We start from the raw sequence: 286,157 nt of genomic DNA, 5'->3' as shown, positions 1-286,157 counted from the left end.
ATGCCTTGTTGATGCCAGAGGTCAGAGGAGACTGGCCAGACTGGTTCAAGATGATAGAAAGGCAACAGTAACTCAAATAACCACTCGTTACAACCAAGTTATGCTGAAGACCATCTCTGAATGAGCAACATGTTGAACATTGAAGCAGATGGGCTACAGCAGTAAGACCACACCTGGTGCCACTCTTGTCAGCTAACAACAGGAAACTGAGGCTACAGTTCACACAGGCTCACCAAAAGTGGACAATAGAAGATTGGAAAAATGTTGTCTGGTCTAATGAGTCTGGATTTCTGCTGCGACATTCAGATGGTAGGGTCAGAATTTGGTGTAAACAACATGAAAGCATGAATCCATCCTGCCTTGTATCAACGGTTCAGGCAGGTGGTGGTGGTGTAATGGTGTGGGGGATATTTTCTTGGCACACTTTGGGTCCCTTAGTACCAATTGAGCATTGTTTAATCACCACAGCCTACCTGAGTATTGTTGCTGACCGTGTCCATCCCTTTATGACCACAGTGTGCTCATCTTCTGATGGCTATTTCCAGCAGCATGTCAGTATGGACCAAAATCTTTGAAGAATGTTTCCAGCACCTTGTTGAATCTATGCCATCAAGTATTAAGGCAGTTCTGAAGGCAAAAGGTACCCGGTACTAGCAAGGTGTATGTAATAAAGTGGCCAGTGAGGGTACATGTAAACTGCAAGCCATTGTAAATTGAGTTTCTAGTGTCTTACAGATTAGTGCTTAACTCAGCTTTAAAAAAGAAATAAGGATAACATCAAACTATGTTGTCACAGTAGTTACTGATTTGAGAAGCCAGCTAAACTGTGTAGGATTAACATATGAATAGTTGGTCACTAAGTGGTTTAACAACTTTGACTGAGTTTGCGGCCATGTAAGTGTATCATAAACAGCCTGTGAAATAAATATGTGAAGAGTTTTTGCTTTTCTTAGCAACATCTGTCAGATGTTGGGTCCTCCACTTCTGCAAATGTTCTGTTATAGCAACAGTCAGTCTGACCTTTTCCAGCGGAGCAAAGGATGTCCCCAGGAACTGTGGTGTTACAGGCCTAACAGCCCCCTCGAGTGCTGTCACTATTTCTCTAGGGTTCCTGTGTAACAGACCCTGAGCTTCACGGCTGCTAGTCTTTCCTAATTGACATGCTTGTTATAGCAGTAGTTTGACTTTGTCTCTTTGGGGAGAATATGCTTTTTTTAAACTTGGATTAATATATCATGAACAAATACATTGTGTTGTGTTAATTGTAGCGATGTACAAAAAAAATGGACATTAGTTTCTGTTTGTTTCTAAATCAGATGTTGACCCAAACTGCGGAGAAATGGTAAAGAGGGTTGTCGAGATGATGAGACACCTAAATGACTTGTTAGGATCAGTGTAAAGAAGTCATATAAACTCAGTAGTGTAGATGTTAGTTGGATCTGTATTTACCAACATAGGATTTTCACATCAGACTTGAAAGTTTGACCACTAACCATATCATTTGTAGTCATTTTGCAAGTGCCTGACAGTTTGACTTCTGACATGTTCGTATAGTTTGGAGGCTTAGACATCTGGTAGCCATTTTAAAAATGTCCTGTGTGTCAGCTGGACAATATGACGGTGTGGAGTATTTAGTCCCAACGACAGGCAGTATCGTCTATCTGCAGACCTGTGTCAGGCCTGGTAGATACAGATCTTAGGTTTCGATATATAGCTTAGTTTCTGCTATTTTTGGAGCCTTTGTTTTTGCAGTTTCCTTCTTTAAACTTACTTGGTATACACCAAGATTAAGATTTTAGCAATTATAAATATCTGTGCACTTGTCCTATAAGAAATGTACCTATACTATACAAAATATGTTTTAAGTTCAACAAAGAATGGACATAACAGTAACTCTAACATACTTTTTATGTCCAGTCTAAAAGAAGTTGTAAATGTTGAAAAACAAACTTTATCATGTCTGTGGTGGCTGAAACTCATTCAAAAGAAGGGTGTGTATGAAATTTGCAGCTCTCTCCCCTGAGTGTTGACCAACAACACATATCTCAGTTGATTAGACAGATGAGAATGGGGCTACTCTTGGATGTGAGTAGCCATGTGCAAACTCCCAAACAGAGCTAATGAAGGAGACGAGGGCTGCTGTTAGAGTTAGTTCAGAGCCTCAGAGGAGCTGTTGGAGATGCCAGATCTCTTGAGCGTCTGGGGACAAGCATCTGTCACTTTCGCCTCATCACCATCTGGATGACAAACTGTGAGTCAGTCAGAGTGACAATGTCTTACTTTTCTTGTTAAGCACAGGAGCACAGACTTTCTGTGGGTGTTTTGTACAAAACTTTTCTATTTAGCTTCCATTACAGGGAGAAAAGGCAACAGCAGGTCCTAATGCAGTACATCGCCAGAATGATTAAAGTGGAATATGGTGACAAGCAACTGTCCAATGAATGTTCGTATCAGATGCTGACTTTTCTTATGCAGTTCTATTTTTGATTGATGCTTCTCCAAAATGTCCAAACAGCCCATCTCAATAATGTACCTCTTGTCCTTTATGAAAAAATCAGATGCAGACATCCTGTTTCACACTTAACCAACATTCACTCCTGGAAGCTACCAGCAGTCTTACCTTATTGTCAGTAAACAGCTCCACTGGAGGATATGGTGTTTAAGAGCCTTGCTCAAGGGCACCTATGTGAGGAACTGGCAAGCTCTACTCATTCTCTTCACCCGGATTTATTCTGCCAGTCCAGTCATCAAATTTGAATCCCTCTCGTTTCAAAAATGCACTCACCACTTTCCATCACTTCACATGTTAAATATGGCTAAACTAAGCCATTTGAATATTTCCATTTAATTTCTCGTAATGTGTAATGTATGTAGTGTTTCTGCATTTATAACAGAACGGAAGTGAATTTCAAACCTCAGGGAAATGTGTGGCCAAACGCACAAGGTGTTAAAAGAGGTGCAAGTGCATGAAAACCCACTCTGTTTCTCTTTGCGCTACAGTGCCACCCTGTGGCTAAAGATGTGATAGCATGCAAAGATGTGTTGCGTTGCATGTGGGCTACATAAAGAATTGTCAGAGATCAGAGTGTAAAGATCATTTGAGTTGGTCTAGTGAGAGAAGGTCATTTTTGTATTGTCAGTGCCATTGCCTGAAAGTCAAGATAACTGTATTTGAACACAAACAATGCCAATGGTGGCAATTGGCATTGGTAAGAAGAAAAAATTAAGTTTACACCAGCAGCTTCCAACATACTGATGTTAACCTGCATGGTGTCCACCAACAGAGGGAGTAATGTTCCTGTCCCTGTGCTTGTGCTCTGTTATGGTACTGGGAATCAGTTCTGCTTTGCCAAAGGACAAAACAACACTCTTTATGTAAAGGATTACCACTGTTAATTGAGCATCAGCCAATACACTCATACCTAGATCTGTCTTACCTTAAGGCTAATGCTGAGATATAAAATAATGTATGTTAACACAGTATTTAACAGATGTTAGATGTTAACATTTCTACTAGGGCTAAACATTTAGTCAAGATATTACCGAATTGGCAATATGGGCAATGTGGCAAAGTGCAATATCCAAATCGCAGGGGCAGCAATTTGTGTTTTTATTTTATAAAGGTGTGGTGCAATGGTTAGCATTGTCGCCTTACAGCAAGAGGGTTCCTGGTTTGAACCCAGGGTGGGGGGCCCCTCCGTGCGGAGTTTGCATGTCCTCCCTGCGTGGGCCTTCTCCGCCTTCCTCCTACAATCCAGAGACATGCAGGTTAGGTTAATTGGTGACCCTAAATTGTAAATGTGAGCATGAATGGTTGTCTGTCTCTATGTGTCAGCCCTGAGATAGTCTGGTGACCTGTCCAGGGTGTATCCTCATTCGATCAATGTCAGCTGGCCCCCCAACAACCCCCAACTGGATAGGCGGCTACAGAAAATGAATGAATGCATCATACCATTATATATGAAACATTGTGGTGCTACAGAGATGCCCAAGTCTATAAATCATATTCTAGAGCATGCTTGTGTGGTAGAGACTCCAGCAAAAATTACATCATCACCATTTTTGCTTTTTTTTTTTTTTTTTTTTTGGTAAAATGAAATGCAAAAATGACCATTTTGACTAAAATCGTGCCTCATATCACAATCACAATATCCATCTAATCACAGTATGATGTTTTTTTTTTGCGTATCTTGCAGCTTTGATTTATACTAAATTGTTGTTTTCACCTGCATCAAGGTGGGTATAGGTAGATATCATAAGAATACAGATTTCCATTGGCCCTAATTTACTCCAATACCAGTTTGTTTTCAACCTTGTTCCTTGAACCTTTACACATATTTGTTTTTGTTTTTTTTTCTTTTTAAACACCAGTGTAACTGTCCATATAGTAATCATTGACACATTGTGCTGATTTAAACCGTTCATTCTCTCAGTGAGGCTGTCTATGCTAATGCGGTCTCGACACCAATAAGGATTCTCAGTTCTCAAAAACACATTCTGCCGACTTGAAGAGCCTTTTCAATAATACAACGCTTTCATATTATATTCATAATGCGCTACGGTGAACACTGCGCCCAAGTCTGCTGGGTTTAATTTAATGTAATTTCAGGGCCTAATTTGGCTTCCTACATGTCAGTGATAATGAAACTTTTGTATTTGATCTAGATACCCTCCATTTGGCTTTTCGCAAAGGCAAGATTTCAAGATGAACTTTGTGCATAGCATTAAATTCAAAGACAAAGATAAAAACCAGCAGGGCTCTACACTCATATTTACTTTTTTGGAGCACCGTAAATTTCTGTCTTTACTAAAATTAGGGGCCACAATAATTATTTAAAAAAACATTTAACATTAATCACACAGTATGCATAAGACGCAGGGGCAAACACCTTAAATCTGGGTTGGGGTTCTTGCATTTTATCCCGTCTGAATCCAGCCTCAAAATCTGCTTATTTAATCTGAATCCTTTCAGAGCTCTTAGTGAAACTATGTATATTTAATGTTCAGCTTTTTATAAGTTACAAAAATTATGAGTAACTATAAAAATCTTTAGGTTGAGGAGACAGAAACAGTTTGGAGGGGCAGCCGCATTCATGTGGACAAATTGTAGCTAATAAGGAGAACTTTTGTGCCACATATGATCAGTTGGTAAAAATAAATAAATAAATGAATACATAGCAGCAGAAGATATCTAATTTGCACACAGAAATAACAATACTGACTTTGGCACAACCTATTTTCCAAAAGCAATTGGCTCGGGATACTACAGATTTTTACTCAGAGCTAAACGTTGATTCACTTAATTATCAAAATGATATTAGAGAAATCGTAACTGCAAGATTTTGACTTCTGAAATTAAATCAATTTTTTAATTACGCAAAGGGAAAAAATAGGATTTTAACATGTGGTGAAAGGAGTATATGCTGTCCAAGATCTGTCAAGGTTTATCATACATTAACATTTACTAGTCTCTACTTTAATGTAAATGTTACTCTCATAATTGCTTATTATACATCCTACTGACCATCAGCCTAAGTGCATACCAGAAGCAAATGCCACAAACTTCATAAAAACTTATGGCTCTATTGATTTATTAAAAAGAAAAGTAAAAACTTGTATCTTAAGTGTTGTAATGTCTTTTCAGATACTCAAGATGGCAGCAAAGAGCCATACAACGCCACTACTCCGTTAATCAATTTTCTATTTATGAAGTCCACTAAAAAACTGTTATGCTGTTTTCTATTCTTCTGTGCCAGATTTATGCAGTACATAATTAATGTAGAGGCCTTTCCTCTCCAGTTGTAAATCCGTCTAATCAAACAAATTATTCCAGCAAGAGAAAATGCACGGAATGTTTTATAGTGTGGCGATAACTAAATTAATTTGTGTATGAGGTGGGGATAATTGATGGTGTCTCAGTGTCCACGATGAACGTATTGAACACTAAATGGCAGTATGTTGTCTCATCCAAAGTGATCAGGTTTCTCTATTACTCCAGAGCTGGCCTGTGTCTGTGAGTATGTCAATATCTCCATGTGCTATGCACCGATGTGTATTTGCAGCCAGGTTGTCGATAATGTTAACCACTCCACCTTAGTTTTATTACACTAATTATTTTAGCAATTTTGACAGCTAAATCAGAATAATGTCAAGAAGTCAATTCACTGTCCTTTTTAATATCGACTTAATGCATTGTGGCAGCGCTATTGATCGAGTTAAAGAAAAATCATCATGAATGCTGTTATTCTTATCATACTTGAGAGTAAGAGGCCTTCGCTTCTCTGTTTAACTACAGCTTCCTTGGCACCGTGGTAACCAAACACAAGCCGTCACAGCCCTTTCGGTCACTTTCACTAAGGCTTATTTACCATGTGAAGCAGATATTTCTAGTCAACATTAAACAGACGTTGCACAGCCTGCGTTGTGCTCTGTCAAAGATTTAGCTCCTCGCAGACCTCGCCTCTCTCCCTCTCGTTTTCTCTGAAGGCCCCCTTTGTAGGCATACTGTAGGAATGCCCCGTGCGTACTCTGAAATGTAAAGCGGGCCCTCTATTCATATATGCATGCACGCAGCTACTGATCTGTTTAATTGTAAATGACAGAGGGATTTATAAAATACTGTGCTTGATAAAGATGCCTGTCCGATACTCTCTAAAGGAGACACATACAACATGCAGTCCTAATTGTTGGATTTCTCATTAGGGCAGCGCCATGGGACCTTGCGAGATAATGAAATAGCTGTTATGCTATGGCGTTCATCTCGTCTTATGTGTCTTCTGATCATACATGCATATATAGAAGCTGCATTCATAATCTTACAGCACAACTGGCTATAGTATTGCTTGCAGCTCATTTTGATGTACAGACTCCTTTCATACATAGTTCAGTGGCTATCAAACATTTGGAAGAATCAAGACTCAGGAAACAGAAAAATATGCGTCATTTTAAATAATTTACAGACCTGTAAATAGCTTAACGAATTATTATGCTGTTGACAGTTGAATTATGGACATGAGCCAGCATTTTGGTACTTGTCGTTATGGATTTTATTACTTTTTATCAAACTTCAAAATGTGAAATAAAAAATTAAATCATGGAAGTGATGGACAGTATTAATGTGCACTTAAATCTCTCATTATTCCTAGTCTTGGAAAAAGTTTCTGACACTATTATCATCATTATACACGGACACATACAGACCTCACATTAATCTGCTTTACTCTATTTTGCATACACAAAAAGAATGCTGTTGTATGCGTGATTTAACAGTTAAAAAATCTTTGTAGTTACTGACATGTGTTCCTAAGTGGTCGTCTTAGACTACAGAAACACAACCTTGTATGTAAAGCCTGGATTGTTTGACCTACAAACTCCGTAACCAGCCTTTGCAGTCCAATTCCTATGATGCAGCTGTAAACTGTAACCTCATGGTCACCCTACACAGAGAATTCCTTCTTTCACAACTATTGTACAGTTCGGAGGACACCATCACACGTCCCACCTTTGCCCTTATATCACACAGCACACGCCACAGATAGATGCTCACATGCTGCTCATATTGTCTCCCAGCCACACTTTTAACTTCAAAGCCCCGCTCACCCTTGTGTCTCAGGAGGAATGGAGGTACCATAGCAGCCGGTCTTTGCTGCTTTGCCATGGTTAACTATGACCGCGGGCTGGAGCACCTCCCCATGCCTCCTGATACCAGACCAAGGGGTGGTGGAGGGGGGCGGGGGGTTGTGTCCTGTAGCTCGACAGCACGCTGCCTTGTGCCTTGCCACTGCATAACCTGTCCCTGTGAAACAGAGGTGCATTATGCGCCACGTTACAAGGCTACACTTGTGGAGAACAGTATGTATAATGAAAAGCATAGGTAACATGTGTACCAAGGTGTGTTTGACCAGGTTGGCTCAGTATGGATTTCTTAATGAGAGTCCTGCCATGTGTAATAATAATAATACATGTGTGTATCAGAAAAAGAGACTGGAGGAGTTGAATTGTGTAACTTTGAAAGAGAACATCAAGCACATGGTTCTAAAATCGATGAAAAAGAGAATTTCTTCAAGATTTTAAGATGTGTCTGCATGTGTGTGATGTGTTTGTAGGCACATTGATGCTTCTCTCAGGTCAGGAAAGTGTCCTCCCTGTTGAACTGGTTGTGTTCAGCTCAAAGGAACAATGTGGTGGATTTACTTTATTATGAACAAAGCCTTTGTCTGAGGTGCTCACACACTGAACGGGGGTCCAGAGTCCAGGAGCAGCTTTGAACTATCAGGTCAAAGACATCACAGAACCGACGCGCTGTTTCGCATTCATCTTGTACCTCACACAGGAGGCCCGTCACATTTGTCCTTTTGATTGTCCTCCATTTCTTTAAAGGTCTGGCTGGAACCATAGGTCACCTGGAGGCTTTTATGTGCAGAAAAACAAACGTTGTGTTCTTATTCTTGCTCTTCACTTTAGGGGAAGAGCTGTGCAGGGGTGAAGGCTTCCACTTGTTAGCATGGCTCCCTGCTACAGTGCAGAACAATAATTGAGACTGAACTCCAAATCAAAACAACCGATTACATTTGGGAAGAAAAGATATTTTAATTGAAAGACAGAAAGGGCTTTGCACGTACCAATAGAAAGGTGAGCATAGATATGAAATCCACTGCCATGAAATATGCAAAGCAAGCCCACCACAGAGAATAGCTGAAAACACAGGTTCTTTTGATGTTAAGTCCTTTGGTTGTGCATGTCTTCATTCAACTAGCCTGTGGATGTTTTAACCTTCTGTAAAACTTGCTCCAGCACTGCACTCTCCCACTCCACAGCAGAGTAACGTGGATCTGCACTTCTGCCCGTGATTTTTATTTCATGAACGCTGTGTTTCTTTTTTGCCAAGGTTTATGAGTGCCCACCATAGCATTTCACTACCCTGTTATGACTGTGGACACTAACTTTCCGTAATGAGGCCTATTCAGCTATTAATATCTCGGGTGTTTTTGCTCGTTCTGTTTTCCCACACAATGTTTTGATGGCCTCAGTTGTGTTATGTTGACTGTTGCGCCTTGGGCAAAGTTCGCTGCCTTTTTTGATAATAAAAGACAATTTTGGACAAGTAATGTTCTTCAGTGAAATAAGTAAAAGGCATCGCACTTTAAAAGAAACATCTTGCTTTGTTGGTAACATTTGCTTGCGCACACACACACACACACACACACACTCACTCACTCACTCTGTCTCCCTCAAACAAACAAAATAATACAAATGGGACTAATAATCAATCAAGCGTGGAACACGTATCCTTTGACTCCAGGCTATTATTGCTCAGGTGAGCCTATGAGTGTTGTGTGGTATTGACTGTTTCAGTTTTGATGATCCATTCTCAGATGAGAGGAAGCATGTCAGTGCACCAAGCATCACAAAGGGCAGATGAAACACAAGGCTGCACATGCTAGAGCCGGTAATTACAGAAAAATAAAAAAAATCATCTTCACTCAATCTGCGTTGCGAAGCCGCCCATTGGAACTGTAAGGACCAGGCAGGGTCCCAGCAGCGAACGAGACACTGCTGGTCTTACAGGGCTTTAGATGCTCCTGAAGAGAAGCTCAGGATTAGTTAGTATTCACTGGACATAACAAGGCCTTTGATGTAGCCAGTATTCTCTTTACTCACCCAGAGCATCAACATTTAATGAGACCTGATATCAGCCTTTTTAGGAGCTGTGAATATTTCAGATAAAAGCAAATTGTATTCACCAATACCAACAGACCGCGAGGTGGTCAGAGGTTCATTGTCACCTGTGTGTTCTAAGTGATATACTGGAGCTATGCCTTTTGTGTAATGGGATATGTTCATTAAAACAGGCCCATTTCACTCTCTCTTAATCAGCACCCCATATGTCATGGGAGGATACTGCCTGGAGCTAAAAACTGGTGCATAATTTATAACTCCAGGTCAGGCTGTGCAATGAGTGCATATTATCTCAACAAAGATGCATTACTCTCCTATCATTCCATATTTACAATTATATCTTGATGCGCAGCTCATTTAGCACACAATAGTGCAATAATCCTCCAGACGAGATTTCAGAGCGTTAAAATCTTAAAATCGGCTATTAGTCTGTCAGCACACATTCAAATGAGATCTTAATATAAGCACCTTTCTCTTATCAAAGTCTTCAGCATCTGTCTAACACAATTTATGTGTGTGTGTGTGTGTGCGTGCGTGTGTGTGTGAGAGAGAGAGAGAGAGAGAGAGTGCGAGAGTGTGCAAGAAAGTGTCACAGTGAGCTGTGACACTGCAGGTGTTTAAACTGTGGTGATGTAATTGGTCACAAGGGGAATAGAAACAAGAGCTTCACAGTCCTTGATTTGATCCCTTGGTTATTGATTTCTCAGTCTGCTTCTAACAGAAATAATTGCCACATGTAATGTATTATTCAATTACAAGACACTGCTCTCAAGTTTGGGTTTGATGGTCCTTTTTGAATCACTGAGACCTATAGATAATTCAACACTGTCAGCCCATTAAGCAGCGCGAATATTAAAAGGTATGCGTTAATCCTGCCTATTTATTAGCAACTGTGACATCCACCAGTACTCAAAGTTTCCCATTTTCAGCCTTTGTATAGTTGAAGGAAGTGGGCTTAACTTTGGTTCAGATGTAGGCAGATTTTGTTATTGTGACGCTTATCTGGTTTATAGGCAGTCAGACTGTTTTAACTGTTCTTTTAAACCATATTAAAGTAATGGAGAGCTCACTGTTGTACCAGTGATGGGATGGGAGTCTGATGAGGCCTTTTCTGTTCCAAAAGGTCATGAGATTCATGTAGATAATGGTAACCCACTTAGTCAGGCAGAAATAGATAGGTTTAATTCTCAATGCAAAATGGATTGTGATAAAGAAAAATCACAACATTTTTGATGTCAGCACATTTACGGTAATACAGCACAAAACTATACATCCATAGTCAACAAAGGCAACAGTGAAGAGCTGGGACAGTGCTCATCATATTTTCTTTTATTAACTTTTCCATATTTTGACTCTGTTTGGGGTGTAAAATTAAAAGAACCCAGCAATAGTTTAACTATCTTAAATCTTCACTGACTTTACCACTACACAAAAAGACAACGAACACCCAACATCTGGCTTTTGTATTTAATGGGAGTGCGGGAAATAAGCAATACAGCACAATTTTGCGATATTTTTGTGTGGCAATATCATATTGTTACACGGACACCAAGTATAGATTTTTTTTACTGTATGAATTATTAATACAAGAAAATACAAATTAAACTTTTTGTAGCCTACTACAACAATATCACCAGTTGCTTTTTTCTGTCCTCTAGATATATATTGCTGCAACAAAAATGATTGAAGTGAGATGAAAGGACTATTTTATTCAGTAAAACTGTTGATGTTGACAAAGTTTTCCTTTGGGGACATAATTTGCCACTGAAAAAAGGTAATACATCACAATATATCACACTATATTTTATCACAATACTCAATATATCACGTGTTTAAATGGCAATAATATTGTATTGTGACATGTATCATGATAGTATCATATTGTGGGGCCTCTGGTGATTCCCAGTAGTATTTAATATGAAAGGCTACAGTTGGCATTCACTCGTGGGACAAACGACTCAACAATAGTCATGGGTGTTATCAGCTCCAGCTTAGGTCTGCTCTGATTAGAAGTGATAGAAATATGACAACCAGGTGAATGCTCTAATTCTCACCCCTTTTCCGGCGCGATACAAAATACCGTTTGTCTCTGTCCAAGCAGCGCTTAAACATCTTTCAAAATTAGTTGGCACCGAGTTTGAGAAAGAGACCAAAGAAATAACAGTTGTAAAAAACAAGTAACCAACATAATATTTTCACTGGCCTTCATGCTGCTCTCTACTGTTTACTAACCTATTTTCTGGTGCACCCGTGATGTTGAACACTAGAATTAAAAAAAGACATACTCATACTGCACAGCTTAATTTACCGGTTAAGATTGGTGGAAAAAGTTGCTTTCCAATTTTACACTGGATCCTATCTCCCATAATGCACCTTGATATTGCTTTCATTAAGCCTGCCCTGTCTGGATAATGCTTTCAATATTTGGTGTGAAGCTGAATTTTTGTCACTACGCTCAAGCTTTGCAGTTTTGGTCCACTTCCTTGAAGTAGCCATTGAAATCACATGATTCTCTTTAGGTGTGTGGGTATGTGCGTGCATGTACACACAGTTATTAAAGAAAGTGCTGCATCTAATATACACAGTTATTTATGTGATGTTTTTTTGGGATGTTGCCACAACGTCATGAAGATTGGGATGGATTGCCATTTTTCATTTCAAAGACACTGTTTTTTTTGTGACATTTCACCTTTGATTTTGTTTTCTTGTGGACATTAATGCAAATACTAATACTTTCCTCATAGTGTAAAAATTCCCCAAAACTGATTCACTGAGACCAGTGATTACTCCATTGCAATGATAAATTGTGTCATGACTTGATGGTGTGTATGCTACCTACAGTATGAATTAGTTTCTATTCTGTTTAAGGTTATCTACTTGATGCTTCATTCAGCTCCAAAGAAAGACCCGCTCTAGTGTTACAATCTCCATCTCTCCATTGCTGCGCAGCACTGTGTGACACAGTTTTAATGATCAGCCATCCAGCACTTGTTTACAGCTCGGCTTCCCAGTCATGTTCTGTTAATATCCACTCCTGTTAATATTTATCGTCAGTCTTAATTGGTTTGATGTCACTACACTGGTGCTGCTGTTGGCTTGCTTGTTGAACTGGCCTTGGTGTTGTTTCAAAGTCTTTATTATTGTGACAGTCAAGTCCTGTTCATTAAAAGTCCTGTTCATTAAAGTTTCACTTTCCATTTTCATCAGTGTGAAGCTGATTCTGTAAATGCAAGGGAGCTGCAGAAGAGTCAAACCCTGCAAGCGATCACAGGGGAGGTGCATAGTCTGTATAAATTATCAGGAATATGAACTCGATCGAAGATGTAAATTACACCAATGGTTAGTTATGTGGGGAATTGCCATGCATTTCATGCAGCGATAATAAAAATGAATTTTTGAACAAAGAGATCTTAAAATAATATCTAATCTACAGAGAATACCCACATCAAACGAATAATTAAAAGCTTTGAAATGTATCTTTGTGGTCAGAAGTGTGAAGCACTAGGCCTGCGAATATTGTACTCAATTCAAGTTTGTCAAAAGAAAAAACAAAACCAGAGTTAATTAACAGTTATTACAGGCCTTTTCAACTTAAATTTGACTTTCAAATATTAGCTCTTATATATAAACTATGCTTCTGGCATCTGCAAATTAGCTTTAGTGTATCTCCTCTAATTAGGCCTCATTGAACCCATGGTAACCCACACACAATAATATTAATAATTCAGCAGCATAAGACGTATTTAAGAGGAGTCATTAGAGTGCATTTTATTTGCATTGTATATATCTGATACACATCACCTTTACAATTTAGTAAAACTATAATCTTAGGACAGAACAAAATCAAATGATGAGGTGATCATGAATATTAAAATGGGGGGTATTTTAATAGCTTTCACAGGGCTTTCAAGAAGTTCTCATTATGAAAAAAGACGACTGCTTTGTGTTCTAAAGCCCAGATCCTTTTAGGTCGGACTCATTTTACCCAAACCCTATGTTTTATATTTTTAAATTAGATGGGGCTTTATCATCATCATCTCATTAGTCGATAATTACAATATATGACATTTCTTTGAGGTCTGTCACATAGAAATCGGACATAGCATATAAAGGCACCACTTCTTCTTTGTAGAGCGTGTCTGTGGTAAATTAAAAAAAAAAAAAAGAGTGGTTTAGTAAAACCTGCCCCCCAGCCCTCATACTTCTCGCTCCCCCACCCACTTGCCCTCCTATCTCCATCCTCCTGCCATCTCTCTCTGTCAACAGTGATTTTGCCTCTTGCCACTGATCAAACGCACCTGCCAAGCCCTGCTAACATTCCCGAGCATGTTCGCTAATTACCCACAAAGCCTTGCAGATTTATACTCCTAATAGGGGATTTGCCTCAAATCGGGGGCAGGGCTGCACTGCATTACAATGGTATTTATTTACTCATTTGGGGAAGAATCTCTGGGGATACTGTGCATTATAAATGTTTTAAGGCAAATAAACTTCTAATTTTACATGACTGTGGTACAATTCTAAATAAGCGTCTCCCTGTTGTATTATCATTTTTCAAATGGGAAACAAGGGCAGTAAAAAGGGTTAGAGGCATCGCCATTATCATCTCTTGATTTACATCTAAGTTAAAGCACTCGTATCCTACAAAGGCGTGGCAGTACCATCAGTGGGATCAACAACAAAGCTTAGCACTGATTATAATCCTCTTGTTTCACTGTAATTAGACAAAAGAGCCTTTTAACTGTGCAGTTAATAGGGGAAATGATAGATTAAGTGCTTTACAAATTGCCAATTACTTTTATGTTTAAGCCACTACAGTTGGTACAATGGATGCCACTGAAGAAATGTGTCCTGAAATTAACGCAAAAGCACGGCCAGACACATTTCTAGTAAATTTAAGATTCCAAAATGATATTAATTAAAATTTTCTTTGCTCCATCAATGGCACACCATACCTCTTAACAGAATAGATGATGGTATATGAACATTTTAAAGCCCATTGTAAAGAATGTGAAGGCTGTTGACTCTAGCATCCACTTCTTTAGTTAAAATATTTGAATTTTTGCAGATTTTTGCATCGCCTCTAAAATTAGTTTTGTTTAGTTTGAGCACACCTTAACAAGGTCTCAGCTATGAAGGTCTACATCGTGTTATGTGTTGTGTGTTGAAGTCGTGAACATAAAGTCGCCTCTTTGATATAGTTTGCATATAATGTGAAAGGCCTCTGCCATCCTAGCATCCCACATTGTGTCTAAAAATCCAATCCTATGTTATGATTATCTTAATAATTGATCAATTTGTCCATCTCCAAATACCTACCTTAGTACATAAGATGTATACCTGATGCATTTGAAAACATGATGTTGGATTAACTGTCCTTCAGTGTCAAAGTTCGTTGATGAATGGGTTGTATTTGCAGTCTTCTTCCATCATGCATTGTACATCATGCACAGTGATGATGAGAAGCAAAAATACATAAACTCAGCCACCTGTAAGGGGAATGCTGAAGATAAAAACAAGTGTCCTGCTCCCCTCAACATCCTAATAAAATTGTTCCCTGGTTATCTGGTGAACTCTGTGAAAAATTTTGTGGCAGTCAGAGACAGGAAGTTAAAGGATGAGGCCCGAAAAATGGCGCTGTTTTGTGATGGCGAGGTGCACATGCAGTCTAAATTATTTCCACCTCATTTAGAATTAGCTGAATCAAATAAGTCATTGCATATGAAAGGCTTGTTTCTATTTGTTTTGAAGGAGTCGAGGGCAGTTGATGTGTCTCTATGTAAAAAATCCCGCACATTTATCTATCTGTGCCAAAAGAACAAACTCAACTCTGTATCTGGCAGAGACCCAGCCATTGAGGGCTTCATCTGGGCCTAGTCAGTTGGTATAAGCATCAAATATCATTTTTCGTCAGGAGGAAGCAATCACTAGGGAGAGTGTTTACTGCCTATCCATTTAAAAGAGAAACAAGTTTTCCTTAAGCCTGCTGCTTTCTGCATGGTTAGTTCCCCAATGCTGCTCTAATGGAAGGCAACCCACTCTGCCAGTTCTCAGCAGCAGTAACAGCAGCATGGTGTGGGGAGAGGAAGAATATGTTGCGGAGGAAGTGCTTGAATGCTCCTCAAAACAAACAAGCCTGACTTTAAGCGGAGCAAATACTTGGTCACCATACATACCATCATTAGTGGAGAGGACACGGAGGGGGTGGGAGGGCTACGAGGTAAACCCACTGTTAAGTCTGTGTCTATTTTCAGGCTTTGTAAGATGTGTGTAATGCACAGATCTGTGCGGTGCTCAGCTCTATTCAGCAGTGTACTGAATTTGTCACAGGATATTGTGAATGAATGAATGACTCAGTAGAGACCGGTTTTGGCTCATTTACACTGAAATCAAAGTTAGTGTAATAATATCTGGTGACTATTTTAATTTGGCTCCTGTGCAGCACAAGCATGTAAAATCTATGTATGGACTTAGACGAATAACAGTATGGTGTGATATTAAACTTGGTTAATATTTGGTGGGGGGAAAAAATCGTACATCATTGTATCGCGATATTTTGTATGGTAATATTGTATTATAAAGTAACTTTTTTTTTTTATTAAATTTTGTATAAATGATTAATATTACAAATACAAATTAAACTTTAGGTAGCCTGCTAGAATGATATAATCAATTTCTTTTCAGTCCACTAGATACATTTTGCTGCCAAAAAAAAAAAAGACTGAAGTAAGATGGACAGACTGAAAATTTTATCTTTATTAAGTTTTCCTCTAGGGACATACTTTACAGTTGAAAAGAGGTAATAAATGGCAATATATCGATATATACTTCATCTCAATCCTCAGCATATGGCAATAAAAAAAATTATACTCTTATACTTTCATAAAATTAAAATTGCAATAATATTGTATCATGACTTAAGTATCGCGATAAGATTGTATCATGGAGCCTCTGGTAATTCCCATCCCCAGTTAATACGCTGTATATGATGACTATACCCATATGATCATAATGGATTAAATAGGAAAAATTGAGATCAACGGAGAATTGACTTTTTTGGATTCACTTTTAGTCTCATATCCGTATTTTTTTTTTTGTGAATTTAACATCCATTTATTCATTCAGGTGGAATTTCTTCCTGAGAAACTGCCTTTAATTATAATTTATGTTAATTTTTCCAATTATAATTGATTTATTTTGGACTTTATGGCTCTACACTTGTTGACAGAGTGACAACAGCATGTTTGTGATGCTTACAAAAATGTATTCATGTTTTTAGAGACATTTTTTTTGTAGTTATTATGTATGGGGAAATTTGACCTGCAGTTCCGATTACGGCCACTACGCTAAAATTCCCCTCACAGCCTGCTGCTTTTCGTGGGACTTTGCTCACACTACAATGCAGTAGCGACATTTTTATGTGTCCACATTGGCATTGTGATGTGATAATGTTGAGATGTTGGCTGGGGGTTGATGGAAGGCCAAAATGTAGGTATTTATTTGTAGCTACCCTCCACAATCTCAAAATTACCTGCCGCATGTTGATTTCCTGTTTCTGGAGCTGCACGCCCTGCTCTCTGTCTCTCAAAGAGACATTAACAACATTGGCATTTTTTCGTTTTTCCAACCTACATTAGATGAAACCCCATGAAAACCGTGTTCATGCGGGTTCCCCATAATATGACAGCAACATTAGCTTGGAAAATAGTGTATGGGGCACTGAATTTGATGAATTAACTGTTAATCAGACCACAAATGAGATGAGAATTAGCTAGCTTGCACATCACACAGTCAGTTATAATGGAAACACTGTATCTGTGTAAGTGTGGACATGGCCTTACGCTGGAGAAGTGATGGTTACTTTAGCGAAGTGATGAATGAAGATATATTTTCTGGACCCACCTACTGCCAGTCAGGTTGCAACCCACCCACTCCTGTACCAGGGGAGAGGCAGGGAAACACTACAGAATGCTGTCAGTGCAGAGTTTCCAGAATTGGACTCCTGATCTTTAACTGAGCCAACAAATTTTTTTTTTTGTCTGAAAAATCCCAGTGGAGTAATAAACCATTGAAATGTGCTGAATGTCACTTTAGAATGACATTTATACAATTCATATAATGTGTAGATTCAAATTTCACATGTGGCCTCCTGTTAAGTCAAATTTTCACCTTGCCTTGTTTGAAAAAGGAACTTTCTCTCAGGACTTAATGTTATACCTACCTGTTTAAACAAAGCAGTGGTATCAAAGTGATCGAAACTGTTATGTGTGGCTGTGTCAGTAGCATAGGGTCCCTTTTTCAGCCACTATATTAATAAGCTACAGCAACACAAAGAAAAAGCATAATTGGTGGAGTATTTTCCTTCCTAATTTTTCATCCCTAAAAATGATTTGATGTCTTTATATGGAGTGTTGGCTTGAAACAGATTAAACCGTTGCAGTGTTAATTACTAAAACTGACTCTACAGGAGGCAGTTTCACAAACAAAAACGCACATAGACACCTACCTGTGTATCACACATACACACAGAGCCAGAAACACAGATTTTTTTTTTCAAAGGATGTTGTCAGTAGGAGAATAAGCAATGGAGACACCACACGTTTGTAACCTGCCAGGACCGATCCCCCCAGCCTGTCTTCAAAAGCAAATGAAGAGTCTTAATAAAGGCTGCCATAACATGAGATCTTTTTAAGTGAGACACCCTCCTTCCTTTACCAGTCTACCCCCTGTGGAGCAAAAAACCTCTCTTCACCAATCTCATTTCCGCCAATCAATAAACGTAGTCTTCTGAAGACAACCATGCAAAGCCACAGCTCTGCTCCCTTTCTTCTCCTCATTGCAAATTAAAAACAAACATCATGCTCTTATTTATGCCAGACTCATCAGACGCTGGTCTAAACAATATTCCAAAATAATTCCTGATTTGGGCTACAAAGTTGAATTTCGCAATTAACATTTTCATGACATTTTCTTCCTTGTGTGATCAATAGTCATTCAGGTTGTTACATCTCAGGTCTCAAAAGAAGGATCTCGTTTTGCATTTTACAAGGCCAGATTTTGATTTAACCGTTTATTAATCAGTGAAATGAAAGCCGAATTAGTGGCATTTTTAGTTTCCATAATCAGAACAAAAGATGTCGAGTGGTATATTCAGAATGTCATTTGCTTGAGTTGTATTTAATGTATAAGCTGTAATGTTTTTATGACAAGTTTAAGTGCTGGACTGAGACTGTGTCAGTGAAGACCAGATGGTGGAGCCAAAAACTCAGAAGAGAATAAGTCTGATTTCTAATTTGTTCCGATCCTCAAGTTTCTTGGATGGCTCTGTAGTTTGTAGTGTCTCTTTATATGTGTGTGTGTGTGCGAGTGTGTGTAGGTATGTGCGAGTGCATGTGTGTATAAAAGCATGTGTGCACGTGTGTTTACCCTAGACTAAAAACACTCACTTGAGAAACAGAGAACAGGGCTCATTTTCTAACCACCCCCATCGGCTGGTTCTGGGCTATGGATGAATAATGGCTGAATTCAACTGTGCTGAAACAGAAACACATTCCACACACTCTGCAAAGCTAATAGCCAGAGCAAAACAACCACATTTGAACATTTACAATTAAGAAAGCTCAGTGATTGAATATCCGGGTGACTGGTAAGTCACGCCTTGGAGTGAGATAAAACGCTGCTCCTGGATATTGCTGAATGCTTCACAAAACCCTAACTATGTTTTAGATGTGCCTCAACAACACTGGGAAATGACTCAATTTGACAGGGTAGCAACATTTTGTTTGCGATGAGAAAGCATAGGGAATATAGGCATTGGCATGTCTAGAAAGAACATTTCTATGATGGCAACACTTGGTGTAAAAAGAATTCCTGGTAGGTAACTGACTGGTGGGTACGATTTCAGATTTATTGGCACCATTATACAGATGAAGAAATGTATGACATGCTGTATATTCTGTCTGAAATATATATTCTTAAAATCAGACAAAAATGATTATGCTTAATTATGTGTGAGCTTTCTGCAGCATCTAAAATCCAGCAGTTATGCGCATACTTTTTTATCATTTTGTTGCTCATTCTCCTGCATTTCATTGGATCTCAATGAGGTTTTACACAATTTTCCACATTTGGCTCATATTAAGTCCGAAGCAGTTTGGTCTACAAGGCAGACACAAAAAAATGTTGAGATATTGAGGTGCTGAGGGAGCAAAACCTCTTAAACTCCCCCTGGTTCCACTGGGCATAAAATAGACATATATTTTACATTAAGTCTCCCACCTGAAAATTTTCACTTAGAGGTCAAGTGGGGGAAAAAATCCCTGAGTAAATCTTAACTTTAAATAAGCTTCCTCTATCCTGTAATAGACTGGAAGTACAGCACCATGTGGGCTTTTATGTTAACATATCATTAATCAGCCGTGTTGACAAAACTACAAATAAGCACACCTAATAAATGAAAACTCTGGGAGATGCAGAGGATGCAGTTCAAATGGCTGGACCCAGAGCATCATATCATCATATCTGCAGGGCCTATGCTCTTATAGTGAATCAAAGTAACATTTGTGAGGAGATTGAGTGAAATTTAAGTGGAAATTATACCACATTTTGCATAATTAAGAATTTCAAACTGTACAAATTATTGAATTTGCAAGACGATGTAAAATTAAAACTCAAACGTAACTGGCTGTAACATTTGTCAGGTCATCACAGTCTTTCCCTCCCACTGTAAGACATGCTGAAAATCTGTCAAGCTGCATTCTGTTAAATTCTTCTTGATAAAATAACCCCATCCCACAGGTAAATTTGGTATCTCGCGAATCACTGTATTAAAAATTCCCACCGCACCAACAGCCCCACGAGGATATTCGGGTCAAGCGCACGAAGGATCACAAACAATCAACTTTGTGAAGAATGTTGAGAGAAACATCTGTGGATTCATTCACCCGTGGCCTCTCAGATTGCTGTGGCCATCACGAGCCCTAATGGCTTTACCTGGTGGCCTTTCATTCGCAGGACTGACATCTCACGTAGTTAGATTTGGCAGGTGTTCATTCCGCAGAGCATCGGTAGCTGACTTCTCCATTTTATCAGCCCCTGGTTAGAGAGCTGGCCAGAAAATAATTCTGCAGCAATTACCATATGTTGTGATTGTGGTTTTGGAGCAACACTACAACATCTGTGTTATACTGGCAACTGGGGCACTCTGAAAGAAACTTCCCCAGTCTACATTCCTTCCCTGCATCTACTGAACAGGTGCTCACTGCAACACTGCTCCCCTATAGAGGGGCTTTGGGCCGGCCACATGGTTCCTCCCTGTTAAAGCTTTTTTATACACAAGGCTTGTTTGTAAAAGAGTAATTACTGACTTGCAGAGTGGAAGAGAATGCCACAAACAGCACAGTCATCGCTTTAGGGTGTAAGGTTTTCAATGAAATGATAACAGTTCACACTGACTGAACAAAACCTTGGGCTATTTCTTAAAATGCCAATCTAGAATAGCTAATCTAGAGTACGTGATATGAAATATTTGTACAACACAACACTTTTTTAATGCTTATGACAATAGGTCCAGTCATTTGCGTACGCAGTTTTTGGTAGGTTGAGACTAGGGATGTCGGGTCCGGTTAATTTTGCTTTTGACACCTGTGGCACCCGTTAACTGATAACTAACCAATCAACTTTTAAGAAAAAAAAAAAAAAAGAAGCAAAATGAGGCTTTGTCTTTCATTCAGGTGCTCCATTGACTCAGAGAGCTTTACCACCGCATTTCAAAGTGCGGTCCATTTGGAGGTGGTGAAATTTTAACATCTTGTAATGCAAATATTTTGCCTTTTGTTTCATTTTTTTGTTGGCTTTGCTGACAGACAGCCGGCTAGCTACGCAAACATGCGTAATAATAGTGCCTACTGCCCACACCCTTGTCTCCACTGCTTAGCTAGTGTGAGCCTTGGCCACTCTGTACTTCGCACCGGTTGGGTCAGGAGGGAGCTGGCTAGTGCCGCTCATTCACGATTACCCCAGGTGGCGGTACTGCTGAAACATGCAGGCTACCCTTGGGTCTCCCCCAAGGTGGCCCCGGTGAGTAAGCAGCTTCATTCTGAGCTGTAAGTATGGATGCACGATATTGGATTTTTTGACGATATCCGATATGCCGATATATAACAACTTACTTGGCAGATAATCACCATGATATTGATATATCCACTTTTTTTCCCCAGCTGATTTTAGTGATCATCAAGTCTCTTCTGTCATTGAATTAACATCATATTATGCATACATACTCTTATCTTTATGGCCCACCAGCAGATGGCGACATGAAATACAGTACTTTTCAATCTATATAATATTCATGCATTCTGCAAAATAAGAAAAAGCATGTTGGCTGATACTAATAATTAATTTTTAAGCCAATATCGGCCGATACTGATTATGTGCCGATATCATTGTGCATCCCAAGCCGTAATCCCCCCTTTAGCATCGTTAACTATGTTAGCACCACTAGCTGTGCTAAAACTGCGAAGGGTGCTAACAGTGATAACATGATTAACAATACTAAAGGGGGTTTGCGACTCATAATTGTGCTGGTCAATCACCTGGGCGACCTGGGGAGAGCCCAGAGGGTGGGGCCATTGTTTCTTCAGAAACGCTGATGGGTCGGGATGGTGTTACTAGAGGTAATGGCCAAATGAACGGGGCTTCCAGCTAGCTCCCACCAGACCTGGGTGGTACACAGTGCAGTAAACCAAAGAGTTGTAAAATTAGTCTATAGAAAGACGTGTAACTGGTCAAAAATAGGCCTAATCTCGGGGGTTAACCCATTAATGGTGAGACAGGTGACTATGACAATAATTCATGTTGGCCTTGAGGCTGAAGACACTTAGTTAAACAAATCTGTCATGAATGTAGAGCTGGGCAATTTAGTGATTTATCTATTGTGATGTGAGACTAGAAACGTCTTAGATTTTGGATATAGTTATATTGTAAGTGTTGTCTTTTCCTGGTTTTAAAGGCTGCGTTATGGTAAAGTGATTAATACTTTGAACTTACCAGACTGTTCTAGCTGGTCTTTTTGCCTTTACCCACATTATATTACATTATATTACCCTCATTATATCCACATTACTGAATATTATTGGCAGCTACAGTATCTTTGGAATATTGATATGGACGTATTTGGCAAAAAAATACTTTAATAGTTGATTTTCTCCATATCACCCAGCCTTACACAAATACACACTTTCAAGAACGCACATATGCGCATGCACACACACACAAGCACCCAAGTAAAGGCCACAATAAATGATGGCAAATTGGTAAATGAAAAACAGGCTGTCTGTAAATGAACCCACATATGGGGATTCCCTGGCCTAAACAATCAATTATCTCTTTAAACTTGTAACATCTATCAACATTTGTCACAAACCATACAGCAGAGCAGGTGGTAAGTTAACACACCGTCCACAGGGGACCAGCGAGAGCAGCCAGCGGGCTCCCAGTCAGGGTGGTGTGTGCTCCTGTGCTAAGTGATGTCTCCCACTACAGGGCTGTGCTGGTCTGTCATACAACCACTCAGACCCTCAATGTACATGTCATTATAGTGCAGCAGAATGGCAACTGTCACAGAACCTGGCTATCTATTCCAGACCGGCTCGATGCTGTAGGTGTTTAGAAAAGCACACTTTGATTTTCTCACCAAATCAAAGGCTTCTGTCTGCTGTTCTTTTATTCCACACCCCACATACAACAGAGAATACAAAGGAAGTTTCGGTGGCTGACTCAGAGAATGAAAAACTTAAGCAAGGCAGAACCTGAACACGGTCCTATTTCATTTTTCAGTGTTAGTCTCTGATTTATTACATATGACACGAACACATGAGGGGGCGTTTAAGTCAATCATTCCAGCAATGTCACCCCACTAATTCATCGGAGCTTGAGCAATTAATATTTTAATCAACTGAATTCATACAACAGCCTCCATAAAACAGTCAAATCCCACTTTGCCTTCTACATATGTGAATGACAGTCACTGGGAAGCTAAATAAAATTACAGTACTCCCGTTATGAAGCATTTTAATTGCTAAGTACGCACATTTAAAATAGAGTCAAAGTTTTCCAGCAATACTGTGCATACTGCCTATCCATTTTCAAAGGTTCCTTAACATTTTCCTCTTGTTTTCTAACAGTGCGACTGGATCATTCGCTGCGGATTCTCAGACACACAAGATTATGCTGGAATTGCACAAAGCACAGACAAAAAATGAAATCAGCCAAAAAGTATGAAGTGAAACACTGCCAAGATGACAATCTGTTTTCAAGAAGTGTGTAATTAGGAGACCAACACATTTTAACATCAATAGAACATCACTTGGCTCTTTAGAGGAAGGAAACGGAAAGAATTAAACACTTAGAGCGTGACCACAGCATCGTGTTTGAATAAATGGGAAGAATAAGTCAATTAAAAAGGAGCTATTTCAGTTCGTAAAAGATGGGGTAAACACTGGGTTAGCTGCAGAAGAATAATCAGAATCACATTTTGTAAGGCTATAAATTTGTCAGGGGACTGCAGAGAAGACAAAGACCCAGAAATTATCTCAAAGACGAGTTCAAGAATAATTAAACTTTTATGGTTTGTGAAATAATTGAATTATCCATAGAAATGCGGTCTTTATAACTGGATGTTTACCACATCAGCATTTATTATAAACACATGGAGTGATGCTCAGGCATTCTCATTCTTTTCAAAATGTGTCTCTGCTCTCAGCTCAACTTATATAGATAAATTCAGTGCTCCTGCACATTTCAGATACTTTAGTGTAGATATATCAAGAACCCCTGGCTGTTAGATCATTTTCAACAGAGTCCTTCAAGAATGTCTACAGCATCTAATTTCCCTGATATGGAAAATTAGATTCTTGTTGCTTTATGAACCTGCTACTGATGCTTGTTGAAAAAATATGCTGAAAGCAGACTGAAAGTCAGTGAAAATGTAGCAGCTGTGTAAAAAAAAAAATGCATTTACAAAACCTCATACGATTATTAATTATCTATTTTAAGATTTTTTTTGTTGTGATTTTTTTTTTCCACATTGTAAGCAAACATTAGCTTTGAGCTCTTCCTTCTGGCAAGCGATACTGTCATATGCCAAATTCCCTTTACAGTGACAAAGGGAAGTATAAAAAGCCAACTGAGCATAGACAAGCTGGAAAATGTTCCCATTCATATTCAATATTCAAATTCTTATCCGTGTGTCTGTGTATATGCATGAGTGCTCGGTGATCGCAGTGTACCGATTGCGGCTTGAAGTACTGTAGATTGCTGGCTTTGACATTTTCCCATTGTGCATGGTGGTGCAGCAGGCAATAATTGAATATCAGGTGCATAAGCTGCTCTTTAATTTGACATGTGTGCTTGAGGCAATAAACACATGTGGTGCAGTGGGGGCTGCATAATTGCAGAGGAATAAAATATCATATCAAGAGTGAGAGGATCATTGTATCAGGTACCCAAAGACAGCTCGTTTGATCATTACGCCAAGGCTAAAGAGGTTGGCTAATTAGTTGTCATTAAAACTCACCCTCTAATCAGGGCTCGCTCTTGCATAAAAAATGTCCCTATCACATGATAAGTGAACAATGCCCTTAACCCTTTCAGGCCAATCTCAGCGCTTACAGCTGTTAGCTCAGGGAATACTGAAACGCTGGTAGAGATAGACTTTGTTCTTCTGTATTTTTGTAAAGCAAGGACAAGATATGTTGTTGTTGTTGTTCATCAGTGCTTATAGGTGAATGCCTTATCTAAAATCTTGAAGTGAGCTGTGAGGGAAATACTATACTTAATAACATTTCCCAGATCCGACAATCACCAGCTCAACAGTGACATACAGGCTGATGCACTTAACAGAATAGAGGAGAAGACAGAGACGAAGTAAATCAGTGAACGGAGGTAAAGAAGACACGGCAGCACGGATGCATTATATCAGTGTAAGTGGGAATGACTTCTTCAGACAACACCCTGGTGAGAGGACCCCTGATGTCTCAGAAACCATGGGTGCCTCTTGCCATGACTTTCAAAGATGGCAGAAAGTGCTCCGGTGAGAGACCCATGCATTATTAGCTGACAACCCCATATAAATAATAAGGCACATAATGCCAAGTGTGAGTGCTTGTGTCTCCACAAGGACGCTCAACAGGTGCACCTCTCGTCGCCGCGTTTCCATTTTGTTCAACAAAGAGCCTGCCTGTGCGAATGACTTCTGTCTGAAAGCTTTGCCTGATCATTCTTTTATGTGCCACTTCCCAGAATGCACAACATTCACAGGACCTCATGATAATAGGCTCGTCGGGACACAGAGAAAGGAGCGAGACGCTTGTCAGAGTGGATACATCCGTGCCTGACTCGAGGGAGATGGCTCGGTGCACGACACATCAGTTACAGGACACCGGGAGACCCTCCCCCCACCCCCTCCTCGCAGGCTAATGGTTGTCAAGTTAGCGAGGCCCTGCGCTCTTGTCTGGGCCAGGCCCTGTTGTCATGTGAAATCCATTAGAGGTCGCAAGCACACAAGATGGGCGGTCGATTGATAAGGCAGAAAGAGAAGTGAGGCAGAAGCAGGGGAAGAAAAGAAGCTTTTTATCTCCCGACTGTACTGTACTCTCCTTAAGGACTTGTTAAAGCAAACTGAAGTAGAGTGGAAAATTGATGGAGATGTCTTACATTATTGTTGTACCTCTGAGCCATGGGTTGGAAGTTTTTATTCTGAAATGGTAAGAAAATTGAAAATAGTCTCTTATGTGATCCAAAACATGTCAAATTGAAGCTCTCCTGCTGTCCACAAAGTAGTGTGTTTGGTAAATGTCCTCAAAAATTGTCATAGATTGATAATACTTCCTGAACCCACCAACAAAAGTCACAGCATTACTGTAATTGCCAATGACTACCTAAATACCACTATCCTCAAACACAGTTTCACCTTAATTTACTGATAATCTGTTCATCATTTAACTTGTTTACTCTTTTTTAATTCATGGCCTATGTCTTCCAAAATTTCAAAACTTCTTACAAAACTTATTTCTCAAGACTTGACACTGCTGCAGACTGTGGAAGATGCGTTAGCTTCAGTGACAGCACACTGAGTCATACTGTGGGTTTCTTAATTAGATTAATTCACAGGCAATTTAGTGGGGAGCCACTGGATAGTTGAGATCCAATCCATATGCTATTTATTTTCTGCTCATTCTTTCATTTATTATACTTTTGCATGAGAGAGCCTTTGAAAAAAACATATTTCTGTCAAATCAGTCACAACAGCAGCATAATTTTCTCCTTTCTTTCAGCTCTTTGCACATTAAGTAGGTTTTTTTGTTTAAAGTGTCAAACACGTCATTATTAATCAATCTTGCATTCTATTTTTCACTCCTGTTTCCCTTCATATATCAATGATAATTAGTATCTTTCCCTGTCACACATAAATGCGCAAGGCGGTACAATGCCTCATATTTTAAAAAAAGATGTAGCAGGTATTGATAAAGTTTATCCTTCTTCCAATGATGGGCTTATGCAGACACAGAGTATAGAAGCAGAGAACAAAATCTGATTGAACAGTAAAACCAGGTGATGCTGATTGAATATAAATCAAAATATTGTCACTGCACTGCCTATTTCTCTCCTAAAATGTTCTTAGAAACACATTTTAGTGCTGTATTTAGCTGTAATAGGGAGAGTTTGTGAACAGGAAGTGGGCACCATACTGTTTCCTGCACAGTGAAAACACAGGCCGAACAAACTGAGATCAAACTGTAAAACTCAGCAGCGTTGTTCAGATATAAACCAAGATTCTATTACTGCGCCTCGAATGTTTTCAGAATCATGATTTACCTTACTGTTTGACTGTAATCCGAGATCGACTGTTTCACACAGACCAGTCCACATAATGTCACCCACCATTTGGAGCGTGGGACATTCTGGTAGCTGTAGGTTTACTACCTAATGAGCAAATGTAAATGCCACAGTCCTTTTCCTCTATTTTCTCTGGTCATGTAGCACCAAATTCAAAAGTATTTGCTTCTTTTTACTGCATAGATAGCCTTGTTTAAGTGGGGACCCTCTTTATATTGGTGAAATACTTCTTTAAAGGGGACCTATTAAGCTTTTAGCTATTTTCTGTCATACGTGCATAATGTTACAGTGATTGATGTTCGTATTAAACGTGGCCAAAGTTTCAAATACTCAGGTTTTGTTTGTAAAAATAATCCCTATGAGCAAAATCCTTAGGCTGCAGACTGTTCTGAATACTCTGTTTCCAATGTTTTTTTTTTTTTTTACTGTCGACAAACTGGCATCATTCGTGACGGATTTCTTTATATAGTCATGTGTCTCAGGTACGCTTCTGCAAGTGTTAACATTATGTGGCCTACACTGCTACATGTAGCTACATGCTAACGTCAGAGACATATGTAATCTTGGGTGCCTGGGCTTTTCGGGAGGGGGCGTTTAAAGAGACAGGCGCTAAAAGCAGAGCATTTCAGACAAAGGGTGATTATATGTGTTCCAGCACGGACAGTATGAGGAAAATTCTTTTGAACATTAAAGCATGTGAAGATGTTCTAGTAGAAACCCCAAATAAAGGTATGCATGTGAAAATGCTTCATATTTAGTTTATACATACTTTTTCAGTCCTTTGCAGTATGGTTTTCCTACAGTAATATTCAGTGATAGTGAGTTGGTTATGTCTTTTGTCCTGTTTCTTCTAAGAGTTGTAATTGTGGAAGTTATGCCTTCAAAGTGAGATGATTGTTTCCTTCCATTGTTTGGATTTGTTGTGACACAGAGAGTAACCCATTGAAAATAATCTTTTCACTGATTTTAATCTTTGACAGAGTGTGTGCAGATGTATTAGCACCTTAAGACCAAAAAAAAGTGTTAGCTTCATGTAGTGCTACCTACAGTTCAGATCACATTTGCCCATTTGTTCAGATAACCCTTGTCAACCAGCTACTGCAGTGATAAGCTAGTGAGAACGTCACCAAAGGACTTTACCTAAACTGTAAAAATCTTATTTGTTTTAAACATTTATATCCATAATTTGTCTTATAGATTAAAAATCAGCATTTTGATTTTTGTGTATGTCTGATCATACACCTAATCATTATTGAAAATATAAGCTTTTTTTTTTTTTTTTTTTTTTTTACCAATATCTTGATATTACTCATGTTGACAAACCCTTACAGATACCAAAACATGAATAGCTGGTTAGTTGTTGTTAGTAGCTGTTTTGTGGTGACCCTTCTGCGTGTGTGTGTGTGTGTGTGTATGGAGATATTTGTGTATCTGTGTGTGAGGACAGAGCTGTTTACAGCATATATAATTAATGGCTTATACATGCTTTAATAAGTCAATTCGTTTGTCAGCGTACATGTTTGCTTACATGTGTGACTGAAGATAGCCGTTTTAGAGTATTGTCTGAAACTGGAGCTTTCATGGGGTCTTTTGAAGGATGCTGCTGAGCTGCCTATGATAATTAGAGAGCTATGACCTTCTCATTAGAGCCACGAGTCTGCTCGTTCTCTTTAGCCCTCCCTTCCACCATCATGCAGGCCTGCCACAGGACAATCAGTATATCAAAGCAAAAATATTTATTAAAGCCAAAATTACAAAAACACACAGCACAACCTTTGAAATACACACCCTAATATATGCGGAGTCAAATGAATCGTCGTGCTTAACCCCCCTCAAACCCTTCCCATCCTGCTCGCTTGTAGCTTAAATTTTTCATTACAGATTTCCAAGGCTTCAAAGTAGCATCTCAGAGCTAATCCGTTTCTTCTCCTCTGACAAAGACAAAGACCTGTTTCAAATTGTCCCTTTGTTTGGACCTGCTTTCCTCCCTGTCATTCACATCTAAATGTCAAAAACTCCGAATTAAATACAGTGGCACTCATCTGGCAAGGCTGGCAGGAGAGAATAACGGGAGAGTATGGCTGAGGGTGTTTAAAAGCCCTTTAATTAATCTTCCCCATTGATTTTGTTTCATGTCTGATGTACCGTGTGTGTCATTAGCATCTTGATGTTCTCTAAGAAAACATTTAACACTTAAAACTTCTGAGGGTACATTCACAAGTTTAATGGTGGATTAATGGCCTTGGTGTGTGCAACAGACAGACTGTTACTACAGCTAGCTCTCAGGCTACAGCCGGCTCGACTCACCCATCAGTTCTCTCTTTTACGCCTGCCGCACAGGTTGGTAAAATAACTCCAGTGGAGGTATTGCACACCTGAGTCACATGCATGTATTTTATCTACTGTTTCTGTGTTCAGACTCAGAGATAATAAAACAGATGAGTTGATGCTGAAAACCTGTGTAGGCCTACTTTTTTCCCCACGAAGAAAATTAATCATGAGTCAGTAAGGGAATCGATCAGGAATGAGACCGTTAAGCCAAATGCAAGTCAGTACTGGTATCAGTAAAATCTTATCAATTCCCATCCTTATGGATTTTAAATACAATTTTGAATACACTACACATTAAAATGTCAAAATGACGGACAGTCAGATTTTTACATCATTATATCAGTTAAAATCGTTAACAAATATTCAGTTAACGAGATGCCTGCAACAGTATCTATCATATCCCAATAGATAGTTTGAGTTTCGAAGCTGATGTTGATATAGTGTTTTTTTAACTTGGCATGTGTTTGCTTTGCTCCTAGGATGTACATGAAAGATAACTTGTGGAGTTATTGACCACTAGTAGTTCAGTAGGGCTGCCCTCTTGTGGTCGTCCAAACGTTAGTCGACCAGAAAGGTAATTAGTCAGCAAAATTTCATTGATCGCTTTGTTGCAGAGAAAAAAAACTAACCAAAAAACCCCTGTGAAACTCAATTAGGAGCTGTGCCTTGTCAAAATAAATCAAAACCTATACGACTGGACCATGTGGGAATTTAATTTGAAAGGACAGACACAGGAAGAGGTCACGCTCAGTCAGACGGGAGTCAGGTTAATTTCCAGGGCTGGTACCTGCGGTTATTCCACAGGCTAGTTAATAACATGTCAGGCAGGAAATCCAAAGTGTGGGATCATTTTGAGAAGGTGAAGAAAGAACCCAAGGTGATATATAAACTCATCTTCATTGGTCGACTACAAACATGACCCATTAGCCACTTAGCACAATCATTACTGCTTTGCCGACAGCGTCATTAACAGGCGGCTCGCTCAGTGTGTGACGTGCACTTGTAGATAAAATATAGGCCTATATTAATGAAGGTTCATTAGTACGGTTTTGTATTTCTCTGTAATGTAGCACAGTGTTAACAATGTTACTGATACTATTCTTTCTCACACCTTCAATTCAAACCATTGTGTTGCCCCGCCCAAAATATATCATATAATAAATAAATATCGTAAAAATGTGGGAAACCAGTCGACTAATGGCCCTCAATGATGACTATTGGTCGACTAGGTAAATTCAGAGTCGGGGCAGCCTGAGTAGGTCTTAATTTTGACACAACACACATTCCTGCTGTTGGTTTTTATGCTATTCCGCTGATCAGCAGTTCACAGAAGTATTGCGTTAAGAATTGTAAATAATGAAAAAAAAAAAGATGGCTGAATTCCATTTAGCTGCTTTGACTTCATTGTCCTGGTATTTTGTATGCTGGCTAAGTTGAATAGAACAAAGCCATTGTTGATGTTGATAGTAACACCTGTGCTTTTCTCAAATGATACAAATCCATTGAAATTCAAAATCAGAAAATTTTAAAAACTGTCAAGGTTTGTAAAATGGCCTATTTATTGAATGATTTTCTTTCTTTGAGTTATTGTACATCACCATATCTGTGTCAAGTCAGATTTGATGTAGGGATGTAGACATTGCTCAACCCTAAATCCTGATACATACAGGAATCGGCTCACTGTTATACTGTAAGATAAACTGAAATGTACTTCAGTACTCTCAACCCGTACCCATAACAAACCTGCTGTGTCAGAATAAATAGCATTTACTGATTTTTTTTTTTACCTTGTTCAGAAGTCATTATTTAAATACTGATAATCACAGTTTTGACGTTGTGTTTTTAATTGAAAAGCTGTGAAAAGCGGCAATGTAAATGTGTAGTTATGACATAATAAAAGACCATTTTCCAGCATAATACATCCTCATTATTGTGATACATACAGTATGTTGATTGGAAATGACATGAGGTTAAAATCACTTATTGAATCTAATCAGGGCATAACTGATTGTCATTATGGAAAAGAGGGGATTTTGTGAGTTGTTTTGGACACTATATTAGTTGATGGGTATGAGCGTGTAATCTTCACCCTTAGGTCCTATGAAGCAGTGACAGACACATGCCAGAGCTGACACACAACATATTGCATTGAGAGCAAGGACTCGGTGTAGCTGTGCCACCCAAACCAAGTCATTAGGCTCCTCACCACCTGCACAGTTTCCTCCTACGTAAAGAGCTGTATAAATTAATCACACACAGCCTTATGCACTTTGATGCAATTTATAATGCACATTAATGAGGGCTGACAGCTGTAACTAAAAGGCAGAATGATCACTTACAATTCAAATAAAAATCACAGTGCAATAACAAAAGTCATTTGCATGACTTTTTTTCCTGTCATGCTCTATTTTCATCTTTATCCAGCTTTGATTCCTGCTGTTTTATCAGAGGCCGAATGCATGTGAAAAGACTAAATGATCTGCAAATTGATGCAACACTTAGGCTGTGTCTCACTCCAGAGTATGAGCTCTAATTGTACATTGTGTGAAGGTATGGCATTTATTGATAAAAAGGCTTTTCTCCACACCTCATTTCAATCTCAATGTCTTATCAGTCGCCTTTGTCAAGTCACTGCTTATTGATGGGCATTCATATGTTACACAGCTCCTAATTACATTCCTTTTTTCCATATGTTTCTTCACAGGGGCAACTTGTCTTTTGTTGTGCTATATTCCCCATGCAAAATCAAAGTGGAAATAAATTTACAACCAAACATTGTGCACACATGAAAACATCATGAGGAAACCATTTGAGCTGACCTTCAGAGGTGCTAATTAAATTTTGGGCGTGTGGCGATGGTATAACTGATTTCATTCTTCATTATGGCCTGTAATGACATTTCTCAGCTGTCAGAAGCATTGCAGGGGGCTTGCTTGTGAGCTTTGGGATGAATTAACCATTATACCATCATAGAGACAGCATAACCATAAAGGAGGGGTGGAGAAAAGCTCAGAGTTGAGAATTCAGTGACTGAAGCTGAATGTTTACTGCAAAAACACATTAAGCAAAGCTCGCTAAAAATGGATCCAGTTTGGCTTTCAGCTGCTTATAACAACAGGACATATATGACCTTCCTGACTGCAGAGCAAGCCCATATGTCTCTGCTCCAATAAAAGCCTTTAACGGGATCCTAAAGATTTAATTAAGATGTCAGTATGGGTAGGTCAGCTGCAGTGCAGAATCTGGAGTGGAAGATATACAGTACCACTACAAAGAGCCCAGCTGGATCTGTGAGGACATGCACAGAGAAGAGGGATGTCCCTGGCTCTGATTTACACACACAGCCTTGTTGTAAAAGCAATGGCATTTTAAATACCATTTGATTTTCACACAGTAAGCAAAGCTATGTTGGACTGGAGGAACGGAGAAAAGCCCAAAGTCACCACTCATCACCTGGTTATTAGCAGCTGAACAGCCATGGAGTCTAATAACTTAAGTGCTGTTTAAGTGTCACCAGGGCACTTGATGTGTGCAGTATGTGCTGCACATGTGTAAGGATGTCTGGCAATGTAGGATGACATACAGCACGATACAATAGAGCAGAGACAACAGATGTTGTTTACAGTAATAGAATCAACAGTCTGGAAAGTCTACAGTTTAATAGGTAGGTATGTATTTAAGTATTTATATTATCTGCTGTAAAAACACCTGAATAGATGAGTAAATAAAAGATATACAAGTAAAGTAAATAAATCAAAGTATGCTGACATTAAAATAGATGTAACTCTACATTGTCTCTAAATGAAATGAAGTGAAGGGAAGACAAAGATGCAAACTGTAAAATGAGAATAGAAATTGTCAGGCTTTTCTTATGTCATCATCCTGTTTTCCGAGAGACTTATATTTCACTTTGTATTTCACAACAGATAAGATCTGAAGGGCCACTCATCTGCAGAGAGAGTGGAGGATAAGTAGATGGGATGTGGGCTAAGAAGAGGAAGGGTGACTGACACAGTTAAATGGTTCATTCCCCGGAGGGTGGATGTAGATCTTGTTATTTCCATTTCCCGCCACTCCTCTCTATCTGTCTGTCTTTTGGTCTGTCTTCTTTTTGATTGTACAGAGGATCTGATCCCACAATGTCCAGTGAGAGGTGGCCTGCCACAGTCCCCTCTGACAGACAGGATTTCAGTTAAAAGGCCAAGTTCACTCGACTCATCCATTAGATGCTGGGGTAGCCAAAGAAAACAGACCAACATCAAACTTCAAACCACATTGATTTAGATGGAAATAGTTGTGATGTAAGGGATACTCTTGCAGGTCAGCAGCATGTTTCCTTCAGTTTAAAAAGGAAGTAACATCCTATGATATTGAGCGTTATGTCAGTGAAAGTTATACATAAACTCAAATGTGTGGTGAATACTTAGGACCATAATAGACTTGGCAGTAGCTCCTATATTCCTTCATACATCCATGTAGTGGAATATTCAGTTTTCTAATTTCTATGCATATGTCTGGATCTGTTATCATTGGGTAGCTTTTTGAGTATGAAACAAGCAGATGGATGTACTCTTAAATCACTAAAACAAGGGCAAATTATTTTGTTTAAAGTAATAATCAGAAGGATTTTAATTTAAATGTCTGTGAAGTCACTATCGCCAACGAGGTAACACAATGGTGATTGAGTCTGTGGCCCACTGATGAAAGTAATGCAATATTTATATATCTGCAGTATTATTATCTGGCTGCTGAGGGTGACATTCACAGAAAAAATGCTGTATTAAGTTACTGCTAATGCAAACCGAATATTTCCCAGCATCACATTAAAAGCTAAACATTAAAAGTAAACTTGGGGCATCGGTGGCTTAGTGGATAGAGCAGGCGCCACATGTTACAAGGCTGTTGCCGCAGCGGCCCGGGTTTGACTCCGGCCTGTGGCCCCTTGCTGCATATGGGTTTTTCAAATGCAGGAAAAACCTTCAAAAATAGGCAGTAGACTCCTTTGTGATTGCCAGTAGCCCAGAACTGTGTATAGGGTGCAGGAGATGAGTGTGCCTTTCTGTGTTTTTTTCTGGTGTGTTACATAAGAAATGCCAGAAAACAGGTTAGTAAACAGTAGAAAGCAGCATGGAGACCAGTGAAAAAAAAAAATGTTACGGTGGTTACTTCTTTTTAATATATGCTACTAAAGTTGAGACGATATGTGGGACGATGTTTTGTGGCTGCCTGTCATCACATTGAGCCGGCAAAAAGACTAGTTAGCATTCCCACCCAGGTGTCATTTTTCCACCTGTGCCGATCAGAGCTGGAGCCAATAAATACCTGTGATTACTGCAGAGTCTTTTGTCCTGGGAGGGAATACAGATTGTAACCTTCTGTATAAAATACAAAAGCCAGATGCTAGTCGATGTTGGTGGGTTTTGTGGTCCAGTGGGCAATGGCTTTATTTGAAGAGCAACAAGCTGCACATCCTTCAATTTAGTGAGGTAACCATCTTTCACTTTCACTGTGTCCTTTAGATTGCCACTAAAACTGATTTACTTTTGACAAAAGTTGGATTTCTTTAAACTGATGGAAATGGAGGCTGCACTGGTAGTGAAGAGCAGCACTAGCTGCAGCATCGGTGTGATGGTATAGCAGGATGGAGACCTTAAATTTCCCCAAAATATTGCAAAAGTTTAATTGTGTATGGTCTTATTTAAACTGATGTAGTACTTTCCATGTGCAGCGTTCCTGGTGGGCTGCCTCAATCGTATTCTGACATGTTCCTGATTTGCGTGATGTTGTGTATAATTAAAAATATATACGAGCTGGTCAAGAGGTATTCTTTGCTAATGCAAATTTTTGTCATCACATTTTGAATAATGCTCTTTCAGATTACATTGCACACCAAGAGCATTCTTCCAGCGGTACTTCTGCTTGGATGGACCTGCACTTGTACCCTGCCATGCTAGGAACTCTAATAGTAGTGGTAGGAATTCATTGAGAATGGGGGTGGGTTTCTGGGTCATGGGGACCACATGTCCTCCTTAATACTACTCCATATGAGGCCAACCAAGTGAACCACCAGTGTCTTTGTTAAATATTCATCCCCTGTCAATAATTAAATGCTCATTATTTTAACCTGAAGAGTGCTGTGATTCCAAATTTAATGTGCTTCTAATGCATGGGGCGATAAGGCACGCCTAATAGCTAGGCTGCATGATGAAAGGTATGCGTTGCAGCCGTGCCCATTCTTTCTCAGTCAAACAGGTAAAAAGAATCCATGTTTCAAATGAAAAATTTACAACCGTTGTCCAGACTTTTTTGAAGAACATCTGAGGTTTTGTATTCTGTGACTTTACACGATTTTGAACAGATGTCAGAGAAAAGAAGCTTGTTATCTCGGGCCCTTTAAATTGAATCCTCTGTGAGAGCAAGAGACTTTTCAGGAGATCTGTTTCAGGAACTGCCACAGCACAATCAACCACCCACACAGGAAATAATGACACATGAGCCAATTTAGGTGATAAGATACAGGCAGGGGCATGAATACACAAATATACAATAAATATGCAGACAACAAGATCTGATACCCAAGGGCTAGGGCTCACATGATAATACAAGTATTGTCCTGCAGCTATGCAGCACACTCAACCAGTAGTGCTATCAATTAACTCCAGGAGGAAGTCAGCGCATCAACAATCTTTTGCCTCTTTCTTAAAACTTTAAAGAATTTTTAAATACATAATCATTTCCTTCTTTGATGTCAGGCATTTTTCATTGTTTGTTGTTATTATGATCCGCACTATGAACAACTGAGAATTACCCCAGCTGCTTGTACAAATGTCTGAGTCTGTGTGTATGTGCACTTGTGTGTGCACTTGTGTGTGTGTGTGTGTGTGTGTGTGTGTGTGTGTGTGTGTTCTCATATGGCTCAAGGACCTGTCTGTGATGTAAACACAGGGAGGGTAAACACACAGGCAGCTTGTAGTCTCCATTGTTATTATCCTGTTTGTATAATTAGCCTTATAAATTGCTCACATCAAAGGCGCTGTCCCTTGAAATACTTCCCTGCTGCCTCTGTTACAGTAAAGGAGAATGGAGTGGGGAGGGGTGTCGCTCGTCCCCCTTCCATTGAGACATGTGGAGCTTCTGCTGGGTATCGGAGGTTTAACCAGGGGAATGTAACCAAAATGAAGCGATGCCCGATGGCAATCTGTATTTTTCTCTAGGCCTGTCTTTGTGATGCTATTTTCTGAAGATATTTTCTGAAACTGCCAGAATATATAAAGGCAGCTGTGTGCTAAAGATGAGCTAGTTCACACATGTTTTCTGTCCACGTTGTGCAGCAAAAGTTCTTGTTCTGAGCAGCCACACCTGACACTGTTGGACAGTTTTCTCCTTGAAGGCATCCATGGCATTGCACTTGATTACACACACAAAAAGTAAGAGGTAGTTAGGGCCATACCTGACTCAGAATTATGTCAGTCAAAACAGATTTTGCTTTTCAGTACGAATATTTGACTATCGGTCCCTATATTCCATATGGAGAAAGAGGGTTTGAATGGGGTTCAGCAGGATGTGCATTGCGACTGCGGCGTTCACGTAATATAGTAAGCATGCCAAGTTAGCCCTCTGAGCTAATGCATGCTAACTACACTAATGTGCAACATTTTTTGTGCTGACACTAGATATCACACAAAATGTGGTTGCTGTGAGCTGTAAATTCTCCACCTCTAAGCGCAATACAGAAGACAGTATTATCTCAGAGCCTGACCGGGTAAAGCCTTAATTCCTCCAGGCAGCTGCCTCTGACTCTTGCTCAGACTCACCCTGGGTCTGTGTCTGCAGCTGCCTGTGCTGGAGAGCAGCATGAAAACAACAAGCGCTCACTCTTACTCCTTTTCGACTGTCATAGGCTAGCTTGGCTTGGTTTGGTTTGGCCATCAACCTAATGTGGCTGGGATTTGCATTTCCATTACATCAGGGCTACCCATTTGAAGGTGTGTCTGTCACTGGTGATGGCTTCTCTTGGGTGATGACGTTTAAAAGTAGCGTGCTGATCCACAGGCAAAGTCTACTGCTGTTTTTGCTGCTGGTGTTTGTTCCTAACACGTCGGGTAAAAGAAGTTTACCCTAGTACACTGCTTACTGTATGAGCAAACAAACAAAAGTGACTGCTTGACTTGAAGATTCTCAGTCGACTGAGGGGTCTCCAACAGATGATTCAAATCTTTGACCCTCAGGGGGCAGCCATAGAGGTGACTGCGTGACGAAAGAAAAAAAGGCTTGAGAGAGGAGTTAAAATCCTGCGTATTTTTTCACCTTTGTACAGCTGGCCAGTCTTTGCGTGAAGCGGGTGTTATTGGGAAAATTACAAAAAATGGCAGACTAACAGTCCTCAAATCCAATATTGGAAAGGTGCGGAGGGAAGTGTTCTCAGACACTGTTCAGTGATCCAACAAGCACCTCAGTTAAGGCATGATGTCTTCAACCTGTCACTAATTATAATGTGTACAGGTGATCACTTAATAACCTGATCATATTTGACTGCTATGTTTCAGAGTTGCTGTTTGCAGCTCTGTCGAAACTAGGCAAGTCACCACAGACCGCCATAGGAAGGAACATTTTTTTCTGTCACCTTCTACCCTTTCCACACGGCAACAAGGTGGTGAATATTGCAGTGCCTTCAGATTAATTCCTTCCTCTTGGGTAAAGATATCTACAGTACATTTAATGACCTTTATGACCTGTAGTAAGTGTACAGATGGGAAAGTGCTGGAGTACAGTATGTGCTGATGCTGCTGCACTCTGAGACGCTGGCGTGAACAATAATGGCTTGGCAGCTGGAAGTGATGAGAGACAGAAAGTGTCAGAGGGGGTTTGCACAAATTTGATTGACAGTACCAAAGCTGCCTCTGCCATCAATTTAATGGTAATTATTATTTAATGCATATTACTTAAAAGCATATGCAAAATTAAGATTTAGTCACAAAAACACATTTTATATGGTATTTAAAGAATAATATGCATAATATATTGCTTGTTAATATTTATGCCAAAGAAGTTCAAGCATTTCTTGTCTTGAGCTAGTCCTCTGCTGAAAGCGTTGACTTTCATGATCTCAATTAATAACTAAGAAAGTAAGAAAAGGAGGAAGCAGCACAAAACTGGAAGCTTTTTACACAGAGGAGAAAAACCTGCCAAGGGGAATTTATTTCACATTCAGACTCACTTATGTGTAAGAACAAGAGACTGGCCTCCTTCAGGGTATAATTCAAGGAAGCACACTGAGAAAAAAACTTTTTCATGATAGATTTGAGAAGAGATATTATTTGTGAATCTAACAGCAATAAAAACCTTTGGATGGAAAATAAATCATTTGTATGGAAACTGATTTTTTTTCTTTAAAAGCAAAACAGCAGCTTAAGCTGTATGTCATAGGATAGTCGATAAAACGTACAGTACCCAAGAGTTTGTCAGACTGTGTTCATGTGTTAAGAATGTAATCTTTTTAAATTTATTTTTTTTCTAGTTTAAAATGCAAAGTAAAATCATGAAGCCTGGCAGTGCAGTGACTACGACACATACTGTGAAGTGAAACCACTGAAAGAACAGGTGCAGAATCTGGATGCGGCCTACACAGGGCACCATGTGGTCACCACGCAGTGTTGGGGTCGTTACATAAAATGTAGTAATATATTACACATTACTAGTTACTTTTAAAGAAGTAATGCATTTCTTGACTTATGTACTTCATGTAGAAAGTAATTTGTTACACTACACATCATGGTATTTTTGTGTTACAGCTGAGATGCATTGACACATAATTGCCTTATAACAATAAAACGCTAGGCCTTACATATGCCCTCATATCAGCACAAATCTCAACAGGCCAAACACACTCAAAATAACTCACTCATGTTGCTCGCTCACCAAACCATGGCTTTATGGTAGACTAGTTCAGCTTATTTGACGTGTTTATGACTAAAACAGTGGTCATACCTCATGCGGAGTCTTGAATTGTTTGTCACCCAGCGCTTTCCTCCTCGAGGTCAGCACAAAACTGCCCTGACTGCAGAGCTTCCAAATGGCTCATTTGATGAGTTTTTAATATCTGCCTATTATGCAGAAAATTACGTAATGAAAATAATGACATAATTGTTTGATTAGTAACTGTAATGTGACGGTAACAGTAATGCATTACAGTTTATGTTACTCACTAGGTTTGTTTATCAAAAATAAGCAGATGCACAAAATTAAATAAGAGTGATAAGTGAGTTTCCCTATAAAGACCTTCAGAAACTGTTTAAACCTGACAGGCATTCAGTGAGCTGAAAGAAATGAGTTCTCACATGAGAAAAAGCACTCTTCAAGTACAGCGTGTCAAAGTAAGTAATGAATGTACAATTTGATAGTAATGAAAGTAATAGAAATGAAGATTGGCATCCTCTGTTCCTCCACAAACACTGCCCCTTTGTGTAGACTTTAAAAATGTCAGATTTTGGAGATGTCCAGTGGTAGCAGCAAAAAGGCAGCATGGCAGACAGAAATGCAGACCCCCATCAGCACCATGACAAAGTGAGCATAAATAGGACAAAATAGACACATAGATTGCACCACATTTTACGGGTAGGCTACATATGTATTATTTTTAGGGCTGACCCCGATTAAAAAGTTTCCTAGTCGACCAATAGTCATAATTTAGGGCCATTAGTTGACAAGTCGCCCGCGTGTTTATGATATTAATCAAATTATTAAATTACATATTTTGGGTGGGGCAACACAATGGTTTGAGTTGAAGGTGTGAGAAAGAATAGTGTCAGTAACATTAACACTGTGCTACATTACAAAGAAATACAAAACCGTACTAATGAACCTTCATTAATATCTACAAGTGCATGTCACACACTGAGTGAGCCGCCTGTTAATGACGCTGTCAGCAAAGCAGTAATGATTGTGCTAAGTGGCTAATGGGCATGTAGCTACTTCCATGTTTCAGATGATACGTCATGTTTGTAGTCAACCAGTGAAGATGAGTTTACATATCACCTTGGGTTTAGCCTTGTGTCACCAGGCTCTTCACGTACGGCGAAGAGCCTGGTTTCCATTCACTCTGAATTTTGTCTGGATTCTGCTTCAGGTCTAGAGAGCTGATCCGGAATTCACCAAATTCACCAAAGTAAAAGTGTTCACCAAAGTAAAACTTTGAATTCTGGCGCACCATCGATTTACAATAAAAGAAAAAGGTTAACTTCATGGCTTGGGGCTTTTCTTGTAAATTATATTCTTTAAATTAAAAAGTTTCACTGCATTTTTATTAGCTTGGTGCTTTTATTTTGACAGAAAGGCGCATCCATTGAATTCCGGATCCTGTCTCTCTCGCCCTGGTTCCGGGTCCTTACTAAAACGGCCACTAAACGGCCCCAGACTACCTTGGCTTCGTCCTTCACCTTCTCAAAATGATCCCACACTTCGGATTTCCTGCCCGACATGTTATTAACCAGCCTGTGTAATAACTACAGCATTCTCGGAACCCATCAGCTGTATTTGGCGTCTGACTTCCAGCAGACAGCGATACAGCCTATGGGGGCAGACCCCCGATTTTTGGGAATTCCGGCTTGAGGAGGCGAATTTCCGTTTCCGACTTCTGTTTAAGTAAATATGCTGAACCATTGCGATGGATTCAGAGTTTGCAGTGACGCAAATTATGTTCCGCCTCGTTAGTTCATCGCACGGACCGTTTAACCTGGCACCAACTGCGGCCGGCTCAAACATGATTGATCAATATCACGCGGACTACAAACAGCCTACAACCGGAAACCAGGGCTCTTCCGGAGGCAAGATCTCCGGGGTTTGCCTACAGACTCTACATTCACTGAATGTAGAGTCTGTATATAGAGACTATAACTACAGGTCCCAGCCCTTGAAATTAACATGACTCCTACAGAGGTTCACATTTGTTTTTGTTTTTTTTCTGTGACTAAATGCCCAATGAAATCTCGCCAACTAATGACCTTTCTGATCGGCTAACGTTTGGTTGACTATTAGGGGGCAGCCCTACTTATTTTTTCTACAAATAATGTTGCAATCACACATAAAATCTTTAAATAAAATATAACAAAGTCACCCTCATCTCTGGTTAGCTCTGGTACCAAAATGCCTCCAACAAAAGCAGCAAGTTCAGGACTTGCCTCATTAGAAATACCACAGGAGACAATAAAATTCAACTGGCTACTAGCATGTAAAAATGTTCTGCTCTCTGTCTGTTATCTCTTTGTTCTATTACTGCCAAGATTAGGATTCTGGGGAGCGTGATTGACACTTAGATGAGGGTTTGACGGTCTGTCATCACTCACACTGAAACCCAGTGTTAATATAATTAAATTATAAATGAGTGCATGAATATTATATCAGTATGGGGGAGCTATCAGGGAATTCAGTGTTGCTTTGCAACATCAACAATTCTACCATTTTAGTCACCCCTGTTCATCTGCATTTCTGCATTCACCACTAAAATACAATGCAAGGGAATTCCAGAATATCTGAGTAACGTGAACATAAGTCGATCTCTACGTCCTCATATGGCCCCATCCAGGAGAAGGGGGGTCGCTGCGAGAGCCACAAGGACCGAGGAGAAAACCAGTTTAGAGCAGGACAAGGACTAAGGTTAAAAGATAAAATAAATCTGCTTGGTTTATTTTCTGGCAACCCCCTGAGGGAGAGAGACCATGAACTGACAGGCCCTATGTAATTCTTGACAGAGGAAAACTTTGTATACAGACAGTCTCAGCAACATGTTATTAAAAAGATGAGCATGGCCGTGGAAAATAAATAAATAAATAAAAAATACTGATTAAATTTTAAGCAGCTGGCGGGCCGATAGTTTGCCTGAGGCATATTTGTCAGTTTCAAAGGGTGTTTTTATTAATTTTGTATTTTGCATTTTGTTAGTGGAAAGAGCTAACTCCACCGGGAGCGCCACAAGCTATAGCCAGCAGAGCCTATAGCAGGGAGAAAGGAGACGCAGAGCATGCCAAGCAGATCCTGCACACTTAGAGAAAGAAATCAGCTCAAGATCACCAGCATAACCCACAGACCCCCCACCCTCTACCCAAACAGCACACAGAAAACACACAGACATGTTCACAAAGAAGTAATGTATGCACAGTGTATACAAATCTTTATAGAAACTGCGCTGCATTTTTATTGTACATATAGCAAGCCTTTTTTTAACCAGTTAGCTGTTTGCATTAGATGAAAGATGTTCACTCTGTATCCTATTGTACAGATTCACCTCCTTTGAACCATTAATGCTGCACTGTAAGATTAATGCAGCTGCTTAATTTCCCTGTCTTTTACATCAATCATAAATCAGTGAGGATGCTGACTTTTTCCTGGGACCTGTAGGCTTTAGCTTCAAGTCTCATTTGCATCTTTGTAGCGCTGAGCTAGCATGATATCATATATGTAGCCCAGGGCCACCACTGACCTTAGGGGCCCAAGCCCAAGTAGTTTTATTAGTAATTCCTAACTCATAGGAAAGTCAGTTACTTATTACCAACAACACTGATCAGTTTCTCCCTCTTAATTATATGGGCTGCATGAATAAACACGTGTGACCCTGCCTAATTCATTGCTCATCATGTCACACTGTAAAAATATGTGATTTTAGGATATAGATATGAAATTGACTTGACACTGTGGCAGTAGTGCTGCACTGCATTCTACCCATCTGTCCATGTCGCTCACTTGTCTGCAGCATGGTGGCAGGCTAAGCAAGATAGCCCAGACGCCCAGCCACATCCTCCCAATCCTCCTGGGTGATCCTGAGGCCAGATGGGATGTATAATCCCTCCAGTGTGTTCTGGGTCTACTCTGAGGTCTCTGCCCAGTTGGATGTGCCTAGACTGCTTCCACAGGGAGGCCATATAAGCATTTATGTTGACACGGCTGGACAGAAGATACCATGCTGTATTGTTTCATATTTGCCCATAGGGATGTCACTGTTGATTAATATGACAGTTGATAGCGCGCCACCCATTAACCGGTAAATAATCAGATAGTTTTTAAGAAGAAGAAAAAGAAATGACGTGAAATACAAGAGGCCTTTTCATTTGGACAGGCGCTCCATTGACTCAGTATGTGCTTTAGTGCACATTTCTAAGTGCTATCCATTTAGAGGTGGTGAAATTTTAATGTCTTGCTTTTTATCTTATTTTCTGTTGGCTTTGTTGACAGACAGCTGGCTCCCCACGTCAACGTGATGAAACATAGTGCCCACTGGCCAACATCTGGTCTCCACTGATTAGCTGATGTCAGCCTTAGCTGCTCTGCGTAGCGCACTAGCCAGGTTGCGTGGAAGCTAGCTAACAGCATCACTCATTCATGATTACTGCTGTGATACCATTGGCGGAACAACATTGCTGTGGTGGTCACCATGCTCTGGTTTTCTCCATGGTGATCCCGGTGAGTCAAGAAGGATTTATAGGTGTCAAATCCATGCTGTAGGCCCATCGTAGAGCCTACGCCATACCCTACACCGTAGCCTGATGTGCAGCTCCCCAGAAATGTAACTACACGTCGCAGCGTCACAAAGCCATGTTTAATGTGTGTTTTGGTGTATTTTGAATCAACTAAAATTTACAGCACTTCACAGAAACCCTGCTGCCCACTAGTGTTCTGGAGGTGTAACTGCAGAGTGACACAGACACACCACTTAAATGCTTACAGAAGCATAGGCCACATGCTGATGACAAGTTTAAATTCTGCTTAAGCAGCTTCCTTTTGAGCTGCAAAACCTCTTATAGCATTGTTTACTATGTTAGCATCACTTGCTGTGTTGAGACTGCTAACAGAGCTAACAGTGATGTTAATGCTAAAGGAGGTTTGTGGCCCAAAATTAATCCGCCTACTCAACGGGGCAACCTTTGTGTAGACCAGAGGGTGGGTACAATATTTCCACAGCAATGTTGTTGGGTTGGGTCAGCATAACTAGCAGTAATTGTCAAATGACTGGCGCCGCGAGCTAACTCCCACCTGACTCAGCTGGTGCGCAGCGCAGAGCAGCCAAGGCTAGCTAACCAGTGGAGACTGGAGGGTGGGCAGAAGAGATTATGTTTCAGCATGTTAACACAACCCCCAGCTTGTCCGTCTCCCATTATATCCATGCGGTGCGCAGTGCAATAAACTGAGAGTAGCAAAATCATCTGATAAACTGACATGAGTATCCAGTCAGATATTCTGATTAACAGTTAACCATTGACATCCCCAACCTGTACCTTCATAACAGATCCCAAATCAGTAATTGTAGTATTGAGTTAAATCCACATATATTATTGTTCCAAGTTTAAATGTTTCTAAACTGAAATTGAAACACGTGCCATTGAAAATACAGCTTGGAAAATAAGGAAAATGCTGAGCAAATGTTAATTTCTACCCCATGTAAATTGTCAGGAAGAATCATTGTCTTATGTAAATGCTTAAGGAAAGCAGGTAGTGCAAATGGAATAATGAAAAAAGAAAAAAAAAAAAACCTCAATAAGAGAAACTTGGAATTTCACAAACTCCAGGCAGACAGTATCAAACAGCATCGAACACTGAGCAGCAAAGGCTGCCCTCGGGCTATAATTTGCAGAAGTTTTACCTGCTGCTGGCGGAGACTGAATGCAAGTGCGAAGACAAAGCTTAGCCTGTGTGTGTGTGTGTGTGTGTGTCTGTGTCTGTGTCTGTGTCTGTGTCTGTGTGTCTGTCTGTGCGTGTGTGTGTATACACGTGTACACAATTCACAACACTACTCTCGGCACTTTTTTAGAAAATTGCCAGCATTTGGGTCAGGTAAGCCTCCTAAACCCACCAACAGCTTTAATCATCTTAAAAAAGAAATAGCCGTTGAGGCATTTGATGGCTATTAGCAATGTGTGTTGCATCCTCAAAATCACCTTTCATTCCAAAATACTCATAAAGCATTTGTGTCAGTCAGACAGAGCAGTTTGAAGTAGATGGTACTTTGTTGTGTAAAGGTGAAGGAGTTAATTAGGTGATGAGAAGGTGACTGATGCTATGTATATACAGCACATACGACCGGGAGAGAAGCCAAGTGGGCTGCTAATCATGCCCTCCACCCCCTTACTCCTGCATTCATCTCCAACCATATGCTTTTGAAGTCAAGGCTGTCAGGAGCTCTGTGACATGCACTCAGTTTTATTGGATTTCATGGAGAAAGTATTCTTTGTTTATCGTGGTTGATTTTGAATAAATCTCAAATAAAACACTAAATTACATTTAAGTGATGTGTTCAAAGAAGCTCAGTCTAAATAGGATGAAGATAGAAGCTTCTTTGCTTTTTTTTCCTGGTAAATTAAAGCACGCCCTGTACAGCGGTGGAGCAGGTTTGACTGCATGTTAATTTGAGCACAGGAGAATGAGAGACAGTGACACTAATACAAAAAATGAATGAATAAAAAATAAAATGGATGACTTGGTGTTGTATACTGAAAGTTAATTTAGTAATTAGGAGGTGATAACAAAATATAGCTGTGTTGTTTCTCAGAAGTCATGACAAAAATCGTAAAATTACTAACATTCGATCTCCAACAGACTTTTTTTTACAACTCTAGTGACAGCTCGTGACAAAGCTACACACTGTTGTATTATACCACACAATCAGAGACAACAATTAAAATGGTGCATAAAATAACGCATGACTGTGCAGCAATCTACACGAAAAAAGGTAATACACTCTAAAGAAAATAAAATGCTTGTGACATTTCTCATTTATGTAATCATTTAAGTGTGTGTGCCTATAGTGTTGATGTTATAAGATTTGAGAGTTGTGTATATTTCTGAATATGAAAAGAGAAGTCCTGTAGGACATGTTAACAGATCGATCAGTTTATAATATAATGAATTTTTATAAAGCTGAAACAATGTACGAGTCCCCTCAGGTAAACCGTAGCCTATTGCTTAATGTTTATTTAATGGATAAGAACATTTAGACTAAATATATTCTCACTTGAGGGTTTAATCCAGATCATCAACCTACAGTATATTATCAGATACAGCCAGCTGCAGTAACCAGATATAACTAGTTGAACCCAAAAAAGGGAAAATGTAGAGTTGCATTTTGCAGGTGCCTTGAATTTAGCTTGCTAAAGTCATTATTAAAATTACATTCAGTAGGATTTTGTTTTGTTTACACACAGCAATAATGTTAGTGCTGCAAAAACTAGAGAAAAAGTAGCAGTTTGTTTATGCCTTTGCAGAAGTTGATAATTTCCCCCAAATAATTCAGTTTTTGCTTTATTATCCACAAATAATTGTTTTTTATTCTATTAGAGTTGTTTAAAAAAACAGCCCTGGTTCGGCTCTACCACAGCATGTTGTTTATCACTGCTGCAGGTAAATGTGATGCCTCAGATATAACTCTCACCTGGCCTGTTGGACAGGAGATGATGCACACAGTCACTGTTCATTTAGACAAGGGAGTTTTGTGTTTTACAGTGAAAAGTGCAACATGTCATTATAACAATTTTCACTGCATGCACAAGGAAACTGTATAAAGAAGAGTGGATAATTATTATTGTCACTTTTTTATCTCCCACTGAGTTAAGGAGATGAGGTTAGACTAACGTGACTTGGGAAGAGCTCTGCCTGACATTTCTCTTTTCTCGGCTGATGGCTTGGTCTTTTGGTTTAATTGAAGGCATTCATTTTCAAGGATTCTGTTATTCAGCAGAGGTGTTGTTTAGAGATTTTTTGTCATTTCTGTGTTATTTTTGATACCAAGAGAGACAGACAATGAAGGCAGGCAAAAGAGACAGGACGACATGCAGCAAAAGGTCGGGGCAACACTCGCACCTGGGCCACTGCTCTACCTGCTGAGCTATCGGGATGCTCCTCGGTTCTTGTGTTGTTATTTGTTAAAAATAAACGTTTTCCGAAAGGTTTGTTGTGTTTTATGCATTTTTAGAATCCCCAGGGGTTTGGTCAGCAGGGTCCTATCTATGATGCACTTTATGAGATGTCATAACAGCTTGTTATGGATTTTCCTACCATAGATAGATTATAGACCTACATGAATGTTCATAAAAGGCCCTGAATTGGATACACCTGTCAAAAAAAAAAGAGTATCTGAATTCCAAAATTTAAAATCGAATACCTACTCAACAAATGCATGTGCAAAAAGTCAAATATTTGCATCCAGCTCTATGTGCATATCTTTAAACTAGGGCAGTCAAAATAACGCATTCATTTCTATTAATTAATCACAGAAAAAATAATGTGTTAAAAAAAATAGTGCTGATCAATCATGTTCTGTGGTGCCCTTTGACCCGGTGCGTCATTGCAGGCCAGAGTGGCTTTGTCACATGATGGAGGCAGACGAGAAGACACTGCTTGGCCCTGTGAATGAAATATTAAAAAAAAAAAAAAAAACAATCTGATGGAACTGTTGATAGGAGCCCCGTTCTCTGCATTTTCTACAGTATGGAATTTTCGTACCATCGGAGTACGTCAAGCCTGAAATATCACCTCAACACAAAGCATTTAGCAGCGAATCCAGAGTTCCAAGCTAGCACAGCCTCTGATGCTAGCCTGACGCGAACTGAGTGAGTCTATCTGTGACCGACTAACTCTATGGTAAAATGGATTGCAATGGACTGCAGACCAGTTCCGGTGATAGAGGACAGGGGAACAATTGTGTCCAAAATCCAGCCGCTTTACTACAACACATCCGGTAAATTTATTTGATTTTAATTTTCAAAATACTTCACAGCAAAAAAATGTATGCAATTCATTTAAACTAATTAATCACAGAGCTTGTAATTATTTAAATTAGTTTTTTTTAATCGCCTGACAGCCCTGCTTTAAACACAAGTAGCAAAAAGAACTCAAAACAGGAATGTACAATGCACAATTCCACTGACATTAACCTAATCATGGCCATCTTTGACAACTACCAGTGGTACACTTCCTACTAACACAAACACAAATATCCAATAAATAATAATGTGTTTGTTAAAGGGCCAGTGTGTAAAATGGGTTGAAAACAGTGACATCAGTGGTCAAATTCTAGATTGCACGGCTCACTTGCTCACCCCTCCCGTCGGGTAAATGACGGTGGCCTCGTAGGGACAAAAAGCCTTGCGGCTGGATTGTCCGCTTGGGCTGCCTTACATATATGGCGGCGCAAGATGGCGACCTCTCTAAAGCAAGGCCCTTGCTATATATATGTATATAAGTATAATTATAAGGCTACGAAAACCAAACGAATTTAATTTTATAGCGATTATACACTTATATAAACATATTAATGGGTAGAATATTCAGATTCAGATTCAGATTTGACAATAAAGCATGTCAAATATTACACACTGGCCCTTTAATTGATGCAAGTCTCATGATTAAGACGGTCATCTGTTTTTCATTGTTTCATTTTTGTTTCATTATTCTTTACTGTGTGTTCTTTCACATCTCTAATGATAAACATACATCAACTCTAATATTCAGTATATTGTGAGACACCAGTATAACTCAGCCCTTCATTGTTTGCCTTTGAAATTAGCTGAAGCACTTTGCACTGCTTCATAAGGTAATAGCTACCGTTCGTTCGCAGAAATGACTTAATTGATCACAGGCTGTGATCCAAATCAAAGCAATTAGGATCAAACCTCAAAAACTATTATGAATTAATGAGGAAGGCATTAATGAATTATTAATGACAAAAGAATTGCAGGCTTAACACGGTATGTGTGTTGTTGATGGATGGATGTGCACAAGAATGAATTGAGTTCACCATAAGTGATAATTTCCTTCTTATAATCTCCTTCCGTAATAACTGGCTTCAGAACACAGTGGAAATGAGTAAACGGACAATTAGGTGAAGGATGCCATTAACATGAGGGAAATCTTTTGTTTAAATGTTTAAACAATGCACTCAAAAAAGATCCATGAAACATTTACTTCTGTGGAAATACACAATAACCGGTTTTGTAGTAGGATTATCACAGAATATTTATATTAAACATGGTTTGTGCATGTCTTTTGAACTTACGACTTCAGTTTTATTTTTATTTGACTATATTGTATTGTCATTTTGTTTGAGGGATAAATCTGGTTGATTAGAATTCCCCTTTCTAAATTACAGTACTTTAAAATTCGGACTAAATGGATACCCTAAATTAATATATAGGGTTTTGTGCAGAGGTCCAAGATGCGAACAAATTTTTAACATGTAAAGTTTTTGCGATTTTTAGTAGTGTGTGCAGCATCTCCCCAAAGCTCCAAACCCTAACTGCATGGCATAGTTTTTTTTCTGATGTCGGGTTGTTGGCTCTGTGAGTAAACTGTTGTGGAATAAAAGACTACACTGACCTTCCATTTGGTTTTGGCTTGTGCTTGCAGGATCCCTGGTGAAAATAAGGCAGATTTTGAACATGCAATATAGAGGTACAAGACCTTGTTTCTCTACTGTGTCTCCCAAAGCCCTTTCACTGTCTGCCGAGCTCCCCTGCCACCTCTCGTTCTCAAACATAACATAATCCACACATGAAGTGCAGAGTTCAGCAGGAAATACAACATAACAGCATTACAGTACGAGTAGCCTGATGGCAACTTACTGCAGAGGCGATGTTGTTGGAAAGCTTGCACTTAACCGAGCAATTTGTTTGATATAATAGTTGCCCGTTCTGTTATTTAGACAACAATAAGCCAAGGAGAGAAATCACACAAAAAGCTGATGCTGCAGCGCTATCAAAGTTAATGTGATACACTTCATTTTTTCACTTTCTCTTTTTCGCCCCTCCACCACATTAAATTCACAAATGCCTTTTGAGTTCTTTATTTTTATCATTTATTTCCAAGCCGGGGCTTATTTAAATGTTTTTTTCCCCCCTTCTTGTCTCTGCTTCGGCAGATGGGGGGAATTCTTTACTTAATTCCATTAACTTTGTATTGCTGCTCAATCTTTGGTGCCCTGAGCATCAGTGCTGTGGCTTGGCTGTCTTTTAGCAGTTCTGCTTCAGCGCTCTTGGATAGAACATGACAGTTACATTAATGTCTCCGTGTAAATTGCTGTCTACATGTAGGAAACAAGCAAAAGGGAGAAAAAAAAGAAAACATGGAACATTCATTGCCCCATGACAGGAGGAATTACAACAACATTCATTGTGTGGAGCCCCAAATGGCCAAGTCTATTATAGTGTACAGCAGTTTCACCGAGAATCCAACCAGGAAGATGGACAGCAAAAAAAGGCAATGACAGACAACATGCGCATCATGCTTTTTAACTTCACAGTAGAAGCATAAAGGGAATAGGGGTCAGGGCTCCTGTTACATCAATTTGTATATGCTTCTCTGAAGCATAGGACATGGCTTTAAAGGCACCCTGTGGATTTTTTGACTACCAGTTGCGTTGTAGAGCAGTGTTTTGATGAGTGAGTCATGATAACTACTTCTGGTGGACGATATATTGCCCCAGAAATAATTGTGAAAAACAATATTATTGTCATTTTAAGACCGTTATATTCCACTGACATGATAATCTAATAGTATAATAATGCAAGTACATCCTTTCAGAAAGGAATGAACCCTAATTCATAAGAATATTTCAGCTGTGTGAACTGAGCCTTGACTTTTGTGCCTTTACGCCCATAGCTAGCAGTCATCAGACTAGTAGTTGACACTCTGCCACCATCTGTGTGATGCAAAATATTCTAGTTCTGTCCAGTTGCCACTATTGTAATATTGGGAAAACAATTAGGGATGCATGGTTCATATCTGGCCAATAAATTAATGGCCCATAATGGGAAAATTATATTGTCATGTATTATTCCAATAATGAAACTATAGCCACTTGTAAAGGTTTGTGAGCTGCCAATAAACCCAGAAAAGAAGAACAAGTGCAGCATGCTGACTAGAGAGCCAAACATGTCGTCACCGGTGTGGCTGTTTTTCACAGTTTCAGAGGAAGACGACACAATTGCGCTCCCACCAAATTAGCAAACTTCCTGCTAGCGTTAAACAGGTTAGACGCAGCGCTGAAGGACGTCCCTGGAGTCGCTGTACCCCCGGTGAATAGTCAGTTCAACCTCTGCCCAGTTAGTACAAGCTAACACAGCAGCAGTGGCTCACATTCAACACTAAGTCTTTCAAAAGGTCCAGACACACTTGCACCACAAAAGCTCGACTCTTTCGATAAAAAGAACAATTAGGTAATTCTAGATGTGTGATGCAGCCAATAGCCCTGTCACAGTGTGTGCAGATGGACTCTCACCAACTTTTCCCGGCGCAGAGCTCACACACCACCGTTTCAATTTGTTTGTTTCATTTACTTGTGTATAACACATTGACATGTCTGTTTTGACAGATTATCCATCCATCCATTTTCTAACTGCTTATCCTCTTGGGGGTCGTGGGGGGGCTGGAGCCTATCCCAGCCTATCCCCAGACATTGGGCGAGAGACGGGGTACACCCTGAACAGGTCGCCAGACTATCGCAGGCCTGACACATAGAGACCACCATTCATGCTCACATTCACACCTACAGACAATTTAGAGTCATCAATTAACCCGCATGTCTTTGGACTGTGGGAGGAAGCCGGACACAGGGAGAACATACAAACTCTGCACAGAGGGGCTCCCACACCTGGGATAGAACCAGGAACCCTCTTGCTGTGAGGCGACAATGCTAACCACCACACCACTGTGCCGCACAGATTATGTTGAAGCATTTAATTTCAGTTCTTTGGCACACATAGCAAGCAAACATGCTTGATCGAAATCAGTGTATGTTTGTGAAGTTTTTTTTTTTATATATATATACTTTATTAGAAAAAAATGAATGAGCATTGGAAGAGTCAAAACTGTTCCTTGTTTCTGCTTTGTTAGGTCAGGGCTATGGAATAACATCACCTGGATTTCCTCAGTACATCTTAGCTTTTCTTACCCTCATGTACATAACCTTCAGGTTATAAATGTCTTTTTAAAATACAAAAATATGAAATAATTGGTTGAATTATTAGTATCAGCCATGAGAAGGAGGTAATTATTGGTTGTCATTATCGGCTGAAAAAAATCCATATCGTGCTTCCCTAAAACCAATAAAGCAAATTAAATTTAAAAATCCCAATAAAATCAAAAAGAAATGCATAGAACATCTTCAAACAACTTCTGTTCTATCAGGCTTTTAAATATCTGTGATGGAGCACCTTGTACAATCTGTGCTGTGTTGTGTTGTTGTGATCTGTGAGATCTAGACAAAGTAAAACAACACAGTGTGTGTGATCTCAGGCTACACAGAGAGACTGATGGAGAGCATGGGCTTTTCTGAAGTGAGGTGGGCATTCTAGACTTGAAAGTAGACTTGAAACACAAAAGTTGTGCTGTCAAGATGACAACACCATGTCCTGAAGACACGTCCAAAGATGAGTGTCTCTGCCTTGCCTCTGTTGCACTGGCACTTTGACTTCACAGTGAAAACACATACTGTAGTACGGCCAGTGTACCTAGCAGCCACCCTCATTCTGTGTCTCACTTTCTTTACGCTTAAGAAAAGAGAGTAAGCAAGAAGAGTGTGCTGTCTTTGATGCAGTGTTGCATCTAAGGAGCAACCATTGTGAATTTCAGTTGTGTTGTATTCATTCTTTAGCGGAATAAATACTGGCGATATTTATAGATCTGTTAGTGAAGACATTTTTGCAAAGCTGTAGTTTGTAAACCTAAGTCACTTGATGATATATCTTTACATGAAGTTCCAGAAATTTGTGTCAAACTGTTTAAGATAAAGCTCACTGATCCTCTTTGCAAGAAACTTGCCACCCTTGGTTTGAAATATAACTGTTTCCATCTGGCGAACAGGAGAGGTGACAGGAAGAAGAGCTATTTCTATTATTATGCAATTGCTACAGCTTTCCTAAAGGGACCCTAACAATATTCCTTTTACGCTGTGCTATCCATCATGATAATAAATGGCAGTAACTTATCCTGGGACATAAATCTGGCAAGCCCCAACAGCGGTGTGACACAGCATTTAATTACAACGCATGTCTAATTGAAAGACCCCCGGAAAATAGTGGGATGTCTCTCTGGCTGTAGCGGGGTTAAAAAACTTAATTAATTATGAGGCACCTCCCTCCCTCTTTATTCTGAGTCACTGGCGTCCCTGCCTCAGTGAGCTGATGACATTTTCAGCCTCCCTTTCATCCTTCAGAGAAATGAATGACGTGGCAAGAAGGTTATCAAATGAGCTGTAGAGCCAGCCAGTGAATATGTCATTGAGTGTGACTGCTCCCTGAGTGAATTGTGATTTATCTGTATGGCTTCCTCGTCATGTTAACTGACTTGCTACCCGGCACCCCTCACCCCCACCCTGTGGTTGACAGGCTCAGTAGATCATTTGGGGGATCTCTAGGTGAGGTGCTGGCTAATGTAGTCAGGGACCCTCCTGAATAACAGCACCCCTGCATTTGACCCCAGTTGCCCCTGACTACTTGGGACTGTTTTCATTCATTGCTTTCACATCCCTAATCAATAGCATATGGCACTCCCACTTTTAGATACAGGGCAAATGTTCCCTTCAGTATGCTTCTGTGAGTGGGGGAGCTTCCAAACAACACTACATGTCTGCATGGTAGATTGTCATTAGGGTATCGTAACATAAATAAAGACTGGGAATGAGGAATCTTGTAATTAATAAACACGGCTAATTCAGATCTCTCTGTCAAAGCGTTTGTTACATCCACAAAGCTATTACACAACAAACACATACACAGCTTTCTTTTGCACTCCAAGAGCTGACTCTCTTTTGTGCATGTATACTCATTGGGTCAAAAATGAAACAGAGAAATAGCTCATTTTTGGGAGTGTTTTATTCTGAAAGAGGTTGGGAAGCTGCACTAGCCACTCGGCTGCCGGAGCAACTAGCAAAGTCACATACCTAAGTGATAGCAAAATACAAGGATGCCTATCTATCAGTAGCATACTAGTCTTGAAAAGCAGGATGCAAATGCATGAAAGCAATTGACAAGTGCCAGTGCCAGTATGACAGCAGGGATATGCCCATACAGTACTTACTGGCATATGCAAGAAAACACTAATTTGTTAATAAGCTTTAATTAGCACATTGGGCCGATAGATTATTGGCCAATAATAGGACATTTTAATTATTATGCATTATTCCAATAATAAGAATTATAGCCGATAAGTAGCACTGATTATATGAAGCCAGACTGCTTCCATTGACTTCCATTGACAGTATCTACACACCAGACACAACGGGTGGCCGAACATGTACCTTCAAACTTGTTTTTTTGAGTTGCCAGTAAACACAGAGAAGAAGAACAACAGCTGTAGCACACCGTCATGAGCCGTCAAGTTCCAGAGGAAGACAACAGGATTGCACCAAGGGTCTGATCTTCGACCGGTGAACATGTTAGACATATCCGTGCATCCCTAGCTTTAATTATATCTCGTCAAGATCCTTGATCTTTGATAAAGTGTTAAGGTGTGTTCAGACTAAATGTGACCCGATGGCCGTGGCTTCACTTACTTTTCTCCAAGCCCTCCTTTTTTGTTCTATCTATCTGTACAGTACTGATGTTAGAGTTTGTCCTCCATTTCTGATTCTCTGTGACATTGTGAGGTGGTTCTCACAGTGATAGCCTTTTGCGACACAGCATTTTCCAAAAGACAAAACACTAGGCCTACATCTTGCATGGACATGTATTAGGGTTTATTTGCACCTTTGCATTGGCATCGATGTAACTGCACCACACGAAAAATCCCCCTCGTATTTGGTCTGAACACAACTTTAGTAGTCTTCACTGATTACTTCATGAACTCTAAGAATAATTGGTAGAATACTTGACAACAATAAAAAGTTGATATATACATACATAGAGCCCTGCTCCTGACGTTATCCCGAGTAAAGCTTTTGTCGAAACTGGGATTATTAAAACTCACAGAAACTTTGGCGTAACTTTCATCAAGGACAGCTTGGAGTTGTTGACAAGGCACATCCTGATCTTCTTGTACAAAAAGATGCATTTTAAAGTTGTTTATGTCTGAATCGAGTTCATGTGAATAAGTAATATATTTATCAGCCTTCCAAAATGCTCCCAGTGCCTCTGTTTGGCAGAAACAGCACTTACATGTACATCAAGCAAAGGGTTGTGGGTTGCTGGGTAACACCAGGACAAGTGAAGGGGCCTTGGAAAACTGTCTTAACTATAAAAGGTGATGCAGCTTCCTAAATAATCATTTTACCAGCTCCATACATTTGTCATCTATACTCACGCCCATGCCCTGCCCCACCTGAGCTTGATAAGTGAATGCCTGAACCTGAAGTAGGGTGTTGAAAGGCTGCCAGCAGACACTCAAAAGCCAAATCAAAAGCTTCACTGTAGAATCAAAAGAGTTCAGTCTTTCTCTGCATAAACATGAGAGAAATGGAGGTGGTGGGCTGTGTTGAATGTGAGCCAGTTCTGACATCCCCCAGTGGTTCCTGCACACTATCTGTGTTGTCGTATATCCTTTTGCCTTTGCTGTCAAATCCAAATGTCATTTTAAGCCAAGTAAAATTACTGTTATGCACTTTACCCCTCACATGAATTTAAATAGGACATATTGTTACAATATTATTTGCTCAAAACTTTAACTTTACTTTGAGTCACAATGTTAAATACCCTCCCTTAACCGGCTTGCTTTCTAGAATATTATTTTTAGATTGGCCAAAGAAAGAAATATGTGGCAGGGTGCTAAAGAAGAAGAGAGTGTGAACATGACATGTCATTGGGAATATCTGAATTGAACTAATGAGTATTCACAAATTATACATTCACTTGGGGAATTTGCATATAGTAAAAACATTTTTATCTAAGCAGTGACAAGACAAGTAAAATTATTAACCTATTCCAAGCTATTAAGGATAATAAAGATTGAAGCCTGTAGAAGGTTTCACCAATTGTAATAAGAAAGTACCGTCTATATCTTGTAGTTCCTACAGTACATCCAAAGCACGCTTATAAAAGGTTGCTCGCTAAGTCCCCTTGAACACAGACTGGCCAATCATAGCATAGCATCAGCCAACTCGGACCAGGGTCCGACAACTATATATGGCTGTGCCCCATTGACTCTCATGCAATTGTTTCGGATTGTCTTTATTTTCAGGCTGGCAGTGTGGATATTGAGCTAGTCATGGTTAAACGTGCCTGTAGCGTGTGTGATAGTGATACTTCTTACCTGGAGAGGTTGAAAGGAGACAATAGGGTTTCAGTTATTTGTGGCGGCCCACCTTGAGTAAAACATGTGCCACCATGTTTTGCTTTTCCGTTGTTGGAGCTAGACAGCTCATTAGGAGCATTGTTGGAATATATGCACTGTGCACAGGTAGAGCAGCAGAACGCTAGGCGCAGGGAAAGTGACACTAAACCATTTATTGTGCTGGGTCCAAAAGTTTGCTTTTGCTCATTGCAGCAGTTGCTCTTCTCATGCATCAATCTGATTGGATCAGCTCTGATTGGATCAACTGATCAATTATCCACTAGTGTTGTCACAATACCAAAATCTTTGTTTCAGTACCAATACCAATATGAATTTCGATACTTTTCAATACTTTTCGGTACTTTTCCTAAGGAAAAGTCCTTTTGGATACAAACCTTTAGAACAATAAATAGTAGGGGCGTAACGGTACCAAAAAAATCATGGTTCGGTAAGTACCTCAGTACGGACGTCACGGTTTGGTAACTTAAATGTTCCACCAAGTTTGTGTTGTCTCGTGTTGTCTCCCTTTGTGAGGCAGACTTTCTCTTGTCTTTTTTCACGTGCGCCAGCTGCGAATGTTGTTACAGGTGTTGTCATACACACCACTTGCGCAATCTGTGCTCCAATAGGAACAAGAAAGGCGTTTGCGTGCATAAATGAGTAAAATAAATTAACTAAATTGATGAATTGAATCAGTTTCAAAGTACCGGTATTTTCCAAATGCAGTATTGTACCGTTTGGAATACTCTAGTACCGTGGTGCTATTTTAGTACCGGTATACCGTGCAACACTATTATCCACCCTGCGAATCAAAACTCCACAAGCTGCTGCTGAGGAGAAAAGAACGCATGAAGAGCTCTGCCTGCTCTGCGTTCACAGACCCACGAAAATCTCAGAATTCAGAGAGTAGACATAGTGACACACAGACAGAAAAAACCCTGAATGATGCAGGGTTAGCTAGCTAGCTACTGACGGTGTATTGAATGTATGCTGCTTTTGATGTTTGGTTTTCACAGCAGTTGCAGGTGCTGATGGCACACGGGGAAGCTACACACTGTTCATCTTCACACTAGGGATGGGCAAACGATCAAAATTCATTATTCGATCATCAAAAAAATTAACGATCAATTATCGATTAATTGATAAGCGAGTATTTCAAAAGATAGAAAACAAAAGAGTGCAGTGCAGACTGTTGCCGCAAGAGAGCGCAGCTGCCCCAGTTTTGAGCTTCAACCCCCCAGGCCAAAGAGGAAGAATGGCGTGCATGCACAGTTCACCCCTAGGTGTTTACAACCGTTGCCAGCCAGAGTTACAGGCTTCAGTTTTCAGCAAAACCTCCGTCTTTCAATGGTGTAGTGTTTTCAGAGGCCTCAAGGGAAGCCGCCGAGGCTTTGGAGAGCGATGAGAGCCTCCGTCTGTTTCTGATCTTTTGCCTGGCAAGGTCCAGCGGGGGTCTCGTAGGCCTGTCGAGCTGCCGTGTTCGCCGGGCAGAAGGGTCTCGTTGGTACGGCGACTCGCCGGGCGGGGGGTCTCGTTGGCACGACGGCTCGCCGGACCTATGCCAGGCATTGTAGGGGAAACACTGCGACTATCGATCAAAATTATTTGTGATTGATCAAAAGCCTTAACAATCAATCATCGATAATCGAAAATTGATGCCCATCCCTACCTCACACACCGCAACGCCACACAGCTGGTTGAATATCGGCAAAGTTTCCTTCGATCGTCTTCTGTCTCAGTTGTTGGGTGATTTGGTGGTTCACTTTTATACTGTGTGCATGGGCTTTAGCCATAGCTATCTTTTTAACCTGTTTTTGCTGCTGAGTGAATTTCACATCCTGGATCCTCCAACAAATACATGTTGTAATGGCCTTCTCATTTTCTAAGAATTTGATTACATTTCTTCAGGGATTGCAGTTTGACAATGTGGACTCAGTGGGCTCCATGTTAGCACTGACAGCTTGACGGACCATCACAAAGAGGTGGGGCCTAGCATAGGGTCAATTTCACTTTAAGATAGCAACCTTCACCATGCTAAGGTAGTGTTATGACAATACTGGAATTTTTAACTTTGATCTTTTTAATCAAAAGATACATTTAAGAAGGCTCTAACATGACAGTGATGACTTTTCTTAGTAGCAGAGAACAGCAAAATTATTGTAGTAAACATTTAAAAGTGCAGCTGGTACCAGTGTATCAATACTGTGGAAAATGAGTACTGAAACCATTTCAGATATTCAGGATCATTGTAAGTATCAATAAATTGATTTTGTGACAAGACAATTGTCGGTTAAAAAATAGTAAATAATTTAATTTTAATAGAAATTAATTTCCACCTATTATCTACAGTTTTATTTGTAAACCAAAAACAGTTCAGTCTGGTTTCAAAGCGGAGTTAAAAGCATCTTGCAGGGAGACAATATCCTCTAAATTGCATCACCTTATTGTCTTTCAATCTTTGTCTTGTCCTAGTGTGCTTCCCTAAGCCTGTAACCTTTATATTTTAAACATATTGGATTAAAGAGAAGGATGAGTAAAGACACTAACATCTTATTAGAATAATGGCCATCAAGAGAACGCAGTCCCTGTGTTGCTGTTCACAGTGGTGTACAGACTTTCGTATTAGCTCCAGCTCTGTCGCCGGTAAGTGTCATGCAAAGAGACAGGTCATTTACATTTTTGATAAAATGATCCTGCATTTTTTATTTGTCTTTGAAATTAAAGACTTCTTTAATCATTGTGGATGGAAGGGGACTTAGCCGACGTACTCATGTGTTTCTGATTGCATTAGAACTGATGTGGCGTGGCATGATGGATATTTAATAGTTGTGCTGTCCCTCTGTATCATGTCAGGAGTCTGACACACACGTATGCTCTGGAGCTCTCCAACCCATACAGAATTGCTTTAATTATTAGGCCTATCATCTTGGCTTTAGGATGAGAGGAGGGGTGAGGAGAGCAGAGCAGAGGAGAGGAAGGGAGGAGAGAGCAGACGTATAGACGAGTGAAACAAGGCCATGCGAGAAGAGTCAAAGGTTGTTGTCAGGGGTTCTAAATTGGTTTATCAGAAATTTGTGCATGGCGATGTGGTATCAAACTGACATGCCATATCCTGTTTGTCTGCAGTACTTTCTTCTCCACAGGCCTCGTAGTGGGGCCTAATTGCTGCGTATATCTACAGAGGCCGCGAAGAGCCCACGGCAGCCCTGTAGTGCCCCAGGCAGTGTGCTGATCAGACCTCTCCCTCTGCTGCGCTAAACTGTCATCTTCTACAGCTATGTGTTTTTATATTGCAGCATAAAACTGATTTTACTTGATTAAAAAGATCAAATGTTGGCCATGCCAATATGAGTAACTCAAAAGAAACACCACAATTGCGTCACCAGTACCACAGAAACATTCATCAGTGCATAGGCGCTGGCAAGTCTATTCTTGATAATCCAGAGCTATAATGAAGGAACATAAAACAGCCATACAAATTTTCCTAGAATACTTTTTTATGGAAATAAAGAGGACAGATGAGAGCAGAGGCCAGAGAGTGATTATGTGTGAGAGAACAGCCACTCTTATGCTGGCACCTCCAGCATGCGGGCCATCTGCATAGAGGGCCTGGAAATGAGGATGACAATGCTAATCACTGCCATGGAGGCCTGACTGGTGTGGATGAATGGCCATCCCAGGCTCTAAACACACTGAGTAGCGCTCATCACACAATGTTTTTGTCTGGGCATGCCAGGTCCACAAGCCTCCACCAACCCCGCCCTTTTCCTGTACACACTCCATCACTCAGTGGCAACATGTGTATGGCTTCCTGTCAATTCAGGAAGTCTTGGTTCATGTCCCAGCCACATTAATGGACTAGGCAGAGGATACTTAGTAATTTCCTATTTCCCTATTGAAGCAATTGTTGTTGGCTATTCTCATTCATCATTGCCCCCCCACCCCAAACTGGATCATTATCTGTTTCTTGTTTCTGTATTGGTTGTTTCTTTCTTTCTCATACTCAGTCCTCCAACCTAGAAATCTAGCATTTGCATCTTTTAGAGGTGTTTTCTTTTGGTCAGTGACTTAAAGACAAGCAAGCTCAAGGATTTATTATGAATGTATGTTTTGTAATGAAGTCTTAACATTTGTCATATAAAGGGGGCTGTGATGCACTGACGCCTCGGGTCAAATCAAATAATCAAAGCAAGTGAAATTGTCTAGAGGATAAGATCAATGTAGCGACACATGTATTTCCATGACTGATCAATCAAAAGGCTAAATCAAATAAACAGGACCTTCAGTTAGAGAAAATGTCTGGATAATTCCTTTATCCTCAGAAAATGAGAAGAATAAATTGAGAATGACACATTTACATGAGCAAATAAAAGACTGTGCCAAGACAGTCTTTGGGCACAGGGAGGGAAGGCCCATAGTCTCAACTTTTCATCCTGATGGTTTCCAGCTGTAGTGTGGGCTTGCTTTTGCGGGTGTCCCCATAAGTGAATGTGAAGAGGACCAGCTGCCTGGCAGCCGGGTTCTCTTTGCCCCCAGCTTTTCGGTAAGCAGTAAACCTCTGTGCTCTTATTACACTGGAAGGTCCTTTTGAGGTAACCTCAAAGCCTGCTGTTTGGCTCCATTAGCTCGTATACAACAATATACAATGCTGACCAGAAATTACAGGGGACGGTCACAAAACCTGACGTACAAAAAATCTCTTGTAATTCTAATCTTTTAGAAGTTTCAAATTCAAATAACCACGTTTAAAATTACAACGGCGGCAACAGATGTAATACGTAAAACACAAATATAGGCTCATAGTTTGCTCGAACATACTGCAGTTGTGATTCTGCTTTTAGAAACACAAACCTGCATTTGTTAATATTGTCTGCTTAAGCATTAATTAGTTTAGTTGATGCCTCACTTGAGGGACAATGGAAGCGAAGTTTGAGCATTTCCCCAATGAAAGCAGGGTGATTACAGATATTCTGACGCTGCGTGCACAGACAAAAACCAAGAGGTGATTAAGTCAGAGCATTCAAAATAAAAGATGTGTACTTTGTTGTTTCTTAAAAGCACTGAGATTAGACTGTCAAAATAACCATGGATAACCATGTTGGTCAGTCCGTCAAACACTTGGTTGAGCGCAGAATATCTCTACAACTGCTGCTTAGATGCGGCGTAATGTTGTATGTGTAGAAATTTGTGGTACCCAGCACATGAGTCTCTGGTTTGGTGGTGGCCTGACCTTTTTGTGCAGCACCACCATCAGAACACTTTGGTTCAAGGCAAAATATTAAAATAAAATGATTTATTAAAAGCAAAATATTACAGTTGAATTCATAGTCTCCAAAATGCGACTGCAGATATTTCAGTGACCTTTTCTTTCTCACTATCATCAGGCCAAAGCTTCCGCTTGCAGACTCAGAACATTAAAGTCTAATATGACATTTGCCCAAAAAAAAAACAAACTTTTTTCCATATTGGACACACCATGGAGTTTCTTTTCTACATTTAACAGCATTTATAAAACATTAAATAAATGTTTAAAAGATATAAAAAGTTTAAATACACAACATCAATGAAGCAATTATCCAAACTTTCTAAAAGTTTGTCCACGTTTACTTTTAACCTGGAGACCTCTCTCAGAATGAGAAGACAGGCTTTTTACTGTATGTCTTGTTGCAGTGGCTATGCACTGCTGCAGTTCAACTTTCATGCGGGGTCCTGTCGGAAAGCACTTCATTCTAATGTGCTGTGGTTTTCAAAATCCAATCCCAAGTAAGAAATAAAAGCCCAGACAACTGCATTACTGTCCAACCTGTCAGCTTTGTTAAATATAAGCTCCATCCTGCCTGCCAGAGCCTTAAAAGCTGAGCTGGCAGAGCGCAGGACTGGAAGTGACAAAAGCAGATAGCTGCAGCTGCGATTTTAGGAAAGGAGAATGGACACTTGAATGCATTTTTATACGTTTACAAGGAGTTCATTCTGTTCTCCATGAATCAATAATAAGCAGCGTGCAGGAGACCTTAGATACAATTTCTCACTCCGAAGTACCTCCCTTGTCACTACAATGAGAATTAAAGTCAACATGCTGTCAGGTGCAATGGCATTCATGTTTCCCCGCAGCTCCAGTGAGCCTGTCTCATGGGGCAGGACAAACCACAGCAGCCTGGAAATAAGACATTTCCTACTGCAAAATCATAAACTTCTTCTTGTAAAATGAAAAAAAAAAGGCAATACACATGTTCTAAGTGTGTTGTAAAAACATCTGCTATGACATAATGAGAGCAAATGTCAACACAAAGTCAACACACTGACAAACAATATAATATGTAGAACAATGTCGCCCATTTTGTCATTCATTAGCCCGCATTTCTTATTGCAGTGTTAGATTTCACTGTCATTAAAGTGACATTTAATTAGATCATACAACAACTTGGAACACTGAGTGTGTTCTGCTGTTCCCTCGCTCACACTCATAATTCATTACCAATCTGTGAGCCTTATCTTTCACAAAGGATATAGTCACTTTTAAGTATATCTGACAAGTGCAGCTGTTCCTCAGATTGACTCTCAGCAGATCGTGGTTCCATGCTTCAGTTGGAAGGCTCAAGTCCCTCAGCATTGCGTTTGGATATTGAGATGTTTCATGCAATTATGAAAACCTCATTGCTCACATAAAACACCCATAAATTCAATCATGGTCTGTCTTTAGGTTTTGTTGCACTACATCAATGCACAGACTTTTTTTTTCTTCCTATTCAATGAGTTGTTTGATCGAAAGAAGAATAGCCACGAATAATATCTAAGCAGAGACATCCACAGGGGATGAGGGAGACTTTGTATCTGAGCCACACTGGGACGCATAAATAAATGAGTAAATTGGCTCCAACTGTATAATTGGGATACAATGATATTCCCTGATACAACCAACTCTCTGTGGAATTCATAGAATCCATACTCGTGGATACGGACTTGTTTTGAGCGATGGAATTAATAGCCACGTTGAATAAATATGTGGAAAACAAAATCTATATATGTAAGTGCTTATCTTAAAATCAAAGTCAGATTTATGAATCTTCAACTGTCACATCAGCTAGGGTGTGAGGAAAACTTTGTCAACATCTGTTTTATCTAATAAGATAAAGGTTTGTCAGTCTGTTCATCTCATATCAGACATTTTTTGGCAGCAGCAAAATGTATCTAGTGGACAAAAGCAATTGATTGTGTTATTCCAGTAGGCTACCTAACGTTTAATTTGTGTTTGTCATATTAATAAGAAAATAAAAATAAAAAATTGATATTGGCACTGTGGAACGATATGATATTGCCACACAAAACTATCGCAATACTATGTTGTATCACTTTTCTCCCCAACCCCTAATAGGCTAATAGTGTCCCCAGGCTAGGCTTCCTCGCAGTGTCGCAAAAATTCCATCCTGATCTATTATTACCTGTCATATTAATTTTCATTTCTTTAAAGATCTTAAAACTATTTAATAGCATTTAATTTCCATTCAATAATTTCCATTGTTCAATAATTATAATGCAGTACAAGCTTGTAGATAATGCATTAATAAGCAGGGGTGTAGAGCAATTTGTTCAAGTACTGCAGTCCACCTATGACACACATGCATGTAAGTTGTGGCTCATTTAGAGGGTTATATAACTACTGTTCCTATTGTGGCAAATTTACATTAGTCAACTTTTACCTGCAACTTTTAAAGTGGAATGTTTTTTATATGTTACTGCCTGAATTGATGTTTAGAATCCCCACCTTAAACGTGAGTATGACAACTTTGATATTTGTTTATTGTCTCTCTTGTATTCTATATGCTTAATCATGATTGGATCTTGAAGTATTTAAAAATCTATAGGAATTTCAGCTGGATTACGCAAACTGTGAATATTCCATTTCATCACTTGGAGAAAAAAAGTGGCGGATGGTTGTCTCGATTTGCTCTGCAGCACTACACTCCTGTTGGTATGAAGAGAAAAGATGAGCAGAGGCACCAACTATGCAGAGAACACTCAGCTAACATTTTTGCAACGGTATGTAGAGATATGACCTACCAATGCCAAATCTAAGTGAAGTCCTGTCAATAAGAGCTCAACTTGAAAAAGCAATCTTTACACTGCCACTCTATTTATTCATATCAACAACATGGTACAGTCGCCCCTAGATATTTTTGGCAATATATTATGTAGCATAAACACACCACTGAGAACTCATGCTATTTCTAGAGAGAGAAATTGTGGCTAATCCCACCCACTGCATTCAGCAGTGGTATGGTTGGTCATAAGAGGGAGTGATTGGCATGGGCAACTACAGTAGTAGTTTTTAGTACAGCAACAAGATCAGTGTATTTGAAGTGTAGTCATTTGGCTTGCAGTGGTTTATTTGCAGTGATCAATATGCATTATAAGCAAATTTTCACTTTCAACAGTAAAGGGCAAACAAAACTGTGGGAATATGAATATGAGCCTGTGTATGACTTTTACTGTATGACTGTCTCTGAATTGTGTGGTTAACTATTTTTATTCAAATAAAAAAAGGCAATAGAAAAATTTGATTTAATGTTGTGGTGCTGAATTAATAACTGGCAAAGCTTAAACGCTGAATTAATGGAGATGAGAGGTGTTTGTGCTTTCTCTTTTGATGCTTGTAGTAATTTTACAGCAATGCATCAAATTGCTTTTTTGTTGTCTAACAAAAAAAGCAAAAATGTTTAATATATTTGCAGAGGTTGCCTAATATTTGTCTGTAATCATTAAATTAGGCAAAATAATAGCAAACTTTTAAATTTGTGTCTGAACAGTTGAGTCTACAGTTAATATTTTTCTGTCCTTTCTTTTTTACATATTGATCATACACCTAAATTGCTCCATGTGAATTGATTCCAGTGCAGCAGCACAAAAAGCCTGAGCGGAATGGTACAGCCACAATATGCTTGAAAGATGAGGAACTCACCCCTTTCCAGCCATTTATTGCAAACCTTTTCTACAAAGTGCTCCAAACGGAGCCATTACACGACTGAGGTGAAAATATTTGCTTTTATCACCCATCTATTTGAACACTGGCCACATCCCCAGCCAGCAAAATGCTCAGTGTGTAGCAATCACAGTCTTGCTTTGCATGTCATCATTTCCAAACAATTTACCAGCTGCAATTAACTCTAGACTCTAGTTGTCATCACAGTGCTTTGTGAACTCTTTAGAGGAGAAGTTAATGTATTAAGAATAAAATAAAAGTCTGCATTAAAAAGTCCGTATGTACATACAGTCAATATACTGTATGTATCACTGATGATTGCACACACCAATTGAAAATAAAAATGACCTCCGCCTGACAAATTAGAAATAAACCTGTTTGACAGGCCCCGTTTGGTTAGAACAAATGTGAGACATGAAAAATTGTTTGACACACTTTCATAAAAGCAAGTGGCGGCAACCCATCCTTTAGCATGTGGTAATGGCCTCTCGTTGTTAGATTCAATGGAAAAAGCTATTCATACTGTTACGTGATTGAAAAGAAAATTGAATCCTTTTGATGTTATAAATGTGTCTATTACCGCATTTGCACACAAAATTTCTATGGAAATTATAGAGAAAGGAGTGATTCTCTGGAGGAAATGTTTGGGAATGACATATTGAATTCTGTTCCTGCCTGAATATCAATATAGTGTATGCGTTGTAGAACAACTTCAAAACTATATGATTTTTCACTGGGCTGAAAGGCTAAAATTACTATACTATACAGCATATATGAAAAAAGGTTAATGGTTAGATATTTCTTATGTTCTAATGAACAGCCTCTTCAGTTTACTGCTAAAGTTATGAGAAACTTTGCCTCTCTTTTACCTGATGAGGTATATCTGCAGCTGCAGCCGGAGTTCAGAAAAGGTTCATAAGTGGGATGGGTCAACCAGACAGTTGTACCTGAAAAATGATTTCGAAGGGAAATAATCCTTGAGGGTGATAGGGTTTGTGAATATATAAGGGAAGCATTTTCTTTTTTATAATACATTTAGACATCGCCATTGGAAGAGTTATTAGCAGTCTGATAGGGCCTTGTGCTGGAGCCTTGGACACATGCTTTAGCTTTTGAGGTGTAAATAGAATTTTTTTTATATGTTACATATCAATTTATATACAAGGAGTTGGTTCACTAAGTATGCCCTTTTTGGCAATACCATATTGTGCACAGGGAGGTACAACCGCAGTCTTACACTGCTGTCCACTGAGCAGCTCTACAGCAGGTGGGGGTTAGGGACCTTGTTCAAGAACGTCCAAGTTTGGACTGAGGTGAGCACAGACTCAGAGTTAACTCCCCCACACTGATATTTTCCTCTGGGTCAAGAGGTTGAACAGGTTCGCTTCCAGTATCAACTGAAGCAGATCAGTTTTGGATTTTACAGTAGACATGACTAAGGCCTATTTTTTTTTTTTTTAAAGAATAGCCATGGACTGCAACTAATGACTAATGTTTTCAGTATGCATGGATCTGTTGATCATGGATTAATGATTTTGTCTTTCATGTCAGAAAGTAGGTAAAAATTGTAATTTCTCAGAGCCCTAGGTGAAATGTTCAAATTCAAAATTGAATTGTTGTATTTGAATTTATTGGAACACTCCAAAACTCAAAGGTTTTCAATTTATGTGACAATTCAGAGCAGAAATACTCACATATAAGAAGATGGCACCATGGATGTTTGGTGTTTCTGTGTTTAAAAGCCATTTATTGCCATTAAATGGTTGCTGCTTATGTTGATTAATCGACAGACTAATTATATGACATTGTTCTTATGGAAAGAAATAGTCGCACAAAAATACTTTCATAAAAGCCAAGTATACCTTTCCAAACTAATTTTTAAGAATCAACATTTGTCATGGCTTGCATGTGACTAAGTTAAAGGATGGAGAATATACATATGTCATGTATTTGCAGTCAGATGAAAGCAAACACAAAGGTATATTTAATCCTCCTATTGTCACATTTCCATGTCCCTGTGTAATCTTGATTATTAGACCATCGCTTAATGCTAGGTTTCAACTTGTACTGTGTTTACAAAAACCTCTAATTAACACAGTATTCCAAAAAGTGCCAAAATGATAAATTATTTACTAAAAGGGAAGAAAATATTTTTGACTCATGAATTAACCACAGCAGTTAGTAAACAACATTTTGATAGGAACATTATGTGAATGATCATCACATGGTATTTTTGTACTGTAGCATGCAGTATGTCAAGCAACATCCCAAATTCAAGGTCTGCATTATGACTAAATAATGCACATTATCAGTCCCCATACAAGGTGGTGAAACACTGGCATGACATAATACTAATAATACAAACAATAACTAAAGCTACTACTACTACAAGTAGTAGTAAAAATAATAATCACTTTTCAAAATCCACATTACAAAGTGCTTCACAAAGGCAGCAAAGTAAAAGGCAAGTCATAAAATCATCAGGTTTAAAAGAACAATTTGGTCTTTAAAAACTAAAAATAGTGAAAATAGTCCAGTTTCAGCAGATTTAAGGAGGTGACCAAAGTTTTAAGCTTTTAAATCCTACTAATAGCAGATCGAAATTAGGGAAATATTTAAATTCTGTCTGAATATGTATTTAATTTCAAATCATTCAGATAATAATCTCATCATTGTAACATCCTGTGGCAAGGCTAGTAATTTGCTCACATGTCGAGTTGGGTCTAACACTCTTCATTACTCTTTACCGTCTAAAACCCTGAGACAGCCGTCCCTGATAAAGTTCCTGTTAAAACCTTTTTTTGAGGGTTTTTAATAGTGTGTGAAGGGATACGTGTCACATGTGGCAAAACTACTGACAAAACATACAAGAAACTAAAAGGGAATCTGTATTCAAGGTAGTACACCTCCATAATTTAACCCGTCGTTGAACACAAGCTGCTTTCTGATCACCACACCACAACATTATTCAATTGCCTTAATGAGTGCATTTAAAGACTTTTCAGCTATGCTCATATTTGATGTTTCGGGCCTGTTGTAAAACATTTTGAAGTCTCAGCAAATGGTTGTAATAGCTTCCTTTCAAAATGGTGATAATGATTATGGATGTATTCAAATGAAATTAAATCTCAAAGACTGTGATGCAAGTCACTGTGACTAACTCAAGCGCATCAATCATTTTCCTGAAGCTTGCAGGAACACTGTCAATTCACTTGGAGGTACTTTTGATGTCAGACACAAAGGAATAATAATTGCTTTAATTCAAAGGTACACTTTATACTTACAATTTCAATCAAATTTCAATCTAGGATCAAAAGGATATGTGTTTGCATTATGCTCCGGAGCAATCCAATCCCTGAGTTTGAGGACAGATTTTCCCAGAATGTTTAGTAAATAGAAAAGCAGATGGCAGTTCGTTTTTCCTGCACTCATTACATTAGTAAAGATGCACAAAGTTTCCACCCCACAGGACATAAAAACCAAAACATCATGATTAAAAACGAGTATGTTATATGCGAAGTAGCGAATATAGGCTCTGATTACTAATTTGAAATTGAAAATATGCACCCATTTTGGTCATTTGCTCAAGCATTTGATCAAAAGTGGGATGATGCCAAGAGAAAACCTTTCAAGGCTGGACAGAAGTAGGCACTGCGTTATATGTACGCAGCCATAAAAGCTGTCATACTTGTTCCGCATTATCACAGGAACTGCGAGGAAGTCAAGCAAAGTGGTGGATTTCGTTGTTAACGTGATGGATGTGACCTGAGGACAACGGGATATTAATTTGCATGTGATTAGCAAGACTGTGATTGAGTGGATACAGAAGTGGCATGCTGTGGTGTGTTGTTGCCGTGTCATGCGGTTGTCATCCGGTGCGTGTGTGTGAGAGAGAATGTGCACTGTACGCGTGTGTGTATGTGTGTGTGTGTGTGTGTGTGTGTGTTTGAATGTAAAACAAGCTCAGTGGCTGCAGGTGTGAAAGTAGCCCAGGCTGTGAACTCTACACACTCCCTCATCCTCTCTCACTTCCTCTCCCGCTCATTTATTTTTCCTTTTCTCTGATTTGGTTTTACACTGCTGCACTCTACTCATTTGCATCTGCTCCTGACACCCTTGTACCAGTCACAAGCAGCCCCTCCAACACACATACCCTCTTTCTCTCCCTCACACACACATTAAAACTACTATCATCATTCACAACTTGTCCCGTTCTTTGGAGTGTGATGTGGAAGAAATTCATGGTACAACATGTGTAAACTGGTGGCAGAGAGGCTTCTGTCGCACTTAGATATATAATGTACACAACCTAGGTGAATACTTTTAGTAGATTTGTCAGTTACATGCAAAAAAAAAAAAAAGTTTTTATACAGCTGATAGGCTGTGTGGTCTGGGGTGTGCGCATAAGCACATATTAAAGCTGGTGGGCTTCCTTTGTCTTTTATTTTCGCCTGCTGTGTGTCTGTGGGGGGCTGGGAGTCGGAAACATATGTTTGTATTTATACCAATGTGTTTACGGCAAAGATTCAAGCATGGATGCACAAAGGAACTGATAATCAAATGTTTAATCCAATTAATTTATCCAAGCAGCAGAATGAGCTGAATATATCACGCGGCTCCGGTCATGGAGCTGTGCTGTTGAGAGCGCCGCGGTGAAGTTCAATTAAGACACAATATAATAATTATAAACTGACTCGAGAGACAAGGCAAGGTTAATTTCTCCAAGCGCCATTCTTCTGAGAAACAGCCTGTTTTGTTAATCACAAGTTATTCGATAAGTAGGTGCAGAGATTTGCCTCCAGCTTTGCCCACTGGCTTATGTGCGGTAAACGCACCAGTGCCTTTTTAAAATGTTTCATCAATGCCACAAAACATTCACTTCTGCGCAGTAATGTGAGATAACACAGAGAGGAGTGTTATCTAATATATCAGTTTAATATTATAAAGCCTGCTCTCTGTTTCTCATGTGCTACTGTAATCCTCAAAAGCCTTGACGCATTTCATGATAGCAGGAAGGATTTAAATTCAATTTTGGCAAGAAATTTACAACAGCTACTGCAGATATAAAGGATTCAGATGTTGCAGCAGTGCGTCCTACTGAATAAAGCAAATATATTTTTAATATACAGTAATCACACCGAGGGACTATAGCCTGTCTTAAGTTCCTCCAAATCATTTTCGCACATTTTAAGAACAGTGCAGAACAATCCGAAGCATTTGCAAGTCACAGGTCAGGCTAATTATGTCTTCTCATGAAAAATAAGCCTGACCCCCGAACAACTCATACAATCACACATTGATTTTCTAAAGAGAGCGTGTTTAATAAATTTAGCTACAGTAGCAGGACCAGGTGGTCAATCATTGTCCCATTCTCAAAGCTCTTGATGAGCACTGAGAAAGATCACAGAAATAATACATCATTGTTCTGTCTAATTACAGCATGTCACAGACAAGAGCGGATTTGCATTTTAAACAAGCACTTGTTCTGATTGAGGAACAATCGCTATATATTTCATTAAATTGTGAGCCATGCAGAGGGCAGCACACTCCCTCCAAACATGCTTTACAGCTTGAGGAGATGAAAACCCACAAAGCATCCAGTTTTTGCTCAAACGCGTTCTTTCGGCAATTCAAGATATTCTTTAAAATATGTTTGTTTGTTTTCATTTCTTTTACACTTATGCATACTTTAGTGATATTTTTCCTCCCACCAACGATTAATTTAATCTCGCAGCCTTCTTCAAGGTCTTTTTTTCTATCCCCCACTCCCAGTTCAAGCAGAAATGAGAGAGGGTCTGAGGAGAAAGGGAGAGGAAGAAGAACTAAAACAAGATGCTAGAATCAAATACGCTTTAACAGTTTTTGACTGCTTTTGCACTATTTTCTTAGAGTGGATTTGAAGCAGGGCTGGGCTGCTTCCTGAATATCTTACAGCCTCCTCAGTGTCTTTATCTACAATTCCACTTATTTACAGATCACTGGAGGAACATCTGCTCCAACACTTGCCCCAAATCTAAGAAGTGATGTTTTGCAATATACCATTTAATTTTTAATGCTGAAATTCAGTTCTCCTTCAAAACAGAAGAACTTTCATAGATAAGCTCCTTTTGATGACAACTAAACAACATCCAATAGCCTGGAAATATACTGGAATTCAAGGGATAAACAAAACTGTGGCAAACAAACAACTACAGTAATGGTAAACACAGCAAAAGTTGACAATATCGCTGCAACATAAAAGTAGCAGCACAATTTTATCTTCGTTATAAACAAGTCTGGATGCAGCTAATCCAATGAGATGAGTCACAATGTGTCAGAGAATGCACAACAAATAACTTCACAAGTGCTAGAAAGTGCCTTGTTTTAGTTTTGCAAAAATGCCTAACAAGGAAAAGTCCGATATTTATCAATATTCAACCAAAAACTTAAACGTACACAAACTTCAACACATCCAAATCTAGACTCACAACACCTGCTTCACAAAGAGGTTCAGAGTGAGCCATCTTGCACAATTACTCTGAAGTAGACGCCCGCTATTGTCGCTGATCCATTCTGTTCCGCTGACAGGCACGGGCAAGTTGTGATGCACCTGCATCTGTTCATCTGTACAGCAATACAGGCTGGCCTCATGCCAACACTTCCCACTTCAGCCACCGCCAAATACTACACATATTTGATTTGGGATACAACATAATAGGCCATCAGCTTAATTATTACTGAGGAGTTATCATCCTGAACCGAGAAAGAATGGTTCATAATACCGGCATTTGCATGTGGCTCAACAACAATGCAGATTTTCTGCTGCTCATTGAGAGCACACCAAAGTTCTTGTTTTTTCTTTTTTATATAATACGCATTATATTTGTGTGTGCAAGTGAGGAAAGAGACTGGAAGGAGCACAACAGTTTACAGTTCTACAGCTTTTACACAAAATGACATCTGGAAACAAACACACTGGGACTTACAATGCTCTGCATTGACGTTCCTCACTAGGCATACACTGTACATTGCAATATGCTGGACTGAGTTTTGCTGCTATAATAATAATTAGGGGTTCAAACTGAAGGCTGAAACACTATTGTTTTTGTGTGAATTTATTATTGTTATTCCTTTTTTTTCTTCTTCAGAAATTATTTAGCAAATCCCTATGAGATGTTACATCTTAGACACATGGAATTTTCCTCAATGACTGGAAGTTGTGTGCAAATAGTGTTCATGAAATATGATGCCAATCAGCCGGATGGAGGTGCTATAATTATCGCCCAAAAATCCAATTTTGGAAAGGCCATGCCCTTCACACTGTAAGGCAGATTAACTTGAAATTTGACACACAAGTACAGCTCAGTGTGCTCTACAAAACATGTAAGAACCATTAAAGTTTGTTGACTAGATTTTCCACCATTTTTAATTTTTTGAAAAACATTTTTGACATCTCCTCCTAAATCGTAGTTATGATTTGTACCAAATTATCTGTGGATCATCACTGGACAAAGCTATTGAAAAGTTATGAAAAGCTTTTTGGTATCTCATTGCGTTTTGAAGATACTGACCAATGAACTTTAGAGGGGGCGTGGCTTAGCACATAAATAGACCTACCTCCATAACACTTTAGCCAATCATCAAGAAACTTGCAGGATATGTCCACATAAGTACCTGAAACATACCCTGAAAGTGTCTTGAAAATAACCACTAAGGGGCACCACAAATACAAAAAAAATGATGTGGCATAACACAAATCTGTCTAAATATCAGAAATTGCATGTCCAATCATTACAGAACTTGCAGGATATGTTCCATAGCAATGTTAAACCACGTGTGTAAAATTATTTTGAAACTGCTCCAAAGGCGGTGTCACCAGTTCCAAACAAGTGTGTAGGCCTGGTGCAAACTTTGTCCATGACTCAATTAGTGTTTGTCCAAATGTCACCAAACAGGTAAAAAAAAATTTATAAAGCTATTGAGGTATGTCCCCAAAATGTTTCTGCAATTAATCAATAGGGGTGAACAGTGTTACCAAAGCAGAGCGTGGCCCAGCACAAATTTAGAGTTAAATGATGAGTGTCTGTCTGATGGTCCTAAAACCTTTTGGTTATCTTTATGTAGTTATTTTGAACCATTAATAGTCTTGATTCTTCCCAGCTTGGAAGTACCTGGCTTGTGCTCTGGAATCACCACTTGCTGCTGTATTTACTCTAATATTTAATCTAAATTAGAAATATGCACAAATCTATAATACAGTTCAAAGTTATCCTAAAGTCAACAAATAATTCTTAATCTACAGGGAAGTTTCACACACATCAGAACTTCTGAGATACTCAGCGCATGTGTTGGTGGCTGAAGAAATTAACTATAGAACTGTGTTAGATTTATCCTGAAAATAAAAAGGTTGGATAGTGTAAAGGAAGAGAATAACAAAGAGAGGATATTAAACCAAGGGAAACCTCACAGATCCACAGAAAACAGACACTGAACCAGCATTTACATGCTACTACATTAAATATAGTCAAAACATTACTGTGTGCATAAGGTGTCTTATCAGTTTAGCTTGTCCTATTTAGAAAATGTGCCAGCTGACACAAGGCAGGACATTGATCATTATTATCGTTTAATCAGTGGAGTCAATGCATTAACTGATTTACAAATTGAGTTGTCCAAATTATTGGTGATATAATTTGCCAATTGTAATTAAAACAAAACAAAAATAAAACAAGTTATTTGAGTTTTTGTTTTAAGTATACAAAGAGTTATGTTTGATGTAAAGCAATATTAGTTTGGCAATTTCATGTAATTTTGTATTTATTTCCTATATAATTGAATATTTCTAGTAATATAAAAATGAATATATGTGTTATATATATATATATATATATATATATATATATATATATATATATATATATATATATATATATATATAAACAAAACTCTGATGTCAGATTATTAGAAAATCATTGTCAGTGTTATTAATATTTTCTGTTGATACATACTACCTTCTATAGATCCATGTTGCTTTTTTAACAAACCTTGCAAGAAGTGAAGCTCAGAAATGTGTATGGTATAGTAACTTACCTTTTCGACACTTTACCAGTCAGATCTAATGTTATTGTATGGTGTGAGTCAGGAGTTACACCCTGGCCAAACTGAAACAGTGAATAACGTCCTTACACTGGAGTCTGCCAAGCATGTATGGGACTGTTTGTATTGGATGCAGGTCATGGAGCTGATTTCAAAACAACACACAGTCTGTGCGCTGCACAGTGCACTGTTTCTTCTGCTAAATGTGAGCATCGCGTTCAGTTTGACTACAATAAAAAACAGGTTTAAGCACTCTGCAGAACATTTTCAGACTGCAATATGTCAGCACAAAATGAAATTAATATGTTAGCAACGGCTGTTTTATGTTTTATATACCATGAACCTTGTCCCTGTTGAAGTAGAAGTATTTTTATGTCTGGTTAGCCTTCTTGTGACACAAAATTCAAGGTTCACAAATACTATCACTGAACACGTGTTCCCTTTTTTCTCCCTGACATTTAAAACATCTCTAATCCCTGTCTTTGCTGCTGTCAATAACTGCTTTGAATAGGTGACAGTTTTGTTCACACCAGTAAACACTGCAGTAATCTTGCAGTGAAACGGGCTTTGTATTTGTGCATGTTCCCGTGCAGCCGAGCATTTCAGAGCCCAGAGATCTTTCCATCTGTGTCTGCCTTGTGAGATCTAAGCACAGAGAGCGAGTCAGCCCCTTCCCACTGTACCTGCCCCTGCCTGGCCTTCTCACTTGTTTTATTTGGCACACCTCATGCAGTATATCCATCATAGTTATGCTGCTCTCTGACTGTAGTTATGTGGAAGGAAAATAGTCAAAATAAAGTCTAAAAAGAAACTGGAAGATTTAATCTGATGGATGGGTCATTCAACAGAATATAGTTAAGTTGTAATTTACACATTATCCTCACAGTTATGGGATTTCTACCTGTATCATGTGTTAAAGTGCGCTTGTGCTTACTTACACACTGGGTTGCTGGTTGTGTTTGCTTAGCAGTGATCACAGACGTCCTTCTCAGACTCAGTTGTCTCTGTAGCATACCTCCTCGATAAATCTGTTGTCATACACTACGGTTGGGACGATATGGTTATCTCCTGTTAAGTATTGCCGTTTTTAAATATTGTGATTTTATAAGTTTTGCAATTTGATTCTACACTTTATTGCAACTTTTGTTAACTTTATAACACAAGATCATGGGAAGAAGTTGAATCATATACTTCTTGAGACTGTTTATCATGAGACATATTTCCAAAAACAATGCACATCTCATGTCAGTCAGTCTTTCTGACTTTTATTTCAGCAGCATCATATACTGCATGGAAAAGTGGTAAATACATGTTTTATTCCAGAGAAGCACTTGCTCTGTGAAGGGTCCTTTGTTTAATATACTTTACTTAACTACTTATGTACGTACTTACTTACTTACTAAAATGTATATGTACAATATCATAAATAAAAAAAATGCTTTAATTTAGCTGTCCCTGCAGTGTTTCTAGGGATGCACGATATGCATTTTTTTCATACGTAATACTGAGAATTGGTAATTAGCGGTTTCTCATGGCAGCTACTGAAAACATCAAACACAACAACAGATTGTTTCATGTTTTTGTATTTAAAAGGAAGTGTAACTTGTAGTTAATGCACACCTGACGGTAAGAAAGGCTAAGATGTAGTGAGAAAATATGAATGATTTAATCTTCCATAGCCCTGACCTAACCAAATGTAACTGACATCACTATTGACAACAAAGCAAAAACAAAGAACTGGGCTGAGACCAATCTATGTGACGGCAGCAACAGAAAGTTTGCTGATTTCGCCACGGCGGGGGGGTTGGGTTTACACCGGCCTGGCTCAATTTGAGTTACTATTCAAGCAGCTGAAGTTCCATGTCCTCAAACCATCTGTCATTTCCTGCTTTCTTGCTTTGGCTTTGATTTTCTTGAAACAGATGATGTCACGCTACATATAGACAACCACAATAAAAGTTATTCCCAGCTTGGCATTTGAATTATATTGAGTCAGACATTAAAATGTCAAATAAAAAATTATAAAAAAAAAGAACAAACCAAAAACAAAAGCCTCTCTAAATGATTTTTCCCACCCCTGTCAAACACCCATAAAGAAACTCATCATATACTTCAGACTTTTGTTTATCTTTTATAATATATTATCATTTTGACCTTACACTATTTACTCCAATGTACTGATCCATTCACCCTCTGTATGTCTTACATACCACGGACATGAAACACGGGTGGTTCATTGCTGCAACAGGGCTGAGTTATGGTACACAGTTATGGTCTACACATGGCTAAAAAATATAGTTCAAGATTAATGACTCTGTGACATATTACTATAAATTACTGCAAAGTTATTTACACGGCTGTAAAGTAGTCAATGCTACATATGAATGTTTGAGTGAGATCAACAAAATGTGACACTGTGACACTGCAGTAGTAATTTAGCCACGGTGTTACCGTCGAATACACTGTGCTTGCTGCAAAAAAACAGGGTCTCCACAGAATATGTCCTGATAATAGAGCACCATTTACTGTAGCACTTTGACAATTTGAGAGAAGTTTAATTTTACTTTTGTAGAAGCAGAAACATTTGGTACCTAAACCACACAAACTGAGAAACTGCCTCCACTCAGAGAAATCACAGTGACCTCTTTACACACAACACCACCCACACACATACTTGCATATAAACATACAGTGCTTTGTAAAGGCTGCCTCTCTCCAGTTTCTCAATGAATACACATCAGCAGTGTTGCCCACTCTTTGGCTGTGAGTGATGTCATTGTCAGCTACCTCATGTTGCTTTGACAGCTCCTAATCACACCTCTTGTGTTGTGGGAAGTAGCCATTCAACATCGCAACAACACTGCTTCTTCTATCTGTCAGTCACTGTCAGTGGGTGATACTTTCCCCGGGGTGTGGTTGTCCATCAGCACAGCGCTGGTCACCGTGGCCCATCAACCTTTTTCAGATTGATACCATACAAACCTGACTCGCCCTTCAGTCTCCTTGTTTTTCTTCTTCTCCTCACTTCACTTCAGCTCCATCAGCCCAGCCAGGAACAGGCTGCTGGCCTTGTATTGACAATGCAACAACATGATTCAAACAAAAAACCCCAAGTCTTTCTACTTTCTCTTTTTTCAGAAAGTGGGATCAATATATTGTGCAGCAGAAGTTGCTCCCACAAAGGCAAGAATATGTAAACTTTTGTTTTACACTCTCTGTCTTTGGAAAAAACTTCAAATAGAGGATACATCAAACAGAGAACCAGAAGACTTTGATCTCACTCTGAATGCAATGAAGTTACGTTGCATTAAAATTTAAGAACTGGACTTGAAAATAGAATACTGTAGAGAAACCTGTATAGTAAAGAGACCTGTGTATTGGAAAGAATATTGTACAGCTCTTTTGAGAAGGCAAGCTTCAATGAAACCCATGCATCTTTAGATGACAAACTGACAAACCTTCATAAATGTGTATCACGGTAATTGGATGACATGGCCAACTAATTGTTTTCAAAGTGTGTATAGGACAACAAAAAGAAGGGTTGAACCTTTTACTTGAAGGCATCCACAGAAGCAATAGAGGCAACAATGTTCTTACCTCCGCTGTTTGCAGCAGGCATCAATATGTGCTGACAAACGACCATGGCAGGCAAGACAGTATAATTTACCACTGATTAAACAGCAGGGCTCTTAACAGAGAGCCAGGGTTCATACAGTTAACACAACTCATCTTTATGCAAGCATATTTTATTACCTTACACGGGTGGCATGCCCCAGCTGCAAACACAAGTAAATACAGCTCCTTGTTCTGTCAAAGTGATGTAGCATATATGGCAATGATCAAAACAACACACAACAAGAGACTCCACAGGGAAGAGAATAAGACTAGATTATGGCTGGAGCTGCACAATTAGTTGATTAGTCGATCGAATGACAATAAATCACTATCCTGTTTGATAATTGATCAATCTTTTCAGTCATTTTCCAAGAAAAAATGTCAACATTTGCTGACTCCTGCTTCTTAAATGAGAGAATTTGCTGCTTTTTTTGGTCAGTACTAGCATAGTATCGCAATATTTTTGTGTGGCAATATCATATCGTCACACAGTGCCAAGCATCAATTTTTTTTATGATGTAAATTATTAATATTACAAATACAAATTCAACTTTAGGTAGCCTACTAGAATAAGCAGTTGCTTTTTCAGTCCACTAGATATGGCTGAGGCGAGATGAATAGTCTGAAAAATTAATCTTATCAGATAAAGCAGATGTGGACAAAGCTTTCCTTTGGGGACACAATTTACTGCTGAAAAAAGGTAATATATCGCAATATATTTTATGGCAATACTCAGCATATCATAACATATTAAAATTGCAGTAGTATTGTATCCTGACTGAAGTATTGTGATAATATCATATCGTGGATCCTTTGGTGATTCCCACCCCTACCTTCTAGAGCCAGTAGCCCCTTTTACACTGCCAGATTTTCCGCGAATGTTTGGCCGTTTTGCCGGCCAGCTGCGAGTGTTTATACACACAGAGGTGGAATGGCGAGTTGATCCGAGGCGCCCAATTTTACGCCTTGTAGGGTAGTCATATTGGTGGAACTCTTTTAGTTTAAACTGACCAAGGCGGCCTTCCACAACGGGAGGGGCTGTTGATGACTCGTGGGAGGAGCTGTTGATGACGCCGCACGTGCGACCCACTGGCGGTGGATAAACAGGAAACAGCTGATAGCAGGAATTAGCAAGCAGCTAGTAGCAAGAGGGAAACGCAAACCTGACAGACACTGTAAAGATGAGCAACTGGGGAGACAAGGAATTGCGCACCCTCCTTGTCCTCGCAAACGAAGAGGCCATTAACCGTCAGATGACAGGAACGGTGAGAAACGGGCCGACTTACGAGAGAATCGCCGCCTGACTAGTCGCGGCTTCCCTCCCATGCCACTGTTTACGTCACACACTGAGCCACATGTTTTGTTACATGCTCACACCCCCCATTGCCCCAAAAAAGGTGCATTCTGTATAAACAGAAGTAGGTAGGCGGCATTTTGCCGCACTCCCCAATTCTGTTTTTATACTGCCAATGCTGAAAAAAAACTGATTGGGCTTTCCTGCAAATTTGCACAATTCCTATCTAAAAAGGGCTACTGTTTGGTTTGCTCATTCAGGGCAACCATAGAAACATGCGGCACAAAGGGCAATCTCCGTAGACGAGGACCCGCTCCCTATGTAGATGTAAACGGCTCATTCTAAGGTAATGACAACACTACAATTCTTCTTTTCAAGTTATCATACATTAAAGAAAACATAGTTATTATATTCAATTTCTGCCAATTTATCCCCCCAAAATCCTACACACTGGACCTTTAAACGCACATTTATATTTGCAACAATATCTCTTAAAACAGGTCCTCCATTTTTACCGAAACATCAGGGGTCCAGCAACAAAAAAATTGCCCCAGGGACACCTTACTTGTTAATCCAGCCAATCCTCCTGATACTTAGAAGGAATCTATTTCATTTTGGAAATATCACAACATATTTAGAATTGCAATAATACTGAATCGTGACTTACGTATCGTGATAAAATCATATCATGGATCCTTTGGTGATTCCCACCACTAGTCACTACTGATAGTACATGAAGAGTCTTTGAGTTTTTGGACTGTTGGTTGGACAGAAAAAGAAAACTGAAGATGTCACTTTGGGCTCTGGGAAATTGTGATGAACATTCTCAGTAGGTTTTTTTTTTGTCATTTCATAGACTAAACGATTAATCAAGTATTCGAGAAAATAATCTGCAGTAGTCGTTAATGACAATAATCGTTAGTTGCAGATAGTGGCTTTTTTGACCTGGAGTGTACTGTAAGTCAATCAAAATATTCAGATTCAGATTCACTTCATTTGTCATTTCCCTGAGTATTTACATACAAAAAGAAATGAAATACAGTTTCTCATCAGCTACACAGTTACAATGATAACAAATATTACAGGTCTCAAGTTTAAAATAAGAAAAATTTATTGAACAGTAAAAAATACTAAAACAAGATGGAAAGTTGAGGTAGAACAGGTAGAATATTATTATTATTATTATTATTATTATTATTATTATTATACATTCAAATAAAAAAAAGAGTTCAGTGCTCTTAAATCTTCCAGTAATGTCTTTATAAAATAAACAAATATTTAAGCTGAAGCATAAATAAAACAACAACTATTGTACACAGTAGGATTCGCTGCATGTGCGCTGCAGGGTCTTCCGGCAACACAGAGCTGCCTGTGGATGCCTGTCTGTAAATCATGCCAGGGAAAAATAAATCCGCGAACCCATGCGCGTATCGGCCGATGCCGATACAAGTAAAAAACTCAAATATCGGCCCGATATATCGGCCGGCCGATGTATCGGTCTATCCTTAGTGCATACCTGTAGAGGACAACATGGCAGCGCGACTGATGCTTGCGGCGGCCTCTCTCAGTAGAAATGCAGTGCTCTCAGTAGAAAACATGAATATGGGAAAATGCTATAACAAAAAATAGATACCTCTTCACTAATAAAATCACCTAACCTAGTTCCATAACACGCACAATTGATGGTTAAATTGATAATGTGTAACAGACACATATAAGTTATCTGCTTTTCTTTGGTGTTGTCTTAATTTGAATCAATATAACCTCACATTTTGATTGCTTACAGATTTAAGGTGTTAATTTTATTCCTCTGTAATTCTGATTTGTAAGTGTGTCTTCTTCTTCTACAAAAGTTTTTTTCTGATATGTTAATTAATTGCTCTTGTAAAGGTGCAGCCTTCGATAAATGAGTCTTCCGCTGCCCTACGTACAGCTGCTGAGGTGAAATACAGGACAGGCAGACTCACTGTATGAAGTTTACAGTTACAGCTGTTAACATATTTGAAAATTATTAAGTTTGGAGGTGGGTCTATATTTGGGGTGGGGATCTTTTCCATTAGGGGGTGATTAAATAATGATAAGCTTGTGAATATTTACTGTGATATTACAGTGAATGTAGCGTGTGACCCACTTTAGACTTTCACATCTGAAAAGGATAAACCCTTTGATAATTCTTTGACTGCAGACACTATTTGACAGTCAGTTTTGGGTAATGAAATATGCTTCTCCCCTGTTTTTACCCCTCCTATGCTAGAGCTGTTGCTTGTGTTAGGCCATGAGATGTGCAGTCTAAATGTGACTGAGTGATGTGTCATATAATCTCTTGGACATATCTAGAGGACGTTATTCCAGGAGAGGATATGGGGGCTGCCTCATGAAACATTTATCTGGGAAGAGTAGCGCAGCGATGGCAGAGAGATGGAGTGACAGAATGGAATGAGGTAGAAACGGGAGAATAACAAGGAAAGTGTTTGTATGTGCGTCTGTCTGTGTTTCTGTCTCTGTCAGCCCATTTGCCGGGTAAAGGTACTATAAAAACCATACATGTTTTTGCCACCACAAACCTAATTTACATGGAAAATGAACAATTTCATAACCAGCGGACAAGTGTACACATCAACAGATGATACCAGCATATACACGGCAAGCACGCACACACAGTTATAAACATGCTCTGAGAGCTTAGATAGATAGAGCTTAGCGTGATAACTCCTAACAAAAACCCTGAGGCTGAGCTCTGACACAAAGCTTATAATCTGGCCAAGTGTTCCAGTGGTCGAACTTAGCTACATCACTGAGCAGCAAATGGAGCTCGGGACATGTTCTGTTCAACAGTCACTTATTTAATTCTTAGTCTGTAAGAGGAGATCTTTAAATGTGTTCCAGTGTGGTATAACAAGAGGTCCTCAAATGCCGTCACTGACTGTAGCAGGGCTGGGCGATCTATCCAGAATATATAGATACTGTGATATGACACTAGATACTGTCTTAGATTTTGGATATCATAATTGTTGTCTTGTCCTGGTTTAAAAGGCTGTATTACAGTAAAGTTATATAATTTTCTGAACTGTCCAGACTGTTCTAGCTGTTCTGCTTGCCTTAATCTACTTCGTCATCATATCGATATTACTGATGATTATTTATCAGGAGTCTCATTGTGTAAATATTTTGTGAAAGCACCAAGTAAACCCAACAATATCACTGCAAAATCGATATCCAGGTATTTGGTCAAAAATATAATGTTTGATTTTTTCCATACCCCCAAGTCCTACACTGTCGGCCTATTAAGAACTAAAACCTGTAAATTTATGTTTTGTACCTTTTAACATTTATCTTGATTTAGACATTTATAACTCCTTCTGGCGTCTCTCTGAGACTGAAAAATAGCAGTCACATCAACAAGTGACAGACATATTTCAGAGTGAAAGACATTTCAGCTGGCAGGGATGTGGTGTGAATCTCCCTTGGCAACAATTCTGATGATTGATTAACTTTAATCAGGCAAAAAAAATACCAAATATTTGCTGGTTCCTACTTGGCAAATATGAGAAGTTGCTGCTTTTCTGTGGTTTATGTAATTGTAAATTGAATGTCTTTGGTTTTAAGACCGTTGATCAGACAAAATAAACAATTTGAAGATGGCCATTTTTCACTATTTTACTGACACATCTCAAGATTATTCAATAATGAAAGTAATACAGGGTAAAAAAATCTTAATCTCTTCCAAAAATCTGCATTTTAAATCTCAATTTCAACCTGACTATTGTTAGTACTTGTCCAGTACAGACCATGGCCTTGAGATTTGAGATAAATGACTGTGGGCAAAGGACCATGGGAAAGATTGCTCACGCTCCCAACGACTCGTGGTTGTGCTTGGCTGGCCTGCTGTGACGCTTCAGTGCTGGATCTTCAGATCCTGACAGACACCAGAGTCTAGTGGGAGCCTGGTGGAGTGGCCTCTCTCAGAAGGAGGAAAGCTGCTCCCACCCAGACAAGGTCATGCTGGCCTCCTGTCATTATCCTCTGAACAGACAGGGGGAAAGCATTCCTATCCAGCGGCCATTAGTGCCAGGCAGAGACCAATTACCACCAGGCAAAGGGCAAACAGTAAACGGACATGAATGAAGCCAGACAGGTCAAAGTGGTCATACATAGCAAAGGTCAGTGATGTCATAATTTCAGACAAGTTAAAGTTGCAAATAGCTCCCCAGATAAATACATGAGTAAGAAGGGTTAAATTAAGTACACATTTCCTGAGTGCAATAGATGCTGTCCATTAGGGGTCTGTGCTGCAGTAGAGGAGCATTATTGCCATTATCTGAATTGTCTGTCTCTAATCTCTTTACCAAAATCATTTGCATCAGCGATTTGTCATACACTAATGAGTCATAGATCAATAGAGGATTTTATTATCGAGATAAGGTTGATATTCTCCTTGAATTCACAGCAGAGTCATGGGTTATCTCACACAAACATTTTGAATCACTCAGAAATATCCTTTACTCGGCATAAGTGATACCACCAGCCACCACTGCTAACACATTTATATCAGGCCTTCACCGGAGTGTATTCAGATACAGGAAGTTCTGCAGAGCCTCTGTACTGTCTGCGCTTTCTGTATGTAGCAGTCGCAGCACTCAAAAGGTTTCCTATGTCATGTACAAGTGTTCTTGTAGTTTTCTTGCACCTTCAAAAAATAAAGCGCGTACTGTTAGACATGCAGCGCTCAGGGTCACTGAGGAAGTGTATATGAGTTTTGGGTTTAATACACAAAGATCCTTGCTCTTGGCTGTTGAGAGCCACAGTGAGACGATAGCGCTTATTCATACTCCTTATTTCCTTAACTATCTTGAAGTGGGAAACATTTCAAAGCCATTTACATCCACAGGAAAGACTCTTACAACTTAAATCCTGTCAACAGGGACATGTTGTCACTGACAGGTTGTTGGGTCTTTGATACTGTTTGGTCACAGTGGAGACAAAAGAGTTGTAATATGCTGAACAATCTGTTAATGTATCAGACATCTTGTCCAACTGCCTCCATGTGCATGTTTTGCCTACACTATGCTAGGGGTGGGAATCACCAGAGGCCCCACGATACGCTATCAACACGATACAATATTATTGTGATTTTAAAGATGTTGCAATATGGTGAGTATTGCGATAAGAGTTATTGTGATTTATTACCTTTTTTGAGCTGCATATTTCGTCTGCAAAGGAAAACTCTGTCAACATCTTTTTTTGTCTCATAAGATCAAGTTTTCAGTCTTTTAACTTCAGTGATTTTTATTGCTGCAAAATGTATCAAGCAGGCCGAAAAGGCTATTGATTATTTTATTCTATTAGGTTACCAAAAGTTTAATTTGTTTTTGTTGTATTGATCATTTATTTAATACCTCGATACTTGGTTTCCGTGTGACGATTCGATATTGCCATTCAAAAATATCGCGATACTATGCTGTATCGATTTTTTTTCCACACCCCTACACTATGCTCATATTTCCTAGAAGATAGAAGATAAAACACCAGGTGCCAGATACACATATCTCAGATTTAGAAAGCTGTGTGAAACTCTGTTGAATAATTCTTAATCGTTGTGAAATTGCTCAGAAGTTTGATTTCCACTCTCACACTTGTCCGTAAATGACCAAAGACACGCTCCTAATCAACTGTTTCCATGTACGGTTCCTCCCTTTTTGTAGACCTGTGGAAAGGATGAAGCAAAGTTCGTTTTACACTGGCAGAATCCTTGAACACCACCATCAGACCATTACAGACACCACTGGTTATTTTTAGCCCTCACAGCATCATTAAGTTGTTACACATGCACATGTAAACCACCATCAGCAGTAAAATCTCCATCATCACACTCATCAGTCATCAGTAAAGTCACCAATACATTTTCTTTACAGTTCTATTGTGACTGATTCAATTGCACTGCTATTAAGTGAATTAAAAGAAAAATGTAATTTAAATACATTTGTGTGTGCTCACACTTAAAATCTACAAAACAGGAAAAACAATAAGAAAAAAAATTAGAATTATTTAAAAGGGGGTTGGTAAATGCACATTTGACAAGCATATTATAAATGTATACACCAAATAACTTAAAAGGATAATTGTGCATATATGATGTAGCCTTATACGTCATTGCTCATTTCCTCTTTACCATATCAGGCATTGAACAAAGCCTTGTTAATTCATGTTCTGAATTAAGTTTATTTTAGAAAATGGCATAATTCTGTGCTTACGCATCATCTCATCTACCTGGTCTGATATCGAAGGATTAAGCATTCAAGTGTGAGCGTCCGCCGCTGTGAGTTTGGACAGAGGGAGATTATCTACTCGAAAGAGGGACCAAATTTTGCGAATCTGTCATCTTGATGCGTACGGTAAATGTTCATCCCCTCCTTAGTGTTAGATGTGTAGCTAGGAATTTTCACACACCTCCTCCCACTCTGCACTTTCATGCCACACAGGGGTGATCAGCTGGAGGAAATCAAGCCCCTCTCTAAATTTCCTCTCAACTGATTAAGATAAACTGCTTTTCAGCCATGGTTACCCCCCAACCAATCAATTAAAGTAATCAATTAAAGGCCTGCCGGCTGAGCCTTTGGTAATTGAGGGTTGAATAAACACAGGCTGCTGATACTGATGATAAAGCCGTAACAAAACCATGGGCATGAAAAGGGCTTGAAAAATGTAATTTCTGGGATTTTAGTGAGTCTCAATTGTAAGATATCTAAGGAATGCTAGGTTTAGTTATTTATTTCATTCCATACCCGGTGCAGTCCTGGCTGTTTATCCTGTGCTGCCAGAGATTCTGCCCTAGGACGTTAAATATTGAATAAAATCATCAGCCAGGCCTTTCCAATTGGCTGTGGCTACTATTTGAAAAAAGTGCCAGTAGAATTCAAACATGGCACTGTGTTCCAGCATGTCCTCCAGTGAAAACAAATCCTCAGAGGAGGGTGAAAGAGACTCTTTTGGGCAGGCTTGGCCTCTCTGCTGCTGGCTTCAGGTCCAAGAGGTGAGGAGGCTGTCTGTACTTCAGGGATCCTAAAATATAGCCACACAGGGCTCCCTGACTGAATCCCATTCACTGAAATATGCATTTTGTCTGCTTTCTATTTAGAAATTTAAATTAAACTTTGATTCACGGACAAAATTGGCACATCAAGGTAGAGAAATATTTTGGTATACAACTGAAATATCAACCAAAAAAAAAAAAGTTGTAAAGTCATTAAATGTTTCCTCGCTGCATAATGCTCTGCTAGACTTTTTAAGGATTTTTTTCTCGCAGGAGGGCTTATAACAAGCTGGCTGTCCATTTGGTTTGAATCAGTCTGCTTTTGTTGAGGTTCGGTGACTATAAGTCTAAAAAACCCCCAAGCTCCTCCTCCTCTGCGGTCCGACTTTGCGAGTCGCTCGTCTGTTGGGCTTTTTTACGAGAGAGCAGAGACATTAGAGACAGGGTGATAGGTCCTTGTTTAAGATTTGTGTGACCCCGCTTCTTTACGAGGTCACCATTTACATGTGTGCGCTGTCGGAGCTCGGATCTAATAACTCGCTGTTCGTGAAGTCAGCTTCCATGTTTTGATGACTCACAGCATGACATGTGGCCTGGATTCTGTGTGTAAGAGGAAAAGTGGAGGACAGAAATCTTTTCAGTTCATTTGTGTATTACTATAATGACTGAGATAGTTCATACTTTTTTCCTCATGACCATCCTTACATGGTTGCAAATACTATCAATAAATGAAACAAATAACTATCTAAAGAAATAGGTACACGAGCTGAAGGAATAAAAGATGTAAGACATTGAACAGTGATCCTGTTAAACACGCTCGTGGGTATAAAAATCAGAGGAAAAACATCTCCTCTTCTAAGGTGTTAACAACAGTAATACTGTATGTATGGACTGTACTTGGAGCATAGAGGAAAGTGCTATGCCTGCTCCAGCTCATTATCTAACAGCCACATAACATAATTTAACATTTCCTTTGTGTTCAGGGACACCACGGCAATTAGCTAACAAGTGGGTCATCCATTAACCAGGCCCATGGCCCTGGGAGAGATATAAGCCTCCAGGGCAACACTCAACAATTCTCTGTAATAGAATGGCTAAGAGAGAGAGTCCATTAGTAAACATTTAGGAAATCAGTGAGAAGGCAGGTCTCCACGGGTAATTATATTAGGGATTATTTACAACAAATACACTCTGCACTTTATTGTATTTCCTTCCTTTATCTTATTCATGATGTTGTTTTCAACTTTGTTCTTCAACCATTTGCAGGTTCACATTAATGAGCCGGGAGGTCATAAATAAAAGTTTGTTGCCTCTTAGATTGAGACTGATGGTGCATGAACCCCTGAGCCTGCAGACAATTTGAGCTGAAACACAGGATTTTTTTCACCTCTGCCTTTTTTGAATGACATAAATAATGAAAGTCTGTTGATTTTCCAGAGATTGCAATTATATGATCATGCAGTCGGAGGATTGAGACTGCTCTATTGAGGTGCCCACCTGAGAACCTAAAAGACCGGTGGATGCTTCCTGCTATTGACATCCTCCTTAACTGTGATCCCACTCTCTCTCAGCAGCCCCCACGCTGCAGACATACACAAAGAATAGGCTGCACTGTTTGGACCCTGATCTCAACAGGGATCATATAGTATGGACACCCCTTTGAAATAGTTTACTTCAAAATAAATACTTAATGCGGCGTGCTTTTTCTGATGAAATAATTCATTGAACACACTAACATTTGTAATAGCTAACCAGCCCCTCACAACGGTGTTAGAGTAAGACTCAAGGTTGATCAATAGAGGCCTTAGGGGTTTTATTTTCTGTTCCTTGATCAAGGCTGTCAGATTAGTATAGGTACAGTGTAAATAGGACTGCTCCTTGAGCATAGGCGGCGGCTCAGCAGCACAGGTTGGAGCTTCGCTGCCTCATTAATATGATTAGGAAAACAGCCTTCGGGCAGTGAGGATGCAGAGCAGCCCACACCGAGACTCAGTGGATACCAACAACAGTACAGCGGCACAATGGTCGAGTGTCAGTGTGTTTTTCATGGCCCTTCTTTTGCAAATCAACTAATCTGAGCAGAATGTATAAAAAGTGCACAAAAAGACATTTGTGTGACCGTGATCCACAGTGAGATTCTATTCCTCTAAAGGTGTAATTGGTTGATGTGTGCTGGTTTGTGGTGAAATTTAATAACTGCAACGAGTTAAGATTTGGATATTCTGAAATCTGGCAAAACTCATATTTCAGAGAGGTTATTGATTTTGCGCACACTTTATTATATAAGCAGCATTGTTTAATTAGTCTTGTCCTTTGTCTTTGCAAAATAGTCCTCTCCTCGTCTCTCTGTGTGTCTCCACATATCACCCGCTCACTCACCGAGCCCATCTCTTTCACAGGATTCACTAAAATCTTACACGTCGTGAAGCCTGTGTCATATCAGTTTCAGGGTGTGAGAGGTGGAAATGAGGGACATTTCTACCAGTTTTGAAGTGTGGATGTTGTTTTTCGTTTGCTTCATTAATTTTTAGAAATTAGCAAATTTGTGTAGCGTGTTTTTTTTTTTTTTTCCAAAGGCTAGGGGGGTGAAATAAAGTGAAATATGAGTGATAATATAATTGATTAGTGGTAGTAATGCTTCATTTCTCATCTGATTTGCAATCCATTTAGTTTTCGAAACCACCCGACAAGGTTTTTTGCTGCTTCTTCTTTTTTTTTCTTTTTTTTTCACAGTGCCTGTCATCAAGTGAGTAATTATCATTGGTCTGTGTGTCATAAGCCAGGAAGGATAGTGACACTTCTACTGATCTATTTATCTTTTAGTGCCGATGACATCTCCCTCCCGGCTTTGGAATCAGGTTGTCACCTCCTCAATCCAGCAGACAGACAACACAAGTGTTATTAGTATGTGTTTCATATTCAGCAGAATAGGTGAAAGTGAAAATAGGCTTTACTGCTTTACGTGGCAAAGTCGACTTTTAATGGCAGTAATTATGATAAGGACAGTCTTGCTGATGATAATAAACATTTTAATGCTATTTCGGGGCTAACATTTAAATTACTTATATTAGCGATTGCATATAAAGAATATTCCAATTTAAGTGAGCTTCCTCAAGTAAAAAGTCAGGGCATATAACAATATAATATTAATTGTAATTATGTTTTTGTGTGTTTTTTGCACTGTATTGCAGTTTCTATCACTGCTGGCAAATTTGATTTTGATTGGAAGGTTTTTTTTATTATATACTTTGGTAGAAATTAATAATTTAGGGAAATTTGCAGCGTAATTTCACAATTTGTGACATATTTTGGCCCTTGAGCCTTTCTTTTTTTAGCTAATAATAGCACAGTTATACATAACTAACTGAAGCAGCTTTTGTTTCTCACATAAAATCACTTATTTTGCATCACAACTCCACTGAAGCTATATGTATGAATTAAACTGCCATACCTAAATAGTCTTGTTTGATGCTAGAGACAAGGCAAATATTGTTTTTCTCTTAAATTAATGTCTTATTCTAAATTCTACTACCTTTTGATCTATCAAGATGCAAATCATTTGCGCTTTATAAAAGTCAGAGTTTGAAATTTATAGAGCATTTACACAGGAGATGATGTGATAAGTGCACAGATGCTGTGGTTGGTCTCCTTCTGTTTGCCTTAAGAGGCAACGATCTGAAGACCTTGAGGAGCAGATGAGATCTGATTGTACGCAAGTGGCTGAGATGATGGTTGTGTATCCAGTACCCCAAACAGCCAGTAGATGGTACTCTACTGTGGGGCTTAGCAGCAAAATGATAGTGTGCACTGTTGGGGTGAAAAAAGGATAGGAGATACTGAACAGTATTTACTATCACAAGGTCATTAGATAAAGCAGGTTTAAGGGGATTCTTAAAGAACTGCTGCAGCTCAACATAATGCTTAAATCTGATTGTGGCAGAAAATGCATCTATTTTAGGTGTTTAAAGCTTTGTAGAAGGTAGCACATATTTAAGTTGAGAGCCAGTTTATGTGGAGGTAAATGTGGCTGTATAGCCCCATGCCTGTCCGGTGTTGTGCGTAACGGACAACAGCAGATGGCACGTGGCTGCCTCCCTGCATGGCCCTGTCAGCAAGATTGTTAGGTGGAGGTTACTTTGGTGGGTGATGGAAAAGCCAGATTACTCCTGTCAAAAAAGCAGGCAACAATGCAGCCCGGCACTTTGTTTCCCCGTTTTCAAAGGCATTTGTTCTTTGATAAGGTACCGGAAACAGTTAGCGACATGCTGGTGGGAACCTATGGAAAAGAATACACTTTCTATCAATTGTGTTTTCCTTATCCCCTGGTGGCGTTTGCTGGGTGTGGGAATAGGCAGCATTCTGGGCACTGCTGCTCTGAGATAGCATTCACAGCCCAGAGCACAAGAACGGGCTGCATTCAGCCTGGGGAACCAGGGGCCCTACGCTGCAGAATTGTACACAGGGATGGACAATGTACACTATCTTTGGTGTGGACACAAAGAACCAAGGAAAGATTTTATTGTAAGGTTTGGCAGGTCTTGTTTCCAGACTCTCTATCTTTCTAGCTCGCTCGGCCTCTCTATTTACCTACTGCCTTCTCGATGCGGCAATTTCATTACGTGTGTATTATTTTACAGTACATGACTCGTTTGCTGATGATAGACCGGTAGCTACTACACTCTTTCCTCTTCTCTCATTACCCTTCCACTGTCTCTTCTCTCTGTCTCACCTGTATATCCACACCTTTTCCTTGATATTCTCACTTTGTACTCACACACTTCACTCATCATTTGGCCTAAAAAATCGATCCACAAAGTAAAATCTTTCTAATGTCTATGTTAAAATAAAGAGAGGGCATTAAAAGTGAACAGTACACATGAACATTAGTGCAGCACATGCTCCGAAACAAGCAGCAAAAGTTGGTGATATTGATATAATTGTTTCTCGTTAATAATTGGCATATCTGCGTGCTGAATGTCTTCCCTGATTTGTGATACATTCAGTGCCGGAGCTCATCAGATGATGTGAAGGCTAAGCGTTTTTAATAGAAGCTGGACCCACTGCTGCCACCCACAGAGCCTCCACATTGCATCGGGTAAATTAGTATTATGATTTTAAGGGATAAATACCCGTTCCACCTAATTAATCTGCCACATCACAGGGGGATATGACACCATGAGCCCAATAGATCAAGGACCACAGATCAAAAGCACCACCACTGTTAGAATCCTACACAGGCAAGAATAAGGTTTCTTGTTTATTTCTATGTACAGATGGCCTGTGAACTAATGACTAAAGAATACAGCAATATACGCAAATTTGTTTATTGGCTGTTGACCGAATGATGTTGCATCGTCGGTCCACCAATAAGCATGTCTAATTAGGCAGTGGGGGTTTCAGAACTCAAGACTGAAATTTTAATGCTTGTTGAAATTCCTTGTTTGGAAAAACATCATTCAGTCATTAGCATAATGTATGATTTAAAGTGTGTGCTTTGAATTAAACTACCATTTGTCGTTCGGCTGCTTCTGATCAATATGTAAACGGGGGATCTGATCAATGTGTTAGAAATGTAAAAACTTTTTTTAATGATTCACACTCAGGGCTGGTAATAAATTGATTGTTTGGGCTGGTGTGTGGCTCAGGGGTGAGGCTGGTTTTTGGTGAGGAAATATGAAATAAAAAGATCAGTAAAGAGGACAGTTAACGGTTGCCTGCTCTGTGAATGAAATTAAAAATTCTCACTCCTGTGATAAGCTTTACCACAGAGACAGAGTACATTTATTGAGGGTGGCCATAATGAAATCTGTTTTTTTAAAAGTCTTGGTGCCTGTACACAGTGATTTTGTCTCTCCGTCACAGTCAGTGCTTTATTTTCTAGTTTTCATGCATGTTGTGATGTCTGTCCTCGTAGTTATACTTTGTTTTATTACATGTTTATCACTTGAACATTTAAAGTAAATAAAGTAAGTCATAACTGACCCAAACCAGCGTCAGGAAGTTGCTGTGACATCTTGTTATGGTTCGTAATATTCCGAGCAGCGAGCACACTTTGCCCCGTCCTCAACCTGACATAAGAAAGGAGCTAGCTGGGCCCTCTCTTTATTTAACGCACTGGCTCTGCTCTAAAAAATGTCGGTGTTCTGCCAAGTTTACCACATATTCACTGTTTACTGATGGCTGTTACACATGTGGTTTTTGCATATGCTCTCCTCTCCCACTTAAATCATCTGCGGTCCCTGGGCTTTCTTTTGACATGTGCAGCGTCGGCGCTGCCATCGCAGCTTAAATTTTTCAAGCAAAGAAAAGGCATTTGTATGAAATAATAATGACCGTTTCAGACATTTATATTTTCCGCATCTGACTGTCATCTCTCCTTTTCTTACTCGCTCCGTGTCCACCACAATATTCCAAACCTCCTACACACATTTCCATCACATGATTTGGTTTATGTAGTTATGCTCTATTTGCTGAAGTTGTTTTTGGGATAACGTTTTACTTTTTGAGTATTTTGGCACACAGTTTGTTTATAATGTCACAGTTTCATTGTCTGTGTCATTGTCAGTGTTACAGTTTCATTGTGGGGGTGTAGAAATAAGATGTAGATAAATTCTTTTATATGCTGTCACTTACTTGGCCATTAAATCTGGTTCTGGTTCTGACACAGTGGTGTGCAGCGCTGGGGTAAGACTAGTACAGCTTTATCCTGAACACCTCAATTCTCAACATTCCTCTGATTCATAATGACGTGCAACTAAAATCCAAAACCGCAGCTTCCAACAAAGCTGGTCCACGGACCTCCTCTCGTGGGACGGGCTCCCTGATGTCAGAGATCCTGAGTTGACTGGACTGACTGACTGACTGACTTGGGACTATAGTCTTGTCTTCAATAATTCATACAACGGTATCAAGTGCTTCATGAATATACTATGACATGCCATGTAAAAAAACAAGACCCTGTATCATATAAATGCAGTATTTTCAATTGAATTGGTTCGTATATTTTAAAACGTTGCTCATAATCCTGTCCTGAGAACACGCTATTGAGGACTTACAGGGTGATTGTCATAACGCAGTGCTGTTATTTGGGTAAATGTCAAAGTGCCACTCAAAACATTCTCCATAATTTATCGAAGGTAGCATTGTGAAAACTCCCTCCTCTGTCAGACTGCATCAGCGTAAATGATGTACACATGTCTTGTGGCGACGAACCCTCTTCAAAGAGGCACTATTTGTTTTGTCGCTGTTCCTTTGTGTCAGTGCGCCTACGGTCTCCGCAGAGTGTGGATGTCACAAAACATTAGGAAGTATGAGATTCAGGATGTTCCATTTAATCTCCTTGACTTCCCCAGTTAGCAGAGGAGCCAAGCAGCAGCCGAGGGAGCCCCAGCATCCTGTAGAACAAAGCTGGCTGACATGATGTTTGCCTGAGGGGCCTGCACTCACTCTCACAGGCATAGTCTGCGAGCGTGTAAAACAATGAGAAACCAGTCAGCTGACAGATACACTAAGCTGCAGTCACTTTGAATGACAACAGCGCATGAGAGGAGCAGTGGCAGCCCCGGTCTGGGACTCAGTACAAACAGCTCTGCGAGCAGACAGAAGGCTCTATCAGAGCTATCAGTCAGAGCTGCTTAGATCACACTGTTGTAGTTTACTGTTGGAGTACTGTAGACTGATGTCATTGTGCTGTGACAATATGTTTCCCCGACCAAGGGGAATAGCTGCCTGCATGTGTGACTGTGATGTGTTCTCCTTCATAAAAAGGCAGCTTGTAAAGCACAGTGGTCACTCTGATTATCCAGAGTGCAGTTGTGGCCAGGGGTTAAATAGGAGCAGATGCCTACTTAGACAGAAGGATGAGTGACTCTCCTCAGCTCTCGACCCTTCTCAAACATCCCAGTTCAGTTTTCCTCCCGTGTAATAATGATCCACGGCAAGACGACACGTTTGACCCCCCGTGACCCCAAAGGCTATAGAAATTATAATCAGGGAGTTATTTAGATTGACCTGACTTGATGCTCAGCTGGTGGAAGGGCTTCACCGCTCTGTGTCAGCCGAAAGATGACCCTTTCCTGTTTACCGCCAGCTTTGGAATTAAGTTACTGCCAAAGAAGTGATTGAGTATGATTGAGATTCGAAAGGCCATCTTGTGCTAAGAATTGTGAATAATTTGTTACAACAAAAAGAAACATGTTCAAGGCTACAGACTGCTCCATCGGTTGCCCAAGAGAAAGACACAAAGGTATGGAGAGAAAAGAGCTTTTACAACCAGCTTTGGCATGGTTCAAGGACTCCACAGTTCACAAGTAAACCCAAGTTTATTCTCCAAGAACCACTTCTCACACATAACCACACACACATACACACACACTGTCCCATGGGTGTGCAGGCAGCACCACAACCGCTCCCACTACAGGTAAAGAGGCCCACTCAAAAGGGTCATATGACTCAGCCTTTGGCTTTTCTGCCCGTCCTCCTGTGCATCTCTGGGGTACATGAGACTCTTCGGCATCCACCACTTCTCTCATTAGCACATGCCAGCCTGCTAGTTGCTGCGGCTGAATCCAGGGCATGTCAGGAGCCATGTCTAGGAGCCACTTGAATTGACAAGATGAGAATGAGGGCCAAGGGCTGGCATATGGTGCTGATTAGCAGTCAAGTTTACAGGGGTTCTCTATCCACAGAACATAATCAGACCTACTCCCAGCATCCTGCCCACTGAACATCATCTCGCACACATCGATCCCCCCCGAAAGACGCCGCCAATCCCTCTGTGAAAGAAATTACATTCCATTATTTTAAACTTTTTGCAACATTGAAGTTGTGTGTTTGAAAGTGGGTCTTACGTGGCTGATACAAATATGTGTTTGATGATTTTCTCGTAAACAGGTCTTTTGGAATTAATGAAAATGAAAAGCAAGTTCTCAGGCTTACCCTGAGGGACCTTGTCAAATGTTGATGGATTTCTGTGTGCACTGACAAGTAAAAACTAATATCTAGAAAATAAGAAATCACAAAACTATTCTACATATTAATGAGTGATTTCAAACAGTCTATGCCTGCACTGGATGCCCACCAGGCACAGAGCACAACTCCCCTCAAACAAAACTTTCAGTGCCACAGTCGAAGCAGCAACATCTGGCTCCTCATGTAGGCGCTTATTAGGATCAAATTAAGTAGAAATGAATGGGATGATACATGACAGGGTGCAGATGTTCAAAGCCGTGGTGTGAAAATCTGAGGGCAGAAAACAGCTTAATGAATTCTGCGTCTTACAGCAGGGGTGAGGCTTTGGGTTCACAGGTTAAAAAAAAAAGGCTAATTAAATTCTGAAGCAGACGCACAAGAAAATAAATGTTTGTTGCTTGTCGCTCCCCTTATTTACCCGTGGTGCGCTTAGGGACAATGTTATGATTTGCAGTTAATCAAGCAATACAGGGGAGTGTAAGTGAGTGGTCTGCTCTTTTGTGATTTATGAACAGATGCATATCAGACCTCTAATGTCCCGGGTGAAGTGCTTCACATATTAGCTGAACTGTCACTCACAGCGGGTTAGTATCAGAAAATATTGAACTTGCGGCACTAGTTCTCCCCACAACTGATTAGTTAAACTATTTTTTTTTATTTTTAGGTTGTTTTTTTTTTTTTTTAAAACACAATTTGTCGGAGATAATTCACGCTCCGTTTCTGGACTAAAAGACTGGTAATTAAAGGTCTAGTGTTCAGGATTTAGGGGGGGTATATCAGCAGGAATAGGATATAATATATTAAGGATAGTTGTTTTTTTTTTTTAGCATGAAAAAAATCTGAAAATCTGAATTGTGTTTTTGTTACCTTAGAATGAACTGTTTATATCTACACAGGGAGCAGGTCCTCATCTATGGAGATCACCATGTTGCTCCTCCATGTTTCTACAGTAGCCCAGCATGGACAAACCAAACACTGCCTCTAGATAGGGCCATTTATGATTCTGCGTTTTCACGTCAGCCACCATAGTTGGTAGCCACATCTTGATGGGAGCATAGGAAAAACACTGATGGGTATTTCTTTTCACGTGAAACTGCTTTATTCTGTGTTTTCACCAGTTTAGATTACTGGGTCCATTTTTTTGGAGAGGAACAGACCTCTGCAGATAATTCAGCCCCCAGTAAAAACCCTCTTAATGTCTGGATCTTAAGTTATCAGACAAAACGGTGAGGTTCTAGGCTAGTGGCCCGTTTCAGTTATGCCAGACAGCGACACTGATTTATAACGTTAATCTGCTTTAGTCAGTGTTTGTACTAGTTTTAATCACCAGTACTGTTTGTTTAGAAGAGGAAGAGACCTCTGCGGATAATTCAGCTCCTGGTAAAAACCTCTTGAACATCTTAATTTTAAGCTAGCAGAGAAAAAAGGTGAGCATACATTAGCAGGTGCTGGTCTCCGACATGTCGGACAGCGTCAGGGAAACACTGATTTGTAGCGTGAAACTGCTTTATTCAGTGTTTTTACCAGTTTTAATCATCAGTACTGTTTGTTTTAAAGAGGAAGAGACCTCTGCGGATAATTCTGCTCCTGGTAAAAACCTCCTGAACGTCTGGATCTTAAGTAATCAGAGAAAAAAGGTGAGCGCACATTAGCAGATGCTGGGCTAGCGGCCTGTCTCCGACATGCCAGGCAGCACCAGAGAAACACTGATTTGTAGCGTAAAACTGCTTTATTCAGTGTTTTTACCAGTTTTAATCACTGGTATTGCTTGTATTGAAAAGGAGGAGACCTCTGTGAATAATTTGGTTCATGGTAAAAAATCTCCTCAATAATAGGGTTTGGGGAAAAAATCGATACAGCATAGTATTGTGATATTTTTGTATGGCAAAATTGTATTGTCACATGGATGCCAAGTATTGATTTTTTTTGGTAAACAAATGACTTAGCTTACAAAAACAAATTAAGCTTTTGGTAGCATACGAGAATGATATAATCAATTGCCTTTTCAGTCCACTGTATACATTTCGCTGCAATAAAAATCACCTACGTGAGATGAACAGACAGAAAACTATCTTGTTAGATAAAACAGATGTTGACAAAGTTTTCCTTTTGGGGACTAAATTTGTATTTCAAGAAAGGTAATATATCGCAATATGCTTTATTACAATATTCAGCATATCGCAACACATTTAAAATCGCAATAATATTGTATTGTGACTTAAGTATCATGATAATATTGTATTGTATCGTGAGGAATAATGAACACTAAAGGAATTCTAACCAGGAGAAGTTTCAGCTTGTTGCGACCTGCAACCCTCACTGCTAAATGTTTCACACTGTTCCTTTAAGTAAATGTTTTTTTATGCATTGTACAATTTTATTCTTATTCCCAAATTGTATCCTCGACAAATCTTACTTAGCAGAAATATATCTGTAAATACCCATAAATTACACAGTCCAAAATCCTTAATTGGAGCTTTGACCATTCTTAGCTTTATTTATGGGCCTGTTTTATGTCTCCTTCAAATATTGCTCCCTCTCTTCCCTCCACCCACTCAAACATAAACCGTATAATAACTTTGAACCAGCGCTGCCAGGTAGACAGGCGCAGACTCACACTGGGCCATCTCAGTTGATAGAAGGTTCCTGTAGAGCCGTAAGACTCGAGTCAAGGAGGGAAAACTCGCTTTAACGTAAATGATGTCATCACACGTCTTGAATGCGACTTTTAGCTGGCTGTCGCGGCTGAGCGACTTGATAGTTACCTCATTGTTGAATCACAATTCTCTTAATTACGTCCTTGAGATCTATTATTTTGGTTTATTTTCCTTCTGTGGTGTGGGGCTGCTTCTCTTCTAAATCACTGAGTCTCCCCTCCCTTGTTAATGTCTCCTCAGCCTGCGTACCGAGCTCCAACGCTGCACAGGGCCAAGTCTAATTTACACATTTTCACTGGCATAATGTTTAAGGGTGTTTTCCCCCTACTGACTACATTACAGATTTTGTGTGTGAGTGTGTGTTGTACGGTAGATTGTAAATGACAGCTAAGGGTTAAAAGAAGTTGTAGATCTTTGTGGAGTTCTCTAATCGGTTTATTGTTTAAGTTGCTGACTTCCTTTTGACGAGAAAAATATGCAAGAAGTCCTTGATTTAGATTACATATTTGGATTTTGTCACTCCTTATATTTCTTTTCAACTGTTGCATCAAAGGCTTTTCTGTTTACTAGAATAATGAATGAATGAGTTTTGCGTTGTTCTTTAGCAAAAAATGACCTTAACAGTGATCACAAAAAAATGCGCCCTTTATATCAACACGTCTCTTGATTCAGATTTACAGTTCTGTATTGACCTGAGCATAATGCAAAACAAATAGTAGGCTGTATCCAAGGCCTTTCTATTGGTGGCATCCAGAGGGAGCAATTCTTTTTACAATTCCAAGTAGAGGGCAGGTGAGTTATTTCTTTGGCTGTGTTTTACACATGACTGTGTTCATACATATTATAGAGCACCCTATAAAAGTTTTTAAGTGCAGACCCACTTCCCTGCACAGGAGATGTATCATACTTTGTTCCAAGTGTTCTGACACATAAACGCACATTTTTGGTAATTCGCAGCTCAGGGAAATACTCCTTTTTTCTTTTTGTTTCTGTAGCAGCACTCTTACAGCACTAACAGATGAAAGTCTATAGATGTAAAGCAGAGACGCCAGAGGAGAAAAAGCGAAGGCACACACACATGTACGTACTGACATATACTGTACAGACGGACACACACAAACTTCTCTGACTTTGCAAGCACACTCAATCTTTCTGGGCTGGCACTTCCAACAGGAAACTGACAGTATTATGTGACACCATGGAATGTTCTAGGGAGCAGCAGCCCTAGCAGCGCTGACCTACACCCAGCAACAATACCTCTTTTTGTCCTGCCTTTCCCTCAAAATCTCAGCTCCCCACTCAAATGCAGGTGTGGTGTTCTGCAGTATACAAGGTATTTTATTTTCAACAGGCATAATTAAAAGAAATGAAGTCAGTGTTCCTTCGCACAAATCAGAGTACTCGGGGGAATGACACAGTTCTTTCTGTACAGAGGTTTACAAGAACAGCATGCTACAGTGTGTGCCAGCTCTCAAGTAAGTTGATCGAAAATAGAATTTCATTGTTGAACCAATAAAAAAAAAAAATACGCTGGCAAACTAAAGGATTTAGACATCTAGTCAGAGTACGGACAAGTATGACAGAATTTTGGTTCCAGTGAGATCCTGCAATATGTCTCAGTAACATTTGCTTTTGTGTGGAATAATAATTTTGGCAGCTCTACGGAAATTGTAAAATGTTCATTGTTAGGTGCTGTAGCAGGATGTTTAAATTGGCTGCTGAGCACGCTTTAAAAAATCATCTGCACTGGAAAAAGGCAAACCTTAAAAACAGCACCAACTAATAATATTTTATTCCCTAATTATATTGTCAACACTAATGGTAGGTGAATTATTTTTGAGGGATTAAATATGTTTAACCTAATTGTATTCAATTGTAATATGTTTAATTTCAACTGTAATTATTTTCAAATGTGCTCTCCGTGAAGAGCGGATAAAGTACTGGTTTGTAGTCGACTCTAATGGTCGTTTTCAATGTGTTATCTTTTTCCAGCTCTGAAGTTATTTTACTCTACTTCCCTGGATGTTCAGTAAAGAGGTTTAGATTGGAGGTCAGTGAGTGTGACATTTACTTGGCATGGGGTTTGAAGACCAATCTCCGTTCTTTGGGATCTTGAATTGCATCAGTCAGTTCCAACAACTTGTTTTTAAAGAGCGCCAACATCAAAACGGTTGTGTGTGTTTCACGGCAGATTGTAAATTATGATGATGCACTTTCTTTTGAAATGATAAAGCTAAGAAGTTTTTGGGCTCAGACCTTAGACATGCAGAAGTAGTAGCACTGCGTTAAAGTAACCTATTTGCTGAAGTGTGTGTGCTTCATTTGTAGATACTTTCTGTCACTTAATGCCCAGCATGAGTGAAGCTCTTCATTTTGCTATATATCTGCAAAGTATGCATCTTAAGTCTGGTCTTACTTAGTCAAATACAGATCTTGCATATGTATCTGTCACCACTTCACTCTACAGCAATTATAAGTGAGGACATTTAAAATCTTACATATATGTTTGACACCCGATACACATACGGACAATACTGTAGTTTCCTTTATTAATTTAGTGCAGCTGATATGTGTTCAGGATTTGATCAAGCCGTGTTTTCCTGCTCGTCCTGATGTGGCGGATTTGAGGCTTGCCATCGCTTCATTGGGGTTCCAGCCACACAGCAGGAAGAAGATAGAAAGGGGGGCTTTGGAGGAAGGGAAAAAAAATCACAGCGCATTAAAAACAAATCTACTGGGGGATCCACCAGCAGCTTAAGTGAGCCAAGACGATTAAAGGGTCAGTGGTCATAGACTGCAGGTTGAACGTACCTGATGCCACTCACCTTGGTCCACAAGAGGCGCTGCCAAAACCAATCTCTCAAAATCAAAAACATACACAGGAGACACAGTGAAGGTCAATGCAAAGTTACAGTAGATAATGACAGCTAACTCAGCACATCTCCTGGCTTGTTCAGTCATTCTTACTGTGTTTTAGATTTATGAATTGTTTTTCCTATAACTTTTAGGTGTATGGTTTTATAGTAATGCAGGTAATGTACTTATTTATTTGAAATATCTGCACTGCTGTAACACACAATTATAATTTAACTTTAAAAAGAAAAAAAAATGTCCGGTATTTTTTGGGCAGGCCTGAAATCATGGCTACATGATGCACTGCAGCCATCCTTAACATACTGTAGCCCCTTCCCTACTGTATGAGAACAGTGTTACTACTAACGTTAGTGTTGTTTCATTCGCCCCCCGGTGAGTTTGCTACGTTCCACAAGCTCTCTTAGCTCATCCACACTAATAAACATCTTTGTTAAATGCCATAATTATCTTACTATAAGCAAAACAGTTGTCACTAACATACCTTTCAATCTTTTAGCCTGAAACGGCTATCTGCCTGGCCTGCTGTCGGTTACTTCTCACTCCTGGGTGTTTGTGTGCTTTGTGCTCATGTTAGCTGTTGTTAGTTGCTGAAAGAGAGGCTATCCCTGTGCAGCAGTTCTCGTTCTTCAGTTCAGAGAGTGTCTGTTGTGCTACTGTAGACTTTGTGTGTGCTACTGGGTTATCTGCTCACATGAGACTGTAGCGGCATGACGGCTAGTTTTTCATCTCGGGTGTATTTTAGAGGTGCGGGGATTCATCAATGTTACCGAGGTCATCGTTTTCTATTCCTCCATAGAAAGAGCTGCAGTTAAAAACCTTGCCTAAAAAGTGAAAAGTGTGCAACTGCAGTGCATGGACACTTAAAGTGAAAGCATCCCGCAGCGCTTTGTTTAGAGGGCAACAGACAGCACCGTCCTGTTCACTTTTTGTCCCCACCCAAGCATAATGTATTAGGGGTATTAATACGTTGAATGAGTTTCTGTTAGACTTGTCACTTGAACTTTCTGCACTGCTGCTAACGTTACAGCATACGTCGTCTACTGTTATTCGGCTGTTATTATTTTCTGTTTACTATAATGGGCATGCATGAGCAAGAAAACGGCTTGAACTAACATGACAGTCTCTTGTTACAGTCTGTAACTGCTGTTAAGTCTGTAAATAGTTTCAGTGAATTTTCTTGCCCCACACTGATGCAAAAATATATTTGCCAGTAATTATCTTTACTGCATATTTATTCAGTGATGAATTAGATTGAAGTCATAACCATTTTAAGTTAAGAGGTCCAGTACTTTCTGATCAGGTATCTGACATAAAGGGCCTGTTATTACTATTAATATTATCATAACACGTGATGTGGAAATTAGACTAATTTTAAAATATGCTGCTATTGTCATTGGGTCTCATTCATGAAACGTGAGCAGAAGGAATTTGTGTGTAAACTGTTCACAGACGAAAATTTACGTGCATGTCCGCATTCATCAATATTTTAGTAGCTCTGATGTTTTCGTAGCTACTAACAAAATCTACTCCTGAAACAAAACAGAGCTTTAGGCTATTAAGATTCAAATAATTTGAAGACGATGCATACAAAACTGCTGTAGGCTATATGTTATCCGTATCATTTGTTAAAATAAATGTTAAATAGCTCTACATTCCGACAGCCATCACTGATTTAGAGTTTATCCATTACGCACAAAACATCTCTGGTTTCCCGTTCCCACTTCATTCAAAACTCCACAAATGAATCTTCTGTTTGTTTGGTGACCGCTGTATTTTTTTGTGTGTGTGCTTATGCGTTTCTTTGCCTCCAGTTTCATATCACACCATTTACGCTTACTTTTCATGAATGAGACCCATTGTTTTCAAAAGAAGAAGACTGAATAAAATATTTAGATATTTATATGACAATTTTTGTTATTTATTTTTTGATGATTTAAGCATTATATTGATGGAGTATTAAATAAACAATCTCCAGAATAATTGATAAATCAGTTAGATTAGTCAACTAATCAAAAACATAATTGTTAGATTAATCAATAAAAAAGTAATCAGTAGGTGCAGCCCTAGTGTGTGCTTTGAGCCACTGGGTTAGTCGTTAACAAGAGTCTCTTGCTGCGTGGTGGCTCTTTCTTACAGCTTGGCAGGTGTTGGTGCTTTGTGCGACTGAGTTAGCTGCTAACGAGAGTATGTTGCTTCGCAATAACAGTAACACGCACACACACACACACACACACACACACACACACACTCACTCATCTCTTCACGTTATCCTTTGAGGTCAAGTATATAGGAAAATACATGGGGTGTATTTTTAAACAGCCTAATAATACTCCTGACATCACAATACTGAGTGAAGTAAATAAGACATCAGACATCAGTATCAGCCATTGCTCCTGTTCTGTGTTCCTGCCTCTACTGATGTGACTCACTGTCTTTAGGTACAGCTGGTAAATTTTAGGATAAGTGGCAAGAAGGGCAAAACAGACTACATGAGGCAGCTTTAGTTTTAGCTGGTTTTAACAATTTTCTTTGTCTTATGTGTAAACATAACGGTGGTGGATGAGAGACTGTGGACAGAGCAGACTGGAATATCACTTCTACATCCTGAACAAGTGTATTGATAAGGTATCAGCTTAAACTGGCGACAGCTTTAGAGAAAATTAATTAGTATGCCATGATTTTTAAATGCTGTCACCCACAAAATGCAGCAGATGAAGCAGATTTCTTTGAATGCCTGCATTGGCAGCAAAAAAAGGTACTACATTCATGTTCTACTGTAAAGTCGAAGATTACTGAGGAACCCCTCTGGGAACACATTTTCCCCTTGGACTTTTTCTTCTAGTGAAGAACAGAGGGTGAACTGCAGTGACTCAACATTTCGCCGTATCAATAAGGGCCTCTCTCTTTCCTCTGTCTGGTGTCACTAGTGGTGACTCTGAGTGGCTCCCCAGCCAAAGACCTGCTTTATCAAGCAGCCAATTTAACAAGACAGCTCCTTTCATGCTTGTTGGCTTCTCCAGTGGTAATGGATTTCCTCAATGAGCGTCTCTCTTTCTCCAGGTTTCACACTTTTCTCTCTGTACTGCTGGGCCCCACTCCAGATCAGATCTTTTTGCCATTGACTTTGATTTCTTAAGGTAAGTGATCCATCGCTCCAGGCCTGACCAGCATTGCCTGAAACCTGGCCTCACTTTGGCTCCCCATGCCTGATATTGTACACTCTAATGCAAAGTGAAGTACAACGTCTAAATAGCCTGTCACTCCACCCCTAACCCCTCCAAACCCCCCCCCCCCCCCCCCAAACCCGCTCACCCACCTATGCCCACCCTACCTCCAAGTCTCTCTCGTCACCTCCTTTGGTTTCTAAGCTGCCCAGCTGGGACTCATTTCCAGTCTGTGAGGGGAATGTAAACGATACAGTGATATTAAGGGGCATTAAACAAGTTGATGACATTCTGGTCACATTAATGAAGACTGGCACTTCAGACAGGGAGGAGGGAGAATGGGGGAACAGGCAGCTTCTGCTGTACATGATGTCATTCTCTCAAAATGCTTTTGTGAACTTTTCACTAAAGTCCCGCCATTCATTTAAAGTCTTCAACGTGGGAACCTGTTTGTAGCTTTTGCACATTGAATTCCATTTGCATCTGTTTCCAGCTCTATATCAGTGTTGTTCTTTGTTTTCTGTCATTACACTGATAAATCTCTGCTGCTGTAGCTGACTTCAACCATCACAGTTGTTGCATTAATTGTAAATGAAACCTAGTGTGGTTTCCTGCCCAGATTTGGATTGTTTTCAGAACCTCCATTCCTCCTGTTTGGAAATGCAACCCAAGATGTGTGAAAACAGTGTGTGTTTTTAATTGGCCAGCGCTGCTGCTCATCCCGGGGCCTCGTGCACATGCTGCCAGGGTGTGTGTTTCTCAACAGGAAAGAATAAGCTCAGGCTGAAATCATAGGAAACACAGACGATCTGGTTCTTCAAGGCTCAGTGGTCTGCCATACAATCTCTATAAACCAAATCAGCGCTGGCGGTCTTACAGGCCAGCAGATGCCTTTGCTCTTACTGTAATCGAAGCGGAAAGCAAAGCGACACTGTATGAAATAATGGCATTTCTAACTCTGTTCCATGTGTTGATACACGGTTCAGATACTATTGTTTTAAGTGCTGATAAACGCGTGTGATGTTTGATCTTTAAAACCACTACCTTGCAACTAGATTGCACAATCCATGGTAAGTAGCTGTTCTCAACACATCTGCCTCTTCCAGGAGATGGTTTGAAAGTGACATTCTTAAAAAGCAAAACTGCCTTTGTCAGTGTTTGAAGTAACTTTACGCATGTAGATTTTAGGGCTGGGCGGTATGACCTAAAATTCATATCACGGTATAAATCGAATCCCTTCACAGTAACGGTATATATTGCGGTATAAATTTAAGTGTAAATGTTATAATAGAAGTGTTTCTGAATGGGTTTTGTAGTCCCTTAGCAAAGCTAAATTGATAAAAAAAAAAAAAAACAACAACAACAAAAGCAAAGATATAATGTATTTTTTAGAGCATTTATTGTGCAGAATGCAGATCTCAAAACTCAAAATTAAAACCCAGTACTCTATGGTGCAAAATGTCCCCTGGGATCTATATCAAAAGGTAATTTCCTTCTTTTAGCAAAATCCTAAATGTATGAGTTGTGTTTTTTCCACCTGGACCTTTATGCTCTGCCATTTCTCCTCTAATCATCACGCTGTAACCTGTGACAGGCTGTTATGATACCACAACTATCACACATTCATATATGGAGTTTTTTGTGGAGCCCCTAGCATCACATAGGTTTACATTACCAAAGGTTTATGACAAACTCTCTTGCCGAAAACCAACTCCCGTGTGCGCACAGCGAGAGAGGAGAGGGAGAGACGCTGTGCTGCTGCCAGAGGAGACACTGAATGAGTTCCCTCTGAGTGGTAAGTCGCTAAAAGAGTCTGAGAAGTCCCGGGCTGTTCATAAGACATTAACTCACTCACTCACAAGTTCTCCAGCAACACATGTTGCACGTGCTACGCTAAATCACGGATGTGAACCAGCTCCTCTTGCTCCGCTGTCTCTGTGCTCGCAGCCATTTTCACACTGAGGCAGGTGCGATGACGTCATCGACGATAGGATGGTAGAGCGCAAATCTCTACCATGGGCCAAATTTATATCTTTTCTACCGTCTACCACATATACCGTGCAGCCCTAGTAGATGTGAACAAATATGACTCACTGCTTTTCTTAGTCAAGGGCGTAATGAAAGGTAAATAACGGGGAAGGGTTGGGATCAGGGCAAGAGAGTGAAGAACATGTTGGGCCTTGTTCAAACTCCACAATATCAGCCTGACTGTGGCCAAACGTGATTGTTGTAGACTGTTGGCTCAGATTGGGAATGATAACAGGATCGGCAGCGTCAATCGATTGTTTTATCCCATGTAGGGTGTCATAGTAGACAACAATCAGCGCTGTGTATGGGACGCGTCATGACGTCCTGACACAAAGACTAGCATGTTGGAAATCTTTTTACCTGCTGCGACGTGTTCTCTCATGACTGTGGCTGACCCAAAGGGGCACAGGGCACTCACCTGTTAACGTTGCGGGACGAAAAAGAAATGATGTGACAGATAAAGACAGAGATTGGTGGAACTGTGAGACAGAGGAAAGGTTAGTTGTTTTGTTTGTTTCTTTTTTTTTAGGCTTTTCTGAACACAAGACAGACAGGATCGTACACACTTCTGCTATTTGTGTACATTCATGTTCCTTGAAGCAGATTCCTTGCACCGTCTTCCCCATGACATCACTGGTATCGTGAAAGACGGTGAGCTTTAGCTTGTCTTGGACCATTGTCTGTCTGTCATATCTCTTGACCGAGTCATTGTGTGATTTTATGACTCTGTAACTGTTTAATCTGACACAGTGACCATTGTAACAGACAAAAATATTGTGTAGTCTGATCCTGGCATTAGATGGGATGTGTGCCATACTGGATGGTGGTGCATAAAACTTTGTTTGCATTCTGATGCAACATGTCAGCGGGACTGAACCTGCCTAACCCTTATCGTAACAACCTCCACGGATTTGGCCTTTTGGAAAAGCAACACCCCCAGTGCTGAGGTCAAACAACTAACTCCACCACAAATCTACTATAACCCAACATCACCATCAAATATCACCCCCACCATAACCACAGATTCAACTGGGACCACGCCCCCTCAGTCACCCCATCAAACAGCCACCACCCACTCAAAAATAAAATTGGACATGCCTCTTCCTCTGTCCTCAGGTCCAGTGGTCTACCCTTTGCTTTGGGATTTACCCTGGTCCTCCGAGCGGGGGAGCAAAACTTTTCCACATTGCCATTCCTCTCCGTCCATGTCACATACCAGATCAGCAGGCCAGTGCACCCTAATTGAAACCCTACCCTAACCCCAACCACCTCCACAAATTTGGCCTTTAGGAAAAGAAACACCTCCAGTGCTGAGGTCAAACAACTAAGTCAGAAAGTTGAAGTAAAAACCACATCAAAGAATGTGGTTTGCTTATCTAACGTAAGAGAAAAAGACCCCTTGGCTTTTACTCACTAATGACCTAAACATTATCATCCTACTGGTGGACAAGGAGAGATCTAAGCTTGTGTCTAATACAGAAAAATACCATGTGGACTCTTTACTGACACTAACACATATGATGTAAAACCCGTAAATGGGATCTCTCCCTGGTGCACCAAAAGAAGGTTATTGATTGTTAACAGTCACCAGAGAAACAGTAATTGATCTTAACCTGTAACACCGTCCTATCCCTTTACATGTTTATGTATCACATGTTTAACACTTGCAGCTGGCAACATTGCAGACCACTGCTACCACTGGACCAAACTAAATATGCATACTGACTGACGTGCTGGAGCACTATATATGTGCACTTGAACATGTATGTGCTGTGGTTTCACCTATGTCTCTTAACTAATTTATAAATAATGGAGGAAGTGGAGAGAAGGGCTCCAAGCCACTGGTTTAAATATGTGAATAACATATGAATGCAAATCAGAACCTGTGAGGGGGTTGCTTTCTGTTTAAGGATTTCTTTGCCGATTTTCAACCGGCTTTGTGTCATAACAGTGTGGGTAGTGTGTGCAAATCAAATGTGGTAAACTTCCCTTCATCTTACTAGCATCCAGACCTCCCTGTTCATGTCATGGCAGTAATTGCTGGCTCTAAGGCTCCTGTTCAAACTACACATTGTACTTCAGCATTTTTGTATCCTGTATTGTGAAAACGAAGGCTGAAAACAATGAGATCAAACAGTGAAACTGAGCAGTGCTGATGAAATGTGAACCAAGATTTTGTTACTGGGTTGCTTATGTCTTGACTAAAATCTCTCGGAAACATATTTCAGCGTACCGTTTAACTGTAGTTTGATTGACTCATTTAAAATAAAAAACAACCTTAGGACAACAGAGTGACAGTAACAAGTTGTTTCTTTTATTCCTTACAAATAAATTTTGCAGCTTACTCAATCAGTGCAAACAAGGGTTGCCTCCTTCGTCTGGCTCAAAGCCAAAGTGTTGCCATAGTGGCGCATTCTTTGATTTTGTCGAGACTAAATTGTCCGCCATTGTCGACTCCCCGTCACTATTAAACAAACTCCAGGCTACAGTAGAGGCCTTGGCGCATGTGCACTTGCACCCCCTAGCTCAGTCCCCGCCCCACCCCCCTCTCTCTCCTGCTTGCTGTGCGCTTGGTGAAGAAGCAGACACAGGTGCTCACAGACTCGGGCGTACTATAAGCGGAGCGGACTCCGTGTAAAAATGTCCATGAAAAATCCCCGCGATGTGAAAAATACATGCCGAACAGTCTTTTGTGTGACACTGGTGCGCGGAACGGAGTCCACACGGTCGTGCTTTGCGCTCACAGGGCTTGCGGATGTCCACTTTTACCGGGCGGACCTCCGCGGCGTCCGCTCCACGTACGTTCCGCCCGAGTATGCGGTCCAGTCGGTCTCAAAAAAAAAACCTGGTCCAAGATGGAGTACCAAACCGAATTGGTATTACCGAGAACCGACCCAACCCTATGTAGCACCAGTTTCATAATTATTTGCAGCTTTCTACTGCATAGACAGCCCAGTTTTATGAAAAGACCATCTATACTGCACTGAAATACTTCTATTACACATTAGCTCATAGGAAGATAACATCATTTTAATGTGGGGAGATGCATAGCAGCAAATTTGACATTCCTGGACTGTGCAGTCACTCTGGAAGAAGAGTGGGAGCCTTGAAATTGAGGTGTTACCCCTCTCCCCACCACCACAACCAACATCACCTCGCACGCACGCACACGCGCACACACACACACACGCACACACACACACACACACACACACACACACACACACAGGCCAGTATTTCCTCTTTGATAATCACCATCCACTTGAGCATAAATTGGGCGTAATTCGAACTTTGCACCACTGAGTAGACATAATAGCAAACATTGAGGCTAAAACCAGGGAAACAGAAGCCCATGCAACAGACTTTTAAATCCTGCGGTTACACTGACAGGACTTTTGTTAAAACCCAAACTGGGTCAGCACAAAATACCAGACCAAAAGAAAAAGCTCAACGCCACACAAGACAGAACCACATTATCCTTCTACGTCTGTGTCTGTGAAGAGTACCATAGGACATGCCGTTTTTCTTTTTTCACACCCAGAAACACACTGTGGCAACACTTACACCTTGTGTACACAGGAGGCGTAGTGGGAGCAGCACGTTAGCAGAGCAGCAGCTTCAGTGCTTCGTCTGTGTGTACACAGGACTCATTCAGGCACTGTATTGAGTGCAGGTCAGCTGTGTTTTGGCAGCGTACAGAGCCCAATACGCTGTCATCGTAGTTTCCTGGGTAAAACAGAAGACAATAGACTTGAAGTGTTAAAATAGGCTTTGGATAGAACTTCAGCCGCTACATGGCCTGTGTAGACAGCTGGATTGATTAGCGTGAGGGCACACTGTCTCCTGAGACAGATGACAGGAAATTGTAGACAATTTGTAAACTGATATTACTTATGGTTCATGATTTTTTGAGAAGGAACACATGCTTTAATTTATTAATGTTTGATTTATATTGACAGCATGTAAAATATGTATCTCCTTAATAAATCCAACTGTCTTTTGTTGTACAGGAGGAAAAATAACAAATCTTACAGTTGAAATTTGCCTTGCAATAGGTAGGCTACATACTGTGTACCATTCAAAAAACTGTTCACAACCAAATCGTAATAACTAGTGTTGCTTGGTGAATTTAACATTAAATTTGAGATATTTCAGGAGACACTCATCGTCAAAATCTAATTCCTGCTGTTTGCTACAATCCACCGCTATCCCTTGCCTTCCCAACACTAACGTCACTCTGTCTGTCCTTGGTATACTTTGTTAGACATGAACAAGATAAGGGGACACACGTCTATTTATACAACCAATGGTGGTTGCCCAACAGATCATGTGATAACACACGTAGCTATACAGACACAGAGTACAACACACTGCAAAACCTGTACAAAATTACACCACAAGAATGCAATATATTTACCAAAAAATACATTTCCAAAAAGACCAACAATGCCTAGAGTATCACCTTGGATTATTACATCACATAAAAAAAAAAAAAAAAAGAAAAATGTCACAATGACATGCAAATTCAAGGTGTTGAATTGAAGAAGAGGATATTTTTATAATTCATATTTTTAAAAGAAAATAGATTTTTTCATTTTGTAATGCTAGTAGTAGAGGTGCCTCTATTTATAAAAAAAAAAAAAAAAAAAAAAAAAGAAATTCTGTAACCGCTTATCCTCTTGAGGGTCACAGGGGGCCTGGAGCCTATCCCAGCTGACATTGGGTGAGAGGCAGGGTACACTCTGGACAGGTCACCAAACTATCACAGGGCTGACACATAGAGACAGACAACCATTCACACTCACATTCACACCTACGGACAATTTAGAGTCACCAATTAACCTGCATGTCTTTGACTGTTAGAGGAAGCCGGAGTACCCAGAGAAAACACACGCTGACACTGGGAGAACATGCAAACTCCACACAGGAGGGCGATTGAACCAGGAACCCTCTTGCTGTGAGGTGACAAAGCTAACCACTACACCACCATACCGCCACCCCCAAAAATATGAATTAGAAAAAAAATCTCCTCCTACATTTTCACCCCGGATTTCCATGTCATTATTCCATTTCTTTCTTTTTTATGTGATGTTTCAGTCATTTGATATCTGAGGTGATACTCGAGGAACTACTACATTTTTGTAAATGTATTTTTTTGTAAATTTGTAGTATTCCTGTGGTGTCACTTTGCACAGGTTTTGCAGTGTGTTGTAGCTATACAGAAACAGAGTACATGTGTTATCACATGATCTGTTGGGCGACCACCATTGGTTGTATATATAGAGGTGTGTCACCTTATCTTGTTCATGTCTGATGAAGGGCTGGTGCCTGAAACGTCACATGTGGTGATATTATTCAAATTTCCAAAAGGAGCAGTTTCTGGTGTGCAGACATGTTTTTTTTTTTTTTTTTTTATATTTTTGTGTTTGTTCTTCTGTCCAGCACCCAGTATTTATCGTTTTTGGATGTGCGTGCTGTGTTTTGAGTCTTCAGTTTATACTTTGTTAGGGTAAATCCCGCGGTTGAGTGCAGAACAAGCTCATGGTTCATGCTCCTTTTTTTGTAACTACAGGGTTTATACAGTGCTAACCCTCCGCCCTGATACCCACGGAGTCAGGGAGGCAACATATGCTTCTGTGTGGTTCTGAGACATGCATTACAGTGCACAGTTTCCACTGCAGCATAAATTTAATTTAATTATTTGTGTAAGAGTTTCTTTAATCAAAGTGTCACTGGATGGGGGAATGGTTTCACTGCAGGCTGCAAGCAAGAGACCTGTCCTTATGCTCTGTGTGTGTCTTAATCCCAATCTCATTTTAATTTTTTTTTTTTATGAGTCATACAAGAAATAATCCTCGAAATGTAGGAGCACAATAGGTGTGTAAATATAACCACCATGGTTATCCAATGACAACAAAACCAAGCTCAGTCTTTTTTTCTTTTTTTTTTGCTGAGGAGAAATCTGCAGTTAACAGCTCCTATTTCTCTTCCACATCTCACTTTCTGAATGTTCACTCATAATCATACCTCTATGTGAGGCCTTGGATGGAAGAGCGAGTCACAAGAAACCAGATGACAACCGTTCCAGGGAGCCAACGTTATATTTCAAACCACACACCATTACATCCTTAACTGTAGGAGTCACATTGAGAACACGGGCTCTGGAAAAATTGCATTACAATTTAGTGGACTAGTTGAAAGCTTTTAAAACCAGAGTCTTAATATGAAACAGACGGCAAAGTTTGATTTCGCTGCAGCGATTCCAGAAGCGAACATGTGTCTCAACAAGGTGCCAAATTTCTGACAACTTACATATTCAGGGCTCCAACACCATTTATCCCCTGAATTAACAACATAAATGGACTGCAATAATTCATTCAAGTCTTTTTTCCAGAGTAACTTTTTCAAAAAGTGAGTCAGATGATTTTTTCAGACAAGGGCTTTTACATCTTTTAAGCACAAAACCACAGTGGAGATAACTGCCAAATCCTCAAATGAAATACTCTGTACTTAACTGCAAAACCAATAAACTGATAAATTAATACTTTTCAATATGATCTCAATTCCCTCTTTCTCTGTTCATGCGTAATGCACATTAGATTTGAGAATGCCAACAGCCTAAATAAATGTGAAACTTTACTCTGATGTTCATTATGAAGATATTGTCCAGGCCCCTTTCGACTGGCACAGCATGTCTCCCTCCTCCTTTTTTCTCCTCTTTTCCCTTTCCCCCCCTCATTCATCCTCTTATTTTGTGGTGCATCTGTCACTGTAAACATCTAATAATATAGAATCCAGAACTTATGATTAATTCTTCATAACCTCTCCTTTTATGTGTCTCTTCTTTGATTAATACCCACAAATTATTATGGATAGTATATCTGTGCATACAATTTATTTCACAGTTCAATTAGTTTTTAAACAATTGTTTCTTTGTGCTGATGATCACATTAATCTTATGGTCTAATGTCTTTTTTCTAAGAGTAATAATGCTGTTGGAATGAAATGTGTGATGGTGAAATAATGGTGATTGCACAGAGGCCGTTAAGGCTAAGTATTCTGGACAATCCTGTGATCTTTCTTAGTGTTTCAGCTTTGCTAGCCAGCACCGAGGCAGTGCTACATAATGAGACATATTAGAATTACAGCAGATATTTAAAAGGCAGGGTGAATCAAAGGCTTTGCCACCTCTGGGTGGAGGCTAATTGAGCTAGCTGGCTGTATTCTGTAGCTCTGTTGGACAGAGAGACAAAGGCACACTAATAATGCCACTATAATTGATACTAAGACTACTCTCTTTTCTGTTGGTCATGCCACAGGCATTGCTAAAACCCTAACAATAGCATTATTCACAACTCCTCTTGTGTCTTACAGTTACACTGCTTTAATGCATGTTGAATATGCCATCTAATTAGATGAGAATAATAAAGATAGTGGATTCAGTTCTGTGACTTTAATCAGCTGTTTGGAGAGCCAGTGGGGGTTTGTAGTCAGCTTTATTGTGCAGTAATTCAGCTTCTTCTTTTCTTTGCTGAGTCAAATTTGTAAACCCATTTTACAAAATATATTTTCATATAATGTCATATCAAGTTTTAAAAGTGTTGGGTTATTGGGCCAACTCTCAGATGACAGATGGGGGGAGAGATTGTAAAAAAATGTGTTTATCTTTTTACAGTCAATCCTTTTGTGTTTTACACACACACACACACACACACACACACACACATCGGGGCTGTCAAAATAGCATGTTAATTTCGATTAATTAATCACAGAAAACATAACGTGTTAAAAAAATGAAAGCTGATTTATCGCGTTCTGTGATGCCCTCTGACCCGGTGTGTCATTGAAGGCCACAGTGGCTTTGTCACATGATAGAGGCAGACGAGACAATGCTGCTTGGCCCCGTAAATTGAACGTTTGCATTTAAAAAAACGCCTAGATGGAACGGTTGATAGGAGCACCATCCTCTGTAATTTCTGCAGGAAGGAATTTTCATACAGTACCATCGGAGTAAAAGCAAAAAAAAAGCAAAGCAGCAGCATTTTTGCGCCAGCATGTGTCATATGATCCTGAAATACTCTCTGTGGCTACTATGCTAAAATACTATCAGACCCCAGCACTGTTTCTGTGGGCTTGACTGATAGTTCTCAACCTTATTACTACTAAACATTACTTAACATCACCAAAGATCCAGGCTGCTTGGTCAGATCTTATGTTAATGCTCACTAGAGTAGCTATGCACAACTTTTGTTAGATAACACATTGTTTTTTACTGTCATACACAGCCACTATTTTCGACAAGACCATCCAGTTCTCACTTCCAACTCCTCAAATACCAATGCCTGGCCAGTAGCCCTTGGTGTCAGATACAGAGGTACCCTTTAGCAGCAGTATGAGACACCTCAGGGTGTGCTTTTTTTTTACTTGCAGCAACTGCTGTAGTACGAAGAGCAAATAAGTCCACATATGATGGGTGGGAGGTGGATGGGTCCAACAAACTTCCGACAATCACTGGGGAGCCTGCAGTTCATGATTCGTGTGAAATCAATAGTCACATAATTTTAGTAACACCATAGTGTGCCAGTGTGTGTAACATGCTGTGCTACTGAGGCATCTTTTCTGACGTATGTAACTGATGTCATGTATGTGACATGATGTTACGTTAACTTACATTAGTAACAAACTTACTTATTTTAAGCCAAACCATATTGTTTCTCTGGACCTGACTGCGTGGTTTTGTTGCCTAAACCTAAGGTAGTAAACCTAAAAAAGATTTTTACCTACGTTCAAGTTTATTTTGAGAGGAGACTGTTTGCCTTTAATGAGCAGACACGACACAATTTGTTGATTTTGAAAAGACACATTATATGTAATGAACGCTAATTGGCATGCTGTCCCTGCAGCATCCAAAACTGACGCAGGAGGGTTACCTAGAGTGTCATAGTTTGACATGTAGGGCCACATTGATATTTGACGAGTTGGGAGTGAGAATTTGCCGAGAGGACAAGGAATTGTTGGCACCATCTATGTTATAGGCGTAATTCTGAACCTCCTCTCGTCTATAACAAACCCTACAAACATGACAGCCGTAGATTGGGTTTTGTGGGTCATGTACAAAACATGATCATGCCATCTTAAGTGTGCTAATGAATGGATGTGTGCCAGTGTAACAGTCATCAGTGCGAACATCTCCTTTGATGCCTCATCGAGCAGAAAGCTCTTAAACAAAATGTTTGAAGTGTCTGCCTGTGTAATAATGATTTATAATTCTCTTGAACTAATGCAAAATTTGCTGGTAAAATTTTTTTGAAATAAAAATAAATTGTGCCCGGAGGGTCAGGCCAAGATTCAAAAGAAGATCACCCAAGAGCAGCAAATGATTTAATAAGCCACCAGCTCCACTAGGGCATGGAGACGAGCAGAATGGAGAATTTCAAAGTGTGTCTAATTAACATCAGTTTATTACTATGTCAATCTCCCCAGCCAGAGCGTGAATGAGGGGAGGGTTTAGAGGTTTTACTGCTTTGCTTAAATATATGGAATAACACTTAATTCCTTAGGTTAATACGAAAGCCTTAACCCAACCTACACCCAGAGAAAAATCCTTTTGCATGCTTCCATCTCATCACAGTCAGACAAAATCTGAATCTCATCACAGCTGAGCTTTTTTAGCTTTGTTAAAAAATCATTAAAAATAGAAAACAACTTCCAAGATTTTTCCATCACCATTATTCCTCAAGGAACGAGTAAATGAATATTTAATATCACTCGCATCTATATGATTGCATAGTAATTATCAGAACCCAAATGCTTGACAAGCTTGGTGTAATATAATTTGTAATATGTTAAATTTGCAGGCGAGACAATGTTGAATTCCTCAGACACCATGTTTTAATCTTATGTTGGTTTTTCATCACCACCACCGTGTCTACAGAGACAGGAAATGTCCCCAACAGAGGAGAGCGAATCCTAAAGAATTACAAGAAAAAGCATTGAGCAACAGGAGCAATTAACAGGTCTCCTCTCACCTCGCTACATAGGAACAGAATGGTTTCTTATGTTATTTATCTCTGTCTGTCCTCTTAGTTTTTGGATGCAAAACAAAACTTATCAGCAGACCTTTCCTTAGAGATCCTGTGTCTTTCCTCTCGTCTTTGGTCAGTACATGCCAAAATTGTAACTGTGCTTTCAAAAGAGCTTGAAATGTTAACAGTGGAGTTCCTCCAGTCTTATTTTTTCAATAGTCTTTTTGATTGTCTTGGCAACTTAGGCTGCTTTCACACCTGCTCTGTTTGATTCGGTTCAATCAAACTCAAGTTCGTTTGCCCCTTAAGTGCGGTTCATTTGGGCAGGTGTGAACACAGCAATCGCACTCCAATGCGCACCAAAGCAACCGGACCGAGACCTTCTTGAAGAGGTGGTCTCGGTCCAAACAAACAAACTCTGAGCATGAGCATGTTACAGTCCTGGAGGATTATTAATGTGCACCTCCTCCTGTACTGCCTTAATATGCACATTCAGCACATCCAATGCATCAAAACATTGTTTTCTAGTTGGAGCCGCGCCTCGTTTTCAAACTGTATGGTTTGACTAAAATGAAGAATGACAGCAATATAGTCCACGATGACCAGCGCTAAAATCAACCTGCGTAGTTGTCCCTCCATTGTGACATTAGAAAGTGCTGCATTTATCTTGCAAGTGTACTCTTCTTCAGCGTTTTGTTTACTTCCTGTATTTTTCCCGCATGGAAATTCTGACCAATCAAGAGCAGCTTTCTTGCGCAAAGTATATGATCCGCTTATAAATGCTGCCGTGAGAACACGAACCAATTCTAGGCAATTATGCAAATTGCTAACAAAATTAGCCCCTGATTCGGACCAAAGCAAGTTAAATCTAGGTCTGAAAGCACCCTCAGTGGCCCTTTTTATCTTGAGGCATAGTGGCAGCCATGGTGGTGTAAGGGATCTTTGCATCATCATATAGTCTGGACATTAGGTCATTTGTACAGTCACCCACATGTTTCATAACATACTTGAGTACTGTAGGTAATTCATCCATGAAATCATAATTGAAATCACATTGAGGTGCAAGAAGCTGCATTTAGAGCTTGACTGACCGTCAACAACGGCAACAGTGTGGAATGGGCATGTGCAGAGACTGGGTCCTGCTGCTACCTGCCACTGTTGGACTCATTACTCAGTCAAGTAGTCATATATTGATAATTATTTATTACTTATTTCAAAAGTAATTGCTTTACTTATTACTGGCTGAGAGCAAATCTGTTACGCAATTTGTCATATTATCTTTTTGTTACACCTCCGTAATTGCGTTATATCTTACCTTCTAATATAATGATATGTTGTTTTGAATTTGCAAAGATAACCATGTATCATTGATATCTAGTTAGCTGATAAATGACGGTGCTCAATTGCAGAAAAGGTTTATGATTTATTTTCAGCTATTTGTAACAAAAGTAAAAAGTTATGTTTTGATTTATAATGTCCAGTAACATTTATAAGTGAGAGGGAATGAGCAATCGGGTCTCTAAGCAAATGATCCATATCTCTAAGTAAGTTGATTCAATGTCATACCTCAGAGAACGGCTTGAGTGAGAGGAAAGACACTAAATCACCCCCCCACCCCCACCCCCACCCCACCCCTCGACCCATTATTCAAAACTAATACAGTTTTATTAAAATAATCCAGTTGAATGATTTAATGTTGCACTTTTGAATTGTAAAGTGGTATACATTATTATGATGACACATTTGTTTGTTTCCTTTAACCCCCCCTTTCCATCACATATTTACTACTTGGAAGTCCCCTGGCACCCTTTCATCAGAGTACACTCATGTTTACAACAAAGGGCCCCCTGTCCATCAATTTACATAAATATATCTGTGTACCAATAGGAAGGCAGGAACAAAGTGGCTGCATCCGTAAGGTAGCAGACTTGAACCCCCAACAGAAAAGGCAGCATCCCCAAGTGCTTCTGCCCCTGTGCCTTCATGTTAAATTCATGGGCCAGCAATGTGCACTGGACAGTACACACTGATATACTGTATTTGCTCTCGCTCTCGGTGGGTGTGCCGCTCTCCTGAACGCGGTAATGGTTAAACAGGAGGGTTCATTTAAAAGCCACATGTCCAGGAAACCCCAAGACAGTTGGGCTGTATGTAGGTAGTGTATTTAATTCAAGCAAATATCAAGATTAAACAAGATGCACACACCTCGATAGACACGCACAGACACAAGAAGCCCACAGAGAAAATCTGTGGATGTATTGTGTTTGGCTGGCGTTTGGATAGCCATGAATCATGTGTTCGCTCTGAGCAAATATAACCAACCAAGTGTACTTACTGCATTATTTTGTGAAGGGTTTACACAAGCTCTACACTGAGTACTGAGTAGCTTTGGAAAGTTAGGGGAAGTTGAAGTGTATTTTAGTTAGTTTTAATGTGGTCTAAGGCTGCAACTAATAATTATTATCATTGTTGATTGTATTCCTGATCAATTGATTAATTGTTTTGTCTATAAAATGTGAGAAAATTGTAAAAAAAAATATCCATCAGTATTTCCCAAAATGATGTCCTCAAATGTCTTCTTCTGTCCATACAAGACATTCAGTTTACCGTCATAGAAGAGTCAAGAAACCAGAAAATATTCATATTTAAGAAACTGGAATCGAAGATGTTTGACTTATTTTTCCTTAAGAGACCACTCAAACTGATTAATCGATTATCTGATTAGTTGTAAATAAATAAAACATACACATCATTCTGGATAATTTGTTTGAAGTTGCAATTTTGTCCAATCCCTATTATATTGCCGCATAAAATGTACATCCTAAGAATGCTTACAAAATGTATTAAAAAATTATTTTGCCTTGTCCCTTATCTATAATACTCTTACACACTCTCCATTTTAACTGGTGTAAGATATGCAAAACCTCCATGCACATGGACAAAATGCATCATCATTTTGATTGACTTAACTTTGCTACAGTTTTTTTTTTGACATCTCATAACTTTTCTTAGCATCTGTCTTAAAATTACCAAAACTAGTAAAAAAAAAAAGAGTCGTTATATCAAATGGAACATACTGAGGAAAATAATTTGAGACGCTTGCATTTAAATTTTTCAACCAGACTATAATAATGTAAGCAAACATCTTCACGACGGAATATGCCTGATAACATTATAAGTGCACTTGCCGATTCCAAGTAGAAATCCATAGATCATATTATGAGACAGCTGCAATGATAGCACCATAAAAAAGCTACACAAATCATATTCATTGAATTACACAAATTACAGATGTAGCTCAAAACCTCTGAAAACGTGATGATGAATCCCTTTTTTAACTTCTGCCTGATAATTCATCAGACTACACTGGCAAAGTATTGGGCTTGTGAAAAATGCATGAATTACTAATTAATGAGGCATTCTCGCAACATTTACATATTCATAAAGGTGTGTAATTCACATATGCATGAGAGAGCTGAGTGATAGCTTTGAGAGAATAACACATATTCCAAGAAAGAAACCTTTATTTGTTAAATTCTTCAAAAAGCTCAGGGAGCAGAGATGCTTTTAAAAAAACATTACGCATTTATTCTTCCCCACAGAAATGCAGTCAAATGCTCTGGGAGACAAATGCACTGAGGAGATGCAGTGATGTGAAACAGTATGCAAAATTACATTTTCTGAAATATTGTCCCACGTGGATTTTCAAAAGTTCATTTAGCAACCCAGTGTTCCTAACAACTGTGCTCAGAAAATCCAATTGATTTACATAGACAGAAATATATCTTCAGTATCACCTCAGTTCAGCAAGGAAATATGCAGTGCACTCTGGACAAAATTATCCATAACATGTACATTTTTTCTTTAATCCTAACCACAACGGGGTCATATAGCAGCATAAAAACAAACAGGGCAACAACAGCAAATCACAACAGCGACAATACGTCTGTCAAAATACATTACAGTGCAGTAAAAGGCAGCATTATGTAGTCTAGAGTTTGTTAGTTAATTGAAGCTGCTGCAGCTAGCATGACACTTCCTTTATTCTAAGTTTAAAATCAATTTAAGAGAGAGGGTTTTCGAGTTTGAACTTGGCCTGCAGGTCATATCAGGACCAAAGATCGCAGTAGAACAGACTTGTTCTATTAGCCTCTGTGCTGCTAAAAGGCACTTAAAACTAAAGCCATTTCTGTGACCTGAGATTATGACTGCTGTGCAAAGATAAAAACTTCTTGCTTAGGTAAGTTGTAAATTTACCTGAGATGCTCTTATAGACTAGAATGTACCAGTGTTGTAACCTAAACAAAGTAAGGGGTAGCCATCCTACCATGCTGTATAGGGTACAGTGATGGGTCCTGAAGCTGTATTTAGTAATATACCTCAGGGCTGAGTGATACAGGAGGTCAAGCTTGGACAAGGTGGACGAAATCATCTGAGACAGAGATAGGCCAGCAACTATGCGTTTTTGCGATGCTATGGAAAAACGGGACTTTAGCCTGTACAGAAAGCCCAGTTTGAATTTCATTGTCTTTGCAAGATGGTCGGTATGGTTCTTTAAGTTAAGACTGTTGTCCATCCGAATTTCTAAATATTTATATTTATCAACAGATTGAATGGAAACACCTTCAAGAGTATTGATGGAGAGGGTTGGAACCTCTCTTTGCCCAGGGAAGAAAGTCATAATGTTAGTTTTAGTTGAGAATAAAAGCAGTTTCAGAAGATAAGAGTGTGTTGTTGGGTGTTAAAATCAGTTAGCAGATTTTAAAAGGCCATCTCTGCAGTGGGGGCGCAGGAATACATGACTGTGTCCTTGGCATACAGTTGGTACTTGCAGGATTTGAATTGATCCCAGATATTGTTAATATAAACTTAAAAAAAGCAAGGGTCCTAAAACCAATCCTTGTGGGACACCCTTCTTGACAATGACTTTGTCGAACATGACGTTGCCATGTTTAACAATCCACTATCAGTCAGATAATGGTGGAACCACTCTGCATCCCATGTCAGCACTCAGCAAGCTGTTAATGAGAAGTGAATGGTCCACAGTATAGAGAAAAAAAAGAATCTGATACTAAAAATTTTCAGAGGTCAGATATTACATTTAAGTGTGATTTAGTCGATGTCGACTAAGAAACCACACTGTTAATTGTGGGTTAAACAGCAGAATAGTCAACAAATCTGAGATAGATTCAAAACAGTTATAATCTAAATAATATCAATTAATAAAACAAAAAATAGACCAAAAAAGGTAATTCTCTTCTCAGAGTATGTCATTTCTGCTGTTTCGCAATCAAACAATAACAAACAACACCATTAAGTAACATGGATTATTTATTGCCAGTGAAAGTCCGACATTACTGAAGCAGAAGTCATTTTCACAGATGACTTAATGTATTGAAGTTTATCTATGTTACGTTTTGTCAAGTTATGTCATTTCATTCTAATGAAATAGCGTCAAGCCAGTTAAGTTGCTAACTTACCATTAGCATTAGATGAGTTGACTACCCATACAGCTACTGTAGCTAACGATATGTGGCTAGTTCAGTAGCCCGGGGCTATTATAAGCAGTCAGAATAATCACACTAAAAATAGTGTGTTGAACATTGTTGTAACATTATAATGTTACCGTACACATTAACCTGGTGGCTGGTCTCATCTTCATATTCTACTACTACTACTACTACTACTACTACATCTTCCCATGGTTGATGGCAGGTGGCAACTTGTGTTAAACATCATCACTGCCCCCCCTGTACCAGAGTGGTGGTGGTTTAATTATATTAAAGCTTTAAGGAACATTTATTATATTTCTGTCGAAGAAAATTATATTCATATATTTATCGTTATCATTTTATCTCCCAGCCCTGCCTAGATGTTACATTAAGCTGTTCTCTTTGTTAACACACAGTCATATCCTCTCTTCTTGCCTTTCTTTAGTTTTAAACTGTAATCTGAAATATTTCTGATGCTTGAAATGATAATTTAATAATAACCATTATTGGGATTAGTCATCATTATTTACTTTTCTCAGCACTGTAAAAATCAGCCAAAAGCTTTGCCATGATGTCAGCCTTTTGGTGACAAACCATCCCAGTGAAGCAGGTCCAAGACGGTTTGGCCAGAGTCGAGGCCTGTCCCTCTTCTGAAAGCGCCTCTCCATTGTTTCAACCCTCTCACAAGGGCTTTGTGAAAGCTGTCCCAGATATGGGTCAAAAAAGCACAAATAACATTCAGATGGTTCCTAGGCTTTCCTCACAGCTATGCACCAAAGAATGACAAGTCCAACAAAACCATGTCGAGTTTTTCACCCTGTGCCATTGTCTTTCCACATTAACTCCAAGCTGGGCCTTTTCAGCCAGGCCAGAGTTGTGTCAGGCCTACTCGGACACAGCCCAGCTCTAGCAGCAGGCTTGGCCTATTCAAAATACCATGCAGAGTCTGATTCACTCCTTTATTCCATTACAAAAAAATGGCTCTTGGATGCATTGTGCAAACGTCTAATGGGAAAGAAGACAAAGTAACAAGCAACAATAGTCTCTGTGGCCAAGTGGACCCATCAATTTCAGAGTAAAATCCTTTGTGCTGCAGGGTGTTGCTTAAGCCAAGAAAGGGAAGTTGTATTTCCCAAGGCCGCAAATACCAAGGTAACAAAGGACTAATTAACTAAACAAAGACTGAAAGAAAAAATGAAAAGGCAAAGGGCAATGATTTCAGATTTGGTAACCAGAAAACCAAAACTGAAAAGGGACTTAAATTAATTATTCACAGAATATTAATGATAAATTGACTCTTGTAGGCACAGAACAAAAGAAAGGTGAAGTTCATTAAAGATACAGTACAGCTAACAACAAGGATGGCATTTCGGGATGCTTAAGTTTGAGTTTAACCTTGCAGGACTTTTGGAAGGCACTTCTGAGCATGAGGCGCAGGGTTTTGGCAGCTGCACAGGGAGCCTGGTGGGTCAGCCCTTCTCCGGGAGCTGCTACTCCACACTAATCTATTTTAAACCATCTGTGAAATTAGCAAGATTTCCTAAGTCCTTCACCTCCAAGGATTAAAACATTGCTAAGGGTCTGGGCTGTTCTTACATACTGTTCTTGTATATGTGTTTGTTGACTCCTGAGATCAAATCCTTTTCTCCCAGCTGTGCTAGAAATAGAAATAAGCTGAAAGTTACATGCATGTAAAGAATATTAAACATCTGGTTGAAAGGTTTTTTCTCTAAGCATCTAAGCAGATAAAAATTATATTCATCATTATTTTAAGTGATGGCTGAGAATCACGAAAAAGAGAACATGGGCAGGTGTTACACGTTCCTTCATGCAGTAACACCAGGGAGACCCAGTCTCAGCTGTTTTAAAGAGCCATACCTAGGCGCTGCAGTACCTCTGCCAAAGCCAGTACAATGAAGTCATGAGTCAACTCTAATGAGAAAATCAGATAAATAGCAGCTGTTCTTGGGGAAATGGTGCTGTCTGACAGATTCACTGGGTGCAGCGGCTGTAGCATTGAGCAGATCCAAATGAGTAAAATATTGTTCCAGGCGCCCCTCACTGCTCCCCTTCCCACCGGTGTTTAGTCATCAGAGTTGTGAAATAGCAGCCCTGCCGCTACACGACAGCATTGCTGTATTAATTATTATCCGCTGTTCAAACATACACATCTTTGTACAACAGTGACAGTTCATCCAAACAGGCCACTTACAAACAGCAGCATTGCTCCCCATAGCTCACCAGGCCCCCAATTATTCACCCCAACCTCTTATTTGGTTCACACAGAAATCTATGGGCACAATACGAAGCGAAAAGCCCTCAAAGAAGATAAAAAAAAATGTCTCGCATATCACCAGCTCAGCAGTGTTATAATTTTGTGCGCTCACTTGCACAATAATGCAAAGACAAATACACAAAGCACAGAGCTTTTCTCCGTGCCATTAGTTGTCGTGCAGGCTCGGAAAATTACTATGAGATTTATTGTGCAGAGGTATATGTCTAGTTTTCCATCTACTGCTGCAGAGCGCTTACACAGACATCTATTACAGATACTGCAGTTAAACTGTAGCTTTCATATGCTCTTGGGAAGACAGCGTGCAGTACAATGGTAAAAGACAAAGTGATGGATGAGGACAACAATTTAAACAGTTTCCCCAAATGGTTAAAAAGACTTTAGTTCCAGAGACTTTTTTTTAGATTGATTTCCTCTCTGTAGATAAGTATGGCTCACACAGGGCTAGAAAACTCTAAATCAGTAAATTGTATGCTGACTTGTAACAACACCAACTCAAATCTTGTATGAAACATTTTACACCTGTCATCAAGAAATACATTATTTAAAAGGGAAGCAGGGCGTAGAACTCATAATGATTATGATGATAATGAGCAATAGATGGCAGAGATCCAGAGAAGAATGATGGACATAGTCTGGGCTACAACTCTCAAGATGACCTCTGGCACACTGACATACCTGACTCACACACACAAACTCACACACACACACCCACACACACACACACACACACACTGTCTTTTTTCAGGAGGTCAAGTATCCTTAGGACGTGTGCTCATCCTATCCTTAGGAACCAAACCACAGAGAGCGGCTGGTGAGTAAATACCCCCTTTGAGTTGGATCTGCGAAACTACACGTTCTGTCTCATCTTGAGGGGATATCAAGGTGGTTCCCAAGTCAAATTTTAAAATGCTAAAAATAACCTTTGATGCTGTGCAACCTTACAGTGCTTTGTTTAGCTTTTTATGTGTGCATTGTACCATGCTCGCACTGGACACATAAAACAAAGTTTAGTTTTAGAGTCTGGTTTGTCTGTTTTTGGCTACTGTAGAAAAACATGGCAGACTCTGTGGAGGAGGACCCATGCCATTTGCAGCTATAACAACATATTCTAAGTAATGAAAACACAACAATTTTTAGTTTTCAGGTGATTTTAAATGAATGAAAACTTAATTATGTATATAATATTCCATTTCTACCAATATATCCCCCTAAATTCTACACACTGGACCTTTAAAGTCTTTTTAGTGTTTTAAAGTGTTTCTGATTGCTCGACAACTGCACATGACATTGATCATTTCAGTATAGATGATGCCACTACTAACATAGTCACAACAATCAGTAAAGTATGCACTGCATATTACTTGCTGTGCACAACACAGTGTCAGTTTACTTGCCACCTAGTCTCAATTCAACATCTACTTAGTCGCAGAGTATCTTTTAATTATCTTTGAGGAAAGTTTCACTCTGTCAGATCAGCTTGTTCCCTTTGTCCCAGTTTGCAGTGTGGTGTTGAGAGACGTTTGCCCTCGGGGATTTCCGCTAAAAAGGAATTTCTTGGTTAAGTTTAGGGATAAAATTATCATTTGGGTTTAAATTAATAGATTTCTGAGAGAGAGAGGGCTTTCTGCCAGAAAGCCATGTAGTCAAACTCCTTCCATGTGCAGCTGCCACCAGTCAGACAGGCTAATTGGTGGGCAGGTCATAAACTGATGGGATTAGCTGTTAGCTGGGAGACAACATTGAGGCCGTGCTCAGACCAATACTAGCAGTTAGAGTTGAGACACTGCATCTGCATCGGCTCAGCAAAGTTCCCAACGCGGAAAGCAAAAAATCATAGGTTCGACTTCTGCTGCACTGGAATGCAACAGCAGCAGAGCAATGCTGTGTTTGCCAAATATCTGTTGATGCCTATACCTGACTATGTAAAGGATGATAAAATGATTTTTGCAGTGAAAACGTCCCACAATTATAAAATCCTTTCTCATTGTGTTATAAACCACTGTGTACCATTTTTGTATCAGATAAGCCTCATTGACCTATTACTGAAACTCAGATTTCATGCCAGTACCTGAAGCAACATGCCCCTCGAATTTCATATAAGCCAGTACCAGTTTTGGTCTGAACACCCAGTACATACTGAAGCACAGGCCTTTCTCTCATAGGTTGAACTAGTAAGAGCAAATGTTAGTCAGATTTTACCTGTAGTTTCTGTGACATCTATTGATATCAGAAATGGCCAGTGAATGGCAGATGTAAACTAGCATCATACAGCTAGCGTCAGTGACACAGAGAACACTGGGCAGATGACAAAATTTAAGTCACACTGAGCCTTGTGGACCCTCATAGGCACGCAGATGCAGCACGATGACTAACAGATGGAAATAAAGTTGAAAATATGTGAAACCTTCCTTTAAGTCCTGTATTATCAGGCACAAATATCAGGGTTCCCACGTTCATGAAAGTCCTGGTTTCCAAGCTTGGAAATTGTTTGGAATCAACAGTTAGTTTTGGCTACGATTTAAAATGTGTTCATAAAAATGCCAAATATGCCTAAGATTACATGGAATTCATTCCTTGTCATTTTTCCTGTTCCTTGTTTTACTGGGCTAAAATCTAGTGCTGGACTTTGTGATCATTGAAACATCACTTGTACCACTTGATGCACGCCAACGTATTCAGCTGGTTGGTGGCAGGAATGTGTAATGGGCGACCAAAGTTAGCAACCACTAGCAGTTTACTTATCTACAAATGCCTGGTAAATGCATATCTAATACTGTATGGCTTTCAAATGATAGCTAATAGTTATGACAAGTCATTGGTAAAAATGTGTGGTAACCATGAAATATGTACTTTTGCTATGGGTCAAGCTACAATAAATTACCAGAACACTGTCTCTCCACAAAAGAGAGAATAGTCTACATTCAGGCTTCAAGCTTTGTGTTTGACCACATTGTAAGTTTAGTGTGTGATCAGAACAAGCAACAAATAGTACAGAAATCAAACTAGTGAACAGGTTTTCTTTCATGAATGTCAAGTAGAATAAACTCATGTGCTGTAAAATGTGAATCATCAGCTCTTAGAAACATGGCACAGAAAGTTTCTCACAGGTGGTCTCTGTCATGCCGTGATGACATCATAAACAGGTCAGGGGGAATTAATGAAAACTATTCAAAACGATCTAAATTCAGTGTTTGTAGCCCTTCAGCAACATTTGCAAGATGATATTGTAATATAAAATATTATATGATGGTATTATATTATGGTACAATATAGAAAACCTTACGCTTATAATTGATATTCAGGTATAAATAGGTATAATTATTTTGTTAAGATTTAAAAGTTTTTCTTCTAATATTAGACTAATATATAACAAATAATGTAATTGATTTAACTTTTTGTTTGCTTATAGACAATTATAGATGTTTATACTTCCAGACAAAACTGACCTGTAAGTGTGTGTGTGTGACCCTACTGTGAAAAAAGTTTTTATAAATCAAAAGTTTTTCATGATGTGTAGTACTAATAGTAATTTATTTACACTAATCTGACAGAGTAAGAGAGTGTGAAGTAGTACAAAATTGAATATGTGACGGGTAAACATCTCGAAACGGACATAAAATAAGCCATAACTATAAAAGTAATACTTTTTCAACCCTGTTGTTGTCTCGCATCTTAACCAGAGGAAATAACACGATGAATCTGTCCACAATAAAAATAATTACTCAGATATTAAAACAAAATGTCTCTTTAATTTGTAAGTGTCAACAGCAGTACAAAAGATGGAGTGATGGGAGAAGTTTTCTGTAACACAATTTCTGTCTCTTTTACAGAAAAGGAGGAAATTCTTGAGGTAAATGAGCTTAAACAGGCAGTTATTCATCCCACTGTTGCATTGTTACAATGGACTGAGACATACAGAAAATGGTGTTACATTATAATATGCCTGAATTGATCCTGTGGGGATAATTTAATCATATACAGTAAACACATCTCTGCGGTGCCTAGACACACCCGAATGTGTCACTCATTGGTTTTGTTTTTACTTGATATAGTGTATTAATACTACCAAAGCCGAGGAGACTGCTCTCCACACACACCACTGTAAAATTATTCACCTTAAGTTTACCTCACGTCAATACTGCACATGGAAACCAAAGACTTGCTGGTGTACACTTTGAAGCCAAGCAAAACAAAACAAACATAAAAAAAAAAAAAAAAAATTAATAACATTTTCATTTTTTTTCTTTTTAGCAATAATACCCCTAGCAAATAATGGATCTTTTGTACTGTATAAAGAAGAATGTGAACACAAATGTGATGGCAACATTTTTTTTTTAAGTTGAATTAAAAACTTTACATTGGACTGTACAAGATATTATGATAAACTATTTACATATTCAGACATAAACTTTTTTTTTAAAGCAGCAACAGACACTATGTATTTCATTTTCTCTAATAACACCCAAACAATACTTGCCGTGGGCCTAGGTACCTGCCAGGAAGGAAAAAAAAAAAAAAAAGATTTCTACGCAGAAAATTGTATCAGGCTGCCAGCAATTTCAAAACGACGGCTCCAGTGATAGAAGAGCCACACACAGTGTTGCTTGAGAGACAACTCTAAAAAGCAAAGTACCAAAGACAACTATAAATGTTGCCCTGAACAACAAATTTTACACTTCTGAACAGCAGCTAGCATGTCAGTCCAGCATGTCAGTGAATTGTGCTGATTAAATTAACACAGAGAACATTCCCACCATATACATCACGAAGTTCAGACAGGAAAAAAAAAATAAAAAAATCAAATTACAGTAAGTAATGTTGAAACAGCATACGAGCTTTTGTCTTCAGTTGTTCGTTCAAACCATTTGCAAGTGGATTAAGAGAAAACAATTGTGAGGGCTACATTTGCAGATGGCTGGATAGTCGTGAACATGTTCATTTAAAAAAAAAAAATCAGCAACATACAAAAAAATGACGAGGAGAGAATTAACTAAGAAGAATGCACAGTGTCTGCGCATTGAAACAAATAAATATTTGCACGCTCCCACCTTTTAAAAACAACAAAAAAACTTGTGTCACTTGTGTTTGAAACAATCATGAAAAAAACGCCTTTTTTATTGTGGTAATGTGAATGCAAGCCAAATGCATGCAGATTTTTATATCAGCTCCTCATATTAAATTTACCATGAGTGCTGCAATAAACACAAAACACAAGTGAGCATATACAGCATGTCATTTAGATTGTATCATGATTGGAGACAAATTATTTAATAAGTCTTTTACGTCAAGTGCTTGTTGTTTAAACGAGTACCTTACTTGTAATGGCTCCTCTGTGTTAACAAATGTAACCAGCTTTTATTCTGATTGGTTCTTTGAATAATCCGTAAGCGCAGTGAGGTGCTTCTCTCTGTCTCAGGTCCAATACTGCTCTCTTCCAATAAGCAGGAAAAAATAAAAATTCAGCATCTACATGAGGTACAGTGACTTGTCAGGTTTTAAAAACATGAAACCACGTACAAAAATAAAACATAAAAAATAAAATAGAACAGCCAAATACATAACTTATACTTCACTAATGAACAAAAATATATTTCCTATGTTATATTTACAATAAAATCTAAATGAGATGGTGAATTCACTGAAAACCATTTTTTTTTTTTTAGCTCCAATTCATCCGATTTTTTTTTTTTTTTTGTATCGATATCTCTGATTGTCCATGTTGTTGTTTTTACTGACAGTTTTAGAGCCAGCAGTGGCTGATAATAAATACAATATGTTGATACTCTACAGTTTCAAATACAATGTACAATGCACTGAAGTCTGAAGTCTGGTGTTTGACGGCTAACCAAGCCTGCTGTTGAATTTTCTGCTCACTTTCTTGTGCTGAGTCTCTCTCCCCTAGGCAGCCCTGAAGCTTAAACAAAGTGTTCATTCATCACATGAGTCTTTGCATAAATAAACAAAATAAGTAGACAAAAAAAAAAAAAGAAAATTGACTCAAATCTGGCAACTGTGAGAGCAAACCCACTTGAGTCCAACTGGGGAATTTTGTTCATTCATGGTGTTTTTTTTTTTTTTTTTTTCCTCAAACAGCTTCACATTAATCAGAATTGATAAAAATACAATTTATATCCAGTGCTTATAACACTTATGAAACATCATCTCCTCGTGAGTTCTTGTCATTTTTTTCTCTCATTTTTTTGTGTGTTTTTTGTCTTTTTTTTCTCTCTTTGCTATATAAGCACAGTCAAGTTTCAGTTCCGTGAAGAGTCCTTTTTAACTACCAGCCAACTAAAGCAGTGTGGCGTGGTCATGAAAATATTTACAATCACATACAAATCAATCTAACCACCAGCAAACAGGAGCAAACAGCTTAAAAATACCAAACAGGTCGACTTGGAGGGAAATCCACTTGGGGGGGTTTGTTTGTCGGAGAGCATCCTTGAAATGTTTTGTACCTCAGCGTGAGAACAATGTAGAAAAAGATGTGACGTGGGGGAAATAAAGGAATTATGAATGGGGTGGTTAAAAAAAACCCTACAAGACTTAATATAAATGCCTCCGAAAAGCAGAAGCCAGCACAGATATTGACGATTAGAGCACAGAAGATAATGTGTAAGAGATATATAGAGCCATCTGTAGCAGTTAGAGCTAGGAGAAAAATGCAGTGACCAGCAGTGGGGATGGTGACCAGTTAAAGCCAGTGACCAGCCATTCAGATCCTTCAAAAAGCTCTGTGCTCTTTCTGAAATGGACAGGTTCAAGGGCAAGGGAGGGGAATAGCTGGACTCATGCATTAATAATGCTGTATTTCAGATGATACCCAGTCGTCAGTCATTTTAATAATCCCCCACAGCTTGATGTACTTGTTCCATCTGCTCGCCAGTGCCTGGTGATTGGGCCAGGGTGGGAGCCCTGTTGAGGCCTTACCACCAGCACTTTGATGGAGAGCACAATGAGGGACACACACCCCATTTTTATTGTTTCCCGTCCCTCCCTGGTGTTTTCTCCTTCTCCGAGCCAGATGGCGCCCCCTGGGTGTTGAGGTTGCCACGGGCAGGGGTCAGAGCAGGGCATGGCAGGGAGGGGAGCCACTTAGACCTTCTGCCCTGTAAAGAGGATCTGAGTCTCAACATCAAGGCCGTGCTTTATCTAGCTGCAGTCTCCAGAAGGTCACCACTTGTCAGCTTTTTAGCTGAAATTAGGACAGAGACTTTGTGCCCCTTGTTTTAGAGTCATTGCATGCTGTCCTGTTTTAAATGCGAGAGTTAAGTACGTTCCAGTCGCTGATAAGATTATTAAAAAATAACAACATAAGGCTCAAGGGTGACAGAATAAGATTTAAGTGCACTAATGCAAAAATCAGTGTTTTAAGTTACCCCTGATGAGGTAATTTAAGAAACAACCATAAGATTATAGCCTTTCCCTCAGTTTATAAATACAAACAGTCACTCCTCTTAAGACTACGGCAGTAATCAACTCATTGCATCAACCCGATGGCCGTGCTCCGCTTTAAGACTTCTTAGTGTCAATTTAAGATTTACAATGTCTCAAAAGAATTAAGATTCGAAAAAAAAAAATGAAGTTCTAAGACGTAAGACTTTAAACTTGCCGTCCAAATGGGGCTAAAGCGTTTAGCAGAACGCACTGTAGCTACACATTGTACAACATCAATTTGAGATTGTAATGCCCCCAAAGCTGCCTTTCGCTGCTGTTCCAATCCCACAGATTGGAGGCCTTTGGCCCTTTAGCATTCTGGCCTGATTACAATCACTCTGATTAAGAACTTGGTGATTCAGACTGGGTTGCAGAGCTGGAAATGAGTTAAGGACGCCACAGTGCTCTGTGTGGACTGGGATGAGGAAATGAAAGGGCTGGCCGCTTTCATTGATGATCACTGCATTGGGCTCCCCGGAGAACAGCTATAGCATCTCAAGCTACCACCCAAAGACGTCGCCTACTGTAACCTCCCGCAGAGCCTGCTGCCTCCAAGTTCCTGAGTTTCATTTGTTTATTCTGTTAGGGTAAATTAAAGAAAGACTGGATAATGAAAATGTATTAAGAGATCAAGAGATTGTCCAAGACTCACGAAGCCTGTCCCAAAAGACTTTAGAAACAACTTGAAATGTTTGGCACTTCTGCAGTCAATTATGCAGTTTGTGAAATAACAATAACAACAAAACACAAATAATAATAATAATAATAATATAATAATGTGTAATTTCCCTCTGTAATAAGTCGGAATCACTCCATATGAATTTTGAGATATTTTGTACTGGTAATAATTCATTATTGATTAAAAACATTCACAAGCTGTTGGCTGGCACACTATACCTGAGTGAGAATATTATCCCCATCTTGAACAGTTATGCAATATATCAAAATCATCTAATTGAAGAGGAAAAACAAGGTAAATGACCGTAAGAATTATAGGTTCATATCAAACGTTCAATTTCAAGTTCCGTCTTTTGTTCTAGGCATTGACCTAATTGTGTAAATATCCATGATCACAATGAAAAAAAATGAACAATGAAATAGAAAAAAAAAAAAAAATCTAAATTACCACAACCAAACTGCTTCACACACTTGAAGAAACACTTAAGACCAAATAGCTTTTGATTCTGATGAAGCCACATCTGCATGCTGGCTCCTAAATGATACATCGTTATTATTATTATTTAATTTTCTTCTTTTCTTTTTTTTTTTTTTTGTACATTTTTAAACCTTTGTGGTGTAGTTTTGTTTTTCTTTTGCTCTTTCGCTCCCTCAGATCAGATCAGACCAGCCCTCTGGGCGTCCTCCCGTATGAGTGTTGTGTCTCTATTGGCCTCTCCCGTTCCAGAGGTCTCAGTTGGCGCTGACTGGCTCTTGTGTGTCATTTTCACTACTATAGTCTGATTTGGGCTCGTCCTCGAAATCCTCGTACATGTCCATCTCGTCCTCGCCGTTGACCGGCTCGCTGTTGTTCGCCATGGTGTTGGGCTCTAGCTTCATGTTGTAGGTGCTCTGAATGACGGGAATGGATGGCTCGGGACTCGCTGAGGCACTCGAGCACTCTGATGTCATCTGAGGTGAGGGTGTGGTGGTCGCCATGGTGATGGCCCCGGGATAGACCATACTGGCGCTGGTGGTGATGGGGATCTGTGGTGGCTGTCTGGATGTAGGAGAAAGAGGAAAAATTAAGATATTACACTATTTCCAATGATTTTTGATACAAATTTCGGCCTTTAAGTACAATAAAAGAATAAATGGAAAGAATGCTCATGTGTTGCTGGAAGTGCTGCTCAGAATAGTCTCAAAAAAACTATATATTTTTTGTTGTTGCAGCACTAAAACTGAGATGGTTGGATTAGGGCTTTCCCGCAGCAGTCTGCCTTAAGCCAGCAGCTCTGTGAAAATGATTTGGGAAAAGAGAGGTTCTCCTGACAGCTCCCGTCTTGAGCTGTTCAGAAACACTACCCAGTTTATTGGTGACATAAAACCAATACGTGGTTAGCGCTGCTCTTGTCTGCTGCTGCGCTGGATGATTGATACTCCAGCCGCTGAAGCTTATGACTGACATGGGAACACCTGGAGAAGGGCTCTCCTGCTAACCACACACAGTAAATTAAAGTGTTAAGCTTCAGACTGCTGCCCTCCAGGCTTCTGTAAGTCTATACTTAAAGCATATATCCTGTAATAATGTCTGCACTTCATGCTCCATTGGCAGACTGCTATTGTCTAAAATTATTAAATCACAGCTATTGAAAAAACACTTTATTTTAATGTGCATGTCAGGCCCTTGTCCTAAAACCAATACAGTGGAGGTTAACTCGATCCTTGCCTTTGGAAATGGTGCTTACACTGTGTGATAAGAACGCCTACGGATGTAAAAAGCTACAGTCCAGTTGGTATGTTGTGAGTTTGTCAGTGTGTAAGTGTGATTATTTTGTGGAATCAATGACTGCGCACCTACCCCACAGTGAAGAACTGCCTCATTTCTTGTCGCCGTGAGCGCATCATCTGCTTGTACTCTCCAATGCGGAGTTTTTTGCCGTCGATGATGCAGGTCCTCTTAGGCCGTGGCTTGTACTTGTAGTTTGGGTACTTCTCTAGGTGGAGCTTACTCAGACGGGCCTGCTCTTCATAGTATGGCTGCTTGTCCTGGTTAGACATGGACTTCCACCGAGAACCTACACAACACAGTACATAGAGATTTCAGTGTTTCAACACAGGTGGGGAAAAAGCAGTTTTAATAACTGATAGTGATTTTAGAGTCAGAGACATATATTTTAGTCAAACCTTACTTAATTATTGAACAAGGGGTGGGCAATATATTGATTATATGTGATGAAATTGCAGCTTGTTCCGTATGGGATTTATAAAATTACGTTATTGCAAACAACGAGTAAGTATTATTATGTCATTTTTTAAAGCAACTAGCAAGAGACTTGTTTTTCTGTCTTGGCTTTTTCCCTTTCACAGACACAAAAAGACTCACAAAAGTGATACATCACACACAGTCCCTTGCCCATCCAGTCATTTCTCTCCTTGGAGATAGCGTGAGCGGGCGAGGTGTGTGTTTTTGTATCTGCAGGGCTGTGGACTGCGACTATTTAGTGACAATTTGCTACCATGGAGCACCGGTGCGACTTGCAAATATTACTGACATATGAACTGGAGAGCTGTTAGTTGTTTCTGCTCATAGTGAATAAATCTCCATGTTTAAACGTGCTGCTGTAAGGGTTCAACTTTCTGCTAGACTCTAACTGCTAACTGTTGACTGGAAGCTTCAAGTTCACCACAAAAACAATAACACTTCCAGCCCGAGATGAGACGGGTGTTTCAGAAGAAGAGCACCAGTGGATCTCCTCTTATTTATTATTTCACTATAATAATACTTAATTTATAACAGTAAGTTATTTAACTTTGATATAACAATACTTTTTTTAACTAAATAATAACAGTACTTATTAAACTTCATTTAACTTTACTGTAACGGTACTCTAATTTTATTTTAACAGTGCTTTATACAGTAGTTTTGTATTTAGAAGTCGACATAAGTGTAGAGATTTCAGAATATTGAGATATATATCATGTTTTGTGATATAGTCTAAAAACATTTGATATAATTTAAAAGCCATATCGCCCAGCCCTATATTAAACTGTATATAATAAGGGTAGAGGTTTTCCAGCAAAATCATAATTTATCCTCTTTACCACACCAGCCTCTTGATAGCCCTGCATATGCACATTATTTTCGACAAGAGACACGCTTTGATGTTAAACAGTAAGGAACAAGCTAGTGTAGTAAATACTGCAGCTCTGTGAAGTGTCCTACTAGGAGCTGGATGACAGCACTTTTAACAGCTCTGATGTATGGACTCCAATGCTGAGGAGACTAGGCCCATTTAGCCTCTGTCATTTTTCATGACAAACACTTATGGTAGTGATGGACTATAAATCCATCTGTATGCTGTGGTGACCTGATGCGCAGTGGCCAATGAGATAACACATCCTCCTCTTTCAGATGCTAGCTACTTTAAAATCTGCTATACTCAGAACAATTCACACATATTTAAATGTACAAACACTCGAGTCTGAAAGGTGTAACAGAGGTCTGATTGATTAACGATGTTTACCAGCTCTACAGTGTGTCATGAAAGAACTTTAGTTTTTAATTATTAGCTGTAAACTACAAGTTTATCACTGTTGTTAACTGCCAAAGAGTTCAATGCCTCTGTTGAGCAGGAGAGAGAGAGATACGAGTACAGAGGCAGGAACTCAAGATGCTAAACAGATAATAAAGAACGCTGTTGGGTACTTGACAACATATTGTTGTTCATTTCATTTACCTGTGATATAAGAGCAGATACAAGAGATAGTAATGTATTTAACAGGGATAATAAGGCACTGGAGTGTAGAGGTAGCTTTACAAAAGCAGTTACGCAGTGTTAGCAGACCGGAGTGTATTTGATTTAAAAGGTCTTACCCAAAATCTTGCTTATGTTAGAGTTGTGCATGTCGGGGAAAGCTTGGAGGATCTTGCGCCGCTCGTCCTTAGCCCACACCATGAATGCATTCATTGGCCGTTTAATGTGGGGCTCGTTGTTGTTCCGTCCTCTGGCTTCCCTAAAGACTCTTGCCTCAGTAGATCCAGCGCCTCCTGTTGGCCAACAATAATAGGGTTGAGGTTTATATGCAGATTCAGAGCCATTTAGCTCCTTGGACCCTGGAATAGCCAGAGACGAAACAGAGAGAGCAAGGCACGACATTGATTAAATGACCAGCCATGTTCAAACTCTCCTTCATCTGCTGTCATCCCTGCTATCATCATCATGAACATTGTTTCAGATGAGTGCTGGGCTACGGACCCTCATAGAGGGGGCTGACTTTCTATTGAGTGAAATACCTGACTTGACAGGATTATAGTTTATGTGCTATAAAAGCGAATACAATGTCAGTTTGAGGAGGTGCTGTGCTCTTTTACTTATACTCAGGTCTTTCCAACACCAAAGAAGGAAGACTTGGACTTCAGTGGCAGTTAAATATTTTGTCTGCAAGTGTTCACACTTCTCTTCCTCATACATTTCAATTTGACATTCATAGTGTTCATAAAAAGTGCAAGAATGCCAACATAAATAACAAATATGGGACTTGAGGCAGTTTCTAAAAAAAAACAGTACATTTTAACACATATGCACAAATAAATTCAAGCACGCCATTCCTCATTCCCCCTCCTCTCCTTCCTCTCTCTTTTCCGTCCTTCCTTCTCTCTCACTCACTTTCTCTCCACATTTGCAACGAGAGACCGTGCGGCTTCTGCAAAGTGCTGTTTCTCAATCAGGGCATTCACAATCAGCATAAGAGAGTTTCTCTCAGTATTAAACTGTACATCAGACTGATAATGATTTCTGTTTGCATGCGCATTTGCTTCCTTTTATATGTAAGATGTGAAAGAATTAAATAAAAGCAGTATGAATATTTAAACAAACAAAAACATGTTGATAAACAAGGCTTGAAAAATAAGACAAAAAAAGCCTTCCATATGCTACGATACATCTTTAATGATCTCAAATCTGGAAAAGAAAGCTTGGGATGACTCATGCATATTTCATCATCCACATGTGAAGCCTTCTCATTAGACCATTCCACAAGCAGCCTTGGCACACGTTACCTGGGGTTTGATTTCTATTATTATTTCAGTTGATAAACAAAATCAAACTCCTAATGAGTAATGGAGGGTTTGTGCAGAGGCATTAATTCCGAATCCACAGAAACCTCACTCTGTTCTAATCACTGAAGATGCTGCTGCGCCATTTTCAGCCTCAAGAGTTTGAGTGTCTTCACTTTGCAAAAGGGTGTCTTCTTCTCAAAAGTATTATAGCAGACAAGTAGTGAACAGGCAATATACTGTATGTAGACACACAAACACACAGATGCTGTACTGAGGGAGCCCACAGCCACCTCCAGTGTAATAGAGATGGAGGGGTGGTGGAAGGTGGTTTTTGGTTTCTGCTTACAGAGAATGTTTGAGGTCGCGCTGCCCACTAGGAAACCTGTTTCTCTCAGTACAATGGCCCCAAATCAGTTTTCACCAGCTCATGTTCAACAGTCAAACAGCCACATTTATGATCTGCAGAGGCTTCCCTTCATCGGGGAGGCCAGAGAGAAATGTGTTTTCACACTGTGACACTGCACTTGTTGCTGCCCAAAGCTCCCATTGTCTTATAGTTCTGAACAAATGGAAGTGAATTGTGACAGTCACATCATTAATGTTTTTGTGTTTCTGATTTCAGGAAATACAAGTTATAAAAAAAGAAGAAAAAAGTATATAAATGAAATAAATATATAGATATACTTAAATTTAGGGGCAAAAATAATTAAATTTCAATTTAATTTGCTTTATTTCCATGATGTTATGCATCAAACATATTGCCAAAGCAAAAGGTTATATGTTAGATACACAATACACAATGGAATATAAGTAGTTAATAGCAAAATGAAATGAAAGAAGAGAAAAAAAAATAGTCTTGCATTGCTGTATTCTTGGTTTATGACATACGTATTCTCCTGCCAGTCTTCTGCTAGGGGAGTCTGTCTTTTAGGAGGGTGAGAAAGTCTGGGATTTTGTGGTGAAATTTGTGGGAAAAAAACCTCTAATTTCTTTGCATGCTGAACAATTTTTAAGAAAGTGAACTTCTGTCTTTACTTCCCCTGTTCCACACTGGATACAGAGTTTGTAGAAAGAGTTTCTAGTCACTAGGTCTATATCTAGTCAGGGTTTGTCTTTTTATCAGTTGTTTTATTTAAGTTTAAATATTGGGCTAATTGAAGTTCCCTGTCCAGTAATACATCAGTGTTAGTATCTCTAAAATAGCGGTTAATTACTTTTATTTATAAAATTATTTGAAAGTCCTTGATTGTCATAATATTGTTTTATTTATTTTCAAATATTAAGTTTGACTTTTTTTCACCACATAGTTCATTATATAGTTTGACTGTACTTTTTTCTTCCTTTTTATTCCATATGATCATCTGTGTCAGGATGCTTACAGAGAAAAGCCTAATCTGCAAAACCCTTTCTCACTATAATAATTCGTGGCCTACACAACCTGCTAATTTATTTGTAGAAATACTCATAGATACATGCACACATACAGCATGTACAAAATTACTTAATCTGAATGTTTCAGGTGTTTTGTGTCACTTTAAATACTTTTTCCAACTCTGCAGGTACCATCTCTTGTCCTGTTAGCTTTCCCCTCCCAGAAGGCTCTGGGCCCTAAAGCCATCATGAATTCAGAAATAATACACTACCTTTGCTGCCACCCAACCCCACACAGTACGTTAATTTCATTTAGCATGCACTCACTGTACAGGATGAATTGATTTCACTTTGTTTGGTTTTGACAACCATGTTTATTGTGCAATGAAATGTGGTGTGGCGGAGGGCTGACAGTATCCATCAACGCGGGGCAATCTGCTGACTGCCGGGGCCAGATGAAGGTATTCATTAGCTCAGGAGCGCAGCGCTCACTCAGACACGACAGCCAGTGTCTGCGCCCCGGGATCGCTTGCTGTAATTTACGATGCCTCCCGTGCCATTACTCTATCACTGACACTGATTCAGCAATTTATATACTGGTGTGCATGCATACGGGCAGAGGTGAGCTTCTTATGGGGAGGGGGGACAAAACAACCGCCTGCCATCAGCTAGTGCCACATCCGTAGTTAGCCAGGAAACCAGCCACGTGACTTGGTTCATTGGAGGGAAACCAGATGAGGCATGGTTTTTTCGCTCCCATGATGGCACATAGAAAAGTGCCTGTCTGATGCTACAGAGGGCCGTTGAAATGAACAACAGCGGCGTTACATCATCTTTACCCGCATTGAGGCAGGTGGTGTGGTCGTGGATTTGTAAAGAACATAGTGATGAAGGTATCAAGTTGACTTAGAGCAGCCAGTTTGACCTTTGACCTGAAATAATACTTAAGTCTTCACTGTAATCTCTCTGATTACAGCACAAAGACAGTACAGAGCTGGGAGAATGGCTGTCTCTAATATAGGCCCATGCAAGGCTTCATGGGTAGATAAATCCTGCCCCTTATTCAGCCCCCATAATATATATGACTTAATCAGAGGCATCCTGCACATTAGCAGCCAGTCTCAGCAAATCCCCAGAAACGGCAACATGCAATTTACGGCAACATTGTCTCTGCCTTTTCACTGAAAATCACAACACTGCTCTGACATTTTGCAAATGAGCATTAACATTTTTTTTCCAGGAGGTGCAGGACATTTAGGAATCAGTTAGTTAGGTGTGTGATTGTGTAAATAAACACAGATGTTTAGCAGTGACAGGGGCAGCCCCCCTGGGTGGTAGCTGGGGAGAGAGCGAAACAGAGGGAGTGCTGCTTAATAGAATTTATTGTGATTCATGAGGCCCGCAGCTCAAGTGTGACAGAGCGATATGAGAATCCCTTTTAATTTGTCTCTCCTGGAAACACTGCAGATGAGCAGCTTGAATTACAGTGAGAAAGAGTGATTGTGTGTGTGTCTGTGACCGTGTGTATATTGGGTGGGGGGGTCGGGGGTATAAAAAATGGTGAGGGGAGAGCGGAAAAGGACAAAGCAGGAAAAAAGGGAGCGAAATAGAGTGAGAATGTAGTGAGGCCCTAAAGCCTATCGCACCTGTGAGCTGCAGGCTCAGACTCGACCATGTACCAAGCCAGAGGGTAGCGCTGCCCCAGCTGTCCCCTCTCTTCCCCCCCCCCCCCCCCCCCCCCCCCTCCTTTCTCCTCCTTACTCATCTTTGTTCTGTGGGCAGACACATAATGTCACCCAGGAATCCGCTCAAGAGGATGAGCCTCAGTGAGCAGGAGACAATCACGCAAACCTGCCAAGCCCTCCCTGTTGGGATCAAATCTAACACCTCTGACTGAAGGCATTTACTACTGACAATAGAGCCTCTCCCTTGGAGCAGGATCAGGCGAGATTAATGTGTATGGACAGACAGGAGACAGCGCTCAGTGCCCCTGTTCTAGCCTGAGCTCATAGCATGCTAATTAAACCATTACAAATTACAAGTGATATAAGCCCTATTATAACATGTCAATCCTTTTTTTTTTCCTCCTTTTCGAGTCAGGATTTGAGTTTTCTGGAGCGCTTATGTGTGTGTTGAGTTAGTGTGTGAGTGTGCGCACATGGGAACTTGGGAACAAACGGCCGACTTGTTTCAACATGCAGGCTACGGCTTTAACTTTTGTCTACTCTATCCCCTCTCATATGCATTTAGCCTAAAAGTGGAGTCTAATCTTTCACAACATCCCAGCTTTGCTCATACAAAAGGAGATACACATACACACACACGCACACACACACACAGAATTTATTCCTATTGGGGGTAAATTTAAATTTGCCAACTTCACAAAAACACAACTTTCTTATTGACTGTGTTGACCTTTCCAGCTATTGTTGTTGTCACTTGATAAATCATTATGTCTGAGCCTCCTCATCTCAGCTTTCTTCTAGGAAAAAAACTCCTCAGCAATAAAAGCCAGAGTCTTGATTCCCACGGCCTCACAGTGGAAGAAAAACAACAACAAAAAAAAACCTCTTCAAACAATCAGGTCATATAAAACAGCTCGGAGCTACCGATGTAAAGAAACGCATCAGTGTAACAACAATGCAACACGACTGTTCTTCTCATCCTATTCCATCAGGACATTGTTAGAGACACTGATCAGCTAAAGCCTCATCTTTATTATCACACTAGGCGTTTAGATTAATTCTTTTTCCTGCCTCCACACATCTCTCAACAACCTCTTTGTTCTCTGCTGACCCTCAGTGATGGGGGCGGTTTAGACAAACACAAAACCTCAGCTACACAGCAACTCCATACTGCCATATGTGAATGAACAAAGGGCCTGGCTGGGCCGAGGCCTTTGTGGTATTTGGTAATGTTTTCTTCACAGCTTAAAAAGACCTAATGAATTTGTGGTGGGCTCATGCGTGTGGCTCGTGGCTTTGTAAAATGAAGGAAATCCTATCTATTTCCATTCCTGTGCCACTTTTTTTTTTTTTTTTTTTTCCCAAGTCGTTAGGATTTTGGTTGCTGCATGCTTTGCAAATATTAGCTTAAGCAACCTAAAGCTTTCTGTGAACTGCCGTGATGACAGAAGTCGGCTGTACGCTGGGTCTGCTCAATGTGGCCGCTCTGTTCTGGAGGGAAAGCTGCTACACACCAAGGGGCTTTCACACCCTATGTAAAGGCTGGGAGCTACACCCAGTAATTTTCCTTTTCAGGAAACGGCAAACTATATGCAGTGTGTTCTGAACTACTGACGAAAAGTGTTAAGGAATACAGAGGAGACTCCAAATTGATTTCCCTCCTACTGAATGGTCCCAAAAAAAAGACCTACATTCACGACCTGAGTTAGGAATTTTAAAGTAAAACCCTTTTTCCTTCATAAGTAGCCCATATATGTGGGGTTTTTTTAAACACGGGAAACCCGCAAAAAATGGGCAATAGACTCTTTTCCTATTGGCAGTATACTGTAGCAGTGTACAGGACTCTGAGGTAGACATGTATGCCTTTGTTTTTTTTGTTTGTTTTTTTTTTGTTGTGTCCCATTCAACGTCACAGATGCGCCAGAAAACAGGGTTAATAAACAGCAGAAACTGCATGGAGCCCAGTGGGAAAAAATGTTATAGTGGTTGCTTATTTTTTATATCTGTTAGCCTACTTATTCAGTCTCTCTTTTAAACTTGGTGCCAACTATATTTTGAATGATGTTCTAGAGCTGTTCAGACAGAGACAGATGTTATTTTGTGGCGGCACAACATTGTATCGTCCCAGAAAAGGGGCTAAAATTAACGTATCCACCCGGATGTCGTATATCCATCACTGCTGATCAGAGGCGATCAGAGCTGGAGCCAATAAATACCTGTGGCTACTGCTCTGTCAGTGCCAAGTGAATAGCAATTGTAACCTTTCTCATTAAATACAAAAGCCAGATGTTCGTGGGGTTTGTTTGTGCAGTGGGAAAGAGGCTTAGGCATTGATTAGGCAGATGTCTGGGTTAAAAAAATAACCAAGGTTGGTTGAAAAGTAAACATTTGTATACTTATAAGATTACCACAATTTATATTTTTTTAAATATAGTATTTTAAAAGCCATTTAAACAATTGTATATGTAAGCTTGATGAAAAAAAAACCTTAACTTGCCAACCAAATTTAGCCCGGTTTTAACCCTGACTTCTGCACAACCTTTGTATGACATGCAGATCAGCAAATTAAAGATTCCAGGCTAGTAAATGGAGCACAAAAAAAGCTGCAATTAGATGGATACTGTATGTTTCTATATATCGAGGTATGTCAGGGAGCCAAGCCTCGATTGGTTCAGGGAGCAGAAAATCCTCACAACAAGGATTTCAAAAGTAAACATGTTCTCAGAAGAGTAAACACTTTGTGGTTCACATCATAAAATCCCGCTTCACATCATTCAGCCGTATGTGTTTTCCTGTTGGTGAAGCTGAAAGAGACAGACAGATATATTTGTGGCGAAAGAGAAGAAATGCTAGTTGTGCGTTTTGAGTTATGCGTAGTGCCCTGGCTCCCAGCCATTTCCCCCTGGGAAGAGGACCTCTCCTCTCCTCTAACCTCTGCTTGCTCCTAATCCATAGCCCACTGGGAACACTGATGTGAGGCGTCTGGCGCAAGCCTTTCCCTCGGCCCTGTGCAGGACTTAAAAGGACACAACTGCCCTGGTGTGCGCTCTGTTTCAGTCCCGACTCCACAGTAGCCACAGAGAGAAGGTTCCCACTGGGAGATTGAGCACTGGAAACACATCTGTCCGAGGACTCAGACGGGTGGGATGGGATCTGCTGCTGTGGCTCACATGGGAAACATGTCAATGAATCCACTAAATGCACCTCTATTTGTCAGCGTCACGATTGGGTGTGATGTGAAACTAGACATAATTAAATAAAAAGACATTTGCCTTGGTGTTGGTAAACATTTTTATGGGGAGTAAAAATATATTTTTTATAAAAGTCTATGTGAACCAATTAAACAGGAGTGTTTGGTTCTAAAACTGATGGGAAATGTGTCTGAGATGCTATTTAAAGATGTTGATGGGTTACATTGTCCTGAGAAATATCTATCCTTCTGCCTTGAGAGTCTTTGAGGCATCAAAGATGAGTCAGAACCATTTTCCTCTTTGCTGTGGCTCCGAAATACCATGGAAACTGCCACAAATATTTATGTCGGACAAACATTGGTGCGCTGAAGTACTCCTTGCTCCTGTGTAGGAGCCAGCACCACAAAGGGAGATGACGCTTTGTCACACTGGTGCAACCCGAATTTACACCCCTGTGCGCAGGACCTCAAACAAGCACAACAGCAACAGGAGCCGAGCTTGGAAAAAAGCCAGCTTTGTCCTCAGGCACCCTTGTCCTCTGCTCACCTACCTGTGAAAACCTCAGAGCTACGGCTCATTTCAAACGGCATTCATCCCAACCCCCACATCTCCCTCACACATACGCACATGTTTCTGCACACACCCATACGCTCTGCGATCTAAAACTGAGACGCATAGCTTCATGGAGTAGCAGGCTTTGTCAGCTATCAAAACTCCTTTTGCTTTCGGAGTGTAGCATTATTCTGGAGCATAGATGCTTAAAGTGCGCCCAGTGGCAGCCCTCAGAGACGTGACGTGAAATGCATGCATTATATTTTCATCATCTGCAGTCTGTTCCAATACTTAAAATTTCAGTAGTTTACATTTAAATGTCTAGTGTGTAGGATTAGGTCGGTAAGGGCTGGAGATTGCAACCAAGTGAAACTGCTCCCGTTTGCTAAATGTGTAGGAGAACTACGGGACCAACGCAATAACGTGAATGGTCCTATCTAAAGTTAGTGTTTGGTTTGTCTGTTCTGGGCTGCTGTAGAAACAACATGGTGGGCTCTGTGGAAGAGGACCTACTCTGTACTTCCCATATATATATATATATATATATATATATATATATATATATATATATATATATGTGTGTGTGTGTGTGTGTGTGTGTGTGTATATATATATATATATATATATGTGTGTGTGTGTGTGTGTGTGTATATATATATATACACACACACACACATTTATATATATATATATATATATATATATATATATATGCCAATGTATCCCCCTAAATCTGGACCTTTTGCGTCTGTCAGGCTAGGAATGACTACTTGTAGAAAGCCACTGGTTGCATGGCAACTACTGGCACATTGTCTGTGAAGGTTCTCAGTTGTCCAGGTCATGGTAATCATAAGTGCTATATCGTAAGCAACTGGACTTGCTTGAGTTTCTTGGCATCTTCAAGACACTCAAACAAGTCCAGTTGCTTACGATATAGCACTTATGATAAGTGGCACATTGCGAGTCTTGCGGCTATGACGTTCTGTCATCAATGCTAATACTGTTAGCTAAAGTTAGAGACCCTGGTGGTTGAACCAGGCAGTTTAACGTGGAAGTGAAATAGAAGAGCCACCACAAAATAATCGCTGTATGGTTGAGGGGATAAGGAGGTTTCAGGAAAAATGGATCAACGCCTTGTACTTCAGGGAACAGATGAAATGATCTGGCTTATCTGCAAAAAGGTGAATTCGGTGTTCGAGGACTGTAACGTTAAACGCCATTATGAGACCAATCCCAAATCCAACAACTTCCTGTGCACTTCTCTGTCATACTTGTCTGACGCCCTAAATGGGCACTCAGTCATTAAGACTTTGAGAACCCCTGGTCTAGATTTTATAGAGAATCCACTCAACATCATGTCTTTAGCGTAGAATTCACAACAATGTTAAACATAAAATCATTTGATGTGCAATTCAAATTGTGTTCGATAAAAACAAAAGAGAAAAACAAATATTTGTCCTTACCATCAAGGTCCTCTGGCCTGGTGAGGTCAATAACTCTGTGGCCGATCTTCCCTTCCTCACCCAGCTTCCCGAGGTGGTGCCCGATGCTCTCAAAATGTGCCCTCTCCTACAAGGAAACACAAACAGTCAGGTACACAAACAAGCACATATACACGTTTTTACAGTGATAGAATTGTAAAAATAACGCCATCAGGAATCTGAAAATTTGAAAAGAAAAAAAAAAGTGTCTCTGGTAAATGGAGGTTCTTTTGAAGAGCTGCTCTTTTGACATGAGCTAGATGTAGCTTTTTCCTCTCTCATCTCTCTATTCAGCAGCTGCTATAATGGATGACAGGAGGCAGAGAGACAGTGAGGGCCAGGGGTGCTGTAAATAGATTTACAGAAGGATACTTTGTGATCCGAAGCACACAATGGGGCCGTGGCCCTCTTTGCAGTGCTCAGATTTTCCTCTGTAATCTTCTCCTTACATCCTCCCTTCCAGTCTACAGTGCCCAGAGCTCAGCGCCCATCATTTATTCAGAGTTCATGCTTTGGAGAACACACCGTGTTTTCCCGTTTGTCATGTCGCTTTGTGCTCAGATTAAACTTGGCATCATGTTGTACTTGACGCACAATGAAACCCTGTCATTCAGCACTCCGTGACAATATTAAATGTCATGTCCGTGTGCATTTACAGAATAAAATAACAGCTTTCGGGGGGCCTCTGAATAGTTGCTGCACATTACACTTAATGTATTATGCAAGGGGAGAGTGCCGACTGCTGCTGGCTCCATTGTTGAATGACCTACTTCCTCAGTGAATACACAGGGCATTAGCAAAGGGCTGTCTTCCTCTCTAAAGACTCAACTAGGAGATGGACACTTTGACTCTGCATGATACAAATAATCTCTCCCCCCCTAGGTTTCGCCTGGATGACACTAAAAGCAGGCATGTTGCCACCATTCAGAAAAAAAAGCATTTGTTTTACTCCCAGGGTGAGCGTTCAGTCTCTGCCAAAGATGTACTGTCTGCTGTGACCTCTGCCTCTTTCTTTTCTAAACATGCCTATCACATGCAGTCTGAGCACATACTCAGGTAGAGTCCACACACAATACTAACAGCTCCCCTGCCACACACACCGACACCAACACACGCATTAATTTTTTAGCCCCTTCTTTGTAATGCATTGCACCATTTTGTTGTTTTTTCACTTTTTGCCCGCAGGGAAGTTTGCTCCCCCCCAGCTGAAGGGAGAAGGTGCTAAAAAATTAAGCAGTGCAAGTAAAAATATTTATTTTCACGGCTGCATTTGATTTATTTTGTTGTCTATTTTCCTGACAATTGAAATCATGCTGGCGACAACAGCTGTCAGTAAATTACAGCACATTAAAAAAAAAATTTTAAAAATCTGTCTTTTTTATTTCATTTATATAACCTTTTTTTTTAGAGCTGAAAAAAGATGACAAGTTGAAGGATGAAGATAGTTCAAGTCCATTTTCGGCCTTTCACAGTATTTTGATTTTCCTCATGCTTTTATTTATTCAAGAACTATTCCTCAAAAGAAAGGACTGCGAGAGAGACAGAAAGAGCACTGCAATTTACCATCATACTTGAAGGAGCAGTCATTATTTATGGCCAGCTGAGTGATTCTGATATACAATTAACCACTACCTGCTTATGGCCTGTGATTAGAGCCTGTCCGTCTGACGGCCCTTTGCTTACTTAAGTGTTTTCTAATTATGACATATGTGGTGGTCCCTGCTGGGCAAGAAGACACTTTGTAAAGACAAGACAGAGTGTGGTGCCTCTCTCGGGTGTCACATTCGGCGTAAAGCAACGCATGCACGCGCACACGGAGCCGTATTCATCACCCGGCCACATTATTGCTCTTAATGAAAGAAGCTAGCAGCCCGATGACAAAGTGACTGATGTGCGATTAGCTGGATGGGCAATGGTGCTGCTTCAGATCCTCCATGGACAGTCCACTAGGAAGACACAGCGTTCGTGAGTACTGTATGTCTGTAATAAAGTAGTCATCTCGTCCCTCTTCTGCGCCTCGGCGGTCCCTCCTGATCAATCAAGTCCTTTTATAAACTCATGATCATTAAGCATCATGTTGGGCTGAGAAGGAGAGAGAACAGGGCCCATCCATCAATGAATTTCATTAATAACTATCTCAGTGTTGAACTTCTTTCTCCGCCACATGTAGTCATGTGATTAGTGAACATCAGCGCATTAAACAAGTGGGAAAAGACTGAATGAAGCTCTTGTTGGAGAATTCTTTCAGGTAGTTTTGACATGAAAAGGAGCATGTGGTTTTTTGTAGTCTATTAAACCCAAGCTATCATTTTACATACCTGATATAAAGGGGTAGTTACGGTAAGTATTCCACCCGTCCTTGTGTTAACTATGCTAATTAATATCAGACTATCTGTGCAATATGGTACCGCAAATTTTCATAAAATTTTATATACTGGGCTTAATATACTTATTGGTTATAAGTTTGGTAATTTATATCTGTGGATTAGAATCATAGTTGGAAATAGGGCCGTAAATTATCTGCACCGCATCAGGGTTTTGTTTTAAGGCTTGAAAATATTCAGTGAACTAATGCTTCTTTACTGCCCACGCATCAAGTGCTGTGATAAATTAATGGCACTTTTATTATTTTATAGTGTCATTAAATTTTTACTGATCACTCTGACACAGAGAAGTAGCAAAGGACATGCAGTATCTGGGGAGGCTGGCCATCCTGCCAGGAGAAGAGAGAGGGAGTGCATGTGGCTGATGTAAAAAGGTGTGCAGCACAAGGGAACCATAAAAGACTCCGAAAGCAAAAAAACCCCAGAACATTCACGCTGCTGTGACGAGGTAAAGATAAAGAGACAGGAAACAAAAGATGTAACAGTACACATTATTTCCCTCCCATTCTGACCACAACCGCTGGCAAGCAACGGGTCCCTCCCTCAAATGACTTCAGCATGCAGCTCTCCACCCCACAACTAAAATTATAGCAATGCACTCTGAGCTGTAGTGGAAAACTGCCACCCACAATAATCTGCCCTGCCTGTGCAGTCTTTTGTCTTTAAAGTTTGCTAACACATGTATTTTGTTGGGTTGCACATGGCTGAGCGGCAAAGTTATGAGCCAGTATGGTGGAGTCGTGAGTCACTGAGGAAGAGAGCAGAGGTAGAAAGATAGCAGAGTCTTTGCAACTTCTTGGGCGAGGGGAACCCAAAAGAGGCCTCGTCAGTGCTGTAAAGAGAGCTTTAATCTGGCCGGCCGCAGAACATGTGCCGGAGGCCTGCTGCTCTACCCACAGGGTGTATTCTGGGCAGAGGCGGGTGGCGGACGGCCCTGTGCATTGTGCCTACTCCTGCCCTATATTTAGGCAACACATTGCCAATCCTGACACTCCTTCACTCTCTCCTTTGTAAATAGCTCCAGGCTATAGGCAAAGCCATATGGCCTGAGATTGTTAAAATAAGAGATGAAAGAAAAGTATACACAAGAGTGAGGTAGGCTGTGGAGCAGATCAGCAGGCAGTTGTTTTGGAGTTTGCTCAGTTTGCGGGGTCGGGTTTAGACACGAAATGACCGCTGCCCTAATCTGGATGATTTTTAAGATTTCATTAAACAGTAGTGAAAAATTTGACTTTGGTGTTGGTGTTTTTTAGTCTGATGCCTTGTTGGAGGTTTAATGACATGACTTGGGCCTACATCCAAAACATGCTTATAATCAGTTTTGTTATATTTCAGTTCATCATTAAATACATAATTATTTATCATTGGTAGGCATATTTTTTTTACAATTGGTGTGCTTTTGAGAACAATATGATCTGCTGCATGTGGACTGTCATGTATATTGCAATACTGCGCTATTGAAAAGCCAGCTGCAGGGGATGGCAAGCAATTGTTTTTGTTTTGTTTTTTCCATTGAAACGCTGCGTATTTACACGATGTTCCAATTGCCATCAGCTTGACAAGCGGCTGAGCATCTACTTTGTGCTGAGCGCTGCACATTTGTCTTGTTTTCTGGTCGCTGAGACCTGAAAAATTTTCAACTTTGGGTAAAAAAGCTAGGCTCATCACTTCTTATCCAGCTGTCCAATCACAGTGAAAGAGGGGCAGGACAAATACCACAAAAACCAACTGTCACAGCACTGATCAACAACTATGGAGGAGAAATTGCTAATTAACCCACACAGATTGGCAGGTCAGTCCTCTCTTCCTACGTCATTCAGTCTTTCCTTTATCCAGAACAGGTACTCTACCTTGTTCTGACATTTTAACTTCCGTGGGTGTTCTGTATCATAGCAACCAGACGCAACCAACGCCTCTCTGCGGAAAAAAACGCTGTGCCCCTTATTGCACATTATTGCCCTAGTATATAATTTGTTTTAAAACGTTTTTATACATTAAAAAAAGGGACAATAAACCTAAAAATATCCTAATTAAAGCTTATTTATAAAGCACTAAAATCAGGATAAACAACTTAATTTGCAAAAACAACAATAACATTGCGGTCATACCATATATTACATTTTTGAGCCAGCAGGGGAAATCCCTTCACTGCGTCAGCCCTGACCGCATGTTGAAAAAAAGAATAGGGTAAACTCGTTGATACAAGCACAGATTAAGTTGGCATGTTTGCTCGCCAAACCATTTTGACATCAGAATGATTCTTTTAAAGAGAAAACTGCTTCATTTCTTTCAGGCAGCTGGCAGCCACGACACATTTTACTTCTTCCCAAAATTACCAGTTGCCAACTTAAAGTCATATAATAGTCTGGTTATTTTTTTGGCCGTATAACGTATGTAGTGTATATACAGCAAATGACATGTTTAGCCCTCTCTGTGACATCTGACAGCAGCAACTCTTTTACTTTCCAAGATCGCTAAACTATTGGTAAAATCTCATCCACGTTTCCTTGGTGGTGGAAAGTATATGATTGCATATGTTTGAAGTTTTCATTGGAAGCTTTAACAGCTGCAGGACCCTAAACAGCCACTTATGTGTGATAATGTGCTGAACTGGCTCTGGTTATATCACACACCTGGTATGTGGCAAGTTGAAGGCAATGGCTCTCTGACCACAATACAGGGCTTTGTGTATCAAGTGTCAGTCATCACTGTGGTCTGTGGCCCTCAGAGTCTTCTCTCCCTCTCTCAGACTAAACCCCTCAACAATCTGTCCCAGCCCTGACGTAGACAAAGACTGCACTTTAACATGGCTGCAGCTCCTCACAGCTCAGCGCCTCATCTGTTTTGTATTTTTATTGTAACCAGTTGCAATGTTATTTATAAGTCTGCAGCTTTCCAGTAGTTTTTGCTAGTTTTGAACCATTTAAATGTTAAGTACATCCAGCCATGCGGTAAACCCACAGTTCCTTTCATGCAGGCTGTTGCTCTCTTTTTACCCGGAGCTCTCCCTTTGCTCAGGCTAATGCAGGCAGCAGCAGAATCAACAGTAGCAGCCACAAAAGGCTGGCATCTGTTCTATAGTAGTCGTCCTCAACATCACACAGAGCAGAGATGGCCAGCTATTCCAGTCCCATTTGTACTGCCAGGGCATCACCTCATTTGTTTAAAACAGAGGGAGGAGAGGCCTTTAATTAAATTAGGGGGCTTAAGCTATGTTGAAAAAAATAGTGAGGTAACTCTGCTCTGGGCTTCGTGCCAATTTGATGTTTATTGTTTGTTTTTAATAAAAGGGTATGCTGTCATTATTCAAGATGAGTTGTATTTTGTTGGAGGGGAAACAAGTCAAACCAACAAAATGTGACCTTTCAGTGCCTGTTTGTGCATTGAGTCTAAACAATTGGATTTCTTCCTCATGTTGGTTTAAATACATTGTGCAAAACATCACAATTTTGTCTTCAGTTAGACCCAGATGTGCCGAAAATGTCATAATTTTTAGAGTATGTAATGGATAACCATCTCAGTGCTGTGACACATTTCTGACACAGCGCTCAGTTCTTATGTTCTTCTCCACATTGCTGAGATCATTTGTGTTGACATCATGTACTTTTACGGGTTTCCAACCCTCAATGATCCAGAACTGTTCACTGGGTCCTCCAGGGACTGTTAAGTTGGGCTGAAATCTCCTGCCTTATCAAACCCTCCAGGTTGCAAACAGCAGGACATTAGAAACTGCAGCATTACCAAAACCCCTTTCACATATGGACAAAACCTCAAGACTTGTTGGACACCGGAGCCATTATGTTCCTACTGCAACAATACCATAGACTATAAATGGTCCTTTGTGGCCTATTCTTTTCCTCATCCTTTGTTGTGTGTGCCTTGTGGTGAGTGCGGTATCACAGGTCTTAGCCGGGGCCAGCAGCATTTCTGAGCAACTGCAGCGGGCCAGAAATTCACCGTGTAAAATGACAACTGTAGAAAATAATGGAGCCACCACCGCCAAATGACCCTACCAAGATGCAGTCTTGATGTCTTTCTGGGGAAGAGGCGAGACAGAGCTAAAGACCTGACCTGGGATAGGAGCCCGCAGACACATACACACCCACACAAACACACACACACACAGGCACATATTATCCAGAGTCATACATTATTTTTATTCTTTTGGCAAACACGAACAATTGGACAAAGCATTAATGTAAGCAATCTTCACAATAGCACTTGCTGGCTACAGCCAGTGTCTGGGAGCTGAGCATAATCTAATTTGGATGGGCAAACCCTTGTATGCCAAGGATTTACATTGCAGCCAAAACGCCTTGGTTTGCAATTTCCAAGACAGCAGTCGAAAAGGAGCAGAAAATTGCTTCCAGGGCTGCAGACCAGACAAGATTATATTCAAAGTCTTTGTGAGGGCTTTGCCTGAATGGAGCCCTGGCATCACACACGTGCATGCACATGTATTCAAACACACACACCTACACACACACACACACACAGAGGAGGGACCAGTATAACCACTTTAACCAATAGGTTAGGAGTCTGGATTTTGTGGAGCACCAGCATAAGCTCCATTTGAATATTTACAGGCTGAGCTTTGGGACATGGGAAATGGACAATTGTAGTCATCAATACTGAGGAAAGGAGGTGCTGCGGGGCAGAAAGGGGCAGTTCAATAGGTTAATACACTGGCCTTTCACCTTTTGATTCCAGTTAGGGACATGTCAGCAGAGGAATATATTTTATCTCACACAACCTCCAGGGCATCACATCTAAAGCGTCTATCAAACCTTAAGTAAGAGAAATTGATGCATCACTGTAGGAGTCTGTCATACCTGACTACACAGAGTTCAACAACAACGCTTGGCCAATAAGCTGCAGATTTGGGCCAGAAGACTTGTCAGTCAGTGGCCCAAAATGCGATAAGACTTATCTCTTGTTCTCTGTGTGGCCTATGGTGTGCTTTTTCTACACATTGGACATCACCTCAGTCAGGGACGCACATACTAATCTGCACGTACTAGACAGATGAAAGTTGGAAATCTGAAATATTATGTAAAGACTTTATGTTTTTTTGCTGCCGCAGAAGCAATGGTTTGCGGAGATTGAAAATTAAATTAGCTCTCCAGTGTGTGACTGTCATGTCTGAGGAGGAGGAATTACATCTAAAGTGTTCATTTACAGGTAATTTACAGTTAATAGACAAGGATACTATTCATGTCTGCAGCAAGGTCTAGCAGCATCTATTATGTGTTCTGGCAGAGCTGCTAATTGGCTAACCCTGACCAGTTCTGTATTGACAAAAAAATAAAGCCATAGCTTTAAATGTTATTTGTCTGATTACATTTACAGTATTAGTTAGATATGAGAGGTGATCTGCCGTCTGAACACATTAAGGTTAACAAGGGCCATGGTATATTTTTAATTCCGAAAGATTAATATAAATGCATTGTTTGAATTTCTATGAATTTTTTATCATTATCTGCTGAGGCAGTGAATATTTATCAGCAGAAAGTAGGGATGATATGAATTCATTGATGATTGATAAGAAGTTGATCAAACGTGTGAAAATTAATCGATCGAATAAACAAAGAGCACCATATAACCAATGACAAGGCAGCCATCTTGGAGTGTGGAGGAAGAGTGCAGCGCCGTTACCGTAAAATGAAGCAGGCAAAGCGAAGCATTATTTGGTTATATTATATATGTTTTATATGTCTAGGCATCTTCTCCTTAATATGTTTCATAGGCTGTGCAATGATGTCAGAGCATATGCAATATGTTGCTGTGAGCTTCTATTGAGGCAAAAAAAAGCATTTGGTATTGTTATGTAAAAGGAAAGTTTTTATATATATATATATTTTTTTTTTTAAAATCACGATTAATTGATTGTTAATATTACCAATGATCGATTAAAGAAAGTGCCTACAATATGCAACCCCAGCAGAAAGTACTACACCCCTGATCTCTTGGCCGTATATTCCAGTAGGCCATAAATGTTGATGACAAGCTGGTAACATGGTTGAATGTCTGCATGCACCACGTGAGCGAAAACATACAGAGATTCGAATGCTCGATATTTATTCACCCGTGACCCTGACAAACAGCATGTCCAGTTATAGCTACAGTGCATAATAGAGGGAAACAATTCAAATGGTTACAAATGGATTCAGATGTACTGTATTTGACTTGTAGGCATGCTGGCACATTCTAGATAAAAGCTTCCACCAGGGTGAGGAGGAGATGGTAAATAATGGAACAAAGTAATTGCCCTCCACAGACAATAATACCTTTAGATAAATATTTCAAAAAGGTAAATTGCAGAAGGGTTGTAAAAAGGTTTTATTGTACTGATGGGATATAGTAAAAACAGACAAATAAAAAGACTAGAAAGAAAAACCCGCTCCTGTAAAGCATGAATATTTTACATGTCCTCAGGTTAAAGGCTTGTATACTGTAGAACAGAGAGTCTGATCTACACCATGTTCTCCTAGGTCAACAGACAGGGAGGGAAGGAGAGAGGGAGAGTCCTAGTTATAAAGGTTAGGGAGGAATGCATTGTACTGTTGAGACACACTTTTTATGAAAAGATGAATTGATCCATCTGTAAGCAGCACTTAGACCCACTCCTCTGCCCGGTCATTACAGTGGGATAAATCAATATTTAATATCCCCCTCTAACAGCCACGCTGGATGATCTTAACCTCTCCTTAATCCCATTTATGTTACCTTTCCAGATTCTTCTTCATGTAAGCTCTCTGTATGATAAACTTCCAAACAAGACACTGGGAGGAAGGGGGGGGGCAGCTATTAAAGACCACACCATATTTATGTCAGGTGAGGCGCTTTCTTGAAATATTAATATTCTGAAACTGACCAAAGTGAAAGCTTTTATCAGGGGCATTCAAACCTTTCTAGTTCGTAGGCTTGTATCAGCAAAAGGCTCTCTCTCCTCCTCCTCCTCCTCTCATTTCACCGCTGAATTACAACTTACTGTTCTTTATTGCGGCCGAAGGATGAAGATGATGGGGCAATTCTTTTAGCTGACTTGATAAAGCGTGCCTCTCATTTCACACCGTCCTAATAGGGCCAGTGTCACTGGAACTAAGAGGTGACGATAGCTCACCGTGATTTGCACGGGCCGGAGAGTCGAGCATGGGCCCGGTTAAGGTGTCATTCAACGGGACAATAAATGATGTTGTAATGAAAACTGAGACACGCGTGTAAGATTAAATGGCTTCAAATGCAGAGCAACAATTACATCGTCCCCCTGTGCTTGCTCTATTATTTAGCGTTTAGTTTTTGTTGTTTTCAATACTACGATGGTACACTAATTTATTTAATAGTATTTCAATTTATGGCCGTTTTAACACGACTTTGCATTTACTTACCCTGCACCCTCAACACACGCGCACACACACACACCCTCTCTTTCTCTTTCTGCTTCTGTCTCCCTTCCTTAAAAACACACTCTCTCTTCTCAGGTGACAAACACAGACAAAAGGTAGATTACAGGTGAGGAGTGACTGACTATTTCAAGCACAAGATCCCTTTAGGAAAAAAAAACCCCACACATTCTCCTCCTCTGAGCTGATTGCTTTAACATGCATTGAACAGACACGTCTAAAATACAGAGGAAACAAAACTAAATCCCACAAAAGACGAAGTGGGGGTTAAAAAAAAAAGCGTTAAGCTCTACCTGCCGAGGACAATGTAGCTGTAGGTGTGTGCAGCCTGTTGAAAATGGCTCTTTACAAGTATTGTTCAGTTACTGCTTTCATGTCATGGCAGATTCGGCTGCTTGGTTGACCACAGGCTCACCTTAGTTGGGAGGCAGCTGTACCAGCTCCTGTGCACTCATGCTAAAAGCCTCACATGCCATGTTGTAACTAAAAGAAAACAGCCTGTTTGCTTTTTTAAATTTGGGGAGAAATTGTGACAGGGTGCATGTATGAAAGCTGTTTATCAGTGCAAAAAGATTATGGATTGATTGAGTTATTGATTGCCTATTGTAAAGGTCGTTTTTGTTTGTGTCAGTAAGTGCACGAGAGGCTGTGTCTCTGTCCTCTCTGCGGGCTGCATCAATTTATTTGCTTCACTTCTTTAAGAGCATAGTTGATTGCCACCTGCATAGACAGTGATCTCTTCCAAACACCAAATTAGAGGGAAATCAAAATAGATATTCATTGACTTTTTTACATATACATTGACCTAGTTGAGGCTGTTGGTTGAAAGTGTCAGGTGCTGAAATATTAATGAGCATCGCTCCCAGTTCCTGCCTGCTCCTCACAGCCAACTGGCAACATGGCATCAAGCTGAAGAGAGGAGGACAGCTTTTTTCTCTCCTTGATTGACTCATCGATTGAAGATATTTTTAAAGGGAATCCCTGGGAGTGTGTGCTCCTGGTACAAAGCAGCCCCATCCCGTGTCAGGGGACGGAGAGGGCTGCAAGTCTGCTTTAATTGGGCATAGACTTCAGAGTCTTCTTAACCCACACCGGGCACCGCCATGGCCTGTCACGGCCCTCACACCAACATCAACAACGCCAAGCCCTCTAAACACGCACACACAAACATATTCATACTAATTTGAGTAAACACACATGTACGCACTGAACTATGCCAGCTCTTATCACTACGACCACCCTGGACACAGATGAAATAAACATGGTAACCTTAAGAATTACTGCGATATTAAAATCAACATGTTCCACTTTCTTTAATAGTTTCTTTCCTCCACTCCTTGCAGGGAGAGCTGAGGACTCTTTGTGGTCAACTGCTTGTTCTTTTTTTTTTCTTTCTTTTGCTTTATGGAAAAAGCGTGCAATGGAGAAGACCTGAATCAGGGAGAGACGGACTGTATGATAGTAGTTCTAACCTTGTCAGCTCTGCAGTTGTTGAGGCCCACTGAACTGAGGGCAGACAGCTTTGCCTCCATGCCCTGCTGGTGATGTTGCAGCTGTTCCCTCTGGATCTGCTCCCTCATTTTCCGAGCCTCCTGGATGGCCTTCATCACTGTGTCCTGGTCCCCGAACAGCGCGGTAGAGTTTAGGCTGGACAGAATATCTACACACACACACAGAGCAGAGTTAGCCTGCTAGAACACACACTGCCAAAAAAACAACATCCTGACACAGTGGCATTTATTTGTGATATATGAATGACCAAAACCTTGCAATGTGGTCTCCCTGGATGTGAGTGCATTCTGTAAATGTGTGTTTAAATCTGTGTGCATGTGGGGCATCTTGTTTGCGAAGTGAAGGTCATACCTAGAGACGAGCCTCGACCCAGGCCTCCTCCAAGTGGGCTGGGGATCCCACCCTTGCCGAGGAGACTGTTAGGGCTGCTTTTACTGCCGAGGAACAGGTTTTGTGTCGGGGACGTGGGGGATTTAACCAGGTCTGTCGTCTTTGGCCGAGCAGACAGGTTGAGCGGCTGTGTTCCCTCCTCCTACGGCAGCAGAGATACAAGCGTGAGAGAAGACAGATGTGAGTAGGTGCCCCCTCCCCTCCATTTTTTTGGAGGGGCTCGGGATTCCCAGACAGCACAGCTCTCCTCTGTTCCCGGTTAATTATAGGATCCCTATCTTGACCCACACCTCCTCCCTGGTTCTTCCCTGTCTTTGCTCCTCTCCTCTCCTCTCTCATCCATCCTTCCTTCGGAGCTGCGCGATCTGCGATCTTCTTCACAGTTGCCCAGCGCCTTTGTTCACTCTAATTAAAGCAGATTCTGTCTCTCTGTACATCTTCATCTGTTCTCCCTCTCCTCCTCCCTGCTCTCTGTGTCTGCACTCTGGTTCGAAGAATAAATAATGACCAGATAACGGCGGTGCCAATGATCAAAGACAGCTGTTCCATTCATCAGATGTCGACTTGCATTATCTACTTCATTAACTTGTTTTCTAATTTCACTCCTCATTTGTGCATACTTGGTTTTATCATAAGCTTTGATATGCCTATTCCTTAAAAAAAAAATACGTTGTGATTTGGAAGAAAAACTCAATAGTGTACTTCTGAGATGAGGTCAGAAAAGGATGCGTATGTTTGGTGCTTTATTTGCTGGGCTCGTTGCAGCCTTTTAGACCAGTTACTGATGTGAGATGAAGAGTGTTATCTTCCAAGGTGTCACTTCAGCAGCTTGTCTACTGAGACCAAACATGTTATAGCTATGAGTGCTTGTGGATAAACAATGGGAGCAAAGGGAAGACCTTTCAGTGCTTTCTCATTTGTTTAAAATAGTTTGAAAACTGAAATCGTACGAGCAGAAGAAATGCACACTAAACAAAAGTAACCTTAAGTAACCTGAGTTATTTTTAGCAATCTGTGCAAAGTTGATCAAAAGAAATAGACTCCGTACATCTTTTCCTGATATTAAAATATTAGCATGCATGTTAGATACTATAGTTAAATAAATTTAAATATAATCAGCATTACATAAATTTAAAATGTCATCACTCCATAATTAGATATATAATCATGTTAAACATAAGAAAACTCTGAGATGATGTAAAAACTGCCCTGTCACGCCAAAATCAATATGCACAGTGGAGTTTTTTAAATACAATAAATGTTGTATAATGTTGAATAGAAACAACTCAGACATTTGCATCCCAGAAAAGAAATGTCACTTCGCACAGTATAAATCGCCCTGTGTATACAGCAGTCTTTTAAATCAGATTAGGGCTCACGCTGTCGTTAACAGTCTCTTTCAAAGCCCAAGTGTCTCCTTGTCCAAACATATGGCTCAAGCATAGACTGCCCCAAGGCCTTGTTATTGCTGTGCCAATAACAGTTTGTCATGCAGTGAGGCTGAAAGCAGACAAACAAAACTAAAGGCAATCTGATTCCATTGGACTCTGTGTACATATATGTTTGCTTTCCATTTAGGCATGACTCATTTTATTCAGTTTTTTTGGCAATATTTATAATGTTTTGTTTAGAATTAGTGTTGTAATAATATCGGCTGAACTGGCATCCATCTAATCTGATAAACAGAGAATCGCATTCATGTGATGAAATGACAGTGTTGAGTCAGTTTAATGGCAATCTTTCAGTGGAAATCCTAGGAGGTAGGAGACCTGAAGGATTGTGTGTGTGTGTGTGTGTGTGTGTGTGTGTGTGTGCGCATGTGCATGTGTGTGAGAAGAGAAAGCCAGAGTGCCTTCCTACCACTTCAAGACATGATTTATGGTCTTTCTCCATTGTGATATTATTAAGCTAAACTACTCCAAATGGGCGTATGTTTCTGATTATGGCCTTAGTGAGTGGGGATGATGTACATGGCCTTTCCTCTGCATGGAGGTCTAGTGGAGCCATGCCATACAGCAGCAGAACACACACGCACACACACACACATCCTGCATTTGGTTTGTTTACAAGGCAAACAAAACTGTCAATTCTGCTTTTCGCTTCACTTTTGTCAGCGTTTGTACAGCACTGTTGTAATGGTTTTGTTCCATTTCAGTTACGAAAGAAAGAAGAAAAAAAAACTTTTCATTGTGAAAAAAATTAGAAACCATGTGTTCCACAAATTACTGGCTTGGAGCAGCCATAGCCATAGCAACCATGTCCACAGACTTCTGGTTAAGAGAGAGGGCCTTGTTAAAGCCCCACAGATTGATGGCCAGTTACGGGCTGGGCTCAACACCGGCAGGCTGTAACGCAAAACTACACCAACTCGGCTAGGCTAGGTCAAGTACCACTCAAGGCCCGTGCCGGTGGGTGGGCTAGTTAAAGGAGTTGAGCGTTGTACCTTGACTTGAGTGATGGGGCTGGAGGAACTCTTGTCATTCTTCAGAGAAGAGGGAGAAATGGGCCCGCTAGCATTGATGGGCTGGGGGAGCGGAGGCATCTTGGCTCCAGGAGAGACCTGCATGCTGGCAAGCTGGGCGGCATACAGTTGCTGTAGGGAGGTGGAGAAACCCGTTAACATCCAAATCCAGCAAACATTCAAAGTTTTATATTCTGTCTTTTCCTCTCCCTAGAACTCTCTCTGCCTCTGTGTCTGCCTTCATCTCCCCCTCTCTCTCTCTCTTTTACGTCTTTCCTCTCTTTCCATGAGGCTGGCAGAGAACCTCCATCAAAGGTCTTAACTGTATTTCAAAGGCTGAACCCAGAGAGAGACAGCAGTCTTAAAAACCACACAGAGATGGCTTTCATTCAAAATACTTGGAGCCCCTATTTTCCACTCATCACAGAGAAAAGTTTGCAGACTGGATGCAAGTGTGTTAGCAAAGATCTCTCATTTCTCTAGATCTACACAGCTTCCTATTGAAGTTTCTGGCCTGGGATTCGTCTCCACACAGCCATGTGAGACAGTCCCATTCCACAATGTTAGAAACCCAACCTCAGTTGGACTGCCATCACAGGCTATGTTAAACACAAGCATTATTAAGGCTTAGAAACCTGCACAAAGAACACTGATGTAATCACCGTTATTTTCCTTGGCGTTAAATCAGTAAGATGTCCAACTGTTGGTGACATTACCACACAAGAGGGCGGTTCAAATGACTGGCGAAGCACTCAATAACAGTTGGGCCTGTAACAGGGTTGAACTCTGAAAGCTCAATTTACATTTCCACCACTGGGCTGATTATGTGGCATATACTAGAAAGGGTGGTTAAAGACGTTGATATGAGGGTTTGGAAGTATTAAAAAAAATCTGGTGAGCCACAGACTGCTAATTGTCCGTTGGATCAGATTTTTGACGCAGTAATTTATCCTTTATCCTGGATAAGGTTACAGTTTAATGTCTTGACATTAAGTTGTGCGCCCATTTTTATATCATTAGAGTCTGAAACAAATAAAACCAGACTGATTTGATGATTATTTTTGTGCTTGTTTTTCTGTGCCCAAAGAGCCCAGAGCACTCCCACACTGCTGTGACTTCTTTCTGCCCCAGGTCTGTATTGATTGGCCACCAGGTAAGTGATGAAATTGGCTTTTGTCTCCTGCTGCAAATGGCAGGGGTCTGTCAAATAGATCCACTGTCTGAGAAAGAGTGTTATGCCACATTTCCACTGCGTGGTACGGCACGGCGCTAGTCAGCTTGCTGTTTTTGGTTTTCCATCAGCAAAAGTTGGTGCCTGGTACTTTTTTTGGTAACACCTTGGTTGAGGTTGATGCTGAAGGGTGGAGTTAAAACTCTCCAGACCACTGATCGGTCAGAGAGAATTGTCACTAGAATCACTACTTGTGCGGCATGGGACATGCATGGGACGTGCCACACAAACCTGCCATTTTTAAATAGCCAAGCTACCGTCAATAAGGACTGCAATTTTTTTATTCACAAAAAATGGCAACCCGCAAAAGTATGCCATACACTACGCTTTACAAATTACACAGTGCAACCTTCTTATGTTTGGTTGCCGATGGAAGGACTTGTTGAGTGCCGTGTTGAAGATGATGCCACAGCAGTTTAACGTAGTGTCGCTATGGCAATCAGCTAAGATTCTTGCCTACACAGAAAAGGCACTATCCCCAATGGAAAATGAAAAGGAAAAAAGACTTAGTACCAAAAGTGAGTTGAGTTTAGCCGAGCCATGCAGTGCAAATGAGGCATTACTCCATGTGGCCTTAGACCTCACTTCATCAGACAGATAGCGCCCCTTAACTCCCCCACTGGCCTGCTGTCCTCACGCTAGGTAAACCTTATGGTTTGTTAGGTTATTCAGTCAGATGGTGCTGTCAGGAGGAATCTTATTTCTCTTCCTCTGGCCAATCAGCAAACCCTGTCTCATTTCCTGGTACGACTGGTGACATACAGACCGCGTTTGTGCAGATGGGGTGAAAGCGACCTGGCCCCGGCGGCCTCACCTTTGACAGTGTAGATGCAGACTAAAACCAAACAAAGCGCTTTATGTCCACGCACATATCTCCAGTTATAAACACATATGTGGTCCTGTAAGAAACTTTATCGCTGCCACATAAGCAGCGGCACAAAAGGTCCATTCTTCCAGGGGACCTGGGGATAACAACAGCACATGGGCAGCGGAAATGACAGACTGATTATGTTCCTACAATGATAGCACTGCCCCCACCTCCCTTACAAACAGCCTTTTGTCTCCGACAGGAATGGACACAGGAGCGGACCCAACTCTATTTTCTTCTCATCTGAGCTAGACTTAGTTAATGTCAGTGGTAAAGGCACTCTGTGTGTCTGTGTGTGTGCGGGGGGCGGAGAAAACAGGGAGAAAAAGTGACAGAGAAAACGACTGGCTGTAACTCCAGGCTACACACTCGTCTTAGTAGAGGAGCGGAAGCTGAGTCTGTTGGACAGATGTTTGCTAACAGGCCTGTCGACGAGCATGCCCCTGACCTTGAGTGGGAAGAACTTTATTGTCCCGGAAAAAGAGCATAATTAGACTTTGCCTCAAATTAGACGCAGTCAGAGTGCCCCTTTTCAGCACTGATTAGCAGGTCAGTGCCATGGGGTGAGAAGCAGTGGTTATCCTTGTAACAAGGAACACTCTGCCTCCAAGGGCCAAAAAACAATAAATATAATCAGGGGCAAAGACAGATGAAGGGTGTGTTAATCCACCATACACTGCTCAAGGACAGGTATGAAACACCTCAGCATTTAGTGTGTGGGGTCTAGAGACTTTTGCCTTAGCATTATGGTAGGGCAGCTCTGAATACCAGTATTTGTGCGTTGAATCTTCAGTGAGAACTATCCGTAATTATTGGAGCTTCAACAGTAGATAAATGAGAGATGAGAACATCAGTCAGTGCATCTAACATAACGTGACAATTAGCCACTTTGTTAGCATTAGCCCTAATAGCTAGGAAAAAGAATAATTTGCAAGACGGTTAAGCTGTTACATACAACGCATTGTAGATTTTTGACACACCACTTTCCTTTGGCAAATCTGGCACTCCAATTTTTGGGGGCAATTCTCACAAATTTTGAAACTATTCCAGTCGCTTGACGTTTTCAACATCTTGCTAGGGTATCCCTATGCCTGTCACGTGTGGTCAGACTGTCCCAGTTTGTCACTAAGTTTAAATGTCCTTGTCTAAGAACAACTTAAAATAATTAACGTTGATGCATGACGAATAATGTTGGATAACCATTTCTTAATTGGGAATTTATTGGAGCATTTGAATCCTGATTTTGACACTGACTACCATGGCAACAATCAAAGCTTTGAAGCATTCAGGCCCTACAAAACCATATATCTAGGTAAAAAGTAAAAGTATGTGTTTGACACCAATCACATAATTAAGATAGAAACAATAGCCCCACAAAACTGTACAGGAAGTTGTCCGTTTTAAATGCATTGTGGTGTCAAACGCTGACGGATTATGCATCCTGCCAAAGCTGCTCTCCCCAAGCAGAAGACATCTGCGTGCTTCCCCCAATTGACTCTCTCACATCTAATAACTGCTTCCTCATATCTACTTGCCAGGTGGGGGCAGCAAAAGGTTCATGGTATTTAGGGTCAAGCTCAAAGTCAGCGCTCCAACTCTGAGGTACCGGAGGAGTAGGGTGAAAGACTGAGTGGAGCTTGACACCTTCTGTTTCCTTTTTCCCTTTACACTCCTAACAGGGAAATATACATCTAACGGGAAACATGCAATGCTTCTGTTCATGAAAAGCCATAGAGCTGCACATTAAGTCACAGCTTGTATGAAAATAGGAAATAGCAAAATTAATATAATAGCAAATGGGATTGCAATGTGGGTAATAAAAGGAATCTGGCATTTAGGAAATATGAGCTCGTATATTATGTGTTTCCTCTTTGCCTAAAGGAAGGAGCAACTTCCCACCATTTTCCATTATTAAAAGTGTTCATTTATAACTAGTATTACAATAAAATCTGTTTTTTTATTTATTGTTTTACTCATTTTTTCCTAATACAGACACAACATACATAAATGAGGAGACACACAGAATAGAAATCTAAGGTCCTCCTTTTGACCCCATCATTCCCTGTTTCCCAGTAGAGCAGAGCAGATCTCAGCAAGCATGGATTCAAAGTGAGTGCAGCACGCCCAAGGTCAGCCTGTTAGCCTCTGGTAATTAAAAACAAGCCCTCTGGAGGCAGCAGAGGTTAAACGGGGAGGTTCACTTTTCTGCCTGCGACATTAAACTGAGATTACACACTCTGCTGATAATGTTAGACATCTCAGAAGTATGATGTGCAATTAAGATGGGTGGCCTCTGTTTGTTTAGTGAAACAACAAAGCTGATATTATAGCTCAATATACAACATTGATTTGCTCATAACTTCCATCAACGCTCTTTTCCCCTCTGCGAGCATGGGAGCATTTGCCTCGTAGTACAAAGAGAAAAAACTTAACATGGAAAAACAAATGTGCATCTTGTTTTTCTTTAATAAAGTCAGTCACAGCATGGCAATATGTGCTGGAAAATACAGTGGCAGATATTTGTCAGATTCGTTGCTGCCAGCGATGACGGTGCATTGCACATTTACAACTGCAGCCTGCAAAAATACAAGAATAAAGACAAACAAATTTCCTCAACAACTAATAATAGTGACAAACATGCTCCACGTTTTCCATGAGGTGAGCTTTGTCTGATGACTGCCAACACTCGTAGTCATGCTCCTCTCTCTTTGTGTGCGAGTGTGTCTGTTTGTCTGTCTGTCAATGTCTCATTCACCTCTGCCTGGCCTGGGCGCTGAGCACTGGGCTGGATATGAGGGCATTAACTGTGCTTCACTGCACCGCACCATTTAAAAGGCAGCACAGCGCCAGCCCCGTTTGCCACAAGGCTTGTACAGGCTCATTGCCCAGGGCGACCGGGCAGGCTGACCCAGGCTAGGCCCAGATGTCAGGAGTGGAGGAAGGCGTCCTGGTGCACTGTGCCGATGCTTTCCAGTATGGCCCAACATCTGTCTCATCTGCTGGCACCCAACCTGCTCTGCTCTAACCCCTCCTCTCGCTTTTCTCTATTTCTCTATCTTGCATCAACAGTATATATGTTGAAGTCCTTCTCTATCAGTTTCTCTCTCTCCCACATACACACAACGCAGTCCATTTTGTATAAGTGTGTGTGGGTTCTCTAGGCCCAGGGGCCCCAGAGCCAGCCCTCCCATTCAGTGCAGCTCACTGCATTATCCACTCTATCTATCCATCTGTCCCTCTGTTCACCACTGCCTCTATCCAGCTGCTCACATAGCCGTCCTATTAGCCAGCCTTCCACACACAGCTAGCATTGCTGCACTGCTCTGGGTTACCTTCAAAGACCGAGCTCGTCTGCTCATAAACACAGAAACAGCTGCTCTCTACAGTATGTCTGTTCTCTCTTTCTCCCCTCCTCCTCTCTGCCTCTCTCTCTTTCAAAGTCAAAAGTGCTTCACTTGTTAATGATGGAAGCCGTTTCTTCACATCTGTACTACACAGGCATTTACATCCAAACAAAAGATAATGTGCGGTTTGCTGCTCTCCCACTTTCTTCCTGTTTGTCCCTGACTGTGTAACACTCTTTCTTATCACTCCAGTCGTCTCAGCCTCTGAGTACTCCTTCAGATGTGTCTGTCTGCTTGAGATCTGGTCCGGGTTGTCGCTGAGCATGTGGGCTGCTTTTCATCTTTACAGTGGGAGCATGAGCCACGGCTGGGCCCAGGTTTATCATGGGCCTAGAGAGATGCCATAGGAAATATGACGGATGGTAATTGCAGCGTTGAGTCTTTATTTAAGCGACTCGACTTCCAGTGCTGTAAAGCACAAGGATGTGACGGACAATTCAGGGAAAGAAAAGAGCAACACACAGACAGAATGAGTTAAAAAAAAGAGGATGGTGGTAATTCAGTGAGAAATACACAAACTAAGACACTTAGAGATGGTTCAGGATGTGGATTGGAAATTGGAAAAGCAAGACAGTGAGACAGAGACAGCAACAGATAGAAAATGGAGCTTTGACTGAGTGAAAGCAGAGGGTTTCTATTTATTTAGTCTTAACAGTGATACTGCATACAGAGAACCCAGATGTTCTGTTTTATCCAATAATGCTTTCTTTAAAATGCCTTAAACCCCAAAGTCTGCTTCCAATGATAAAAAACAGGACTTTCTCAAAGGTCCTCCTGCTGTTTACTGTTTCTGTAAAGGGGGCGGGTGATATATATTAACTTCATATTGGCCTTAAGTAAATTGTTTTTCACTTGGCAACTGATGCAAGGTATAGTTTACAAACAGCAAATTAAGTGCTGTCCCAATAGAAAATTCTTTTGTGGAATTAGGGAAATTCCCTTCTTGTCTCTTCACTCAATTGAATATAGTAGGTGTCCGGACAGACTGGGGTACAATCTGAGCACAATTTCCTCTGTTAGGTGAGAGGTGTCAGTTGTAATCAGGGAAGGACAGGCAGGGATGGAGCCATTGTTTCCTGCTGGTCCTGGGCTCATCCCGGCTCTGTGTGGGTTTTAATGAAGAGGGGCATGTCGCGCTGGGATAGTTTACCCGCCTCCTCTCCTGTGAGTTGAGGACGAGAGCCAATCTGTCAGGAAAACATTGAGTGAAATTGCCCTGTGGTACAGCAATGCCTGGTGACAGCCACTTGCAGACTGCCAGCCAGCGGAGTGATGCTACCACCCCGTATTGACAAGCAAATTACAGTCTCCAACACTCAAACGCATCCTGGAAGATTCATTTACATCCATCAGCTCTAAGCCTTTGTTACCTTGTTGGGTTTTCTTCTCTTGGAGAGAAAGGGCGGGGAATGGGATCCCAGACTGTTATGACAGAGGAGATTGTGAAGAGGCTACGTGGCCAACATTAAGACTGACGGAGCGGCTAGCCTCTCTGACTGGATGGCTGATCACATTACCTCTGCAGCATTGTGGGAATTAATTCTTCCAATAAGATAATTTTTAAGGTTCATATATTGCACAATCTAAACTGAGTAAATTGGTGAAAATTATAGCTTGCCATGCAGCTGACAGGAAGAGATATTTTAATTGGGGGGGGCAGCCTATTCAGCCATATGTGTGTGGGATTCTGTGTGTGCGCGAATCTGCGAGGAGGATGAAGAATGGGCTTGGAGGTGAAACTAGAAAAGTTCAGGTGGAGTATTGTGCTTGATGATGCATGCAGAATAAACTCAGCAGTACAATGAGTAATAAGCGGGGGTGACTTACATCATCTTACTTTGTTCTATTTTAAACGGGTTTTTATATCAAATAATCTTACCTGTGGCACGTAAATTACAAGTTGCATCAGTATAACACTGGATATAATGTGTCAATTTCAAAGTAGCTGTCACCTTTTTTTAACCACAGGAGTTCTAAGACCATATGCGGATTATAAGACAATGGGCCCAGGGCACAAATGTACAAAAGGAGGGGGAGCAAGAAACAGTCTTTGTGGTGGTTTTGCCTTTTTTTGGTTGTTGTTTTTTTTTGCATCTCTTTGTAGTCAGTATGCAGCTTTTTATGGTTTTGTGTCTCTTTGTAGTCGTTTTTTGTCTCTTTGAGTTAATTTTGTGTCTTTTTTTTTGGTCGTTTTGTGTCTCTTTGAGGTTGTTTTGCCCTTTTTTTGTAGACAAATGTGTCTCTGCAGTTTCTTAACACCTTTTTGTGGTCATTTTGAGTCTCTTCCTGGAAGGTATGTGTGTTTTTGAGGGACATTTTGCAGGTGAAGGCCAGGGGGGCCCTTGATACTTTGAGCCCTTGGGCTTGTGCCCGGTTGGCCTGTTCAGTAATCCATCCATGCCTAAGACAAATCTACTGTAGCAGGGTTCCGATAGATCCTTAAAAAGTCTTGTAAGGCACTGGATTCAGTCATCTAAAAATAAAGCCTTAATTGGTATTAAAATGCCAAATCAGTCTTTGAAAGTCTTTAAAATGCAACATTCACATAGTGTTTCTTGCTGAGATGCAGAGGATCCACTGTCTGCTAGCTAGCTAGTGGGGAAGTGCGAATTCAAGGAAGATTGTCTAATTCAAGATTTTGTCGCATGGCTGAAACTGGTACAAGGCAATACATACAATGCTCAGTATATTTTTTCCAAAGAGTTTTTCACACTTGATATAATAGGAATCAAGAAGTGTAATTTCACATGCAGAGTGAGAAAGACTAAATTGTTAAGTCATTTTTAATAGGCAGAATTATCCCTAACACTAAGTAATTGATGTTGGCTCTTTTTTCTAAATTTTGGTTGTTGTAAAATTGTCCTGAATTTAATTTCGAGTGGTATTAAAAAAGTCTTTAAGAGTCTACTTTGCCTTCAGATGTGGGGACCGTGTCTAGAGTGCAGCCACAGGTGCTTCCCTACATTTCATTCAACTCAAATTTGTGTTGTTTTTCCTCTTTGGATTTTGTGAGAATATTTTTTTCTGCTTCCTTGTGCACATGAGTTCTCTTTCTCGAACACACACACACACACACACACACACACACACACACACAGACATCGGAGTAGACTTTTCAATAGTTTAATTTCGAGGAAGAAGCAGCTATTATTGCTCCAAAAGGGAGGAGACAACCCTAACTTAATTCCATGTCTGGCTTGATATGATGTTTTTAATCATAGCGGGCTCCCAGTGCTTTGTAGAGGAAGTGGTGGCAGTCACATGGTTTGTTGATCCCAGCTATGTAGAAAAGGGCATGTTTGACTTGCCTTGCTGTTTTAAGGGGAGTCTCTGTGCAGGGTAAATAGCAGCCAGCAGGCGGAATATGTGACAGGCTGACAGACTTCAATTAATGGAAAATGCACCTCTTTTTGTTTACTGTGTTCTGTAAAGGTCAGCCAAGTCATGGTCTTGGAGGCACTGTTTTTGCCCATTCCCAGGGTTAGGTACATAATCAGAATTAATCACTCTCGACCCGTCTCCCCTCCTTCAGATATATGACTGTCTCATCTGACCTCATACACCATTATAAATAGACTCCACATGCCTGTCTGAACTACCACTCCTTTCCAACCAACTTCTCCATGATACACAAACTAAGTCACACATATACGCTCCAGAAAACCATATTCACACACGCAGCCTGCACCTTTTGCTCTCACGGCCGCACGTCTTCAAACATGAGCAGACTCATTTAACACCTTACATGCTTCTAATAGCTCCTCTCATGGCTGCATGACGCACAGCCCTCCAGAGCCAGCTGCATGCATTGTTAGAACTTGCCAAGGCTCGTTAACACTGACAGTGGTAGCCTCAGAAGGACAAATGCCACATATATCAGCGTGCAAAGAGTTTTTCCCCCCTCAGTCTTGAGCTCTCTTGTTTAATCTTGACGTTCTTCTTTTCTGTTGTTGAGCATCACATGTTGCAGTGTTCAGTAACTTCTCCCTGTTGTCCACAAAGCAGCAGTGGCCACTTAACCACATGTCAGAACAGAGATGCTTTTTAATCCTTTCTTTCCTTCTTTTGTTTCCAAAGGCTGATTTATAGTTTCAAGACCAAAGATCTACAATTACTCAGAACTGCAAAGGAAACTGCAACAAGCAGCGGTGCAGCTGAGTGAATATGATTGTTATTCAGCTTCCCGTTGCTACTTGCATGTCTTTTATGTAGATAAAAGTCAAAATTAGCAAGGGAATCATAATCACCGGTTTGACAACAAAGATCATGCACAGACTAAAGGAAGCCCTGGTAACAGTATTTGTGATAGTAACAACTTGAAGGATAGAAAGAAGGCAGTTATCTATATTAAACATTATGGCCTCAGGTTAAGCCCTGACCTGGGTTCAGCTTTTTTTTTTAAATGCTGTGTGAGAAAAGTCCTGGATGAGCCTGTAGGGCTTGGAGCCTGTCCCAACATTTTATGTTGCTCAAAACCCTTACTCAGCCTCACTTTGTACAACATACCTTGAGAACAGATTAAAATGACTTTGTTTTTTTTTTTTTGGTCCATTCTTTTCTCTCATTTGTCTTCCACACAGAGATAAAAGAAATATTACAGTGGTTCTACCAGATAAAAGCAATAAGAAGGAAATTCTTTGCTTACACAGTCAATTGTCTTCTGATAAATTCACTGGCGGGCGATTAAGGCAACCAAAGTGATTCTCATTCCCTCTAATAACTATTATCTTCCTAACTCCTCTGTCTGGCAGAGCTAGTGGGGATAAATCCTCTATAAAACAGGATAAATTACATATGTAAGGTGATAAGCGTGTGTGAGCTGGGGGCCTCCAGGATTATTTAGTGTGCAGCTCATTACTTAGCGTACAGCTGCTTAGCCATCCTTTCTACCCCGGGCTTGGCGGGCGTCCCTAGCATTCTTTGTCATAGTACTGTACATACCTGAAGCTGGAGGGGGCTGAGTCCTGACGCTGCTGCAGCTGCCATTGTGGATGGAATGAACTGCACCGGGTAGTTATCACCTGTCAGAGAGAGGGAGAGAGAGACAACAATGCATACAGGTTCAGACAATGAGCCGGCCCACAGCGACCAGGCAAGTGCCAACACGGATCCCAGGCCCTCCACTACTTTGCCACAGCAATGTGGCACATTGCAACGAGCCCTCGGCTTCAAGCCCAAACATCTGCATTAACAAAAGGCTAAGCTGGTTTGACTGGAGCAGGATTACTTAGGAACGTTCCACGCCATTCCCTCCTTCCTCCACCTGCACACTGCTCCTCCTGGAAACAACTACTACATAGTTTTACAAGTTAGGAGTTCTGTTAAGGTTTGTGCGTGCGTCTGTGCTCAGAGTAAATGTTAAATATCTCCCCTGGTATTCAATTAGCGATCATGTAAAAGCACCAGCATGTTCTCTCAGGCAGTTCATACAGCTGTAGACTTGCCTGGCTATTGTTCAACACTACATTGTTTGTTTCTGAGTGATAGCTTTGGCAGCACTGTGAAAGCACTTGTATGCGAACTGGTTAGAACAAGTGTGTAGTCAGAATAACAAGGTTAAAAAACCCACACGTTCTTATCTCGCACATTGCTGTGATCAAGAAAAGAAGAGATATATAATAGCAGCACTATTCATTACTATTCACTACTGTTGGCCTGCCATCAGCACGTTTGTCAGACAGGGATATAAAAACGGCTGCTGTATGAGTGATATCCATGGGGGTGTTTAACTGAGCACCAGACGCTTTCACACACTCAACCTAGTGTGTTAGAATGGACAGAACAGCCCCAGTGAGACGGGGCAGCGCAGCATTCATGGGGGGAGGTTGGTTTGAAGCATGTGTCTGGAGGAGGGGAGGTGGGGTGCACAGTGGGAGTGGGGAGGGGTAGTTGGCCTTCGCTCAGACCCCACTTCTGCCTGTCACTTCTTCTCACAAACATATGGAGCCATTAAGCCACAGACAAGGTAAATGTAGATACCTTCTCTTTCACTTTGCCCTCACCCGCTCGCCTCACTTTGCAATCTTGTACAGCACAGCACAATGTGATACAGGCCATGGAAATTCAATCCCCATTTAGTAGCAAATAAAATCACACAGCAGAAGTGGTTTCAAATAGTGCTGGGTTGGATGTGCGGGGGTGCACCGTGGTTATTTCTACACCTCCTTTTTTTGGTATCACTTTCTCTCTGTCTCCTTCTCTCTGTGCTGTCTGTGACGTAGGGTTGGGAATAATAAATGGCTCGATGTCTTTAGATGTCATGTGAAACCTGGGGAGGGTCATGTGCTAAGTGAGCGCACTGCCACTGCTGGGGGGTCTCGGGCTCCAAGGTCTGGGTCTTGGGTGCACATAGTCGAGGCAACCAGACTCCAGCGGAATGGGCGCAGTGCCAGGGTAACGTCACCGTTGAAAGGGAATTACATGCGAAACTGTGTTTTTTATTTAACTGGCCATTGCTGGTCCCATGCCCAGAGCCTGGACTCTCTGAATGCTAAGGGTGGGGGTAATGCAGGTGACGCCATGGTCACAACAGGCTGTGTTTCCCTGCTTATGCAGTGCCATGAAATGTAAGTCATAGGTCTGCTCAGGGTTGATGGATGACGTTGAGAGCTTTCTTAGAACAGATAAAATGATGATGAACGAAGGCTGCAACCCTCAAACCTATTTTCTATTTTCACTGGCATTTAAATTGTATGGAATTATCAAGGCTGTTCGCAGAAAAACAGGCTTACATGAAAATAAATAAAAAAAACAGGTATTTAGTTTTATACAAATTAAATTTCACTCTCAAGTAAGGATATGGAGTTTAAAAAAACTTACCAAGGGTAATTTATTGACAACTCATTCACCACATAACACCCCCCCCCCCCCAAAAAAAAAAAAAATGCCGGCATTGTACGTTTTGGAAACAATGGATAGGTTACATTTTCACTTTATTATGTGGCAGATATGTTAGTCACAAAAACACTTGGTAATGGTTCGGAAAATATATTTTGGCTTAAAATACCCAGTGTCTTAGGCACGATTCCAGCAAAAAAAAACAAAACGCAGCACTGTCTCAGTTTTTTGTAGTGCTATTGCCGCCAACTGGTGGTTACAAAACACCCACATTTGGAGCTTAAAAAAGCCGATGGAGATACAGCAGCGACTTGCTAAAAGACAACTGCTTTTGTTGTTTGTTGGTTTCAAACTGTCATCTGCAGCTTGGCAGGCGTGACAGCCGATAACAAAGTCAGCTCATATGCTACGTCAATTGAAAGACGTTGATGTGATATGTACGAATTGTGAAAATGTAATGTATTTGTGGTGTGAAGAATCGTATACTGCCAACATTTTCTTCAGGGTACTGGGCTGAAATTTAAGTTACAGTACATCAAGAAAAAAACATCCCTAAATCGAAAAAAAAAGAAGAAAAAAAAAGAAAGGGGAATGACAAAACCAGCAACGTTCAGCAGGATGTCTATGAGGAAGACTGGCAGAGGAACCCAAAGACTATGGGGCCATTCTGCGGGTCCATTAGAGGCACATCAGCCTGAATGCTGCCACGTCTGTGTAAACAGTGCAAACGGACAGGATTCTCTAGTCTATTTGTTTAAAAGATGAGTTGGTGTTTCTATGACTGTGCTTGCCTACCATGCAGCACCAGGCCATTGAGCACAGCCAGTGGATGAGGTGATGACTTACCACTACGGTGCCAGAATGACTCTCTTGCTATGTGAGCACCACGGGGCCGGGGGTCATAAGCAGTGGTCCCTGGGAGCTTTCTCATAATGATAACATCAGATTAGTGTGCCTTAGTCTTGGAAGTGAATGCTTGGCCACTCACTTCATGGAGAAAAGACACGGCAGCATCCTGTATACCCTGCAGGTGGTGGCGATAACATTGTACTCTCTGGATATATTGTGTATATTGTGCGGGACGGGGAGAAATAATAGAGGTTTTTGAAATACCTCTCCTGACTGCACGAGTCATTTTCAGACTCCCTTTGCTTTTTCTTCATGAACTCATGAATTATGCAGGAACTATACACATGGCGACCCCTGACCATGATTCCATAATAGCTCCTGTTATTTGAACTAAAACATTTTCCGTGTCAAATCTATTGCAGAAAGCACACTGGTAAAAGACTCCCCCTCAGGCACTTTGTTTAAGCTGTCATGGCTCCATAGTTCCAAAATAGCTGACTTTCTTTTTCATCCTGTGGTTTTATAGTTAATTCATTAACTGCACTACCACACCTTTTAATGTTCTGCTGCGAACCTGCTGACTTCCCTGTGTTTCTTTTTCCATTTCCAGTCCTCTTCCTTGTTCTGGTACTGTTTTATGACAAACAGGAGGACTTTCCTCTTTCAAGCTGACTCATAAATCCTTTTCTCTTTGACAGTGAAGTTTTCAGCAACACACCGTCTCCTTCTATTTGCATGCGTGGGAGTGAAAATAGGAAAACTTAAAAAAAAAAGTACAAAATCAGTTTAAATTGATTAAATAACTAAGAAACATCAAAAACTGCAGGCTCTGGGACCACGTGAGCCATGTGAGGTGAAGAAGGGAGCAACTAGGGCCATGGGTATTTTTTTTAACATTTAACAAACAGTAGTATATTGATGACACAGCTTACATTTTCACAAGAATATGAGGGTGTACGGGGTTATTGTTTTGGCACGGTATCGGACAACATGTTGCAACACCTTTTTCCGAAAACGTTTTTATTCTGAGGGCTTCTCCCTCACTCAATTCAAAAGACAAAGGGAGAGAAAGAGACATGCTGCTACAGGCAATGAAAACAGTTATACATGCAGGAAAACCTGTTCCTTGCATCACCCACAAGCTTCTCATCTTATAATTGTCTTTTAATTACTTAATTTCACTGTCTAAAGACATAACTGTGCGAAACTGTAAAAGGGGAGAAGAGGGGAGTTGCTTTTTAAGCATATAACAATATAAGACTTTTCATGCAGGGTTCATCGCCTGAGTTATTGGATCTCAAACAGTAGATACTTGGAAAACGATTACAGCTGGCACACTCCCGAAATACAGTTTCATGTTGAAGACATGTTGACATTCCTCGGCTTCTCTACCCATATCTATTGTTCCACGTGGACTAGAGCATTCCCAGGCCTTGGTGTCGAGTCCAAGTTCAGACAGAGAAGGGCATGCCAGTGGCCTCAAGTGTGAAGTCTGTTGCTATCAGAGACTGTATTAAAATAATGCAGGCAGCTACCGTGACATAAACACTTAGTTTGTGGACTCCCATTTCGAAGCTTTGAGTTTGGTGCTTTGGGTGTCGCCATCTTGGATTTTTGGAGCCAGAAGTGACCATATTTGGACAAAAGGGTGGAGCTGCGGCAGAGCAAGGGGTGGTGACGTCAGGCCTTTAATTTTGCGTAACTTTAAGCCTTCATAAAATGTAAATGGGTGTGTTACATGAAAATTCACCACCTGTACAGTTGTCATGAAATGGGAAATAGCTTTAGAAACCCAAACTGTTTTTGTACCAGGCTGTTAACATGATTATTTCTGCTTTGAAGTTGGGCATTTTAACAAAAGGGGTCTGTGGGGACTGACTGGCTCTCAAATAGCCAGCCTCAAGAGGCCATTTGAGGAACTGCAGATTCTGGTACTTCCGTATTGGCTTCATTTTTTTAGGCCCGGTTGTCACTTGGTTGCTATATAAGTGTAGCAACTGTAAAACTAAAACTCATAATTATGAATCAAAGTGTAAAGGGAAAAGACATGGCAAGCAGAGAGAAAGTGGGAAGGACAAAATGAAGACTTAAGCTGCAAGCATACCTGGCTTATAAGACATTCCCGGAGGGAAGAGAAATCCTTGCTGGGCGGCGGCTGCTGCTGCCAGAGTGCGTTGGTCGTGTGGAAAAATGGGGATCATGAGCGGAGGCATGTGACCCTGGACCTGCTGAACAGATAGGGAGCAGAGATCAGAGAGAGGCCTAAGCATAGGCATGGTACACAGAAACACAGAGCCCACTCAGGGGGAGGCCAGATCACAGCTCCGTCTAACGCGTGCTGACAGGGAGCTCTGCGGCACTGACAGCCCTCGTGTGCTCGCACAATACCTGGCCGAGCTACGCCTGCTCTTAATCCAAACCACAATTTCACCTCGGAACATCAAAGGCCCTCGCATATGCACATTGTTCCAGCGTCAGTTAGAGGAAGTGACATGCAGGACAGAGAGCAGAGAGGCTCAGCAGGTCTGTACGGCTTCTGTAGAGACGTACTGGACGTGTTGAAAGAACCATTCACCAACACTCTTGCTGTTGCAGTAGACACAGCATGTTAGCAAGAGGATTGTTGAATGTTTTACACAGGAGACCCTCACCTTATCCACTCATATAATCTTGGATGATCATTTATTTAGATGATAAAAGCCTGAAGACAATCCAGTAATTTACTACGACTGTTTTCAGCAGAGGAAAAATAGCATGCAGTTGAAAAGTGCATGCCGCTTGCTGTATTTCATTTTAATGTCATTCTCTGACTGTCTGTTCCACTCACATATTAACCTTCACCATCCTCCAGTCTGCTGCTGACTTGCCTACTGGGAGTATCAACCCAAACTCCCTGCATGTGTGTGTCAAGGGTGGGTGAGTTGCTTATGTCTCAAAAGTGGTGTGTGGGGGTTTTGCACACATGCTGCAAGCTCCAATCTTACTGTCATTCCCTGCTTCCTGAAACTCTATGACGGGGAGCAGCCCGGCTACGACGGGCCTGCGAGGGTTAATCTCGCACTGAGCCAGGCCACCTCAGGGGAACCTGCCTGGAAAATGGGTTAATAAAGGTCATCCCCCAAAATAAACACTTTACAGAATGTTTCTCCATTCATCCCTCCTTAAAATCAACTCGCAATAAAACGGGTCTGGGCGCAATTACCGCCGCTGCATTGGGGCATGAAATCAACCTGCTCTGAGCAATGACTTTTCCCCCATGTTCTGGCTGAGGTCTACTATGATCTCCACTTTTTCAGCCTGTGCTGCTCCCCCTGTAGACCCTTTACCGGAGTAGTCGCACCCAGTTTCTTTCACAGCTAGCACGCTAAACCTACTTAAAACTACTTTATTGATCTGTCCAGAGGTGCAGAGCTAGACTGAAAACTAAATAAATAGAACCGTTTTATGCCGACTGAGCTTTTACAGAAGTGCAAGTGCAGAAAGTGCATTATAGAAGAATAGAAAAGTATGTAATTCTTCCAAAAGTAATTCTGCGAAATGTGCTGTTACTGAAGAAAAAATAAATGGCCAAGGAGACTGCGACAAATGACCTTAAATAAAACATTGCTTTATAGGGATCTGTGTTCCAAGTTTCCAGGCTGAATGGATGAAAGATGAATCTTGGCCTTGCATGTATGGAACATATGGAAAAACACAATAATTAATGTCACAACATGAGGTAGGGCCAGTGACAGGCGGGGGGGACACTGGGGAACACAGCTTTTCTCTGTCTGTGTATTTGGACTGTAAAACCAGATGGAGTCTGCTGCTGAATGTGCGGTAGTCACGGGGCAGAAAAGGGCTCCCTCAAGTCCACATCCCTCCAAGTATGTTACAAGTGTGTTGCGTGGTAGTTCATACATTTTCATGAATTAACTAACATGCCTCAGCAGTAAATTAAAAGTTACTTCCTTTTTTTTTTTCTTAACAAAATTATTGGCTGTCAGACATTTTCCAAACATTCTCCTGAGTGAAAACATCTTTGCGAGACTGCTGTACAACCGTACGGGGTATTTGTTGCATGTAAAAGATGCTTAAACATAATTTTTATCATCCTTTTTTTTTAAATCATACAAGCAAAACATAAACAGGAGAACAGCTGCTTCACATGAGCAAACAATAGTTATGCCAAACAACGAAAGAACCATTAAATATTTTCTATCGTTCACACAATCCCATTATTTATTTGATTTTAATCATTTTAAAAGGCGCATGTTACTGCATTAATTAACACAACTGAATCTTACAAGACATGTCTACACATTATACACAGCATATATACCGAGAGACAGCCCGCAAAAGGCATCAGATACTTGGACGTATTTTCCTCCGGCACTAAATGTAAATGATGTCATTTCATCTGGGATATCAGCTTTTATTACTATTATTATTTTAAAATATGGAGCAGAATATACAAGATTCACCGAGGCAAGACAGAGTGTGAATGTGCGTTGAAGGGGAAATAAATGCATTGAGTTTGAATAGCTGTGATTTGCAGTAATGAGCTCCACGCATTAAAGTTTAATTTACGGCAACTAATGTCAGAGAATGGCAAATCAAATTCTGAGGAGCTTCAAGGTGGCAACAAATAGTGGAGGTTAGTTGAGCTGTCAATTAACAGCTGGCACAGTGGCTGAGCAGATTATAACATTTTCACAAGCGCCTCTTTTTTTTTTTCTTTTTTTTTTTTTAATTTGACTGTTAAAGTGGAGGAAAAAAGAAGATGTATATTTAAAAAAAAAATCAGAGACAAAAAGAAATGCTCTCATATGTGTGGCTTCCACTCTCCCTCTATTACTACAAACCCAACCTCCTCTCCCTTTAAGAGTTACCCTCAACTTCATCTATGTATGGGCTGAGTGCCCGGGATATTTCTATTGCCAAGATGATCTTGAGGAGTCTGAGAATGAAGTGGAGCAGATGTGAGCAGGGCACTTGGGCAGCGTCCTCCCTTCTCCTCGTAAATACAGCGGCATTGTTGTGCTGGCACTGCTCTTCCTTTGTCTTAGTACTGCTAAGTACTGGATAATGTCATTTCACACCATCTGCCCCCAGGCTTCATTAAAGATACATGAATGGGCTATCTTATGAGGAACAGGTGCTATTGTTTGTCCCTCAAGACCCAGCACTAAGGATCTGACTCGGAATACTTGAAGAGGAGCATCTGTAGTGATCAGTCAGACAGACTTGGCTGAGGCCCCCGTCTCTGCCAGCAAGCACTCCAACAGAGGTTTCTGGGGGAACTCAGCCGCCTTGCAACATGTATCATCAATTCAGATGACCTGATGAAGTCTGTATCAGGCCAGCACGCAATCTGTTTCCCTCTCAAGGAGATGCTGGTGTTTGATAAATAGCGGCAACTTGCAGTTCTGTGAGTAGGATACCATATAGATACCATATTGTGGAAGAGCTAATTAGGTTTATTTTATTCTGTGAGAAAAATAACAGCACATCTTATTTATTATTTTTGCAATATTTAGCTCAATCACCCAACTTTCCTCTAGTGCGTCACTCTGCGTTATCCAGAAAAGCTTATTCATCATTCATTTATAGTAAATAAAACTTAAAGAGCCCAAATTAACCAAGTTATACTAAGAAAACACTCAGCTCAGTGTACAATGGTTTATAACAGCCGCCCATCCTGGGGTCAGACTGCAGAGGACGAGTCAGGCGGCTCAGACAGACTCTCATCTCTGATGTGTAAATACACAAGGTGTAAAAGACGGGGTAGACTTGAAAGAGCTCCCTTTATTTCTCCTAGCACTTACAACACATGCAATATGCGCACTTGCACACACACACACACACACACACACACACACACATACACTTACAAATTCAGCTTTAATACTGCATTAACCCATGAATGACGCACTTTTGCTACTACTAGATTTATTTTTCATTATTTTTGTAAGCTTTACTCATGGTGAAATACACACAGCACTTAGCATATTTTAGATGAAAGATGCACTTTTATGATTATTTTCTGACAAGCTGTGTGATTAAAAAAACATTTCACATTTTAAACAGATTTCTACAGACCTGTATTGAGCTCAGGTGATGCTATGAAGTGTTTGTGGCAACGAAAAAGAGTGAGTGTTGCTGTTTTTCTAGACGTGCAGGCATCCACCTACAACACACGAGCAAGCAGCTCCGAAACACTGAGAGCTAATGGAGATGTACAGCGCATTACAGCACTGACTTTGGCCCCTGTCAACAGCCATGTTCCTCACTGTCTGTTATAGCCTCTACAAAGCACCCAGGAGGCCTGAAAACCCCCTGCTGGCTTTTCCTCTGAACCCTCTTACACTTCCTTGCACTGATCCACACTCAAGTTTGCTACTCGCTATGCACCACAATGCGCCATGTGAAGGAAACTGGGCGGGTTTTTGTTTTTACTGCCAGAATCAGCCGGTATTAACACGATTGAAAGACTAAAGGGGCAAAAAAGACAAACACCTACCTTGTGTTTCATGGTTATTAGCTTGAAAGGACCTGTGAGATCCTGGGTCTAACATCCTGATTAATTGCTACTTGACACCTTTTAACACACCTCTCACACATGTGCTTATCTTGGATATAATCTGCATTCATTTGTCTCGAGGAGACTTGTGAAAAGTAAAACCCCTTCAAGTATTTTATGAAAATATTGACAACAATGCGACCACACGCAGCCAAAAAAATATCTGAGGAGCTTGTGGTGATGATGCTCTTAATTCTGTACAATCATTTAGATTATAATAGGCGCCTTTCCCATTAGGAAAAGATCACAATCACCAGTAATCATTTAGAAGAGGACTCACGTTTCACTGACATCTCATTTTAATAAAATTACTTCCACACTTTAGTAGCTGTCAGATCCGCAGTTCTCGCTAACCTTCTCTTTCACATTTTCTATAGGAGGGGTTCTGTAATTTCACCCAGGGAGGATAGACTCCAGCTGTTGCTGTAAGAACTGATAGTTCACACTTTGTCCCCCCCAACCCCCCCCCCCCCCCCCTCTCCGCTGAGCTGCACACCGAACGCCTGTGAGTGGAAATCACCTTTTGTGATCCATTTAAAGGGAAAGTGATCTTGAGGAAGCTGGCAAGTCTGGCTACATCCCAACAGCAGCACACACAGTAAAACTGACACTAGACAGCAGGATATGTTTAACACCCGCCACTGTGTACACAGCCCGCTGGGTGTACACTGTACTGGAGCCTAACCAGGAGGAAAATCACTCAGTGGAAAAAGCACTTCTGGGCTGTTGAATCCTCTGTGTTGCTTCAGGATTTTTCTTCCCCCCATGAAACAATCAACAGTTTTTAAGCACATATTACTCCTTTACCACTCACTTATCAGCCGGTTGTTCTACTGCTGTACGCTGAACAGATACACCGCACGGCAGACACACACATTGATGGAACACAGATGCGATGGTGTTTGGATTTGTCTGTAGCTAATGGTAATCAGACAAATAGATCAATAAATTTGAACCAGACTTTGATGCTCCAGACTCCAGGTCTTCATATTACCACCCACTAGACTGAAGCACATTATTTCTGCTTGTCTGCTCCGAAAATGGGCACACTGGAATGGGGAGGGCAAACACACTGGAGAGGTTCAGGTCACTAACAAAGGGCCCTTGTCCTGGTCAAGTCTCTGACCTTTCTCCTCACTTCCTTCCTGAAGCTGTTGCGCAGCCCCCTTCCCTACAACAGTCAAAGATAGACAACTGAATCCAAAAATCAACAGTGTGTACAAGCAGCAGCCTGGAAAAAAGCCCCATAATGTTTTTTTCTCTGAATTGTTGGGGTACGGCTCTCACTGTGACAGCAGGCACTGTTTGCTCAGGTTTGAGTGTAACACTGCACATCAGTCATGCCTCTGTGTGTGTGTGTGTGTGTGTGTGTGTGTGTGTGTGTGTGTGTGTGTATGTGTGTGTGTGTGTTTTAACACTGAGTGCTGTTCAGGATAAAGTGCAGCAAATCCAGACACTTGAGTGAGGTCAGACCATCCAGAGGGAATAACCAATAGATGACTTCTTGTTCCACTAATTCCTTACACAGTAAAACAAGCCTTCTTGGAAAACAGCCATTCCAATATGTCTATATTAAGTCGATGGGAGCTTGAAAGCAGGGTAGTCCAACCCTCTGACCCGCCTAACACACCCCACCCCAAATCCCTCCACTCCAGCCCTCCTCCCATCTCGTCGTTGCTCCTGACTTCCTTGGAATTCTGGATAAAACTGCAGGCTACTGTTTGCTCAAATACACTGCTGGGCATTTACAGGATTTCTGCACACTGCTTTAATTTAATGTAGTTTAGTCATTAAATGTTGTAGGAAGAATAATAAAAGCAATAAAACAAGATGCAAGAATGCATTTCTAGACGTGTTCACAAAGCAAATTGTGCTAATTCTTTAACTGAAATTTCTCCATCTACAAAATTGATTTATATAGAAAATAGTCATGAAAGATGAGCTTTAAGGTGTTTTCTTCCCTTTTAAAGCTTCTACAGTGACGTATGTTTGAGTGTCTGAAGAGTTTTCATGCTACAGCTTGCTTTTATATTACTTTATCTTTGGTTCTGAAAACATTTCTACGTACTGACACAATGTATGCTATGAATAGTGTGCAACACAGCAACGCAATCACCCTTAAAATACAGATTATTTCAACAGCAAATTCCAGCAAAGAATATCAGCTCTTTTTTGGGGGGGAATGATATTTTTTTTTTCCAAGGTCTGGCCCTAAAATTAAGGTTCGCAGTCAACTGGCCAAATCCACTGGGACTCCCTCAAACAGCATGTGTAATGACGGGAAAGAAGAGAACAGACATAAACAAACGCACAAGTGGGTTTGGGGCCGACATCATTATCCTGCATATACATCCTCGCTGTATGGAAATGGGAATAAGTGAAATGCCTCGGACCCTCATTGCAGGGGGGAGAAGTGAGGTACCAAAGAACATTGGACACGGGCGAGTCAGATAGCCGGCTACAAGCATGTGATGTGAACAGGGCAGGGGGGGGTGGAACATAGAGGGATTTAAGTATGTGAGGCTTATGAAATAATGTGGTTGTTAGGGTTTGAAATATCACATCTTCCAACACTTTGGGGCAAGCAGAGAGACATAAATGCACTGTCTGTCCGTTTTTAACTGTTTCGGTTGCATAAAAGAATTGTAAAATAATATCTAAATATTTCCTCTTGGCATTGCCTGTTATATTTCAATATGAAGCATGTTTAATTCTCTTATTCAATTTTTATTTAATTTTTTTGCACTCACGATAGATATCATTTTGTCTGATTTTGGAACAGAAAACCACCCCTATTTTGTGTAATGGTATTGTCCACACTATGGCTGGGTTTCCCCCCTCTGTCCCGTCCTCAAAGACTGAAGCTCTGTCTTCGCTGTTACCTCCCAGCTGCTGGGGCCACACATAACAACAGAGCCCATTCTGTTGTTCAGCAGAGCGGGCCTGTCAGGAGGGGCAACTTTATTAGAGACATAAGTGCGTTGAGGCTTTCAAATGTGCTCAAATATCATCGCCTGCTGATGATTGTGTAAAAGATCAAACAAGAGAGGTAACATGACATCTTGTTTGAAAAATACTGCTCAGGTTAAATCAACCATAAGCAATTAAATTAAGCTCAAAAGAAAAAAATAGGTGTTGGAGAACTGAGATATGGAAAAACAAACAAAACATTCTACAGTTCTGTTTCTGTGAAAAACTGCAGGACAAAATAGCTCATTCATTGTGTTCTGTTGGGGAATGCTTGGACTCTCCTCCGCCCCAAAAACAAAAAGGTCCTTTTTTTGCATCGGCCATGGGCTGAATGCTTTGCTTTGCCACCCCAGCCCTAAGAAAACACGCGCCCCTTTCTCCCTGCCGGCTGCCCGTACACAGTGGAGCCTATTAATGCAGCTCCTTCTCCCTGTGAGTGTGCCCACTGCTGATGACGATGGCCACGCAAAGCCAATGCAAAGACAAAACAGTTTGCACAACATTAGCAGAGAAAACACAGTCCATGCAGGGAGGGAGAGGAAACTAAATCAACATCACACTGGAGGATGTGTTCTCTCTCAACTGATATTTTCCTTGCGAGGGTTGGGGGGCACAATGGTTGTTAAGTGTAGGCGCCCTGCCTTCATCCAGGGAGGGTGTATGGGGCTCTAAACAGGTGCTTTATAGTGATATCCACACAGAACATGAAGGTGCCTCATTCAACGTATATGTTTGTGAGGAAAAGATGTTCAGTTATCAGCTTTATTTTGCACTGTGCTTAATTTACAAGGCAAATTCGCATTCCCAAATGCAAGCTAATCTCCTGTCTTGTGTCGGTTGTTCTCCTCACCTGTGAAAACTGATGGAAGGCTGGAAGTTTTGTGTCATAAATTAGCCCGTCCCACGGCTGCTTTACAAACCCCTCAGGTGACTAATTTTAAGTAGACCCTCAGGTGTGATTTCACACATTACTGCCGTTCATGTGGCACCTCTCAGATGGAGCCTCTTAATTATCGCTGCTTAAACTGCTGAGGTGTCTGAATACAAAGGCCAATTACACAAAAGCCTGGCTTTATTGTGTAATTTACAGCAATAATGGACCTATGTTTGTCTACATCCTCATTTCATTGGCAGAGACGCAGTACAAGCAAGCACATGTTTCAATTGACTGCTTCTGAATGGACTCAGTAAAGCCAGTGATTAGTTCTTACATTTAAAAAATATCTTTAAATCCAGTTTTTATGCAATAATAACACAAATAGTCACCTTTTAGTTTGAATCAAAACACACTTGTTTTAAGTAGGGCTGGGCGATATGGAGAAAATCAAATATCAGGATATTTTTGATCAGAATATTTGATATTGATGTTGTAGGGTTGAGTATAGGTGCTTTAACAAAATATTTACACAGGGATTTTTGATAAATGATCATCAGTAATGTGAATATAATGACCAAAGGCAAATAATAGAACAGCTACACCAGTCTGGTAAGTTGAAAAAATTACATCACTTCACTGAAATGCAGCCAATAAATTCAGGAAAAGACACTTGAGGCTGTGATATTAGGATAACCAAAATCTACGATGATATCTGGTCTCATATCACCATGGATATAATATCGATATATTGCCCATCCACAAAGAAAGGACACATTATCGTGACCTAATGGGGCAAAACCCACAGACCCCAGTCCGTTCAAACAGCGTCTACTGTTTATATTCCTAAAGCAACACTTTGTTTTAACAGACAAATGACATTACGTACCAACTGTTCATCCACTCAGCTTCATTTGCAAACCATCACTGCCACTGCTGAGGTTGTGTCTATTACACCTCCTTGTGCCTCATTAAGTTTTAACAGGGCCGTGATGGCTTTATTGTTTAAATTGCACACGACTTTGTTTAACGTCAGCATTTCTCCCGCTTCCTGATAAGAAGTCACATTTCATAACTAATTAAATTGATCCCTCCCTCCCCGCCAATAGAGTCCACTAAATGGAATTATTTGTATCCAAGTGTCAATATATTAAATCACAGGGGCTAATGAGTCGGGTCACCGCTTTCTTTTATCTTCAGTCTTGCATGTGCACATCTTCATCAGCTAACAGTCTCCTTAAATGGAGGATGAACATGCTGGACTGAGCCTCCCTGGGCGAGAGCCAAGCCCGTCTGACTAGGCTGTTAATGCCCCCACCTAATCCTACTAGGCTAACACGGAGCTCTTCAACACAAGGGAAAGGCACTGGCAGCGCAGCATCCGCACAGACACGCGTGTGCACACTGCAACACACTCAACACAGACACACACACACACACGATCATTTCCCTGCTCTATTATTCTCTTATTATCATGCTAACAGTTCCAATCTAGCTGTGCTAATTGGGGGACTTACACATTCTCTTTAACAATGTCTATTTTTGTGCTTTTTTTTTTTTTTTTGCCAGTGCATTAATAAGAGTCTCACACTGAGAAAATCATTTGTGCCGGGGAGACAACAAAAGCATTTGAGAATACACAAATTAGCGCTATTATCTTTGTGCAATTACCATACAGCCCTGTGTTTATTTAAACTCATCTGATTGATTTAAAATATTTACCATAATGTTGTAGTTTTGCAGTCTTTGCTTCCCTAAATTGGCAACCAAACAGAATCAGTGCATTAAATTACTGCGTTGGAAAGTATGCATATTCCTTTTTATAATAACAAAGACGTGAATACAAACCAGTCAAGCCAATTTAAATACAAGCTGAACACCAATTTTGTTCATACTTGGAGATCTAGCTAGATAACAATTTGTTCGGCACTAGATAAATATAGAAATGTTTAATGCCCAGCTAAAAAGCTCTGCATATAAATGGCTGCAGAGCATAATGGTAGAAGCTTCAGGCTGTGTGGGGTTTATGAGGATGGAGGAAACAGTTAATACATGCCAATTATTAGGGGCCAACTGCCTCTCAGTGACAAAGACCTCACAGTGACTTCATCTGTGCTGCAGCGGGACTGTAACCCCCGAGCTTCCTTAGCATGCAGCTGAATCAAACTGCAATGGCATCACAACAAGAATGCAAAAGTCTTCTAGTGGCACAGCGAAAAGCAAGGGCTGGATTTTTTTGAGAATCTGTGGAATGACTCGATGAAAGCTTCTGGTCAAGCTGGATGTGAGGCGTGACAGATGTCTCACATCCAGCTTGACAAATCTTGACCACATCTGCACATAAAATCCTGATTCGCCAAGCTAATACAGATGTTTCCAGAGAACTTAAACTCTGAGCGCTGCCAAAATGTATACAAGTAGATAGATGGCATTGCTGAGGGAGCAATGGATCATTTGCTATCACGATTTGTAGATTGATTTCTTTTGGTGCAAGTAAAAAAAAAGCTGTGTTTAACTGGGCAGATTGTACAGTCACTGAATACACTTTAACAGAACTTCCCTTGTGAGTTCTCTGGTTTCTTTGTAACAGAGGGAAATGGGAAATCCATGTGCAACTATCTGAAACACACTTCTGTGCACATTCTTTTTTCCTCCTCTAAAAATATATTAACTCAAAATAAACAGCAGCATGTAAGGTACTTTTTTCTGGATTGAAACAGAAGTAGTGTTGTGTTGTCTGTTGTCCTCAGTCTCAACAATGTATATGCTATAAGATCCACCACTACAGTAGTTCGTCCACCTTTAAACTGTGGGCAGCTAGATGCTGGTGTAATTGAATTTCATCTTTAATCTCAGGACCTTTAGCATCTAACCACTGGACGGCTGCATGTCCCCCACTGTTTCTTTACACCATTAAAGACATGTGAGAAAGCCTCTAAGACTTTGAAGTGCGCAGTGGACAACAATATGCTGGCCTCTTTTAATCTCTGGCTTTCTCTCTTTAAATGGAAAAGGATGCACACATTTAGTTTGTTGTGTTTGTGTATCTTTGTGGACACAAGGTTAAAGGTAGGACATAGAGGCACAGATAATGCGTGTGTACATACAGTGAGGTTGGAATATGACGCCAGGCCGTGTACAGGGAGAGAACGAAAGGTCAGAAGGAGATAAATAGAACCAGACCTGCTTGATGAACAGATCATTTAAGGTTTCAGAAACAGGCGTGTAAACAACATGGCAGACAATGGCCTCCATAAAACTGCATTATCTCTCAGAACTTGGATCTCGCAGGGTACTCAGGGTTGGCACGTCAATGCCGCAGCCAATGACAAGCGGCGATGTCATGATATTATGATATTTTTACAGGATGAAAACATTTAAATTAAACGTTTTGGCTTAAAAGTGTCCCTCTGTTTCATCTGGGGAGCTCTGTTTTCTCCAGCCTGTTTGTGAAGATAAAGTTCACCCTGACCTTTCCGCCAATATTTATTCTCTTGATGTGTGTATCAACGCATGGGTCCCTGTGTGCCTGTGTACTGTACACGATCACCTCTCTGCATGTGTATGAGTATCTGTGTGTTAGAGAGAAAAAAACATGGTTTGTGTCTTAACAGACGCATCCTTGAAGAATGCATGAACTGGGGTCATTACCATGTGAGAGGTGAGGGCATGGATGTTTGCTGCACGGCTTCGGGCAGTACTATCACTTAAATTCCGCAGAGCCCCACCACCAGGTCGTGTTACCTGAATATTTTCCGTCATCGGCCGAATTTGTGTAACAAACTGTTCATAATTTTGACAGATTAGGACATTGAGGGTGATCTACTGCTATTAGCGATTGTATTTGAACGCACATGCGTGACCTCGTCTAGCTGGCTTTAGTCATTGCATTGATCGGTTATATAGCTACATACTACCGATAAATGTCACGGCAGCTGAGTGTCTGAAGTTTCTTTGCATTGTCAGTGTTCGTTCATCTTTTATTTCCATGCCCTCCTTTTTTTTTTTCCCCAAGTGAGGAACTAGAATATTCCTGGTTCACATAATCCATTTTTTAAGCACTTAAAGATTCAATCAACCCTAAAGTATGTCAAGCACGAGGCAATAAAAACGAGCTGAACAGTGAAAGTTGTCGTGTTGACATTAAGGTGGGCTGATTGATTCACAACATCATCTCGTGCAGTGAGTAACAAGCAAGAAAACATTGACCTTCAAAGTTGCCAGTAGCCCTTGAGCGACACGGTGAATTAAAGTATTTCTTCTCATTCTATAGCTGATAAGTGTAAACTAGTAAAGATGAAAAGGCAGCAAAACATGCTTTCATTTCATAGTTGTAGTTGAGTAATGTTTGTAAACTTGCCATCGTAGAAACAGTGGTTATGTAACCCTAGACACGAGCCACAATGTAATTGTGCACATGCATGCATATGCGTGCATCATAGGTGTCTTCCAGTACCCTTATAAGTGCGTAATCTACAAGCTTGTTGTGTAAAATAATTGTTAAAAAAATAAAAAGTCTTATTATCTTAACAAAATGTAATTTAAATGGCCAGTAATGATAGATCATGATGGAAGTTTTACAACCCTGTCAATCAAAATGACGACAACGAGAAAGTCTGACCTTTGGCCTCCGAATCTCATTAGGGGCATTTTATTTTATGTCCAGAGAGACTTTAATTTTCTTTATCCGCCGCTGCCACTCTAATGTTGCTTACATCTTAGTGACATGTGTCTCGTCTTCAACCGTCTTGTAACAAGAATACGCGTATGAAAGAACATTCCAGTCAACATGATCAACGTGATGCTGTTTAGCTGCTCATCTGCTGCGGCTTCTCATCCATTAGGAGCAGGAGAAAGTGGGCGTGATTATGAAACAGAAAGCCATGAAGAGGAAACTCAAATAATGCCTAGTATGCCTGAGTGAAAAACAGAACAGTGTGCTCATTATTATTTTCTTCTCTCCCGGTGCCCACACACAGACTCAGAGAAATAAGGAACTTAGCAGATAAAGCAGTTCTCTGCTAATATATATGTTTAATTGTCACATGTGTCTTGGTGGCGTTTCAAATTTTCAGCTAAATCAACTCAAGAGTTAATCTCATCCTGGGATTGAATTAGTGCCAAAACGATTTCAACAGCGAGGATGGACTGAAGGAATACAAACAAGCTGAGGGGAAAACACACAAAGCCTTGAGCTTTAACTTTTGATAAGCCCCTAACACTGCAATCAAAACATCTGCTATCTTAAAACAAGTGACATTGTAATCCCGAAGGACAAAGACTAAATCTCTATCCCTCTCTTGTAGGAATGATGGGAAAGGATAAAAAGAGAGATGGCTATTCAAAAGGGAGGCTTGATTAAACTGCATGGTGCAGACCTCACTAACTAAACCTATAAAACGACACACTTCTGACGGATTCCCTTAGGTCCACGTGCAAAAACCCCTTGAAAGAACACATATAGTGTGCTAACAACAGTCTCCGCTTGCAGTTCCCATGGTTTTATTGTTTGGACAGTTTACAGTGTCCACTGATGTGATCGGTTACATCATCAATACGAGACCTTAGCTCAGGCTCTCTCTTGGTTTTCTCCCTGAAGCCAAAACAGAAGGACTTTGATGGCCGCTGGGGTCTCCAATAAAGTTTAGTGCTCTCCATTCTAACAGCAGAGTAACTCAATCCCCCAACACTGCTCACCACTTTGCTTAAAGTCTGTGACATACAGGCTGGAGGCTTGTTTACAGAACTAATTAAGTCAAAGCTGCTATATATTAAAATGTCCAGGGCATTTTTAAGAGGCAGCAGTAACAAAAACAGAGTGGCAAAAATGCTTCACTAACTTGCCCCTGACTCTTTTATCTGCTCTCTTTCCTACTTGAGAGGAGTATCCATCACCACACTGGATACTAGAAGAAACTAGGTTAGGGATAGAGAACATATTCTGCTTTAAAGGACTCATTATTGGATAAACAATGTTGCACAAGATCAAACTTATTTGAAATATTGAGAGCAATCCCTGTTTGTTCTTGGGTGGCGTTTTCTCTCTGCATCATGCAGCCAGCACAGGCTGATGGGCAGTGGAACAGATGGTCTGACCATGGGACTCTTTTGTTTAATTGTGGATGTGGCTTTTTTTTTTCTTTTTTTTTTTTTTTTATCGGGGAAGATCTGTAGCACATTTGGTCAAGGGAGAAGCTGGCTGACTGGGCTCTGCAAGAAAGGACTTTACTTGTATCTCTGTTCAAGTGTTTGAAATGGATATTTAGAAGTGTGTTCCCATACACACTCAACCCCCCCACCCTCTCTCAAAACTATGCATCAAGGGGAATTTTCAGGTATCATTTGCCTTTAACTTTGTGATGAAAGCAAGGGCCTTTAAAAGTGAGATGCATTAGGGCTGTGCCCTTATGCTCAATGAGCATAAGTAAAGGGTCCTCCATGATATGAGTAATACTAGCCCCTCAGTCGTGTATAAAGTACTTCATTTGAGAGTGTTTTCTAGACAGAGTGTCGCGCTCTGTGCTTCTCTTCAGCGGAATTATTTTTCTAATAGACTGTCCACTGTTGAAGTGAAAGGTCCAGGCGTGTGGCTTCGCGAGAACATGTTGACAGTACGGCCTTTCTCTCGCAAAGAGCTCTTGGAAGAGGCATTTCGATGTCCTGGCAGTAAATCTGGTATTTGCGCTAACTTATGTTTGAAACCAGAAGTTTGCTTTGCCTAAGTGTATACTAAGGACAGCCTGTGTACGATGCCCCATTAGGAGAAACTGCTCTTGAGCAAAAAATAACAAACAAACAAATAGTATCGCTTTCAGGGAGCGCTAAAAGGTGCTGGGGGAACAATTTGTTAGACATAAATGTTTGAAGAGTTAGAAGAAAGGGAGAATGAAAGGATAAGACAGGGAGTCATCAGTAAGAAGAACAAGGAGAGGAGGAGGAGGAGGTGAACGGAGAAGGATGTGCCTGACACTGAGCACACCCAGCAGGATAACGCTAGCTTCACACAGGCAGCCAGGCTCACAGCCTTGACCACTGCCAGCGACCATCCCTGGATAACCCTGTGCTGTCTGACCATGTCCAGCTACATGCTGCCTGGGTGGTCTTTCACTGCTGCACTCACAAACAGACAAACACTAATGAGAATGTCTCACATGAGGTGCATAGGTCAAAAACTAGAGCACCACATTAATATAGGAACTACAAGGACATAAAGCATAACGCTAGCTGCACAGCATAATGACAATGTGAGTTTCAGTAACTCTTGTGTTTGGTGAAAACATGCCACATTGCCCTTCTGAGACCGGCTTGCTTCAGAGGCATTTACCAGCCTCTTTCATGTCCCCCACCTCCAGGCTCTTCTCCATCAACAGGACTCATTAGCCGTTGTTACCCCGCACCCCCTCCCTTCTTTTTTTTGTTCATTAAGATGTGCTAATTATTCTTCTCCATATTTTAAAGCCCTCCCGATTACCAACAGGCAATTAACATTTGATGAGAGTGATGAATGTTAGTGTGACACAAAAATTAAAGATAAAAAGACAAGACATTTTTTAAAATAGAAAGACAGGGATGAGAAGGAGAGGCTAACAGAAGTTATTTACTTTAATGTCTGATTGTATTGATTGCTGCTATTAAATCCAGATGTGTGGCTCGTAATGACAGCAGTGGTGACTGCACCGAGAAGAAGAAACTGTTTTTGGTAGTCAGCATGGAAGAAGTGAGAGTAGTAAGCTGCTGAGTGTTAGAGGGCCGACAGAAACACTTTCACTGACCTGGATCTGTTGCTGGAGGAGGTTGATTTTGTGCTGCTGCTGCAGAAGCTGCTGCTGTTGTCTTGCAATCTGGTTAGAAACAGAAGTGAAGAGGGGAAATTAGATGATTCCTGGTTAAACTGACATAAAGAGGAGTAGGAAGTTGAATCATGTGATACTTTCGTTCTCTTATTTCCTCTCAGTTACATTATGTAGGAACTGAGCTGCAACTGACAGTACAACAACAGAGATCCTAAATGCCACAGTGTATTCAGATTTGTTAAAACTGAGGTAACAATAAAAGGGAGAAAGCAGTGGATTAATAACGTAGAATAATACTACATTTATTTTTTCTTTTTACAGAATGTAGTTTTATAAACCAAACTGATGCAAAATCTGATCTAAAACCAAGATAAAACAAACTATTTTCAACTGCACAGTCAAAATTAGTGGCGAAAGAGAATAAATGATTCAAAGGACAGACGAACGTGGCTATGACGGAGATAACTGGTGCAGCAGTGTACGGGTGACAGAGGTCCCTGCCGCCCCTGAGTGACGAGCAGCCACACCGCAATCCTTCTAATCCCAGCAGTCCCCCTTTTCTACATGCCCACTTCATTGAGCATGACAACCTAGTTTTAAGTGTCATTTAATTTTCATTTTTAAATATAATTACAAAGTGTTCACTGTAAGATATCGGTCGTCTGCAAATGTGTCAAGATTAATTTGTGCTGGCTTCCTCACGAGTGTCAACAGTTAATTACTGTGTTGCATCTTGATGGCTTGATGACATTCTGGCTCTCAGCGGGCTCCCTCTCTCTCTCTCTCTCTCTCTCTTCCATTTTATTAATATTCTTCCATTTTGAAATAAGATCAAATAAATATATATATATATATATATATATATATATATATATATATCTCAGAATCGCTGTTCATTTGTGCTGCAATATCCACAAAGCCTGAATGTAGTTTGCAAATAAACATCATTGATTGAAAAAGAAATCAATACTGTTAATGTATTATTAGTGTACTATGACCAAATGCATCACTCCAAGGTATATGGTCTATCTCTTCATTTACCACAGGAAGGTCTGAGAGTGTGCTGAGAAAACTCTGAGTGAACTCCGTGCTGATAATTGACTCATAGCCATTAGGGTGGCTGGTGATAATAAAAGTGTCGCCCGTGTGGATAGTTTGTGTCCTTATTTCTTCCCAGACATTAACACACTTCATGGCCTCTGCTAATTTGCTGATTTGTACAATATGGCTCATTGGCCTGATTTGTGCTGCAAATCTAATGCCAAGCTTGTTCTAATAGGAGTCGATTTATAAGATATAGAGGACTTCCATATTTAATATAACGTTTAATTCACACATTCCCTCTCATTTGTTAGTACAAGTCATAATAACATTTTTCCTTCCACGCAGCATAAATGCGGGCGAGAGAGCATGACCGAAATGTCTGAGGTAATATAGAATATAACATCTCTTAAATCTAATATTATTCCAAATTCCTACCAAGGAGCGGGATTTTATTGGCACATTTCAGGCATGAAATTTAATATGAAATAGAGAGTCAAGTGACAGTTTGTTAAAAATGTATTTAATGGGGTTTATTATGGAGACGAAATGGGAAATAGAGTAAACAAGATTAAAGGAGGAAGGGAAATTAAGAGAGAAAGAAAGACGGAAAAGAAAAATGGAATACAGTGAGGGGGTACAAAGGCTGTTACCTAGGGTGCAAAGAGAGACAAATAGAGAATGAGGTGAGAAAAGGAAACAGTGAGCAGTTACCTGCTCCTGCTGCTGACGAGCTAACTCCATTTGCTGCCTCTGTTTTTCCATCTGTGAGGCGGCGAGCTTCTTCTGTTCATCGTGGGCAGCCAGAAGCTGCTCTCGCAGGCTGATCAGCTGGGTGATCATTGTGGAGAGCTGGTGTTCCTTTTCTGCCAGGCTCTCTGGAGTACCTAGTGAGGGGAGGAGAGAAGGAGGGAGCAATGTCAGGAGTGAAAGGGATAAACACAAGGTGGAGAGCCTGTGTCATAAACACACATACAGGTATGTGTTATGCATACCTTAAAAAAACAGCACAGCACAGAAGGTTTCATAGTGGCGAAATAACCAGAGTGGAGGCTTTGGTTGAATAAAAAAAAAAACCTGCAGAAGGCCTTGGTTGTTACACATCATTAAATATAGAAAAGTGACCATGCTGCACGCCGATCATCATATTGTGCCATAGTGCCGCACACAATATATCGTACAAAGAAAACCACACAGGCAGCAACCAACTGCAGTGAATTCACCACAAAGTGTTAAGGTCACACACAGCCTGCAGTTATCTATTTACTGTAGCTAGTGTTCGCAGCTTTCACAGGAAGAAAGGGAAGGAATTGTTCCCAGCCTATAGACAAAGAGCTGCAGGAAGCTGTCAAACTGAGATGGCAGCATATACTACCAGGGGTGAATATAAAGAAAGAGTTGAGAGTGAGTGTTCGCCTCAAAACTACACAAGTTTTTGTATCATGTGGCCATTCCAGTCACCCATACGAGGAGGAAGTCCTTACAGACTGCTGAAAGGATTGTTTAAAGTCATCAAGAAAAATGTTTACACACCACAAATATGCTCTGAATGCACCGTGACAATCATCAGTAAAGGGAAAACCTAACAATACGCTCTTTATAGTATTATCTGTGTAGCTACGGTATGCGTACTTGAAAATGAAAAGCAATGACAGACCAATAGGCTCACTCCTCTCTCCACAGTCATATGTCCGCACTGTGTGTGTGATAGAGAGAGCGGCTCCGCTGCACTGCTCTCTCCCTCCGCCTAATCAATGCTAAGTGATCCTACCATTGACTTACACCGCCAACATAATTGCCAGTGAGAGGCTAGACAGTAACTCACTCTCCTCCCACTGCACTCCTGTGTGACAAGCTGATCGGGGGAGAACATACAAAAAAAGAGATGGGAAAAACCGACAGAAGAGACAGAGAGAGGGGATAAAAGCATAGAGATCCAGATAACAGTACAGTGAAGTCTGGCCTGGGGCCAGCAGGAGCTGAATTCTTTCCTGGGTGTCTTCCTCTCGTCTCTGGCCACATCTGTCTTGAGTTTCTCCGAGAGCTCCCAGGGGCCCTCTCCACTCAAACTATTTTAATTTGACTAAACACCTGATTTATTTTATCTCTCCGATGAGGAAAGCCGTTTGTCTTAATAGGGCTTGTCAACCTCCAGAACCCATTCAGGGCAATTTACTGGCAGGCTTGTCTGAACCTCGGTTCGCCTCGCTCTGCCTCCGCTGCCTGCTGCAATGGAAGAGAGCTGCAATTCTCCATTTATCCTCCTAACGAAAAAAAAAAAACACCTAAAAGCAGCTATTCATTGGGCCTGCGTGCAGTTTCCAAGGCCTGAATTGACTTCTTATTCACCCGACTACACTTGTTGTGAATGGCTTATCTGTAAAATTGATACAATCAGCACCAATTTTATTAACCTTTGGCTGTGTCCATGAAGGAGCTGCCTTTTACAGGTCACTAGCAAGATGCATCAGTCGTTGTCACAATAAATCACGGCTATCAATACCGTAGTTGGACTATAGGGGGGGAGGGGGGCGGAAGAAGGAAATAAAGAAAGAAAAGAAAGAGAAAATCTTCATCCAGATGATCAAGATGATGGCCATCAAGCCTCGGGGCTGACATAGATGACCTTGAGTTGGGAACCAAACATCTGGACTCAATGATGCCCTCTCAGCCTGCCTAATTGCACATTTCTGATGATCACTCACTAGTTTCAGAGTGTCAACACTGTGGGGAAAAAAAAACATAAAATTGCTAAAATGGAATAACTGGAATGTACAGTGCATATATTTTAATGTTTGTGTGTGTGAATGTGCAGGGGGAGTGGTGCTAAGGGTCCACAGAGGGATCTGATGGAACAGTCTGAGAGTGGAGAGCTCAGTCCTGCCCGGACACCAAAAGAATACTAACAGAGGGCCCATTGTTTTGATGTTGAGCTGAATTGTAGGAAGTCTAAACTGCCCTCTGTACTGCAGTTTGGGCATTGCTAATTTTAATCTCAATTATTCAACACTTCTGGTCTTATTTGTCTTGTCTAATGCTGAAATATCAGCAAAAGTTGTTTGGATTCATGGTGAATGCTGAAGACATCTTCTATCTAAATACCTACATATGAAAAAATTTCACCTTCAAGACTGTACAAAGCTCAGAAAATCCGGCGCATGTGTTTTTTGTTGGCTGGTTAGTGTAAAAATCTCTTTCTTCCTGCTTTAAATTATGGATCAGCTTTAAAATGCAGATAAAACTTTTATTGGGTGGTGCAGAAGAGGAGAGTCGTGGTCTGTGTCTGACCAGCCCGCTGACAAAAGAGGCCGTTTCCTGCATATTGCATGGCTTTTAACAGCGGTGGGGCTGGGGTCTGCCCGTTAACATGTCTCCTCACATTGCGCTTCCGATGGCAGACAGACAGCCCAGAGATGCCTTGGCGCTACATAAACCCCAGCAGTCGGCCCAGACCTAACATGTTGTGACATCCTCCTGTTAGACGACTGAAGCTCAGTAGCACAATACCAGCCCGACACAGGAAGAGGATCCCAGGAGTGAATGGTCAAGCTGTGCTGGCACTTTTCTTGTTTTTTTTTTTTGTTTGTTTTTTGTTTTGTCTCCTCAGGCCACAGTGTTAACTTCAGAGATGCTAGAATGACACATAGGAGGAGGAGACGGTAAAGCGGTGTTGTTCAGTTTCAACCCATTCACCGTTTACCTTTTGAGATTCCTGCCTCTTTTAAACGTCACAAAGTAGGGCAGAAAACATCAACGACGGGTGACTAAATAAATGATAAGAGGAAAACAAGCAGAGCCATGGTTGCTTGGGGAGGGATGGGGGTATTTGAGCCTTGGGGTCTTTGGATAAAAGGCACTTTGTAGGGGTGCGATTTGTTCTGTCCAATACCCACATCTCCCTCTCTCTTGGCTCCCTCCTCTCTGCTCTAATCAAGCAGTCTCTAATTTGGGTTCCAAGTCCAGTACCGGGGAAAAAGAAGGAGGCTTGTTACTTTGAAGAGTCCCGAGTGAATAACACAGATAAAAGATTCAGGCACAAAAAAAGAAGAAAAGCGAGGGAGGGTGAGGGTGAAAAGGGGGAAAATCACAAGGCACCCTATTCTCTTCCCTTCCTTTGGTTGAGACAGCTGAGCCATTATGACCAGATCTGAATTGAGTTTTTTAGCGCCAGAAGACTGGAATTTCTTTGTCCCTCTATCAGTCAGCTATTGTGGATGCTTCCATATGCTGCGAGCCCATCCTAAGTAAATTAAGACTTGTCTAAATGCTCCGATTGTACCAAGCTGTACCCACAGACCGCGCATAGCTTGAATGCCTTGCGTGCTGAGGCTCTCTCTTTCTGCTCTCTCCTGAAGTGCGTGTGAATGTAGACATGAGTGTGCACAGATGTGTGCTGCGTGCTGCTCCAATCGATAAAAGGTACATGCCTCAGAGTAAATGCGCACGTGTGTGAACTCTGCGGTCATCTGACCCTTTGTCCATTCTTTCTGTGGAAAACACAAAGAGTCAATTGAGTCGCAGCAAATGGCATCTATTGGTACCTTCTTTAGTGTTCAAAATAGAAAGATTTTCCTGCCCGCAGACCTCTCTTAAAAACCATAAAACTGCTTCAACAAAAGCACGAAGCCAGCCTTTGTGCCAAATTCACTTTTAAAATATTGAATGTGACCTAAACATTTTATCTTTTCGCCAAAAATAAAAGTCATAGTAGGAATCTAGACTGGTGGAAAACCAAGCTAGGATAACAAGAGCTAGTTTTATGGCACCCCTTTGCTTTTAACTACTACGTACACTTGTTCAGCAACGCTACAAGGCCATATGTGTTTCAAGTAATATGGTGTTAACGCGTCTCCGTGCCCTACAACCAAGACAATATGAGCAACAGCTGTTTTACCTGGCTTGCTGCCTCTGCCATGATATAAAAGCTGTTAATCTTGCCAATAAAACCCCATTAACAAGCATGAGCAATGACTCACAAGCACATGTCATCTTCTGGCAGCAAGGATCCTCGGTCCCTCCACTTTCCTATATGGTACGAGGAGCTGCCCATCATCTTGTTAAAAGAAGTCAGATCTCAAATTTTGTGAAACCACTTAAACTTGTGTGCTTGAGAGACTCGTACAGCTTTTTACTTGCTAATGGCCGTCTGGTATTACAAGTTCTTACAGTATATCTATATGTCTATCTGTATGTGTGCGTGCATATACGTGAGTATCGACAGATGTGTTTTTAGGACACTTTTATGGAATCAAAATCATTTAAATGGCTCAGCAGAAGATTTTTTTTAAAAATAAATGCCGTGATTGGGATATGGAGAGGTTATTAATAAAAGCACACTTCATCTACTGTGGTTTTGCTGTTCATGCTGAACACTGATGGAGACTAATATTTTGATGATAGAGGAAGCCTCACTCTTCAGTATAATTATGCTAATGTAAAAGCTCCAGCACTTCACTGTCTATCCATGACACTGGACAAGGTACTTCATCAAAGCCAAGATAGCGGCTCGACCTGAGCACATTACTCCAAGGGGAATGCCAGTGACCCTGAAATTCACTCTGAAGACAAAAAAATAAATAACTCGGCACAGAAACTTTACTTCTGGTCTGTCAGTCATTGAATACATCATTCTTTGGCGCTATAATACAGAGAGAGACAAACCAGAGATCCTGGTGCCACTCAGGGTGTGGTATGTATGCAAGGCAGGATATAGCAAAGATTACAAGAAAACAAAGATTGTCTCCGATGCTTCTATTCATCTCCTGTGGACTTCATGGAGATGAGTCTGACCCCCGTGCCCTTAAAATAGAAAAGTGTTCAAGGTCTCTCTCATACAAAGCGCTTAAAGCAAGACAGTGATCAAGGCAACAGCTTACTGTCTGCAAAACCTTGGAAGTGAATTAGGAGTTAGATGTTATCTCATTCTTTTCACAGGTCTATTCATTGGTCTTACCTATGCAGCTGATCATTAACCTTTTAAACCCTAAGCGAGATTTGTTCAGATGTGTAAATATCAGTATATGAAGAGTAAATGAAGATGGCACACAGCACAAATGAAATATTTTGAGGTTCGCCTGGGTTTAATCCGAATCGCAAGTGACAGAGTGAAATAGCTGAACAGGAAGCAAAGACATCTGAGACCACTACATTTACAAAGTATATAAACCTGCTCAGTTCTCAAGCTGTTGAGATCATTGTCATCTTTGAACTACTTATCTCTATACTGAAAGTTATATAGACGTCCTTTAGAAGACTTCATTTTCTGTTTAAAGTCGTTTTCTGGCGATATTTGTACTCCTTGTACGTATTTGTGTAAGTGAAGCTGCCCATAGCTGATCAGTATTTGATTCCCACCTTTAAAAACTCTAAACTGAAGTAAGAGCTGTGTGACTGATAATGGTCTGTGTGGAAATAAATAGTGGAACTAGAGTGGTTTTAAAAGGAAAAATAAGTCAGAATTTATTAGTGCTATAATGCATGACTTTTCTTTAAAGTCCAGGTAAAATAAAATCTAATTTCTTTCTTAACACATGCATATTAGAAATTACTCATTAAAAAAAATTAAAAAAAGACTGGAACATACAAAGCACTGGATTGTGGTGTTGGACCGTTTTCGTGTCCAGGATTTTTTGGGCTGATCTGAAATCATGGCTTGACAACACATTGGAGCCATTATTAGCATAACCAATTCCCTACTATGAAAAAATAGCGTTAGAGCACAAAGCATCAGTGTCGTTTTGTTCGGTTCACCCAATGTGTAAGCGGCAAGTTTGTTCTGCTCCAGAAGCTCTTTTAGCTCCTTCAGTCTAATAAATAAATGAAAAAACAATTCTATTAAATGCCAGTCTTATAAAACACAAGCAAAGTTACTGTCACTGACATAGCCTCAGTCTTTCAGCCCGAATCGGCTACCTGCCGGCTAGCAGTTACCGCTCACTGATGTGCTAGCGTGCTTTGTGCTAACGTTAGCTGCTGGTTGAAACCTAATTTTACATACTTGCCGATTTATTTAATGATTCAAATTTGCCCTGGTGGTCCATAAAAACAGTACAAAAGACATGCGCATCCTAATGTCCAGTAGAGTGGGTGCTGGACCAAAGAAATGTCTGGCAAAGTAAAAAACAAACAAATGATAATTTCAATGGTTGGCCTGACTATTTGTATATATGTTTACATTGTAATGCATTCTGCTGCTGATTAGCAGCAACTGTGACATATCAATTTGTGTTTTTTGACGTATGTATGGCGGCCACTTAACTAAATCATTTTGTAATATTGTATATATGTATATACGTGGGATTTAAAATGTGTCCAGGCTGATATTTTCCCTTATATATTATCAAAAGTAGTTTTAGAACAATATTGGAGTAAAAGGGTACATTTTTTTTTTTTCTTGATTTATTTTTATTATGAATATGGACTACATGTGTGGAATGTCACATGACTGACTCAGGCAGCACTACGGGTATTTAAGATGGCGATTTTCTGTCATGTATCAGAAGTCTGAGGAGGAGCTGAGCAGTGTGACTCGAACTATTGTTCTGCATTAAAATCCCTCTAAACGGGAGCTACTTGGTGTGCGGACTTATTTAGTTTTTAATTTGGTGGTTAACATATTTCTGTGACATGACAAAAGTAAAAGTATAATGTGATGTCAAGAAAAAAACAAAACTAAACCTCCCTTGGCTATTTTGCATGCACTTTTGAGATGGTCCCTAAAAGTCAGATGATGTGTATACTGGTTTCACAGCACACCGTGGTATGAAATCTGACAGTTATCATACAATGTACATTTGTTATCTGTTGTATTGAAAAGAAAATGCAACTGGATGGAAAATCTCACCTTTATTTATTTTTTCAGAATGGAAACTTTTTTAAGTATAATAAAGCGTTGGTTCAGCCGAAAAAAACCCTCTGTTTTCTTTCATTTAAAGGTCATTGTAAGGGATAATAATTGTGTAATACCATATGCTGTGAAACCATGATACTTTCTGAGACAGTTATCGTACCCTGAAAATCTCACACTGTTACAGCACTAATCTTAACAATGTATCATGTATGTATAATACAACCTCAGTATAAACACAGGTCAGCCCTTCAGCAGCTTTTCATGGCTCTGAGGAAGACTGCTATTTGCTTTGCTGAGGGAAAGCTCATTAATATTTCAGGGGAGTGTCCTTTTATAAATGACAGTTGTGTTTTTGTCAGCTCTGTATAGGTTTTCAATTCTCTTCAAATAACAAACAAGAGTAATACGCTTGTTTCCATGAAATGTATTCTACATCTTTAACAGTGAGTTAGTGAAACACACCATGACAGAAGACTGGAATATGATTCAAAACACAAACAGGCAACTTTATCCCTATCGCACACACACACACACACGAGCACAGCACTTCCCTTTTTACCTCCATTGCCACAAGCTAAATTCCTCAATTCATTAGAGGAGAAAAACACGCAGTCCAACACTCTCATACATTCATCTGGCAAATGTGGCCTGAGGAATAATGATTTACTGTGGCTCATATTTCACCTGAGTGCACAGGGCAAACAGTTGACTGAAGTGTTGTGGAGAAAATGCTAACTGAGGCATTTTTGACTGGAGCAACTGGACAGATACTGTTTTGTGCTGTTTGTGTGAATGGTTTTGTATGTTTGGGTAAATATAATATACATAATATTTATATATAGCGTGTTGTAAAAACACAATTCTTTTACTGCTTGTTCCTAAAGCTATATGAGCCGGGGTCACTGGGAAATGTGTGCACAGATATTGTGCCGTGCATCTCCAGCGGCATCAAAACCTCCCTTTATGGAAGCCATTAGGAATAAAGTTACATTTTAAAGTGAATAATCATGTTTTGAAGCGAACCCACTCGGCTGAACAATATGGGCTCTGTGTTCACACAGTGGACTCCTTTCTGTCTGTGCAGGAGTAAAGCCAGCACAGGTAGGGCCAGCATCAAATCAGTCTCAGCTGCCGCCCTGCCCTGCCCTGTGTTCTCCTCCTAAAGAGCTTCCACTTATCTGCCTGCCACAGGACTGTCTGTGTGCACTCGACCACTGTCATGTTGACACCATTCTCAAATTGATTGTGACAGTGCAAGAGCCCCGATTTTTCTGCTTCAGAATTCAAGCTGCCATTTCAACGCCAGTGTACAATGTTAAGCTTTTTTCTTCTTATTTTAATTTTTTTTTTTTTTTTTTTTTCAAATTCCAAGAGAATGAATACAGCTTGTGTTCCAATTTAGTAACCACATATTTTCCTTCAGTTTGAGTAAATGCTCAAGCATTTTGGTTTTTTTTTTTTTTTTTTTTCTCCCAACGGGGGTCCGGGAAACTGGCACTCAGCAGGGAAACTTAAACAGCTCTGTTGAGTATGAGGCTCAAAGACCCTGCACATAGCGAGCATGCAACAGAGAGCAACCTTATCTGCCTCAGGACACTGTGTACTATATGTGTGTGCATTTGACACAATCCGTGAATGTATATATATATATATATATATATATACACACACACACACACACACACACACACACAGTGCAATAATGTATGGGATTATAAATGTCCTAAATCATGTAAAGAATGGGGGCTTTGCTTTTTTTTCCCCTAGAGAAAACTCTTTGAGGTATATAATTGTAAATGTCAAGTCTAAGTATCCACGTCTAAAATCTTTTTCTCTCTCTACCTCTTGCACTCCTCCTTCCACCTTGCCTCCTATTATCTGCTACTTTTTGTGGTTTGGAGCCCTTCCAGCCGGCCTCCTTTTCTTGCTCTGTGGTTTTGTTCAGGAGATTTCATCTCCCTCCTTCATCGTTCCTGCAGATTGACAGCTAAGCTCAGGTATGAAAACAAACAGTTAGCTCTGGAATTGACTGGTGAAAAGAAATCCGCCACTAATGCTCCTTCGCAAACTCTCCTTTTTGCCTGCCCCTGTTGATGCTAAGCCCTAACAGCATACAAGAAAAGGCAGATGGAGATTTGAGATCATTAACCCTTAATAACACCATTCTACATGTCTGGCTTAAGCACACTGCCTCTGCTGGATTATTGCACTTGTTTCTACCGACTCCAGAACCCAAAAAATGTCTTTACCTCGGAAGCAGCGCATTATGTCGGCAAACACCCACCTGACAATGAGCTATAATTATAGATGTGTCATCTGTAAGAGGTAAATGGTTGGTTGGGTTTGCAGACCTTGAAAGCAAATCTCTGATGTTGTTGATACTATTGTTTTGTTTGTTTACTGTACGTGCATGTTCACCTCAACAGGATAAAGTATTCAGGGCATGTTTGAACACAACTGCAGTAAAAGAATGTCTTTCTTCTCATGGGTAAAAGCCTCAGGTCAAATTCTGTCACACCCTATTGTTTTTTCATCGTTATTTGTTTTCTAAGCGCGAGATTAAATTATTTCCTTACCAGTCAGATTCCACCACTTGCCTCTGTGAAAAAAACACAATTACTTGTCTTTCAAGGTTTTGATGGAACAATGTAAAAAGGTAGCCTATAGGTGCTCGGTATAATTGGTCGAGGAATTGGTGAGCGATCAGCATAGAACGCACAAGGCCACTCTGCCAGTAGGTACTGTAGTCTTTATTTGCACGTCAGCCTTTATTCTCAATTCTTCCTTTCATTCATTTAAAACCTACAGGCATGTTTGCCTTTTGTACTGATTTTAACCTAACAATTAATGGAGCCTCTGATTCATCATAACACTTTAGATCTTAATCATAAGGTGTTTTCTGCAAGGTACCTTTGTGTTTTAATTAGGCGGACCTTGTGCGTCTCCAACCCTGGGCTTCTTTTTAATTGCCCGTATTTACATCAGGCAGACATCAAACGCAGAGAGAGAGACATTTGTAAGGGGGAGCACAAAGCAGCCCTTTGAAATGTCTACAGTCATATGAAATGGCATGCTAATTAAAAATCTAAGGCTGCCACTGTGATAGGAGAAGCATTTATATTGGTAACTGTGGTGTATAGACTGTCTCCATAACTCATCAACAGACAGAGGCCATAGTGTTTATTATCAGACTCCCTACCTGTTTACAGACCACCAAGTAACCTTCCCGTTCCCATTCATCAAACAGAAGAAATGCCCTGCCTGTAATTTAACAGACCAGCTTTCAAAAGGCTAAATCATTTTAAACATTTTACCCAGTGCACTTTGATCTACAGTGGCGTACAGTTTACTAGGGCAGGTACAATGAGTTTACAAAGCAGTGATTTATCCCTCGGTTCATTAAGGTTATTGCCAATGAATATACTTATTAGAACATTCAGCAGCCTTTTTTCCTCTCCTATGTAATTCTGCAATTCTCTCTAAGTGTAATTCAATAATTAAAACCAAGCATGAGTTGTATTTATGTATGTCACCCGTGTTTTATAAAAAGAAACAATTAAGCAAATGATCAAAATCACCTACACAGCAGTAAAATTAGCCCTCTTGTCAATGGTTTGTTCATGAAATGTTAATAAAAAAAACATTTAAGTGCTATATTAAGAGTTAAGATATAATATAATGAGTGGAGTTCAGGAGCCAGTGGCAGCCTGGTGTTATCAGCCAGCTGGTATTGTGCTTCCCTGCGCTGTATAAACACACCAGCTCTCAGTAACAGTCAGTGCTAAGGACTGAGCGGCGGCCCTGCACATCCTCGGCCCACCTTCACCCTGTCATAAACAGAGATTTTGGGGGAGTGCTGAGTTGCGCATTGCCGTGCCGCACTTGATACGCCGCGCAGGGCGTTCACTGTCCAACTCCGAGACATTCCACTCAAACGCAGGCTCAGCGAGGAGACGACTCTGTGCGTCACCGCACCGTCTCCCCTCGTCTCTTAAACGGCTTCTCTCCTCTCAGCTCAGCCGTGCTCTGTTTACATCAAGCACACTTTGGGTTCAACAATTACCAGAGCGGCATGAACGCGCTGCATGTGCCAGAGCGGGGTAGCTGGGCTCAGGGCCGTCTGAAGGGACAACAACAATAAACCGCTGACAAGCACAGAGGGCCTCAGAATGAGTCTAAATGGGCTGGAATTTTGAAGACAGCACTTTGGACAGAGCCGGGCATTCCAACAAAAGATAAGGGAGGAGAGAAATGAACGAGGAGGGCAGCCAAAGGCCTTTGTTTTATTTCAGAGTACAAGGCTGTTTCTGAGATTATACAGTACATAGATTATGTATGTCTGATAGGAATGAGGGACTTGTTAACACGGCTTAAAGCGGTGTTTGTGTGTTGCGGTGCTTGTAGTCCTACCTTTTACTTCTGCCAACAGTTCACTGGTGTTGAGCCTCTCCATCTTCTCTTTCCAGTCTTTAGAAAGAAGTTTCTCCATGCATGAGGAATCTGAAAAAGAAGAAAGAAATTTAGAGTAATCGGAATGAAAAAATAAATTTAGCACTGCTCATTAGAAAATGTTTTTTATGATAGTGGTTTCTATTTTTTTAGTTTTTCGGATGGTTTAAATCTCCGAATCTATTCACTTAAATGAATATTAAAGAAAGTCAGAGTATCAGATGAAAGAGAGGTGTTTTATTTGATGGTATTGCACGTTGAAACATTAAAAGAGACTCAGCCTGACAGCTGAGTGATGAGCTAAGGGCGGAGTGAGGAGGGGAGCAGGCATTGTGGGGATAGTGTAAGGGCAGAGACACACATTAAGTGGGAGGCAAGGAGCTAGACTGGCTACGTCCGAGCGTTCACATAGCTGCCAATGATGAAAACAATTAACATTTGTCCAGCAGACAATGAATCAGAGGAGGAATGGCTGCAATCTGCCATGCTGTCGCTGGGGTAGCTGATAAAGAACACACTGGGCCGGCTGACCCAGGCCTCCACCATCCCTGCACTGCTTAGGGGTCAGCCTGTTCCCATCAAACACCAGCAGCACAAGCATGCCTCCACCCCTCCACCTTGAGACACTGTCTCCACACACTGCCTCCAATCTGAACCAGCTCGAGACATGCAGCGTCCAGTCCTGTCGAGTCTTATTAAACAAGCAGCGGTCTTGTACAGCCAAATTCTAGGAGAACAATTAATGTACTGAAAACAGCTGTGCTTCTATAGAAACTGTCCTCAGGTTTCATGCAGCGCCTGAGGATGATGTAATTTGTAAAACGGTGTTTCTTTAGATTTGGAGCAAAATGTAAAACCGAAGCAGACACACTAATTTTTACCACAAAGCTCCAGGGCACCGTAATGAACAGTCTAACCACATATCCAACAATGGATCGTTTATGAACGCACCTTTAGCAACAAAAGGACGCAGTTCAGAAGCATGTTAATGTTTCAAATTATGCCACATGGGAGGTTTGTCTCAGTCTAATGTAATGTGTTTTTGACTCCAAGTTACACATAATGTGAAACAGGGAGACAATATTCCGGACTCTTACCCCGTTATCTTCCTTGGAATCAAACACAGAGGAGATTTATGCAGTTTAGAATGTATACAAGTGTTGTTTCCTTTTATCCGTCTGTAACATCTCTCCCAAAAACCAAACACTGTTGTTCCCTCTGACAAACACACCGACTTCACAGGAACTGGGAGTAACGGGGGGTCAGTAGTTCTTGTGGCCTTGTTTAAGGATGGCTTTCAGAGAGATCAAGCAGAGTGACCATTTTGTTTGATTGTCCACTTCCTCCAATGTGATGGGGGTCGACAGGACATCTTCAGCTCAGGGTCATTATAACATTACTTCTGCTTTATTGACTTTCCAATTCCCAACTCACAGTTTGTTCCCTTGACCCTAGGAGAGGGAGAGAGAAAAGGTTGCGTGTGTTGTGTGTGTGTGCGTGTTTGTGTTTGTTAACTCCCTCCATGGCACAAAGATCACAGATCTTAAAACAGGGGTTAAGGGCAGGGGGGGGAGTAGAAGAGCTCAACTCTTTCTTCCCTGCGCCTCACCCCTGGGTGAGACCGCTTCCTCTCCTGGAACAACAAACTCCCCTCAAATCATAATCCATCCAACATCAGCGCATGACATTTTCTCCCCTAAAGCATAGAAAAGGCTTATTTTATAAGTGGTGTAAAGGGGAATTAAACAAACACAGTGAGCATATGTTAATATGAACACATATGCTCTCTCTCACACACATACGTAAACACACACACACACACACACACTTTCATCACAGATGCTGCTCCAGCACTTGATCATTAAGGAATGCACCAACTGTTGGAGATAATGTGGTGCCAGCTTCCATTCTACTCCAGTCCTCCCCCTCCTTTCCACCTCCCTCCCAGGAGAAGTGCCGCTCCCTCACTTCTCCATCCCCTCCGCCGGGCCAGACACGACCTGCCAAGTCCTCCGACAGGAGAGACTACAGCTGGAATGCACCGCTGTCCTCCCTGCCTTCCACCTGGGAGAGGTGAATAATGACCTGGATTAGTCTATAAAATAACTCTCAAACATCTTTCAGTGTTCGAACAGCGTGGACAAAACAGGCAACCAAAAATGGTTTTGGTGAAAGCGGAGCAACTTTTTTTGCGCAGGCGTGCTCGAGGAAAACAGTAAATGAGTCAGATGTCTGGCTTTTTTCAACGCACCCTTCCACAGCCTATTTTTCAGAAGAATTTCGATTAATAAGAGGAATGCTATTTGAGTTTCTAAAATGCCTGTCTGTTTTTTTCTGCAGAAAAATATACATGCCAATGGAAACACTGGTTAGTATCAACATAATAATTACTGTCAGGTTATGACAGAGAATGTAATAAAAAAAATTGGATACTCTTTTCACGGTAAAATAACAAATTATTTCTAATAAAAGATTCACACTTCACTGATATCACTGAATATCAAATGGTGGTGAAATTGAAAAGCAAACATGATTATTCAAGACGGTTAGAGCCGAACTTCTGAAAACTTCTGTGTAAAGAAGACTTTGCTGCTCTTGTCCTTTCAAAGTAGGACATCACATACTGGGGAATTAGCTTAAACAAGAGAAGAGTCCAGTGAGTTTATTTTTATTTTCCTATGGGGGCTCTTAAATCTCTCGCACCCCCACCCCTTCCATTTCTTTCCCTCCCTCTCTCGAGATAAAATGCTCTGTGGCTGGGGAGCAGGCCATTCAGCTGGGATGAGAATGGAATGAAAACAATAGCCCTTATCAGGCTCTTATTTACATTTTCCCAGCGTCCCTGCAGAAGACAGCTTGGCTTGTCACCAAGCCCAGATCGCCCCACTGGACCCAGACCAACTTCCTCCAGCCCCAGCGATTCCAATGGTCCCTATGGACCCTCGCCTGGCACAGACCCCCTCCACTCTGCAGCGAGCACAGATAGCAACATACAAGACAAAACTATTGGAGTGTGTGTCCAAGACGTGTTCCCATTGAGAGGGGAATGGTTTCTGGACTACTAAGCCCGTCTGGGTCTCATTGTCTCTTCTCTGGGGCTGGGGCTGTATAGCTGGAAAAATGCCCTGAACCCTTTCCCGAGATTTTTTAAGCAGTTCCAAGTGGCACTCAGAAGAGAGTGAATAGTCAGCGCTGATTTAAAACTGCCAAATTCAATATGTTTATCTCCTATCAGCGCTGTCATCTCTGGTATACAGCTTCCCTGTGCAGGTATTCTGTGATCTTATTGATGTGGGTGAACAGGCGCAGGGATTGAGACACCTACAGCCCAGATGAGTTGGCTAGATTAGGCTACAGCTTCTTTTTTTTCTTTTTACTGTATTAAAAACAAAGCTAATGATCCTCATAAATCTCAACAAAGGAATGTTTCTAGGTTGATGTGTGACATAAACAAAGCTTTCAGCACCTGGCAGTCAGTGCTGCCAGAATATCATGTTCAGTATAAACCACAGAAGTGAAGCTAAGAGGCAGGTTAACATTAACTGTCTGTCCTGACACCGACTGACTCCCTGACAGTCTTGCAGGAGAAAAAAAAAAATCTCTCCCTCTCATATTTCATACAGCACGCCCTCGCTGTTGTTACTCCCTGTGTTTTAATGCAACATTTAATAATCTGAATTTGCTTTTTTATTGTTCACACACATTTTATTAAATTGAGTGCTAGTTAGCTATAAATGCCTGTGGGCTGAGGAGCGAAGGTAGGGGAAAGTTGTTTGCTAATTTATGTTTTTATGGCCGCTCTAAACAGAGCAGCTCATTCAAACGATCAGTGCAAACTGCAGAAAAGCTCAAACCACTGAGTGCAACACCAAACAGACACAAAACACAAACAAATCAAATCCTGTCACTTTCTAAATGCATCGGACAGCAATAAAGCACATCTTAATAATTCATTACTAATTTTCAAATGGCTCGCCAGATTGCCATGGAGATAGGAAGACGTCCAGTGTGTATATTTAAGTTAGCAAATACCAGCGCTGCATGGGCAAAAAAGGCCATCTTCACTTTTACATAGCAGTGTTTTCAAAAGGTCTAATCGACTAAATTTGCTGAAAACACTCCATCATGTTTCAAAAGGCTGCGACTGCCTCAAAGCACAAAAATGGTTTGTTACAACATGCAGCAGTTGGGTTTTTTATTACTCTGTGTTGTCAGCAATGAAATCGTTTCAACTGTCTGCCACCGCATTCTGAGCCTCTCTGTGTGCACTATTCTCCCGGGACGAAAGATGATACTTGTGTTTGAGTGTTTGTTGTGTTGAAAAGCCGTTGGCAGAGAAAAGAGGGCTATCTAGGAGAGTCAAATTAGCCATAAGTCATGGATAACAGAGTAAGAGACCTCCCCTTTAGCACTGGCCTTGTATATCAGTTGTCCCAGCCTCAAGGGGAAGCGTGTAATTACCAAATCAATGATCAACTGACACTGACCATATAAATAATTTTCCCCACAGAATGCAGAGAGCGGCCCATACAGTGAGGCAAATGGGGAAACAATGCTATTTGCAGCGAGGAGGAGGAGCGGAGGAACAGAGGAAACAGGGTTTGGAGTGTCTAAACAAGCTTCAGCTTGAACGGAGCACATTTTTTACAATTTGTCATAATTAAGTTATCAAAACAGCCTCCTCAGAATGCAGGTGTCAGGAAAATGTATGAACTGCAACAACAAAACCGAGGCATGCACCATTTTAAAAATAGAGAGTGACATGAAATAAAACACAAATAATTTGTTGCTGCAATAATAGCACAAAAATATCCCAGCCTTAAGACTACATTAGGGGGAAAACCTGTTTACTGTAAAAAGTAATGTGACTTCATGATACTGTATAACAGAAAAACACTTTTTTACCAACTGTATAAAATATATATAACATATCTAATTAGTTTAAAATATATCCGGGTATAAAAAGGCTGCAGAGAGCTTTACAAATGGTGGGAACCACATCCTACAAGCTCAAAGGTCCAGTGAAGTAAGGCACAAGATAAAGAATATCCACTGTTAATTAGTTTGACGATTGCACAAACCACTGTTATTTTGCAGTGATTCATAAGGTCATAAATTATGCATTTAATTCATCCTCTATATGATAGCAGTGCCTTTAATTTACTTCATTATATTGATTGTGTCATGTGATTACTCGTGTAAAAACTGTTTCTGAGTCTTAAATAGCTTTTTTAAAACGCTCTCAAATGTCACTCCTTCATTCAGCGTTAGATACACTATATTTCTTTAATTGAGGCATAAATTTCTATCGCAGAGATAAAACTCTCAGAATGTCAGTCAGACAATGATAGGCTGACGTCTAATTTCCCATCCACCCTGCACTGCACGGGAAACAAATCAAAAGTCGAGGTTGATAAAAAAGAAAATGACTGTGACACACTCCAAGGAGTCCTTTGAATATCTTAATCACAGACACACTAAAAACAAGACCCCATCATCACACCAAATAAAACATAATAATTACAAGAGGCAGGCAGGGAAGTGAAATGCAGAGAGAAAACATGTTTTTGTCATTCAGCCGGTAGTCCCTGAGACAACAGCTGTTGGATGCTGCAAATACTCCTGAAGTCTCCATAATCATGGCGTTATTGAAGTGAGGACAAAAAGGGCACTAATTGCAAGGGAGCAATCGGAACGCAATAGGTTACACACCCGGGTGATGCCGCACAATGCAAACGCTAAAGAGGGAGCTGGGGGGGAAAAAACATTCTGAGCACAACAGTGCGTTGTCGCTCATTTTCAGGCAATTACCTTTCCTCGTTGTCAACAGTTTTAATAACCTCTACCATTTTCAGACTTTTTTGGTGCAGTTAGATGATTCCAGCTTTTTAATATGTAATCACTAAGGCTGGCATGCATAAATAAAAAGGTCCAGACATGTCAGTGTATTGTGGAGCACCTGCACCTCGTGGTGGGCTTGCTTTAACTGACACCTATTCATTATTCCACTTGGTGAACATCTCTGTTAGTCACCTTTAGACTATCCTGTTTGGTCATGTAAACAGTTGCTATAAATATATATTATAGGTAACCTGGGTGAGATGGGACTCATCTGAGGTTCTGACAAATCTCTGCTCCCATACTTCCTTCTTTATACACTTGCTGCCTCATTTCCTTCTGTCCTAAATTCCTTACTTCTACTATATCTTCTTTATCTCAATGTGATGACATCATATATCACCTGCATAAATTGGCAACATTGCTCATGTACACAAGGAGCTGTAGGTCAGTTGTAGTTTTTCCTGATAAGCTAAAGGTCTTAGGAATCTGATTAGCTGCATTGAAGAAGCTGAACTCAGGGCTGATACTGGATCAGCAGTCTTTTACATAGGTGCATTAGCCTGACATCGCCAGACCAAATCACAAATGCAAGTTAGTCTGGAAACTCTATTTTGTTTTTTGTTTTTTTTAATTACCAAGCAGCCATATATAATAAGGCATCTGGATGGAACTGAGAAAATCAGAGCAACGAAATGTGTTGACGCGCTGAGCAGCGGACAAATGTAAACAGACGACACGGCCCTATGAGGCTAACTGCAGACACCATGCTAACACTGAAACTGATAAAATGTCTTCCAAGTTTTTTGACTGTCCAGCCACATATGTTATAGGGAGAGAAAGTGGTAATGTATTTATTAAATATTTGCTCATAGTGTAATTTTTATGCCTAAAATCCATGATTAATGATTTGACCCATGACCCCCAAAATGCACTAAAACTGTACTTACTGCTGCCTTTGCATCACCTTAAGCAACTGTATGGATAGTACAAAGGCAAAGTGCCGCAACTACAACTTTACTTTATCTTTTTAAATATGAGGAAAACTATTTTTTTTTTCTGACTAGATTCAGTCTTAATTTGTTGGGTTCATAGATGTGTTTTAAAAGCAGAAACTGAAAATTTTAAGTAACTTTTAATTATTATTTTGTTGTAATATTTACTTCATCTGGTTTGACCTAAATTAGGATTACTTGACATCATCATTTTCGTCACTAATCTTGCTATGGTCTTTGTCGTGTTATCAGTTCTTTTGCCACTGGCATCATCCTCATTCTCATATTCACCATCTGTGTAATATGATTAGTGTGATTTTTTTCCTTGGCCTAGTGGAATCTGAAATCTTTTCACACCCTGTTTTCTCTCAAAGAGAACAAGATTGAACCAGAAAAAATTGTCACAAGATGAAACCGATAGCCAGGGGTTTCATTTCAATTAAACTCAATTACTCTCAAAATTGCAGTCAGAATGGTTCGTCTTTGTAGGGCAATACAGCATGCAGAGATAAGCTGTGATGGTATAGCATCAATACGTTTGTCAGCAAGTGTTGCCGTTTTTGCCATCGAGATTTGAAAATATTGTTTCAACAGTAAGTTCCACATCTGCTGCAGCCATCTTGGTTTTTCGAAAATGCCTCAACGGCGCCCCTTATTACTAAGCTAGGTTTTGCTTGCTGTAGTGACGTCCTTTTTGCAAAGCTCTGCAAGTTGTCAGTCATTGCCTGAAACACACCCCACATTGGAGTAACGGTTGTGATTGGCCTGCCTTGGACCAGGTCAGCTGGAAATCTTTCTGAATGGAAGAAGGACCAGATGCATCAGCCAAAGCAGACAGGGAGATTTGTTTGGTTCTCAGGTTAGGTTAACATAGTCTGTAGTCAAGGAGTAGGTTTAATTGAATGGTTTATTTTCCGGTGCCCCGTTTCTAACCTAACCTAACCTCTTTGATGTTTGGCGAACATGTAGAGGTTAATTAAAAAATTTGAATTCTATTCATTGTATTTATCCCATTAACAACTGAAGGTTGCGAAGTTAAGTGGGCTGTAAGACCTCGACACATGCAAGCACAGGTTAAAAACGTTACACACCGTCTAATTCTACGGATGAAAGTTAGATGCAATTTGTGGGTAACTTTTTAATTATTTTAGCTTTTTCCTCAGGTAGCAGAAAAAAGAGAAAATGCTGGCCTATGTATCCCTCACCTTTATCTGCACCGACCACCGTGTTAATCCCCCAGTGTTGACCTGCCCATTCTGAGAAGCCGTATACACACACAGCACACTGACCTCTCTAAATAGGACACGTGTCTATCAAGCATATATGAATTAACCATCCCCAAGAGGCTTCACCTCCTGAGCTGAGCAGCATGTGACCTCTCCCAATCCATTTTACTGCGGCACTCTGTGGCAATCAGGCTTGAATTATTAAAGTGAGCAGTGAGCAATGATCAATTCATTGCGGCCCTTGCTCGTAGACTGCCCGGCCGTACTTCAGCAGAAATGACATTGAGAACACTTGAGTATGCTTCCAGACAATGCACATAAATGTGAAATATGTCAGACCCAATATGTCAATAATCATAACTGTACAGGCTGAGGCCATGTCCAGGGTAATCCTACAGAAATGCTGTTAGGTGACTGTGGGGTTCAGCAGGTTTCGGAGCAGCGATTCCTAACAGATGTTTTCTTGAGGGAAAGAGTGGGAGAAGTTGAGGGGCAGACAAGAGGCTAGTGTGCTGCACGCTGAGAGGTGCATTCACCCGCCGCTGTACCTTGAAACAAGCCTTTAATGTTTGTAATAAATATTCTGTGCATATTTTTTAACATATCTTAAGGTAACACTACTGAAGATTTGTAGGCCTAGGCTGCAAGAAGAATCAAAGACAAATTGCAGCCTTTGCCCCCCCCCCTTATCTACACAAATTAGAGAGTGGAAAAACAAAAGCAAAGAAGTTGAAAAAGAGAGAAAAGATTGCAGGGAAGTATGCAACTCAAGGAACCTGGAAGTAGGAGGAGGGCAAGGAAAAAAAATCCAATCAAAACTTCGTGAGGAGCAGATGAGGAGCCAAGATAAACCAGTACTCAGAGCCCCCAAAACTGCAATCTCCCCTTAAGCCGGAGAGTGGCAGCTGGCAGAACAGCTGGTGAATAGGATTAATGTCAGAAGAATGAAATAAAACTCAACATATGTCCGAGCCTGAGGTGTTGGGACTGTGCGTGATTGTGCCCCCGATGGATGCCATGTGTGCATCTGGAAGGAGCTGCTGTGTTGCTCCGCTCTCTACCCCACAAGGTCACTTTTAAGAACTAGGACCATTAAATGCTTGGATAGCAAAATGAACTTTTCATTCCCTCTCCTCTCCCCTCCTTCGCTTTAAAGTCTCTATTTGGGCAGCAGAGGGAGTCTATTGAACACAGTTATCAATATAATGCATCAGGGAAACAAACAGTGGCTACTTTGATTAAATTCAGGAAGACCAAATAGTACATGTTTTATTAAAATGCAGCAAGATAAAACATTTATTTCCTGTGTGATTTTTTTTCCACACAATTACTTGTAATTTAATAATAAAAAGCTCAATAAAACCTTGATGCATTGTTGGTTAATTTATTATTTTTTACTATAGTAAAAGAGAGCAGGAAAGCAAAACATAAAGGCACAAGAGAGACAAAAGACAAAGGTATAGTGATAGTCTTTGATTGTGTGTGAGCATGTGTGTGTGTGGAAAAAGTAGATTTACTTGTGGAATCTCAGCCGACGCCGATCACGGGATCAAGACTGAACATTAGCAGGAAAAAATATGTGGACTTGATTTCAATTTATAATTTCCATTTGATGTTGGTAATCATTAGAGTCCACACACTGTAATAAATTATAATAATTTCACACAAAATTTAAATTACTGGGTACCTTGCATTGAAGAGATTTTTTTTTGGTTACCCTGCAATTTAACTGTCAGATATAAACTTGCCTGCTAATCAATGCTCGAAAACATTCACATTTATTCAACTATGTTAAATTAATAGATGTGTGAAGAAAATGTGGAGTACTGTGATCATGGCTGTTCAGTGTGATTTAGTAAATTAATGGGTGTCTGACTCTACAAGGACAAAAAGAGACTAATAGGATCCACATGAGTGCATTACAATTTGCAGTGAAACCAAGTGTCTGGTATAGACATCGAAACTTTATTTCATCATAAACGCTGGACGACGGCAATGCACTTCAGAGATTGAGCCATAAGATGAGATATTAAAGAAAAAGGCACAAATTACAAGAATAAGCTGAATGATATACTGTACGTTTGGTCATACAGCATACTGTAAATGTGTTGAATTTTGCTAAAGAGTGTGTGTGAACATCCTCCACCTGTGTATGACGTTCTGATTTCAGTTTAAATTAGAAATTTAAAGGCAGAAAAATTAAGATAACAACTTGAAGTGATGGTATTATTACTTTCTATTTTAACAGTTTGCCTTTCTCATTTTTTAATACTAATTAAAGTCATTTATTAAATCTCACAGCCAGCATTGTTTACTAAGATGTCAGAGTTCAGGATGCACACACACACACAAACACACACACACACACACACACTGCTTACTAGACTGTAAGACCAAAGGCCACTATTTTTAGATGTTTTTTGTTCTCTGAGAGGGGAAAAAAAGAGATGCAAGCACCCAACAAAACACTCACTATTCAAAATTTTCAAGAATTAAACGACATCGTTTTGTGGTCTTTTGTAACCGTGTGTCATCATCACATTTTTACAGCCTCGTAAACACAATTACTGCACAAATAAAATTAACAAGAAAGCTAAAAACATGAATATTTGTACACTTCACTGTTCTGATGCTTGCCTTGCCACTGGATAAAGAAATGATGAAGTAACCATAGCACTTCTAAAGGTTAGGCATTCCAACTCCGAGAAAGTCCCCATTCATTTGCCCACAGTTCACAAGTGTCTCAATGTGCTGTTGTTCAAGTTGGTTCGGCAACAATGGATGCTGTACTTTTCTTTTCAGTCGGCCCATTCCCTTTCTGTGGGATACAGAGCCATACGGACTGAGACCTGCTGGGCAAAGATGGAGAAATTTGCTTCTCATGAGCGACTGAGCTCATTGGTCCAGCTCACAACAGGGAAGCTAACAACAGGCTTACAGTATCGGCTTTGTCGAGCAGAGTGCCACCCACCCAGAGGAAAATGACAAAGAAGAAGGAAAGAGAAAGATGAGGTGTCCAGGGGGTGTAGTAAAAGTAATGTGATTGTATAGAGTCTAACGACCCACTTTCCTTTTTCCTGTATTATACTAATTAGGACAAGAATAGCAAAAAGTTTGCCATCATTGAGCTTCATGACGTGCAATTGACGACTTGGTCTTAAAGCATATTAACTACCCAACCGGTGCAGACTTAAAAATTATTCTGGAGGTACTTCCAAAGAGACATGACGTTCGTCAAATAATTATAATCATTGGCACTCAGGCTTTGCAGTGCAATAAAACACATTTCTATTCGTTTCTTGTGACATCCTCATTTCATCTCCTGGCGCATGTAATGTTATTGAACAAGGAGAAAGAAAAAGCATTGAGTGGGAGGAAACATCTGTGTCATCACTGCTGATTAAATAGTCTCTTTGTTCAAAAGGAAACCATCAAAGTTTTTATGCAAGACATCCATGCTTGCTGTTTGGGGCAAAAAAAACAATGCAAATATGTTGATAGGCTGCATCTACACTAGTTGTCATGTTTGCGTGTGTCGAGGCGGATCTTTTAGCTGGATGGCTGACGTACGTCTGACTTACAGAACAAGCCTGCAATGTGCTCTGAAATCATTAGCAGGCCACAGAGGCTGTCTGTGCCCAGGGTGTGAGTTACACTCACACTATTTTGATCCTTGGTCAGATGACACCGGCTCTTTTGTCAAGTTATGTGTGGAGAATGCTTGGGAGCTGAATGCCACAGCTAGGACAGTGATACTGAGCTGGCACACAAGTCTCCCTGTGTAACCCTACTGCAGGCATTCACACACACACACACACACACACACACACACACAGCAGGACACATGTGCCCTCCCTCTGCACCCCATCCCATTGTGGAATAGCCCCTGTTCTACCCATTTCTGACCGCCTCAGCCCCTCCTCCTCCACCATCCTGACTATATGCAGTTTGTCTGTGTACGCTCCTCTTCATATTACTTTTAGCTGAAAAACAAGGCTGTTATTTCCCAATTGTAGGCTTCACAGCCCAATGACAAATATAGTAGCATTAATGGCTTCTGCCTTCTTGTGTGTCAGCGTTTCATCATCTCTGTGCCCCTCCAAATACTGCAGTGTCACATAAAACACTCAGGCCATTGCAAACTGCTGCTGATTTAACAGCACTGAGGCTAATCTATTGTTTGTCCTAACAGCAAATATAAATATTTTACCCTTTCCCTAAAATGCTACTGCTAAAGAAGTGACGTCACTGACGAGACATACCTACAAAAAGTGTGTGGGTGTGTGAGTGTGTAAAGACAAACAAGCCTCTGTGCAACCCTGGCTGTGATTTGTCTCCCAGAGACACCCGTTTCCTCCTATCAAGGGGTTCCTGTGCAGCCAGTAAGCCAGGATCACAATGGGAGTTTTGTGCTGCATGGGTGCAGGGGGACACGCTCAACAGCTGAAACCCGGGAAGATGGCCCCTGGAATGCTCCACAGCAGTTGCTACTGTTGACTAATCGGAATATGAGAACTGGGGAAGGTGATCTTGAATGCAAAGAATGGCGCATTGAAGAAGCAGCTGCTTGTTTTGTCATCTGAATGACCAAGACAGCAGAAAGGGTTCCCGTTTTGAAAGGGGCAACAAAATCTATATCTTAGCTTGTGTAAAGTGAGACCTGTGTTGGCTCCCAAAGTCCTATGGGGACGTGCCTGTGTTATGTGAGGGCTCTGTTTTGGAACAGATAGTAAATACATAATTCAGCAGTGGACCAGACACTCTGTGCTCCCTATTCCCCTCATACAGCCACTCCATTTAGCCCTGGGCTCTGATCTCGGCCTGGCAGAGGAGCAACTTTGTCACTGGAGAGTAAGATGGGGTGGGAGACAAAAATCATAGGAGGAGGGGAAATGTTGATCTGGATCAGGTTGGGGTGTCAAGATGATAGGGAAAACATGGAAAAGGGAGGGGGGGAGGATAAAGAAAGGAAAAGAGGAAAAGCAAAAAAAAACTGGACAAGAAGGAAGAGGATGGGAAAGTGAAATTAGGGAGGAGCAAGGGGCAGGGTATCCTTTTTTTTTTGTGAAAGTTCACATGTCAGGCTGGCAGGCTGCCCGCGGCATACAGCCGAAAAATCTATTTAACGTCTGCTTCACAGGGTGACAAGAGGGTTGATTGGCAGAGAGCAGAGAGCCGCTTTTGATCATGTGTCCTAACAAGCGATTCCAGCTCATGTCTCTTCAGCCTGAACAGATCTACATTACCTATTCAAACAAAAGTGACAGACCAGAGCGCTGCTCCGCTGGGCTGGTGCACCACGCCACAGGCCAAGAGAGAACACACACACACATGAACGCACGCGCACATGCACAAGAGGGCTCCCACTCACATATACGGTATATGCAAGCGCGCACACAAAATTGTATCGGCTATGTGATCAAATAGACTGCTTGCATCAAGATAAGTAACTTGCTGAAATCATGTTGATGGAATAAACAACAGATTATTAAAGGAGGTGGGAACACGGTGCACAGAAGAGATGCTGTGACTGATGTGTGTCCTGGCAGGAGGGTCCTGGGCTAACGCTGTCCGGTAGGATGCTGCACTCAGTGAGAGGCAGCGTAGAGCTATGTGTGAAAAATGCCTCAAAATCTGCAACCAAGGCAACTGGATTTCCAGCCCTCATTGCATATGCATAGAGTCAGAGGCTCATGCTCAGATCATTATAACAAAGATTCCTATTAATTAGGTGGGATAAAGCAGAACCAGATGACATGGCAGCTGGGATGAGAGGAGAGGGGAGAAGGGAAGGAGGTGAAAGAGGAGGGGAGAAGGTGCATCAGTCTGTTTGGGGGGGGAGGGAAGGGCAGCTCTTTTTATATAATTTAATGTATAACACACACACTGCATCATACAAGATATACCTTTAGAAAACCTTTTTTTCACACTACATTCAAGCTAAATTTCCCAAAATAAATCTGTTGGTGTTATTAAGCACCTGCAACCAATTTCCAGCGAGCCGCCATGTGGAGTCAGCAGGGGCTGTGACACTGACGGGGGACAGTGTTACAACAGAGTCAAGAGTTCATCAGTGCTAATCAGACCACAGGCTTAGAGCTGATCCTATTCTCTTCCGAAGCTTTCACCCATCCCTGAATCTCATTACATGGCCTGTTGTAATAGAGGATAATGACCTGGGGCTACGCACACAATGCTGATCACTCCCCCACACTCAACCTACTATACAGTCATTACACAGTGATAATGCACAACCTCACTGGGGGGATTACACTTATAAATAGAGGAGAGGTGATAAAGTCAAAGTGAGAGAAAGAGAGGTATAAGTGACATCGCAGGAACACATACAGTACTCACATATGACCCTTGGGCCCAAACACAATTAGTGCACAGAGGCACAGTGTGTTGCACCGTTTCATGTCACAAGCAATAGTTAGGTTACCTGCCGCTGTAATCGCTAATCGCTAACGCTTTTCTCAGTAGCCATTAAATATCCTTCTACCTGAGATTAATAGGGGGTTGCAGTTAGGCTGAATGGTGGCATGGCTCCCTTTTGCTAAGCTAATTATCCATGGCTCTTTCAAAAGGCTCCAGGTGTTGAGTATTCTGCTTGAGCACCTACTGTATCCACTCTGACTGGTCTTAAAAGCCAAGTATTAAGGAAAGCATCATCTATGTGTGTGTACTTTAGTATTATTGCTATATTTGTGTGTCTGCTTGTCTGTTTTTCTCGATGAGAGCTGGAAAAAGGTTATTCATATTTATAGATTATAGCGAGAGACAATATGTGAAAGAAGTGTCCACTGTCAGTTTAACAGCTGTGTCAAATGTCCTCAGACCACACCTGTTCACTGGCTGTAAGGCCCTGCATTACATGCGGCGCTGTTTTCTCAACAGCATCCAGGAAACTGAGCTGTAATGGTGCACTGTGTTTCTGGATATCATGCGTATTGTAGTTTCAATAATGAAATGCTTTTGAAAGGCTGACTTCACAAATAAGAGACTGATAATCTGCAGGCTGTTCTCTTTCACTGTTCTCACTTGTATCTATAAAAAAATACTGCACTATAATTGGTATATAACACTTAAAATCGTGACCTATGCACTGCAGGCTTTTAGGAGCGAAGGAGGAAGTCAGGTGACAGAGTATAAAGATATCAAACTCCACACAGGGAGTTGATGGGACACAGGACTTTGACCCAGGAGACTGGTGCTCCTGTCCCGTGTGAAACCAAAAGACACGTGAAGTTATTTTAAATTACTTACGTATGTCACATCATGTCGTCACTTTATGTCAAGTATGTAACATTTCGTGGCTGACATTTAGTTCGCCCTATGTAAGCTGAGTCCTTTGCAACAGCCTGGGTTTGATTCCCTGCCCTTTGCTGTATGTCATCCCCCCCTATCTCCCACCTTTCCTGTCTCTCTACGGCTGTCCTATCAAAAAGATGCAAAATACGGCCAAAAACTAATCAAAAAGAAAAAGGTATATCACATTTCCTTAAGAACCTAACGTTTGGTTAAATACGTAACATGACAGCGCCCAACTATAATTCTTTCCCTCAACCTAACCTTAGCCGAATGGGTGCTAATTTGTTAAGATATCATATGAACCGTTGAATAAGGAAATATTGAACACGTAATGGTAAATGTTCTCATGGAACACAGCTCAGAAAAATAAGACCCTCATTTCAGCATGCCACTCAATACCACAAAGATGACAACACACACATAAGAGAGACACATAACTGCATCCAGTCCTGTGCTGGTTTTACTGGCAAGGATTCAACAAGTAGATACTGAGCCCAGGGACATCCCTAAAAGCAAAGACAGGAAGCTTAAACCCAATTACCCGTCCTTGTCTTGGGGGACGATCATAAAGACTCAACACAAAGTATTTTCTGTGTTGACTTGCACAGTATTGATTCATACTTTAGTGCATTATATAAAACTGTTCTAATTGCATGTGAATCAAATCAAGGTCACCTTGGGTTTTTATAATGGTGGCTATTTTTCTTTTTCCCCTAATACTTTACACTGACATTTTTAACTCTTGACAAGTGCTGTCTGGAGACTTATCCATAAATAATGCATTTACAATACCTAGTAAATAAACATGGGGCACAATCGTTAGCCCTGCTGGCAACTGGGCCTAATAGAGCTTTTACAGCAAAGGTGACTATTCAGCTAAATGCGGTGCTCGCTGCTGGGAGGACATTTTCATTCATTAGCACAGTCACAAGCACTTAAAGCACTTTAAGGACCAGAAATGGAGAGGAAGGGTAGAAGGATAGAGAGGGTGAAAGGGTACAAATATATAGAGATGGAAGGATGGAGGAGACACTGAGCGCTGCCTCTATTGTTATAATGTTTATAAGGTATCAGGGTCAATAAAGGAAACTGGCCAATATTTTTTTTTTTTGAATGGAGACATACAGTGTTATTGGAAGAAGTCCAAATGTGACTGCTTTATTCATTTATTTGCCAAGGTATTATATTTTCCTGGTAATTACTACTTAAAGGTCAGTTTAAAAAAATTGCCCACTTAACTCTCACCATTTGCGTACCATATTTTTAGTTAGACTTTTACTGAAAAGGTGAGCTATTTATTTCTATAAAACTGGAGGCCACTGGGATTTCATTTGTGGCTCTCACAGCAAAAAAATCGGATTCAAAAACTTCAGTAGTAATGGCCCTGATGCATGAAGCAGACAGTCAGCCATTGGTTAATGTTTGGCCGTTGGTGAGCGTCTGCCCCCCTAGTTTTTGCAGAGTGTCTCACACCACCAGCACTAGTTGGCGCTTGTTGCCTGTTTTTTTTTTTTTTGTTTTTTTTTACAGATTCAGCAAGTTGAATCGGCGGCAATGTCGGAGGGGCCAGTTGGTGAGTGAAGTCATTCTGATTGGCAGTTCAGCTCAGTGTGCAAAAAGTGAAACAGAAGTGAGGAAAGTAAACAAACAGCTAAAGTCAACAGGGTGTGACATCTAAACAAACTTGTTATATTAGCTTATATTATGTTTTTAATCCATTGAGGCAAAAACAATTCAGAACTGTTTGTGTTACTGTTCGCCAGCCCACAGCAAATTTGTGTTGTGTTATTAATGTGCTAACTGGCTAACTAGCATCTTGAATCCATCCTGTCAGTCTTCCAGTTCCCCTTTTTGAATGATGAACACAGACTATCGCCTCCTGCTGGTATGGAGAGTTATTTCCTCTCACGCAGGTGCAGAACGTTCGTCCTAGTTGGCCGCTGGCTGTAGGCTGTGTGGTGTGTTCAAGTGCAACTTTTTTACTGTGGCAATATGAGTCTGGGCTTTAAGAAGCACTGGAATAGCTCATTAAGACAGTCAACAATACTTGGAGACCATGTCCAGGATGCTGTTCAACCCAAAGCCTCCAACGTGATGTGTCACCATCATGTTTTTACATTCCACATATGAGCAGTGCACTATGTAAAAACTGCAGCACAGACCATTTGTTTTCCCTCTACACTTGAGGTCACTGTGTTTATCTTCAGTCCATTAGTACAATGAACTATCTTGACCAGACAAGGAAGCCCAGAGAAGAATGGTAGCAGATGGTTAAGAGTCTCTGAGGACCTCGGTGATCCCGACCAGGCAGGCACCGAAGCAGCAGAATTAGCCACAACAGTTGTCATGCTTAGATAAGCGATATATTTAGCTCATCTGTTGCTTGCGCCACATTAGCAGCATCATTAAGACAACAAATGCCTTCTCAAACCTTCTAGTGTGTTCTTTAATAGGTTAATCCTGCCCCTTTTCAATTTCCAACAGCGTCTCTCCGGAAACAAAGACATTTGATCAGGACTTCTCAAGGTTCCTGTGAGTTTTTCCTTTGTCAGTTTAAGAGTCCCTCTCCCTTCATTTTACAGTGATCACTGATCATCACCACTGAAGCTTCCTCAAGTGCCCTCAAGAACAGAGTATCCCTCAGTTCCTGCAGCTTGGGGACTGCATACTGAACTTTGTGAGGCTCTTGTCTTCTGCTGTGCTCCCTGCTCAGAAACTAATTTCCTTCAACAAGGGAGTTTATTTAGGTGGCAATGATACACAGCGCATGAGGCAGACCAAGTCTCTATTATTAACAGGAGATTAAAACAGCTGTATGGCACTCTAAAGCACCCTCTCCTCCCTGCGCTAACATACGGCCCTGGATTACAAGCTGCACTTGACCATTTAAATTACTGCAACAACCAGCCTTCACCAGCTGGGGCTCATTACCATAACGCTTGCCGTCGCTACAGAGAGCGCCGACAATCTTGCCATGAAAATCAACTCTGCTAGAAACAGGACACATATGAAATATATTCTTACCTCAGGGTAAAACAAAGAAGCAGTAACAACATTGCTTTTTTTTTTTTTTTTTTTTTTCTTACTAACCAGTATTTCTCTTGTGAGGCGCTGTGGGCACTCTCTTGTGTCCTGGATCAGCTCCAGATCTAAGACCAGCAAGAGTACTGCATATTTCTAATATTCATGTCTGTTAGTGTGACAGGAAACTAAAGCACTCAGAGGAAACCTCGTGAACACGGGGAAAACATAAAAACTCTTCACAGGCAAATGCATCTACTGTATTACAGTTTTATGAGTATTAATTGTGATATCCATAGAGGGCTTTTACCTTTGGATTTTTTGCCAAATTGCCAATATCAGCAGCCATTAGAAAATATAAAAGGCATTCATTACAATCTCCTGGTATGCTTATGTGCACAAGCATGATTTGTGTGTTTAAGGTTTCAAATACCTCTGGTCCTTTTTCTGTGATTCGATCCTTTTCACTAATCCAAACTTCTCGGTTTTCTAAATGATCTCCAATTTCCAGGTGTTCAGGTAAATGAGGATTGATTGTTCTGCCTTTTATCACCTAAACAACACCACAGATAATCAGTCCGCACATCAGGACGTGGCCAAATGATTATCCGGTGAGAGATCACCAAACGAACACTTAAAAAAGAAGTGGCAAATTATTTTTAGGCTAACAGAGGTCTAATTTATTCGTCTGATGAAGTGCTTAAGCTAAGAGCTCCCCAGACACTAAATGAGACACATGCATTCCCAAGGGGGTTTAACATTTGATTGGATGTAGTTATATTACTACAGCCCTAATTAAGAAGGGGGATGTGTTTCAGCAGCTCTTTCAAATATTTGTTTTTCCGCCATACTCTTGATAGACTGCAGGCTGTGGGAGGGAGAGCCGAGCAGGGTGAAACGGGGTGCAGATATGACATACTGTAGACCTAACAGTCTTATCACAGAAAACATTTTTTTTTCTCTTCTCTTCATGCAACTGTAGGAAAATAAAAACTCTGCGTTGAATAGGATGTGAGAAGGGCCTGGATTGTTTGTGTGTAGCAAACTTTGATGAATAACTGCGCTGAGTGAAAAGTGTTCTGTGTAGCGAAATAAAAAAGAGGTAATGTTCCTGGCATCAGGTCAGCACTATGAGTTTTATAGTCAAAGAGTTTGCCTTGGCACGGAAGAAGACCACACTTATGCTGAGGTGCACTGCCACACAGTCTTTGTCACATTGGAAGAGGTTCAGAACAAACTGGAAACAGCGTAACGTCAGTATTCCCAGCTTGTGTGTGCCCGCATGAGTGTTTTAGACGGAGAGATACACGAGAAAAGAGGTGGACAGTCAGGAAGCTAGAAAATTATGAGAAAAGAAAGAGGGAAAATTCAGGAAGATGAGGCGCACTTAGGAGGAAGAGGTATTGCTGCACCCATACACACACACACACACATACAGGGAGTCCTACCGTCTTGCTCTGTCTTTGTCATCTCCTCCAGTTTCTTCTGCTTCAGCGTGTCCACTACGTCTGCCAGGCTTCCTTTGCGGCGCTCCGGAGTTCCAAACGCTGATCCGCTCAGCAGGTCACTTCGCTCCCGGGCCCCCTCCTCCGGCTTGTGTGGGGAAGTGGAATTGTTCCGGAAGGAGTACAGGGAACATACTTTATTGCTGTCAGATTCCTGTAAGACAAACAAAAGTTGGGAGGGGTGGCAACAAGGGATGGGATTTGTATTAAATGATAAGTGTGTTTCTGTGTTCTGTCAGGGCTCCATTGAGCCTCTTTGACAGTTTTTCATTCAAATGCAGTGATTGCTACATTTTTGCAGCTCAGGGGCGATTTGGCCGTATCAAATAGCTCCTCTCTGGCTTTCATACAGCCGCTTCTGTGTCTTCAACAGAGCTGGCTTTGCAGGTAAATGAGATATGACAAGTGAAAAAAACTGAGATGAAATGATGAGGTACACTTTCATAGGGCATATCCATAATGTGCTCTTTACTTTTCATCTGCAGAGACTACACAGAGAAACCTCCCAACTGTAATTTCTCAAATTGCTTTTGAGTGTGCATTTGTGTTAGGGTGACTGCTGTGTAATTTGTTCATTTTCTAGTGGAGACCTATTCTCAGCTGAGTGCCTTGAGCCATCGTAAATCTGTGTCCTGTCTCGAGCTGTTGTTGTTTTTCAGTCCCACCTGTGTATGGTTTAGTATTTAACTAAGGGTCCTGTCTCTGGCTGACTGGCTGAGTGCTCCCTGTGCACAAACAGAGACATGAAGGAAATGGGGAGAAGAATGGGAGTGAGCTCCAGGGTAGGGGGAGAGAGGGAGAGAACACTCTGCACATGGGAGTGTGTAGTCAGCACACAGACCATGGCTGAGGGTTGCGTCTGACAGAAGGTGGTGTTAATTATGGTTTGTGGAGTCTGAGAAAGCAGAAGGTGGCTAAGCAGCCAGGAGTTTGCAGCCTTTAACGGGGGAACAGTTAGCTCTGATTTAAACTTTGGGCCTCGTAGCGAGGGAAATAAACGTGACACACGTTTTTATCCAACACATAGTGCAAGGCTATCATGGAAAAATGAGCTTTAATCAGCAGCAGTGTGATAACAGAATGTAAGACAGCAGCATGATAGAACCATGTCTGGAGCTGCTGACAATCGTAAATATATTTAAAAAAAAGTCAGGAATGTGGTGAAGGAACCTCGCCAGTGCCAATTTCTCATCCCTGCGTTGCATGTCGAGCTCCAGGCAGAGTTGCAGTGGTGTGTAGGGTGGTCTGGTACCAAGCGCCAGGGTGGCACGACCTACAGGCCTACTCTGCACCTCCCAGCCCTGTGTTGGATGATTATGCAGTGTGGCAGAGACAGTGGAGAGTGCTTGAGGGGAGTGGAGCAGTGCTGGGTTAATCAGCTGGCGCAGGTTCACGGCACAGCCCACACAGACGCATGGCACAGCAGTGGAGTCAGGTAATCAGCAAAGGCAACACTCTCATTCCTTTCGCCTTATGCCTTTCCCTTTTCTTCTCTCGGTCTCACCCTGTCGTCCTCCATTTTACCTTTCTCTCTTTGCGTCCTTCGTCTCACTCACTCTTTGAAGTGAAAGTGAGAATGACTGAAGGTGTTTGTTTTGTCTCTCCATCATTTAGAACTAATATGGCTCGACTTGTAATTGCCATTTTTGTAAATCACTTTGTAAACACAATTTTACAAAGGTGCTATACAAATCATAATTACTAGTATTCATAATTGATTGATTGGATGTTGGTTTTATTAATACTTTTATTCTTTCTCTTCAGCTTCCCATTTTAAAACTTGCTAAAATCTCCTGTTACTGTCAACACCAGAGCAATCCTTTGCCTGTCAATTACCTACACTGTCAGCATGCACACCCCAGCATCGTGAGTCTGCTACAGAGGTTGGATTTGTGTGTGTGTGTGTGTGTGTGTGTGTTTCGTGTGCATTGTGCTGCAATGCTGAGGTGTTGAGGGTCTCACTGGCCAACTGCAGAGCTCCTTCAGAGGCCCTCAGGGTCTCTTTACCATAGACCCGTCTGTCACAGACAACCACCTGCCTCACATGTCTATAACCCACAAGTGCCTGTGCTCTTCTTCGCTCCGCTCACATCAAAGCAGCTCCGCACTTAGAATGTACAGCGTCTGGCTGCAGATGTAGCTTATACACAAGAAAAACAACACACGTGCGCCGAGGACAAGACATGTTTCTTTAATAGCAGCAAGAATGCATCGTGACCTTCCATCAGTCGTGATGTGATTTTATGAGCCATTCGCATTATTAGAGGGAGAGTTAGGAGGTCCTCTGTTTAACCTAATAATAGCTGATGGTTTAGTGTTTGGCAGAGCTGCCGATCTAAAGACCCAGGATTCCCAGAGGTTTCATGGCATTAGGGAGTCACGGGATGGAGCTAGGGTTAGAATATCTGCAGAGCTTCTATGAATAACCCAGAAACAATAGGTGCTCACTGAGCCTTGATCTTGAATACCCAAGTGAAGACAGTAAGACATAGCTGCGCTTACATGGACAACGTTTGTTCAATCAGATTGAAATCATTCTGATTAGATATTCCCACTTAAAGGTTTACAAGGACGCTAAATAAAGTGATACGACAAGATGTGCGTTTACATGCGCCATAGCATTTAATTAGAATCTAGCCTCTTTGACTTGTGCAAAGTGGTTCCACCCAGTGTGAAGCATCTCATATGCTGTAAATATAACAGAAGAAGGTTTTCCCAGCTTTACTGAGAAAATTCAATTCATTCAATACATAAAGTGTAGAAGGAGAAGTGGTTCTGCCTTAGCACAGTTCAGTAGTACCTAAATAATGTAAGTGTAACCAAGGTTATTTTCTGTAGCTACAAATTACAGGTCTCCCCTAAACCAGTGGTTCCCAACTGTTGGGTTGTGGTCCAAAAGTGGGTCGCTAACATGTCAAGTAAGTAAAAAACACACTTTATTTTGAAGTGCAGTGAATTTCTGTCACAGAGCTCTTGTTTTGAAGTTCCATTTCCTGCTGTAGAATGAGTGACTAATAGAAAGCTACGTGAAAGAGACGGCAAGCTAGCTCGACGGCATGGCCAACCACACGTATGAGCTGAATGTATTAAACTGTGTGGACCTCGAACTAATGACTAAGTAGAAATTTGGACCTTGTGGTGGGACCAATTGGGAACCACTGCCCTAAACACCTCAAATGCAGACTATCAGTAGATGCTTTAAACATCTGATATTCAGGCCACTGCCACTGGTAGCCATAGATGACTGATATGTCCAGCGACTTCACAATACAGCCTGTAACAATGTAAGCTACTGTTTAAAAAAGAAAATCCCTTATGTATCAGAGCACTCACATGAGAACGTAGCACTCGTAGAGCGCTTAATATTTTTGAATTTATGAACAATTCCCTATCATAATCAGCAGCAGGAGGCATGTAGAAACTGCTGTTGTGGCTTATTGGTGCTCGCACCAGCGATGTCATCTAATATAACCTCCATGTGGAGCAAACACGCGCAGAAATATTTATTCCAACCAGAGAGAGAAGATCAGATTAAGTGTTTACATGGTTATTGGGTGCCAACCACCACCCCTCTCAACCTGATTAACAATTCCCTCCGATAAGGCTGGATGTCATTATATGAGGCATTTTTATTTTGATTGGGCTGTTAATTAGGGTCCATGTAAACACACCTAGTCTGGTAATCTCGTAGATTTGACATAGTTCTGCTTTACAAGGTTTCTTTAAAAAGAAACTTTTACTTCATCGTTTATGCTTCTGTTTCCCTTTTATTCCATCCTCACCACATCCCCATCAAATAAGAGTTAAAAGAGGTTTTATGTGTGTATGTTGACATGTCTCACCATGCGCTGTTGGGCTGACACCAGGCTGTCCCAGTCGCTTTCTGGCGGCACGCTGCTGAGCGGCTGCATTTCATCGGGATGGGCTTTTCCATGGAGCAGGCTGTGGAGGGGCAGCTGTGGGGTGCCATGGGCCTCGGCACTCTCCTCTTTCTCCCAAGACAAGTGCTCCTGACTCATGGCGTCATCCCCATCAACCACGGATGCGAAGGGAGACGTGGCTTGCTTGGAAGACATGACTCTGCTGTGGAGCAGGAAAAGCAGAACAGAGTCAAGAAAAGGAAACGATATCTTTCGCGGATCATCAAAAGTACGTGGAAAGGAATGCTGTTCCCTCAAGTATGTCATGGACGACTTGTAGTTGTGTTCAAGTGACTGTGCGTGGCTGTTACTGGGATTATAAGTGGTGCACCTGAGCAGATAATGCTGCATGGATTGAATGCTCCACCTGACTGTTGCCTGTGCCTGCTCTGGCCTGTGTTTGGAGCAAGCAGTGGGGTCCCTAATCCTAATGCAGATGGATGGCTTGATCTAGGGCTGGAACTGTGCCTGCTTGGGTCTTGGCCCAAACCCCAAGACAGTTACTCAGGCAGTAGGTCAGCCAGGCAGTGGGACTACCATCCAGATAAAAAGTAAAAACCTCACAAATAAGTTTACTCCTGGTATGCAGCGATGTTAAACAAGGTTCCTTTTTTTTCTGTAATATTATTATTTTTTTTATTATTGCTTAATTGATTTGATGTGGTTTTGTCCTTCAGGCATTTCCTCACCATCTTTGATTTAACTCAGAAGCAATCAAACACAAACAAAAACCCAGCCTTGTCTTCTTTTGTTTTCACTCGTCAAATTAGGAAATTATTAACATTTTGGTGTGACAGTGTTCCCTCGGGCCAACAAATCCCACTTAAGCAGCTTAAAAATCAAAAGCGAACAGTGGAGGACTAAATTCACAAATCTGTCACATGCTTTCATGAATATTACAGTGAAGAGTGTACTTGACATATCAGGTGCAAAGGAAACTCATGTTAATTCTAATTTAATTTTTTTTCCCCCCTCTTTTACAACCCAACTCTTTTTGGTGCGGAATTTATACAACCAATTCCGCTTTTTCTCACAATTAATGAGGCCGCACGCATGCTGTGTGCTACAATGAATGAAATTAAACACTGTGCCAGCAAATCTAATTATGCATTTGGTATTAAATTAAAAAGGGGATAATATGGCCTTCCTACTGATGTGAAGTGGAGAGAAGGAGCTGGAGCATATTTAACTCGTAATCCGCTTTTCCCTGAGCTGTTGTTCTGCTTATTTATTTTTTATTCCACAGGACGTTGACCATTACAACGAGGATGTGACTACATGGGGCTCAAGCTTCGCTAGAGGATGAGTGTGCGTATGTGCGTGTGAGAGGAAGGAGAAAGACAAATTGGGGGTGTGAGGTCTGTGTTTGTATGTGACAAAATGCTCAAGGTAGTTCTTGTACTACATTTGATCACTGATCACCATCTGCCCCGTTCTCCAGCTCTATCCACAGGGGTCAGTGTGACAGCACTTTAGTTCCACCCTCAGTTTGCCGGGGGGGCTCTCAAGGTTGAGACAGGCTGTGGGGCCATTGTGTCCTTGCGCTTTCTGCCGAGAGTCAGGCACTGAGAGATAGGGAAATATATGTTCCATTTATGAACAAGGTCTTTGAGTCTGACAGTTCTTGATCTTCCTCAGAGAAGTCGTTCGAATGTATTGTCCATGTGCACACTGCTGAACTTATATTGTCTGTGGATAATCTTGGCGAGATTATTTGTATAGCATCGCATAGTAATAAAAGGCAGTGCAAAAGTAACAGTGCAGATGCCATTGCTTAATAAATCAGAAAAGTTTTTAGTCTTGAGAGAAAGTTTGAAGTCGGAGAAGGCCTCCAAACTTCTGGACATTAATTTTAAATTAGTAGTGCAGAGAAATTAAAGGCTGCGTCACCATGTTTTGTTTTAACCCTCCAAACAGTAAGCAGACCAGCCACCTGCACTGATGCTGAAACAGATCGGACATAATTCTGAAACATGCATTAAGTGTTGTATCCAAATAAAACAGTCACTGTGCATTACCACACTCTGTCTAACTCTCGTTCACACACACTGGCACATAGTCACAGATCAACCTGGGCAGCGAAGGGGGACCTAAACAATGGCAGCCAAAGTTAATCTCATGTGTCTCAGCAGCTGTACAAACAAACCCAGTAAGTCAGGTAGATGGCAGGGCAGGAGTGCGAGACCCGTGCCTGACTGACTGCCTGTCTGCCTGCCTGCCTGCCTGCCTGCCTGTCTCTCCTCCAGTCTTTTAGCGCCTGGATGTGTTGTCAGCTGTGTCTTTAGTGGGACTCAGCCCTCAATTTTAATCAGCCATTAAATTGTTTCCTGTAATTATATCAAATAGAAAGTGATCTCAAAATTGGGTACTGTTAATTGAAAATCAAAAGTCAGAGCAAAGTTCAGAGCATGTGTGTAGAGGGGGCAGCAGCGGGGTTGGGGGGGTTGGAAGGGGAGGCGTGCATGTGTGTGTGAGTGTGTGTGTGTGTGTGTGTGTGTGTGTGTGTGTGTGTGTGCGTGCGTGGTGGGAGCCGATCAGGCACGCAGATTCTTGTGTATTTTTTATTCATGCACCCAAAAAGCCCGAGCCTCGAGAGCAACAAGCACCTCGTCCTCAATGGAGTGTGAGAGTGAAACAAAGCACTGCTTTTGTATTACACAGTAAATCAAGTGGTATTATTTTACCACTAAAATATTCAGTCTCTCAGGCACTTTTACTTTGGTCTCCAGCCATCAGTCAAACTGCTGAGGCGTGAGCGAGAGAAGGGGATAGAGGGAGAGAGAGAGAGAAAAGGAGAGAGGGAGCGATGGAGACTCCATCCTCCTGTAACATGTGTCTACAGCAATCTTGTTAAAGAATGCAACAGATCTGCGGCAGGCTCCATAACAGTATTTGTCAGCAGGAGTTAATAATTTATTAGCAGTGCTGGGAGGGCTGCGCTCAGGCAGCTTAAGAGTGCGGAGAACCCCCTCTGCCCCACCCCCACCTCCGACAAGCCCCATACAATACTACCTCATATTATTGAAAGGGAAAAGGGCAAGTGCGGCAGTAATTCTCTGAAAATATCTGAGGGCAACCATACGGTATTTTATTCCTCATATTTGGAGCGGGGATCACACAGCGCTGAGATCTAAAGGGGTTTGTGTGCAATAGATCAGCAAAGACGCGACAAAGACATTTGATGAGGAGCAAAATAAGGAGAATTCAGCTGAACGTGGGTACCACTGATGCATGTAGAATGTGATCATATTTTCTCATAGAACCACACTGTGAACAGTCTTAGCCTCCGTGCTCACAAAACAGCCCTGTTTGTACAACTATAGTGTATTCTTGCTGTTGAAATAACTTTAACAACATTAATAATTGAATCAGTTTCTCTGCAAAATAAGCCCAAAATGTGCATTAACATACTAAACAGTGCAAATGTGGTGAACTGGAGAGGTAGCTCATGAATCCTTGACAAGCTGCCCTCCCTCATGCCTGATTACACAACAACAATGGACAACTAACAAACCAAAGTGATCAATAAGTGCATGAAATGCTGCCTTCCTGCTGTCTTTCCCAAAGACAAAGCCCCAGTGACTTTGAGGAGTCGAGGCAGAGACGAGGGAGGGTCAGCTAGAAAAGAGAACTGGCCTAAATATAGCTGACAATATTGCGCACATTTGAAGGATTAGGACTTAAGTTCTCCAGCCGCGGGCTCATATGGCCTGGAATGCTTTGAGTCATGAATTGTTCCCCGCGATAATGTTTCATCATCGTGCAAAACAACCCCTGCTTAATTGGTGAGTATTAGAGGAGTGTTGTGCACTGCTCATCTAAGGGGGTCTTGTGACTGAGGGGCCATGTGTCCTCGGCTATCCCATTTCCCCTTTCATCGTAAAAGGGTCTGACTGACTTTCACCCGCTGTATCTGCTCTGTCACACTGTTTACCTTTTATAGACAATGGTGATAAGTAACTCCACACCGTCTCCCCAACCCGCCCACATGCCCACTTGTGTGTCTCGCTACTGGTGTCTTGCACCTTTGGGTTTTGATCCCACACCTTCTTCCTTTTACATGTTATCAGCAGACAAAAGGAGAGAAGATCAAATCAATTATTAAACACAAAAAGGCTGTTTTTAAAAACTGGGATGGGAGAGCAGATGATATCAGATAAAAGGCTTTAACTTTCTATGTGACTGTCTTTAATCAGTGCACAGCATGCATGTGCATATAAACACAAATAATTAAAAAATAAGAAACACTAAGACGTACAAAATATATTTATTTATTTATTTATTTAAGTAAAGGTAAATTTAACTGTTTCAATTTGCCAATCATGTTAAAGCATAGAACACTTGAGGTGTCTGACAATGTTGTTACCTTTGAAATGTAACAGGTTACAGATTACTAGTTACCCAAATGGAACTATTCTAATTACTAGTAATGTAACTTGATTTCTTTTTGATTACGTTTTTAATCTCTAGAAAGAAGGCACTCCTGCAAGACAAAAAGATGCAAACAACAGAATGAATGTTAAATTCTACAAATAAACCTTTCATAGAAGAGAATATATTTATATGTAATTTGTAATCAGCGATCTCCGTAACCCAGACTGATTGCATTTATTTTGTAATTTCACTACTTGTAACTAGTTACTCCCTGACACCGTTGACTGACTGCATGAAATCTTTTAATAGAGCCAATTAACAAAAGGTGCTATGGCAAATATGTGCACCAAACTAAGCAGTCATTGTTAAAATAATTAAATAAATAATTAAAGATAAATTAAAAAATAAAACATATGTGAGATTATTTGATTAAATCAGCCTCCAAATAAAAGCAGCAACCTTGAAAATAAGTTGTATAATCACCATAGTTATCTTCTAAAGTGAAGTAGCTAAAGAAAATAGTTTGGGGGCGTTAAACCATGTGTGTGTGTGTGCGCACTGGTGTGTGTGTGAGAAAAAGAAAGTCAGAGAGAGAGAAAATCATCTGTGTGTTTCCCTTCAGGGGTTCCTCCTGTTCTAACAGGTGTCGTGGTAGGGTTCCTCTGGGTTCTTCACCTGCCATAATGAGATATTACTACCTGACAGCTCCCAGCTGGAGGAGCATTGACACGGAATCCACCGTTTAGCACAATTAAATTATCACCCTCCATTGTGATTGTGCCATGCTGTGCAGCAGCCAGGTTTCTGGATACATAATCAACTCGTAACACAGGCTGTATACTGCACACAGTTAGCCTCTTTTTTCCACACACACACACTCACACTTCGACGCAGAGTGTGCGCGCACATACATGTTGCCTTTCCTATTATTTCTGCAGCTTTAAAAACACATAATCAGAAAAAGAGATAGCCACAACTATTTTTCAGTCTGCGATTCAGTAATTGATTTAAGTCTCCTAAACCTCAGTCGACAAAGTAATTACAGATAATGATGTTAAAATATAGTAAATGGTTGGGAAAATACAGATTTTCCAACAAGGTAACCTACTGTACAGTGACTGGAGAGTTGTCTAAATGAATTTGTTTAAATTGTTCTTCCATTATTGTTGACCTTCCCTTGCAAAAAGTCAACTCAATTACAGCGGCACTTCATCCTCACTTCACACTCTCTCCTGATGCCTTCTCTATTAGAAACTGCCACGGTTACCACAGCTAAAATCCACACTCAAATGATAGCCACCCAGAGCAAATTAAGCAAGCCACCTGAAGTGCACACTTTACATATTGAGCAGAGCATTGATAATTACTTTGCAGGGTAAATTATTTGCAATAATATGCTGCTAGAGGAACTGCCTTGTATCTCACTTTAAACACTTGTGCAGCTGCCATGACAGCATGGTTGGTGTCCTTGCCCCCCACGCAAGGCAAAGGCAGATGCAGGTGTGAGAGTGCTTAAGTGTCCCTGTCTGTCTACTCGGAAAGGGTCGATGAGCACTCACACACTGAATCCCTCGTTGCCCCCTCCTCCACCTCCTCCTCCTTCTCCTTAGGTCCCCTGTGCCATTGGCCCTTTTCCTGATCCCAGGACACACGCTCAGAGCTGGATGGCATAACAGCCTCTCAGTTCCCCAGGACACACACAAGTTCACTCATGCGTATGCTTTCACAAATGAAGGATGGTCATCCAAAAACATTCACTGCTGGCCCTTTTTTCCTGGACTCGCATCATTCTTTAACAGAAATTATCCACTAGACGAAGAGCACACTGGATGTTGTGGTTCAGACACTTAGAGAAACACACACACACACACACACACACACACACACACACACACCAGAAGACAACTAACAGTAGCCTGACGACAACTTCAGCAACTCCTTCACCAGACAAACTGTCTCCCTGCCTGAGAGGCTTTAAAAAAGAGCACTGAGACAAGAAAAGCGTCTTGTTGTTTTACCTCTCTTTCTTTCTTTTACTTTCTCTTTTTCAGTGGGCCTGCTGGGGGATGGAGTTCCCAAAGAGCCCTCTGTTGCTGCTGCTGCACTTAAGCAAACCTCACAGCGAGTCAAGCCATCAACCAACACAACCCTATTTGCTGAGCAACAGTGGAGCTTTGTGGCTTGCCTCATAGTTGACAGTAAGTTATGAGCCCTTTGTGAGCAGGAGAAGGAAAACAGAGATCGGAATTTGGCAGGAACATAATAATACAGAAATCTCCTGTTCATGGAACCTGAAATTTTCATGGAAACAATCGAGCATTGTTGAAGGAAAGAAAAGCAACGGTGACAGATGAAATATAGAGTGGGGCCCCCTTTTTGTTAAACAGTAAACAAAGCGCTATTCAGGCCAGGTCCATTCTGTCATTTATAAAGATAACTTCTTCTGTGCGCTGGAGAGTTTGCAGCAAATGGCTGCACTTCAACAAATCGAGTGTAACATCTCTCACAGTCGCCAGAGAAGTGAGTTGAGGAGCTGGCTGGGGGGTGCCAAACACAAGTGAAGGGACGCATCCCAAGTTACCAAAGAGATGCACAATACATCTATAGGGAGCATAGAAATCTCAAAAAGGACGGGAAGTTAGAAAGGAGAAAGCAAGGCCTTTGAGAAAAAAAATAGACTTTTGGCCAAATACTCAAGGACAATAGCTAATTATGAAGGAGAAATTTTGCAGGGAGCAGTAAAAGCATGGGCACTACTGACCGTGAATGGTTTATGAAAGTAGGAGGGGGGTTTATTGTACTGTATGGCGGGGGAACTATGGGCCTCAGTCTTTGGTCTTGCCATCATGAGGTCATCATTGGCAACTTAAGTGCCCAGCAGAGCTGGGGTTGGTACAACTGCCGTTGGTTTTGGACATCTGGAATGTCGACACACAGTGGCCCACTTTCTCCGTCGCTATCGACGTTTCTTTTTTTCTCCTGATGTAGAATGCTTCACAAGTCCTGGTCACCAAATTGGCAAATTTGAAATGTCTACAGAAAAGAAAAGCAATTTTGTTCTCTTTCATTTTCAACTCATAAAAAAGATTTCTGTAGCTAGGGGAAAAAATGAGGAAATTACCTTCAGCACGGTTATAATTAAGCTGCTGTATTCTTATTCTAGGGGCTGTGAGGACAACAGCTCATTAGCTACAGTGAGACCCACCTCTAATTCTTAAGGGTTTTTTTTTTCCTTTTCTGCTATTCTTTTTCTCTTTCTGAATAAATTAATGGTATTCATTGAGCGCTCTCACACAAGGGAAGGCACACAAATGTGTCTCCCCTTGTGACAACTGGACTTCTTTTCCCTCTTTGTCTTTGGGCCCTTGTGTGTTTTTTTTAAGGACTGTGAGAAGAAGGGCTGGGATAGAACCGGGGAAGGGGGGGTGAGAGTAGCCACGTTTCATGTGACACGTCAATTGGAAAATCAAAACAGGGGTAGTTCATTTGCTCCACCCAGATGAGGCCATCTAGTAGAGCCATGATGAATAGGGGTCAGGCAAGCCACACCTCAAAGATTTATGATTAAGGCTTATTATGTTGGGAAACTGACATTGATTGCTGATTTAAACCACTGAAACCAATTAATTTGCCAGTGCTGAATAGAAAGCATGGTCAACAGTGTGTGTCATTCTGACAGGTTCAACAGGAAGAAGCCGAGCAAAAGTGAAGGTCTAAATGAATGGCTGGCACTGGGCCCTGTTTGGATGTGGTTAAAAGTTACCATGAGTGATTGACAGCTGATACAAAAAAGAGAGAAAAAATGAGATCTGAGGAGCAAAAGCAGAAACCCCAGCCACTGATCTGAGTAATTGCCCAAAAATTTGGTTCACAGAAGACATGTACAAGCTGCTGTTTTAGCAATGCTAAGATGGTTTCATTCATGGGCTGGCACTGAGAAAACCTGAGTAAATGAATGTGAAACATAGCCCTAATAAAATCAGAGAGCTGACAGACATGGTTGAACAGAAAAATGTGCTGTATTTCCAGTTCGGGGAAGCGGGCACTGTAGTGGATTAGATGCTGACTAAAACTAAAAATGCTTTAACCATGCGTCTGACCCTTATGCTGTGCTTCTGCTCTTCTCTGCATTTGTTCAAAACGATGCACAAAAAGAAGCCGGAGCTGCAAGTAATATACCCACCACAATCTATTACCCAAGTGATTTTTGTGCTGTGTTCACACAACAAACACCACATTATGTTGGGTTGCATGTTATGTTTCTCTGTGGTCGCCGGGGAAGCTTGTTTTGTTTACTAATACCTTTTCCTCTGTGTTAGTTTCTCCTTTATTCTTTCGCTGGCTCGCACAGAGGACACATGCATCATGACAGTGCTTCAAAATGAAATCATTAACTAAATTGCTTTCTTAAAAAGCCACAAGTGTGCGGCAGGATTTGTGTGTGTGTTTGGCTGCGGGCCACGGGCCTCTGGTTCCCAGGCAGCCTCTGCCCCGGCTCTGTTGTGGTTCCCTGCCACCACACTCATTATGCTCAGCCTCAGCACAGCACGGTGCAGGGCTGCGGCTCGCCTCGCCTCACTCACTGGGCTAGTAGGAAATAATCTGGTAATCTCAAACTACTCCTCCATTTCAACTGGGGCCCCATTCACACAAAGAGAGCCTTTGTCCTGAGACATTTATGACCACCCTTTGAATCTCAATCAGGGAATCAATCAAAAACACATTAAACAAATATGGTTTTATATTTGATGTTGAAAGCTTAAAGGAAACTTTCTGTAGAGCTGACCTAGGATTTTATACGCCAGTGGTATCAAACAACAATCCCTGCTGTGCCTTCTCAGAATGCTCACAAACTTAAAATAACGATGGAAAATATCCATATGAGCTCGTCAGAAAATTAATGAAAAACAACTGTGAAATTTACACATCAAGAAAATGCACACATAAGTCTTATGTAACAAAAATAAAACTTTTTGGAAGCGATCAATCTGCCTGTGATAGATTTCAATAAACAAAGCAAGCAGATTGGAAGGCAAATAGGGAGTGAAGGCCACACAAATATTTGATAAGAAGATAGGGACTGTAACTGAGCTGTATGACAGGGTAGCTGAAGACCCCACCTACTTACACACACCCACACACACACACACACACACCTAACCCTCAACCCTGACTGTCTGTCTGCTCTGCGCTGAGCTGAAGGTAGCAGATGTGTCTTTCACAGCCTGTAGAGTGTGTAACCAATCTGCAAACAATAGCTGGAACTTGACAAAGGTCGTTGCACTTGCAGCACACTCTTTACAGTAAAGGGCAGTCAAATCCCACTGGCCACTTAGGTAAACCATACCCTTTAGTTTTTTTTTACTTTACAGACCAGGGAACAGGAGTTTATCATTCAATACAAGCCGTAAATTGTGTCTCCACTATAATGCTATTTGAGCTCCGGCGTAAGCCGTTTAACAAAGTTTAAGTCACCTTTTTGACCTCATGTTAAGCTAACAGTTGGTGTAAACACGTTCAATCCTATTAACGTATTAATATACATGGGACGGGTAAAGTGCCACAGTGCCGTGTGCTCAAATCCTGCTCTGAGTCTTAATTACAACAGACAGCCATGACAGTGAAAAAGATCCAGCAGCAGCCATGCTCTCTAATACCTGCCACTGTGACCGCAGGATGTGGGGCAACAAAAGATTTTCAGAAGATGCCAGATTAGTGCAGCCTTTGTTTTAATACTGTTTCAAGCTAATTTAATGATTTTCAGTTCAGTGGCTACAAAGATATTTAAAGGTGAAATTAAAAAACTGTACATGAGGGACACATATGGCTGAAGTCACAATGTGGAAAAGATTTTCTTACCAAGAAGTGGTGTCAGGTGTGTGTAGCCAAGGTGAACTGGTCCCATCGTGATAGAAAAAAGGCAACAACAACAAAAAAAAAAGTTTTCTTCAGATGTAAAAAGGGAATCAAATTACATCATATCCAAAAGTGACAGGGTGAAAAATAAAGGTGACTGTTCATCATCAGCAAGTTACAGCATGTGTAATTCTAGAGACTTAAATAGACTAGCAGGGAGCCAGTAATGGCCAATCATAGGAGAGGTGGTGGCAGACAGAAGATGTTTTGCATGAATTAATCAACTAGTTGGGTGTGGTCGAAAAGCTATGCGTGGGTGCAAAATATATGGCATGATATACCAGCAATATTATAAAACTTGACTCAAAGTGGCAAGTGAGACAAAAAATGCAGACAGAGTGGAAAGGACAGAAATACGCATACACAAGATTGAAAGCACAAAGGAGAGCTTCAGTATCTTTTCTGCTGCTAGGTGAAAGGGTGGTCTATCACTCACGTCCCCCATGTCTCCTCTCTTGCTTCACATTTTGATATTTGCATTGTCTCTCAGTTTAAAGCAAAGTATGATGTGTCTTTGTCCTCTGGGGCCACACATTAGACGGCCACCAGTCTGCGCCTCAAGAGCATTTCCACCGTGTGAAGTATGTGTCAACATATTAAACAAATCTTAAAATATAAACCTCTCTCCATCAGTTAAATAGGTCACAATGTAATTAATCTACATTTGATTTGCTTATTACATGCCTGTCTGAGATTGTGTTGTGCAGAGTTTGTGCAGTCTATAAACCCTCCTCCTCTCTGGTGTCAGCAGGGCAGCCGTCCAGCATCAGCCTGGCATATCAGCTATAAATGGCAGCTACATCACTACAAGCTCGGGGCTAAAAATACAGGACTCGGTTTCTTCCGTTTCCCTGTATTCTCAATTGTGTGTGTGAAACTTTAGCTGAGCAACCCTGTAAGACCAGCTTTATGTGGAAAAAAAAAAGAGTATTGCTTTTGGACCTGTTGAAGAGCGAGTAACAAATCCCCAGTATTTTGACAGCAAAATACAAAAAATTATAGCATGAGAGACCTTTTCCTCTTTGCTTGTGTGCCAGGTTTTAAGAAAGCTCTCTAAAAGCTATCAAAAGTTTCAAAATTTCCCACAACCCCCTCCTGTGGGTGTGCCTGTAAAGTGCTTCACTCCCCTCTCTCGAAAAGCTCTAAGGGATTGCATCATGGGACGGGGTGTAAAACGATGGTAGCAACATACTGTAACATGGGGGAAATACCTCATGTTGGTTGATTCATAAACACCTTGTGCACTGGCTGGCTGGCCTCTCAGACTGGTCTGTGCTTTGCTGGTTGTAATGGTAGATCTGACTGTGCCCAGTGCCAAGTCCCTACACTGGCCTGAGTGCTGTTTAGGAGCACGCACACGCACACGCACACTAACACACACACACAGAGTCACACAGATTATAGCGTGACTCTGTTTTAATTGAGTCTCAGCCTTTGTGGTGTCTGTTATCTCTGACTAATAGCATACATTGGCCCTCTCTCATTATCAGAGTGGGTCTTTATCAGAGACCCTTGTTTGATACAGTTAGAGTTGATGCATTATGAACCGCACACCAAGAGTCAGCAGCGATCTGCATATTCAATAACTTCCGTAATTATATGCGCAATTCATCAGATGGGATGTGATTGCAGGGGAAGTGGGATAGAGTGGAATAGAGAGGAGCAGAGAGGTCTGATTCCTGGAGGACTAAAGTCTAATCACAAAACTAACATGATAATTGAAATCTAAATTGAAAGGCTTAGCTCTCTGGGAGAGTATGTCAGACGTGGAGTGTAGAGGCGCTAGTGAGAGTGAAATAGAGGGAGAGAAAGAGTGGCAGGAAAAATAAGATTTAAACTGTGCGTGTAATACACAAGCCGCTAACAATACACACATTAAAAAGACAAAAAAATAGGAGTGCTTTACACCAGAAGTATAACACGCTCCAAGAAATGTCTCTGTATTCTGGTAAGGAGGTAAAACTTGTTGGAAGAGAGGGAGCTTTGAGCAGCATGCTGGGAGGCTGTGTGGAACACTTACAAAACAAACACGAGATTTGAACATATTTTTACATATTTCAGTCACTTTTATGCACATGTCCAAATCCTCATGAAACTAACCACATAGTTTACAGTCATTGATAGCTCGTTATTTTAGTTGTGTTGCCATTACACAGGAGTTTGCTGCGAGGGTCCAAGAACTGAGGATGTTGTATGTTGTAAAGCCCTCTGAGGCAAATTGTGATTTTTGATGCTGGGCTTTAAAAATAAAATTGAATTAAATCACTGTCAACACCCATTTCCCAAAAATGTTACAGTATACTGTAATTTAAATCACTAGCATACTGTTTAGGGTCTCTGTGCTGTTGGCTACCGTGACATGTAATCACATTTTGAAGCCTCAAGTTGAGCATTTCTGACATCGCCATCTTGTTTGTTTTTTTTTTGGAGCCAGAAGTGACCATATTTGGACGAGAGGGTGTAGCTATGAAGCAAGGGGTGGATCTGACTCATAGACTAGAGCAACGCCTCGCAGACAGCCTGTCACTAAGCCTCATTTCCCATAAATATGCATAACTTAACAAGATTTTTGAGGCATTTTCATACATGTGTAATAAAACCATAGACCCAGAGCTGCGGTTGGAAATATTTGGTGTGGCCCAAAGAGATCTGGGTCTCTCCCGAGCCCAGACCCATGCTTTAGCCTTTTCAGTAAGACATCTCATTCTGTACTACTGGAAGTCTAACCTGCCCCCTCTGTTTGGCCAGTTGGTCAATGATGTCATGGAATTAAATAAAGTATGGCAACCATTCCTGGACTATTATAATAATGTCTTGCTGGGTCTATTCTGTTGCTGTTAATTCACTTGCAATCCCTGATTATTATCATCAGTCTATCTTGACTCTATATTTTGTCTAGCGATGTGTATTAAGTGTATTTAGCGGTGTTTATTTGTTTGTCTGTGCAGGCCAGTCTTGGGGAGGGGCGGGGTGCATTTGGATGTTGTGGGTTCAGAGTGTATATGCTCCATGTTTCTTGTTTCCTGCATCTTCTAAAAACACAATTAATATAATTGAATAATGATAATAATATGCGTAACTTTAAGCCTTAAAAAACTGTAAACGGGTGAGTTATATAAAAATTCACCTCCCGTGGAGTTGTCATGCATGTTGACATTGGTTATAGACACCAAAATGTTTTTTGTACCAGGCTGTAAACATGTTTATGTCAGCTGTAAAGTTGAGCATTTTAACACTGGTGTCTATGGGGATTGACTGGTTTCTGGAGCCAGCCTCAAGTGGCCATTCAAGGAACTGCAGTTTCTGGCACTTTGCATTGGCTTCATTTTTCAGCCTTGGAGGTTGCCGCTTGGCTGTTGCTTTAAATGTACCAGCCCACAATGCATTGCTAACCACAGTACAAACCCATATTACATAAACACAGCAAGAAAATTGGCTGTACAATGTATTTCTGAAACAAAATAAGCACATTGGTTTTTAAAAGTCATATTTTTGTAACACTTCATTAACAACTAGGGCCAAGTATGGAAAAATTAGGGAAATGTATACATATTGTTTTCCTCAACACACTCACAGCCTGGTCCTGGAGAGAGTGTGTCAGAGGGCAGTTCAGTAATGACACAATATTCCACACTGTCACCATCATCCCTCTTTGCCTAAGTAGGACGGGCTACGCTGCCTTTAAAGTCCTTTTTCAAGAGGTGACTGAAATAATTACTTAACAGCAATTGTGTGAACAGGGACATGTTGTGCACTGCGTTGAACAGAATGGTCCTCAGCATACATGAGAGAGTCATTTATCCTTTTACACTGTTGCTACGTCACCAAATACAGAAATGCACATACAAAAAAAAATTGGAGGTTTTATATCCCCAAACACCTTCAGTGCAGTTACACATAATCAGACAAATAATTTTCTTCCCAGGTGCATCTAATCAAAGGAAATATTTTAACGGGGCATTGCACTGAAGTAAAGCTGTCCTCCATTTCACCTCAAAGGCTTCACTTCTCCTGTTTTACTCATTGTGAACGCAACCCAAAGGAAGAACTGCAGGAGAGGGACGGTGCAGAAAAGTCCTCTGTCTCATTCTCCTCTCCTCCCCCTTTCCTCCGCCGTCCCTCCCGACTACAGGATTCATATTCATCCCTCAATAACGTTTAATTAGTAATGCCAAATTCATTAACCTGTACTGCTGTTACGCTGGCCTCAGCCATAAATTAGCTTAATGTGAGCAGACGTATTGCAGCTGTAATAAGGGACATAAAACTCAAAGAGAAACACATACTGTTCCTCCATAGTCATGGATCATTATAAGTCAGCAGTGTTTTAGAGCGGGAGCAATCCTTTTCAGAGTCGCAGCTCTTTAGCAGCTCTTAACTATAAGCTCATCAAACACTTTTATTTTTTAGTAATGCTTAAGAAAATTGTTTGAATGCCGGTTGAAATAAAAAGAATATTATAGAAATGCATTAGTCATGATGACCAGTCTTTACACCACCACTTCTCATCTCATCTCTCATCTTTTCAGTGCTTTAACTAAAATACATATAATATCTTTGAGTGTTCAATGATAGTTGAAAAGAAGCTAAAAAATGCTGCATTGGTAAAATACTGAGGTGTTTTTAAGATTCATGGAACAGTTTGTGTTGTTTCCAGCTGAGCTGAGGTGCCAGGAACCAGTGCAGATTTGGTTGTATCAGTGAAAAGAGATGCAAGAGACAATTCCAACAGCTTCTGACAGCTCCGTCTAATTGGCCCAACTCTTTGGCATCTTGTTTGTGTTTATTTAATCAGCTGCGGGAATGTGTACATTTTGGCTGTGGGGCATATTACCCCCTTTATCACGAGGAGACATATAACTTGCAGCCTTTTCTGTCAGTCTTGTTTTCTTTTAAAATATCTGAAATGGACAAACTTGAGGTTTTGTCTGTCGGGCAGACAAATGGATTCGGGAAACAACACACCATTGTAAGAACCTGAGACGACCTTCACTGTCCTAGGATTACACGTTGACCTTTCTGCTCCTCTATCCCCCAGTGATCTCGCCTAACAACTCACACCAAAGAGCCTATTAGGCCTGGATCCCACTTTGTTGTTAAAAAGGGTCTTGTCCTTTCAGAACACTCACTTCCTCGCTTTCTGTTTTTTCAAGCATAGGTGGTGGAGGAACACAAGTTCATTGTTCCCTCGCAGATGGAAGTTGGAGTTACCAGGGTAACAGCTCTAATCCTCCTTTTTTACCACTTTTTTCATATTAACAGCCTATCGAGTGCTACCTTTAAAGTCACAGGCAAGAGCTCTCGCTCACTTTTAATTAGCTATGATTCTGTTTGCCAGGAGACAGCATGATGAGCTAATCGAAATTTACGAAATAATGACGTACTGCAGGCGGCTACTTTTTTCTCCTGAGGCCTGCTCCAAGAATAACAATAATGAGGCCATTATCGAGGACTGCACTTTAAAACGCTGCCCTGCCACCAAAACAGAGGACGTAATTGTTCTGGTGTTTTCCATACAATCAACAACCCATTGTTGATGACTTGAGAACTAAGGGAGCAAAGAATGGGTGCCATAATGATTGGTCTGTGCTGCCATGAAGATCCTGTACAAAGTGTCCACTGAGGAAGGACCTCGACAGACTACTGATTTGCTTGTAAGGGCTTTGGATGAAGACAACTGTCTGGCTTTGTAAAAAAAAAAAAAAAAAAGAAGAAGAAGAAGAAAAAAAAGTCCTTTCTGCTTTTTGTCTGTTTTGCCGCTCAAATAGCCCCCAAGCCGCATTAGACAAGAACCATTCATATGGTGAAAGGCTGGGAGTCACACAGACTCATGTGAAGGGGCCACATAGTTGCTGGAGAGAATGGCCATTTATATAACCTCCCGCCATTACAGAAAAAATATAACTGATCTGTAGCAGAAGATAATAAAAAGTGTGTTTGTTATCTACAAGAAGACGACAAGGTGTCCGCTGAATAATAACGTATTAACATTTGCTTCTCTGCCTACATTTAAAAAGTCAATTTAGTTCACCAGTCATGTACGTCAACGGAGCTTTATCTAACATGTCAAGATGACTCAATTACATAATTGCATATCTCTGCTCCAAAACTAACTGCATTACAAATGCAGCCCGGCCATTAAAATATCCCAGAGAGCAGATTATGATAAATAGGGGCTGAAAATGAAATATTTTGTCAAAAAGGTCCACGTCTAAACTTACTGGGTGAGAGCTCAGCGGGTTTGTACAAACACGGCGCTGCACCTATTAGCTGTGCTCTATTGTAAAGGAGTGAGAGAGACAGAGCTCGAGGGCAGGAGGAATGCTAAGTGGGCCCCTTAGCCTAGTCAACCTTCAGTGGGTTTCATTTATCTTCATCTTGTTAGACTAAATTAATTAACAATCTCAATGTTACACACTTTCTCCTTTCATTACATCAAATAATGGCAGAAATGTAGGGGGAGGTCCTGCCCACTGGGAGCAGAGAGACTGAAGACATCTCTCTCTCTCCTTCTCTCTCTCTCTTTCTCCTCTCTCTCTCTCTGTTCACATCTCTGTGTTCTGTCTCCCTTCCTTCCCCTTTCTCTCTCACTCTCACTCAGTCTCTTTGACTACACAAACAAAAACCTGTTAAACGTCTTCCATAAACATGAAAAATTGATCTAAAATGAAAACACATCTTCTCAACAAAGAGGAAAAGCTGCGAGGCTCACAATGACACAAGCGCACAAATAGTTGTTTATTAAAGCCACTGTGCACATTGTATACTGTAGTTTGGAGAACTTTTGCATTACTTTTAGAAATGTTGGGAATTTTAAACAGACTGTCCTTATTACGAGACAGTACAAAGGCTTTGACTTGCACATGAAATATGGAGCTCAGATCTGAGGAGCTTGATGTGTTTTTCACGATGGCCGTGTATCATGTAGTGTTTTTACAACCATTATAACTCGCTGTATGCATGACTCAAAACCAAACTTGTGACTCATTACAATAATGAAAGGCTCTTCCGGTGTGCTACTGAGATATGACATGCAGTATAAAGAGTCAATAACATCTGCACATTGGGGCAGAAATGTATGAGCATGTTCAGAAAGCCCCCTTTGACCTAATTCAGTTGCTTGGGAAAAAGATACTGGGATTCTTCACTGGAGGAATGTCTTAACTGCCACATCCATCCACCCCTGTTTCTATCCTTTTCTCCCCTTTCACCCCTACCCCCACCCCGCCGCCCACTCCAGGACACAAGTCTTATCCAAGCAAAAGGGCTAACCCTGAAGCAAAGCCTGCCTTTAATCTTGGCCTGATTGTTGAGGCCTCCAATCTCCAGCCAGTGTGCGTGATATCTTTCTACTGGCGCTTCTCCTTTAATTAAAACAGACATTGACAGAAGGATGTGGATTAGCGGTGCAATAATGTGTTTACTTAGAATAATCACAATGTTTCCTCGCAGCTACGAGAACAAAAGGAAATTGTTCCAAATAGCCGAGGTCTAAGGTCATTTTCCGTGTTTTTTTCTTTTGTAGTCGTGAGACTGGATGCGGAAATATTCTCGCCGAATTTAAGATATGCTTCTGTCAAAGCTGCTCCAGTGCAACATACAGTGTACAGTGAGTCTTTAGTGCAGCTAGTTATCCACCAAACTGGTTTCGACAGGCGCTGAGAGATAAACGCTGCCATCTACTTTGTACCATTACAAAAAAAGCGGAAATGAGCATAGGCAGTGCGCTCTCAAAAATTTAACATGCTGTATGCCTGAATAACTTTTGTCAAACCATAACAGATATACCACACCAAATAAATTGGTGCCAAGCCATGAAAGATAAAACAGATACATTTCTGCATTACATATTTTATTTGTTTACTGCAGCACGTATATCAAGTATTTATACTAAATATATGTAATTTACATGTAAGTGATAAATGTCTCTTTCACTTTGTTGAATGAAATAAAATAAACTGTCTTAGTTAACAGCCATCGATGCATATTTTGTAAGTATGATTCTGCAGGATTTACTGCACAATTTAGCCCAACTTGCTTTTTTCTTAAGCTTATAAACGTGGGCCTCAATTGTATTTTGTATACGATTTTAAATGATTGAATTCTACAGATAAATAACATAAATTTAAACGCATGAGAGATTTTTCTATTGAATCCCTAAAGGACATTTTGACTAGCGAGGGTAATGGTATCAAATTGTCCTTTCTTTTTAAAATGCCCCCAACAGTTCTGAGGGAGAAAAAAAAATGCTGTTAATTTAATCAAATAAGTGACCTTTTGAAAAAGAAATCAAAGAGGATTCATTAGCTTTAGTAAAGTTTGGCTGACAGCAGCTTTGAAAGGCAGATGCTGCTGCTGTGGCTTCTAATGAGCCAACCCTAATTAGGGAGCAACACTGGAGCCTAGAGAAGGTGGTTGACTAGGAAAGGAGCCAATGGTAAATACACTCTCTTATTTACTTCCTCTGTGTGTAATGACAGCACAAATTTTTAATTAGAATCACAGGAAGGGTAAAGACAAAAAATGTAAATCTTTATGGTAGGTTGAATACAAACACGGAACACAACAGGAAACAACAGCACATCACAAAACAGATATGCCAGCGACGCCCCAACATCCCTGATTAGGGTGGTTTGGTAAGGGAGGGCAGATGGGGAGAGGGGTCAGACAAAAGCATGCAGTGTAAAGACACAGAAAGCCTGATATGCAGGTCTTTTAAGCTGTGAAAGGGAGAAGAGGGAGAAAAAAAGGAGGGGCTGGGTATGGGGACAGCTCATCTACATGTGTCCCTTAAGTTGTTGATGTGTGCTTTCAGTCTGACTGGAGGCTATCAGGGTGAGCATGCCAGTCAGCCACACACTACATGAACACAATCATAACACAGAGCTTGGGTAAATAAGTTAGAATCCATGTTTGACATTGTTCAAATATACAGACACATGCGCACACACAAACATGTGCACGCACACACAGTACAAAGTCTAAAGCTAACAATGTGTCAGAAAGCATAACCCCCTGTTAGCCCGCTACCACCCCTGCCCGACCTATGATCCTGAATGGCAACAACGGAAATGAAACTAACCTCAGTAAAAAGCTGCTACGAAGAAAGCCCTCCATGTCAGCGTGTGGGGTTCTGGCAGGAGAAATCACAGAGAACCATTTTCACTATGAAACGAGTGATAATCAAGAAGAAGAACAAGAGAGGGGAGGAAGGGGGGGGGGAGAAAGAAAGAGGAAAAGAAAGAAAGAAAAACACATAGAGCATACATCTTCCTCCTATAATAAGGCATGTCTTTAATTAAAGCAGAAATATGGCTACGAACCCATCCTCTCTTTTTATGAACTGACATCATTAATTATACCTCTTTCCATCGAGGGAGTGGATTTGCATACAACATCGGTTTGCACTGAGAGCCTGATGATATGTTTGCATCAAATAAACTCTGCCTACTGATCTCTATACAGGCTTTTTCCACGGCTGTGTGCAGATATATACATGTACATCCAGCACTGTAACCGCAGATCCCAGAGCAGCCCCAGTCTGTTCAGAGCAGCTAACGGTGGTCCAGCTGCAGCCCATGTGTGGCGTAGGGTGCTGTGGCTTCTGGGAGCCCGGCCGCAAGGGACCCAAGCTGGGACTTACAGCGTCAATGAGGCAAAAGGATGTGGTCATGATGTCACCACTTGTAGGGGTCGTTCAGAAGCCTTACCCACAAAATACTGGAGACACATGGCTAAAAATGACTTACAACAGGTTTCCATTAGCCTATGTTATTGGTCTGTATAATATACACTTTTATTGTGTTAAAGATCGGTTGGAAATTGATTAGGACTTCCATGTGCTTTTTTCGCGTGGTAGAAATGAGCAGCGATTCCAGGGAGCAGATTTGTGAGTGGAACTTTTGTCAGTGGTTGAAATGTCTCTCAGATCTCACAACCAGCCTTATAAAGATGCTCAGCCACTGAAACATGGCAAGGATAGCTTGCAGAAATATTTCCTACATTATAACATGTCATTTCATTTCAGCATTTCATCACTCCACCTTCCTTTTATTCAGTTTCATAACTGAAGAATTTAAAAGCTCTAAAGCCTGCGGATCGAAATTCCTACTGTTAAAATCAATACTTTCTAACACCATGGAAAGAAAAATAACATTGTCTGAACTTATAGCTCACTGTCATGTACTTTATCATGAAACGCAACAGCAAATGACATCTCAGCCCTTAAACACCTTAAGTTTTAGTGTAATTTGGCATTTTCTCCTCTTGCTCTCGAGGCTTATGAGACAAAGCCTCTGAGAGAATGGAAAGAATGAGCCGGGCCCAAGGACACTGTGCCTTTCAGTCTGGCCAGCACTTAGCGAGGCAATGGATCCACAAGGCCCAGAGGGCTCAGCCGAGACTTTTCTCACAATAAGGTGTCTGGGGAGGCGGGAGTGGCATAGCTAGGGGCGCTGCAGCTCTGCTCTTTTCTCCACTCAGCTGGCCCAGCGCACATAATACCATCACCACACCACAGCACACCGAGCCAGTGACAACGTGAGAAAACAACCGTCAAACAGTGCAGAGCAGATCAAGCGTGTCTCCTCACTTCTCTGAGTGCAAAAAGCACACAGACTCTGAGGCAGGCGCACACAGACTAAAACAATTACCAACACAAATGTGAATTTGCGTTGGTATTACAGTACATGTTAAAAAAATTCTAGTGCAAATTTACATGCTGCAAAACAGAAATCAGGAAGAGGAAGAGAAACATTATTTGCTGCAGAAGCTCAACAAAGTGACAGCATGAACATAGCACCTTTTTTATTGTCAAAATGTGTGTTTGTTTACTTTACTGGCACCTGAATCCCTCTGCAGACTTGCTACAACAGTTAAGTAGCAGCAGAGAAAATGAAATAGATTAGGCTCTGCTCAGTTTCTATCTTTATCTTTGGTCTTACTCCATAACCCTTGTTCTTTCACTCTCTGTGTGCATGTGTTTCCTCAGCTGTGCCTGCTGTCTGCAGTCCCATTGTGGTCAGAAACAACTGAACTTAGCCTATGGAAGCAAAGGTGCGGTTTGGAGAGCAAATGACCAAACTCAGGAAAAAGTGACTGAGCCACATTGTATTTGCTCCTCTCCGAACACAAAAAAACAAGAATGACTTTAAATTAAGGCTCGGCCGCAATTCAAGGGCAGGCTTTTTGGTGAAGGAGAGGCAGGGAGGATAGACATCACTAAGTTGGCCTGGACCAGTCTGAGCAGCACAGCAGCCCTTTCGAAGAATGAGCCTCTGCCAAAAGCTGCCTCTGCCTAACCAAGTCTCCCACCATCTGCAACAAATGTGCTCTATTAAAGCAGTACCATATGGACAACAAGCTAGCTATTAACACGGCTTCAGCACATCCCCTTAACCTAGCCCAGATTTCAAACTTCCAGTCAAATTGACTGCTGATTTAATGCACCGCCAGCAGCCATGTGGGTCTTGGCACAAGACGGCACTCTCAGCCTTCAGTCATTAACAGGCTCACGTAGTGCGGGGCGCACAGCGAGACACAGAAGTTAGCTACACAGATCCTACCAGTAACTACATCCCAGGTTACTTGTTATATCCCTTAACAGAACCCATATGAGAAAACTTAGCAATATTCTAAGAGGAGGATACAGAGAGCAAGCGTCTGCGCTGATCCAGCAACTCCAACCTTCTTCAGACAAGTAAACCAGGGCTCAAAACACTCTTTTGTGCGGAGTGGAAACAAGCTTATGAAGCAGATCTACCCACAGAGTGGCAGACTAACTGGTGGCTTATGTCTCAGTTCTTCCACAGTGATGGAGAGTGCATTTGCTCCTCTGCATGGATCCAAAATGGCAGTGATTAACCCTGGGGGGGGGGGGGGGGGGGGGGCACTTTAATCCCTGTGGGCCGGGCGGCCATGTTGACGCCTCTCCCCTCTCTCTGAGTCATGGGGAGACCCACCCACTGTTCACAAAGCCATGCTCTCTTCTCCTCCACCATGACGCCACGGCTATGAGCCCTCTGCTCTACGACCCATAGACAACACACATCCACACACACACCAAATCAATTACAGTTCTATGGTTTTAACCCGGCTCCAAAGTTCAGTAAATTTCGTTTGTTTATCTTTTCTCCTCCTGTCTCAGCTGCTCAGATACTGTACATAATTAGAGTGGAAACACATTTCTCCTCTCAGAAACCTGAATGTATACAGAGCTGTGGATTTACAGGGACTAAGTCTTGGCAAAAGTCAGCTTGTTTTTATTTTATATTTCGATTTTAACTGCGTTAATTATTAACCAGTTTTGCTCCCCCCAATAACAGTGTCTGCCTGTACAGACCATCACGCAAGGACAGTTTTTTGAACAGATAATTGTGAATTTATTTGCAGATTTAAAGTCAAAAGCAAGCCTGTTTTGAAACGATATTATTTTTATTATTATTATTCTTAAAAAAAAATAAAAACATTTCCCTTGCTAATAAAACACATTTATATCATTTATGCTTTTAACCCTTGAACATGAAACATAAGATCATTGTTCCATGACGTCTCTGTCAGTAGTGTCCCTATGCAAATTGAAGTGATAAGCTAAAGACTGTCTGATGACAGTCTAATTAAATAAGCCTTTCAGTGCTCTCAGTGGAGCCATAGGATGTGTGAAAAGGTACCGTTGGTTCGAGAGGAGGGAGATCCAGAGAGGGAGGGGGGGAATAAAAAGCTGTCCAAGCAATCCCAACATCCCAGCAGACAGCTTTACGCCAACTCAACACCCAGTCACATGAAATATGGTGATACCTGGACCAGCACGTGTCCACACACCCTGACATATTTGCATTTACACATATAGGGCAGTACACATATGCACACACACACAGACACACCTTATGTTGTCTTTACTAATGGCAGTAGTGTCCCATTGACCCCCTCTCCCCTCCCCTACCCTACACACACACACACACACACACTGCACATACACATACGCCCGCGTGCACACACACACCTCAGTCAGAGCTGCCAGATGAGTAGTGAATTAATTTGTGTGAGCCACTCCAACATTAGGAAGGTGTGTTGAAAGGTGTCTGCTCATGTTTCAAATTAAACGCGCTGCTGGTCAGCATTAGCACCTCGCCACCCGTCGGCAACTGACACTTAGGGGGCTGGGGGGGATGGGAGGAAGGAGGGGAGCCCATCCGCCGTTCACACTGGAATAATTAGAACATGTCAGGAAGAATTAATTTCCTCATTTTTCAAAAGGATACACAGAAATTACCATGTTATTATATGACAGGGTCCCTGGGAGGATTGGATTAAATTTGATTTCTTGCGCAGCCCACACAACAAATTAAAGTCATAAATAAGATGGAAAGAAGCGGGGCACAGAGCATATGTTTATGGCAATGAGTGAAGCCAAGGGACCAGAAACAACTATCTTCATTTCATTTTATTTAAATCAGGCCGACACCGTGTGTCTGAATGACAGCAGTTGCTAATGGGTCGAGATTAGAGGCTTCTTGATATTAACACAGAGATCAAACAAATTTGACTAAGAAGAAATGGAACGTACAGTGTGTACGCTACCAGACGAACCTATTCTGTACAGTGACCGCCTCGATGTCTTCTTACCACAACAAAACACTCTGAACTCATTTATTTTTCCTTGTCAGCTGATCTCTGACTTATATATGCAGCTTTTCTTTTAAACATCACACATGCCACAGACAGCGTGTCAGCCCGCTGGAGAATTTTAGGAGTAAGAGTAACAACATTTCACCCTTTCCAAGTCAGTCAGATCCCGTTTTATTTTGCAGTGAACACTAAACAGAAAAGTAAATGGCTGAATTTGCTTCGAGTACTAGGATGACGGACAAATAAGACATATGCCAAGTATGGAAAAAATGGCATTTAAATTGACTTACTCTAATATTTACCTTAGTGTCTGTATCAAAGCTAGATAATCCTTTATATTATATGCTTTCCTAGAGAGGTAGAAAGCACCATAAAGGAGAAGAACAGCGCCTCTCAAAAGAGGAATGAAGGACAATCAATATAGATCTTCTCTTTAGGAGATACATCCCAATTTAAAGAGCATATTCAGCTGACCCACTCTAACAACACAATACAGGACACCATCTCTCTTCTTGGGGCTCAGATCCGACTTGTAAGCTTACTGTTACAATTTAATACCGACTTGCCTGGGAAGAGTTTTTCAACTCTTTCAGAATGGGCCGTCATTAGAGTCTAGCACTCCCCTGGGCACCACAAACTTTAAATAATTTGCGAATCAATTAACTGGCTACTCTCAACGCAACAGGGATTTCACACTCCAGGGTCGTGGTGCATTATCAGTTGGAGACGATTCATGGCGTTTTGGGAGAAAAGTTCATGGTTGAAATCATTAATTCATTTTACCGGACTTTTAGTTATGCATTACTTTCCACAGCTGGGGTAGCAAGAAGATTAATGGCATGTTCTTTGGTCCTGTTTTCTGCCGTATATAGCTACTAGGTGAAACTCTGTCCTACAGTACAAGGGAACATACCTTGAGAAGCAGGACAGCAGCCAAGTCCATATTAGGTTTTTATTCTTCTGAGAATGAAATAAAGTCCATCAAACCTTCAAATAATAATAATAATAATAATAATAATAAACTCAGAGGTGAGGTCCTTTTCATGTAATTACATATAGACCGTACTTAATCACCGACTGTAAAGAGAGCCCAGACAACAACCCACCTAATCAAATTGCCAACACTAAAAGCATATTTTAGTTTAAGCACTTCAAAATGTGGTCATTCATGAGTAATACAAGCTATTAATTGAATGCAGAGTTTACTGTCGGAAGATGGATAAAGTTCAGTCGGGCTTTCCACATTCTTGCCAGGTAATGACGTGCAACAATTAGTTTTACAAATTCGCACTGGGATCCTCCAAAGTAATCGAGGCTGATGAAATTAAAATCTTTGTTAGGCAGTCTTTGTCAAGCGGTCTCTGTTCAGCAACATATTGACCATAATCACTGCAGGGTCAGTGGACTGAAGAGGCCCATTTGATAAATAATAGATGGCGAACAACCATTCAAAGGTTATTCATTTTCATTTTATGGTGAAGTGCTGTTTATTTAATTTCTGATAAAATGGCTCCCCCACATCCTCCCCTTGAGTGGTGCCATCGATAGTGGGCAGAGAGCTGTGAGACCATGAGGCTGTTGCTTGTTAGATAAATGGCACACACTAACAAAGAGCGTATATGGCCTCTTCAGATGGTCTAACATATCCTCAGGTGTTTCCAAATGAGATTGCAGGCATGTAATTAAACTTGTTCTATAAGCGCTTCAGACATAAACTAAATTACTTGCTGTCATGTTTTGAGTTTAATTAAACCTGTAGGTCAAAGGAACTAGATTTCGGATTGTATGATGATCCGACTTAATGTCTCAGAAGAGTGGGATGGCAATGAATGCCGGTCCACTGCGGCTTTATGCAGTGTTTTCTTTTAAACAAATACTGGCAGGTGTCTAATAACATTACAGTGACTTAATAACGTAACCATTACCACTTTAGTATCGAGTCAGTATTATCAAAACTTAAGCGGCAATTTATTGGCCAACTGACGAGAATCATTTTTAGCTGGACCAACAGAGGACAGTCGATATAGCTAGCGACCAGCACAAGTAGATTATTCATATCCTGTTACATAATCAAAGCTGCAAATACTTTTTTCAAACATATAGTTCATCTAGTAGTCGCTTGGGATGTTGCTTTGTTTCTTGCTACGTGAGGATGTTTTTCTGTACCGTAGTTAGGCTAGCTTTTACAACAACACTGATGCAGCCAAAACTTAAGCACTGAAAACTATAGGCAAGTTCTCACTGATCTGCAGTAAAGCATGTTAACCTTTTTATGCTGTGTTCACACAACAAAACAGTGTGACCAGCTACACTATTGCCGAGTCACTATTTAAGTGTTGCTCAAGCACCCGTTAATATAGTGATGTTGTCACAGGCTTGTGTGTGTCTGCTACCAGCCACAAAGCACCTCGACTGAACGTCATCTAAAGTTTGTATTTGGTCAAAATAGATCTATGCTTTTGATCAATGTCTGAGCCTCATTTTAACATCTCATTTTGTCACTCCTGTTGCCTCCCTGTGGGCACGGCATTACACAGAAAGCTAGCGAAGTGTCACTTAACTAAACTAAATAACACAGTACCAAAGTTAGTCACAAAGATATTGGTTGACACTTCACCGTGTCATTGGACCACCCAGAAAAGTTGAGGCAAGCTGATTTTTGATTTATAGCATGTCATGTCCATTGGCAGTGACAAGAGTCAGCTGTCAGTTTGTAGCTTCATGTCCATCGAAAATTACTTATAGCCTGTTGCTGTGTTGCTCATAGTGTGAACACAGTATTAGGCTCCTACAGTTCCTGCAGTTGCTAGTAACTCAACCAGGATCTTTAATTTGCATCTTTTGTTAAATTGTTTTAGTGAAGTTAATGTAGCCAACTAGCGTATGGTATATTATTATAAAACATAACATCCGGTATCAGGTATCCCAAATTACCCAGAAACTTTCAAAAGAGAAGTTGCAACAGGTTGATTAAGGGGCAACTTTTAAGATTTTCAACCAGCGTTATGTCATCACAGTGTGGGCAGTGTGTGCAGATGAACAGTGTTTGGCAATCCCCTTGCCAAGACTGCCCGGAGCCCTCAGTCATTTTCCAGTGTAGGTCCGTCACCTAGCGGACTTTGACGATGTGTTTCCTGTCACTTAACGGAGTTCTGCCATATGGGCGGGGAGCTCCAGGCACTCGCAGCACCGGCAAAAGCCAAACAGCTTCCATCTGCAGACAATGCCCACACAGCAATGACACAGAGATGGTTGAAAATCGGCAAAGTTTCCCTTCAAGTATATGATTATGAATACAAGTCCAGCTCATACCAGTAGTTGATACACTGAGCTAATATAAGCAGCCGCAGACATTAATATATTGTTCTTGACAGTCTTGACATCGTATTAAAATCTGGCATAATATGCTGAATGTGGTACATCTACTGTATTTCAACTGAGAGGTGCTTTATTGTTGCTGCTGTCTGTTTTTATTCTCTGACAACAGCGTGTGCAGCGAAGTCTTTTATTGATGTGTGTACATAGTTTTTACAAGCTTTGTCTGATTAATTAAATGCCCTATTTATGTTCATTTGACTGTCATAGTATGACAGCTTTTGACTTCAAGCCATTCACAACAGACTCAACAAAACTAACATGCAGCAGCAGAGACAGCTCGCTGGCAGACAGGTGCGTGTTCATCTGAGTGGAAGACAGTGTGCAGGGTGAAATGGAATGATTAAACAATGGTAAATGGCCATGAACTTTGAATTCAGAGACATTTCCCAGCTGTTATTGAAGAGCTCCTCAATCACATTAATATCACTCCCATGATATCTTCGACTGACATTTGGAAAAAAGAATAATATCAATGAAGTTCCTCACCTTTATTTGCTCAATATCTAAGATACGTTTTTATTAGAAAACCTGCACGAGCAGCAGCTGAGCAAAGATTGTTTAAGTAATATTTTTATAGATGCAGAGAGCACTGTAGTATTCTCTACTCTTGTTTTTTCAAAGCAAAATGCCACATTTCATAGCAACTGTCTTAGTGTATTGCTTTGAAAATGTTCACTTAACCCCCTTTGACAACGACATATATATTGGACCAGAGTTATACAAAGCTTACTCTGTGACTCTGATCAGGAATAAAAGCAGGTCTGATAGTGCTTTAGGATAGCTTTCCTATAGTGTCTACATAATTAGTATGCATGGGATTATCTATTGCTATCTAAAAGTTGGTGCATTAATTTTCCGAATTGAGACCAAATAAAGTGCCAATTAATTTCAATGAATTTTAATTTGATTGAAAGACAACAACTTTGTTTAACAATATATTCATAATACGTCAGTGTAAATATGGTTCAGCAGTGGTGCGAAACAAATGCTGACAATCATAAATTAAGCCATGAAAACGTTAACGTTAAAATCCCTGATTGTGGAAACACTGACGTTTTCAAGATTAACATTGGTTTAAAACATTTAAAAATACGGTGGGTGTCAAAATGTTTTAAAAAAAGTTTGGATATTTTCATGGAGATCTCTCCACAGTGGCAGAACAAGAAGCCTATTATCATTTCCAAGGCTTATTCTCAGATAACCACATTCAAGGTTTCACTTTTTTGACCAGCGTCACCTGTGAATAAAGTCAAAAACACTTTTCTCCAAAGGGTGATGTGTGTTTTTTATCTAGTGCAGGAAGAAGTGTTTGATTTTTATGAATTTAAAATTTTTAAAGCCATTAAAATACTCACCATTAATAAATACTAGAAAGCCTGATTTGACCTTAAAATTGCAACTCTCACACGAGAAAGTGGATTTCATCACACAATGAGCAATAACGTGAGAAAGAGGAAGGGGAAAGAAATCTGAGTAACCACGACACTGAAGCAAATCAAAATGCAAGAAAAAAGTAAGTTGGATCTAATGTCTGAAAGGTCTGTCAGTAACTTTGTGCCTGTGTAACTGTCTAATTGTGCATACATTGTGTGCCTATCCAATTGTCCACCTCATTTGATGCAGGTGTTCAGTGTGGGTGAAAGACAGCGGGGGTGTCTGAGACATGTGGCAAGACAGAAACAGCTGAAGAGGCAAATTGATACTTACAAAAACTGAAAGACTCAATCCCCAGCTTCCAGCGATCACTGGTCGGTTGATTTTGAATTCATGTAAAAACCTGACATGTAGACAAAAAAGAAGAGAGAAGAAAAAAAAAAGCCATTTTAAATGTGCCCTTGTATGAAACATCATTTTCACACATCACATTTTTTTTATTAATACTGTAGAAATATCTTGCGTTTGATTAAAATTCCACAGAAAGGAGCATGTAAATGTGGTTATTAATGAGTTTCAATGGCTTTCATTTGATTAAAAAAACTAGTGAATTTGGAACATGGTTAAAATCAACAAGGGTCTTAGATAACTGTATTTACCCACATCGGAACAAATAGAGAGAGAACAAGAGGAAGAGAATTGAGGCCATAGTCACTGTTGGCTGAGGGTCAGAGTCTCCACAGCTGAGCTAATGTAAAACAGCTTTGTTAGTGTCTGACCTCCAGCTGTCACCAATGGGAATCCATCCTAGACAATGTTTAAAATCTACTTCTCTGCTACCTCATTAATCTGTCTTCCAGTTGGCGGATTCCACTAATAAACAGCTTTCATATAAAGCGGTTGTTTTATTTAATTTTGCTTGCTTTCTTCAAGCGCTGCCTGCTAATGATTTATTTAGGGGCCATGCTCCGCTAGTTTCAGCATGTCTGTTGAAGTGCTGCAACTTAAGAGCTTTGTTATAGAGCGCACAAATAACCGGGAAACCAGTGCAGTAAAAATGCACACAGTTTTAGGCACCTAATTCCAGCAGAAGTAATGACAATAGAGAGAAGCTGCGCTCACTGATCGTCCATCTAGATCAAGGGATGAAAATGCCGTGAGCTCATTCATGTTCATTTTCTCACATTATCTTGTTTTTCACAATAAGCCAAGATCTCATTACCAGCTGATTTATACAATTAGTCCGCCTCAGCACTGCCAATTAAACAAGGCCAAGGGTTTTTAAGGTCACGCTTAACTGATCTGTCACTAATTTGCGCTACAGCACCTCAGTCTCCCATCGCTGGGGCCAATAAGCCACCATCAACAAGACCAGATAAATGTACTGACTACCACTGCATTGTTGTCAGAGCGCAGTATGGAGTCTGCTACGTGGGAGGCTGGAGGGCTAACAGAATGAGCCAGATAAAGGCAAGAGTTGCAGACAGGTCTGAATGTGGTAGCCTTGAGGCTGGAGGTGACAATGGGGGAGAGGGGACCCAGGTGACCCCAGCTGAATGGAAAGCTGTTACATGAATAGCACCTCTGAGTTTAAAGTCTACTCCTGCCTCTCAAATGACGCTAAACACACACTATTTCACTGTTCTGAACTATGCTCCAGCTGCAACCACCCACTCCTGTGCGCACACATACACACACACACACCATTAACTTGTATTAGTAGCTATTCAGTCGACACGACAATCCCTGCCTGCTGGATAAGCCACATATTACATGTTAATTCAATAAGCCAGCCTTTGTCAAACATCTGACTATATAGGCTTAATTCCTGTTGTGCCTAAATAAACGAGAGCTCTTATAATTACAGAGAGTAGACATTAACAAACCTTTGAATTCATAATCTGATGTTAATTGGGAACAATGAGGTAAATAATAAATGGGGGAATGTATTCCTTATTCATTGGTTATTTAAGTTGATTATTTGTCTGAGGGAAAAAAAAAACAAAGGAATTTATAATTGCAAGTAATGAGCGAGCCCAAATGATATTATAATGAAGCAAATGTAGTAATCCCTGTGGTGTAATAAGAGTCAGTGTCAACCGGCCTATTGTAGCTGCATGTAGCAGATTTTCCTCCTGCTGTGAATTAGACCTACAGGCAGGAAACATAAAACAGGCACTCCCCATTCCTAATTAGAGGATCTGGGACTTATTAAACACAATTTCAGTCAACCCCTAATTCAAATTATTAGTTTCACCACATTTTATAAAGAAACTGTCAACGCACTGAAATGATATATTTTCCATTATTATTTGTTTAGTTAAGAGACAGAAACTGCGAAGGGGGGGAGAGGGGAAGTAAATTTGGCCCCATTTGGCCACAAGCGAACACTCAGAATGAGGCACAAAGACTATTTTTTCTGTTGAAATAATTTCACCTCGCTGAAAAATACTGAAGGTTTAGCTCTCAGATAGAAAAATCCAAACAGACTGATGGAGCTGACATCAAAGGAGCAGGGACAGAGAGCTCACAGCCACCTGTGGCATTTCTGTCAAAGAGTGGCCTTTTCTCTAGCTTTGGCTGGTCATGGCTACCTCACTCACACACACACACACACACACGCACGCACACACGCACACACGACACACACAAACACGACAGAAATACATGTAAATGCAAAAATGCGCACGCACTCAAGTCACCACAAAAGCTTTCATATTCAGCGAAGCAGAGTCGAAAATTATAGCATCAATTTCAGGGCTGAATTTTGTCAGGGAGTACACACACACACACACACACACGCACACACACACTCATATAAACACACACATAAACACATCCATAGTCTTTTGCTAGGCAGTATTTGTAATGTATACTGGACACACACACACACACACACACACACACACCCCAATATTCAAACATACTCAAAATACACCAACCCCCAGTATATTGAAAAAACACTAAAAATAAAAAATTTGCTATGCTACGACAGGCAACCACACACCCTGGTCCGAAATAACCGTAAGCAGATGTAATCATAATCATAAATAAACTTACCAAATTGCCATTATTATTACTTCCGGGTGTAATAACACGCTATACTGCAGTTCTGCATGTGGTTTATGCAAGTGGCATCGCAGAAGCCGTTGCTCGACTGCGGTGGTTAGTTACAGTCAATGTCAAACACTGTACTGTCTCTCTGATTCATAACTCTCAAGTGTATGTAAAAGTGAAAAAACTTGAATGTAGTGTGAGTTACGTAGGCTAGGGTTTTATAAAGTGTTAGTGTGTCAAAAGTCAGTATAGTATGTCGTAAAAAAAGTCATAGTGCACTGATTTTTGTTTCAAAATGCTCGAAATAGTCACTTTAGGTGTTTAGTTTCTAAAAATTTCTCCTGGGGGAATTCCCCTCAGACACCCCTGGAGGTTTGGGTCGCAGAAGGTGTAGAGTGAAAATGGTCCCCCAGTGTTAAATAATTGATTATGGCCCTGGCATTAGGTACCCAAACTCACTGAAGACAGACAGTATTTGGCTCATGCATGATAAAATCGCAGTGACACAAACTGGGGACACCAACTGGACAAACTCTCTCTGATCCACGTTGTTCTGAGAACCCAGAATTTGACCTGAAATTTGGCACAGTTCAGATACACAGATGCCTACATACACACACACGTATTCAGATTCAAATCTCTGTAGTGATACAGTGGGTAAAATATACGGTTAGCCCATTCACTTGTAGCCTACCTGAGCCTCCCACGTGGAAACTGCCTCTATCTTTACATTGCACCTCAAACAAACTGCCATCTGAGCTAAAGCCTCTTATATGTAACGTAAAGGAAAGCACTTTCTACAATCACAGCTCGGAAACAGATTCACTTTCAAATCAACCGAACCTTCATATTCCTGACATGTGTTCGTGTACGGTGTGGGCTATGCTTGATTTAATTTTTCCCTGACCATAACAGAGAGTTGTGTTTTTCAACCGTCATGTGACAGCGGCTCAGTATCAATAGACAGCATCACCGCAACTGTACACAGCACAGGGGGAGACCGACCACGACATAGCTGTCCCGACCAAATTCAGGTTTTATGTTCCACGCACTCTGTGTTGCATTAAAACTACTGAACGTTAAGGCATGTATGTTTACGTGCCTGCTGCATACACGTATGCCTGGTGTAGTTCTGTGTGGATATGCATGAGGCAAGCCAAAACTTGTACTTCAACTTCTGTTTGGAATTCATCCAGATTTGCAACATGTTAAAAAAAAAAAAAAAAATCCTCCCAATCCTCCGTTCCAAATCCTCACTCTCTCCTGCGTCCAAACACGCTAAAGTAGGAATTCTGCCGAGTTAGTTATTTTGACAATAGAGGTAATCTATGCCATCAGCAGGCTGCTCCCTACCTGGATTCTGTGTGGTTATCTCTGCAGCAGCAGCAGCCACACAGCCAGTCAGGCCGGGGACTGCATGGGGGAGTTTGGGATGCAATGAGGTGAGGCTATAACAGTGGTCCTGGGGGAAATAGGGAAATGGGAGGAAGAGGTGTGGGGATGGGGGGCGTGCAGTGTGGAGGGTGAAGGGGTGAAGCGCAGAACATTCTGGCACAGAAGTGTCTGATATAGTAATTGAACACATGTGATTGTCTGTTAAATATCCACTTCCATAAAGTCAATCCTCTCTGCAGCAGCAGCAGCATCTGTGAAATATGAAACGACAGCTTCCATGCAGTGAGTAATCACCATAGCCGGGAATGAGAGGGCATTGCTGGTCAGGAAACAGCTAGTGCTCAGGTAGACTGTGGACACTTTGGCACGGATTATTCGTGGAGTCATTGTTAGCTCATAGATTTAGTCACTTCCTGCTGATGAGATAAACTACGTACAGCCACTGACAAAACAAAAAGGAAGCTCAGACTAAGTTGTTAGAAAGACAAGCTGTATTTCTAAAAGAGATCCACCATATCATTGAGTTATTTGGTGTTGGAAACAGGTCAATCACGTGCAAACAGCTGTTTCATGCTCCAGCACACCGTTAACTGTCACAGCCTTGCAAATCTCTCGTCTCTCCTCTTTTTATCTTTACCCTCTGTCTCTCTCAAACTGCCTTTTTTTTCTCTTCCTCTAGCTGATCCTGTCCTGACGCTGAACTACAGCAGACTAGACACTCACAAAATGTCTAGCACCAACGTGTCAGGAATGACTACCAGGGCGTCACTCCAGTTAAAATATCTTTGTTGAGGGTAGAACAGTGACCGGTATTTTGGCAGAGCTGAAGTGCAATAGTGTCGGGTAAAGCAGAGGAGAAATCAGCAGCTATTTTACCCACAGTTTGTTACAAGCAGTGATACGGATACAGTGCTGTGGCTGAACGAGGCTTTCATGTGCTGCTCGGCAAAAATACATTATCTGTCATTTCCTCTGCGTCAGATAACAAGAATAAAAGTCTATTTACTGAGCAACTGGGTTGAGGCAGGGTGAAGGGGAGAGAAACGACCAGCAAATAGAATGTTTTCCTCCACGGTGGACGGCATTCAGTCCCCAGTGCTCCTAACAGGCGGGTGTGCAACCTATCAATTCTCTTTGATTCCCTCTCACATATTCTTCACTCCAAAGACTGTAAAGACAGAGAACACAGAATAGGTTTGTCTTTTTGCACACTGATGAGACCTCTTTTCTTAACTTCCAAGATATACACTTATTTTCTTTGCCTTTTTTTCTTTTTTCTTTCTCTCTCTCAGTTTCTTTCTTATTCAGCGTGGGGTTTGTGTATTTGTGCATGTTGGGGGCAGGGGTATGAAAACAAGACTATCCCTCTCTCCCAGGTAATGTGTTTATTTTCCTGGACCCATCTTCTAGTTTACTGCGTGGTGGCGTTTCTCCCCTCTTATCGCCTGGCCCTCACGGGGCACTTTAGCCCCTCAAATCCTGTTCACCACATACTGGTTTTAGAATCTGTGAAATGAGTGCTAGAGAAGCGTGGCCACAATGTCTGCCTGTGTTGCTACTGGACTCAAATGGGCTCGCTGCTTTTTTGTCCAGGGAGATGCATAAATGGAAGTTTTTAACACCTCAAAGGAGGCTGGGCCTTTGTGGAGCCACACTAGAGAAGCCTGCCAGTCTCCCGAGGAGGCAGACACACTGAGTGCTGCAGGACAAAGAGCTTGAGGAGCAGAATCAGCAGGGGCATCACTCTGCTTTGGGCACCAGGCAGACACACACATGTACACCCACATATACTGTATGACTGCACTTACATGCAGAGCGCACATACAAACACATATTACAAAGGCTGGAATGGCTTGTTCCAAATCTCAAATCTCAAATCCGGTCTCAAATACCTGTAAACACAGCATCCAATATCAAAAAGATATATATATCATAACAGTGGTATTATATTTCCAATTTGGGAAATTAACCAGCAGCAGATTCTTACATCTTTTACCCATCTCTAACACCTGCGCTGTAGGAAATCAGGCGGCAGCAGTAACCAAAGAATAAGACGTAATTTGTCTGAATAAACCACTGTGTTTCCACCGGTTAAAATACAACATACAGTAGCTAACTGTAAGTAGATTCATATGTGATTGTGCAAACACGCTCAATAAAGATGACATACAAATACAACCGGCACAACAAACGCCGCCATTTCCTATTTATTGATTTCAGCTCCACTGTTTGAAAATAATTTCCTCATTTCCATCCCAATTTTCCTTATTGAAATGCTTTTTTTTTATTCCCGAGTACAGCCCAACAGCTGGCATTTACAATCAGTCTTTATGCTGCTTAGATGTCTACAATAAGCATTTAGATGCAAATATCTCTGCCTTGTACAAAGGAGTTGCAACTTCTGTCAGAAGCAACATAATCAACCTGCAATTGTCTCCTGGCTCCGAGTGGTTTCCAGTGACAAGGCCTAAGCCGTAAGCATCTGTATTCAAATGATTCCCTATTTCAGGCACGGTTTAGTGTGGATATTTTCCAACAGTACTGCACTGAAAATCAATCACATGGTGAATTAAACCAGAAAGGAAACAACTGATCCATAAATGATCAGGTTACAACAAGGCACTGGTGTCCGCAAATTATTCAGTGTTTTCCTTGTTGGAGGAGAAGCAGGGACGCGCCGTTTGATAGTGGCCTTTTCCGCCAGTGACTTTTATTACTGTCGCATATTTTTCGATTTGCAGAGGCAGGCTTAAGTTGACAAATAATTGTTTTAGCGGCAGACAACTTCAAATTAGGCCATGTGTGAAACCTTTGCAGCATGAGACACAGTGAAGAAAGAATGGGCTACAGTGCTCTCAGCAAAGGAACAGCTGAACATTCATGTTCCATGTTGAAATATATACACTGTACTGTACAGTATCACAGCGCTTTACTGCATGTTTCTCCTGCTAAAAGTGATCCAATTTGTAGTATTTCTTCTCAGGTAGAATACTAAACCAAATGAATGACTGACAAAAAGGGAGCATGACTGAAATCTTGACTAAGATTTAACGCTCATATAAATAAAGAAAACTCAACCTGTACTTTAGTGTATGTGGCCGTGGTGTAAATCTGCTCCTGATGGGGGCATATGCTTTGCTTTGGCTCCACTGGCCCCTGTACAGCCATTTTAACAATTAACATTATAACCTCTGTTTTTCCTTTTTATTTACAGTTGCAGAGGTCATTTGTCTTTTTTTGAAACCTACAATTAATAGCAGCGTTTGCAAATGCAAATGAGTCCATTTAGGGGGAGGGAAAATGATCAGTTTGAGAATATTTCTGCCTTCTTAATCTTCTTAAGAGGGAAATGATTTAAAAGGAGGACACAAATCTCCAGTGACATGGCAGGAACTGTAGGGCACTTTCCTCTCTCCTTCTCCCTCTCTCTCCCTCCATTCTCCCTTTCTCATCTCACTCATGTCTCCCTCCCTTCTCCCCATCCTCATTTCTCTCTCCTCCTAATTTACCTCTCCCCCCTTGTTGCCCTGTAGGGGTGGAAGGGCCAGGAGTAAGGGACAGGGAGCTGAGAGCAGGGCTCTACTTGGCTTGTCCCCCCAGAGGAAACAAATGTAGTGTTTGAGCAACTGATCACTGGTATAATTGAGTTTAACACTCCTTTTCTGGATTAAAAAAAGAGCCTTTCAAATGAAAGGTCAAATTACCTCCACAGTCAGGCAATAAATAAGTCAAACAAGGTAAGAGGTTCCTGCCAGCATATGTTAGTGGCAAATTTAATTAGTGGAAAAACAGGAGGCTCTTCCACTCAGTACTGCATTGAACAAAAGCAGTGTCGGAGTACCAATTGTACAGCAAAGGAATGAAAATATATCAATCATCACTTAATTAATCTCATCATTTAAGCTCATGTTTCACAGAACATGCACCCACCTTACTCTATCAGTGCAAATGTATGAACAGCCCATAATTAATAATTATTAATCAAACTAGAGGTCTGGATATTAGTCTGCACACTTTTTACTGCATGATTTTCCCCCCATTATGTAAGGTGTGCTATAGGCCCATTGTCCATTGACTGCAGCGCAAGAAAAGAAAACGGGCATAAAGTAAGGCTGCAGTCTGGACTGGAGGCACAGAAGGTGGCTGAGCAACGCACAGAACAAGAGAAAGAGAGGGAGACAACACTGCTCTACACCCAGCTCGCTACAATGTGGCCTTTGTGACATAATGCACTCAGCACAGCAGATTGTGGAAAATAATCCAAAATTTACTGGTTCGCATATCCAGCAATAACAACTGACATCACAACCTGTGCCATATATGCCATGTTTCTGGGCACATTTTACATTTAGTGGAGAATGAGGGGGGTAAGAAAAACATCGTCAAGCAGTTATTATATTCCCATCATGTCCTGGGAGCCTATTACAGCATGGCACAAGCAACGGTAAAACTGAGAAACTCAGCAGGCTGAGGCTGCAGGCAGAGGGGAGCACTTAGACTCACAGCACAAACCTACTGCACACTGTTAACTGCTGGAGAAAGATGTAGTTCAAACAAACACTTTGCACCTACAGATTATGTGTATTTAAATTCTGGTAGTCATTAAGGTTTAGTTTTTTCCTTCAAGTGTTTAGTTGGCGTCTATGTGCTGCTACTAGCATTAAGCCAAACACTTTTGCAGAGAAAATAATAAAGACGAGAACGCAGTAGAAGAGCAGGAGGAAGAGGCTCTTTAGTGTGGCCGTCCAGTCAATAGCATGAAGTCGGTGTTAACTGTGCTGAAAACACAACAGGTGGGTCACATGAAAGATCACTGTGTTTTCTCCACTTGCCCAACACATGCTTCTCATTATTCTACAAGAAAAACTGACACTGCTCCAAGCAAAAGAAAGAAAGGCCCTCCATGGCCACTACTGCTCACCACAAACTAGTTTTCAAGTATATCTTACATTACATATGAGTATACATTTTAAAGCCGGGTACGCTTTGAACATTCCACTGGGACAAAATGAAAATGTAAATAGATTAAATAGCGTGTCCAAACATGCAATAAGTGCTGCAAGGTAAGTATGATCTATATGTAATAAAAGAAAAACACTTTTCAGGATTTTTTTTTTCTCTGAGTATAACAGACGTAAATTCCAATTGAATGAGCCCAGCAGACTTTTAAATAAAACTAGCACACTGGTTCCCACAACCTTTAGAAATGTGAGTTAAAATGAATACTGAATAAAACATAAATAAATGTGCTGAAATATGTGACTTCCATCCATGAAAAAAAAAAAAACTCCACAGCTGTACCATTTCAATTTTTAAATGGCAAAAATAATATTTTCAAAGAACTGCCTTGGACAGTGAGTGTGTGTCGAGTGTGTGTGCATGTACATGTGCTTGTGTCAGTGCATGTATGTGTCCATATATCAGTCTATGTGCATGCCTGCTCTCCACAACAGCCCCCTAAATGTGGTTTTGGGGCCGACTGTGGCCCTAACAGTAAAATGTTGAAATTGGAAAAAATATTACCCTTCTTTCTCTTGAATAGCCGAGAGATAAGCACCCTTTAGCAATGAAGCCAGTGGAGTTTAAGCTTATTATGAATACCTCTCAGAGCGCAGAAGCATGTACTGTAGAAATCAAAGGGAGTAATAGGCAGGTAAGCCTGTGTCATTTTAAGGAGGAAGTCAGTTGTGAAATTGTAAAATCGCAAGACCCTGCTGACAATCTCCTGCCCTCAGAACACTCCCATAAATGATTTCTAATGGCAGTGGCTATCACATATCTGAAAAAGTTAGAAGTTTGTGAGGCGAAAAGAAAGAAAGTCCGATGCTAATCTCTCCATTGACGACGACTAATAATAATAAGACCATTTATCTCATTGATTAAACAGCACATACTCTGAACTTCACAAGAATGTGTGATTCTTCGCTCGTGCACTAAGCTTCCCAAAGTAGACCTGGCTTTGCAGAACATTCCTCATGGTTTCATGTTCAATTGGCTGTGAAAGTCCGCGGCGTTGCTCTTACATGCCGGACAGAAACCATTAAAAAAAACTGAGGTCATCTCCTTTTTTTTTCATCCTAAGCTGCTCATCAAATTTCCAAATTCCGACAGGAAGCAAGTGCACGTATCCTCACAAAACACATCAGCTGTAGGGTTATAGCAGCGTATCCGTTTTTGCATTTTCTGCCTAATAGCTGCAGTTGTAAAGCTCCTCTGCTGTGGATCTGCTGTAAAGATGATATCATAACACGACTGCTCCGAGGCAGCCTGGACTCTGTAGTGCTCACGTATTCTACAAACACACACAAAACACACACGCAGGCTAATACGTACTGTGCTCTTTCTCCTCTGAATATTCATCCATGTTTCCACATCATCTGCAGGTCTCCTAATCACAGTCACTTCCCCTTTAATCACAGGGCTCTAATTAGGTCCTAATAAACCATTTTGCCATCCTCTTGGTGTGCCTCTGTGTCACTCATACATCAAACCAAGAAATACTATATTAAGGGGCTGTCAGCCTCAAAGGAAAGCTCCTCCAGCAGCAGTGATACAGATACTGCAGGCACACCCTCTTACACTAATTGAAATTATCGAAAGCTCCGCTTACATGTGACACTTGGCCATGTCTGAAACCATGGCCTGAAGTACGGCAGTCAAAAGCATGACGGTTGTGCCAGCACTGAGGCTCTACTGCGTTCTCTGATGTCGGGTAATTGTTTAAACCTGAGTGGATATGGCACGGGGCCTCATGCTGCCTGTTCTGCCAAGAAAAGAAAAAAATTCTTGCTAGCACTTTTCTCCTCTGTTTCTTCTATTCTAATTCAGTCCGTGGGGTTGAGGGAAAGCCTCAATGATTCCATGTTCATCTTGGAGAACCAGTGTTGGGGATGATGATCACTGACCACAAGTTGATAATGATGACTGTTTAATTAGAAGCCTTTCTTTGGCCTGGCCACAACCCAAACTCCTCCACCCTGCAGATGGTAACCAATAAATTTAGCTTTGCTGAGGATGAGGAGGAACATTGTACCTCCCCGGTTTACCCTCAACCCCACCCCTAACCAACGACATAAAGCCTTTCTCCTCGCTAACACAAAAAAACCATAGCCATGCATGTGCGTATGTGCGAGCAAGCATCTGACTGTGATGGTTTAGTCCAAAAGTGTCTTCTACGGCTTATGTTCATGTGCAACTAATTTGCAATCCACGATACGCTTCAGAAAATGTAGGTCGTCAGATCCCATTTTCAGTCATCAATTTCTGTATTCCACCTCTTTTGGGAGATTTTTCTGTTTCCTATTAACATAAAACCTTTAACGTTACTGCAAAGCATTTACTTTTAATTTGTTTTCGCTACAATATCCAGTCCACGCAACTAACAGCGTAATTACATTTTGCATGGTTATGTTTAGGCAACTCAAAGCACTTGGTTAGAGTTAAGGAAACACTGTGGTCATGGTAAGCACATTATGGTTAAGGTCAGGAAACTAAAGCACTTCGTTAAGGTTGGCAGAAACACCATGAGCATGGTAAATATTCAAGAAGTCAACTGTGATGTGATGCAGAAACCCCAGTCTCTGGCGTAGAAGTCATGTGCTTGGCCACCTCCTCCTCCCTGTGACTTTACACTGCGGTAGAAGAACGTAACTCTGCGAACAAGCTTTGACAGTGAACGTAAATCGCCATTGCAAATTAGCTGCATATGAACATAATTGTAGGAGGGAGGGTTTTGAGGTCATTTGTATATATTTGTATGCAGTCTGCAGGGTCATTAATTGTGGTCGTATAATATTCCAGCAAAAGCAAAAGATCCATCTTTTTCGAAATCTAAACATTTTCGCTCCTTAATACTTGTTCCACAATGTCATCCCACTCTCCTCGGCAAAGTTTTTGTAGATCTTACAGACCGTGTTGTCTAGTGGAAAAAAAAGGAATGAGTGTTGCTGTTGCTCAGACGGGACGACCCCTCCCATCTTCCTCTGGTCCCCCCTCAGTCTCGTCCTCACCCACCTCCTGTCAATCATCCTCCCTCAGACAAGTCTCCTCCCAGAGGTTTCTACACCCGTACTGCCTGGCAGAAACAGCTCTGTGTGTGTGCGTGTGCGTGTGTGTGTGTGTGTGTGTGTGTGTGTGTATTGTATGTGGGCGGGTGGCGTGTGCCAGAGTGGCTATCCCCTCAGATTGTCAAAGAGGCTCATGGGAAATTTACTGCATGGGCCAAACCACAGGCTTTCTCTATCATTTCAGCAGATTTCTCCTTTTTAGTCCCATTCAAGAAAGTGATTATCACAAACGGTACTTTCTTTGGCTTTATTCTTTGAGCTCCGACTCGGGCTTTCTGGGCTTTCCTCACTGTAGTTGCACTTTGCTTATAAATGTGCAGCTGAGCCAACCAGAGGTTTCTTAAGTGCAGTTTCAAACTGGAGCAAAAAATGTTTCCACTGCCTTCAACAGTTGTTTCTAAAGCATGTGCGCTAATTCACGGACTCTCAAAGAACGAGCGGATGACTGTTAATTCAAATTTGGTTTGAGCTGAAAGTTCAGATTTTCCAACAGTAGTCTCTCTGTTGAGGTTATGGTTATATTATGGTGCAAGTAGGCCGAGTGATGGATAAAGTTGCTCCAGAGCTCACCCTGCACCAGCGCTGGCAAAAGTAGGAAAATGTGCCATTTGGAAACAAATGAAAGAGGAAAGTTTCGACGCTACCACTGCGTATATTTCCAACCAATACAGTGCAACAAGTCTTCTCGACCACCTTGAAAATACAAGATTTCCCCCGTGAAAAATTCACTCTGTGTGGGTCAGGAGGAAAATCAATTTCTGAGACTAAAGGAGATGGAGTTTGATCTACTTACACATCATCAGAGGGGTCCGAGGCATCATGAACACTAACGTCATTATTTGTGCAGAGTCTTTAGTCTCAGAAAGTCTCAGAAAATCTGCTCTTAACCCATCTTTTCACCAACAGGGCCTGAACACTGCCCTCGCTTTACTCAGAGAGAGGGAGAGGGGATAACAAAGACAGACAGAGAGCGAGAGAAAGCCTGTGGTCGGGTCTGCTGAAGCCATTTTCTCATAATGCACATTAAGGGCAAAACCCTGTAACACGTCCAAGTCAGTGTAAAAAGAAATTATTCAGAGAGGAAACAAAAGACCTAGGCAAGAAGAGATGCTATGGTTAACTTCATCAAAACTTTAGCCACAAGACCCTTTCCATCTATTCCCCCACCCTCCGTCTTTGTCACTTTGATTTATTTTTGGCATCGTGTATTAGCATTTTCCACAGGAAAAACTGTTGGGAATCTGATTTCTGGCCCAATACGTCCTTTCTTTTCCATAACTTCCTCGCCTGTTTTAGATGTCACAGTAGCTGCTCCATGATGCAAGTGGTTGATCAGTATTTGTTTCCATCCAAGAGGGCTGACACACACTATCTGGGGAGCTTGGAATTCAGCAGTAGCGAAGACAAAGTGTGTTTTTGTTTTGAGGCTTGTCTTCAACAATGTAATGAAATCAACAAGTTCAAGCTGAACTAAGATTTAAAATTAGTGTTAATATGCAAAATATGGTGTCTCGGGCCGTTCTTGCATTCATCCAATTACATGGTGAAGGTTTTCTTGATCACGTCAAACCTTTGGTATTATATTTAAACTCACACTTGTCACTCAAACTGGAGAAGCCAAACATGTGGACCAGCCTTCTGCATCATGGATCGAGGTGCCATCATGGCCACGTCACTTCAGTGCATGCTAAAGAAAACACTGCTCGGTATCATGTCTTCAGATACACACCATGTACGAGCACACATACAAATATGTACACAGAAGTTGCCAATCTGATCTGAGATCAGTTGTGTGCCAACAAAACGGCTCCCAGCCTCCTAAAGGCTGGACCGCAGAGTAAAGAAGCCAGAAGCCCCGTTGGCTTCATCACAACTATGGAGCATATTTTACATCTCATGTCAGATCAAGCTGGCAGATACCAAGCCGGCTGTCAATCTCCACCAACTGGATAATGTCTAATAGTTCAGCTTTTTACAGACAGAGGAGACCTGTGTAACTGGAATACAAAAACAACTACTGCCTTCAACGGGGTTATTCATAACAAATAATGAATTCAAATATGGTATGTGCTCCAGGCCATAATTGCACTGCCTCTCCCTTATGAGACGATGAGGTTTTTAAGGCCCTCGCTCACATTATTTTACATGAAAATCCTCAGTGTCACAGCCGCCTGTGTTGGCTCAAGTGATATTTTCATAGAGTCCTTTAACGCTTCCTCCAAGGCAGTGGCTCGCCCATGGGAGGACCTGATCCAAGCACAATGGGGGGGATCACAAGGAAAAGGCTTGTTGTGACGCTTTTGTGTCAGAGCAGCGCAAAAGCCCACATTACACTAATCTCTTTTCCCTTGTTCACTCACAAGACACAATCTCTGGTCTTCAGAGCTTCTTCAATTCTAGCAGGGGCAGAAATCACTCGGGGCAAAAGATCACAGCCTCTTCCTCTTTTCTTTCTTTCTTTCTTTCTTTCTTTTTTTTTTTTTAAATAATCCCAGCATTCAGCAGCAAGGTCACACAAACATGCACATGTAGACTGTATATCTATCTATCTATGAAAAGTTAATAGATTGATAAATAATCATAACTCCTCTGCGACCTAAATTAAAGCTGAGTGTGAGTGCAGTCAGTAAAAGCCGCTATTGAGTCAAAGTGAAAAAAAAAAAAAAAAAAAAAACAATAATTAATGCAGGGCTTTCTCAAACTGTAGCTAACAAAATGGTTGCCACAAAAAAAGAAAAGAAAAAAAAACTGGCTTTGGATTCTGTACCCAAATGTCTGCAAAGGGAACATGGACCGACATGAGTGTTTGTTTAAAATTCAGTTTCAACCACCTGCACTCTTTTCACACAACCTGACAGTTCTCAGCCTTGGTCCATATGCTGCTGCGTGTGTGTGTGTGTGTGTGTGTGTGTGTGTGGTGTGTGGTGTGTGTATGAGAGTGTGCGTGTATGTGTACTCATGCTTGCGTCCCAATGCCTGTGTGAGAGGGAAAGAAAATGTGTGTGTGTGTGTGTGTGTGTGTGTGTGTGTACATGCGTAGGGACTCTAAAATCCACCACATTTTAATTACTGCCCGGCCGCACTGTGTGCCTCTTTGATATGGAAATAAAGGCAACCATCTTCACACAGCCACTGTACAAATCTTCATTTGATTCATAAAAAACAATGAGCCCGACTAATTCCTCCACCTGATTGCAGTCCCAGACCTGTGTCAGAAACACGCGGCCACCGAGGCCCCGCCAATTAATTCTACATATTAATGTGTGATTTAAAAAAAATCAACAGAGGCTACTTAGCATAGCCGCGACTGTTGCATTTTGAAGTCAAAGTTAATTATGCACAACTATGCTATGGACTAAAAGAAAATGTCCAATTATTTTGAGAAAAACATTTTCGGTGGGAGAGTGAATGATACAGATCAAAATGGGCCACTTAGGTTACTTGTGCAATTATGCAGTTCCTGTGAAGATTCACATATTTAGATTTTTTTTTTCATCTGTAATCCTTTAATGTCAGCAATACTGTTCACTTACAGCAGCCAGAGGGACACAGAGATCTAATAGAGCAGAAGAAGAAAAAAAACTGCCCCTGCCCTTGTCGATGTTCAGTAAGTGCTGGCTAACATACTGTAGGTGCTATTTGTTTCTGACTAAAAAATAGCATGTACTCAAGTTTAATCTTTGACACTAGAGGAACCTGCGTTCAAGGAAAAGCATGATCTTAAAAAAAAAAACAGGTCTCTTAATCAGATTGTTGCAAGTTAAAAGCCAAAGATGGATGAAATTCAAAATATAGATGCTTGAGATTCTTTTTCAAGCGGCTCCTGTGTTACATTGGTGTGTTACAGTGTGTCTTATTAATCTGTCTGGCTCCACTTCCTCGCAGCTTTTCATGTAAGACAGCGACTTCGTGGAGGTGATGCCCCACTGTCTGCTCTTGATGACTCAGTTGACCACTGTTTTCATCACCATTTCTCCTCTATGTGAGGTGACAACGGCGCAAACAGAGAGAAAAAGCCACAATTTCAGCCGGTACAAGCACAAATCCACTTATTACAAACTGAACACATCTGTACTGGTTTTCTTTGAGCCATAGAGCGTCGAAAACGCGATCTTCCAACTGCACTTTGGAGCACAGAGGAGGCATGCATGCATTCATTATACATAATTCTGTGCAACGCCTAATCACAGTGTCGCGTGACAGGAAATTAAGCATCATGACAGAAGTGACATGTTACTAACTTGTCAGAAACTTCATGTTGAAAGGGACAAATTATAAAAAAACTGCTGTGGCATATTCCCATCAGTTTTGATCATTGTTGAAATATTCTACAGCACATTAGATAACACTTAGAAAGACAGATGTCACAACATGTGCTGCCACATTTATTATCTCCTGCGGTCCTCCACCCTTCTGCTGCCCCCCTCCCTCTACCTTTACCAGGCCTGCTGTTGTTTACCTCCTCTCATCTTGTTTATCATCAGCCGCTCCCTCCACTTGCACGAAGAGAGGAAGACTAGTACCTGTGCATCCCTCAGCCGACCCCCTCACCCCCTCTTCTATAGCTTCACTCTCCCTGCCCGCATCCCAGCAGCGTCCTGTCACTTGGAACAAAATAGCTGTCTTTCTGCAGAACACAGTATATATGGAGAGATAACGGGATGTGTAAGGTCTCAGTTATGCGGTGTAAATGACATCTGGTCTGCAGAGACAGAGTGGCTTTTTGGATTTTGACGTTTCAAATCAAAATCAACAGTAGTGTTTATCCGTGAAAGGAGCGACGACATTCTCCTGCAAAATATCTGAGAGGGGGAAAGTATCACTCATGCATGCACACATGCCAAGATGCACAGGGGCTCACACACACACACACACACACACACTCAAATAATAAAACAATGACAGATTTACAAAGATTTAAAATATCTCGTTCTGCACAGACTGATTCAGCCTCTTCAGAACTTTCTACAGAATAATCTACACACACTATCACACATATTAAAAATATTGTTTCTAACATCTGCAACTGACAACACATCCCCATTATTCATAACCCCATTGCACAGTTATGTCGATACAGGAATGTTTTTTTCCTTCTCCAACTGTGAAATCAGCTTATCATGACTCGGAGCTGCTCGTAATTTCATCAAAGAATTCTGTTTGGCAGCGTGAAAACTGTTAGCAGAAGAGCAAGGCCATAAAATGAAACCTACAGTAACCAGCACTTTCACTTCACATCACCGCGTGGCGTTAAGAGAAATAATATTTGATCTTTCTTTTTTTTTTTTAAAGCAGTGAAATTAAGTTACACTTTACAATTACTAACACGGGTGTATGGTCTCAGCACTGGTGAAGGGGCTTTTATCTTTTTGAGAAGAGTCACAGGTGTAATAAAATTCCCTGAAGACAACATCTGCTGTTAACTCCAAATTTTCAGATTCACCATCTGTGTAAAAACCCTCAACCAAAAGCAAAATCAATAACCAATGTGCAGTTATAGGATAAAGGAAAAAATATTTAAACTATATCACATTAAGCACACTTCTTCCTGCCCCTCCTTTCCTTTCCTTCTCTCCTATTACCCTCCTGTCTTCTCTTTGATCCCACTAATTGCTGGCACAAGAGCTTGCTTTAAACAAACCCTACCTTTACATGATGAAGAGTTAAAACTACAGCTAAAGTCAATTTAGTTTGTGGCACTCAGTCTAAACAATTTTTAAGGAGGGCTCATCCACAACATCTCTCTTCCACCCAATAAAACAAATCATAAAAAAGTCTCTAATCGCAGTGTATGATGATGATGATGATGATGATGATGATGATGATGATGAAAAAAAAGGATTCTCAGCAGCAAAGTTGCTCTTGCAACATGGGAGACATTGGACTTGGACAGAGTGCAGGATGTGTTTAGACAAGTGAGCCAGGTGGCTTCTCCCTTCATGCCAAAATGAAAGTCCTAAAAAATCTTTGAACTTACTGGCACATCAGCGTCAGCGAGTCTATATCTTGTGCAGAGTCCGGGTTGGAAATGCTGCCTTTTTTCTCAGTCTTGCAAAAGCAAAAAAAAAAAAAAAAAGCTCAAGATCCACCCGCAGATTAGTCCTTGAAAATATAGAAAAACGTGCAAGGCCAGTCAGTATGAAATATGATGAATGTGATATTATTGCCTCTGCAATTCTGTTTAGTATCACGTCCCAAGAAAATGCAAGTTTTTGATTAATGCTTAAATTACAATTCTGTCTCAGGCAGCACTGATAAAACAGAAATTATTTGAAGGGATCACACTGCTTTAAAAAATAAAGCAAAACTTAAATTTCCAGTTATTAAAACGCACGTTTAAGTTGTGTGTAAGGACTTGCAAACAAGTGTGGAAAGGAAGAAGGTGGTTAATTAAGATGCCGGTGTATTTCTGTGCGCAAAAATAAGTGAGATATGTTAAATGAGAGCCAAGTGCGGGTGTGTGGCATCAAAGGGCTCTAATGCCGCTTTTCACTCTTTCCCCCTTCTCGCTCTTTCACTGAGCGACACGCTGAGCTGCACAAGCCGTCACAGAAACTCTTATAGAGACAGAGCCGAGTGTCCCTGTATAGCAATCAGGACAATGTGCTGAATGGGCAGTCTAATTATAAATGTGCCATTTAGACTTGCATTTGGTCTCCAGAACCGCCTTACCTTATGAGGAAACCTGCGCTCACAGCTACAGAAAGAGCAACTGTTCAGAACACAACAGCACGAAGGAAGAGGAGGAGGAGGAGGAGGGAGAGAAAAAGTTTTCCTCCCCGACACCGCGAGGAATTCACCAACAATGTGTTTTTGTTTGAGGAGTTTTTAAAAGAAAAGATCAGTTTCATTAATTAGACACAGGTGTGTCACAAAAACGCACGTGCTCGGCGGTTAATAAAAAGAAAGACGCAGCTGTGCCATTCAGGTTACAGTGAGAAAGTTTGTGCAGTTGTCACAGTTGATTTTCTCCTTTTTAAATTATTATTAAAACTCACGCAGCCGCTTTGGAGAGCTCGTTTTGTGCACAGCGAGGTTGACTAAATTTGGAATTTGTCTTACAATTGGGGGCCATCTCCGTGCTGCTATTATAAACCACTTATATTCCACTTGTCACAATTATGATCAACCTGGAAATTTATTTATTAGGTGTGTGCAGCATAATTATTTCCTAATACACAATATTTAAAAAATGATTTCCCAACACTCAAAAAGTTTTATTATGGTCTGAAAATATCTGTGCAATAATTATTCTATTTCAAACCCAGATGATTAATTTTCTGTATTGTCTTAAAGTCTAACACACGCCTAATTATAAGAAAACAATTCATCCTTATTACGCACATTTACGCACTTTCCACGTGTGAACTTTTGTGTCTTCACTCCGGGAGCGCCGAGCTTCACAGCCTTCGGCTTAAATGGAAAACTGTCTGTTCAAGTGCATCTTCTCTAAATGGACAAGCCCTGCGATTGTTGAATTTAATTTATGGCTTGCATTCTTGAGAGGTCAATTCCCCTGACCTCCCGAGAAAGTTAAGGAAGAGCAAATTCCCAGACTGCACGGGGCCCAGAATCTGGGTTTCTGACACTTAAAAAAAATCAGACAAAAATATACGTGTGAGAGGCAGTTTAAGGGGGCAAAGAGTCTCGGCGTGTGTAAAGGTATAATGAGACATGAGCGAAGGCTTCAGATAAACTTGTCCACCTCACATGCAGCGAGAGGAAACCTACCAGGGCGCACGGTATTGTCAATGAATAGTACCGCTTTGTGGACAGAAGTGAAACTGCCACCAGCAGAGGAAAGTTACGGGACATGTAAACACAAACACCAAACTGCTGTCAGGCTTTAAAAATCCACAGTTAAGTACTTGTTTAGGACGTTTAGTCAACATATAATCGGTGACAGCGGTCCGGCTCGGTCTTTACGCTGCAGTTTACACCGAACAGCCTGTGTCCGCTCGCTCGGCTTCACGCTGCTGCTGAAATAAACAAAGACAAATAATGTGATTTCAAACCTTCAAAGCTGCTTCAGGATGTCTCGGAGTTTAGTTCAGATGGAGTTAGATGCTGAATTTAACGCTGATTTACCGATTGTGAGGTGAACCCGAGCGCCTCCGAGACAGCCCCGCGCCTCTCTCGTCTCGCGTGTGCTCCGCTTGTTTTGGTGAAAGCGACGCATCAAATAATCGCAATACTGAAAGTTTGACAGTCATCCTCCCCGTCACAAAATGTGCAAACCAGTTTAAGCATAACACACAGATAACTTTCTTGAAATTGTTTTGACGCGAAATGCGCGCACTGTGCCGGAGCAGCTCACTGACGGCGCGCTCGACTTTTAGGAATCAAGCATTAAAACACAAGGTGAAAATATCAGGACAACATGTTGGAGGAGAAAAGTAAAGCAAAACGTGTGGTTTACCTTGATGATCTGAGCCGTGGAGGTGGTATTAATGCGTCCTTTCCCGTGCGTAAACACTAGCAGACTACACACTTTGTAGGAAAAAAATGATCACTGAGCTATCTGTTGAGCGAAAACTTAAGTCTGCTCACACGGGGCCATATGAGGGGATCCCGTCTACTCTCTGTGAAGTTCAGCTGTCCGAAACTACAAGTACCTTTTGTTGTTCGCCTGTTCTGTTCTTTATCTCCCTCTCTCTCACAGTCAGACAAGAGAAGACGATGGGTAGAGCTGCTGTCAATCTTGGCAATCAATGCGCGCAGCCATGTCGCAAGTATTCAAAGCATTTCCCGTCGTGCAACATCAGAAAGTGAGTGGCCAGGGCATTGATCTGAGGAAGGCAAAGAGGCAGGACTCCCCCCTCCTCCTCCCAGACAAGAGATGCGAGAGAGAGAGAGAGAGAGAGGGAGAGAGAGAGAGAGGGAGGGAGAGGGAGGGATAGAGAGAAGGAGGGAGGGAGGGAGAGAGAGAGAGATTTGTGGCGAAATAAAAGTGGAGACAGGGAGGATGGTTGTAACTGCCCGCAGTTTAGTCAGTTTAATAAGCTTACTTAAATGAACATCACTTACAGGCGCAGCGACTGAAAAGTTAAGGATGACTTTTCCCCTTCTGCACATGCCACACTCTCCCCTTTTTGTGACACCTTTTTGTATTTGTATGTTCTTGGAGCACAAAAAACACACTGACCTCTCCATCTCCAATCAAAGCGCATCAAAATCTTTACAGTAAAATAGTTGCAGCTCATATGAGATAAGAGCAGGTGAGAGGAACCCTGTAAGACTTAGATTTGTGTGATACAGCAGCACTTATTAACATAAATTAAATCAGCACCCAATATATAGGCTACATAAGCTTGTCCTTTTCTTATTTTTTTTTAAATTCCCAAGTAAGAAACAAAAACATTTTTTGATTTACACACTCCTCAAAGATCTCCAGCCTCTCTTTGGATATTTGCAAATTTCATGGACTGGAAGTCACATCATGCACCCCTGCCTTTTCTATATTTTAAAAATAATTATTTTGACAGATTATCCTATAAAAAGGACGTCCAACATACACATTCCTCTCGTCATGCAGAGCGTTTCAGATTTATTTCCAGGCCGCCTATTTATCATTAGATAAATAAATTACTGCATTCAAGGAAAATGCCAGAAATAAAAAAGACTTAACCTCACGACATGGTCAGTTTGGAGAGACACAGAATTTAGATTAATAGACCGATTTTAGAAATAAAAATAATTAGAGTGCAATTGTTTAAAACAAATATGTAATGTGTGCAAAGGTATGACAGAAAAATGTTATTTTGCAGCATCATATTTAACTTTTAACTTTCATAAACTGATATATTTTATATCTTAATTTTTGCGTAAAATTCCACAAGAGGTTTTAACATACTAGATATAGGCTAACTAAAAAAAAATAACGAGTTCATGCACAGTCAGGTAATATTATGTTAGAGCCATTACATTTATTTAAATAAATCCAGTATTGTTTTTTAAAACAGATCGGGGATCAGCCGTGAGACGTGAAATTAAAGCAAAGCTCAGTCGGCTGACCCAGGCAACCCCACAGGTTGGGACCACTCGCCAAAACAGGAGCTGTTCACAATGAGACACTTCTCTGCATTGAATGAACATATGTTAGAAATTATCAGCTGAGCTGGGTGGAGGCCCACAGATGTCAAACACACCAAATAAATGACAACAGGAAGCTGCACAAATCAGAGAATAGACAGACAAGAGCGACATGGGAAAAAAAAAGTTGTAATCTAAAAATCAGCAGCAGCTTTTTTTGGAAACAAAAATACACATTACAGCTCTCAGCCACTGAGACTCCAGTGTTCAGTACGCTTTAAGTGTCACAACAAGAGACTATCACGGATCACATAATAGAAATAAGAAAGTTACTTACAAAGAGAGGAGACAGCAGGAGGAAATTGTGATTGTTAACTGCAGAGTCACATAGAGATGCAGGAGGAGAGGAGAGGCAGAGGAGGAGAGAGGGAGAGGGTGACAGAGAGGAAGGAGGGAGAGAAGGGGGGAAAGTGGCCACACAACTCATCCACAACATCGTATCTCCTGTGCGCCTCACTTTGCCTCCTTTTTTTGGTTCAAGGTGAAATAAAAACGCACATCTCCATCCAGGAGTGCGCACTACATATTCCTCAATAATTTTCCTTTTTTTGGTGCAAGTTTTACCTCTCCAATTTTCCCTGCATTATATGTAAGAGGGAATTTTACTGCGTAAATTTGGGTAAAGGGAAAAATAAGAGAGGAAGACTTACCTTTGCGAAACTTTCCCTGCAGTTGTGCGGACTCTGTGAGCGCCTCCTGAGATTCAAACACTGTAAAACTACAGCACTGTAACACCTGTCACCTGTTTTATCAACTAAAAACTCAAACACTGTGACTCACCTCACTGTGGTGAATTTAAAAATAATCCTGCAACTATCTAACACCGTATTTTTCAGATCCATGCATGATGATTCATATGTGCTATCTGCTCTGTGTGGAGTCTCTTCAGGAGCGGACTTACCGGGACGCAGATGTGTGTTTGACGTGTCTCATGCGCCACCTTTTGGCCACTGAGGGAAACACTCAACTCGCAAACGTCAGATGACTATTAGAGATAAAATAAGAGGATTTAGGCCACAGCATGGAGCCTTTTTAAAGGTAATTTTCTTATGTTTAAATGTGGTTGTAAAGATGAAAGCAGTGAAACACTTGAGCTTTCTTCTTTTGGATTGTTGCTGCTTAAAATGGCAATCTTATCTGCATCAGATCAAAAAATGAGTCATTGTATTTGCTTATCATGGTATTTACCAGCAGGTTTTAACACGTACAGTAAAGCATGGTGACTTATAGTTGCAGCTGAGCAGGTGCCAGCATGCACAAATATAGACTACAGTACTATTTCTATAGAAGTGACTGCGATGGCTTCCTCTTTACAGCTCAGATGGTGGAGTGCGTGAAGCCCGCATGAGGAGCAAAAGACAGTCCAACTTGTTGGGGGGTAAGGCAGACACATTTGCATACCCTGTGAGTCTTTGATGCATCTTGAAATTCAAGTCTAGCCCATAAATATTTGAAAAGGAGAGTGCATGAAAATCAACATTTTTGTTACATTAAATTAACATGTGTTCTTCTCCTGTTCTGCATGGTTAATTAGAGAACACCATTCAGTCAGTGAGTGAGGATGAGAGAGGGGGGGGGTGGGGGTGGAGGTTGGGGAGGGAGGGGGGGCGGCTTTGATTACAGTGCAGCCAGAGCAGGTTTCAAAGGTGTGCGAGTGATTCATGCTCAGGAATACAGTGATTTGTATTCTCGATGAGGAGTCACAATTATCTCCATTATGACAGAAAAAAAGTTCTGCTTTAAAGCTTTGAGCGTGACATTAAACCAACATGAGGCTAACGTGTGTCAGGACACGGGCCAGCCTCTTTAACAGTAACACTTTATTTTAACCCTGCCATTTAACATGTATAAAAAGCATAGAAACAATTACTAAATGTTTATTACGCACCATAACACACTGTGGTGCAGATATAAGGGCATTCTTCAAGTGTTTATGGATGTCTTAACAATTGTATCTCCTCTTATGAGGCATTCAGAACTGCTGTAATTCAACTGAACTTCATTTATCCTGAAGGAAATTTTTGTGTCAGTGAATGCTTCAAATGACAGTAACCACAATTCAGCCAGTACCAACCAGTAGATTCCCCGGGTCAGGGTCATTCACTGGGCCGCGTTTTAGAACAATAGTGTATGAAATATCTGGCAAAATATACAAGATAAGTGTTTTCAAGGGGCGAAAGCAAATACCGGTGCCTAATCGAGTCACAATAGGAGTATGATAAGTACAACAGTTACTAAAAATGAACTAAAGTGGTGGAGAAAAACAGACTGCTCCTGATAATCAATGTTATATTGAATATGATATAACACTGAGAAGTAGTACTGCACATGACTGAGGAAACAACACTGCGCTACATTGACAAGTGAACATGATATTGAAGAATAATATTGCACATAATGTGAAAAATATTGCACAAGATATTTGAAAGTAGTAATGTACCATATATTGATAAGAAATATACCAGACAAAAAAAAACTTAGACATGCCAGGAAAGGCAACCACGCACTGCTGTCCAAAATAATCAGTAGCAGCTGTAATTATAACCATAAATAAACTCAATAAGTTGCCTTTATATTATTATCACTACTGGCTCTAGTAGTACGGTGTGCTGCAGCTCTACGTGTGGTTTGTCCAAGTTGTCGTACCCCAGCGGAAGCTTTTACTCGACAGCTGTAGGTAGCTTCAATCAATGTCAAACACTGTACTGTCTCTCTGTGTCATCACTATTCAGTGTGTTAAAAAGTGGGAAACAAGAATGTCATATGAGCATTATGTCAGCTATTTCACTTTCAACTCATAGTTTTGTAATGTGTCAGTATGAAAAAGATCATTAAAAAAATCATACCATAGTTAACCATAAAAAGTAATTAAACGTGGCATGCTATAAAATGTCAGTTAATAAGTCAGTGTGTGCACTTATGTGTATATGCTGGCTGCCTCAGTCATCGGGACCTCTGATATTTTTGTTTCAAAATGTTTAAGTTTCTACAAACTTCTCCTGAGGAGAATTCCCCTGGTGGGCTGGATTACAGGGTGTTGATTGAAAATGCCCCCCCCCCCCCCCCCCCCAATGTTAAACAGGTGATTACAGCCCTGTAACACAGTTAGTAGTAGTCATATTGAATCACACTGGTTTTAAACACATTAATACTTCTAAAGCTGCCTGCATGTGAACAGGTTAAAAGTATGTTACTGTAAAACACACTGTAAAACTATTACCAGTGTATAAATACTTGTTATTCATTATATAATTTAAACTCTAACATACAAAAGATTGGTATATGTGCATAACCACATAAAAAATATTTTAGTTTTCAAACTGAGGGACACTTTTACTTCATATATTCTTATCCTGACTTCAGAAAACATGCTGATGAGCAGACTTACCTTTTCCACTATGGACAAGTGATGGAATTTTCATCTAGAAGCAAAACTAAGCTCATGAGGTCAACATTTTTTGGCCGCTCTGCTCATCATTTACCCTCATGACAGTGAGCAAAACAAGTGACTTGAGTATCATATGACAATGTGGTGTCTGGGGGTCCTCTGCCAGAAAATTTTGAGCATCAAACACTTCATTTCTTGCTTTCTGGTGAATGTTTATGCACTGATTTGTGACTTTTCTGCATCACGTTATGGTGTTAATGTCCTCTGCTACTTTCATGTTCTTCATGGGACAAATACACATGTTCTAAATATTGAAGTCCCCAGTGTATACCCCCTAAAATCTACGCCTATGACTATGTTGATCTTGCCTTGTAAACCGTCACCCAGCACATGTTAAAGCATTGTCCTGAGTTTTTGTTGCATGATCTGTAAAAAGTGTAAACTGATAACACACTGTAAGAAACGTACAACCCCACACAAACTTCCGTGAACACCCTGACCTGCCATCAGCGAGACCACTCCTGCCAACAGTCACAACCGCCGACACAGTCCAGTTGTAACGGACCAACATCCACAACACCAACACTTTTTAGTCATTACTGAATGCCAAGTTATGCAATTAACTCAAACATTATTTGCATACATGCAAATCGCCTCTCTCCCAATTGGACTTGCAAAGTGGGACGCTCTGTTCTCATTAGTTGACCCAAATCTCTTACTTGTAACTCTGGATTTCATCAAAGTTTAGTCAGGATCTAATATTTCCTTTCAAGTTAACAGAGAACCACTGATTAATCATGTTGAAATAAGGAGTGCAACATGCCAATTCTAATTATATACTTATCAGGGACACCATCATACAGCCCATGCCAACAGTACTACAAATATCAACCGTGTAGTACTCATGGATACACTTTAAGGCAATTGTTGCTGTATGTATTTCTGATTTCATTACTTGCAGTGTTGTTATCTGAGGCTTGGTTAAGAGTCAGGTTAGGGGAAATCTTATTCTTCTACAACCTTTGTGTTTTTAAGTTTCATCAAATGCATCTCAGAACATGATTTTTCTGTCTCTTAAACAAAGACAGATGGAAGAAAGAGACCATGATAGTGCAGTGTAGATCCGTAGTTGCTGTACGTAGTAAATTTCACTTAGATCAGTGAGTATGTGCACACAGAGCAGCTAGATTAAAGAGGAGGCCCAGGGGCATTTGGTTCATTTACAAAGCAATTGCTTTTATGTACAAAAAGCCCAATTCACTGTAGGTATTGTAAAAGCCTTCCGTTTAAGGGACACGAGATTAATTCATTGTTTAATGTAACACAGCACTTTCTCAACACACACTTAATCATTCATGTCGAAGGAATTGTGTTCTCCTGCTGTTTTATATATTAAGCCCGTAAACGTTTTATACAATATTTAATATTTTTTACATTGGCGTCGTCTCCCAAGTGACATCACAACAGTAAAACCTTTGAAATAAATGCATTGTTTTAGTGAGTGCAAACAGTCAGGTCAATGTGCTGCAGCGTGACTGTTATCCAGCCTTCTCTCTATTCTTTTTATAGCATGCACATTGGGAAGAATATTCAGTGATTCCTAACTCTTCAATTATTCAACAAATCACCATTCCATTTCTTACATATTAAAAAATGTACCGTATGTGGAGCTTGGAAATGATAAAACAGCATAAAATACTATTTTGAAATCAAAGCACCTATTGCATCGGCTTCCTTGGTTTTGTATTTGTACAATTGGACTACAATCTGGATCCCCACAGCGTGCAAAGGAGGCGCCGGCTGTGTTTCTACTGTAATCTAATCCTCAGACGTTCACAGCGAGTAACAATAATATTTATGTGATGGAAATAGGCATCACTGGGAATTAGGGTAGGGTTTCTCTTTTCTCTTCCCCTGTCAGGGGAAAACTGTGAATATGTTACAAATGCAGTGTGCGGTGCAGGGAACAATATAGACCTGAGAACAAGGTCGGACTCCTCAGCATGGTCTCAATGGGCTCTTCCTTTCAACACAGACGTGGCAAAAAGGAACCCTGACAAGAAAAGCAGCACAACTCAAAGCTTTAACCCATCCAGACTCATCTGAAGTAGACTTTAAACATTGAAATGAGACATTTCATTTACTGCTACTTATTATATTTTACTCTCCTCTGCAGAAACTACTCTAACAAACATCCCTGTCAGGAAACTGAGCAGTATGTGTCTCCGTCTCCGCTTCTGAAAAAAGCATTTCTGAATCCAGTAAGTATTTAGTTAAGGATTAATGCGGGAGGCCTTGATTGCGTTTAACAGAACAGGACCCAATTAGCATAATAGGCCCTCTTTCATTCTCTTTGAAGTCCAGAGCATAGAATAACAAATGTATATGAACCACCAGCCAAACGTCAATACATGGAAATGCCACAATCCTCAGTGGAGGGTCTTGGGTGAATTTTTGCAGGAGGAGGGAAAAACATCCCATTTTATTGCAAAATAAGCAGAACAGAGGATGTGATGGGTCTTCTAGCCACCAGGGCCAACAGGCGCTGTGGGGCCCCCGATCCTGGAGGAGAGATGGAGATGGAGGCAGAGAGGATGTGGCTGCTGAGGGAGGTGCAGCCTCCTCTCTCAGGTGTTTTTTTTTTTTTTTTTTTTTTTTTTCAAAGCGCACCACGATGCAGATGAGTGAAAGTAATTACTCCCCAATTAAAGATGAAGATGT

The 286,157-nt window shown here is 40.8% G+C and overlaps 1 protein-coding gene across 14 annotated transcripts; it reads right to left on the bottom strand.

Annotated features, from left to right (window-relative positions):
- Positions 1-133,378: 133,378 nt before the first annotated feature.
- sox6 (SRY-box transcription factor 6) lies at positions 133,379-278,760 on the bottom strand. 14 transcript variants are annotated; one of them, XM_033628437.2, is made up of 18 exons: positions 278,376-278,760; positions 257,772-257,841; positions 248,143-248,193; positions 239,004-239,039; positions 228,693-228,933; positions 224,794-225,004; positions 204,916-205,005; positions 193,371-193,543; positions 191,595-191,663; positions 175,521-175,644; positions 170,672-170,751; positions 160,210-160,359; positions 157,728-157,908; positions 157,337-157,524; positions 146,060-146,165; positions 136,613-136,852; positions 134,597-134,813; positions 133,379-133,795 (listed from the first exon to the last, which is right to left on the bottom strand). In XM_033628437.2, the coding sequence occupies exons 3-18, from the start codon at positions 248,175-248,177 to the stop codon at positions 133,489-133,491; spliced, it is 2,448 nt and encodes an 815-aa protein (XP_033484328.2). In that variant the 5' UTR covers positions 248,178-248,193; positions 257,772-257,841; positions 278,376-278,760; the 3' UTR covers positions 133,379-133,488. The 14 variants fall into 14 exon arrangements, with proteins under 14 accessions (XP_033484328.2, XP_078031548.1, XP_078031557.1 ...); XM_078175422.1 differs by having other exon boundaries at positions 278,572-278,760; XM_078175431.1 differs by having other exon boundaries at positions 175,521-175,641; positions 278,376-278,759.
- Between the last annotated feature and the right edge of the window lie 7,397 nt (positions 278,761-286,157).

Source organism: Epinephelus lanceolatus, chromosome 2 (genome assembly GCF_041903045.1).
Source record: "Epinephelus lanceolatus isolate andai-2023 chromosome 2, ASM4190304v1, whole genome shotgun sequence".
Lineage (NCBI taxonomy): Eukaryota > Metazoa > Chordata > Actinopteri > Perciformes > Serranidae > Epinephelus > Epinephelus lanceolatus.
This window is presented reverse-complemented; position numbering and strand designations above follow the sequence as displayed.

Bases quoted from the DNA above. Each gene is read 5' to 3' on its own strand.
- sox6 (XM_033628437.2), bottom strand. From the start codon at position 248,177: ATGGAGGGCTTTCTTCGTAGCAGCTTTTTACTGAG. The intron at 191,664-193,370 runs GTAACTGCTCAC...GTTTCTAACCAG, and splicing joins CTCGTCAGCAGCAGGAGCAG to ATTGCAAGACAACAGCAGCA. The intron at 133,796-134,596 runs GTAGGTGCGCAG...TCCTACATCCAG, and splicing joins AGGCAGTTCTTCACTGTGGG to ACAGCCACCACAGATCCCCA.